Source organism: Lissotriton helveticus, chromosome 8, assembly GCF_964261635.1.
Source record: "Lissotriton helveticus chromosome 8, aLisHel1.1, whole genome shotgun sequence".
Lineage (NCBI taxonomy): Eukaryota > Metazoa > Chordata > Amphibia > Caudata > Salamandridae > Lissotriton > Lissotriton helveticus.
In genome coordinates this window covers 80,875,540-81,163,897 of record NC_136069.1, presented here as the reverse complement: position 1 = coordinate 81,163,897, position 288,358 = coordinate 80,875,540, and the positions used below count along the sequence as shown (strand labels likewise).

Here is a 288,358-nt window from a genome sequence, read left to right as displayed (position 1 = left end):
TTTGAGCTGCCGGCACATTGCAGGAAGTCATGGGCATCAGGCTCGGTTCAAGGAATTTGGATCTGGATGGGCCAAGAATGAAATTGGGTGTGCCGATGTGGGCCCTTCCGGAGGTAGCCCACAAACCCAAGATTTACATCATCTCTTCTTCCAAACAGGCATACAGTCCATCAAGAGAGTAATTTGAGAGTAGGGCCTGATGTCCATACTCAACAGCCCCAACCTTTCCAATTTCCAGCAGGCCAGGCTTCAGCACAAGCACTTGGATTCCAAGCAGACTGTAATAGTAGTTCAAGATTAAGAAGGTCCCTCTTACCACACCGAAGCATTGGCATTTCGCACCAGGAAGACTACTTACTCCTTGCTATTGTACCAACACCTATTTATTTGCATACGGTGAACTTTGTAGCTGTTTATTTTCATGCCATTCTTTTGCGGCATACTTTCATTGATAAAAAAGTTTTAAAAAACTACAACACATTTGGAAAAAGAGAAAGTTTTCATAACTGACAAGTATAAAACCAGTATTGCAGTCAAACAGGGAACCTTCTGGGGCCATAGTACATAGAGTGCCCAGGTTACAGAAGAAAATTAAATGAAATGATTTGTACTTGTAAAGTGCACTTATACTCATGAGTGTCTTGGCGCTATACGCATACCACTGTGGAACCCTTCCTGGCTTTTCCCTGTGAAATGCCCACTCCTGGGCACCCCCAAGGTGAGGCCAGGCATCCCAGCACTGTTGGGGCCGTTGTGGAGATTAAGCAAGCTGTTGCCCAGAGTCACAGCGTGGGACCCATGGTTAGAATAGACACCGAGGCGAGAATTATCAGGTCCGAGGAAATTGAGCCAGAGACCCGCCGAGGCGGAAATTGAACCCTGGTCCCGGGTCAGACCTCTGCATCAGGGTCTGCCGCTCTAACCATTGAGCCACACTTCTCCACCACAAAGGTCACAGATGCTAGTAACCTGGGCACTCTGTGTACTATGGCCTTGTACACTGATTGCGCTGGCACCCATGTATACCCAGAGCTATATTCAGTGAATGTTCCCTCATTTACATGGGGCGTGACCCCACGCAAACAAGGGAATCATTTAACCTCTTATCCTGTCCATATTATGGATGTGGGAGCAAAGGCAAACAGGCACAGAACATGGGAAACAAAGGCAGTCATCCAGACGAACAGAATACTCCAGCATGGTTGGGTTTTGTACCAGTCTGAACTGAATGCTCCATAAAGTGCCTTAGCTTCTCTCTGGTCATGTCGTGTTATGTTGGTTTGTAGAGCGTACTCTCACCCAGGAAGGTATCCTGGAGCTGAGCAGGTGAGAGATTAGCCAATCTTAGGGCTTAATGTGGTTACTCGAAAAGCCAGGTCTTCAGCTTATTCCTCAATTCAAGAAATGAGGAGGTGGCGCGATGTGTAATGGCACGTCATTTCGCGCTTTAGTATCGATGCACAAGAAGGCTCAACCGCCGGATCTGGTTTTCCACATGTGTGGGATTTGTGCAAATAGGAGTTTTGCCGAGTTGAAGTTTCTGGAAGGTTTGTGAATGCAGATAGTATTGTTGAGATATGCGCGGGCAGAGAAAGTTTGGGTGAGGAGTTGGAAATGTGCTCATTTGGGTATGGATAGCCAGTTTAGCTCCTTGAGGTTAGCTGAGATATGTGAGTGTCATGGGAGTTTGCGAGTGATTCTGGCTACCGAGTTCTGGATGTTCTGCAGCCTCCTGATGAGATGCTTGTTGATCCAGGCTTAGAGGGTGTTCTTGTAGTCTAGGTTGCTGGTACCAAGAGTGTAGGTGATGATTTTTCGCGTGTTGACTGAGAGCCATTTGAAACTCTTCCTCTGCGTCTCCAGTATGTGGAAGCATACGGCACTGAGGGCATTGACTTGGGTTGTGCTGTTGAGTTTGCAGTCGAGGATGATCCGAAGGTTCTTGGCTTGGGTTATTAATTTAATTCTGATGAATAGTTCTGAATAGTTTAATCTAAATCCTAAATTCATCTATGACAGGGTCATCAAGAATGGTCAGCTGGTAATTTAGAAGTACAGGCAGGTGTCAGCATACCAAGGATTTCAGTGGAAATTCTCGAAGGCAACAAGTGTTTAGCATATAGCTTTACACTTGCAAGAATGGGGCAAGCAGAGAGGTCTGTACCCCTCAAAGTCCAAAGGGATCTTCTCTAAGCTCTGGCAATGCATAGATTATTTAAAATACACAGAGACATCCTCATCACCAGACCTCAACCTCCAAGAACCAAAGGTGGTGAACTTCAAGCTGTGATGGCACCATCTCCAGATTTTCTCATCCCACGAAACCTGGACACTCACATCGATCCTGAGTATTACACCATTCCTGATACGTGATGAATAGGCTGCACATCTCGGCCAAAACTTTCTTTCCCAGGCCTCACTATCGCTAATACCTCATACTCCTTTCTCTAGCTCATTAAGCCTTGAAACTGCATCTGCAGAAGAGAGAACATGCAGGGCAAAAAACAAAATCCAAATACACTCCTTGTTGAATTAGCTTTATTTAACACTACAATGTGCACGTCAACTACATAATTATATATGCACTTATAACTTCAAAATAAATGCAGCAATATAAATGCAACTTAGGTAAATTAGTCATTGTTACATATATAATGCACTTTCAAATAAATGTAACAAACCTTGAGACATAAGTGTAAAAACGTCTGACAACTACATTTCTTCATGGTAGGCTTATCATTAATGTACACATTTTTATGAATCATTAGTGTTCTACAGTAAAAGCATTGCAGTAATACATTTGAATACTTCACTTCTCATCAATAAAGTTAGGCACACTGAATATATGGTGCTAAGTGCATTATATATATTGCTCTTCCGTGCGTGTAAAAGTGGAGCTTAAATTGCTCTGCTCCATTAACATTAATGCCCCATTTGTATATCATCCCACATCGCATAACCTGTGGTGGTCCATTATTGAACTAAATTATGATCAGTTTCATTTCCCGTAGATGTGGTTAGACCAAGAGTATCACCAGGGCAACTGAATTTATGCAGTGGAGGAGGCCCAAATTATGCAGCAGAGCTAACTAAATTATGCAGCAAGAAAAGGCAAATTATGTGGTGTAATGTGGCGATATTTTTCAATAGTTTTACATCATTATTGTGTTATGTTTTTTACACTAGTTAATACTGTCTGGGCCTAGGTTGCACCTCATCAGTACAAGTTTAATACGCAAGTATTGTAATATACAACTGAAAGTTGAAGAGTCAAGCTCTGCAAAGGGTGTTCAACTGCGCTGCAACATGTATTGCAGCATTTCTTAGTAACATGTGATCCCTTTGATCTAGAAATACTGTTTGTAATCTTCTGAGTATGCAGCAGATGATAGATTATGTGGCAAACATGGCAAATCCATAATTTTGCAGTAAACCCCACAGCTATAAAATTGCATAATTCCAGTGGCGCTGACTATGCATGTACTGTAACAAGATATCAGAATATGAAATTCTCAGATTTGCCATACTAGTGAGAACCAATTCAGCCCAGCACAATATCTTACTTGGGACAACTCAGTTATTTACTTCACCTCAGCATCAGGTACAAAATAGACAGACATGCTTAGCGACTGACTCAGAAGGTAAACATACACATTGTGTAAGTTTACAATTCTTTTGGTATTCACAAACTACAAGTTTAATTTTACTAATACTGATCTTATGACTGTGGAGACTGCACTCATGACAGAGACTCCGCAGATATCAAGTTAGGCCTGTCGTATCTCTTTATATGTGGAGCTTTCCACCCTGACTGTCGCATCTCCGGAGTTGTAAAATGACTGTTAGTAGAAATAGACTAGGATACGTTTACCTTTGTGAATCAGACCCTAACTCTATTAGGGATTCTAAATCACACTGGGGGATATTTATGATTTCCCCACCCTGGTGACTGCTCATCCAATGAGGTCTGCACTTCTACTTTTTTAATGGTATAACCATTACACAGACCATAATTGAGATGCAGGAGTTTGTTCACAGGCCTGGGCCCTAATGTCACTATATCTGCTGCATCATTGGCAGGTAAACCTCTGTCCTCCCTCTCCCTACAAGAGATGGGGGATCCCCTGAAGCTTTCTCCTGGCTTGAGCCTAAAGCCTGGCTCAGCTTGAGGTCCCGTTGGAACTTCCAGCCCATAATGAGCTGAGCTTTCATGTACCTACTACCTGCCACCCTCAATCTACCCAGGCAAGAGCTTTAAACTTTGGAACTGAACAAGCTAGGTTCAAGTCTTGGCATTAACTCAACATCCTGTGATTCTGGGTAAAACTCCAGTTCCATAAAATGTGACCTTGTGTAATGTAACTGGTGTTCATGTGAAGTTCTTCAATACTTCCAGGTCCAGTTCTCCCTTTATAAAATCTACAGAAAACTGCACGAAGAGGTAAAAACAACGCATAAACATGAAAAGGAGAGGCAACTAGCCATTTAGTGGCTGATTTGTACAAAGTGAAAACATAAAACCTGGATAAATTGCAGCTTCTCCACTGAAATTGTGTGATCTGGGGCAAATATTTTATTTGAACAAAAATCATTTTTCTTCATATTTGCACAAGAAAGCACATTCAAATACATGATTCAGAAAACCAACTTTACAAAAACCTATTGTGTTTAATTTAAGAGACTAATGTTGTTCCATAAGAATCTGGGCCTAATACAGGATGCAAGTGACAACTGTCTTGCCTGTTGGTTCACTAATAGCACTGTCACCAGTGTGAGGAGGGGGAGGGGCAGGAAAACTCTAAGCTGATGTTTAAACTTTAAACTTTTAATAAGTACTTTTTATTGCAGCATTATATTATAACATATTAATATCAAAGCTTCCATGTGTCAAAGAAATAAACTTTTTTGAAGTTTGAAGAGACTGTATCATATTTTATGTGGTGTTAACTATATGTGTTACATAGCAAACATTTTCAGGGCTCTGTTCGTCTCGGTTCGTGCAGGGGCTCTAAGAGCCAGAACCTTAGGTTGGCTCTCCCTGTTCATTTGTTGGCTTGCCAACTCTACCCCCAAAGCACACTGCCCAGTTTCAGTTTTAAAGACAGAAAAAAAGCATTATAATGTTAAATGGGGAAAGCACTTAACAGGTGGCTTCTCCATGGCCTCCATAGCCGGATTGGCCGTTGCGGGCACCGGGCATTTCCCCGGTGGGCCGCCAGGTTTAGTTGCCGGTTTTGGGCCCCGGGGGGCCGATTTTGTTACAGGGCCATTTTTTCAGCATAGCTGCAATATCAGCTGTTGTAACAAAATCGTCCGAAACCAGCCGTGGCAAACATCTCGGCCGCACCCCCAACCCCCCCGGGGTCCGGCCGAGCACTTTGCCAGGGCCGGGTTTGGTTCCCAGTCCGGCCCTGATGGCCTCTTCTGAAAATGACTGGGTGGGCCAAAGGTCATGTTGGGTGGGCCTGGCCCACCCGGCCCCCCTGCTAGAACCAGGCCTGATGGGCTTATAGATGGAGGTGCCATGTGGCCCAGGCATTACATCACAGGAGCTAAATCCGCCCTGGCAGCAGTGAATGTTTAAGCATGGCAGCACCACTGCCTGTGAGCTGATGAACACTCCAGATGGAGAGAGCCGCCTTGGAGATGTGCGGCACTACACCCCTCTGCCCCCAGGGACCCCCAGCTTGATTGACTGTGACTTTCTTCACTGATACGGACTTCTTTGTTGTACATGAAGCAAAGTGTCACACATAAGGCATTGAAATGTCCCACAAGAGCAAGAAAAAAAATTTGCTATCGCTACTGGCTTTCATGATTTCACTTCCACCTATTTATGTATCCTGTGTCCAACTGCCTTCTTTTAAACTTTACTCTAAGCAAGCGGGGAGAGTGAAGATGTGGGCACGACATTGCGCATGTTTGCCATGCACGTGCAGCAAAGGCTGTGTGGCATTGGCAGATGGTGCGCTTTAACAGATGGAACACCAACGCAGCAGTTGCTTCGCCTCCTCCTCCTCCTCTTTCTTTCTGACTCGTGTCACCGGGCTGCCATTATCAATCAGTCTCTTACAGAGCGTGGCAAATCACCCGTGAGGGTCTCAACTCGCTGGGGTTGCTAGCTGCTGCGAGGTGATCTGTTTATTCAAACAACCAGGCCTTGAGTTCTCTCCTGAATTGCTGGAGCAATGTGGAAGGCCTGAAGTGCAGGGGAAAGTTGTTCCAGGCTTTGATCACCAGATGTGAGAAGGAGCGTCCTCCGCTGTTGGCTCGACAGATCGCAGGGGCATCTGCGAGGAAGAGGGAGGCGGATCGTAGGTGTCTGCTCGGTTGGTGGAAGGTCTTACGTTTGTTGATGTATGCTGGTCCTTCGTTCTGCAGGGCTTTTGTATGTGTTGATCTGCATTTTGAACTGGCATCTCCGCTGGATCGGGAGCCAGTGTACTTTCTTAAGGTGGATTGTGATGTAGGTCTGTCTAGGGAGGTCGAGGATGAGTCTTGCTGCTGAGTTTTGTATTGTCTGTAATCTCTTCGGGAGTCGTGCTATGATTCCTACGTGGAGAGTGTTCCCGTAGTTCAGCCTGCTGATGATGATGGCCTGCGTTACGGTCCTTCTGGTGTTGACTGGGAGCCACCTGAAGATCTTGCAGAGCATGCATAGTGTATGGAAGCAGGTGGACGAGACTGTGTTTACCTGTTGCTTAATCGATAGCTTGCTGTTCAAGATGATATTGTGGTTGTGGGCGTGGTCTGTTGGGACGAGGGTGAGCTGAGTTCCGCAGACCACCATGTGTCGTTCCATGGTGAGGGGTTGTTCTCAAAGATGAGTGTGAGAAGTTATCCTGGCATATGATGCACCAGTCTAATCGACCCTAATTGATGGTGGTTGTAAAGTCAACCTTATAGAAAGCTATCCTAGTGGTAGCATGGACCAGCAGTCATCAGACTAACCTCTATTTGACCACTTCTTAAATACCGATTCAGTATGATTCGGTATTTAAGAAGTGGTAAAATAAAATTACCTACATCTGGCCCTAAGACTTAAGTGAGCATGTGAAGCCAGCTGTTTTACCAATTATAATCCCTTGAATACCAAATGAAAGGACACCACACAAGGTATATATTAAATATATATGTATGTAATCTAAACACAACCCCTCTGCACTCTTTATGAGGTCAGAGGTAAAAATACAATACAAGTCACACAGTTAATATACGATAAGTTGCACAGTATACGTTATGACCTAGGGGCCTCACAAACCAATAACTAAGAAAGTGGTATAAGTAACATGAGAGAATTAGAAAGCAGGCCTAGGGCCTGTGGAATCGCTGGGGCTACACTAATCGACCAAAGGTTAGGAAGTAGGAGGCCCATGGGAGTCGCGTGCAGTGTCGAAACACAGGCGCGGGTTACAATTGACTTTCTATGGAGTTTGTAAAAGTTACAATGATACAATTTAAGGACGCTTCCGGATGGACTAGGACGGAACCCTTTTAGACTTAGACACTAGAAGGGGCAATACCCTAGAGACTACCAGAGTACTCGTGTTACCTCACCCACGGAAGCCGGGTGCATAGGAGTCTTTTGATGTCGGGTTTCGTCGTCGGTTTCCATGGAGCGCTGCAAAGAAGTGCTGCAGGCGACCAAAGGAAAAGTGTCCGGGTGGTTCCAAGGGTGGATCGAAGATGTGAAGAACCTGAAAGCAGAGGGGACAGAGTCTGGGTCACTAACCAGTGACCAGGAAGGTACCAGGAAGGAACCAGGCGATGTTGGGTGCTTGAAGGTGAAGAAGTAAAGTTTGTCTCTTCAGCCACAAGGACCAGGAGGCGTCGACGACAACCAGGCGCTGGATTCGAGCTGTCCCATGAAGGATCTAGTTGACTGCGATGTCGGTATCCGGATTGGACCCAACAAGCCTTGGCAAACGCAACCCACGAAGGATGTTGAGATTGGCTTTGTTGCAGACCAGCAAAGTCTGGGTAGCTTCTCCTTTGCCGGAAAGCTGGAGCAAGCCTGGAGCAACCAGGAAAGCAAGGAAGATTCAAAATGGCATCCTCAGGGGGCTCACTAGCCAACAGGCAAGGAACTGGGAAAAGGCATCAAGCTCAAATGCAAAGGCGGGGCCCACGGGACACTCGCAGAGTGTGAGGGCCTGGGCTTCAGTGCAAATGACGCTTGGGGCTGGGGCTTCTCGTATCCCAATGCACAACTTACTGAGTCTTCAGGAAAGGAGTGCAGGTAGCAAAATGCAGGATGTCCAAGATGTCCGGTCCCACGTCTCTCCTGTCTGCCACAGGTCTCAGCTTTGCTGTGGATGTGGGTCGGGGTGAGAGAAGTCTGGAAGTCTAGTTTTTGTGTCGCAGAGTCTTCGGGTTCCGACGGTAACCCGAAACTGCAGACCAGCAAAGTTGCTTTTTGGTACCTGTTTGCACAGGGTGATCACTCCTTGACCAAAAGGGAGATATCTTCCGTCTTCCAGTCAGAATGGAATGTCGAAGGTCCAAGATATGTCTTTCAAAGATTCGTACAGGATAATCTAAAGTCCTAGGGACACAGCTCCTATACTTATACTAAGGATGGGGGCTGGACTAACTGGCTAGGTCCCTCCTATGGGTGGACCTGGGAAGGGGGTGGTTACACTCTTTTCCCTTTGTCCAGTTTCGTGCCAGAGCTGGAGCTGAGTGCCCCAGCAACTGGTTTGAACCGGGCTATGCATGGAGCACCTTGTGTGCCCTAGGCAGTGTCTGGAAAAGCATCTGCTGATGCAGCCCTCCCTGCCCCAATACACAAAACCCTGTCTGGGGAGGTGCTGGCACCTCCCTGGACAGGAAACCTATTGTCCAGGCCTCCTCTGCCAGAGTTTCGTCCAGCAGCAGGAGGTCAGACTCGTGTCTGTGACAGCAGCATCCATTTTGTGATGCTGAGGCTCTGTTTAACTTTAGCCGGGTAAAGAAGTAACATACATGTCTTTTCCATCTAGAAGGGTGGAATGCTACCCCCGCTGCCAGGACTGGCGGGGGGGGGGGGGGGTAGTATTCCAAAGTGTTTGACACCTTACACAACATGTTTTGATAAAGCCAAACCAAAGTTAGCATTAACCGCGAGGATTATAATGCACTTAAGAGTATATGATATGGCTATATCATAGAACAGCTATAAGGAGATGGTTACGAAAGCTGCAGAGGGGTGCAGCTCATGCTAGGGCACCCTCTCACATAAAACCAAGCACTCTGCCTCCAGGATTGTCGAGGCCTACCATAGGAGTGGCTTATAGGTGTATATGTGTCTATATATAAAGGTAGATATAGGGATACTATATCTAAGTAAGGGGTGATCACACCACCTTACCCAGGCTGTGTGAACAGACCTGTGGTGTCAGTTTGGAAGGCAAACCAGGGGTGGCACAATACATGCTGCAGCCCCTGGTAGGACTTGGGTGCACCTATGCCCTGGGTACCTAGGGTACACTATACATGGGCTCACAAGGGTGAGCCAGTAACCAATCTGGTATGTACCTAAAGTACATAGTATCAATTTAGAGAGAGAACAGCTGGGCCGTGGGTCTGATTGGCAGGCCCACAGCCACACTAAAGTCGAAAAACCAGAAAATCACAGCAAAAAGTGGAGGGACCATAGGAAGCAGACCCTACTCTCCTACAATGAGGACTTCTGCTTTGCCTGTGTTCAGCTTGAGGCAGCTGTCCTACATTAAGTCAGCTATGTTGATTATACATCTGTAGAAGTTGGCTCTGGTGGCAGTGGGGTTTTCTGACAATGAGAGGATGAGCTGGGTGTCGTTGGCGTAGGAAATTATGTTGAGTCTGTGCGATATGACTATTTTAACCAGGAGAGTCATGTATGCGCTGAAGAGGGTTGAACTGGTGGATGATCCTTGGGGGACGCCACAGACAATCTTCATGGGTTCCAAGGTGAACAGTGGGAGACAAATTATCTGGGCTCTTCCCTAACCACCCTCCTGCCATCCTTCCCTTGTGGATGAACTACTCTTTGGAAAATATTTGGGAGATTCGCTGTACTTCTATTATCATAACTCTACTTCATACGCAGTCACTCGTGGTACATCCATGCACCATTGTAGGTTATTCAAGGTCATAATCTAGATGTTTAACCCATTGCCTGCTGATGACGAGCCCAGCTCGTCATGAGGCACAGTGGAGCTGTGCCTCACTCTAGGTGTGTGCCCCTGCACATGCTGCCATGTGTATCTGGCCTGCAAATTATGCACCACTATGCAACAAATTCTGTGGCAGTATTTTCTGACTATTTTGTTATTTTAAGGCACATTACTACAAAAACTATTCCAACGCCATGCAAAATACACAGGTTTCTTAAAAAAGATAACTATTCACATATCCCTGTTCCTCTTGAAATTGATATAACAAAAAAAAGATTTGTCTTGAAAAGAAGCACCATTACAGGATTCATTAACATTTTGTCTCCAACCTCCCAGAGTATAATGATTTGTGTATAACATAGAAGATTGCACTCAGCAGAAAAAGGCTTCGATAAGCCCAGGGTTACCACTAACAGTGGATACAACTCACCCATCACAGCAACAACATGCAAATGAACATTCATGTGTAAAGCCCTCCCTCCTCGAGACAGGGTGGGGAGTCCCAAGAACTAGGACATCTTTGCCAACAATAACATCTTGTCCAAGCTCCATAAATCATCCAGAGATCTCCCCTTCACTGGATTTACGAATACATTTCTCCGGCTGAATGTATAAAAAATGAAACAAGATAAAAATATTATTTGCATTCAGATAATTCCAGAATTACGTATATATTGAATTACAACAGAAGACTAGACACAGGTTCTCCTAACCACCAGATTCCCTAGAGTCATGGTTGACCACCAGCTGGTCTTTCCAACACCAGCTGATTGGCTTTGAGTTTATACAGCTCCTCTCTGGGGTCTCAGGTGTATCTTCTCATGGGGGAAAGCTCACCCACTCCCGAATACTAAGGTACCCTTGGCCAACCTGTAAGCTGAGCCCCTAATACAACCATTACAGAGTCAACCCAAAAGAGGCCCCCCGGCATCCATTGGGAGATGACCCTAGGCAACTAGCCTAACTTGGGCCCTTGGCTCGAGCATTCTCGTCCCCACTTCCCCAGACAGTTCTGTAGTGCCAACCCCCAACCCACCCTATCACGGTCTGACCCGGAATTTTCAATCCAGGATGTAGTGGGACACTTTTATTTTGAACAATATATCGAGGGACAAAATATTGAAAGGTAAGTTATGTATACATTTTGTATAACTAACTCTAAATATATATGTATCTTCAAGGAACATAGATGTGGAGTTAAGAATGGTAAATCTATCCTCCCTCTCAGCATTTGCTGGTCAATATGTTATCAACGATATTAGTGTGGCACAATATTCTTCTACTTGCTATTCAAGAGTCCACCCCACTGACCACTGCAGCGCCACTGCCTTTGCTTGGCTTGAAATTCAAGCAGAGCCCTGAATTCCCTTGAGTTCTGGATGCCCGATGCCAAGGTGCCTACCTGCTTTGTGGGCTACCACAATTCTACCTCACCAAAGGCCCAGATGGGTAGCTGACCATCTGTAAGCACATCATCCCAGATGGTTCTACCTTTTATGCTGGGGACAAATGTAGCAAAGCCTAGCACCAATTCCCAAAACTGTTCATTACCCTATGGGGACATATGCACGCAGTCTTTGTGGAAATACTGGCCGCCCCACAGGAGCCTTGGGGGGACAGTCTTCTATGGTGGGTGTCAGGTGTCTCTCCCTCTTGATGGCAGTGTTCAGGATCCTCATATCTACACATATCCAGACTTCTCCTGGCTGCTTTGGTTTTTTTGTGACTACTATCGTAGACACCCATGGTGTCGGACCATGCACCTTCCCGATAATTCCAGCTTTTTCCAGCTTGTTCAGATCCTTTTTGATGAGCGGTATTAGATGAAAAGCGACCCTCCTGTGACTAAGAGCCACCAGTTGTACCAAAGGATCAATGTGCAGGTGTATTTGTTTATCACGCATGCATCCGATGCCGTCAAGCACTTTCAGAAATTCATCACGCCCTCTTGATGGATACCAAACGTGACTGTGACGATCCCTAACGCTTCCGCTGACTTGCAGCCCAGTAACATGCCATGCCCTTCTTCAGTCATGAACACCTGAGCATCCACTTTGTGTTGATCATATGTTATTCTGGTTTTAAACTTTCCTTTTATGAGTAGAGGCTTGGTTTGGCCATATGCAAACACTTTCACCTTGGTCGGCGTCAATGCCGGGGGAGGCAGCAATTCACTGTATGCTTCCCATGGCATAATGTTTATGGTGGCTCCCGTGTCAATTATTGCTGTTGCTGGGCGCCCAGCTACCAGGATTTGGCATTGCAGGAAGCACGTCTGTGTGTCAGTTGCAGACCCCACTGTGAGGACTGTGCACAATGTGTTCTTCTTCGGTATCGCCGTCCTTGTCACTGCCCTGTTACTGATCCTCAGGAATCATGTTGATTTGAGACCTTCCTGCCCATCCCTGAGTGGATCTGCACACCTTCATGAAGTGATTAAACTCCCCACAGGTCATGCATTTCTTCCCTCATGCCGGACAGTCCGACGGTCTGTGTGATGGCCCTCCACAGTACCCACACAACTTGAACCTGACGCTTTGCGTGTGGGCCATCGACTCAGGGGTGGTAGGGCTCCTTGTGCGAGCTACCACTCCAGTGGCCATACTGACAACTACAATGACTGGTTCTATCTTGATGAGCGTTTGAAGAGCGGCTTGCATGTGTGCCGCCCTGGCTTTTGATAGTTCTTTTGTTCTCCCCAAGGTGAGTATGTCCACCAATGGTTTTCCGGATTCCTCCAGTATTCTTTCCCTTAGCTTTGCCGATGCACACCCTTGAATGATCTGGCCCCTTATTTCTTCGGTCTCATCCTGAAAATCACAGGTTCCTACCAGTTCTTTTAGAAGTGCGTAGAATATATCTAGGGATTCATCAGGCTTCTGCCGTGCCTGTCTGAAAATTAAATGTTCGTAGTCCCGGTTTGCCATTGGCTCAAAATGGGCATTTAGGGCCGCAATGAGTGTGAGATGGGTCTTTGGCACTGCCTCAGTGACTGTCTTTGCTATCTTCTGAACATCTTTTCCTCTTAAAAGTAGCAGCATGGTGCACTTTTGGGCGCTGTCCACCTTGGTCGCCTAAAAAAACACGATTACTCGCTCCACCCACTCCTTTCACCTCGGGGCCTGAGCAGAGGGAGCCCACTCCACTACGAACAGCTCAACCAACGGCATGTGAGCCATGGTGCATGCTTTAACTGTATTAATGATGTTCAGCTGCCTCAGAGGAGGATTATGGCCACGCCAGCTGCCTACCAACAACTTCCACTCACTGTTTGTAGGGCCCACCAGGGGCACTGGTGCACTACCTGCTTCAGTGCACAACTGCAGGTGTTCTCAGCAATTGCCAGCCTTCTTGGATGCCTCTGGGGAAGCTGCCCAGCCCAAAAGGAGCCTCAGACCAAACCTCGTGGGGAGAGATAAAGGATAGCACAAGCACCACGTACGAAGAATCACTTGCATGGCTGCTACCACCGTCCATCGGGGGTCCAGACACACCCTCTTCGTCAATGTTGTATTTTACCACCGGACTCAGTGTCAGCAGAGTGCGCAGTAACATCAATCAGCCAGCAAGGCGGGCCGCTTGCATGTGCATGTTTAGGCCGCGTAAATCAAATGCAGGACACAGGGGGTTGCCTGCTGCTGTTTCAGCGCGCAGACGACTCTAATGCCATTCACACACGCGTACATCCATTTATTATGCGCGCTCGCGCAGCATGGGCAAAATCATGTAACTCACGTCACCAGGGTTAACAGAACACACCCGGGATGTATGCACAGCAAATAGGCTCGTCCGGTATCATCTCGCGATACAACAGTCCCGACAGGCTCTCCACCATTGGGCAATCTTCTTCATGACTCCGCCTTCCCGCCCTCGTGCTTTTTCCTTCATCACATTATCAAAATCTAATGGGTGAAGTGGAAGTTTCTGTTCAGGTATCTATGACACACTCTAACATACGCAAAAATGTTCTGTGTTCGTCCACATGCCACGTAGCACACGAAGCAGACCAGCCTATGGGAATTTGGCAGTGGAAAAGGGCCAGGCTGATAGGTCGGTGTGTGAGAGAATGTTCTGGCATGCCATCTTTTTACAATGACTAAAATGCATCAGCATTCAGCACGAGGTGCGCCAAAGCAGGCTTTGCCAGATGGCACTGGGAATACGGAGCACTGTCGGTGGGTGTCACCCTTGGTGTGGAAGGAGCTGCACCATGTTATACTAGCTGTGCCGGTATGCAATTCTATTATCAAAAGTAATTAAGTGGCACCTGAGCCACCATGGCTGCTGCCACACCGCCACTAAGTCCCCCACTCTCCAACTCTATTGTATACCTGCGTGTTCCGTTGAAAGACCATTGGCCAGTCTCACCTGGAGTGCCAGCCGCAACCAATCAGCTGTTGACCAGTCTTGCCTGGAGTGCCAGCGGCAACCAATCGGCTGCCAGAGGATGGGTGGGCAATGATTCCTTGCCAGTGCAGCACAAACTCTGCACAGGTATGAGGGGAGAGGCGCTGACTGCCCAACAGGTTCTCTCATGCAGTGCTGTATAGGGACGGCTGACACAGCTATGGAGTTGCTGAGCCAGGCAGACAAGATGTATTCCCTTCCATTCCTAGCCAAAGTGTTTAATTGTTCAACAAAATACTCTAGTGCTTACTGGAAGAGAACCATGTTGCAGCGCTTATTCAACTATTTTGTCTCCTTCACTATTGCAAGAGCCTCTACACTGGACTCCCAAACAAATCAAAACCCAAACCCGATAGAGTTCAGAACCATCATCCTCAAGTCCTGTGGAACCTGAAAATAATGTGACGACATCACAAATGCGTTGGAAGCCACCTACAGGCTCCCTGTAAAAGAAAGAGCACATTTCGGCCAACCTGTGAATTATGTCCAAATAATTTTTTCATTGGATGTCAGATGTCCAGTGCCTTCAAAATCTAACCTACTGATTTATTACAAGAAATTCAGAAGAAAGGCTTCTCAAGTGCAAGGCATATCCGTGTGGCATTCTCTTCCTCTGTCTCTACACATGGAATCTGGCTTTATCAAAATCAGGAGACAGATCAAACCCATTTCTTGAAGCAGACTCCTGGATAGCCCTCACAAGTTGGCCTTTATCGTCCTTCTTTCCTTGGCCCTGTTGCTTAGATGCCTCAAATAGGTTCCCTTTCCTTCTTTCTGCAGACTCTTCACCAAGGCTTAATCAACTTTCTATAAGCAAACATTGTTGATGGATCCCTTCATTTGATAATACCCCTCCAGAGAAGTTCAGTTATTATCCAGAACTTAATCCATTTTCAATCATCTATATATCTGATCCAAAGCTCTCTGCAGCTGCCACAAGGTTTTTTGCAGTGTTTTAAAAAGGCACTAAATAAACAGGACACACTAGAAGTGATGCCAATCAATTGAGACCGGCTGACGGAGAGCACCGTATGATTGATGGAGCCAAGAGTCCTAATAAAAGCAGGGAGCAGAGCATCCTTGGTATCTTAATATATATTCATACTCCATATGCAGGCCTTACGGCTAGGGCGGTCGACCTCAAAGCTGGGGAACTGGGTTCGAGTCTCGGCAACGACGCTCACCATCCTGTGATTCTGGACAAATCACTTAATCTCCCTGTGTCAAACGAAGATGAATATGTCTTTCTGTAACAAAACTGATGCTCATTTAAAGCGCTCTGATACCCGATGTCTCGGGCCTAGTTCGCGGTATATAAAACTCTAAAAAAAGTCCAAAAACACTATCAATAAACTCATGGAGCAGCTGTTGAGGGAGGTGAACCTGGGATGGTACTTCAATCTGGAGTGGAACTCCAACTTAGATAGAAGCAACCCAGGTGGCCACAGGACGGGGATGGCCTCTAAAGCCCTAAAAAGGCTGATGATGGAGTGGGACTGGGAGATGCATGACAGACCTTACATTAGTTATTAAGGACTTCATGTTTTTCTCCTGTCCACAGAACCTACTCTTGTATCAATTCTTTCTTCCTGTCCCGGACCATGAAACGTAGATTAATGTCTGCAGATATATCAGACATTTCCATATCTCATCATAGACACATAGAAGTAATTTGGAATCACATGCCACATATTCAACCAGGGAGCCAGTTTCGAATCCCCCGAGACTTTAAGACTTAGTCACAGAGAAGAAATTAATCCAGAAGATATTAGAGTGCATTGAGACTAATAGGGAGCGCAACACCGCTTTAGTGAGCATATCTGACCCCTGTAAGCATAGATTGAGAGGACAGACTATGACAATGGCACGCATCCAGGGAAGAGAAACGAGGAGAGAAAATAGATTGTGAGCACATAACCTAAAGGCTGTAAATCTTGACAAGCAAAAGTCCTTCCTTAAAAATGGCAGAGAATTGGAAAGACTATGGGGCCCATTACGATGTCGGGCGGATCGCCACCGACATGGTGGCGATCCGCCCGACATTAATGCCCGCCCGCCACCATATTTCCCCCCGCCATATTACTATGGTGGGGGGGACTGTGGTGGACTTAAACACCGTCCGACGATTTTCCGCCCCGGTCGCCTTGCGGCCGGGGCAGAAAATGTTTAATATGGTGGCGGTGTCAATGAGACACCGCCAGTCATATTATGTTTATGTTTATGTTTATGTTTATTGGTTTGTATAGCGCTGAATCACCCATGAGGGTATCTCGGCGCTTGGGACTAAACATTATAGCAGTACCAGTGAATGATTAAAAGAGATATGTTTTTAAAATTTTTCTGAATAGGATCAGATTGGGACAGGCACGTAGACGTAAAGGCAGGTGGTTCCAAAACATAGGGGCCTGGTAGGAAAATGCCTTGGCTCCACTATGTGCTTTTTTGATCCTAGGAACGGTGATCCGTAGCTCTGAGCTAGATCTAAGTGAGCGCGTGGGAGAATAAGGGGTCAATATACAGGTCAAATACATGGGTCCTTGCCCTCTGAGGGCCTTGTGGATAATACATCCTATTTTGAACGTCATACTTTTTATAATGGGGAGCCAGTGTGGCTGATTCAGGAGAGGTGCTGAAGGTGTTCTAGCTGGTGCATCAACCGTAAGGCGAGCAGCGGTGTTTTGTACGGCCTGTAATCTCTTAATAGCAGCAGTGTTGGCTGAAAACAGAAGGGCATTACAGTAATCTATCCTGCTAAGTACCAAGGCCTGCATCAGAGTTTTCTTGGTAGAAAGGGGCAAAAGGGGGAATATCCTGCGTAGGAGGCCCAGAATGTAGTAGCAGGACCCCGCCGTGGTGTTGGCATGTGTCTCTAGAGTCAGTTTACGATCAATTTTGACCCCCAGATTTGTAACCGCGTCCTTGGGGGAGGGGGCGGTACCTAGTTCATCTGGCCACCAGGTGGGTGTCCAGCATATTTCAGCTCCTCCGAACAGCATTATCTCTGACTTCCCTGCATTGAGTTGCAGGAAGTTGGTCTGCATCCAAGCAGCAATGGCTTTCATGCCATCCGAAAATGGGCTATGATGGGCTTCCTGACATGCTTTTCCGGCATTGCCGCCACGGAAAGGCATGCAGAGACTCCCTGCGGGGGCCGTTGTGGGCCCCCTGGGAGTCCGGGGGGTGGGGATGCACATGGGGGGTACCTATGGTACCCCCCCGCATTTCAAAGTGCAACATGGCAGGCACCGCGCGGTGCCTGTCATGTTGTGCTGTGAAATGCACAACGTGCATTTTTACCATTGCGGCAGGCGGCGCTTCCTGCACCGCCCGTCGCAATGGTAAAAATACAGGATGTGCCCGCCAGTGTGGCGGGCGTATCCTAATGCCCAATGCGGGACTGCTGCTCCTATGGCGGGCAGTCCCGTTTTGCACGAGGATGGCGGGCGGGCAAAGTCCGCCCGCCATCCTAATGGAGGCCTATGTCATCAATTACATTTTATACGAACAAACAGAGCAGACCAGCTGCTATTAAAGTTAGGACTCAACTTGGATGATACAGATCATAAAGTAAGGACTCTTCTAGCAAAACAACTTTAAGCACAACAAGCAAACAGATTCATGAAAAGGATAACATGTTCAAGTGGGGTATTGCACAAAAAGAGGTGGAGGAAGCATATCAACAAATCTTTTAACGTTTGTATTTCCAAGAGCTACAAGATCAGAAGGAGATAAAAAATTAATTGCAAAATTGCAAAGTCCCTAAACTCCCTGCTGTCGAGAGAGGATTCATACCAGCCCACTCAGGCATCTGAAGTCAAAAAAGAACTGAAGGAGATGAGTGTGAGCAAGTCCCCCGAGCCAGATAGGGTTACCGTATTGTTGTGCGCAACTCTTATCTCTTGCTTGGTGAAGCCAATGACCACACTCTATTGGCCAGCTGTCAGAAGTTACCTTCTCTTTTTATAATCCTCATGCAAAAAGTGTAGAAAGACCTGGAATTACATTCAACATATAGCATAACTTTTTAATGGTGATGTTAAGGTTACCAGAATCTTATCAAACAGACTGAGACTGTCAATACTCATAGCGGACTTGGTGAAACCAGATCAAGTGGGTCCGGGAAGTGATAACGTATAGAGAGAGTTGGCCATCACGTCGAAAAAGCCACCCTTAAGAACATCCTAGTAGTCCTTCTTAGTTTAAATGCCGAGAAGGCTTTCAACAAGGTTAGTTGGACATATATGGAATTATGCCTGAACCAAATGGGGTTTTGGTCTATTTTAAAAAGGAATATGCAAGAGGTTGAATTAATGGTATCGATTCTCAACCATTCATGTTATAGAGAGACACAAGACAGGGTTGACCCCTGTCTTCTCTCATCGTTGACCGAGCAATTGAACCCCTAGAGATGATATTGAGGCAGAGGACGAAGGTCGAGAGGATAACATTTGCAGGATTGCAATATACAAATTCGGCTTTTTATTAGATGACTTTCTTCTGGGCCTCTCTGGCTCTAAGGAATTCTTGCTAGCAGTGGTCACTATACATAGTGAATTTGAGAGAATCTCTGGTTTCAAAGTTAAGATAAGTTAGTGCTACTGAATCTGACACTTTCAAATCAGAAAATTGACCAATTAGTGGTAACTTGTCCTTTTAGGTGGGCTGTTAAATCACTCAGATATCTCAGCCGTGAATTATTCATTGGGCTAGATTGGAAGTCCACCACAAGTAATAATGCGACTGTTCTTTTCATTCAACTCTTTATTTTGGCTACAAGCCATAAAAGTGCAAAAAGAAATAATATCAAATAAAACAGTAGAATCATGCAAGCATATACCATAAAACAATAAAAGCTATTTAAAATATTGTCATAAGAAATATGAATTAAAATTCGTACAGCCAAAATATTTCATAAGCTCAGTACAAAAACACTGAGTTATACAAGTATAAACTTAGTCCATATGTTTAAAAACATACGAGTGCAAGAGGGAAGTGAGGACTTTAGAGGGACCCAAAAATTTCCTGGTGTAAACAAATACATTTTAATCCATAGATTCTCAAAGTGCTAGTCCATAAAAGGGGAAGAAGCCTCTAAAAGACCCCAAGCTTTCTTAATGGCCAACTGTGGTCATGGGTCACAGCGTCTCAGGGTTCTAGTAAAGCGGGAGAACAGTGACACGAGGAACCCCATGTTTTACTGTGAAATAAAGCCCCACCATAGACTTTAGACTTACATTGTGCCTGTTCAACCCCTGAGGCGGAAGCCGGGGGCTCTATCTGCTTTCCCTGATTTTTAAAGTATTGAGTGCATTTGTTTATTATTTGCGTCGTTCGCTACAAGTAGACCTACTTACTTGCGGTGTATTTTTAAAATATTCGTGGAGCTCTCACACCTCGTACCCGGATCCCCTGCGCAGCCGATTAGGCGCTGACGTGGAGGGACCGGGACAGGGGCTCACAGCCGCCATCTTGAGAGGACAAGGGGTTGCAGTATAGCTGCAGGCCGCCTCCCGCCCTCCCGGGTTATTTAAACAGCTTGAAACCCGCAGCACGCTGACTTACATTGTGCCTGTTCAACCCCTGAGGCAGAAGCCGGGGGCTCTATCTGCTTTCCCTGATTTTTAAACTATTGAGTGCATTTGTTTATTATTTGCGCCGTTCGCTACAAGTAGACCTACTTACTTGCGGTGTATTTTTAAAACATTCGTGGAGCTCTCACACCTCGTACCCGGATCCCCTGCGCAGCCGATTAGGCGCTGACATGGAGGGACCGGGATAGGGGCTCACAGCTGTCATCTTGAGAGGACAAGAGGTTGCAGTCTAGCTCTAGGACGCCTCCCACCCTCCTCAACACCGTATAAAAGTCACATGTCTTTTCGTCCGCGCAGCGGGCGCGCTGGCGGCGCGCCAAAGGCAAGCCCGTCTGCGCCCGTCCGTGCCCGAATGGGACCAGGGGCCACCCCCCCTGCCCATTCATCGAGACAGAGGAAGATGTATAGCAAGGACTTTTTATACCAGCTCTGCCCCCCTATGTTAACAAGCTGTCGTCATATTTTACACCCCCTGGAGATTCCCCGGCTTTGCCCTTATTGCAAGACTGAGCTTACCAGCTCATCAGCCAAGCCAGACGTAAGGGATTACCACATGTTTCTTCTCAATTGCAGGTCCCTCCCAAAGCACAGCTTAGAAATATCCCTGCTGTTGGATGAACATATTCCGGATGCAGTCTTTTTGACTGAAACCTGGTTGGCCCAAGACTCTCAGCCTGACTTGGTGCAAGCCCTCCTACCAGGCTACCAGATAGCCCGCCTAGATCGACCTCAGGGTAAAGGTGGAGGGCTTGCTATTATTTAGAAGGACATTTATGTATGTCGCTGTTTGGCGGAGTCTATCGCTGATTGTGAAAGTATGCCCTTTGTTATTGAATTTTCCCCAAATACTAGTTTTACAGGTATTCTCATTTACCGCCCCCCTGGATCCATTAGACAATTTCAAACAGCCCTTCCTTCTGTTGCAGCTGAACTGGTTACATCTCCCTCAAATTTGACATTACTTGGAGATTTTAATGTCCACTTTGATAACATCTTAGACACCGTTGCCACAGAAATGATAGCTAGTTTAGCTGCAATCCAATTGGAGCAACTTGTCCCATCTTCAACACATGTCAAAGATCATCTTCTAGACCCAATTTTTAGCAACTGTGAACATCTCAAAGTGGGCACCATCAGCTGTCTCCCCTGGACAGATCACTTCTTGATTCCTTTTACCTGGACTACATATAAAACTCCATCTCCTACCCCCATCTCTCGTAAAACCCGAAATGGGTCCAAACTTCATGTAGATAATTGGACCAATATTCTCATTACTACTAGACCTTCGCCTTCCTGTGATCCTTTCGTCAACAATAACTTATACAATAATTGGATTACCACCTCCTTGGACTCCATACTCCCTCTTCGTACCTCTGGCTCAAAAAGACAGCAAAAAACTGCGCCCTGGTATACGGAAGAGCTCAGGGACAAAAAACGGCTCTGTAGAGATTGGAGAGAAAATGGCGTATGACTTATGATTCCACGGATAAAGCTACCTATAGGGAAGCCATTAGGACCTATAAATCCGAAATAAAAACCATACAATCAGCCTACTATAATGAAAAGATAACATTGGCCAAGTCTAAGCCTAAAGAGATATATCAGATAGTAAAAACTCTGATAAGGCTTCCATCTTCCTCGGCAGGCAATTGCAACTCACTCTCTCGATGCAATGAGCTGGCTGACTTTTTTTTTTCATAAAGTCAACACAATCTATCTCTCCTTTCCGGACCCAGCTGTGGAATCAGCCATTCAAAGTCTTGATTTGGCCTCAGAAACAGAAGTTCCCCCTCAAAACAATCTAGACCACTTCCCTTTGCTGAACCTAGAAATACTTGAGATTCTAGTACATCAAATAAAATCTGGCTCCCCGTGCGATCCTGCTTCTCCAGGCGCGTTGGTTCTGGCCAACAAAGCCATCCTTCCCACACTTATGGAGCTGTTGAACTCTTCCATCGTGAGTGGGACGGTACCACCCGCCTGGAAGCATGCCATGGTACGGGCATTGCTGATGAAACCTGCTCTTGACCCGGGCAATCCTAGCAACTATCGCCCGATCTCCTTGCTTCCCTGGGTAACCAAGCTCCTCTAGAAACACATTAACATCGTTCTAACTCAGTTTCTCGAGCATAACCACCTGCTTGATGTCTCCCAGACGGGTTTCCGCCCCAAACATGGGACGGAGACTGCCTTGCTGGCCGTGACAGAGGAGGCGAGGCGGATCTTGGACCGGGGAGGATCAGTGGCAGTGATCCTCCTCGATCTGAGTGCCGCCTTTGATACGGTAAACCATAAAATCCTCCTAAACCGTCTCCTCGACCTGGGTATATCAGGAGAAGCCCTGGTTTGGTTCAAGTCCTTTTTAACTGATCGAACCTTCCAGGTCTTTGATGGTATATCTGTCTCGTCAAGCAAGCCTCTGGGCTGTGGAGTGCCACAGGGCTCTTCACTGAGCCCTACGCTCTTTAATGCATATATGAGACCGCTGGCTGGGATTGTTCATCCGCATGGTATTAACATCATTTCCTATGCGGACGACACCCAGCTAGTGGTCTCTCTTGTGCAGAAGAGTGGCCTCCAACCACAGTCCAATCTAACAACATGCTTGGAACAGGTCAAGAGCTGGATGACGAAGTCCTGTTTGAAGCTCAATGACGATAAAACGGAGCTTATGCTCCTGGGCCCGGCAGCTCCCTCCACCCTGGAGCTGTTGTGGCCTTTGAGCATGGGCGCAGCTCCCACTCCCAGAGATAACATCAAAAGTCTGGGGGTATGGTTAGACAAATCATTGACCTTCAATACACAGGCTACCAAGCTGGCGGCAACCTGCTTTGGCCTCCTTAGGATGATAAAAAGAATCCTTCCACTTCTTCCTTTTGAGACCAGGCAGATAGTTATACAGGGCCTTATTCAATCTCGTCTTGATTTCAATAATGCCTTGTACCTTGGGGTGCCAGAGTATAGTCTGCAAAAACTCCAACGGACCAAAACTGTGCAGCTCGCACATTGCTTGGAATTTCACGTAGAACCCCAATAAAGCCTGGGTTAAGTGCTTTGCACTGGCTCCCCATTAGGGAGAGAGTTAAGTTTAAATCTATGTGTATTGCTCACCAAGCTTTTTGGAAATCGGGTCCAGAAATCAGTCATTCCCTGATCTCACCCTATCAACCCAATAAAGCACTCCGTTCATCATGTGCCTCCCTGGCTAAGGTCCCCAGGATTCAGAGAGCTAGAGCAGGGGGTCGATCTTTTTCCTATAACGACTCTAAGTTGTGGAATACTCTCCCCTTGCATCTGAGAACTAATTCCAATCTGTTGAGCTTTCACAAACAGCGCAAGACTTTTCTCTTTGATTAATTAGATCCTTGTTTTCTCTTTCTTTGAAGGCACTTTTTTAGTCTTAGCACCTGGACGCCTCAGGGCAGCTGTAGCGCTTAATAAAATCCCTTTTCATTTCATTTCATTTCATTTCAGAAACATGCGTCTAGTCCTCTCCATCACCAGGAGATGTCACTATTCATGCTATTCAACCCCTGGTAGCTATGGAAAAGAATAGACAGACTTAACATTTGAAAATGTGCAAAGCATTCAAAAGTGCAAAAACAGTTAAAAAGTTGAAAACTCTGCGCTATAAAAAACTCACTCCAATTTATAAAAATACTGAATTTTGAAGAAAAAATTAGGGAAACTGGAGAGATGAATTTTTAAGGTTTTAAATAAAAATAGCTCCACAAAGCGACTACTGCGGACAACTGATCGTGCTAGGCTTGGACAAATGTAAGTTTTAAGGCTGACCTCGATGGAGCGAGGGTCAGATACAAGGACCAAACTGAACCCAGTCAAAAGGATACTTTCTGACTTAAAAAAATTCTGAGAAGATATAGTCCTCAGGGGCAAGACAGCCGGCTGGATCTGAAGATGGAGTAGTCGATGGTAGGTTGCCGAAGGATGAGTTCTAGGTGGAGCCGTCGACGAAGGCAGGAAAAGTGCACGGTTCACTCCCAGGAAGCTGTCGATTGATGCTGCTGGGCTTGGGTCTGGTGAAGATTTCTACCTAGAAATCAAATTCCTTTAGCGAGGCAAGGATACAGGCTGGAGCCGAATAGGCTTCAACGTCAGACTCACTGAATCAGAGTAAATGCTGCAGAGAAGAACATAGCGGGAACTTCAGCAAAGTTAGACCCACTGCGAATCAGCTTGTCAGGTTCATTCCGGTCTTTTGTCAGTTCTCCAGGCAAAAAATACATGAAATAGTTCACTCTGACACCAGCCAAGAAATCTAGGAGCTCAGGAAAAACAATTGTAGGTCAGGGCTCGCTCCACAGAAGCTACCAGCAGAATCCAGGCCAGGTCCATTTGAAACTAGTCAGATAGGCTCCTTCAGGAAAGTTGGCATCTTGCAGCTTTTGTGCCCATGTAGCTTAACAGGAGGTCAGCCAACTTACCCTTAAAGTCCACCTCTTAGTTCTGAGTACAAGTGGGAGCAGTTCCAGCCATTTTGGTTTTCCTTATAGGTCAAAACAGAGGCAGTCCTTCTTCTGTCTTCCACTGGTCCAGTAGTGTTCTGAAGAGGGTGGCAAGGGAAACCCACGTTAATGCCTGGCACTAGCATGTGTGTGGGATAACTCCCGGCCCCTCCCTAGCCAATAGGAAAAACGTTCCCAACGGTAACAGTTACCCCTTTTGCCACAGTTCCTGTGTGTTTGACTGTAAACAATCCCCTCTCTACCTAAAACCAAGATGGCAGAACCTTTCCTTCATCGTGCAGAGCTCCTGTGCCTATCCTAGAGGTATGGTCAGGTATATTAGCTAACCCTCCCCTATGGTCACTCAAAACTGGTTCTACTGGCAGCTCCTCTCCCACTGGGGTTGGTTCCAGACTGGCTTGTAAGGCAAAAGGTAAAAAGGTCAAGATGTGAGCTACATCTGCCAGTGAAAGGGTAGGCACCCTTTGAAGACGTGCAAGGGGATGGGCACAGCCCAGGCAAGGTCAACACTTCCCCACACCCAATGCATTTGTCTCAGCTCTGGTACCTAATTCACACCCAGTCAAAGAGCTAGTCAGTTCCTGGATGGAAGCTCAGACAAAGGAGTTTCTAGAGGCTTTAGGCAGGTCAAAGGTAACATTTCTTAAAAGTACCTTTTGTAAACTATTTATTACAAATCTGACTTTTCCAGTGGGTAAATATTTTTAAAAGTCCAAGAATAAACTATGTAGCTGATTCCCAAATGGAGATAACTTTATTAATGTTGCTACAGTTACAATAGCTTTTTGAGCATTGTCATTGTAAGGACATGTTTAGCGTTAACATTGTGCATTTCCTACTTTGGAATATAATGTGCCCTGCCTTATTTATTTTATTTATTTATTGGGACATTTGTAAAGCGCTGCGTTACGCACACCGGCGTGTCCACGCGCTGAAAGTGAGAGAGGCAGAAAAACAGGGAGCAGAGTAACTTACTAGTCATTTACTTCGTATAGAGGTGGGTTTTTAGTTTCGCTCGAAACCTCGCTTCTTCAGGTTCCAGACGCAAATCCACTGGGAGTTTATTCCAGTAGTTTGCCGCTAGACACCTGAAAGATCTGCCTCCCATGCGCGCTTTCTTCACCCTGGGGACCCTAAGCAGACCCCCGTCGGCAGATCTGAGCGCTCGAGCGGGTATATAAGCTTCAACCAGTTTCCTAAGTGGTCGAGGAGCCCTATCATACAGGATACGGTGACACGTGCAGAGGGCTTTATATTCAACTCTGCGCCTCACCGGAAGCCAATGCAGCTTCTGCAGTGCCACCTTCGAAGGCGCCCTTTTGGGCAGCCTGAGGATGAGACGAGCTGCCGCATTTTGCAGCACTTGGAGGCGAGCCATGCTCTTATCTGGAGGCGAGCACTAAAGGCAAATTTAGGGGTGACTTATCAATATTTAAAAGGAGGGCTTAGGCCTCTCAAAATAGGTTATTTAGACAGCATGAACTTGCAGTTTAAACCTGCAACCAGGTTACTGGTAGTAGGCCTCTAGTCATGTTTTGCATTGTCACTTTAGTGGTGCCACAGTATGTGCTGCAGTCCACTAGTGTCATTTAACTTGCAGGTCTTGGGCACACTTTGTACTATATACTAGAAACTTATAGAAAAGTTAAATATGCTATTTGGCATGTTTTAAGGGACTGCAGCACATATATTGGGCACTGGACAACAGTGTGCAGAGTAAAAAAACTAGCAATAAAATCTAGCAAAAAGTGGCAGTGACCTCACATAAAAGATGCTAAAATAGGCACTTTCCTACAGTGTAGAAACTAAATGTAAAACACATTGCCCATCAATGAGAAGACAAATTAAGGAATACCTAAATAAATGGAACACTCTTTACATAACTTGGAAGGTAGGATTCATGTCTTCAAAATGATTGTCTTGCCCTGGCTTTTTTACTTGTTTCAGACCAGCAGGTGCCTAAGTCAGCGAAGGAGCGAAGGTCACTGCTGAGAGACATAACATTTTGGTGGATAAAAGAATTGGAATTGGTGCAGAGATTATAGGGTTTCACAAGACAGAGAAAAGCTGTCTTATTCTGATATCATTTCATATTACAGAGCAACTCACTTAAGAGTGATCACAGAATGGACGCCCATTGAGACGTGAAAGAAATGGGAATTTGTGAATAGGGTGATGGTGGGTAGATTTCTTTGGGTTCTCCCCTGTACAGCCAAATCCTGAAGTCCCCAAAATGCTCATCTATCCCTACCAGTCAAAATCGGTACTGGAGATTTTGGATTGAGGGCCATATTTATTTTTTATTTATTTTTTGGCATCTGCTGGACCGCTGTTCCAGCGTGGGAATGGAGTAATATTTCCATCTCCACGGCGGATTGACGTCTTGTCAAATTATGACTGATCACTAAGCAGGTGCTCATTTATAAAACATCAAGTATAAAAACAGTTACTTCACCCCCTCATACTGTAGCATCTGCAATTAACATTTTATCTGACAGAGACCTATCCACTTTTTTCAGTTTATTTATTTTATTTTTATTTTACGGAATTTTATATAGCGCAAACTTGACCCGAAGGTATTGGGTATCAGAGCGCTTTACATAGCACCAGTTGCGTTACATGAGGACACATTCATTTTTTTGTTGGGCACGGGGAGATTAGGTGATTTGCCCAGAATCACAGGATGTTCAGCTTCGTTGCCGATACTCAAACCCAGTTCCCCAGATTCGAGGTCGACCGCCCTAGCCGTTAGGCCAACTCCTCTCCAGTTGATGCAAAATTTGCAATAAAGTGTGAAAGATGATAATAAGAAGCTATTTTCTCAGCTGTGTCCCCTCACAGTTGAGGTAGTAGAAAACCTTTGATGTCGATATCTTCTCGCTCAAAATCCCTTAGAGTAGCAGGGATGTGCTTCGATGTAATAGAATCATTCAAAAACATCTTTGATTACCTCCTTCTTGCAGCAAGAAAGACAGTGGCCTTTCCATTAAAAATTTCCATATTGGACTATTGTAATAGCTTATATGCAGGTGCCACTGAGAAAACCATTCAGAAACTGCAAGTGGTGCAACACACGGCTGCCAGGCTGGTGTTAAAACTGTCACTTCGTTCATCAGACTCAGCAGCACATAAAGTCCTACACTGGTTGCCAGAGCATAAGAGGGTCCTCTCTATCATCCTGCTCACCTTCAAAGCGTACAGAGCATTAGGGCCAAAATGCCTAATTTCTACATTCAATCACTATACCACTTCTTGGACCCTGAGATCCTCAGCTGCAAATCTTCTCAGGCCCCCTACCTTTAGACGCAAAACCAAAGGAGGTAAATCCTTTGGTGTCTTGGAGACCAAGGCTTGGAACCAACTCCCTAGTCACCTGAGATTCACCGAATCTAAATTCATCTTTAAAAAACATTTAAAGACCATGGGGCGGATCTACAAGAAAGTGCTGCAGCACTTTCAGAGCACAGGAATGCAACATATCTACAATGATATGTCGCAGTCCTGTGCTCTCCCCTACGCTGGCGCAGAAACAGCTGCCATGTGCTGGCGCAGGCACCCTTGCACCATGGTGCAAGGATGCCTGTGCCATGGGGAGATTGCTTTTGTGAAGGAAGGGGCCCCTTCCTGAACAAAAGCAATCACTGCAGGCATTTCCCTCGTCCAATGCATGCTGTAGAATGCAGCACGAACTGAAAGAGGAAAAAACCAAGGAGAAATGAAAACATTTCTCCTCGTTGCGCCTCGCTTCGCCACCCCTATGGTGGCGCAGCAAACTGACGTATCACTGACGCATTTCCAGGTTTACGATTTCTCGTAAATCTGGAAATGCATCAGTGGACATGGGTGTTGCGTGGGAACACCCACAGCAACACCCATGTCCCGCCTCTAACACGCAAAGTGCTGCGTGAACAGGGGCGATATTTACAAGCACAGGTTAAGTCACGCAGGGTGACTTTACCTGTGCTTGTAAATATCCCTTAGCAAGCTGCGCCACCGGTGCGTCACGCAACGTGATGCACTGGCGACGCATGGGGCTTGTAAATCTGCCCTCTGGATCTTTGCGGCCCCTGACTCGTTGTGGCACATACTTATTCAGTGATTGCTTCTTCAGATCAGTTTGCTTTTATGATATCAGTTTTCTCCGCATAGCGACAGGATGCTCCCCTGGGAGCGACCGTCGCACTTTATACATGCAACATTCCTTCATTCATTCAATCATTCATATTCTCTTGTACCTTGTTGTTCCTAAACATGTCCTGTACTGCCGCTTCCATTTTATCTAGAATAAAGTGTCAAAGTAACTGTGTAAAAGCCGCTGAAAGAATGCCACGTGAACAGTGAAAATATTGAGCTTTTGGGGCATATCAGCAGCACTTTGCGATAACTATAGCAAAGCGTGCTTAGCGCTCATTTTCCGAACGCAGTCTATCGCAGGTTTTTATCGCGGAGATATCGCGTTATTAGCAACGCGTATCTCCAAGGTGATAAAAATTCCTGCGATAGCAAGGCTATCGCCCTTTTGCAGGGAACATCGCTGGTTTTCAAGCGATGTTCCCTGCAAAAGGGCGATAACCTTGCTGATACGACCCTGTGGTCGTATCAGCAGAATCCACCCCCTATGTTAGGGGTGGCTAAGTCAAGAATTTAGCAGATGTTAGTTTTTGGAGAAAACAGCAGTTTTCTCCAAAAACTAACATGTGCTAAAATGCTGGGGCATCCTTGCTGATAGCACGAAGCCACGCTATTGATGTCCTGACATGTAGTGTATGTCAGGAACGTCCACTTTGCATCTCATTAGAGATGCAAAGGTAGGCGTATTGCAAAAGGGTGCTAACATGTGAATATGCATGTTAGCACCCTCTTGCTGATAGGGTGATGGTTTTATCTCTGCTTTTCTGGCTTTTAAAGCCCAAAATTCGGAGATAAAGCCCTTGCTGATATGCCCCTAAGTTCTTTCTTCCTTCACACTGCGGGGTGGAAGCCTTTATCGTACAACAGCCAATCAGCGTTTATGATCAATTTAGTGAAAGCCGCCCCCAATCGGTGACATTTCCCTTTCAGACAGAAGAGTAGGGCGTGACGGCAGGTTCTAATCCTGATCTGATTAAAAAGATGGCACAACAAAGCTCTACCCTCAGTCAATAGCTTGGGACAAGTTGATACCATGTGAGTCAGACTTTCCGTGTGTAGGAGACAGGACCTGCATTTAGAACACAAAGGTTTCCTTGACTGTTTGCCAGGCAATAGTTAGTTTAGTAGAAGCCGATACGCAAATGAGGCATCTTGATTTAAAAAAATAATCTCATTAAAGCAGTCCAGTATGAGTGCGGGCTGGGTTGTTTATAAGAGTCAATGACAGTTCACACTAGACATTGTTGAAAAACCAGGCATCATGCATAGATATAAGGCAGCGATCCCCTCCAAAACACTGCCACCAGTAAAGAGTCTACTGATCCTCTGCAGACAAGATATCTTGAGCACCATAAGTGGGTCGGTAAGCCCATAAGCAAGACCCCCTTGTGGTGTGGGACATGACTGATGCAAGTTGCAAAGCTACAGGAATTCGGTGTTTGGGATTTAATTGATATCTCAAAACTGGCAATAAAAGCATGTTAAATCCTTCAGACAATCAGCAAAAGGATTTGAAGTGCCCAAAGCACGGGCCATATTATCAAGAAAGGGCGATACATTATCGCCGCTTTTATCTGCAGGAAACTGCCGCTAAAGCGGCGATATTGGGTTGATAATATGCCCTTGTGAATTCGCATAGAAGCCCAGGTTAACACCAGAACCTGGGCTTCTATGGGAATTCACAAGGGCAAATTATCAAGCCCATTATCGCCGCTTTAGCGGCAGTTTCCTGCCGATAAAAGCGGCAATAATGTATCGCCCTTTCTTGATAATATGGCCCACAGTTTTTTCAGTAGTTACAGCTGCATCATGCCCCTGACACAGGGATGCAAAAGGGGGTGGTGATGGACGGAGCATCTAAACCAACCAAACACTCGCACCCAGTCAAAAGATCTGGGTTTAATCCATCCCCGTTCTTAAGCCCACTCTGCCACCCAAGTTCAGACATGGCCATATGCAAATCAGTCTGACCCTGTGCCTCATGGGAACAGTCCAGCCCGAACTGCCAAGCCATGCCTTCCCTGGACCGGAAACAAGCTTCCGAGGACCGGTTTCTGGCATTTCAGCCGTCTTCAGCCAGGATAGCTTGACTCCAGTGTACCACCCTAACACATGGATGGACAACTTTAATCCACTTGAATCCAAACTAATAATTGAATTACTCAGCCATTGGGGGTATATCCAAGATTTACAGGTCATCAACCCTTTACATTCCTGGCCCATTAAGTAAGGTGAGAGTCAAGTGGAGAACTAGTAGAAACTGACGCAAAGAGAACAGCTCACTAGCCATCGTATCTGCTGCTTCTTCAAGAATACTAGGAAAAATCTTCAATATTCAACTCTCAGAGTTTTTGGAGACATAAAAACGTTGACATTCGTCTCAGTGTGCTTTTCAATCACGTCATACCACGGAAACAGCCCTGCTAGAAGAATCCATTAAGATGACCTTAGATCTTGGTCATAATGCCACTTTCATATTATTAGATCTCTCGGCAGCCTTTTACACTGTATCCCATGATATTCTGCTCCAACACCTAGCAGCCATCAGCTGGTAGGGTCGGCCTTGATGTGGTTTAGCTCTTTTCTGAACTGTAGAGAGCAGGAAGTTGGAATGAAGCCCTATTTTTCGGAAGTTAAGACTCTTAAGTGTGGAGGGCTGCAGGGGTCGGCACTGAGTCCCACTTTGTTTAACATTTATGTACCTCCATTGTCTTTATAGTGGAATCCTTTGGCATTAAAGTCATCACTTATGCAGATGATACTCAGTTTCTGCTCTCTTATGAGGGAGATGCTGCGTCAGCTAAGGGGGCTTTTTCAGCCTGTATGAGGGCAGTCATGAATTTGCTGAGATGATATAATCTGCAATGCAACCCAGGCAAGGAGGAAATTATGCTTTTTCGACCCACTCCATTATCTGGATGGACTGGATGTTGGCCCAGGGAATGCCTGGCTCTCCCTTCTCCTACAGAGGGAGCTAGAAATGTAGGGCTAAATGTACCATAATTTGGAATAGCGATTTCCTAATTGCAATACCATGTGAATCCTAATTAGGGAATCGCGATTCCTAACGTTTGAAACTCTTTAGAATTTCATTAGTGATTCGTAGTGGGTTGCAAATAGACCTACCTCATGAATATTATTGAGGTAGGTTGCAATTTGCGACCCGTTAGGAATGGCAGCCATTTCAGGGATGGTATCCTGCTGTGGTCAGCAGACAACCATTTCTTGTGATTGCTTTTAAATAAAGCAATCTTTTTTTTTTTTAAAAAGCCTCTCATTTTCCTTAATGGAGAACAGGATGCTCTTAAAAAGAAAAGAAATTAACTAGAGCTTCATTTTTTAAGAGTAGGCAGTGGTCCAATGAACCACTGCCTGCTCTTAAAAAGTATTTTACCAACCATTCTCAAAAGGGAAGTGGTCCTTTACCACAAACTTTCAATTTGCAGTAAATTGCAAATATTTTGTGACCGCATTTCAGTCGCAAAACATTCGTACATATCGTTTGGAAGGAATGCCCTCAACACGCCCTTTTCAAATACCGAATCGAAAAACCCAAATTGTGATTTGATCACAAGTTACCAAATCGCAGTTTGGGCTTTGTACATCTCTAAAAGCATTATTGCAGTCGCAAATGGCCCAATTTATTGAATCGAGACATTTGCTATCTTAAAAATTCTTCCTTCGTCTAGCCCTCCGGGGTGTTGTTTGATACATAACTCTCATTTAAGGCACACGTTTATTAGCTAGTGAAGATGTGTTTTTGGAAAATGCAAGTGCTGAAAAAGTTTTTGCCCTTTTTTCCTTGGAAAGCACAAAAAATAGTTTTTGAGGCTCGAATTTTATTTAGATTGGACTTTGCAAATGTTCTCTACTTGGTGTTTACCCGACTACTTAATTCAGGGCCAGATGCAGGTAAAATCAAATTTGCGAGTCCTTAATAGTGAATTTTACCGATTCGCTATTAAGGACTCGCAAAATTGAATGTAGGTAGAAATTGCTAAAATATTAGCGATTCCTTAATATTCCTAAATAACGGATCGCAAATTGAGATTTGCTAAAAAGGAATACCTACCCATTCATTCCTATGGGCTAGGAGACCCATAGGAATGAATGGGTAGGTATTCACTATTTGTGATTCGCTATTAAAGAATAGCAAATAGCAGGAGCTATTTCATGGGTGCCAGGGTGTCAAAAGGACACCCTGTTGCACCCCTGAAATGTGCATGTGTGCACATGTGGCGCACATACATGCCCCAAGGGCATGAAAGTGTGCCACATGGCACTTTAAAAAAAGCAAAAAAGTGCTTTTCTAAAGGAAATCACTAATTACCACAACCTTGAAGTTGGTGGTAATTAGCGATTCCTTAAGGCTAAAGTGCACTTTTTTTTGTGCTACTTACATTGCATTTAAGGAATCGCAATTACCGATTCCTTAAATGCAAGAGCAAAACAAGGAATCGCAATTTTGCGATTCCTTATTTTGCTAGTAAGTTTAAACTCACCTACATTGCTCGCAGCCAAATAGCAATCGCAAACCCTGAAATCCTGCTAATTTCAGCGTTATCGATCGGTATTTGGCCAATAAAGCCTATGGAGAATGGGTTTTTTTGGGGTACAGGGAAATACTAGGCGCACAGCGCACGTTAGTGTACAGTATAGGTAGGTCCGGGTGCAAGTCGGTGAGGGGACAAAGGCCCTAAACCCCTCCAAGTGTGTGCGGAGCACACGCAAAACAAAGCAAGAACAAAAACCAATTGCACACCAAAATACAGTAAAGAGAAAGATGCCTCAATGGCCATTCATGCAATAAAAGAGGATTCATCCAACAATCATTTTCCTCTGCTTCGATCACTGTTAATTGTACTTTTATGTCCATTGAGGCATCTTTCTCTTTACTGTATTTTGGTGTGCAATTGGTTTTTGTTCTTGATCGGTATTTGGCCACCTACATCTGGCCCTCAGGTCCTGCAAGGTCTGCAGAATGTGGCGACCCGACCTTTATTTAAGCTTACAAGGCAGACCCCTACGTCCTTGTATCTAAGACAGCTTCACTGGCCTCTGGTTGGTAAGAGAATTGTATTCAAAGCTTTAATGCTCGCTTACCGTGCCTTTCATGGAAAGGTGCCATGGTATCTCAACACTACCATACGGCAGTATTATCCTCCTGGGGTTATTCTCTTGCTTTGAAAGGCTGAGACGAGGCAGATCCTCCTTTTCTTTGTGTTGCCTCGATGAAGAATCATCTACCATTCCAACATGGAAATATGTCTAATCAGACTTCCTTTTGCAAACTGCTAAAAACCCATCTGTTTAGCCTATTACTTTAGTGCCACTGGCCTGTATTTTGCATAAGCGCCGCGATACTCTTTGAGTAGCCGGGCACTTTACAAGTATGGTCATTTATTTATTCATTCATTCATCTAAACTTAGACTGATCCAGTTCCTCTACTTACATAGGACATATGCTAAATCTAAGAGCCCGATCGATGCAAAAGACCCTTATGCACACACTGTCATATAATATGTGATTCTCCCTAAATCCACATTTACTGGAGGCAAATATTTCGGGGCAGATCTACAAGAAAGTGCCGCAGCGCGGCACCGCAAGCCCTTTGGCTGCCCCACGCTGAGGCACTTTCAGAGCACAGGAATGCAACATATCTACAATGATAGTGCTCTCCCATGCGCTGGCACAGAAACAGCTGCCATGCGCCAGCGCAGGCACCCTTGCACCCTGGTGCAAGCATGCCTGGGCCATGGGGAGATTGCGTTTGTGAAGGAAGGGGAACCTTCCTGCACAAAAGCAATCACTGCAGGGATTTTCCTCTTTCAATGCGTGCTGTAGAAAGAAGCGCGCATTAAAAGAGGAAAAAACGAGGAGAAATGGTTTCGCTCGGCTACGCCACCCCTAGGGTGGTGTAGCAAACTGACGCATTTCCAGGTTTACGATTTCTCGTGAACCTGGAAAATGCATCAGTGGACATGGGTGTTGCGTGGGAACACCCACAGCAACACCCATGTCCCGCCCCTAACACGCAAAGTGTGAACAGGGGCGATATTTACAAGCACAGGATAAGTCACGCAGGGTGACTTTACCTGTGCTTGTAAATATCCCTTAGCAGGCTGCGCCATCGGTGCATCACGCAACGTGATGCACCGGCGGCGCATGGGGCTGGTAAATCTGCCCCTAGTGGTGGAACATCCAAAGAGCATCTATTCTGGACCTTGGGTTGGCCCTACGGGGCATAACGGGCGGCGGACAGGGTTCTGGGGCAGCGTTTGGGTGAGCTTGGCTAGGGTTCCTGATAGCCAAGAGGGAATGAGCATGCCAAGGAAGGAGGGAGGAGTTAATCACTATTTTGAATAAGGGGAAGAAATGGTCTAGTAGTAGGAGGGCTGTGTTAAAATCATGGAAAGTTTTGAGCCCCAGATGGAATTATACTGAAGTTTCCATATTCATCGAATTGTTGTACAGACTAACTTACACTTAGGAACTAGTTATAGTGCACTTTTTGCTGCATGTAATAACCAGTACATGGATGTATTCATGCCTGCCTTATGTTTGTCATAGCAACTCATGCCATGTCTTCTGTAAAGGGCAATAGAATAATAAAAAGATTAATAATATAAGAGAATGTGAAATATACTATGGAAGTGTGTGTGTGTCAAGGTGGAGTGTCTGCCCCTGAAAGGAGTACAGTGTAATTTATTTGAGGATCGAGTAGATTTTCTTGGACAGTGTTGGACCTGCGATGGGCAAGCCCAGCACAAAGGGGGTAGCTTGGCTCAAGTGACAAGGCAAGTGAAGGCTGTAGTGTTAAGCCGGCTCTGACCCAATAATAACTCCTTGTACATCCACACCAAAAAGAAGGACACCACACCACTGCTGTAGAAAAATACGATTCCTTTATATAAAAGTTCTTTGTTGTAAATAGGGTTGACTGGGAAAGCGCATATACATTTCTTTTGGTCATACAGTTCTGGGTTTCAATTCGGTAATAAATAGTATTAATAAATAAGTCAGGAATAAATAGCATCAATCAATAGAATAAACTTTAGGAATGAATACCACAAATAAATATCAGAATAAATATCAGAATAAATACTGGTTCATTTAAATAAGCAACCACATGTTTCTTCTGGTATCGCTGCCACCAATTAAATACTTTAGGTTCATCACATTTGCAATACGTTTCAAATGGGAAAAATAACTCTTACAGTTTATGCTGTTTTCAATGACCAGGTATACGGCTTCTCTGAGCACAAAATAAGGTTTGGGACTCTTTAATAATCACTCAAGGCGTATGCGCGTATATCTAGAAGGCAAGGAAACACAGTAAATACATCATTTGCACTCGGCGGTCACCGGGATAGGATCTCTGCTTTGCCGGTGAAGTCTATCCGCGCCTACGGGCTTTAGCACCACTTGAGCACAGGCGGCACCAGTTCAAAGTCATTAGACTGACGAACGGGCTGCCGGAGAGGTCACACAACCTTCGCGCAAGTCAGGTAAATGCCGGTTCACAGTTCCTTCACAACGCTGCATTCACTTGAGGAAACGGGTCCACCTCACATCGGCTGCAATCCAAATACGATTCAGTCGGGCACAGCACTTCTCTCGTTAGCGACGGGGCTCTCAGGGGCTCCACAGACCTCCCTCCGACTTCCGCATACAGGGGGGGTTCCCGCCCACAGCTACAGCTCCCGGGTCACTGGGGAGTGGCAGAGACGCTAGTCCCGCCCAACGAAGGCCGGCCTTTCCCCGCCCCGGCGCACCACCTCACCTTCAATCTGCGCAGGAAGCGCTCTACGCTGGTGGGGCTCGGAGACGTCCGAGCTCCCCTCTAGAGGCACCTGTCGCGAAGGGGGCACAGCTGACGATCGTGGTCGCGGAAAACTTGCTCTCGCCTCGCGACTCGATAAATCGATCACAGTTCACCACCGGGGGGGGGCGGGGAGACACACGAATCTGGCCACAGTCTTTAGGGGGCAATGAGGTACTCGCTGGGCAGGCGCTGTAGGCGCTAGATCACTTCTCACGTAGCTGACTGGAACGCCAGTCAGACACAACGCCAGCAACCCTTTGCTGCTCTACTGCCTGCGCTACCAGCCACCTCAGGGGTCAACAGGGCAGGTGTCAATCTGGTGTCAAGTCTGGAATCTCTTCTCTAATCTGAACTTCATCATCTCCATCTCCTAAAATGGCCGCCAGGGACTGGGCCTTATATAGCCAGTGCCCTGGGGTACGGGCACGAGCCAGAAGGTTCTAGAACCTTCTCTGGCTGTGACAATGACAAGGCACTCTTGAGGGGTATTTAGGACACTCACAGCCACCGTACTGGGGTTCTAGAGCAGCCATTTTGTGTACCTGAGGAAAATAAAGGAATTCCTGTCAGAAATGCGCGCCAACCAAAGGGCGCCAAAACCTCAAAAGGCCAGGGTTCATGAAGGCTCCAATGGGAGTCACTTCACATGAGGAAAAAGGGTGTCCACCATTTTAAGTTCATTTACACAGGTTGACAACCCCAGCTTGTAATGCCACAGGTTTGGGCCAGGCGCCTTGTAAATAGGTGCCACAAACCTTGTGAGCAACTGGGCGTCAAGGAACATCTAACCCCATGAAACAACACATAAAAAGTCCTGGTAGACAAATAAAAAGCGACAAATTTTGGGAGGTACAGGGGAACAAAAGAAATCATAGTGGTGAGGGGACTCTCAGAAGCAGACGGGTCTAACACGCGTCCCCCCCAGCTGAAAGTGGGGAGAGCTACCCAACCCCTTGGGAGTCCTCAACACTAAGGCGGAAATACCTGGAGAGACCGTCTGCATTGGCGTGGTCAACTCCGGGCCGGTGTTCCACCCGAAAGTCCATTCCCTGTAGGGAGATAGACCACCTCAACAGTTTGGGATTTTCCCCCTTCATTTGCATGATCCAACGAAGGGGTCGGTGGTCTGTCTGAACAAGGAAGTGTGAACCAAACAAATATGGTCGCAGCTTCTTCAGTGCCCAGACCACCGCAAAGGCTTCCCGCTCGATGGTACTCCACCTCTGTTCCCGGGGAAGCAGTCTCCGTGACAGAAAGACCACGGGTTGATCCAGACCCTCTTCATTGAGTTGCGATAGCACCGCCCCAATGCCAATGTCGGATGCATCTGTCTGGACAATGAACTCTTTTGAAAAATCTGGAGCCTTCAGGACTGGAGCTTTACACAATGCTTGTTTCAGAGTGTTGAAGGCTCGCTGGCAAACTCTGTCCAAATGACTCTCCTCTGTTGCTTTTTGGCCGTGAGTTCTGTAAGGGGTGCCACGATAGTGCCATACCCCTTCACGAATCGTCTGTAGTAACCTGTGAGGCCCAGGAAGGCTCGGACCTCAGTCTGGGTCTTGGGGGGTTTCCAGGCCATGATTGCCTCAATCTTCGCCTGAAGGGGCTGCACCCGGCCCACCAAGTGTCCTAAGTACACTACCGACCCCTGTCCAATCTGACATTTGCTGGCCTTGATCGTCAAGCCAGCCCGTTCCAGGGCCTGGAGAACGGCTTGCAAGTGCTGCAAGTGATCCTCCCAGCTGCTACTGAAGACAGCTATGTCATCCAAGTAAGCAGCAGAGAATGACTCCATCCCGGTGAGGATCGTGTTCACCAGCCGCTGAAAAGTGGCAGGAGCGTTCTTGAGCCCAAAGGGCATCACACAAAACTGGTAGTGTCCATCAGGTGTGGAGAAGGCTGACCTTTCCTTGGCTCCATTAGACATGGGAATCTGCCAGTACCCTGCAGTGAGGTCAATGGTACTGAGATATTGGGCAGCTCCCAACCGGTCAATCAATTCATCCGCCCGAGGGATCGGATGAGCATCCATTTTGGTTACCGAATTTAGTCCTTGGTAGTCCACACAGAATCTCAATTCTGGTGTGGTGCCAGGTGGGGCAGCTTTAGGAACTAACACCACCGGGCTAGACCAAGGGCTTCTTGAAGGTTCGATGACTCCTAGCTCCAGCATCTTAGCTACTTCGCTTTGGATACTGGCCTTCACCTTGTCAGACAGCCGGTAAGACTTTGACTTTACAGGTGGGCTGTCCCCTGTGTCCACGTCATGGGTACACAGGTGGGTCTTACCCGGGACAAGGGAGAACAGAGGAGCGAATGACCCCAAGACCTGGCGACATTCCTCCTGCTGCTCAGGAGTCAGGGTTGGCGAGAGTTTCACTCCCTCCACTGACCCATCCTTTTCTTGAGACGCAAAAAGGTCGGGAGAGGCTCCGTGTCCTCTTCCTCCGATCCGTCAGTCACCATAACCAACATGACTTCGGGCCTCTCATAGTGGGGCTTGAGGCGATTGCCATGTAACACCCGATGCGGATGCCGAGGGGTCTTTACGTCCACCAGATAGGTAGACTTGCCCTTCTTCTCCAATACCTCGTAGGGGCCTGTCCAACGGTCCTGGAGGGCACTCAGCTCTCCAGGCTCCATCACCCCCACCTTCTGGCCAGGCTCCAACTCCACTGGGTGAGCGTTGTGGTCATACCACGCTTTCATAACTGCCTGACTGGCTTCCAAGTTGTCAGAAGCTTGCTTCCACAACTTAGCCATTTGGCTTCGGAAGGCCAGCATGTAGCTCACCACATCCTGGGGAACTTTCTGGGGAGATTTTTCCCAGGAGTCCCTCACCAGGCTCAGAGGTCCACGTACAGGGTGCCCGTACAAAAGCTCGAAGGGGCTGAAGCCCACTCCCTTTTGCGGCACTTCCCTGTAGGAAAAGAGCAAACAGGGTAGGAGGACGTCCCATTTCCTCCGCAGGCCTTCGGGTAGACTTCTGATCATACCCTTCAAGGTTTGGTTGAACCTTTCCACAAGACCATTGGTCTGTGGGTGATAAGGAGTGGTGAACCTGTAAGTCACTCCACACTCCTTCCACATGGCCCGCATATATGCTGACAGGAAGTTGGTCCCCCTGTCGGACACAACTTCCTTGGGGAATCCCACTCGGGTAAAGATCCCCATCAGGGCCTTGGCCACTACTGGTGCAGTAATGGTTCTCAAAGGAATTGCCTCTGGATACCTTGTGGCGTGATCCACCAGGACCAGGATAAACCTGTGACCGGATGATGTAGGTGGATCTAGGGGCCCAGCAATGTCGATGCCCACCCTTTCAAAGGGGGTGCCAACGACGGGAAGTGGTTCCAGGGGAGCCTTCAGCTTCGTCCCTGTTTTCCCACTGGCTTGGCATGACACGCACGACCGACAGTATGTGTCGGATGCCACCCTCATTCGAGGCCAATAAAAGTGGGGGACAAGCCGGGCAAAGGTCTTGTCCTGACCCAAGTGTCCTGCCAAGGGAATCTCATGAGCCAACTCTAATAGGAAGGCTCGGTAACACTGTGGGACTACCAGGGCCCGTGACAATCCGTGCACTGGCGCCCTGGGTTCACTGTAGAGGAGACCATCCTCCCAGTAAACACGATAGTTCCCAGCCTCGTTACCTGCTGCCTGGGCTTCAGCCTGTTGCCTCAGACCCTCGAGGGTGGGACATTCCCTTTGTCCTTGCTCAGTTCCTCCCTGGATGGTCCTCCTTCCACTCGCCACTCAGCGGGGATAGGCAAGTCCTCCAACGGAACCATGTCCTCCTCCGCGGACTCCGGGTCCACCTCCACAGGTGGCCTATCCGTCTCACGGGGCATGGACATCGAGGCAGGCTCCTCCTGTCCTCGAAATGTTCCCTCATCAGCAGCTGGGTGGGCCATTGTTCCAGGCTCCAACCCACGCGACTTCTCCTCCCGAGCAGCCGCAGACCTGGTACTCACACAGGCCCAATCAGGTGTACCCAGCATCTCAGTATGAGTCCGGTATTCCACCTCCTTCCAAGCATTGTGCTCTATATCATTGCCCAGCAGACAATCGACTGGCACGGCGGGGCTTACGGCAACTCGAAGTGAACCTGCAACCCCTCCCCACTCAAAGGGAACCTCGGCCACAGGATAGTGGCCCATTCTGCCGTCAGCCATCGCAGCTGGATGAAGTACGCCTGGAATCACCTGCTCTGAGGACACCAGATGACTCCTTACCATAGTCATACTGGCTCCTGTATCTCTCAGAGCTTCCCCTCCATGGCCATTGATGGTCACCCATTGCCCATACTTGGTAGTATTTGAGGGCACCTGGATCTTTGGAACCACCTCCCGATCACCCAGGGACACTAAGGTGACACCCGCCCACTCCCCCCCTTAACTAAGGGCATCTCCTCCCCGAGCGCTACACTAGCGACTCCCGGGGCCTTTCCTCCAGTGGGAGGGGGTGGTCTCTTTGGGCATTTCACGTCTCCCTTATAATGTCCAATACCACCGCACTCATAGCAATGGATAACCCTTGGCTGCTGACTCTGGCCAGGATTAGGGTTCTTCTGCGGGTTAGCCTTAGAAGTGGAGAAGAAACTTTTCCCCTTAAAGGTATTTTGGGGGCCTTTGGAGAACTCCTGCTTCTTGTTATCTCCCCCCTCTTTCTTCTGGGGAGCGCCCTGTCCGGACTTCTGAGAATCTCCTCCCGTCCCCTTCGTGGACACTCGGGTACTTGCCCAAATGTCCGCCTCCTCAGCAAGCTTACGGGGACAAGTAAGTTTGCTGTCTACCAGGTGTTGCCTCAGCTCGGGAAGACATTTCTCGAGTAGATGTTCCTTGAGTATCAGGTCGTACAACCCTCGATAGTCCTCCACCTCATTACCTTGGACCCACCCATCCAGGGCTTTCTTAGCAAAATCCAGGAAGTCAACCCAATTCTGTGAGCTCAGCTTGTGGCTGCCCCTAAACCTTTGCCGGTATTTCTCGGGGGTCAACCCAAACTTCCTGATGAGCGCCACCTTCATGGCGGGGTAATTAACCTGTTCCTCCCGGTCTAGGGCCAATAGGGCATCCCTACCTGTCGGAGGCATGTACCGGTATAATCCACCACCCCAATGCTTCTCATGGATCCCATGGGCTCTTAAGGAGACCTCATAGGCTGCCAGCCACTTGGCTATGTCGTCTCCAGCGGTATAACTGGCGACTACGTCCTTGGGTAAATGGGGCCTGGGCTCCCTGGCAAATTCCTTTGACTCGACACCCTTCGGAGTGATGTTAGGGGCCTGGAATTCGAGTTCTCGTAGCTTGAACTCGTGTTCCATCCTTTTCCTTTCCATCTCCAGCTTGGACTCATGTTCCAACCTCCTCCCCTCCCTCCTTTCTTCCAACTCCATTTTTGCTATTTCCCACCTTAACAGTCTTTCCTCTCTCCTGTCAGCTAACTCGGTTTCTGACAACCCTCTCGATGACAGACTGCTGCCCTCCCGTGAGGTTGCCTTAGGGCTGATTGACATCTCACCCACCCCCGGGGGACATTCCGCAGTCCTATCAATGACAGTACCTCTGTCCGATTCCTCCTCCTCCACCGTTCCTTCCGTGTGTGCTTCCACCCATGCTCACAGACTAGTACGGAGCTCCTCTCTTTTGGCCCCTCGCCTGACAAACACTCCCCTCTCCTGACAGAAATCCTTGAGCTGTGCCACAGTATAGGTCTCCAGCTCTGACATTTCGAATTCCATCTTGTCAGTGAAAAATGTGGACCACCACCCCGAAGTAGGTGACCAGGATAAGAACTTTGAGGGTCACGTCCACCCACCTCCAGGAAAGAATTTGGAAAAAGCAAAACGTTGAATTTGAGGGCCGCTAGGAGAAAACTCCGGGTGTGTACCTGTGGTGCACACTGAATTATTATGGGGTACAAAACAAGCACGGCTCGCAATCCCACCCGCTGCGCACCAATTTTATGTTGGACCTGCGATGGGCAAGCCCAGCACAAAGGGGGTAGCTTGGCTCAAGTGACAAGGCAAATGAAGGCTGTAGTGTTAAGCCGGCTCTGACCCAATAATAACTCCTTGTACATCCACACCAAAAAGAAGGACACCACACCACTGCTGTAGAAAAATACGATTCCTTTATATAAAAGTTCTTTGTTGTAAATAGGGTTGACTGGGAAAGCGCATATACATTTCTTTTGGTCATACAGTTCTGGGTTTCAATTCGGTAATAAATAGTATTAATAAATAAGTCAGGAATAAATAGCATCAATCAATAGAATAAACTTTAGGAATGAATACCACAAATAAATATCAGAATAAATATCAGAATAAATACTGGTTCATTTAAATAAGCAACCACATGTTTCTTCTGGTATCGCTGCCACCAATTAAATACTTTAGGTTCATCACATTTGCAATACGTTTCAAATGGGAAAGATAACTCTTACAGTTTATGCTGTTTTCAATGACCAGGTATACGGCTTCTCTGAGCACAAAATAAGGTTTGGGACTCTTTAATAATCACTCAAGGCGTATGCGCGTATATCTAGAAGGCAAGGAAACACAGTAAATACATCATTTGCACTCGGCGGTCACCGGGATAGGATCTCTGCTTTGCCGGTGAAGTCTATGCGCGCCTACGGGCTTTAGCACCACTTGAGCACAGGCGGCACCAGTTCAAAGTCATTAGACTGACGAACGGGCTGCCGGAGAGGTCACACAACCTTCGCGCACAGTCAGGTAAATGCGGGTTCACAGTTCCTTCACAACGCTGCATTCACTTGAAGAAACGGGCCCACCTCACATCGGCTGCAATCCAAATACGATTCAGTCGGGCACAGCACTTCTCTCGTTAGCGACGGGGCTCTCAGGGGCTCCACAGACCTCCCTCCGACTTCCGCATACAGGGGGGGTTCCCGCCCACAGCTACAGCTCCCGGGTCACTGGGGAGTGGCAGAGACGCTAGTCCCGCCCAACGAAGGCCGGCCTTTCCCCGCCCCGGCGCACCACCCCACCTTCAATCTGCGCAGGAAGCGCTCTACGCTGGTGGGGCTCGGAGACGTCCGAGCTCCCCTCTAGAGGCACCTGTCGCGAAGGGGGCACAGCTGACGATCGTGGTCGCGGCAAACTTGCTCGCGACTCGATAAATCGATCACAGTTCACCACCGGGGGGCGGGGAGGCACACGAATCTGGCCACAGTCTTTAGGGGGCAATGAGGTACTCGCTGGGCAGGCGCTGTAGGCGCTAGATCACTTCTCACGTAGCTGACTGGAACGCCAGTCAGACACAACGCCAGCAACCCTTTGCTGCTCTACTGCCTGCGCTACCAGCCACCTCAGGGGTCAACAGGGCAGGTGTGAATCTGGTGTCAAGTCTGGAATCTCTTCTCTAATCTGAACTTCATCATCTCCATCTCCTAAAATGGCCGCCAGGGACTGGGCCTTATATAGCCAGTGCCCTGGGGTACTGGCACGAGCCAGAAGGTTCTAGAACCTTCTCTGGCTGTGACAATGACAAGGCACTCTTGAGGGGTATTTAGGACACTCACAGCCACCGTACTTGGGTTCTAGAGCAGCCATTTTGTGTACCTGAGGAAAATAAAGGAATTCCTGTCAGAAATGCGCGCCAACCAAAGGGCGCCAAAACCTCAAAAGGCCAGGGTTCATGAAGGTTCCAATGGGAGTCACTTCACATGAGGAAAAAGGGTGTCCACCATTTTAAGTTCATTTACACAGGTTGACAACCCCAGCTTGTAATGCCACAGGTTTGGGCCAGGCGCCTTGTAAATAGGTGCCACAAACCTTGTGAGCAACTGGGCGTCAAGGAACATCTAACCCCATGAAACAACACATAAAAAGTCCTGGTAGACAAATAAAAAGCGACAAATTTTGGGAGGTACAGGGGAACAAAAGAAATCATAGTGGTGAGGGGACTCTCAGAAGCAGACGGGTCTAACAGACAGACATTGTCCAGTGATGTGGTAGTACCTAGCATATCAGTACTAGAAACTGTTGTGAATCCCTCAGCAGCAGACAACAAAAAGAAAGCTGCTTTCATCTGCCAGCGGTTCTGCAAATGTGCAGCATATTTGCTGTAAATGGCGCCTCTGAGCAAGGGAGGGGTAGGATAATTAAATATCCCCCTCTCTGAACAACATGGCACCGAGCGAGCACAGGGAGCCTTCCAACCTTTTCTATAAATGCCTGTGGGAATTGTTGGGCCCGATTCACAGAATGAACTCAAGACTCAATCCTAAACTTACTAATATTTTGGGATTCACAGAATGCACTTATTACTTTTGGTATTCACAGAAGTTAGGATTTTGTCTTAAGTTTGTCTTAAGACAAACTTAAGACAAACTTAAGACAGACTTAAGACAAACTTAAGACAAAATCCTAACTTCTGTGAATACCAAAAGTAGTGAGTTCATTCTGTGAATACCAAAAGTAGTGAGTTCATTCTGTGAATACCAAAATAGTAGTAAGTTTAGGACTGAGTCTTAAGCTCATTCTGTGAATCGGGCCCGTTGCCCTAAGGATAAAAAGGATGCATTACATATTTCCTCACTGTTTACTATCATTTATCTTTTATTCGTCATCCAAATTTCATTTTTCTGTCATCTATGCTTTCCTTTCTTTTGTTCTTTCTTTATATAAATATTGACTTATTTCTGCTCTCCTTTCAATACTTGTTTCTTTCCTTTTCTCTATTCTTCTTTCGTTCTGCATCATCTTCTTGCTATCCTTTTGCTCTTTATATTCTTATTTAATTTTCTTTTGTTCTTTCTACTTTGCATTTCTTCTTCCCATTTCTCATTCATTATTTTGTCTTCCTTGCTTATTATCTATCTGTCCATCATTCTCCCTTTATTTATTATTCTGTCTCTTCTGTATTTCTTTCTGCCTTTCTTTTTTGGTTGTTTCATTGCTCTTCCTTAATGTCATTTTCCATCCTTCCTTCATCTCTCATTGATTCTTTCCATATTTTTATTCTTTGGTATTTTATTTCATTCTGTTTTCAATCTTTGCCTCTGTGCCCTTTCAAACTATTGAAAGATGGCGATCCTGCATCACCTATGCCAGTGGTGGTTAAAATTGTGATTTATGGAGTTCCTAAAGAAGCGCAAAGTAGTGATGGTCTTAAGGTGATTAGGGAAGAAAAGAAAGTTAAACTAAAATATTCTAAGGATAAGAAAGTGTGTGGGCCTGATTTCACCCTGGGTGACTGGGTCAGAATGCGTAAACCTGGTTTGTTGTCCAAAACTGATGCAAGATTTATCAGAAATTGTTAAGTCACATAGTGGTTTAACGTAGGACTGTAAGGTTTAACATGCCAAGGGTGAATGTGTCGGTGGTATGAATGGAAGGACAAGTGTATGGTGAAGCCACTGGTGATTTCCTTGTGAGGATTGAGAGCTCACAAGTGTTACCCATAGCTTTGAAGTTTCATGCAGAGAAAATGGCCAAAGTAGTCAAGTTTATGCCAGCAGTGGTCCCTTGCTCGGTGTCCCATTGGATCCAAGTTACATGTCACTGACGAGGCCTAAAGAGACCAAAACCTGGGTGTGTCTGCTTGTGTTCACCTCTAGAGGAGTGTCAAAGTGGACCAAAAACAAGTCAGTGGCATAGCTCAAAATCCAATCCCTGAAGATTGTGTTGAGGGGCCCCTGAGACAACTCAATCTCACAGATGTCCAAAGACTTTAGGCTGACAGGGAGGACCCTAAAAGGAACCCCACGTCACAGGGGCTGCAGAGGTTTGTGCTACGCCCCTGCTACAGGTGATTGTGCATTACACTATTATGAAATCATGAAACTTGCCTTTATCCAGGATGCTGGATGACATTACTGTCTCAAACAGGTGCATGGCATCAGTATGACATCAGCAGCCAAGATGGCTGCAAGCCGCATATGTTTCGTCATTATGACCTGAAAGCCAAAATGGCTGCACATTTCATTAACTAGAGCGGCAAATTTCTTTCCACGTTAAACATCTTTGGGGCTTAAAAACGAACCCAGGGGAGTGATTCTGTATAAAATGAAAACGCTTCAAGTTCTCTTCGGCCCCCATATTTGTAACCAACATTCGTGGCTTGCAAGCGCCTCTGAGGGAGATCACGTATACTACTTTCTCATTCAGGGAATCAACAAAGTCTCTCCAGTTTGTACCAATCCCCACACCTGTATGCTATTTTCAGTGAACTTTTAATGATAGCAGTGTTGTTGATGTTCTTTGTTGTCTCGCACAGTTACCAGAGGACCTACCTCTACCAGGAAGTGAGCCGTACTCTCTGCCCAATGGCTCCAGTGGAGGAACCGGGGACCGAGGATCAGTATATATTTGTCGATGTCGCCTCCATGGCACCCTACAATGTCCCCTACGAGCTGCTGGTTTCCAGGGTGGCCAACTTTGAGCTAGAGTAAGTTGAAGAATTATGAATGAATTGTCTTATATCTGCTTTGGTAAAGGAAGCGTCCAATCCCTCCCAACTCTTGGCCTGTCTTGTACCTTCTCAAGAAACATTTAAGGATATACTTACCTTCTGTGCAAATGTTCCACTCAATGGTCATGAATGCAACACGTTTGGATATGTTTTATTTTAAGTATTTGAACTTTTTTTGCCCTTGTAATGTGTTTAAACTATGGTCTCAAGGCACTTTCATGCTTCATTTGGTTGAGTGCAGACTTTATGCATGTCCTTGTAGGCATTCCCCCCTAATGTTCTCTTCCTCTATCTTCACAGCACCGGAATCCCCTTCAAATTTGTTGCCAGTCCCTCGCAGCCTCAGGTAAGTCGTAGTATGCGGCCCCATCCGTGCTGCTGGTTTGTTGCATACACCGCACCTACCAAGGAGATACTCTTGGGTTGACTTAACAAACTTATTAGAAACCCATTGTAGGTGAAGCAGTACCCAATGTGAGAAGGGGTTGGTGGTCATTTAGGCCTTGAGATCTGTGCTCCCCTTTATTCTTTTATTACATTGTCCTTTGACCTGCTGTAACTCTGCAATTAACCTTTTTGTTTTTACCCTCTAGTATTTCCTTTACAAAATGCCAGAGAACGTGGATTCTGTCATCATCAAGGTGGTGTCCCAAAATGCATACCCCTGCTCCGTGGTGTCCGTTCAAGATATTATGGTAGGTCCACAATGGAGAACGTTGACGAGTTTGGGGGTTGGGTCAAGCAGAGCCATTGAGACGATCACCCTCATACGACACCCCCCACATCCTCCCCTACCTACCTCTGATAGTTTATAAACGGTTTGCCCTTCCTAATATTTATAACGATGGGAGTTAGTTGTGCAGACTCAACCTACTTGCGTCCAACAATCATTCTGTTTGCTCCTTCAGAGGTTCTTCTAGTACTCCACTGTGACTTGTCGCTGGCCCTTTGTGCTCCACAAGTCATCCTTCTACAAAGGAAACTGCACACATTACACTCAATTCAATCCAATATAACTTTAATCGGTCTAAAAACAATAGGCCATAAAAGTACATAGAAATATTGCACATAACTGTAATCATACATACAAGTTGAAAAATGATCATACATAAAAACTGTTAAAAATAAGTGCATAAAATAATTGAGGGTTTAAGACCACATCAAGTAATACATCAGATATCCGTGCTTTGGATGACAAGAAAATACAAATCGAAGTCAGATTTCAATGTGCAATATAATTGTACTCCACTGTGACTTGTCGCCAGCTCTTTGTGCTCCATAAGTCTTCTTTCTACAAAGGATGCTGCACACATCACACTCACCTGTTCAAATGTATTGACATCAGGGTGGTCCATTATAGGTCCAGGTGGGCTGGATCCATGCTGTAGCTTCATGATGGCCATCATGTGAGACGCGTTTACATGCAATGAATCTACATAGAAATCCATTACAGCGCTTAGCGTTTCCTTTTTTGACTAGTAGCTTGATTAGTCTAGTTTGAGGCCTTTTCTGCGGTGTTTTGCCATCAGTAAGTGCTGGACGTTACCAAGTAATTGGTGATATTAGATGTTCCAAAAGCGTTGAAGTCAGGGTTGGGAAATTTATTATCTCTTCCAGCTTTTGGCTGGATGCTGGTCTTGCTCTTTTTTCACTCTTTACACCCTATTTATTGTTCGAAGGCTCTCTTTCAGGGTCTCACAAGAGAGCTCTCTGTGTGAGAAAACATTCTCAGGTTATGCCAAGTGGCCCTAAGCAGAGACCACGAATCCCCTTCATGGGCAATCAAAAAAGGCTTCTAAAATAGAAGCATTCTCTGTAGTACTCTTCTTGAAATGCAATAAACAGATTTTAACCATAAAAATAGAAGCAATAAAGCCTGCCTAAAGTAACTTATATGTTGTACTTTTTCTGTAGGCTCTTCAGTTTAACTTTTATCACAGATACATGTAATTGCTTCAGCTTGCAAAGGCTTGTCGTGTAGTTCCTATAAACCTATATAGAATCTGCGCATTTAGACAACATAGACTGTGGGATTGGTGTCCAGACTGATTCCGGACATCCCCCCTCCTAACCCCACCCCCCCCCAGGATATGATCGCCTGCACACCAGCTAGCTCACAGTGCCACAGCAAACTCCTTTTACCAAGGAGAGAATAGTTCTTGGCAACTATTTAGATGACAACTCTGTCCCATCAGGGATCATGGAAACAGTACAGTACCTTTCGCTCAGTCACTCATACTCACTTTGTCTCAAAGAGATACACAGAATAAATAGTGGGAACATTTTCAATAAGCATTTATTGAACCAGCATCATTCTAGTAAAAAATAGGTTTGCTAAAACAACAATAAGACAGAAACAGATATAAATGATTATAAGCACCAACAGCGTAAAAGGATAATAGATTCCTAACATAGTGCTAAAACAATGAATACAGGCAGATGTAAAAATACATGACAGTATTAATGCGTACTCCTACGATGCGACCCTAACTAAATGTAACTAAGTGTACATAGCATGTATGTAGGTGTAGAGCCAAGACTCTTCTTAGGATAAAGACAACCCCATTACATGAAGTGAGAGACTGTGAGACCCTGTCTTGGTCTCGAGATGGACACCCCCCTCCTGCTGGTGTTTATATACCAAAATGGTACCCTCGGGGTATCTAACTTGCTGTGTCATGTCGGACTAGGATGACGTAAGGAATGACCCTTATATATAGTTATTATGCAGGAGATGGTAGTCCTGCTGAGATTCATGCATAATGAATGAGGCTAGTTTTCGGAGAAAACCCCATCTCATTTAAGCAGTACCCTAACCAGGTAAAAGGTCAGTACCAAGAACCGCTATGTAGTGTAATGGCAGGGGAAATAAAGGTGAAGGTAAACAACATTAATGAGGAATTTTTCTTCCCGCATGAAATCACAACCACGATTTCATGCGGGACCGCGTTGTGATTCCGCATACCATTACTCCGCAAGTCGGAAAAACGACTTGCGAATGGGGGGGGTGGGGTGTTGGATTTAAAATCCAACACCTTCCCTAGTGGAGTTGGAATAGTAAATTATACTATTCCAACATCCAGCGCCCCACCTCCGCAAGTCGTTGTTCCGACTTGTGGAGTAATGGTTTGCGGAATCACAACGTGGTCGTGATAATGACCGCATTGTGATTCCATGCGGGAAGAAAGACTGCGGGACAAAGAGGTATATTCATAGGTGAAAGGTTTGGTTACTATCTGAGCCTATATCAGAGTACCTGTATGAAACATAAAAAGCTGTTGACAATACAGAGAGACACTGAGATAGACCTGTAGACTGTGCTTTCCAGTACACCTAGTACTGTCCAGTACAGCTTGACGATGCATTGTGGCACCGACAAAGACATGTAGACTCTGCACTGTCCATACATCTAGTGCCATCAAATACAACTTGAAGATGCAGCATGGCACCGACAAAGACATGTAGACTCTCTGCTGCCGAGTACACACAGTACTGTCCAACGCAACTTAAAGATGCAACGTGCCACCGACAAAGACCTGTAGCCTGTGCTGCCCAGTACACACAGTACCGTCCTGTACAGCTTGATGATGCGGAGTGGCACTGACACACACACACATCCACTGCAGATTGTATCCTCAGAGAGAGCCCCTGCCTAGTACCCACCAAACACAGAAACGCCCACTATGATTTTCAAGTACCCGCTAGGCTAAAGACATTAAATATAAGAAGAGTTTTCTCTGTAGTTTATCCTGCCCAGAAACAGATGCAAATAGAACCAAAGTGGAAAATATGAAGCCCTGCACAACACAGGACCTGCATACCTGAACAACCGCATACACTTTCACCGGCCCACCAGATGCGTACAATTTGCCTCACTCTCACTCACACACAGTCCCCGCATCCGCAAAAGCAAAGCAGGAGGCCGCTCATTCTCCTATATCGCACCAAAACATGTAGCAACCTCCCTCAGCACATCAGAGCCTCCTCCTCACTTCTTGAGTTCCGCAAGAAGCTGAAGACCCGGCTCTTAGAATAATCTCTGTGGGGACCACACATGTACTCTCCTGCCAAGTGCCTGGATACCCTGACTGGTGATTAGTGCACTATACAAATCTACATAACATAACAAAAATAAACCTTATTGTATATTTCTATCTGTCTGATATGTGTAAGTAATGCTAATTTATTTCCAGTGTATTGGTATGGCTGGCCATTGGTAGTTGAAAGTAGATGGGGATGTATGGGCTATTTTTACTCATTTAGATGAGGCCGTGTGCAGATGCCTTGAGCCCAGACACTGCAGGCTCAGGTAGAATGCGAAATTCTCTAGCTTTTGCAGGTGAATTTTTTAGGATACCTGGCAATTATTATGCTTTTCTCTCTCTCTCTCTCTCTTTACTAATACAGCAGCCACGGTGTAATAAAATACCTGCATAGCCCATGGGTCTACAGTCAAACAATGCTAACATGGCTTCCATCATGTGACTCTACACCAGTGGGATCAGTGGTGGCATATTAGTCCATGACACGCCATCTTCTCCTCTTTCTTTGTCTCCAGTCAGCCTCTTTAATTGTAATTACTGGTCCTGCTTTTTATTTGAACCTTACTGTCAGGTTTTAAGTGGCGGCCATGGACAGCAAAAACTTGCCATTTGTCCACCCGTTCTAAATAGACGGACAAATAGCAACATCTCTGACTGCCTTTTCTCTTTCGGGCCGTCGGAGGTGTTTGTCAGCAGCGGAGACAGATTAGTCTCTACCATTGACATACTAAAGGCCCACCCGACTCTAAATGAGGCGGGTGGATCTTCAGTTTGGCAGAGAGGGCACTCTGTCGCTGTTGCAACGGAGTAACCTCTCTGCCACACTCTAAATCAGCCCTCTCTTTCCTCCTACAGAGGGAGCTCTAGCTCTCTCCATGTTGATGCCAGCCTCTGGCATTATTCATTTCACCCATCCTGCTACAGTGGCAGCTGATAGTGGGGCAGAAGGTTTCAAGTATGAAGTCAGTATTTGCCTGGCATCTGTGGGTCTTACCTGTGAAGCCCTGTCTTTATATTTTTTCAGGCAGCTGGCCTCACAAAGATGTGGTTGACCCAGAAAACAATGGATAACACATTGTCTTGGACATAGTTTTGGTTGTCCTTCTAATGACAAAGGTAATTCCTTCTGCAGTGAACAATATTCCCTCCAAATGTATCATATCCAAGACCCTCTACAAGGAATGATGCAGAACACCATGGTCAGCTTAGCTGACAGCTGCTTCTGGGATAACTCTTCATTTGATGGCCAGTCCTGGAGGAACTCAACACTGAGCTGACATCCCAAAAGGAGGATTAGGTAGGCTGAGGAGGAAGCAACCATTAACTTCCCCTCCTGACATTCTTGACTAAAGAGTGTGCTCCCACAGGGAGCTTAGACAGGATCTGACAGCCGGCTGAAACAGCAGACCGAACGGAATCAATACTTCTGTACACTAACCCTGTAGTGTAGTTCCTATTTTCCCAATAGGCTCTGCGCATTGGAATAATATCTTCAATAGTATAGACGTAGGACTGTGGTAAACTAGGTCTTCTACTGACGATATTAGACTTAAAGTTATGTGTGTGCCAGCTAGCTCAGAGTTCACTAGAAACTTTCTCGAATAGGCAAGGAGGAGTTTAACCTCCCTGGATAGACAAGAAGGGATTTAGTTTCTGACAACCATAGAACATGACAACTTTGCTCTCCCCTAATCAAGAGTATATCTCTAGAGTCGTGTGAAAACAAAAGACAACTTATTTTACTCAGTCAGTACGTGCATTCTTAGTTTCACCAGATTGTAGAGAAAAGGAAGAGACGGGCGTGTTCAATAAAAAGATGTTATTTATTGATCAGTCTCCTTTCTCATACAAGAGAAATGAATAGCTATTATTGCAATACTTATAGTTAAGTAAAGTGCATACAGTAAAGACAGAATTATAAAATAATACTGTAAAAGCATTGATATGGTTTCTTAGCCATATGATACTTTAAAATGGATAAAATAGATATATACATGTATACATTGACTAATCGTACTCAACTGGTGCTTCTAGCTACGCCTACCCCAGTGTACGACCTAAGCCTAATACGTGGGCGGGAGTAGATAAGTAGCAGTTTAAGTTAAGTTTGTTTTGCCAAGGATCTGATTCAAGAATTCTCTGTAAGGGGTTATTCAGTTCAGTACCTGGGATTTAGAAGGCTGGAGGGCTGGTATCTCAATCTCAGGACTCGATATCCCAGCTGCCTGCGAGGGCGGCTGGAAACGCTGGGGGCTGGATTTCTCGGCAAGAGAAAAGGCAGCGTCTCTCTCTCAGCGCGTCAAAAGGGAGGGGCAGCTTCCGTGGGCTTCTTCTGCATCAGCTGGGCTCCTCTGCAAGTATCGCTGCTCCAATCTCGTCACCACCGTGTGTTTGCTTAGGGCAATGTCGGTATTATTTATACCTGAAAGGTGCCGAGATTGACGTAAGGATGGACATAAATACGTCAATAAGGATGTCATAAGAATTGGTCGTTCTTACATTCTTTACTGGAGTTCTTGGCTTAAATCAAAACAATAGCTGCGGGGGATTTCCCAGGTTGCCGGAGGTTTGATTTGTTTTGAGAACTCGGTATGCTTTCTATGGGGAATGGGGGAATAGTGCTTGCCTAACGTGGTAGCATGCGCTATGACCTAATCAGAAAGCGGGTTTCTGTGCCGTTGTATGGCCATTAGTGAATTATTAACCGGACAAGGGTCAGAAATAGGAATATCGATACAGTTCCCATAGGAAACATATCACACCCACTCCACGGAATCTATGTCCATATTTACTAACCCAAGCATAGTAAACATAACTAACATTTGTATGTGTATTTAAACCGCCCCAAAATACATTAATTTGCATATTAGCGTAATACATAAAAAATGAATATAGTTACTGTATGCAAGTAAGCAGTGTAATCATTCAAAAGGGATGCACATTTCTTATAACAGCATGAATGATTTGCGAAAATAACACATGAAATGGCTCTTAATACAGAAGAAAAAGTGCGAGACCATTTCATCACATAGAAATACAATCTTATGTGTGAATAACCCAGAGGTCGAGGTAATGTCTTCTAGAGGTATCTAAGAATAGAAGTGTCTGTTCTCTAAGAATAGTTTACTTTAAGCAGAAGATAAGTGCCTGAACGGTAAATATTTTGGATGTTTGGAGAAAAAGTTCCTGTTTGCAGGAGCAGACTCGAGAAATTCTTAGTGGATTTGTTTTCAAAATTGAAGGCCAAATTCAGAGTTCAGGGAACGCTGTGTGCACGTTTGCTCAAAGTCATTCTTTCTGTTCTGGTGAAAACATCATATCATTTAGATGTTCGAAAAAACAGTCAACAGCTTCTGGGAGAGTTCGACAAGGTTGGAAAATGTCGCTACCATGCAGTCATGAGCATGATTGCTTTCAGTGATGGTTTGATCAGCATAGCTGACAGATGGTCGTACCTGATCGATGCTGCTTTCATCTTGTACTTCACTACCCTTCAATCGCAGTGGTGAAGTCTCCACGAATGCCGTCATCAGGATTGGTAGCCGCTGGGGACAGCACAATGCATGAGCCTTAACTGGACTCAACAAAGTCTCTGCATCCAATGGCACTTCTGATTGTAGTGTGAGACAGGTGTCCAACACGCATTCTTCGCCGCACAGCAAGCACCTTAATACAGGCATAACACAAGTCTGCCACACGGGTCTGAATGAAAGAAACCAGGTCATATTTAAATCTCGTAGCCGTGCTAATCCAAGGACTTTAGTTATGCGGTCCCGGTAGCGGATAGCTAGGATCGTTTCTTCCATTGTTGCTGGAGTCATGTCTGTGACATGGTTTGCCATAGCGAAGCAAAAGTAGCAAAAATAGGACGCCTGCTACTAGTCCCACCAGGAGAGGTAGTCCGCCAAAGATGGAATGGACGAAGTTTGGGAAAATACTCAGGATCGCTTTGAATGGGGTTAAAGCGCCTGAAAAAACTGTCTTAAATACACTCGCGATACCACTTGTATCAGAAATATTTAGAATTTTGTTTAGTATTTCTGCGAAGTGTAGGGGGCTATTTGTTGATAACAGTGAATTAATCTCTGCCGTTGTCCTTGCAACTTGGAGATCATACGTTTCTTTTGAGGACGTCAACTGGGTTGGCGTCTGTAGGAGCACAGTCTTCATTCTGCTTAAAGTATCAATTCGAATAGAAGAGAAATTTAAACTGGGCCATAACCTTGCCTCCCTGTCTGGAGCATCATTCGGGAACAATACTCTTTCACAGCACATGACCCTGGTAGTCACGCTTATGAGATAAGGTTTTCCGGGCAGCAGGCTGCAACATCTGCGATCTACAATTAGAATGTAACTCCCGTTCGAGAGTCTCCTAAAGAATGGTTCTATTCGTGTTGCAGGTGTGCCTAGCTGGTGACATGAAAGGTTATTTGAAGTCCCTTCACAGGCCCCATGCAAACTAATACCCTGGCACAGAAGTATACCGCTTAGTGATTTTGCACAATTATTGCCACTAAGAAATACACTCTGTCCTTTATTACTGACACATGTGTGTGTATATGGCAAGTTCCATGTTGACTTAATGTATCCTTTACCCAACCTTTCATACTGGCCTGCCTGTATATATTTTTGGCAGTATCGAAACTGGAAAGTCGTTATCGGAATATTTATTATTCCATGTATTATACATTCAATGACAGCTCGTTCTGACATTGTCAATGGTAATCTCTCAAGTTTTTCAATGCTCAGAATTGTATAGTCAGCACCCTTCTGTGCCAAACTGATTTGTTTATCAGTAAGGTTAAAGATATTAAATAATGACGTTGTGTTGATTAAACGCCAAGGCACATAGCCTGAACGCAGATTTTGTACCGTCCAGCCAAGCTGTACAATAGAACGTAATTGAGACTGACCGTGTTGTAACATCAGTAAGTCTTGCTCTATTATATCGATTGCTGAAGACACAATACTGTCCAGTGAATACATTCTGGAAGACAGAGTCATTAACCCATTGTCTACAACAGAAAGTAATTTTTCCAAATTAACACGGTCAATTTCCCGTATTTTTTCTGCTGTCTCAATTTGAGTTTCTTTCCAAGCTTCGTTATAAGCTGCATATATAGAGGCCGCTATGAAACGTTTTTGACGCTGTTTGCGCGGTCCCATAATGAAATCACGCAAGTCAGCACCTTCTTTAAGTAAAGTTAAGTGTTGCTTAATTTCTGCCAGTGTGGATGTATGTAGCTATTGAAGGCAGAGCTTTCCCACACTGTAAGTAGTTACAATCCCTGGATGTTGTCTCTGGGAGTATCTAGGGTCTGGCCTGGTCAATGTGAACCCCTGTATTTTGTTCAGGAATCTGTCTTGACAGTTATTCGTGTCTGTGGGCCAGATCAACCATTGTTTCCATTCAGGATGTGTTCTGTTTTCGTTTAAAATAGTGGTTACGTCTATCTCAACATCAGAGGTGCTATTACTATCCATTGTTGGCTTTGGAATAGACGGTTTGTTTAAGTCTTTGATTTTGGCTAGACCAAGACAGGTGGTCTGTTGAATAGTGTCATTCAAAAATATAATTTGTTCTGGGATCATGCAGGCTCTAAATAATGATTCTATACCTTGCACTTGCCAATCTTTTGTGCCCCAGATCGTTTTCGTTTCAATGTTACCATTCCAGAAATCAAAACCAAATGTATTTATTTTTTCAAAAAATGAGTCTGAATATATCAATTTTGTGTTTGTAAGCATGGTTTTCACTCCTGTCTTATTTAACAATTGGAAATAGAATGTTTCTGCATTACTTGTGTTAAACCCTGAAAAGTATGAATATTTATCATAAAATGTTTTTGAACTGCCTTTTGGTGGAGTTGCACAATGTTCCCATTGGTTAAAATTTAAAACATTTCTAGGCTGAGTAGATTTATGCAGATAATGGTTACCATAATGGTTATAGCAAAACATTTGATCGTAATTAGATGAACCTTGTAAATAATCATGTTCTGTAAATTTAGCTGACATCACTAGATCAGACATCATATCATTAATACTTTCAAAGTCCCAATCATCAGCAAATGTGCTTGGTTTTACAAAGTCACTCAATGAAATCTTAAATTGGTGTAGATACTTCAGGAGTTCAACCGGACCATATATTTCATATTCAGTTTTGTCCCATGCTACCCCGCCGGGTATAGGATTGGCTGTGAAGTTGACAGAAGAAAGTTCTCTTTTCTCGACGTGTGAAGATGTGTGTGGTTTAAGGACCAAGTTGATATTCTGGCTTGCTGTGTCCATTGTAGCATATTTTCCCTCAATGAAATGTCCCAAGCATAGTACCATGATGAGCCAAAGTATGAGGACAAATACACCTAGTGCCACCCAAGTTTCAATCCATGGAGAAATCAGATAGGTTTCTTTTAGTTGACGAAAAAGTTCCTTTGCTTTGTCTTTAAAAGTTTTTGTTGACGGCTGTTCCTCAGGTTCACTCAGATCTTCAGAAAAATCATCGAAGTTGATGAAGTAGCCTGATGCTGTTCTGTCAATTGTTTCAATTGCTTCTGGATTACTTTTTGCTTTTGGAATTTGCTTTGTTTCATTAGCATAGTCTGTGGATACATCATTGTAGGTTGGTGTTTCTTGATGTAAAGTTTTGATTTGGGTTTCAAGAGGTTTAAGTTCCATTGCTTTGTTGCATAGTCCTTGTTGTTTCACTGTAGGTCTATCGAATGTTATTAGTCTTTCAGTTTGAACCTCTATTGTTGTAGCAAACTTTGGTGTTCTGCTACTTCTTGGGAGTCCACTTGGCCTACTACTTGTTATCGGCCACATGATTGTGGTTTAACCAGGTCGATAGATACAACTCGGTTCTCCTTTTTACCAGCAAGGGGCGGTAGTACTACTGATCTTGTCCCGTTGACAGACAAGACAGGAACTGCTTTTCTGTAAGAAGGCCCAAATTCCTTCTTTACCGCGATCTTCTCTCTGACCAGATCCCCGATCTTTGGAATCCAGACAGGCCTTGCTGGGACAGGTGGTTTCTCTTCAGTGGTTGTTGGCTGTTGTTTCAGCTTTATGTTGCTCAGGTCTTTTCTTTTTTCATTTAAGTCCTGTAAAATAGTCAAGCGATCTTTGATATCAAAGCATTTTTCTTTAACCACTGAAGTCTGACTATCTAAGTCCTGGACTAACATTCTAGTCCCAAACAATAATTCGTACGGACTGAGACCTCTCAGAGAATTTCTTGGCAGATTATTAAGACTACGTTGGACACTTCTTAAATGTTTGACCCAACCAGCTCCCCAACCTAATACCTTTGCTGTTACTGATTGCTCTATGCCTTGGTTTTTTCTTTACACCATTCCGTTTCCCTCAAGGAAGGAAGTGAGAAGAGTCCCGCAATGCAATGTTCATTCTGGCCAGGCACCCCCCATAAGCTTTTTAGAGCTGAAGGAAAGATTTTGGTCAGAACGTAACATGCTTCTAGCGTATATGCCATTATAGACTCGCAAATCTTTTATAACAGTTCAGACGTCAGCCGAAAGTTGGGGTCTATATTATAAGTGAAAATAGTCTCTACATGTTAATACGACGCATTTTATTCATACTGGGTGTGTTTATGTTGTTAGCCTAATCCTTATTGGGGAAAACGCCATGGCAGTACACCGTCTCGGTCACCACTGCGATCTCTGTTGCAGTCTGGACAGTTTCTTGCAAATAGGTGATGATCCAGGCTCATTCCTGGCCACCAATATGTTGATTTAATTCTTCTAGAGAATCTTTAAGTTTAAGGTGTCTTAGACCTTCACCCATATGTGCTTCTGCTATTAACAAGACTCTCTTGTCCGTGTTTGGAATTACTCTATCCCCCACTCCAGGGATTCGAGCAAAAGGGACGGAGTTTGCATCGATTATGTATCTATAATTGAGTGGATAGTTGATCAGTAGTGCTGAGCAGTCGCCTTTTGATGATGTTTTCACCGCCAGCACTGTTTCACCGTCAATGTATTTTACTGAACGCTTTTTTGTAGCTACGGAAGCCGATTTAGTTGCTACCGCTGTGGCTGTCTCAGCCAATGAATTCCCTGCAACGTGAACGCCATCACGCTGATGAGTTTTTGGTAGTTCTTTCTGTAAAAGAACTACTTGTTCCCAAAGCGCTTTTTGCTTTATTGTGGCACCTGTGTCATCTTTGTAACCGTTTTGAATCCATTTCTGTAAATCGTTATTGTATGATTTGACACAGTAATACGAATCGCACACTATAAGTGTCGGGAATTCGCGATCGGCATTATCTAGCGCCATTTTTAACGCTATTATTTCAGTTTGTTGTTCTGAGTTATTTTCTACTGAGTGTGTTTTTGTAAATAGAGGTCTCAGTTTACCTCCGCGCCACACGTTTTTTACAATCTCGCATGTGGCGTTGTATGCTTGCTCTCCCCATACTGAGGGTTGAGCATGTCCGTCTGTATAGATTACACAGGCGTACTGTCGTAAGGGCAGAATGTCAATTGGCAGAGGGTACTCTCTCTCATATTCTAGATATTTTAATTTTTTCATTTCTGGATCAAAATAGTATTTTACTTTGTCTGTAGCAATAGATTTTACCCATGGTATCCATTCCGTATTTAATGCCGTTGTTGGTAAATTACATGGGGTTGTTAATGCCTCAAAAGCTGATTCTGCGGTTCTGACCGTAATACGTCTACCGTCAGCTTGGTATTTTTCTTTTGCTACAGCTGTTTGAACAGCATGAACAATGTTTTCCTTAATGCTGAACCTTTTTTCAGCTTCAGTGTACAAGTGTGATTTGTATGCTATTGGTACCGTTTCTCCCTCATTTGAGGTCAGGTACGTGAATCCGCATTTTCCTGGGATGACTCGAATCACAAGATTGCGTGTGTTGTTGCGTGTTTGTAGTTTTGTTTTAACTAACATGTCTGTTTGTAAAGATCTCAAAATTTCTGTGTGTTTTTGAGTCCAGTTGATTCTTTTAAAATCTGGTTTTATTAGATCATAGAGGGGTTTGACCCTCTCTGCATAATTTATAATGTAAGTTCTTCCGAAATTTAGGAAACCTAGAATTGATTGTAAGTTTTTTAGTGTTCTAGGTGCTTGGATTACAGCACATTTCTCTAGGAAATTGTCAGCCAGGCTTTTGCCTTCACTTGATAATTCATATCCTAAAAACAGGACAGTTAGATGGGCAATTCTTGACTTTTTAAAGTTGAATTTGTAACCCTCTGCTGCGAACCCAAGTATTATGGTGTTCACTCTTTTCAAGTGAGTATCCAAGTCATCATCTGTTAGATAGATGTCATCGACATAAGATAATGCCTCATCATCATATATTTGTAGTAACTCTGTTACTCTCGCTGAGAATAATCCTGGGCTGTTCTTGAACCCCTGTGGTAAACGACAGAATTTTTTTTGCGAGCCGTTTATTGAGAACGCGGTCAAATATCTGCTTTCTGGTGCTATATTTTGACAAAATAATCCATTAGAGATGTCTAATGTTGTTTTGTATTTTTTGCACACTATGCTATTTATTAGTGCTGCACTGTGTGAGTTTTGCACTGCAAACGTTTTGCAACATGAGTTCAAGTGTCTGTAGTCCAAAACAAGACGATATGAATCATCTGGTTTGGAGACAGGAAACAAAGGATTGTTCATTTGTGAGGTGCAAGTTTCAATCACCCCCTGGTATTCAAGTTGATCTAGGATCTCTTTTACCTGTTTTTTAGCTTCTTGCTTAATTGGGTACAGCCTCTGTGCAGTAGGTTGTGATTTTAACTGGATTTTGTGAGGAGGAGAGTCCTCATCCCATCCCACATGGTTTTTATATAATGCAGGAGCTTGGGCTACTGCCCACTTTCTTGCAAGTGTATATTTTTTATGTATTGGAATATGATTTGAGAAGGCAGGCATAATTGTTTCTTCGCCATGAGGGCACTCCCTGACGAACTCTGGTGGCCAGTCTTTTTCAGCTAGAAGGATGTCATAGCCCCTGGAGAGATTATCCCAAAATAGACCCCTTATTTTCCTAGTCTTATCCCCCTCTATACGCAATGTTATTTCATATATTTTATGAGGTTTGCTAACTCTGGTATCTGCAGTTTCCACCTGAATGTATTCATTCGTGTCCACTGTCTCCAGATGATACATCAGGATCTTGCGAGCTATGCTCACTTCTGCTGCGCTGTCTAGCATTGTCTGCGCCCACTCTCCGATTTTCAGCTGTGTCCTCAGTATCCTCGGCATGTTTGATTACTTTGATACTGGCTACCTTCTTCTTTGGAAATTGTAATTTTTTATTTTGATGAGCAGGTTCCTTGTCTTTGGACTTGATGTGCTCTTCCCTGTGTTCTGATCGTCCTCTTCTTTCCGATTTCTGCGAGGAAGTCTGAAAAGATTGAGAGGAACGTGTATCAATATCTTGATATCTATCAGGTTTCTTTATATTATCCCTATTTCTAAGGTTGTATTTTTTCACAGAGGGCTCCCTTTGGGGAGACTTGCGTCCTTGGTCCGGAGATCTTTCTCTCCGCCGAGGAGACCTCCCTCTGGTTTGGAATCTTTTTTCTTTAGGAGTGGATTGTTTATTTCCACCCCAGCTCTTTTTTTTGAGTGTTTAGATTATTTTTAATAAATACCTTTTCAGGATTTTCAATTAGTTGGGGTTTCACCGGTATTCCACCCAAACTATCTCTTCCTAGTTCTTCATAGGATTTTTCTATGATTCTGGCAATTTCAAATGGTTGGTCTGCTATATCTGTCTCTTTCAACCTCTGGCGGATCGCCACATTTGCTGCTTCTCCGTTTATATTGGCTAGTAATATTGCCGAGACCTGCTTGAAGTCTTTTAGTAATTTCATACCCAGAGTTAGGGCCGGTTCTGGACCGTATTCATCTTGAATTTGTTTCAGCACATCTGGTATTACTGACATGGATGGAACACCATGTGTTTTTGTGTAAACGGAAGCAAAGACTGTACCCCAAGTGTCACAGTCCTCCACATGTGGTGCGATTCCCATTGGGAGACAGATAGTCAGAATCCTGTGTTTCTCAACCGGGGTGGTATCTGGAAATACCGCCTCTATTTGAGTGATTTTTTGTGCTAACCAGAATGGAATTTGTTCCCGTTTTGCGGGTACTTTACCTAGACAGGACTGTATGTTCTGTGGTGTAATTTTATTTGTGTTCCCCTGATGAGGGGTCAGCTGTGGAATTTTAATAGCTGGTTGGATTGTTGAAGTCCGCATTACATATTGGACTAATTGTCTGTGTATTTTAATTAGTTGTTTTAGCTGTGCTAAAAGATCTGGTGCAGACATTTCTTCAATGTCTGGATGTGGTGTGTATCCGGCTAGGACCGGCCACGTTGCTCCTGGTCTACCTAGTGGACCGAGCCTGGTGATGTGATTATTATGTTTTAGGGCGCCATTAAACCATAGCAGGTGCTCTTGGTATTTGAGTGGTATCTCCACCTCCTCGAAAGGAGTGTAGATATCCGGTGGTTCCTCTATTTTATAATAGTGGAACGCGTTTGCTGCTGGAAAGTTTATCCATGAGTAGAATACCTCTGTCTGCCGATATTCGTGTCCCTCAATTACGAATATGACTGTACCACCTCTCGGTGTCAGTCAATTTTTTATAAGTTTTAAGGTTATAGTTTTTCTTATGTTGACCGGGATGAGTATTGCCTCCGAATCTTGCTGTAGGAGACTATTGTCATTCGCTAGGAGTTGAGCTGCTATTCTAGCTGTCTCCCTTTCTTGTTCTATTTCTGACATTTTTACTGTCAGGAAGGTTGTTTTGTTTATTTGCAGATCAGGTTTCTACGGAAACAAAGATTAGATGCACAATATTTTGGAACAGTGTATCCTTCAACGTTGAATAAACCAAGATCCATACATAGGAGTCTCCTCCTACGAAGTTTGGCGGATTTAACCTTTCACCCACTCCAGACGTCTTTGGAGTATTATGGGAAAAAGGGTCTGTGTGAAAAAGCACGACTGAGTTACTCTAAAGTCTTACGTTAGATTTATCGCCTATCCAAACAGTTGGGCGCCATGTAGTGTAGTTCCTATTTTCCCAATAGGCTCTGCGCATTGGAATAATATCTTCAATAGTATAGACGTAGGTCTGTGGTTAACTAGGACTTCTACTGACGATATTAGACTTAAAGTTATGTGTGTGCCAGCTAGCTCAGAGTTCACTAGAAACTTTCTCGAATAGGCAAGGAGGAGTTTAACCTCCCTGGATAGACAAGAAGGGATTTAGTTTCTGACAACCATAGAACATGACAACTTTGCTCTCCCCTAATCAAGAGTATATCTCTAGAGTCGTGTGAAAACAAAAGACAACTTATTTTACTCAGTCAGTACGTGCATTCTTAGTTTCACCAGATTGTAGAGAAAAGGAAGAGACGGGCGTGTTCAATAAAAAGATGTTATTTATTGATCAGTCTCCTTTCTCATACAAGAGAAATGAATAGCTATTATTGCAATACTTATAGTTAAGTAAAGTGCATACAGTAAAGACAGAATTATAAAATAATACTGTAAAAGCATTGATATGGTTTCTTAGCCATATGATACTTTAAAATGGATAAAATAGATATATACATATATACATTGACTAATCGTACTCAACTGGTGCTTCTATCTACGCCTACCCCAGTGCACCTGACCTAAGCCTAATACGTGGGCGGGAGTAGATAAGTAGCAGTTTAAGTTAAGTTTGTTTTGCCAAGGATCTGATTCAAGAATTCTCTGTAAGGGGTTATTCAGTTCAGTACCTGGGATTTAGAAGGCTGGAGGGCTGGTATCCCAAGTTGGGGTCTATATTATAAGTGAAAATAGTCTCTACATGTTAATACGACGCATTTTATTCATACTGGGTGTGTTTATGTTGTTAGCCTAATCCTTATTGGGGAAAACGCCATGGCAGTACACCGTCTCGGTCACCACTGCGATCTCTGTTGCAGTCTGGACAGTTTCTTGCAAATAGGTGATGATCCAGGCTCATTCCTGGCCACCAGTATGTTGATTTAATTCTTCTAGAGAATCTTTAAGTTTAAGGTGTCTTAGACCTTCACCCATATGTGCGTCTGCTATTAACAAGACTCTCTTGTCCGTGTTTGGAATTACTCTATCCCCCACTCCAGGGATTCGAGCAAAAGGGACGGAGTTTGCATCGATTATGTATCTATAATTGAGTGGATAGTTGATCAGTAGTGCTGAGCAGTCGCCTTTTGATGATGTTTTCACCGCCAGCACTGTTTCACCGTCAATGTATTTTACTGAACGCTTTTTTGTAGCTACGGAAGCCGATTTAGTTGCTACCGCTGTGGCTGTCTCAGCCAATGAATTCCCTGCAACGTGAACGCCATCACGCTGATGAGTTTTTGGTAGTTCTTTCTGTAAAAGAACTACTTGTTCCCAAAGCGCTTTTTGCTTTATTGTGGCACCTGTGTCATCTTTGTAACCGTTTTGAATCCATTTCTGTAAATCGTTATTGTATGATTTGACCATAGCAGGTGCTCTTGGTATTTGAGTGGTATCTCCACCTCCTCGAAAGGAGTGTAGATATCCGGTGGTTCCTCTATTTTATAATAGTGGAACGCGTTTGCTGCTGGAAAGTTTATCCATGAGTAGAATACCTCTGTCTGCCGATATTCGTGTCCCTCAATTACGAATATGACTGTACCACCTCTCGGTGTCAGTCAATTTTTTATAAGTTTTAAGGTTATAGTTTTTCTTATGTTGACCGGGATGAGTATTGCCTCCGAATCTTGCTGTAGGAGACTATTGTCATTCGCTAGGAGTTGAGCTGCTATTCTAGCTGTCTCCCTTTCTTGTTCAGTTTCTGACATTTTTACTGTCAGGAAGGTTGTTTTGTTTATTTGCAGATCAGGTTTCTACGGAAACAAAGATTAGATGCACAATATTTTGGAACAGTGTATCCTTCAACGTTGAATAAACCAAGATCCATACATAGGAGTCTCCTCCTACGAAGTTTGGCGGATTTAACCTTTCACCCACTCCAGACGTCTTTGGAGTATTATGGGAAAAAGGGTCTGTGTGAAAAAGCACGACTGAGTTACTCTAAAGTCTTACGTTAGATTTATCGCCTATCCAAACAGTTGGGCGCCATGTAGTGTAGTTCCTATTTTCCCAATAGGCTCTGCGCATTGGAATAATATCTTCAATAGTATAGACGTAGGTCTGTGGTTAACTAGGACTTCTACTGACGATATTAGACTTAAAGTTATGTGTGTGCCAGCTAGCTCAGAGTTCACTAGAAACTTTCTCGAATAGGCAAGGAGGAGTTTAACCTCCCTGGATAGACAAGAAGGGATTTAGTTTCTGACAACCATAGAACATGACAACTTTGCTCTCCCCTAATCAAGAGTATATCTCTAGAGTCGTGTGAAAACAAAAGACAACTTATTTTACTCAGTCAGTACGTGCATTCTTAGTTTCACCAGATTGTAGAGAAAAGGAAGAGACGGGCGTGTTCAATAAAAAGATGTTATTTATTGATCAGTCTCCTTTCTCATACAAGAGAAATGAATAGCTATTATTGCAATACTTATAGTTAAGTAAAGTGCATACAGTAAAGACAGAATTATAAAATAATACTGTAAAAGCATTGATATGGTTTCTTAGCCATATGATACTTTAAAATGGATAAAATAGATATATACATATATACATTGACTAATCGTACTCAACTGGTGCTTCTATCTACGCCTACCCCAGTGTACCTGACCTAAGCCTAATACGTGGGCGGGAGTAGATAAGTAGCAGTTTAAGTTAAGTTTGTTTTGCCAAGGATCTGATTCAAGAATTCTCTGTAAGGGGTTATTCAGTTCAGTACCTGGGATTTAGAAGGCTGGAGGGCTGGTATCTCAATCTCAGGACTCGATATCCCAGCTGCCTGCGAGGGCGGCTGGAAACGCTGGGGGCTGGATTTCTCGGCAAGAGAAAAGGCAGCGTCTCTCTCTCTCAGCGTGTCAAAAGGGAGGGGCAGCTTCCGTGGGCTTCTTCTGCATCAGCTGGGCTCCTCGGCAAGTATCGCTGCTCCAATCTCGTCACCACCGTGTGTTTGCTTAGGGCAATGTTGGTATTATTTATACCTGAAAGGTGCCGAGATTGACGTAAGGATGGACATAAATACGTCAATAAGGATGCCATAAGAACTGGTCGTTCTTACATTCTTTACTGGAGTTCTTGGCTTAAATCAAAACAATACCTGCGGGGGATTTCCCAGGTTGCTGGAGGTTTGATTTGTTTTGAGAACTCGGTATGCTTTCTATGGGGGCTGGGGGAATAGTGCTTGCCTAACGTGGTAGCATGCGCTATGACCTAATCAGAAAGCGGGTTTCTGTGCCGTTGTATGGCCATTAGTGAATTATTAACCGGACAAGGGTCAGAAATAGGAATATCGATACAGTTCCCATAGGAAACATATCACAACCCCTTCCAGAGCTAGATCAGATGGAAAAATTTAAATATCTGTTACATCTCCCCCCAATGTCTCTCCCCACTGAATCCAGATAGTTTTCCAAAAAGAAACTGGTCCACCTGCTCAAGGCTTACTCTTCTGAGACTCTGAGGCCCCTGATTGGTGTAAATCGAACTGAGCTGATTGTGGTAGGCCTGGCATTTCCTAAAGTCTCCAGACAGTTTCCAAGCCATCAAATGTACTTGGCCTGAGATGATCAGTGGGTGCAGTTGGCCCAGTATATTCCTTTTTAATTTACCATCAAGCCAAGTCAAGTCAAGAAATACTTTATTCGGTTAAATTTCAAAAACCACAAAAGTACAAAAACACACAAAGTGGTCCACGAGACAACAGGCAGCATAATAACATGAAAATGCAATATGAAAAGGGAGGGAGTACCCATTTTAAAAAATGCTAACACATGATGTCAGAATTTAAAAAAAGCAATATGTACATCATTCTATGGATAAGAAAGGAACCTAAAAAAGTTTGATTTAAAACTTGATTCAAGTTGCAGGAATTAATGTTTACAATAATTCATCTAGGGCCAGGTGATCTTTTTACTGAGTCTCACCGCTATGGTTAAAAATCTAGCTACATTGTACATTTCTCATATATCTGATAGTAATTGAAGATATAATAAAGCTGGCTTGACTTGCCTAAACCCTTTCCCTTTTAACAGGGGTATAATAAACTTTTTCCTAATATCCTTAAAATGATCACAGAAAAACAGAAAGTGAACAGTATCCATAATCGAACAGCCATCACATGTACACAAATCTAGATCAAATGGCTTGGTCCAACCAGGACGGCCGGAAATTAGCAGGTGAATTTTGTCTAATCGGAACTTGGTTAAAAGATATCTATGATTTGAATTATTAACAACCTTTAGGTAAAGTTCCAGATCATGTCCAGAGGATGCAATCAGTTGATGAGTCCTAACAGATGGCTTTAACAGCTCCAGTCCTTCTCTGTCCATCCCTCGGTTCAACAAAAAGGTGTTTTTAACCCACTTCAAGTCACCTTTCACCAAGTTAGATGGATTATTGAACAGTTCAGGCGGCCTAACATTACCCAAAGTTGTTGTACATATTTCAGCCAGGGGATCTTGTCCCAATGATCTAGCGTTAGGCAGTTCTTAAAAATGTCATGGTTCACTTCCAGTTCCAGGTTAAGCCAGACTGAGATCCATTTTAGTAGGGGGGCCATGGCGATTCGATCTTCCAGATAATCCACGCCGCATTCCTGATGTACTATGAAGCCGGCAGTGGATCTTGGCAGGGAGAGAATCGTTTTAAGGAAGTTATCTTCCGTTACCTGAAGCATTTTAACTGGCCTAAAACCCCAGAGGTCTACACCATACATGGCGATAGCAATACACTTAGCAGCATATACCTTTAAAACTGCCTCCAGAGGTTTCACCCCTAATTTACGTGAAAAGCCCAGCACTGCAGCAATAGAACGTGCCAGGGCATTTTTTTCTCCAACAATTGGGGGTGCCACGTCGATCAATCATCAAATACAACCCCCAAATAGGGAAATCTGGAGACTCTTGTCAACTTATGCCCATTGCATTGCAGTGTCATTACATTTTTCTTGGCCTTCCCTTTCTGGGCCACCACCATGACATGGGATTTACCATAATTAACACTTAAATCAAGATTTATCATAAAATCATAAAATGAATTTAACAGGCATTGAAGACCCACTGCAGTTCTAGCTGCATTAACCCCTTGGCTGCGGGGCTGTTTCCCCCACTGTGTTGGGGGGCGGGGGGCGTGCACAGCGCCCCGTGCTCATGACGAGGTCAGCTCGTCAGGAGCCACGGTGCTTGTGTGCTCATGACGAGCTGAGCTCGTCATGAGCACACCCTTTTGTGTGGAACACTCACACAGCAGGGGAATTAGACTAGCGTTCGAACGTTCCAACGGTCATGACGAGCTAAGCTCGTCATGAGCACACAAGCATTGTGGCTCATGGCAAGCTGACCTCGTCATGAGCATAGGAGGGGTTAATTAGAGCAAGTGTTTGGGAACCGCAAGTAGAAGCAATTCTCCCTGGTCCAAAAAATGCACACTGCATTGCAGACATGCAGCGGATGCATGCAGAAGGTGCGCCACAAGCTTGCCTGCACCCGGATCGCATCCGGCACCAGCCTTGCTGCCCAACCCCCTCACATGGTAAGGAAAGGATTGTCTTAAGTAGGGAAGCAATACTCACAGACAGAGTTGTGAATGACATGACGGTTGTAGGAAAGCCGCTCATACATTAAGGTGAGTTGTATGTTTATTAGAGGGCAAGCCCGTAACGTCCTCACGCCACCAGTTTACCTTCCAACGGACACTCCCCGCTCCCTTCCATTACCCCATTCCAGACCCGCTCCCTTCTATCACCACATTCCAGAACCTGTGGCGTCCTGTTACCTAGGCACAGGTAACCTGGATAGCACAACGGGAACTTGGTTTTCCAGTTCCAAATGTGCAAACTCGCAATGAAACCATTCCACAGTAGGGTAGAGGAAATTGCACAGGTTAATGGGACAAGTGGTGCCACATTGCAGCTTTAGGGAGACGGTCTATACAGATTGTAGCCTGTCTGATTAATGCCAGATCCCTTCCGTATTTGCAAATTTGGAGCAGGGGCAAAGAAAAAAAATGGTGGCTGAGACATTGCCCTCCTGAAAACAGGAATGGAGCCCACCTCATGTCTCATATCCCGCCGGCCCAGTGAGTCGGCAGAGCCCTGGCTCTATCCTGCAAAAAGAGAGGAGTAGTCCTGCAGCTGCGGGGAAGGAGTGTAAAGCTCCCTATATAAGCATGCTGTTCCCCTGAAGCTCTGCCTGTGATCCTGTGAGGTAAGAAAAGAACACATGATATTATGTGCATGTATCAGCAGCAGAAACATGACTCTTGTAACATATGTGTATTCCTACATAAATCAGTTAAAAAACAAGACCTGATAAGTAATCAATAACACAAGGTATGTGAAACTGAATGAATAGAGACTTATCTGGGTTACTGAACAGCAACGATAGAGGTAAAGATGGCTGTGTCATGGATTACTATGGACTGCTACCTGTGTTCCCATTGGAGTGGGAGGACTTTCTGGGGTTAACATTGTTTAACTTTAGGCTGTGGTGGGTGTGGTCTGTTTTGTTACATTTAGGTTTATTTTACCTTGGTTGCTGTGTTAGTAAAGAGAGAATACAGCACACTACTTGCCCTGGTTATGATATTGGAAGTATGTTGCATAGACATGGCTGCAAGACCGCAGCATATCGCATTCACTTAGGTTTCACTGCATGTATTAGGGACGCAACGTGTGCTCTTTTTTAAAATCTCACTTATTTTGCTGTTAATGAGAAGGTTTTGAGACTGATGAACTCTGTTATCATTGAACTTGTAAAATTTCTGGTATACAACGTTTACCACGCAATTTTTACAACGCACTACCATTACAAAGAAGCTTTTACAACGCAAAAACGTTTACAACGCATACCTTTACAACGCATGTTTTTACAATGCAGATACCTTTACAACGCATACCATTACAACGTAAGTATTGGTAAGTATATAATTATTTTTAAAATGTTATATGTTTGGGTTTTTGGGTAAAGGGGTATTTTTTAGGGTTCAGGGTCAGTTTTTAGTTTTTGGGTAAAGGGGTATTTTTAGGGTTCAGGGTCAGTTTTCAGTTTTTGGGTAAAGGCGTATTTTTAGGGTTCAGGGTCAGTTTTTAGTTTTTGGGTAAAGGGGTGTTTTTAGGGTTCAGGGTCAGTTTTTAGTTTTTGGGTAAAGGGGTATTTTTAGGGTTCAGGGTCAGTTTTCAGTTTTTGGGTAAAGGGGTATTTTTAGGGTTCAGGGTCAGTTTTTAGTTTTTGGGTAAAGGGGTGTTTTTAGGGTTCAGGGTCAGTTTTTAGTTTTTGGGTAAAGGGGTATTTTTAGGGTTCAGGGTCAGTTTTCAGTTTTTGGGTAAAGGGGTATTTTTAGGGTTCAGGGTCAGTTTTGGGTTTTTGGGGTACAGGGGTATTTTTTATAAATAAAATAAAATTACATTTAAATTAAATGAATTAAATAAAATTAAATCAAATTAAATTATATTACAATATTTTTAATGAATGTAAATTAAAAAAATTATTATATACTTACCAATACTTACGTTGTAATGGTATGCGTTGTCAAGGTATATGCGTTGTAAAATCTTGCGTGGTAAAGGTAGGCGTTGTAAAAGTTTTTGCGTTGTAAAAGTTTCGTTGTAATGGTAGGCGTTGTAAAAGTATGCGTTGTAACGTCATACATCCAAAATTTCTTAATGATTTATATAATATTATGCATATATAATTGTATACACCTCATCTGTATACTTTAAATAAGTCACATTTACATTGCAATGAGTGCACAGTGCAGATGGTCTGCTCTGTGTGAAGTGCACAACTGCCACTAAATGAGTAGATCTGGGCAGGGGCATCTGATGATGAGCCGTTCAATTTGTTGGATCCAAGCTGTAGATATTCAGGTAGTTTCTAACTGAGGTACTGAATGATGTGTGCATGAAGTGATCTAGTTTGTAGGTGGCCTGGATAGTTAGGTGGATGAAAGAATGAATGTGCCATGGGGTGTAGAAAGTCCTGTTCTGGATCAGAGCTAGTTGCGAGTGGAGCAGATGGTATGCGGGTATCATTGTGCAAGGATTTGCCTCAACCAGGTTTGGGGATGCCTCGGCAAAGACCAGTCGGTCCCCAGAGATGGATCTAAAGAGATATAATGTGTTGAGTGTGGCAGCCTACTCATAGGCTGTACATGATGCTGTGTCTCAACATTGCCAAATATGTATGTGGTCTCACTGGACATGCTCAAGTTGTTAGGAAAGTAGACCCTATATATGCCAATAAGAGCTCAGAGAGCACACATGTTTTACCTTGTGTGGCATGCATAATTCTTGTGATAACTACTGGTTTTACATGTGCTATAAATAGGGGGCTTACACGTGAAGATGAGGACTTTCCTAATGCTTTTTATCAAGAGATTCCAATTTTTACCCTTTGTTTGCAAGAATGCATTAGTTCATTATCTCTCCCGGACAGTTGTCGAAAAGTCGCAAGACATTTCTGCTCGAGCCAAGTCTCCCACAAGCGAAAGAGAGTCCGCATCAGCACAAGGAAAACAGGAAGCTTTGGTCGCCCGGCAATGGAAATCCACGCGAGATTACACCCGTCTATGGAATGTTCTGGACAGTGCTTAATTTGTAAAGAAATAGGTGCCAGGACCCTCGTCATGGGGGTCACTGCAGTTTGCAGCACCCATTACCCCTGCCAGGGCTGCCATTGACACTACCAACACAACTACAGACCATCACACAACTACACATATCACAAGCCAGACTATTCCATGCCCCCAAATCTTAACCCCTTGGCCGCGGGGGTAATTCCCCCGCTGTGCTAGGGGGCAGGGAGCGCGCACAGCGCCCCGGTGCTCTGAGCCACGGTGCCGTGTCTTTAGAACTCTCAGCACAGCCGGGGAATTAGCCCCGCTTACGTGCGTTGTGGCCGTTATGATGAGCTGAGCTCGTCATGAGCACACGGTCACCGTGGCTCATGATGAGCTGAGTTCGTCATGAGCATGGGATGGGTTAAAGAATGGTTTGGACGGCAGGTATTAGTAATTTTTTATGTAAATTGAATTAATAAACAACATATGCACTTAGGCCCAAAACTGCACAACCACTGTGTCCACCAGTATGGGCAGACAATGAAGCTGTGAGGTGCCCTGCTTGTAGGTTCTCGTTTTCCAGACCTGAAGAAGTAAGAGACAAAAGGTCTGTTTATAAAAAACAGAACCTTGCACTTATTGACTGTAGGTCCTTTGCTTGTCACCAGCACAAACTATTCTAACTGATTGTGGAGGAACCGGTTCATGTCTTATTTATACCTGAAACATGGTTACATGATCGTTCCCTGCCAGATGTCATTCAAGTGCTTCCCCCAGGATATTGTATATGTAGGAAGGACAGAGAGCACAGGAGGGGAGGGGGCATTGCTATTATCTTAAAAGGCACATTTAGGGGCATATACAATGCTCTGCCAATCCTGGACTGCGAGAACCTCTTCTTCACCATATATTTGTCCCCTAAGTCCTCCTTCTTAGGTCTATTAATCTATAGTCCTCCAGGCCCTTCACAACTCTTACTGCAGCCCTACCAGAGTCAGTAGCCAGTCTGGCTATGAACAAAAACAATTTCAAACTTCTGGGTGATTTAAATGTTCACTTTGAAGAGTCAAATATCCTCACAGTCTTTAACATCCTACACGATATAGCGTGCCTACACCTCACGCAGAGAGTAAAAAGTAGTACTCAAGTTAAAGGGCACCTTCTGGACCCAGTGTTCAGTAACAACCCTAATATAAACATTGAAACACCACTGGACAGGACAGACCATGCCTTAATTCCATTCACAGTGGAGGGTATTCCTCCTCCTGTGGCCTAGACTACCACTATTAGTTTAGGCTGTAGATAGACAAAACTGAACAAGGAAAACTGGAAGAATCTTCTAGCCTCAACCAAACCCTTCCTTGGAAGTCACCTGGATGCCGCTAACTACCTAGTAGATGAATGGCTAAAAAACTTATTAGATGAAGTGGCCCCCATTACAACATTAAAGAAGGGAATGAAGGAAAGGTAAGCACCATGGTTTATGAAGCATCTAGTTTCCTTAATCCGTTTCGTGCTCCCATCGCCCACTCCCTTCCTGGTGCTGCGAACGACCGTTGGCCGACGCAGCCCCGCCCACCCATTAGAACGCCCGCACCGCGGCGGAATGTCCGCCGCAGTAAACAGGTTAAAAAAAGACTGCAAAGTTCTTGAAAGGAATTGGAGAAAAACTATGATGACAACCTAAATCCTTCCTACAGGATAGCTATCAGACACTACCACCAGGGAATGAAATTAAAAGAGCACAGGCAGCATATTTTGAAACCACAATTATGAAAGCAGCCAAGGGAATTTTTTCGCATTGTCAATTCGCTCACTACTCTAAAAGCTGAAAACTCGCTGCCCAGCCCCACTATAGTATGCTGCAGTGATCTTGCAGACTATTTTCAAGATATAGTGCCAGTTATTTATAGCAACCTGCAAGAGACAAGTAGCTCTCTGACTATCCCACCCTATATACAGGCTCCACAGAAAAGGAGCACTTTCCTCTTAAACTTCCACCCAGTTGCGATGGAGTCGCTTTTTGACTTAGTTGACAAAGTCATATCTGGCCCCCACCTGGATCCTGCCTCACCTCAAAATCTTGTTCAAGAAGCACAAGCAATCCAGCCCACAATGTTGGAGCTCCTCATCCTAACTCTTTCTATGGGACTAGTTTCCCACGCGTGAAAGGATGCAGTGGTCAAGCCTCTGTTGAAAAAGACTAATCTTGACCCATGATGCCCGGGGAACTATAGACCAATCTCCCTGCTCCCAGTTATGGGGAAGATACTTGAACGACATAATCAAAATGTTTCCCAGTTTGTGAAGGACAGTTTACTCCTCAACGCAACTCAAACTGGTTTCAGGCCTCAGGACAGCACAGAGAAGGTGCTGTTATCGATCATGGAGGAGCTGAAACTGCTGCTCGACTCGACAAAGGAGGCTCAGCAGCAATCATAATCCTCAACCTGAGTGCCGCTTTTGATACTGTCGATCATGTAACATTGGTAGACAGGATGAGCGACTCAGCAATCAAAAATACTGCCCTGAACTGGCTCTCATCATTTCTGAGAGATAGGTTCTTTAAAATATGGGAGCCCCCTGGTTACTCTGATGTCTCTGCATTAAAATGTGGAGACACACAGGTCTCCTAGTTGAGCCCAACACTGTTCAACATTTATCTAAGCCCTTTGGCACACATTATAAAGGAATTTGGAGTGTCGATCATGTCTTACGCGGATGACACCCAACTTGTCGTCTTGCTCTCTCCAGAGATAAGCCTAGTCCAACACTATCTAACCCCTTGCCAAGAGAAAGTTGCATGGTGCATGGCGAACCATTCACTTAAACTAAATGGCGATAAAACGGAGGTGATGGTTTTAGGAAACAAACCAAACCCTCAAATGAACATAGAATGGCCAGGGAATTTAGTACTACACCCAACCCCCATCTCCCCCATAAAGAGCCTAGGAATGTGAGTTGACAGTGCCTTAACTATGGAAGCCCAGGTAACAAAAACGTACAGTTTTCTGTTTTGGGATGATCAGAACCCTACGAAAAATTCTTGACCTCTTATCCACTCTCTCCAGGAGAATAGTAGTACAAGCTCTGACCTTGTATCGTCTTGATTATGGGAACTCCTTGTATCTGGGCACCCCTCAATACATCATCAAGAGACTGCAGCTGATCCAGAGTGCGGCTGCTAAGCTGATTCTTAATTTGCCCAAACACGCTTCGGCAAAAGTGCATTAGCCACATTGCACTTGCTCCCAGTAAAAGAAAGAATCAACTTCAAGACACTCTGCTTGGCTCGTAGAGCAATAAATCGGAGAGGCACTTCTAAGATCATGGAGCTTCTGGTACCTTATAACCCATCTAGGGGAGAGGATGTGGCCCAACAGCTAGATCGGTCGACCTCGAAGAAGGGGTACCGGGTTCTAGTCTCAGCAGGGATGCTCAGCATCCCGTGATTCTGGGCAAATCACTTAATCCCACTCTGCCTACCAAAAATTAAGGTAACAGAACTGGTGCTCATGTAAGAGCTCTAAAAACATCAGGTCAAGTTTGCGCTATATAAAACTTAAAAAAAAAAAATCTTCTAAGGCACAATTGTTAAAGGTTCCACGAACTCAAAGGACTAGACGGGGCGGCAGGTTTTTTTATACTTGACCCCAAAACTCTGTCATTCTATGCTGGCCGACCTTGGAAACAAAACGAATGAGAGCCGCTTCAGGGAAATGCTTCAGACTTGCCTATATCTCCACTAGCCATTCTGCCCAGTATTGATTTACCAAGCATGGGTTATGCCTCACTCAGCGCTGGTAAACCTTGGGTAGCCATGCGATCTACAAATTGGCATAACATAATATGTTGTTGTTCTGATCTGTAAATTAGACAAACAGCACCACCATGTGGTAGTCTGTCATAAATGCTAGTGTTGACAATTAAGTGCCGGTGCTGAGCACCGGAAACCACCGGGTCAAATTAAACAGTAGTTCTGGCATATGTTAGAACACGCTTGAGGCTGGAACAACTGTGGAGGTGTGCTTCGCTGTGTGAAGTAAGAAGTCCTTCAAGAAATGTATTTCCATTATGCCTTCCACATGATTATCAGCAGTGTCCTGAAGCCTCCCACTGGACTCCATTTGTAATGTGGATGGATCTCTTACATTTGGAACACCTCTGGTATGTCATATATATGGTAATTGCAATTTATGTCCCCACGTAGCGTGCCTTAAGACAAGGAGGTTCATTCTGCTGTACTCCGCCAGGTGTAAAACTCAAATAGCGTTATTTAACAGAGGAGCCCTTCCCCGTACTGTCTGCTCGTGGATGTATAGGTGACTTACTGATAGGTTTTGGAAATGGACTGGATCACATCACCGCCAACTAATCAACTGTTTACTATTTTAGGTGTTATTTGTTTCTGTTAGATAACATTCAGGGTGTGTGACTGACTTTTGATTTTTGTGTTTTGTTTGGTTTCTTTAATTCCCACATCCAGACATTAGGTTTGAAGCAACATGGCTGATGAAAATGCTTAAAAGTCAATTTCCACCCACAGAGTCACCATTTCTCTAGGGAAACTCCACATCTCTTTAACATCCCTTGGATATCTTCACCCTGAAATAGGACATAGAGTGGGATCCTGGAACTAAGAGTTTAGAGCTGCAAATATTTGCCATGGTTCCACCCTTTGCTGATAGATCGATAGCCAGCCAGGTCAAGGTGCCTGCTGCTGAAGATTCCACTGGTACCGTGTTAAGCTCTCTGACGCATGTATCTTTGAAGCATGCTTGATTTGTCATATGTGGTATTTTGTCTGTCTCACCCCTTTCTTGTCTCTTGTCCATTCACAGTGCCCCGTGTATGACTTGGACCACAGTGTGGAATTCAACGGGGTGTATCAGTCAATGACAAAGAAGGCCGCCATCACGATCCGGGTGAGCGCAATCCAGGGACCATTCGTGGACGAGACTGAAGTTTCTATTATAGAGGGACTATGGGAAAGTGGGGTTCATGCACAAGTGACAGGGTTAAAAAGAATTTCCAGTTTGGTGGACTAGGGATTTATTTATTTATTTTATGCAATTTTTAAAGCGCGCAAATACCCAATGGGTGTCTCGGCGCTAACGTAAACAGAACCCTCACTGTGGCAGAAAAAAATTTATGGTGAGAACAACCATGTTTTGAGCTTTTCTCTGAAGTTAATGAGCGTGGGAGCGGTTTTGATATGGAGGGGTAGCGTGTTCCAGAGTTTCGCTGTCGAGATGGTAAAACATCTATCTCCCCAGTTGGCCCTTCTTGTGCGTGTGACCTTCAGCAAGTGGGCTGATGATGAACGTAAAGTCCTTGGGTGTTCAAGCGGGCAAAAGGCTTTTTTTAGAAATAGTGGGCCTAAGTTGTTGATGGCTTTATATGCGCTGCATAAAGCCTTAAATTTAGTCCGGCTCCTCACTGGGAGCCAGTGAAGCTGTCGGATATACGGGGAGATGGATGTGAATTTAGGGATATTTAGTAGGGTCCTAGCCGAGGCATTTTGGACCAACTGCAGTTTGTTGAGGACCTTTTCCTGGGCATTCAGTAAAAGGGTATTACAGTAATCTGTTCTGGAAAAGACCAGGGTACTGATTAAAGTTTTGCTCGCGGAAGGAGGTAAGTAAGGGATTCGTTTTTTGATCCTCTTTAAGATGTAGAACGATGAGGAGACCACAGAGTTGGCATGTTGGTGGAATGTCATTTTGTTGTCAAATATGACTCCTAGATTACGTACCTTGGCCACCGGTTGAGGGGGCGTTCCCATCTCAGGTGGCCACCATTGGGGGGACCAGGTCGGTTCAAGTTTCCCGAATGTCATCACCTCTGTCTTGTCAGAGTTTAATTTAAGACAGTTTGATGACATCCAGGAACCTATTGCCCTCATTCCCTCTTGGAAGTTGGCCGCGACCGATATGCCATCGTTGTATGCGGATAACACCAGTTGAGTGTCGTCCGCATAGGTTGTAAGAGCAATTCCATAAGATTTTTTAACCCTCGCTAAGTCCGACACATAGATGTTGAAGAGAGTCGGACTTAGCGAGGAGCCCTGTGGTACTCCGCAGGGGAGAGAGAAGGTGTGGGAGATGTAATTACCCATCTTCACTGTCTGCGGACGGTTAGCCAGAAACGAGGCAATAAGTTCCTTAGCTTTGTTTTTTATTCCTAAGGCTGAGACACGGTCGATCAAGGTGACGTGATCGACCGTGTCAAAGGCTGCGGAGAGGTCCAAAAGTATTAGTACCGCGGTTCCTCCCTTATCCATTGTGATCCTTATCTCATCTGCTGCTTTTAGTAGTGCTGTCTCCGTTCCATGACCCTGCCTGAACCCAAATTGGGTGTCATCAAGTAAGTTGTTATCATTGATGAATTTCGATAGTTGTGTGTTCATGATTTTTTCGAAAACTTTAGCAGGGAAAGGAAGACAAGCAATAGGTCTGTAACTGGCGGGAAGGAGAGGGTCTAAAGTAGGTTTTTTTAAGAGTGGCTTGATGATGGCCTCCTTCCAGACCGATGGATATATGCCAGTTAAAAACATTGCATTGCAGATGGTGGTTAGGGCTGGGGAGATGGCTTCAGGGATGAGATTGAGGATGGCGGGAGGGCAAGGGTCAAGTGGTGATCCCGATTTAGTGCGAGCAACAAGCTGTTGGATATGTTCCTGCGTAGTAGCTTCGAAGTCAAAAAAGTTTGGTGCCTTATTGGGAGGGGATATCATGGGGGTAGGAGGGGAGGGAGAGTGGGTAAAGGTTGAGAAAATGGCACTAACTTTGTCTTCGAAGATTTAGCTAAAGAATCCGAAAGTGCCTGTGATCCTTCTAAACGCGGAGCAGGCGGGTTGGACAGATGAGTGACCACCTGGAATAGTTCTCTTACAGAGTTTTTTGCCTGGTTAATTTGAGAAGTATAGTAGCGTGTTTTTTCCGATGTAATAAGTATTTTGTATTTGGCGAGAGCGTTTTTATAGGCGGTTTTGTCGATAAGCCTGTAATGGCGACGACAGTGCCTTTCCAGGTTCCTGTAGTGTTGTCTTTGCAGTCGTAGGGATTCCGTAAACCAAGGGGCCGGGGGTAGCCTTCTACTGCGGTAGGAAGTTTTAATCGGGGCTAACTTATTGCAAGCTGAATTTAAGTTGCTCAAGTAGTTGGTGGACGCTACTGTTGGGTCCTGTTCATTAGGGATAGTGCTGTGTAGCATCATCTCCGCAAGATGTTCTGGGTTAATATTGCTTTTAACTCATCATTTTATCTTGTAGAAAAAATCTATACTGAATTGCGAGTACTTCGATTAAAGCACCATGAGAAGAGAGAAACGAAGGGGAGATTCACTTATAGGAAGTATGGAAAGTAGTGAGCATAGTAGGGAAAGTAAAAGTGAATAGGATGAGGGGAGATTGTTTTGGTAAGAAAAGTGACATAGTGTACAGTCTGGGTAGTATTATGGCAACAAACAGGAGTGTTTGCCTTGTCCCCATCGCATAACGATGGTCAGTCTGTTTCTTGGGTTATATCCAAGCTCTGGGAGTGACTGCTGAGGATCAGAGTGTGTGCTGTCTTCAGGGTTTTCTAAATGTGGGTGATGGGACTGGTGTTAAGTTTTAGTTTGATATTCAATTTGGGATCCTACTATAGGTGCTAGTGGTGTCTTCCCCGACTTCAAATCCACTGGTCCCCATATGTTACATAAGTATTGATGTCCTATATCTGAGATGTTCCATCAGCATGAGACTGGTTGAGTATTAAGACAGTGGGTGCTTTTACGTGGGCTGTACCTGGGCCTTGGCAGGTTCCTTCAATGTGAAGACGGCTGCATCATGTGAAAGCAGAATGTGCATAGTACGTGTGTCTTCACTTGGGCAGATTCCCATCAGTGCGATGACAACTGGGCAATGCCTTTTTATCTTTGTGTGCACTTTACCAGGAGCCTGAGAAGATTGTTGGCCGCCTAGATGGAGTGACAATTTGCTGATTTTCAGTGAGCCACATTATCAGCTTGTCCGACTGGCATATCTTCCCACTGCTGATGCTGCCGCTTGTCCCAAAGTTGGCCAATGCTCCATCACTGTGAGAGCATAATAAAAGTCATTAAGCTGCTTTTTGACAACACTAATTGCTGCCATGTTGTTCTATAAATCTGTCTTGTAGTCATGTTTGTGGGAGGAAGAGAAGCTCAGTTCCAGTACTCCTGACTTGACACAGACATCATAAAGTGCTTGAAGCATCCTTTATCTTCCTGCGTCTTCTGCCTTTCATTCCTTCAATGATGTATTCTTTATTTTCTGCTATTGCCACTGTGGAGCATTTACATCCCATCTGTCTCCCTTACCTCTTGCTTTCTCACTTTTATTTTATTATTTTTATTTCAGAGGTCGGATTTCCCTAGCGGGCAGTTCTATGTGGTGTTTGTGATCAAGCCGGAAGACTATGCATGCGGAGGGTCGGAGCCTGTCACCCACCAAGGTAAGAGCTACATCTATGCCCTCAACCTTTTATCGAATGAACAAAAACAGGTTGCCAGTACTGTGCAATGATTCAATACATTACCGAAATGAGCTAACAATTGCTCATTCAAAAAGACCACTCGTTCAGTCAAATATCAAATAGAAAAATAGATTTTAATTTTATTTTTATTTTTCAGTATAAAGAGCAGAATATTTTCTATTATTTTTATTTATTTTTCCAACATTCAAGATAAACCAATATCTATTTAAATGAGAATTCTAATGTCAAGGAGGGGTGGGGGTACTCGGGTATGAGGAATTAGCTACGGGGGTTGTGCTTCAAAAGACAACGAACTTAGAAACTGGTTTATCTTGAATGTTGGAAAAAGAAAAATAAATAAAAATAATAGAAAATATTCTGTTCTTTATACTGAAAAATAAAAATTAAAATCTATTTTTCTATTTGATATTTGACTGAAAGAGTGGTCTTTTTGAATGAGCAATTGTTAGCTCATTTCGGTAATGTATTGAATCATTGCACAGTACTGGCAACCTGTTTTTGTTCATTGTATATTTGGCACAGCCTTACTGTGCTTAAGCCAAAACCCTCTTTGTTATCTTCTCAACCTTTTATCATCCTTACCCAGGCATCACATGAAGGGTAAATGATTCCCAGTTCTTACTCATGAATTAAATCAACACCCAAACATTGCTCACTTCACAAGGCTTTTCTCCTTGCCATTGACTTCTACCCCAGATACCTGGATGGAGTTCATAGGCGCTCCCAACGTCCTGTCACACTTGAGGATTGACTCCTTGGAAATCCTTTACCCTCATGATATCACTTCTCTGAATACAAGAACCAGATTGAAGCAATATCTGATGGGCAATCTCCCTGAATCTGAAGTTTTATTTGCCTCTCACTCGTATGTATATCAAAAGATCATGAAAACAAATAACTGACCTACTCTTTCATATTCACGACATCCAACTCGATCTCAAGGCATTCACTTCCCTTCTCTGTTTCACTAAGACATAAAATTCCCCAAATTATTAGACTGATTTCACAGGAAGGTCAGAAACATTTACAGTGAGCTTTTATGAGGTGGGTAAAATCATGAACCAATCTAGCCACAAACACCTGAGATTATTCGATTGCAGCTTCACGCTTCTGGAAAATCACAAAGCTATGCTGAAGGAGAAACCTTCCTACCCTCATATCAACAGCAGTCTGTGCTCTCTGTGTGCGTGTGGTCCTCCCTGTACTTGGAACAGCCTAGAACACACCAATCACACTTGAAAGTTTAAAACCAAGCCTGGAGGTTATTACAAACAACTGTTAAAGGCAGATTATCACCATTAAACTAAGAAAAAAACGTGACCTCTTTAGGCAAAGAACCCAATATTTGCACTGACCAGAACATCGGTGAGGCAATATCTAATTCATTTGCAGGTCCTCTTTCACGCAGCCCCACCCCTCCTTATAATCCTCTTTCTAGGCTAACATATCCACGTCAGTCATTTAAAACTGGTCTAATCAGAACCAATTTTGCAGCCATACATTCACTAGAACTCCATAATATGCCTGAAGAAGAGGAATGCTTTTATTAGCAATAAGTGAAACCTGGTTTACTGATGATTCCCCAACATTCTAAGTGGGATAAGCGTCAATGTAGCCTAGATCTGTCTCAAGTCCCTAATAAGATCAGAGGTATCAATCTTCAAGTATCCCTCTTCCAAATTCCTAATTGCTTGATCGTCTACTTGTGCCGCCTTCTCTTTCAGCATTGTGTTGCTGTACCACACATCTTGTGTCATAGCCATGGCCTACCTACTCAGCTTCTGTCAAACAAAATTCTACAGATGATCAATTTAATCTTTGATGTAGAAATCCCGGGGAACAAACAGGCACCAGAGGTCATTGACAACCCAGTAGCACCACGATTCTCCTAATTGATCACAACTCTAACTCATATAACACGCCATGTGGCGCACTTGGTATTCACTTGCTCTCTTGAATTCTATGAGACAATCGTCGCATCAATCTCTGGGTCTGATCACTTGTCGATAACTCTTCCAATTGGTATGTTGTAAGGAAGGTCTCTCTGAGCAGGATCTAGAAAGCTTTTACCAAACTTTGTATGTTCCACCGGTCACATCTGACCCAGAGAGCCTCCATGAAACACTGCATGCCAATATCACCAAAACCCTTCACTCAGTATCACCACCATGATCTAAAAAAATGTAAAACTACAAGACAAGGTTCCCCAAAATAGTTTGACAACAATCTGGCCACACTAAAAAGAAATCAAATCTAGCCATGGATGGTTAACTTTGTAAATACTACATGAGGGTTTTCCACTAGGCAGTCAGAAAGGCAAAAGAAGTTATAAATGCATTTCTACTCAAGCACCAAAACCAAACTAAAAATCTACTGATAAACCTGGACAAACAGATGCAGAAGTCCTGTAAAAAGTCATGATGACCATTGACCAATTATGCAAAAAAACACTTACCTTCTTTAAAGACAAGATCTACAAGTTTCAGGCTAATAAACTCCACAAACGGGAACCATCTCCATTCTGCCTCGCTGGCCCATCATCCATCAGTCTCGTCTTCTTGATAATGGGTCAATATCAAAAGGTCAAGGAAGCTGTAAAAACCCAATCTTCTAATGTACCAATTAACCCATGACCAAGGACTACAGATAAAGATCATCTTTGACATTAAGCGAAGACATTTCAAATATTGTAAACTTTTCTGCTCAAGAGAATATAGTCTCTGGGTCACTGGAACAAGCTATTATCACTAAAGAAACCAAGAGCTTGCTAACTGAAGTCACATTTGAAGCCTACTCTTGATTAGCAAATTCACTGAGAGAGAGCTGTCAGTGATCAATCACAGAACTTTGTAAAGAAGAATAACGTTCTCTGTGATAGCAACTAAGTTTCAGATTCGGGGAGAAGAATGGAAACCATTATTACTGAAATAAGGGAACACCTACTTATCACTCTTGACTTCTGTACTCCTGAAATCTTTCTCCTACTTGATTTATCGACAGCCTATGACCGCGTGGATCACAAATTTCCTCTGGAACACCAACAGAAGTGTGCTGGTGTCACTGGAATAGCTTTTGATTATTTTCACTATTTTCACTGAAAGCTCACCGAACAGTATATACATCTGAAGATGTGGTTTGATAGTGCTCTCTCCTCTGCACACCAAATCTCAAGGATTGTTAAAAATAGGATAGCGCTTAGTCACCTTTTTGGGTTTTGGGGCTAACTAAATAAGTTGATTAGTTGGTTGAGCTTCCATGTTGTTACGACTGGGTGACTGTAATATAGTTTGCGCTGAAGAAGTCACCAAGGAAACCCCAAAGCTGCTACAACCTATCCTGAAGCAGAGCAGCCTTGATCATACTAGCCAGGTTTACACGGAAGACTCAAGGAAGCGGAATGGCCATGGTCATTGATGCCCAAATCTGTACCTAACCTGAGGAGTGAACAAAATCTAGCCAGGAAGCACCCCCCTTGGTAGAAGCTGTCTTGATATGTAGTGTCTCTTCTACGTATCTCATGGCACAGCTTGAATATTCTTCTGGACTGGAGTTCAGTCAAAGCTTCACTTGATTGGAGGTGCAGTCGTGAGCTGTGGGCTGTGGCTGCCTCAGGGATGGTGCATTTAAGTTACTTACATCCTCCCTCTTCTTCGCCATCTCTCCGCCACAGATACCACTCTGGGACACATGGTAAGTGACTGGCACCGCCCACCCCGAATTGTTCCTCGGCTACCAACTCGACGGGATGGGCTGATCCTACGTAGTCTGAGTGCCAACTAACACTGCGGATAAAACTCACCAGCCCCTGCTATATATTGAACATAGACAAATAATTAAATAGGGGTCTGAGTTGTATTTCTGTCTAGATAATTATTTGCTCATGTAAGAGGGAGAAGTTGTCCCTTTGGGGTCTATAATGTATTCAGATCTAGAAATGCTCAGTATAGCATTCTTCAGACCAGACTTGAACAAAAGATGCCAACCCTATAGAGGCTTAAGTCAGCTAGATAGCTCGAAGGGTCAGTGTGATGCAGCGGTTCTCCAGAAATAATTTCTAAAACCATGTCACCTTTCCCTGGAGTACAAATTCATACATATACTCGTCAGTGGGGCCCATAACACCGCGAGTAACTCACAAAACACTTACACCCTACTCCCTAGATCAGCGACATTTAAAGGAGAGCCACTGTATCATAGAGGAGTATCTAAAACTAAACTAGATACTTATACTATTTACACCTGCAGTTCAGACAAGTTTACCATGGTTTTCATTAACAAAACATTTATTTAGACACGCCACCTTTAAGGTTGATGGATCTGCTAGTAAAAAATTAGGCGTAGGAAAAACTCAAGACCAGCTTAATTCTCCATTTATCAAATTTTTATTAAAAGCAAATTTGACATGTCTAAGTTTATTTACTTTATTTATTACTTTATTCAAAATTTGACATATTTATAAAGGAAAGTAAAAATGTTAATTCAACCCATTTATTCTATTTATTTAGGAAAGTTTCAGAAATAGACATTACATTTTGAGTTCAGAATACAAATATTAGCAAAAGACAGATAGTTCCCAAATTTCATTCTCCTAACTCCCTAACTCAAAACCCTCACCTATAGTACATTTCCTGTTAAAGAGAAGATTATAAGTCAGTTAGAATCTTACATCACAGGAAAAATCAGCATTCCAGCAGCATCTCTGGTAGAAATCGAGAAGTTTTTTTCCTCACTAAAATCAGCACTTCTTATACCTTTTTCACAAACTCTATCTATCTAAAGGAGTGCCTTTTACCATAAATTCCAGTTCTGATTGGACAATTTGGGGGTGGATGAGCATCACCTCATCATCACATTATGCATTTCTTTCCCTCAGTCAATTATCAAAAAGGTCCTTTGTTTTTGCGAGTCCGGCCTAGTCAAGTTCCTCAACTGGCAACTTTGCAGGATTTTCACACATTCAGAACCATTGCGACCATCACTTGGTAGCCATCTATACTTCCAGGGCAACCTGTCCTTGAATTAACTTCATTCCGGCACAGTCAGCTCGCATTCAGACTCGGGCTGGGGCTGCACATGCTCAGTTCATTTTTCTTTCGCAGTTTACTAAGGCAGCCATTTTCTAGTAGGCCTCACGGGCCAGAATGGGAACTATCATAGAAACAAACACAAAATAGACATTAATTAAAGAAATTTAGCCTTCCTGTTTACCTCCCCCCCTTGCTAAGGTTTTCCCTATTACTAGTTACCTAGCAAATAAGCAACATTTAAGCGTCATATAGTCACTTATCCTCCGGTTTCTGCCACAAATACGTAAATAAAAGCACGTTTATGCTGCGTTTTATTATTTTAAAGCTGCTTATTAGTTTACAACATTGCAGAATCACACGATTAGTTAATTATGATTGCAACACATAAGCAAAATTAATTCCCATGTGTATCTGTGTGTATGCAATTTCTATTCTAAATTGATTAGTTATCCACACCATTCCATTAGTTCACATTATGGTTATGAAAGTGTGACTTCACAAGGGGTACACAAAATTTTGGCCATGCGGATGGGCCGTGTGGTGACACACCTGGTCCATGAAGACCAATGTGTGTTTATACCGGTTAGGGGGGGACACACATGAATGCATGTGCTGCACTCTGTGGCTGGTAGCGAGATGCAAGCGGCAATGATTGCCTTGGACATCGAGAAAGCTTTTGATACCCTGTGCTGGGACTAACTCCGGGAGGTTTTGAGGAGAGGAGTTCATCACCTGGGTCCGGCTGCTTTACTTTCAACCAGTGGCCTGAGCTCGTAGTGTGGGCATGACTGTTCTAATATGTTTAACTATCATGAAACAATGTTGTAAAGCGCTCTGATACCCCCCCGGGTCAGGCCAGCGCTATATAAAACTCCATAACTAAATAAAATAAATAAATAAATCCCCATTGAGAGGGGCACAAGGCAGGGGTGCCCCTTATTTTTTTTTCCGTGGCAAGAGAGCTGCTGGCCCTCCGGCTGCAGCGTGATATGGCCCGGTGCAGCATCTTGGTGGGGGGCCACACTCATATTGTCTCCTTGAATGCGGTCGATGCATTGATATACATCACAGACCTCTTTTGGAGCAATTGCAGGGCTCAACATCAATCGCCAGAAATCGTCATCTTACCACTGGCTGGGCTGGTTGGGCGGCTGCTGTGGAGCTCCCAGCAACGGAGTTTCAGTGGGAATGCAACCACTTTTGGTATCTGAGCATGCAGGTGGCACACACCGCTTGATCTAATTACAACCTGAATATGGGGGTGCTCATTACTGGACTAGAGAGCGCCATCTGCTTCTGTAATCGCCTCCCCGCTGTCTATTACAGGGCGGATGGCCCTGAATAAGATGGTCTTGCTCCTGCGTTGCCTGTATGCTGTCCTTCTGTTGTTTCCCTCGTGCCACTTTCACCCCCCTGAATAGTTTGCTGATATACCTGATGTGGGCTGGTAAGCGGAGCAGGGTGAAACTACAGGTGTTGAGACTGGATACGGAGCCTGTTGGTCTGGGGCTTCCAGACCTCCATCTTTATTATTTTGCAAGCTTGCTCTGGTATACAACGCAATGGTGTGCTGAAGGCCCGAAGAACGAGAAGGCCCTGTTAGCGGACTGGAGTGAGGAGGCTGATCTTCCAAAATGTTTGAAGTTGGGTTTATGGGCAACGGCCAATTGCCCAGTCATAGTTCGTCAGGTTGTGGGAGTTTTGGAGCATGGGGTTACCTTGGTCCTCTGCCGGGCGCCATATGCACGGCTACTCCCTCTCCAATGGCTACATGGTTTACGGAGCATGAGGCTAAAATGGATCGTACAAGATGTTATGTGGGGGATGTCTGGTGGCTGGGATCTCTATTTCAATGAGACATTCATTACATTTGCAGATGCGAGGGAGTGTTATCAGTTGCCCTTGGGTAGTTTCTGCAAAATGCGAAGATCTCTCATACTGCCCGCGAGTTATGGGTGTCCTTTTCAGGTGAGTCAGAGGAGTCACACCTTTTCAAACTCCTATTTGATGCTGTCTTCTTTAAAGGGCTGATATTATGTATCTATAAAGCCCTGAAAGCGGATTGTAGACTTTACGTGGCTGAGATTTTGGATTGGTGGCTAGCGGACTTACCATCCCCCTTATCAGCAGCTAATGGAGATGGGCCTTTGCCCTGGTCCAGGAGATGTCTAGCAACGCCCACTTTAAGGTCACGCAATTGTATTACCTGCACCGTACTTACCTGACCCCTCAGCTGATTTCTTGTTTTATTCCTGCGTGTCCCTGCTGTGAAAGGGAGCCAGCAACGTTCCTGAATATAACTTGGAAATGATTGTGCCTGCAAGATTTCTGGGCAGCTGTGTTGCTGGCACTGTGGGAGGTCACAGAGCTCCAGGTTGAGGCGTCGGTTAAACATTGTCTATCAGGGTTTCTTCTGACCCCGAACGCCGGGATGAAGATGAGATATGGGCTTGTCTTGCCTAAATGGCTTATTGCAATCCACTGGACGCATCCTGTGCTTCCTCGACTGGAGTTTTGGAGGTTGGACTTACGTGAGTTGGGTGTAACCGAGGAGCACTGATTGCACTTTGTTGGCACTGATGAGAATGCAGAACGTGACCTGGAGATCTGGGGAGATATATTGCAGCGCATGATGACTGGGTGGGTGTTGGGGGGGATGCCCACGCCCTCCACCTCATACGTGCTGACATCAGGGATGGCCCCCTTGACTGCCTGATTGTCTGTCTTAGATATAGCTTAAGATATACAGTAGGGGCTGTTGCCTGGAGGCTTCGGGCGGCTGGGGGATGGCTGTGCCCTGTGCAGGCTGGGGGGCTTGCTTCTATGGAGAAGACTCTCTTTGCTCCTTCCCACTGTCGAGACCTGGCCGTCTTGGGATGTAGTGGATGAGCCGGGCTCTGTCTCTCGCCAGACTCTTCATGTTGCCTCTTCTAGGTACCCCCGTCCAGTGTTCTGTCTTCCTCTGGCTTCCCTGGGTGCTTGGACTCTGCTCCTTCTTTGATTCCTATTCATTGTGTGGGACATTTGCGAATGTTTGTACCACTCATTGCTCTGTTGCTGCCACAGTTGTTGTTTTTGTTTTAATTTTTTGCATATATATATATAAAACCTCTCATCTCTACGGCGGACCTCAAACTAGCAGTCCTTAGTTATCTCTTGGATTGAATATGGATGTACAACTCTAGCAGGTCTCCCAAAAATCTCAACAGCCCCACTAAAAGCATGTCTAAATGCGGCAGCAAGACTCATTACTTGATCCAGAAAATACGACCATATCTCCCCTCACCTGAAAGCATTAAACTGGTTATCGTACAAAGCCAGAATTCAATTTAAAATGGCATGCACTACACACAAAGCGCTCCACTACAAAACTCCAAGGTACCTGTCCCAGAAAGTAGAGCTTTCAGGGGGGAGCAGACCAGCCAGGAGCGCCAGAGATATGCTGCTGAAACCACCCATCTTTCTGAAGAAGAAAACATATGACAGAGATTTCTCCGGAGCTGCCCCAGAATCTGGAACTCACTCCCTCCAAACATTAAAAAAATTCCAAACATAGCAACATTCAAGAGGAAGCAAAGAGCTTCCTAATGAGCAAGTTCCTTGCATAAGGCCAGACAATTCTTTAACATTAAGACAAATACCTAAACGTCAATCACGAGCCGTTCCTGTTGTAGATTCCACAGAAAGCACATCAGAACCATGTGTAAAGAAATCAATGTTACGTTTACTAAAACGAATAGGAATGGCATACACAGGAATATTATATATAGTAATGCTGCTGTTTTTGTTGAAAATGATAAGAAAATCATGTCTTGTACAGGAATTTGTATATAGTAAAGCTACTGCTTTTATTGAAACTGATAAGAAAATCATGTACAGGAATTATATATAGTTATTCGCATTGTATCACAAATGTTCCAGATGTAACTGTTAAGCGCTCTGATACCCAAGGGTCAAGTCCGCGCTATATAAAGCTCTATAAATAAAATATATATGTGTATAATAGTCGTGTCCCTCAGGCTGGGGTTGTGCTGTAGGCTAACATGGTGATTGTGCCGTTTTTACTGCCACAACAACATTGTGCCAGCAGTAAATCTTGGCGCCTCTGTACAAATTGTTTTACATGCATTGTGGACTGGGTTCTGCTCTCTGCTCTGCGCCAGTGTACAGATGTCAAATGCACCTTGCTGTGTATACTTTGTGAAATAAAAACAAGTTAATAAAAAAAAAGCTATTATTAATTGACTGAGAAGTCAATACCCTTGCTTTGAGAAAGGAACACCTGGGCTAACAGGCCCTTGTTAGGACCAGCCATTATACCCTTGGCTGTTTGTTTAGCTGCATCCATTAGGCCCTGTGTGTGTTTACTCATGGTGTTTAAACAGACCGGTTGTTTGCACTGGGCCATTAACGCGCCTGCACGGCGATCCCTGCTGTACTTCCGGGTCCAGTGTAAACAGCTTCCGTCGACTCTGCCTGACTTTGAACCTGCCTGTCCACGTCTTCCTGGACTTGATGGGGCCGATTCACAGAATTAACTTAAGACAAAATCCTGAACTTACTACTTTTGGTATTCACAGAAGTTAGGATTTTGTATTAAATTGAGAAAATTAAACTGAAGAGTTAACTTTATGTTTATGTGCATTCCATAAGATTTATCATTTACATTTTCTCCCATTTCCAAGTGTTATATTTACAAACACAGGCATTGTTCTCCCAGTGGCCTGTAGACATGGGGCCATATCTAGAATAGAAAAATACAGCCATTTGTTTAAATGGGATAAATATATAAATGAAGAAACATGCTTCATAAAACATTAAAACATAATTGGCTTGATTAAAAATATTAAAACTTAATGTTTCATAGAAATATTTGTCATCACTTTAAATGTCTCCCATTTAACAAAATGACTATGGGGCATATTATCAACAAACGGCGTTAAAATTATCGCTGCTTTAGTGGCAGAAAACTGCGGCTAAAGGGGTAATAATGGGCTTGATAATATGGCCTTGTGAATTCCCATAGAAGCCCATGTTCTGGTATGAACATGGGCTTCTATGGGAATTCTCTATGGCATATTATCAAGCCCATTATCCCCGCTTTAGCTGCAGTTTTCTGCCGCTAAAGCAGCGATAATTTTGATGCTGTGCTTGATAATATGCCCCTACATTTTCAGATATAAATCTGGCAAGTGTCTACTGGCCACTGGGAGCAAGAGCCTTTCTGTTTGTAAATGCAACACTTTAAAATGGGAAAAAATTTAAAGGAAGAGTTACATTAATCATTAAGGTAACTTCTCGTTTTAATTTCCTATCACTTAATGGCATTCAGAAACATGATTTTGTTCTCACCTTCAATAATGAGTTGATATAAGAGTTAAATACCTCAGTGCTTCAGTTCTTCACCTCGGTGCCCTGGGCTGGGTCATAAATCTAACTGATAACTGCCCATTATCAGGCCCAGCTTGCTTCAGCCTGATGCTCATAATAACATAAACACAGCCTTCCCTTAACTTTAAAAGGAAAATGTGACCCTGTGCTTATTTGCAAATTAACTCAAGGCTGTAAGCTACTGTGAAGGATTGTATGTCTTTACAACGAGTTCCCCAACCATGACTTCCCTAACAACGAGTTCGCAACCACGACCTTGTCTAAACCACGATTTTTTTACCACGCATTCCTTTACCATGATTTTTCGTGGTAAAGAAATGCGTGTTAAATAAAATTCTTTCCAACTAGTACCCCGATCCCCCCACCTCTTAAAAACGAATTCCCCTCACCCTAAAAGCAAACACGATCACCCACACACCCTATAAACTAACCCTAACCCCTACAAACGAATCCCAAAGCCTCCCAACCCCTGTATATTAACCCCAAACACCCCACCCTCTAAAAATTAATTCCCCCACTCTAAAAATAAACATGATTACCCTGAAACCCTAATAACTAAACCCCAACCCCTAAAATCTAACCCAAAGCACCCCAACCCCTGAAAATTAACCTCTCTAACCTGTTCCTCTACGACGCTTCTCCAAAATGACTGCTTTTAGACGGTAACATCAGCAGGGGACTAAGATGCGACGATAGTCCTCGCTCGAGGGTGACACTTGGACGGAAATGAGTACGGCACTGTGAGGCTCAAAGGCGGGCAAAGCAGGACACTTTACCGCACGTACATCATGCACGTGAGAGGTACACACGGAAATAGTGCAGGCTGGTAAACTTCCTTAACAATGACGTAAGCCGAACTCCTCCCTGCCTGAACACTAGACCGAACCAGCCATAACCACGCTCATGCGTGGTTATGGCTGAGTCGTTGTTCGGGCAAGTCGTTCTTCCGCTTTTGTGACTCTGGAACTCGTTGTTCCGGAGACATTGTTCAGGATGTTTCCCACTCTGAAGGTGTCTTCAAGCTACTGGTAGATGCTTTACTATGTGAGGAGGCTGGTGGAGTTATTCTGGTCTGGTTAATGGGCACCATGATGGTTGATGGGGTTTTATGTATTGCTGTTCTTTAAGACTTGGGAGGATGTGTAACGATGATTGGTCGGGACATTACTGTTATTTGGTGTAGAAACTTTAAATAACTAAACAAAAATTGTTATTAAAAAAATAACATGATTCTGCCAAAGTAAGTTGTTGTGATCTTGTAATTTTCTGTACACTTATTACAACATAAGTCTTAGTTTTCTGCACAACACCACTATGCAGAGAAAAAGTCTACATACACTTACCAGTGGGTGTATGTTCTGTGAAGACTATTTGTATAGCGTGCATATCACCCAGGGGCGGGGTATCCTGGCACCTTAGAAAATGGGGAGCTGGCCTTTCTGGAGCCCATTGGAAGAGACAGATTTTCAGTATCTTACGGAACTCAAGGCCCACTGTGGTGGGGGAGATCGTTCCAGGCTTTGAGGGTGAGGCAGGAGAAAGCACAGCCCCAGATCTGGCTTGGTGGATACGGGAGACATGGGGGAGGGGAATGTTGGCCGGCGCAGGTGTCTGGTCAGTGTGTGAAGCTGGATATGGCTGTTGAGGTATGCAGGGCCTTGATTGTGTTATACTTTATAGGTATGTTTGAGGAGTTTGATGAGGGCACATTTGTGTATTGGGAGCTAATGGAGGTCCTTGAGGTGTTTGGATATGAGAGTATTGTGTGGTAGTTTGAGCGTGGGTCTTGCAGCTCTAAGATTTGGAGCTTCTTGGTGAGGCGTGCAGAGATGCGGACTCAAAGGGCATTGTAGTAGTCCAATCTGCCAGTGATGAGAGCTTGCGTGACGGACCTTCAGATGTCCGGGGGAACCATTCTAAGACATTCTTGAGCATTGTGAGGGTGTGTAAACAGGTAGATGTGGCCATGTTGACTTAATTGGTCATAGAGATTTGGCTGTCAATCATGATTCCTAGGTTCCTGGCTGAGTTGGATGGGAGTGGAATAGGTCCAAGCTCTGTGGGCCACCTAACCAATGACATGGGCAAGGTGTTGTTTCAGAAGACAACTTCTAATTATCTTTGTTGAGTTTCAAGCAGTTGATCTTCAACCAGTCCGCGACCATAGGTATGCAGCTGATGAAGTTTGCTTGGGTGTTCGATGCAACTTCAGATAGTGTGAGGATGAGCTGGCTTATGGATGATGATGCTGAGCTTGTGTGCGCTGTTGATGTTGGTGAGTGCCACCGTGTGGATGTTAACGAGTGTGGAGCTCAGTGAGTAGCTTTGAGGGATGTCACGTATTAGGTTCGAGGCAGTGGAGGAGTAAGGATCTAGGCTGATTGTTTGGGTGAGACCCAAAATAAAGAAACTGACCCATGGAAGTCCTGAGCTGCAAACTTCAGTCTTTTGGAGGCAGTGAATGGGGTGGAAAATGATGTTGAATGCTGCTGGGAGGTCAAGTAGGAAGATTGCTGCTGTGCTCCCCGGCATGATGAGGCTGATGTCATCTGTGCTGTGTTTAGGTCTAAATCCGGGTTGTAAAGGATCCAGGGGGTAGTTGGTGTTGAGGTATCAACCATTCGGGTTTTAATGAGCTTTTCTAGGTTTTGGCCAGGTTGGGGAGGAAGAAGATGGGTCTGTAGCAGCCTGAGTTCTGTGGTTCACCAGGTGTTTTCTCAGCAGAGGAAAGACGGTCGTGTGATTCCAAGTGTCTGGGATGGTGGCGGTGGAGAGAGAGGCGTTGAGAATGTGTGAGGGCTGCGCAGTGTTAGACACCTGCTCTCTAGATCCCTGGAGTGTTAGACACCTGTGCTCTAGATCCCCGCAGTGTCAGATGCCTGCTCTCTAGATCCCCGCAGTGTTAGACGCCTGCTCTCTAGATCCCCAGAGTGTTAGATGCCTGCGCTCTAGATCCCCGCAGTGTCAGATGCCTGCTCTCTAGATCCCCGCAGTGTTAGACGCTTGCTCTCTAGATCCCCGCAGTGTTAGATGCCTGCTCTCTAGATCCCCGCAGTGTTAGACGCCTGCTATCTAGATCCCCGCAGTGTTAGACGCCTGCTCTCTAGATCCCCGCATTGTTAGACGCCTGCACTCTAAATCCCTGCAGTGTTAGACGCCTGCACTCTAGATCCCTGCAGTGTTAGACGCCTGCACTCTACATCACTGCAGTGTTAGACGCCTGCTCTCTAAATCCCTACAGTGTTAGATGCCTGCTCTCTAGATCCCTGCAGTGTTAGACGCCTGCTCTCTAGATACCCAGAGTGTTAGACGTCTGCTCTCTAGATACCCACAGTGTTAGATGCCTGCTCTCTAGCTCCCTGCAGTGTTAGACGCCTGGTCTCTAGATCCCCACAGTGTTAGATGCCTGCTCTCTAGATCCCCAGAGTGTTAGACGCCTACGCTCTAGATCCCCGCAGTGTCAGACGCCTGCTCTCTAGATCCCCACAGTGTTAAGACGCCTGCTCTCTAGATCCCCGCAGTGTTAGACGTCTGCACTCTAAATCCCCGCAGTTTCAGACGCCTGCTCTCTAGATCCTCGCGGTGTTAGACGCCTGCACTCTAAATCCCTGCAGTGTTAGACGCCTGCACTCTAGATCCCTGCAGTGTTAGATGCCTGCTCTCTAGATCCCTGCAGTGTCAGATGCCTGCTCTCTAGATCCCTGCAGTGTTAGACGCCTGCACTCTAGATCCCTGCAGTGTCAGATGCCTGCTCTCTAGATACCCACTTGGATTATCCCAATCAGCAGGCATGGTTTCACCCCACCAGCTTGTCTCTGACGCTGGACCCTGGTGAAAGGCCTAGAGTTCACTCTATTTGGGTACTCTTTTTGGGCTTGAAGAACTTTATCGAAAGAGATAATTATGATGTATTGAAAAAAATTAATTTGTATTTCTATTAGCTATGGGTTCTTCTGCTTTGTAAAATATTTGAAACAAGTGGAGAAGAAATTGCCTAGACAGAACATCAATATAGCTGAAAAGCAAAAGTCGGACGCTGTTAAATAACTGCTTATTTTACTAATGTATTCCAAAGATCAATTAGTTTGTATTGATTTTAACAGATTTTTTGCAAACTGGTTTTATTACTTTAAAAAATTGAGGATATGTAATGAGATATTTTGTAGCAATGGTTTTAAATAACTGCTAAATAAAATAAACTTGAAACTTGAAACTACGGGTTCTTCTTTATAGGACAAGGAAACCACACGTGGAACCTTCAGCGGGAGAAGGACCTGCAGGTCATCATAGTTCCCTCCATCAAAGGTGAGTTCAGACTTTTCACCTTGATATTTTGTCATAGTAACACATCCAGAAAAGCCACCACAGAGAACTCCCCACAACCAAAGGTCAATAAGAAGAAAAACCCAGATAAATCATTGCAACATATTTACCATTGTGATGAAGGGTTGTTTTTGCTGTAGATAAGATAAGGTATAGAATTAGATTATGGTTAGTGTTGAGGTAGTGGTTCTAGTGTAGTTTAACACCTTCGCCGCGGGGCTAATTCCCCCGCAGCGCTGGAGGGAAAGGGGGCGTGCGCAGCGCCACGGTGCTCGTGACGAGCTCGGCTCGTCACGCTGCACGGTGGCGCTGTGCTCATGACGAACTGAGCTCGTCATGACCACGCCCGTTTTTAAGAACGTTCAGCACAGCGGGGGAATTAGCCCCACGTGTAAACGCCGTGCGTGTCACGAGGAGCTCAGCTTGTCATGAGCACACGGCCACCGTGCCTCATGACGAGCTGAGCTCCTCATGACCACCAATGGGGTTAAAGTAGGGTTGAGGTAGAGCTACAGCTAGGACAACGTTTAGGGTTAAGAGGACGGTGGGGTTTAGGGTTTTGGTGGAGTACAAGTAAAACCCATTTTTGTTGGGAAATTGTTTTAGCAGGTTTCTTGCGGCAAAGAGACTAATAATAATTGTAAAATGTTTGGAGAGTCCCTTCGGGGGTCTTCTCAGAAATTACACTGATCCGTTCAGCTTTCGTACTCATGGCCAGGTGGGACCTCATGGATTCCAGCTGAGCAGAGTGGTGGAGGAGTGATGGGGGATGGGTGTTCTTGCAAGACCCCATACCCAGGACCCAGTCTCTTCCATTAAATGGATTATCTGGAAATTGTTATCAAGAAATGGCTGTGAAAACCTCAAGTTCCTGTGTAGTGCATCTTTGCAGAAGGTCTGTGCAGGTTCTTGCTTCATCTTTGGGGGAGGATGTTATCAGAAGTTAGTGTGCAGATGGGTCTAGGGCTGTGGCTGCTTAGGGACGTCTCTCAAAGTCTAGTGTCTGTAGATGTAGCCGTAGATGTATGCCTCTCATGCACACACCAAACCCATCATCTCATTGTAACGGTAGCGAAAGCTCCATTTCTACATCTATGCAACATAGGCAGTTGCCTTTATCATCTGATGCTGGGAGTGTCGATGAGCGCCATCCATAAAACCATCGAACACGGATGTCACTGCGAGGTAGCCAAAATGCAAGTTTAATGTTGTGAAAATCGTGTTGCACCTAATGTGCTAAAATACCTTGAATTGGCCCTTGGTGGCCATAAAAACATATTGGTGCTCAAACAAGGCATAGGGATTCCTTGGAGTAATGGCTGTGAGAATTCTTCTCTTATGGATTCACCATCCTTGGGGTCTCTGCTTAGAGGTAGTTGGGAGAATGCACCCCCAATCACAGTATCCTAGGATCACTCACCCACCACACTGCACTGAAACTTAGGCAAAGGGACCCACTGCACTATTGTGGCATTAGCACACAACTGAATGCTACAACACATTCTCTCCACCCTGTGCTGCATCTTAGGGGCACTACCAACATACCACACTTTACACAACATCCTAAAGACACAACACAGTGCACAATATCTACGCAACATTGAACCTCCACGTTGCACTGCATTCTTAGGCTACTATTCCATCGCCTGGTACCCTCGGGAAGCTATCACGACATACTCCACTGCTCTCTCAGTGCACTGTCCACTCAGGAGCAGCACATTCTCAGGATACAAACCCAACACACTGCACTGCATCCCAGTGACACTAAAGCACTAGACCACAGTGCATGGAAGAAACAGACAGGAATTCCACCCCAGAGGCAGTCTGGGTGAATACTACCAAATGTATCATAAAGCACTGATACATGACTGCATCTTAAGGACTGGCTGGCAAATAGTAACCCACTGAACAACGTAACCTGCCACATTCTTCCTTAACCATGCAACATTCATAGGCTGCTTCCCCCTTATGCCTGTCTCAGGCCTTTTTAAAAGTCATTTTTCAAGGCTACAGCTCAGTGTAGTGGACCCAGAACATGCTGTGGACTAAAACCACAATGGGGAAAGGCCTTGTACACTTGTCATCAGATAATGTGAATAGAATTAAGGATGAGTATTAAAAAAAGGGAGAACCTCTCCACAAATCTGTTTATAATTCTGCTATAGAAGACATGCTCCTGTGTCTAAGGGCCTGATTGAAGGATGGGATACTCTGCCACAAACCTGCCGGATAGCATGTCCGGCATATTACCAAAGTATTATATCCAATGGTGCTTGTAATAAGGCGGATGGGATATCCGTCACGTTTGTGATGTATCATCTCATCCTCCAAACTCTAAATCGGGTCCTGTGTTTACAAATGCATGCCTGAGTCTATGAATGAATGGATTAATAAAACAATGAGAACATCTATTTCTATGGATCTGCATTTGTGCCAAGCTCTTTCGCCTTGATGTATGTGTGTATATGGTATTTCTATAGCACAAACCTAGCCAAAAAGCAGCTGGGCACATTGTATATGGTCAAAGACAAGTATAAAGTCAATGAGTAAGAGGTGATGGAGATCAGTCAAGGATGGTTATTGCACTGGAATGTAGTAGTCCTTAACCCCATCCACGCGGGGCTAATTCCCCCGCGGTGCGGGGGGGCGTGTGCGGCGCCGCGGTGCTCGTGACGAGCCCAGTTCGTCATGCTGCACAGTGGAGCTGTGCTCATGATGGACTGAGCTCGTCACGACTCCGCCCACTCCCGTAGAACACCCGCTCAGCTCGTCATGAGCACAGCTCCACTGTGCCTCATGATGAGCTGAGCTCGTCATAAGCACTCAAGGGGTTAAAGAAGTGCATCTTCGACTCTTTCCTATATTGGAACACCATTGGGGCGGTCCTGATCATGTAAATGTAAATCATGTAAATTGATACTTGTGTAGCCCACTACTCACCCGCAAGGGTCTCAAGGGGCTTGTACGAATACCGCTGTGGAACCCATCCTGGCCTTCCCTGTGAGGTGTCCACTCCTGGGCACCCCCAAGGTGGAGGCCAGGCATCCTTAGCGTTGTGGTGGGGGCCGTTGTGGAGATTAAGCAAGCTATTGCCCAGAGTTGCAGAGTGGGACTCCATGATTGGAATAGGCACCGAGGCGAGAATTATCAGGTCCGTGGAATTTTTGAGCCCAAGACCCGCCGAGGCAGAGAATTGAACCCTGGTCCCGGGCTAGACCTCTGCATCAGGGTCTGCCACTCTAATCATTGAGGGATGTTGTTCCAGACTCTGGATGATAGATGGAATAGGCTTGATGTCTTGTTATTTCCTGATTTACACTCCTCAATCTGATGGTGTCCTGGAGGCAGGCGTGCCGAGATCCATCCGGGACAGTGAGCTTGTCTGCTGATAAACGGGGGGAGGGAGGCTGGTTGTGATAGCTCTGTAGATGATGCAGCTGGCTTTGAAAATGGAAAGCCAATGGAGTTCAATCCAGATGGGTGTTGTCAATTCACGGAAAGCCTCAGAAAAAAAAACCACAGAGAAGCTTTACAACAAATCACTCGTGCAGAATACTTAGATCTGAATACCATATCACTGCTAGCCACAACAACACACTGGAGGCAAGAACTAGGACAAAACAAATGCGCGCAAATTGTATTCCTGTCCTTTCACCATTTTAAAATTTTGTATTCTCTAATTCAAATGTTGCTGGGTGAGTTCATAAATGAAAGCATGTAGAAATCATAGGGGCTTCACTCTACAATTTTGAAACCATCAGACTTTGCCAATTTTCTACTGGCCTTATCAATGATTGGTTTTACTTTCCCTGTTATAAATCCTTTGATATCTCACCTGATCTTCCTGTTTGATCTGCCTCCATTACTAGATTTCATCACTATCAGCAGTACAGTCTGCTGTGATCTCTGTTGCTCAGTACTTTGTCTTGCAGTCTAATAACTTTGGTTCGCAAATGATTCTCCTTTAAGAGTTACTCCTTGCTAAGCGATGACTTACTCCTGCATTCTGGGATTGTCACAATTACACAAGTACAAAAAACAATGTGGATCGCATTGTATGTGCTTTCTATTTCATTTTATTTTGAGGATTTGAACTGAACGTTGTCCATCAAAGTTGCCTACATCATGAACTTGCTTGGCGAGTAAAGATGTACCTCTCCCGGCTCAGACGTCTACGGTTACCTCTCTCCTCCTTGTAGATGGATGGAGTTTGAGTTTATAGGATAATAGTTAATCTGTTCGGTGGAACGAACAATGTCACCGCTTGCTTCTGGAGACAAGTGGCTAACACCTAAAACCCCTGCCCAGTCAGTGGTCCATGGGGAATCACTGCCAGTTACAGTGGTTAGTGTTGGGATCTGGTGGATACTTCTGAGGAGGAGCCACTGAATCTGCTTATTTGGTGCCATCGCAGCTCTAAACAGTCTCCAGATAAAGATGAAAAAACACCCAAAAAAATACTAAATGTCCTCACTCCCTGTTCTTTCAGTAATTTTATTGCATTTTTCTCTTTATCATTTGAGATGTTCCTTCCTAGGTCAGGTGATGGAAGTTGATGCCATCATCTCCATTTGCTTAGTTGAAGTAATTTTGTTTTCTTTGCATTTCTTTAATCTCCAAGAGCCCCTTCTCTTGGGCCCACATGTATCCAATGCATTGACTTCGACAAGTCTGCTCCTTGCTTCCTTATAGTGAATCAAAGTTTCGCCCGAAAATTCTGGGTCTGTTGACTCTTCCTTGGATGCGGCCTCTTGGGTTAGGGATAATAACTTTGATTTGCTTCCCCTAAATTCTTTGACAATGCTTGTTTACCCAAATACATGGCTGTCAGGCGCAGTATACTTGGTTTCCTTCTCCCAATATAATAAGTTCTCGTTCTTTATTGTGATGAGATGTTCCTGGGAGGAAAGTGCCGATAATTCCTGCTCAGCTTCTGGTTTCCCTTATCTATTAATGGGACATCATTAAAATCCATTCTGAGCATCGCTGAGTCATCTGTCCGTATAGAGTTCGCAATACTGAGCTCAAGATAACGCACATCATCGTCCATAAGTGGCCCATACCAGACATACCGCGAGTTCGATCGGGGCCTGCTTGATTTGATGGGTTTCCAAAGCTGGTCCAAACACAGCTGAGGGGCAACTCTGGAAAGAGTCCCTTTTAGCAAGGCCTTCCGTTAACCCCAATCTGCTGCGTTAATGGGGAAGATGCAGGTCTCTGTGTTCTTCTCAGATTTGGGCTAATATCCCAGTGCCATTAACAGTTCGTTTCTTAAAGGTTTAGGTATTATAACTGCATAATCAGAACACACCCTGTTTCCTGGGCCATGCATTATCATGGCAACATGGTTTCACATCCTCAATGCCCAGCAGTCATGGAGCGCCTTCCTTGACTGTTTTTTATACATCAATTCCCTTTCAGCGCCTGGATACCCTTATCGGTGATTAGGCACGCTCTACAAATTCATACAAGTTAAAGGTTTTACCTGCCGCTTTGCTCGTGGAGATGAGGATTTCTTATCCATCTTTAACTAATTGCCTTTAAACATGACAAATATGGTGACTGACAATGAATGTTATTCTCTTGTACAAGGTGGACACAGCAGCTGCTCTTCATCATTTAGACTGTAATCATTGTTACCTTGAAACTGCAATCATTTTCTGTGCTTGCTCTGTAGCTACTTCCCTATACTTGCTTTTTGTTTGTAGGGATTGGCTTAGTTCTGGTATTCTTTTAAAATGTACTAGCTGTTGCTGCGATCTCAGAAGAAAGGAAATTCAAGGAAACTCGTTATGATAACATTGAATTTACATTGTGTAATTTTTATTGAAACTTAGTCGTTTTAATATGAAAAACATTTCAAAGTGTGGCTTGAGCAGTGCGTACTCGATCGGCTTCCAATCTTGATTCTGGTTGCTCTTCCGTTTCATTTGAGCAGGCTTGAGCAGTGCGTAATTGATCAGTTTCCAATCTTGATTCTCGTTGCTCTCCTGTTTTATTCGAGCGGGCTTGAGCAGTGCGTTATCGATCAGTTTCCAATCTTGATTCTCGTTGCTTGTTCGTTTGAGAAGAACGGGCGTGAGCAGTGCGTACTCGATCGGCTTCCAATCTTTATTCTCATTGCTCGTTCGTTTGAGAAGAACGGGCTTGAGCAGTTTGTATTCGAACAGCTTCTAATCTCGCTTCCCGTTGCTTGTCTGTTTCTGAAGCTCGTAATGCCTTTTTCTTTCGTGCTTCAGATGTAGATCGACCAATCGATTTCCGTTTGCGGGGCATAACTGTCGACGATGCTCGCAAATTTGCTGACAATTTCAGTATTCGAAAGATTATGAGGACCCTGGGGGCCGATATTTAAAAAAATGTATGCCAGAAACCTTCGCGGAAGTTTACTCAAACAACTTCCCAAAGTTTCATGGCGATCGGATGAATGGTGTGGTAATGCATAAAGGACAAACAGACAGACAGACAGACAGACATACATTCGTTTTTATATAATAATAATAATATTAATAATATATAAAATAGAAGATTACAGTAAAACCACAACATTTAAGAAGAGTGGTGATTAATAATGGATGTAGAGGTGAAGGCTGAGATTTCTGTGCTGGGGAACTTCCTTATTTGAGTCCAACTGTTTTTCATCAAATTTTTTGACTTACCCGTGTCCTCGTCAATGGATTGAGTGTATTCGGAGATTGCTTTTATTGAGATTGACCAGCACGAAGAGCCGGCTGTGGTGACAAGATATTCAATCTACCTTTTTCAAAATGGATATAGATTGGCATGCTCCCTTTGTCTCCACGAGGCCGGCCGGCCTGTTTTAAGAGCGGTGATCATGAGGCGGTCTTCAGTAATTGTTGGGTGGCCTGGGATTCATATGACCATCCTTTCATCTCTCTTCTCCAGCTTGATAAATGTTGGGCTATAATTATACTAGGTGAGGTGTGGGAGCCACCCAAGAGAGAAGCAAGTAATAAGTACGTGATCACCTACCTGCAGTCTTGCTGAGGAGAGGTAGATGGACCACCCAAGCTAGCGGATGCCAAACACTCATGTGATTTGAATGATAGGAGTTTAATGCGCTTGGGAAAAACATTATAGAAAGCATGGCTGGCACAGTTTACTATTCCACTGTGTAAATATTCCTCCTAACTTTGCAGCTGTAATATACAAGTGACACCCAAAGACACAGAGACCTGGATAAATGTGCCCAAAATCAGGAAGCTTCGAATGTGCCACATTTAAGATGTATGCACCTGTCAGAGTAGCTCACCAGTAATGTGGGGAAAGTTCAAGGATTTCAAATCCGATTAATTTCCTGAGTTGGAGCATACCTGGTGTGCCCACTTCTGATCCAAACAATCAACGCAGTACTGTTTAATATTCCAAATGTACAAAAATAGTGAAACATTTTATCCAGAAGCATTCCGCTTATTATATATTCACCATCCAGTCACACTCCAACTTCCGTGGAGAGGACAGTCCTTTTTTACGCAACATTTCTGCATGGACCTCACATCTTATTCAGCACTGAAAATGAGGTATACATCATAAGTAATCTAATATATTTGTTAAATAGTATAAAAATTACTTTTTTTTAGGATTACTATTTATTTGTAGTAACCAGTGGATAGATGGATTAATAATCATGCTTTCAGTAAGAAATGTAACTCTTTTACTCCTTAATTACTAATATTGTTGTTTCTTTGCAGCTTCTGTGTACATCCAGGCCATCCTCCTTTGTGTCATCATCTTCCTGGCCTTCTACGTTGGGGCGCTTGTCGTTGCCTTCGTGCACTATTTTAGGTAAGCCCTCTGAACACTGTCATTTATATTAGAAGCCCCTGCTGTCTCTAGAAGGACAAGGGATTGCCAAGTTAAAAGGAATGTATTCAAAGAAGAAAAGCAGATCTCAAGTAGTCACCCTCCATGGGCTCCTATCAACTAAAGGCAAATTATTGCCCTCCACACTGATTGGTCAGTCTGTCTATCAGTTCTCTGGTTATTATTGGGTACACTCTGGAATGGATCCGTCACCCCATAAATCCCCAATGGATTCTAGCTCCATACGATCATGAGCCTGAATCTGCCCGCGCTTCACAGGGGCTTTCGACACCGATGAACCGCTCAAAATAGCCCTAGAGCTAACATATCAATTGAGACCCTTTGAAGGTATCTCTTATCTCTATTATAAGTTGTCTCAGTCTTTCTTGAAGCATAGGAAGACATGTAGGGCCTTATTTATGAGGCCTTGCGACAGTTTTGTGCTTCCGTTGGGTCACTTTTTGTGACGCATCAGCGGCGTAAAACATGCCCCTATTTACAAAGTGACGCATCTAAGCAGATGTGTCACTTTGTAAACCCCTGCGCTACATTATACATGCGTCAGGTATAATGTATGCAGGGTGGGCGTTCCCACGTAAGTAAGCCTTGTAGAAGTGATGCAGTGAAAGCTACCAGATTTCACAGCGCCACTTCTAGGGTGCAAATGCGTCAATAACTCACGCCTGCCTCACAGCAGGCATAAGACTGACGCAAGCCCTTACACATGGGGCATGGCCCATGTGAAAATACACATTGCAATATACGTCAGAAATACTGACGTATCTGTAACTCCTTACGACATGATGCGTCATACAGTAAATATGTCGCAAGGAGGGCACACTGAGAAGTGATGCGTTACTTCTCATAAATGAGGCTCGTAGAGTGTCTGCAAGCACGCCTTCCTCCACAGGGCACCTTGGACATAAGTGCAGGGCCGCCGGGCCAAAAGTACAGGTTATAGATGTTGAACCTCAGTTGGGGAGGGATCTCCTTGGAAGAGCACTGCCACACAGAGCCCTGACTTTGGTCAGCCTCCCAGTACTTCTCATGTCTCTGGATAACCCTTTGTGCCTCTGCCAGTGTAGGACCAGAAGTGCCAAATCCATGTCATTTCTTTGGATATCCACATACGATGCATTACACAGGATACATCTAAATGAACTCTTTGACATAGTCAGTGGATAGCCTCATCTACTACATGGCTTTGTCCCTCCTGGGTCTTCTACTGACACTCCTGCACTAGCTCATTGTAAATCTCACTCCAGACTTAGAAGGCATGTGCCCTCTGTTAGGGAGTTTATGGTGTTTGTTAAATGTACAAAAGAAGGATAGCTGTCAGCATGACTATACTCTGACAAAACCCACAGAAGCATTGTGTGTGTCTCTTTTTACCTACCCACACCTTTATATGTGCCTGATTTAAGCCACTGACAACATTGTGGGTGCCTCTTTTTAACTTACTGCATTGCAAGTGCCTCGTTTAACCCACTGCCAACAATGTGTGTGCCTTCTTCACTCCACTGACAGCATTGCGTGTGCCTCCTTTTACCCACGGACTTCATTATGGATATTACAGTCAAAATCAAATCAAAATAAGCTTTATTCGATTTTAGTAATTTAAAATCACAAAAGCAAGCAAATTCAAAAGATATTGCAGTCACGCCACTAACAGCGTTGTTTGTGCTGACATCATTATGTGTACTTCCTTTAACTCACTAACATCATTGTGTGATACTCCTATAACCCACTGACTGTATTGTGTGTGTGTCCTTGTGTGAGCCTCCTTTAACCCGTTAGGTGCTTATGACGAGCTGAGCTCATCATGACCGTTGCGGAACGCCCACGTGGGGATAATTCCCCTGCTGTGCTGGGCGTTCCATCAAACGGGCGTGGTGCCACCGTACTGCGTGACGAGCTGAGCTCGTCACGAGCACCGCGGCGCCGCGTGCGGCCCCCCTCATGCCCCGCATCGTGGGGGAATTAGCCCCGCGGTGAAGGGGTTAATCCACTGACATCATTGTGGGTCCTGCCTTTACTCCACTGACTGCATTGTATATGCTTCCATCACACCCCCGACAGCTTTGCATGAGCCTCATTTAACCCACCCACATCATTGTTTGGATTGTACCACTGAATATCGACAGCAACAATATTGTGTCATACTAATATTGAGGACAGAATACTGAGGAACAAAACACTGGAAGAGAAGTGCATATAGGGAAGAATAGATTTACTGTTCCTAACTCCACATCTGCGTACCTTGAACATATATGTACTGTGTAGGTACTATATTTGGAATTAGGTATAGAATATTTAGACTTACCTACCTGTCAATATTTTGGTTTGATATTCTGTCCCATTGATATTGTTGGTTTGATATTCAGAGGGCAAACCCATTGTTTGTGCCTCAGGTAACCCAGTGACTTCATTGTTTGTGCCGTCTTTAACCATCTGACATCATTTATTGTATTTTCTTTCACATCGAGTATGCTTTCTTTAACTCTGACATATTTGTGTGTACCTCCTTTAAACCAGTGACATTGTGTGTGTGCCTCCTATAACCCACTGAGTGCAATGTGTGTGCTTTCTGTTTTTTCCCAATGAGATTTTGCTCATTTTCAGGCAAATAAGATTGAACATTCAACCATGGGCCTATCCATAAGGGTTACAATGTGTCATATTTCTATCTTAGATTTAACAACTCTGTATATGCCCCAACCTCCGTCTCTCAAGCGGAAGTACAAAAGCAGTCCTTAGGCTTTAGTATAACTTCTCAATGTCGCCATTTTGGTAGTACTTTGCGCTTGGTTCATTTACTGGAGTTGCTTTTTTCCATCTCGTGAAATAATTTTCAAGACGGAGAGATTGCTAAGTTTTGGGGCAGCTATAGACAAAGTTTATGTCCTTCAAGTACTCCACCAAATGGTGCCACTGACTATTGTTTAGTCCAGGGTTTTCCAAAGTTGCTCCTGGAGGGCCAGATCCATGCCAGATTTTAAAGATAACTACATTTATCTAAATGGAGATATCCTAAAAATATGGCATGGATCCGGCCCTCCAGGACTGACTTTGGAGAACGCTGGTCTAGCCCATTCATGCATTGTGGGAAAAAGCGATCAGCTCTTTAGTCACCGAGATCATATCGGCAATCAATCTCCAGTCCACCTTGTGCATGTGCTTGATCTCTGGCAGATGAAGATTGAGTATGATGGTCGCTGGATCTGATCGCAAGCGGGTATTCCAGCGCTCCTTTCATGTGGTTCGGGATTTCCTTCCAAAAGAGAGTCAGACGTGGGTACACCCACCAAACATGCAGTGAGACTGCTATCTGGCCGCATCTCCTCCTGTGTAGGACATCTACATTGCACACATCTGTGTTAGCTTCTAGGATGTAACACGCCAATCCATCATGATTTTGTACATCAGTTCCCTATTCTGTATCCCTCTACAAAGAGATGGGATGTCAACCCAAAGCTTCTGCCATTGGTCTACAAGGATAGTTCACCCCAGACAACCCTGCCACTTTCTCATAAATGGCAACTACCAGGCAGTGCTCATGTCTAGTAGAGCAGCATGTATTGGAAATAGGGCCCCGGGCCCCTAAGACTGGGTGTGTCCTTTCTTTAACCCATGGACAGCAGTGTGTTCCTACTTCAACCCACTAACAGCACTAAGCGAACCTCCTTTGACTTGCTGATGCCATGTCTGACTAGTCGTACAGACTATAGTATTGTAGATAATACCAGTAAGTGGGGGTTATTGATGAGTTTCTAGGACCAGCTGTACTTCTATAAAAAAAGAATGCAAGTGCTTTCGTGCTGCAAACACAGTTGACTCGTATGTCTTCTCATTTTCAGGATCAGGAGGAAGACCTTGGAAAGGAGTTACAGTCCTGATGAAGGTAGCCAACACAATTTTCCCAACAGCACTGTTTTCCATTTATTCCTGTGCCACAATTTTTCTTTTCAGGATCGGTGAAGGGCACAGACCTATTAGACGTAATGTGTGATACCCTCTCGAAGAGCTTTTATTGCCATTTTGGATTGGTAGTGTGACCCTCCTGATACATTCCTGTACTCATTCGGTCTGGTTTTGCAAGGAGCTTCCATGTAATGAAAGGTCGACCATCTTCGTAGTACCATAGAACATTGCAGGCGGTGTCCTGTGAGCTAGAGAGCCCTGGTTGAAATTTGAGTTGACCAGTTCAAAATGGTGCCTTCTAGATGCTTGGGTGCTGTATGTTTTTTTTGCATACATACTGAACTTTATAGATAGAATTTCAGCGATTTCAGCTGCAACCTTGACCTGTTTATTGGTGTCTATTAGTTTAATGGGTATCTATTGCCACAACTTAATCCAGTAGGAACCATTTGTAATTGGAATTACCACTAGAGGGGAAATCATCTTGGGAGTTTGAAATAAATTCAGTGAGAGGACCTTTGAATGCTAATATCCATTGTGGCGATGCTTTGGAGGTACTCGTGACAGCGCCCTGAACCACATACAGAAAATGTATTACATTTTTTGGGCTTCGGGCGCATGAATACGTAAAAATAAAAGACTTAGGGCCTGCTTTAGATCTTGTCGGACGGGTTACTCCATCACAACAGTGATGGATATTCTGTCCGCTGAAATATAAATCCCATTATATCCTATGGTATTTATATTTCGGTGGAAAGGATAGCCGTTACCGTTGTGACGGAGTAATCCATCCGCCAAGGTCTAAATCAGGCCCTTACTTGGAAACAGTCATGGGAGGTTATTGGATTTTACTTAAGAAGTCAGTAGACCCCACAAATTACAGCCATACTAAGACATAGGTACTTGTGGTGTTTTGTGACGATGAGGAATGGTATTTGATGGTATGGACTTTGTGGGACAGTTGATTATGTGGAGAAGAGTTGTGGTTACATTTTCCAGTCTGATTCATCCAGCTGGTCTAAATCGGTGTCTCCCTTTTCCTCCTGATGAAGACCCCAGACTGAGGAACAATTAACCTTCATCTCTCAAAGGGGTCGAATTGGCGATGGTCTTTTATAACCTTTCGAGCACAAACGACAGAAATAATTATCTGTGTCAGAATAATGCTATGTTTGTTTTGTATTGATTTGCCTTCATATGACTGGATAGGTTTCAGCAATCTTTGATGTATATATTGTACATTGCCTTTCCTCTTCTACAACCCTCATAAGTGCACCTCCTTTCCTGAGCACTCTCTCGCCCCTTTTCTAGAGCACCGGTTTTCGAAATGTACAGGCAATCATGCTGTCCTCTATAATCATGTGATGATCAGAGAATAAATTGCATTCATTTGATCTGTCATGGTGATACTTTGATTCCTCTTCGTGTTAAATTATTCACCACTGTGACCACCCTTTTGTTGTCCTGTACTTTTCCCGGGTCTAGTGGTATTTCCAGTCACCCCTTTGTTGTATAACTCTACAGTGCACAATGTGGCAACCCTGATGGTTAGCGGGCCATTCAGTATGATGAGAGGTAACTGTGTTTTACATTCGCGGTTTGACACAACAGACGAAACCAACCTTTGGAGCAATGCTTAATTTGAGCTGGTGGTTTCCGGTGCTGAGGACCAGCACTTTATTGTCAACACCGGCGCTTGTGACAGTTTGCCACAAGTGGGTGCTGTCTGGCTAATTTAGAGGTTATCACACAACAGTTGATTATTAATTCAATATACATTAAACATTACTGTTACTGGCTCAGTATAAAGTGTCAACCTATGGTGAGGCACTGTGCACTGAGTCCAGGCAACCCTTAGTGATAGTGTTTAGGTCCCTGAAAACCATAGCTCTCAAGGGATAGCTCAGGAGAGCAGCTAAGGCTTATTCAGAAGAGTGTAAAGTGGGTGCATTTGCCACTGAGTCAGTCAGTAAACTTTCACACAGAAAAGAACCAGCCAGGTGAGTATAAAAAATACTTTGTATTTATTAGCACACTAGAAACGAGCTTGGTATATCTCCTAGCCAGAGATATCAACTACACATAAGAAATACTTCAGAAATAGATAAGGAGCACACGAAAACACATAGGGCCCAACTGGGGGCCAGACCATATACTAAAATAGTGGGATGTGAAACAAGTACCAACACAGGACTGGTACCCAAGAATGGAGGACCCCAGGAGAATCACAAAGCCACTCAAGGTGAGTAGCCAGGGACCCCAAGGCGCATGGGTGCAGAGTGGTTACACCAGGTCAAATGTTGAGTGGATAACACAGAGGAAGTCATGGTTGGATTTTTACAGTTCTAGTACACTTCCCAAAGGACCCAAGAGGAACCACTTGGATCAAGGAAGTTTGGAGAGGCACCCCACTTGTGGGTACCCCAGAAACCAGGATACCTACACCAGGGAGCCCAGGTGTATAGGGATGAAGTGGTGTCAGAACCGCCTGTAGATGCCAATGTAGGTTCTTGGAACTGAGCATCTACAGAGTCTCATGGACCAGGCCGGTGGAACCAGGACATAGAATCCAGAAAAGAAGAACCTGAAAGCAAAGGGGACAGAGTCCAAACCTCCCGGAGGTGACCAGGAGGCACTGGAACACAATACCAGCCCTTGCTGGAGGTTTTGCTGTACAACTGTGAGGTCGAAGCAGCAACTGTGGAGAAACCAGGTGGCGATGCAGGCGCACAGGCGCTGTCCATGAGCTGTCCCATGCCGGTCGACGTGTGTCGGAAGGTCAGTGGCCAGCAGGACCACCACGAAGCCTTGGCAAACGCAAACGGATTGCGGGTGATGATGCTGTGTTGCGGACCAGCAAGGTCTGTGGAACTACCCCAGCAACTGTAAGTCAAAGCCAGCCGTCAGCACTCAGGAGAGCCAATAGGAATCAGCGGAGCCCCCCTCAAGGACCCTCTGGCAGCAGGCACATGAAGTCACAGGGAAGCCTCAGCAGCACACAAGAGATGAAGGCCCACGATGCAGAGGATGCAGGCAGTAATTAAAGAAAACAAGGGTACCCCATTAGTAGAACCTGGGGTGAACGTATTTGTAGGAATTACAATGGTTTTTTGTGGCCCCAAAGGGGTCCTGGGGAGGATACTTTAGATTATGAAATTAATTCATAAAATTAATTCAGGGAGAAGGTCTTGGCAAGGTACCATATAGGTAAATTGTATTACAATATTATGCAAAAAATAACGATAATTACTTCCTTTTACAGGTGCTCACATATGTGACAAAAAAGTGCTCAAAGTGACTTTAGTGAAATATATTAAAAAACAATTATATACACTTATATACAAAGATGTCACCACAAGGTTATTCCCACAAAAATATATACAATGAAAATAGGGAAGGTTTCCTTGAGTTTGTCGACGGCGTTTCGATCTAGAATATTTTAGATCATCATCAGGACGTGAGCTTCCCTGAAATTATTAATAAAATTAATTTTAGTCCTATGGTATTGCACAAGAGTGAACAACAGATTAATTAATACTCCCAAAGCTCTGCGGCTTAAACAATTTTAGGCATTATTTAACTAGGATGAGCAGCACTGAGCTACACAAAATCGTTTTCCAAAGAGTTATTAATACAATGGAAAACAAGGTTATTTACACGTTTTTTTTAAAGAAAGAGAAAAGAGTTTATAAGCTGTACAAAATCAATTTGCATTAATACAACTTGAAAAATAAAGTATAAACTAGTTTACGCGCTTTTGCATGCTAGTGAACTCACTTCAGGAAGTGTCTCAACAGTAATTCAAAAGCGGTGGAGAAATTAATTCTGCCGGTATGATGAATCACACTTTCTAAAATTTAAAGAAAGATGGTTTTTATTAAAGAAATTCAAATTTGGAGTTCATAATGTGGTGTTACCCAAGAGTTATCAGAATGGGGACTTACACGGTGTCTGTACAATAGACGTCGGGGATTGGAGAGACTAGTACTGTTTACATGTGAAGTCTCCGTCTCCAGAAGGTCATCTATTAACAAGTAGAAACTATTTAAATAACCTATATGCCTAATTGTTTTTTGGAAAAAACAGAATATTCCATCAGTTTAATCTTTTTTACCGTGGCCGTGTTATTTCCTTAAGCCAGACGTTGTTTATCAAGGAGGGAACTATTGCACGATCTGTAGTCTGGTTTGGTCGTGTGGCGGCGTCAGGGCGGGAGCTAGTCGAAAAAGTGACAATACACGGAAGGGTAGATTAGATTAAACCCCCCTGCATCAAGGTGCGTATTTAAAGGAAGGGAAAAGGGGACGTATCTGTGGCGGTGCCTGTACTTACTTAATCACCGCAGTGTTCTGTGCCGAGGGGTGTCGGCCGCTGTCTCAGTATTCCGGCGTTCTTCCGAGCACTACCATACTGAGCGCGGGGTATATTTAAGCGCATGCGTCGGCTACATGATACTCCGCGCATGCGCATACCGTACTTGTAATGCGCATGTCTAGAGGGGTAGTGTCACTAAGGGGAGTACCTGCCAGTTTTGTTTTTAACGTTTTTTTACGCAAGGCAGGACATTGTTCTTGGAGCTGTGCGATGCTGGAGGCAGGGGCTTCTTGGAACTTGAAAATCTTTTCTGAAGAGAGCCAGCATGCCTTGGTAACAACAAACAGACGCTGTGCATAGGGAGGCAGTTTATGTCAGCCAGAAAGGGATTACAGTCACCCCGGTTGCAGTGAGGAATGGTCAGGCCTCTGGAGAACCACAAAACTACCACCTATGTTGCCGAGCTGGGTGATGTTCAGGGGACCTCAGTCAAAAAAGTGGTCCCCTTTGGGTAACTTAAAACACCATAGCACAAACGCTCAGACACATACTCATATATCCAGAACATAACACCACCACCATCAAAGGGCCAAGTGCTAAAGAATTTTAGAATACAAATATTTTAATAAAAGTAGACCAGACAAATGGTCACACACAGAACATATTTTGCACAAAATATTAAAAAGACTTTTTTACATCAAATTAAAAACATTATACATCACATAAATTGCAAAAATACATTTTTTAAAACAGATAAATCAGTGCAACATTGGAGAACCTGCAAGATAAAGAATTCTAGTCATTTAAAAGGCAGATACATAAGACCAAGATCATTTGTCCAACAATTAATTTTTTGTATAGATACTTCCGTAATTAGAACAAATGTCTCAACAGTCTAAAATGTGCCTTTTATTAAAAAAGCATTGACGCGTTTCGGTGGGTGTAATTATTTAAGCACCACCTTCTTCAGGACAAGAGATGATATCTCTCAAACCCCAACACAAATCTTCTCTGTATCCCAGGTGTCTTTCAAATTAACAAAGCAGATATACCCTTTCAGCAACACTCTCGGGGGTGGATTAACCTCCCTTTCAGTTAGACACCTCTGAGGTTCTCCAACCCCTTTGTTACCTGCATCCAATGGTTGGAGGGAGATTACGCCAATCTATGCCTCTGTACTTCAAATAGAATATCCAGACGCACACGTGACAATATATATCTGGGTCTCAGACTTTTTCTCTTCTTCCTCTGGGGTTCTCGTGTTATTTCAGCAGCTCATAGTATATCTCATATTAGTCGTCTGCATGCGGGGTATCAAAGCCTCTGTGGACAAAAGAAAGATGTATGATGCTTTTACTTTGATGTAAAAAAGTATTTTTAATATTCGTGCAAAATATGTTCTGTGTGTGACCATTTGTCTGGACTACTTTTAATAAAATATTTGTATTCTAAAATTGTTTAGCACTTGGCCCTTTGATGGTGGTGGTGTTATGTTCTGGTGGTATGGGTATGTGTCTGAGCGTTTGTGCCATGGTGTTTTAAGTTACCCAAAGGGGACCACTTTTTTGAGTGAGGTCTATTTGGTGCCCTACTCCTTTGGTGTGAATGGGGCCCCTCTCATTTATTTGAGATGTTCATGGGACAACAAGATCAGCAAATCTGTCATTGTCGTAGAGGTGCCTGCGGATGCAGTGAAGTTACTCTTTTACTTCAAGGGAGATTCCTTCTGGCTTGGATGCAGGCTAAGTCCTTGGTGACTCAGAGGATGTGCAGCCACTGAGTTGCAGAACTTGAAGAAGCACAGGGACGAAGATGGAGCAAGAATCTTCTAACTGAAAGCAGTCTTGCCTTTGGTCCTGGCCCAAAGAACAGCAGAGTTCCAGTGTCCACCAGCAGAAGAGTCTTTGGACAGTCTTCAGATGACAGACAGTCAGATCTTGAAGTTGTTGTTGGGGCGATTCTAAGGACCCTCTCTTAAGGGAGCCCTTAAGTAACCCAAAAAAGGGGAAGAACCTCTTCTGTGGTGACCTGCCTATCAGAGGGGGTCAGGGACGCTACTCAGCTGGCCTAGCCAGCCAGATGCTCCCAAGGGCCAAGATTCAACATGGCAGAATCAAGTAGCCACCTGGAGGAGCTCTAGGCACCGCCCTAAGGAGGAGCTGGAGGGGGTGGGGGTGTGGACAATCCTCTGTCCTTTGTGTGGTTTTGCACCAGAGCAGGAGCCAAGGACTCCTGAACTGGGCTAAACCGTTTATGCAAGGAGGGCACCAAATGTGCCCTTCAATGCAGTCTGGTGGAGCTCGGAAAAGCCCCCCACCCTACCTAATTGTAAAGGAGAGGTGGTCACACCTCTCCTTAGCAGGAAATCCTTTGTTCAGCTTCCTTGGCCGATGTTTAAAGCTCATCAGCAGGGGGCCAGAACACTGTCTAGTGTCAGCAGCAGCACGGGCTGGCAGACAGACCCCGTAACGCTACACAGGTAGGTATTAGGGGGTCCTCTAAGGAGCCCCCAAGTACATGGTATCATTCAACCAACAATGGATTCGGTGTAGTTGAATGATTCCAACATGTTTGACACCAAACATGATCAGGTTTGGGGAAGCCATTATGTAGATGGACATCTCAAATTGCCAGTGTCCACTACATACCTTAAAATGTCTACCTTCTCTTACAAAGCCCAGATAATGGAGTCCAGGGTTTGTAGGGCTACCTCTGCTCATGCAGGAATACCCACCCACTTAGAAGCATGTACCCTGCCTTTTGGACTGAAGGGCCTACCTTAGGGGTGACTTATAGGTTAAAAGTGCAGTGACCATATCTAAAGTTAACAGTGCATGGACCATTTCATGCAGGTTAAGACAGCAGCTCTGTAGACACAGTTTGCATGGGCTCCCATGGGTGGCGGCCCTGGTGTACCAACGCCCTGTGTACCTCAGTACCATATACTAGGGGCTTACAATGGTACCCCAGTGTGCCAACTGTGGGGGGACCAAAGTACTTATCATAGAATTTAGAGGAGAGAGAGCACATTCATTGGGGGTCCTGGTTAGCAGGATCCCAGTGAACTACAGTCAAAACACACTGACATCAGGCAAAAAGCGGGGGTATCTATGCCAGAAGGATCCTACTTTCCTGCACCACCCAAGCCATTCTTATAGCTTTGAGGGCCTGGAATAGTCCGAATTATCACACTTGTAGGAGTGTGATGGTTAGTAGTTGTGTTGTTACTATCATTGACAACATGGCAGGGGCGATGTGTGGTGCAAGCTGCAGGGGGCTCCTGACAAGAGCCCTGGCACTTATTTGTTTTGGAAATTAAGAACTGCCTTGTAGTGCAATGCTCTAACTATGGTGACCACCTCCCTACAGGTCATTACAACACTCTTTCCAGTCATGGATTTTTGTGATAGTCTAATGCATTGTGGGTCTTGTAGACTTGTTTTAATTAGAATCCTGAAATTAAAGATTTGTAGGTGAAATGTTCAGCACCGAAGGCAATGTCCACAATGGTGGGCACCCTAGGTTTAACAGGGTACGCCAGGATGGCTGGTTGACATTATAAGTGATCTGTACTGAGGCACGTGCAACACTTTTAGATTTGTAGGAACTGCGGGCGATATTATCAAGAACGGCGATAACATTATTGTCTTTTTAGCGGCAGGAAACTGCTGCTAAAGCGGTGATAATGGGCTTGATAATATGCCCTGGAGAATTCCAATAGAAGCCCAGGTTCTGGTGTGAAGAACATCAAACCTGGGCTTCTATTGGAATTCTCAAGGGCATATTATCAAGTCCCTTATCGCCGCTTTAGCGGCAAGCAGCGAGAACGTAATCCCCGTTCTTGATAATATGACTCCAAGTTTCCTGTTTTTTTGTTCATGACGAAGGCAGTCTGCTGAAAATCCCTTTCTTCCTCTATCTCCGCCTGAAAATAGGGAATGTTTGGGCTCCTATTCACACTCTCTGCTCGTACAAGTAGAACTGAAAAATTCGAGAAATGTTAAAATTATCTTTTTTTGCTCCATTTTAATGGAAAATTGAAGAAGGGTGTCAGAGGCAGCAGGTGAGTGGAAGAAGAGTTTATTTGTAGAAAGAGGTGCGTAGAGGCGGTGTCAACCGGGCGCGGGTGAGTTACCAGCTGACTCCAGAGCACACAAGTAAACAGAACTGAAGCACCTCGTGGCGCGCGCTCACGAGGAGGGAAGAGCGCGAGGCACTTCCGCATCCGGACAGCCAGGTTCATGACGTCATCACTTCTCACTCTGCCAACAGGATCAACAAGGTAGAAACGCTACTTGAACTGGGTGGCAGTACCTTGCAAAGTGTAACTTAAAACTGGTTTAGCAGCATATAAAGCAAGCACTACAAAAATGCATGTTCATGAGTCATTGCTCCTTCCCACAATTTCTGCTTGAGAATTGCAGATGCTGGAACACGTTGACTCACTTGGTGCACCTAATGCATAGGGGAAATTATAATTACTTATAAAGATTATTTTGTACCTTTCTTCTTTTCAGGGAACATATTACCTTCCCTGACACACGACTTGTGAAAATAGTGAACATTTGTTTCACCTTCTACACTAAAACACTTGCAAGTAGGCGAGTCATGTGTTTAATTCCAGAAACCTCCAATCTCATCGGGTGATCCTGCAGCTGTGTACTGTTAGAAAGTGGGTTGTAGGTTGAGCAGGGAATGAGCCCAAGTCAGGCAGCAACCACAATCCTAGTCAGGGTAAGAAGCAGGCAAACTCTAAATCATCCTTTGCTCTGTGCCCAGGTACCACAGGGTGAGCCGTCAGGCGTAACTGAGAGTCAATGTGTACAGTATTTGTGTAACACTTCAAAAAGCAAAACAGTGAAATCACCGCACAAAAAGATGCAACGCCAAGTTAGAAAAAAAGAGCTTAATTTAATAAATAAAACAAAACCAAAATGACAACTATCCAATAAGTAGAACTTGCGATAGACATTTGTAAAGAATAAACTGTAAAATAGCACTTAGAAGCAATAAACACTTATCTGGAATATGTGGTCACTCCGGAATTGACAAGGTCAAGAATTCAGGCCGACCACGATGGAGCTTAGGCTGGATACAGGGATCCAGTGAGGCTCACTGAACAAAAGTACCTTAATCCTGGTTGTTTTTACAGAGTTGTGGGGTGCAGCCATGCGATGCGTCAGTGTTCCCCACGCATCAGTTTTCTCCACACAGCAGCGTTGATGCATTGGTTCCGAAGGCAATGCGCTGGTTCTGAGATGTGACGGTCCCAAAGGTGACGCGCTGGGATTCTCCATGCAGTAGAGGTGATGCATCGATCTTTAATCTTCTCCACGCTGTGGCAGTGATGCATTGGTTCTGAAGTGGCAGTTCCAAAGGTGGTGCGCTGGATCCGAGGAGGATGACCCGTATTCGTCGTAGTCGCGCTGACGGCAGAGCCTTCTCATATATAGGCCCCAAGTATTGGAACTCTCTCCCTGAGGCTTTACGTAAATCCACCTCCTACTTGGCTTTCAGAAAGCAACTTAAAACTTTTTTATTTTAACGTTATGTTTCCTGTAATTGTAGCTTTCCTAGACTTCCGCTTTTGGGGATACCTTTTTTGGGGTAAGCGCTGAGATACCCCAGGGTGTGTCATGCGCTATACAAGAGCCCAATAACTTAACATAACATAACATGCCCCGGTCCTATTCCTGCAACAGTGGCGATCCGTCAATTCTAGTCTCGCAGCAGAAGATACGTCAGTTCACTTAAGGAAGGGACTCAAGACCTGACTTTTCAACAGATACCTGCAGTCGTGGGTGGGGGCGGGGGGTCGCACGGGGATAGGGTCATGCGGGGAGGGGGGTTAATTTAAACAAATTTAATTAAAACTTACCTTATCCTCTGGTCCCGCATCGCGTCGCCTTCTCTCTCTGCTCCGAGTCCCAGGAAGCAGGCAGACTCCCTCTCCTCCCCTAAGCCAATCATGGAGAAAACGGGAGAGTTTGTATGACTGGCTTGGTCGGCCAGGGCCGACCAAACAGTCAGCACCCACAACAGTTGGCAAGCCACTCCTCCCCTTCCCTGCAGCAGGACCACCTGCCCGCCCGCCACCAACTAAATCCTTCTTTCTCCTTTCACGCAGTGCGAGACGCAGAAACATAAAATTGTATTCATAATACAAGTTTTATGTTTCTGCTTCTCACACTGCGAGAAAGCAGTGGGGCGACACTCCTCCGCTCACATGGAAGAGCCGCCCGCTCCAGTGATATCTATACCCTGGCTATACCCTGATACATATAACCCTACATTGATATCTATATCCTAGTACGTATACCCCCAGTGGTATATATTTCTTGACTATACCATAGTGCGTGTACGCCTACATTGATATCTATACCCTAGTATGTATACCCCTAAAGTAATATCTATAACCTGCCTATATCTTAGTACATGTAGCCCTACACTTATATCTATATCCTGCCTATACCCTAGTATGTATACCCCTACACTACAAAACCAACGATCCTGTTGGTTTTGAGTCTTCCTAGGCCAGTAAACAACAACAGGTACTGACTCGTGATTTGAGACTGAGCTCTGAGGTTGTAGGTGAGAGATATCAGTCCCATGTTAGCAGCAGTGGCAAAGCTAAGCAGACATGCAGTTGAATTTCTCTGAAGAACATGAATTGGCGCGTACACTGACATTGTTTTGTGTCTCATGGTTCCTGTAAATGACACTTGGCTCTGTAGTGATTTAGAAGTAGCCCACGTGTACACCTTGGTGTTTGATGGGGTAATGCATGGCTCAGGAGTTAAGCTGGTAAACTTCTCTACTGGCATGATATTAATTGATGAACCACTGTCTATAATGAAGGTTATGGGGCAACAGCTCACCTTTAATGTCATTTTGGGACAGTGTCCAAATGAAATTTGTCACTTTGTTTGATGCTTTTCTTTTGATTTTTGACCTTCATTGTAAGCAGCTAATCCTATATGGGCATGTTGATCTTTTGTGCATATCATCAACACACATACATCTTCTTAACTAGTGTTTGATAATAACGTTGAAGAGCCTTTATTTGATGAACATGATGACAATCGACTTGGTTTCTACTTGTCCTAACTGGTGTCACTTATTGGCCTTGTGGGCATGATTAGAATACTTCTGGAACTTTCTGGCGCTCATTTTGTCTTCTTGTTTTCAATTTCTCTTTCGCTTTGCAGACCATTATGAAGTGGTTTCCTTCCCGCAGCCTTTGCATATCTGTCCTATGGCTGGACATTTACCTTCATGGGGAAATGAAAACTCACATCGGGAGCATAACTTTTTCTTCTTCTCAGACATCTACTTCTGTGTATCTATTTTGTGCGTTTACTTGCTTTTAATAATCAATGCTGGTTCATTGTGCGATGTTCCTGCTTCCATATCAGCAGCTTGTTGATTTGCTTGTTCTTCTGCCCTTGCAGCCATTAACATTTTCTCTACACTGAGTGTCTCTCTCAACATGTGTCTCCTGAAGGAATCTGAAAGACAGCCATCACTGACTTTGAGGCGTATGGCTTTTTCTTCATTATTATGATCACAATTAAATTCTTCATTAAAGTCACAGAACTTACAGTGTTTGATACGTGCCACAATTCATACAACAAACTCATCAGCCTATTGTCGTGCTTGGTTGAATATGTACCTTTCATATTCAAGATTGGATTGAACTTGGCTACCAGTGTTTCTTTTGTCTTTTGGTACAATATTGCATCAGTTTGGAAGACATTCTTTAGCACTTCTTTCACTCCACCGCCTGCAAGAGTTTTCAAATATTTAATAATTTTCTTGTAGTCTTTTTCTTTCAACGCTTCTATGAAATCATTGAATGTCTTGATCTATGCAGCCCACCTGGCACGGATGTCTTTTTCTCTTTGCTGTGTCAAACAAAGGTGGTGGCTTCAGGAATGTAGCCGCATCATATCTTGCATTTCCTTTTGTTGCTATTAAGATCATGTGATGTTCAGGCAGCGTTTTTCGCGCCAAGCGGGACCGACAAACCTTCCATGCAATACCCCCAATGTTTGGGCCTGGTTGCCTCGTCCGATTTTAAGATCATACAGCACTTGTGCCGGTACATAGGTTTCTCCTTTCGTACCTGTTTTTTACTGCCTTTACCATTTGCTACCTATGGATAAGGGCTTCGTGTTATGACGCAACGCAGTATTTCTTCTTTCAGCCTTACCAGCAGGTTCTGGCAGGCTTTTCAAAGGTGCTCCTCTGCAGGGCCTTCAACTTCTTCGATGGCCGTGTATGGACTGGAGCAGGGCATTGACTCCACATTTGCCAATCACAGACTGCTTTGCATTGATTTGGGGAGCATGTGGCATGCACAAGCAGTTTGCTGTATTGGTGAAAATTCTCAGTGAAAACTGTCTTTTTTTATTCGGTGCCAGTTGTAGCGTCTTCCCCAGCCTGGGAGCATACAAATGAATATGCCACACATGGAGTTCTGTAACAGATGTCTTTATTCCTCAACATGCAACCACACACTGCACGCATTGCGTCATAACGTTTATGACCAACACTTAACACCTCCCAGCAGATTACGTAATTCCTGATTGTAGTCCGCACAGAACTGCAAGGGTCGTGGCACACATAATTTCAAGACACTACAGGGGTGTCCCCACTAGACTATACTTGCACTGTCCTGAATGACGTCAGTACTATTCCCTTTATGTTCCATTCTGAATTATTCAGTACACAAGTGCCTATAGCTCCTATAGCTCCTACTTTATACATGAGGCCCTTTGTTTCTGGACTCTTCTCACACTGCCCACATAGTTCGACACACATGACCCTATTGTTACAGTACTCAAGGTCGTACTGTTTATTCTTGTTTGATTAACGAACATGTTTTCCTTTCAAGCTCTAAATAGAGTATGCTGGTGGGGTTTTTCTATCTTTATTTTTTACCTTATCTGTTCTTAGCTCCCATGTGAACTCATGTCACTTGTGACCCCCTTCTGGCATTTTAGCCAAAAGTACTTCACACAGATTCTTAAGCACATGCTCATAATGGCAACATGTAATTACAAGTGCTGGCATGCAAGGCCTGCCGTAAGGTCTCGCATGTACCAAGGATGCACTGAGTCACAATGTAAAGAAAAATTGACACTGAAAACAGATCCATTCCAGTCAGCTCGCCGCCTGCAGCGCATGGCTTCCAACCTGTCCGCTTCACCTGACATTGAAATACTTGTGCAACTTGAGTGCTTAATTTATTTTAAAAAATAGTTGTCAGGGCTCTTGTCATGAGGCCACTGCAGCCTACACCACACATTGCCCCTGCCGTGTTGACAATGATACTAACAACACAACTACTAACCATCACACTCCTACAAGTGTGACGATGTGGACTATTCCAGGCCCTCAAAGCTATAAAATTGGTTTGAGTGGCAGGTAATAGTCATTTTCAATGTATATTGAAGTCAAAATAGACTGTTGATGTGGTCATCTCTAAATTGGACAGACATCGCCACCTTGTGGCAGACTGTCACAAGAGCCGGTGTTGACAATTAGTGCTGGTGCCCAGCACTGGAAACCACCTGCTCAAATTAAGCACTGCCAACTTGAAATATTCATTGAACGTTGTTAATGGAATAAAAATGTCTGGAGTAGTTCCTCTATCAGTAACATTACTCAGTGGGTTAAGTGGCCACCTGCAGGGGCCTCAGTGTGGTTTGGAATTCCCACGTTTAATCCCTGTGAGGATTATCAGTTGTTACAATGCACGCATTTACCACATATGTTTTTCCAATGCGTGTACTACAACACGCTGACCTTTACAACATATTGTACTCATTCTTTTACTTTACCACGCATTGTTCATTAAACAAGTGACCATGCATCCCCTTTAGCAGGACTACTACTATGTCACATTTGTGGGGTCTCTAACCTGTACAGTGCCTAATTTGTAATAAAATATATGCCACGGTCCGCGTCAGGAGGCTACTGGAGATTGAACCATCCATTACCCCTACCAGCGACAGTACCTACACAACTACTAACCCTAATACTCCTGCAAGGATGACAATTCAGACTAATCCAAGCCCCCAAAGCTATAAGAATGGCTTGGGTGGCAGCTATTAGTTGTTATTAATATATATTGGATTAAGAAGCAACTGTTGTTCTGCTTATGTCTAAATTACATCGACAGCGCCACCATGTGGCAGACTGTCATAAGTGCTGGTGCCCAGCACCGGCATCCACCTGCTCAAATAATGTACTAATGGGACATTTCCCATGCAGTTCATGCAGTGTGCATCACATTAAAAACCCAACCAAGACCATATATTTGGGTTTGGAAAAACAGTGGTTTTCGAGGCCTACCTTCGACTACTGATTGCGCTGCACTCTAAACACAGGTGTATCTCTGCGGCCTACCTTCGTCTACTGGTTGTGCTGCACTCTAAACACAGGTGTATCTCTGCGGCCTACCTTCGTCTACTGGTTGTGCTGCACTCTAAACACAGGTGTCTCTCTGCGGCCTACCTTCCACTCTGGGTTGTGCTGCACTCTGTAAACACAGGTGTCTCTCTGCGGCCTACCTTCCACTCTTGGTTGTGCTGCACTCTGTAAACACAGGTGTCTCTCTGTGGCCTACCTTCCACTCTTGGTTGTGCTGCACTCTGTAAAAACAGGTGTCTCTCTGTGGCCTACCTTCCACTCTTGGTTGTGCTGCACTCTGTAAACATGGGTGTCTGCCTGTGGCCCACCTTCCACCCTTGGTTGTGCTGTCCTCTTTAAACACAGGTGTTTGCCTGTGGCCTACCTTCAACTACTTGTTGTGCTGCACTCTGTAAACACAGGTGTCTCTCTGCGGCCTACCTTCAACTACTGGTTGTGCTGCACTCTGTAAACACAGGTGTCTGCCTGTGGCCTACCTTCCACTATTAGTTGTGCTGCACTCTGTAAACACTGGTGTGTCTCTGCGGCCTATCTTCCACTCTTAGTTGTGCTGCACTCTATAAACACAGGGGACTCTCTGTGGCCTACCTTTGACTACTGGTTATGCTGCACTCTGTAAACACAGGTGTCTGCCTGCCGCCTACCTTCCACTCTTAGTTGTGCTGCACTCTGTAAACCAAGGTGTCTCTCTTCTGCCTACCTTCCACTCTTATTTGTGCTGCACTCTATAAACACAGGTGTCTCTCTGTGGCCTACCTTCGACTACTGGTTGTGCTGCACTCTGTAAACACAGGTGTCTGCCTGTGGCCCACCTTCCACTGGTAGTTGTGCTGCACTCTGTAAACACAGGTGTCTGCCTGTGGCCTACGTTCCACTTCTAGTTGTGCTTCACTCTGTAAACACTGGTGTCTCTCTGCGGCCTACCTTCCACTCTTAGTTGTGCTGCCCTCTGTAAACACAGGTGTCTCTCTGCGGCCTACCTTCGACTACTGGTTGTGCTGCACTCTGTAAACACAGGTGTCTGCCTGTGGCCCACCTTCCACTGGTAGTTATGCTGCACTCTGTAAACACAGGTGTCTGTCTGTGGCCTACCTTCCACTCTTAGTTGTGCTGCACTCTATAAACACAGGTGTCTCTCTGTGGCCTACCTTCCACTACTAGTTGTGCTGCACTCTGTAAACACAGGTGTCTCTCTGCGGCCCACCTTCTACTCTTAGATGTGCTGCACTCTGTAAACACAGGTGTGTCTCTATGGCCCACCTTCCACTGCTAGTTGTGCTGCACTCTTTAAACACAGGTGTCTCTCTGCGGCCCACCTTCCACTACTAGTTGTGCTGCACTCTGTAAACACAGGTGTCTCTCTGCGGCCCACCTTCTACTCTTAGATGTGCTGCACTGTGTAAACACAGGTGTGTCTCTACGGCCCACCTTCCACTGCTAGTTGTGCTGCACTCTGTAAACGCAGGTGTCTGCCTGTGGCCTACCTTCGACTACTGATTGTGCTGCACTCTAAACACAGGTGTATCTCTGCGGCCTACCTTCGTCTACTGGTTGTGCTGCACTCTAAACACAGGTGTATCTCTGCGGCCTACCTTCGTCTAGTGGTTGTGCTGCACTCTAAACACAGATGTCTCTCTGCGGCCTACCTTCCACTCTTGGTTGTGCTGCACTCTGTAAACACAGGTGTCTCTCTGCGGCCTACCTACAACTACTGGTTGTGCTGCACTCTGTAAACACAGGTGTGTCTCTGCGGCCTACCTTCAACTACTGGTTGTGCTGCACTCTGTAAACACAGGTGTCTGCCTGTGGCCTACCTTCCACTATTAGTTGTGCTGCACTCTGTAAACACTGGTGTGTCTCTGCGGCCTATCTTCCACTCGTAGTTGTGCTGCACTCTATAAACACAGGGGACTCTCTGCGGCCTACCTTTGACTACTGGTTATGCTGCACTCTGTAAACACAGGTGTCTGCCTGCCACCTACCATCCACTCTTAGTTGTGCTGCACTCTGTAAACACAGGTGTCTCTCTTCTGCCTACCTTCCACTCTTATTTGTGCTGCACTCTATAAACACAGGTGTCTCTCTGTGGCCTACCTTCGACTACTGGTTGTGCTGCACCCTGTAAACACAGGTGTCTGCATGTGGCCCACCTTCCACTGGTAGTTGTGCTGCACTCTGTAAACACAGGTGTCTGCCTGTGGCCTACGTTCCACTTCTAGTTGTGCTTCACTCTGTAAACACTGGTGTCTCTCTGCGGCCTACCTTCCACTCTTAGTTGTGCTGCACTCTGTAAACACAGGTGTCTCTCTGCGGCCTACCTTCGACTACTGGTTGTGCTGCACTCTGTAAACACAGGTGTCTGCCTGTGGCCCACCTTCCACTGGTAGTTGTGCTGCACTCTGTAAACACAGGTGTCTGCCTGTGGCCTACCTTCCAATCTTAGTTGTGCTGCACTCTGTAAACAGAGGTGTCTCTCTGCGGCCCACCTTCCACTACTAGTTGTGCTGCACTCTGTTAACACAGGTGTCTGCCTGTGGCCCACCTTCCACTGGTAGTTATGCTGCACTCTGTAAACACAGGTGTCTGTCTGTGGCCTACCTTCCACTCTTAGTTGTGCTGCACTCTATAAACACAGGTGTCTCTCTGTGGCCTACCTTCCACTACTAGTTGTGCTGCACTCTGTAAACACAGGTGTCTCTCTGCGGCCCACCTTCTACTCTTAGATGTGCTGCACTCTGTAAACACAGGTGTGTCTCTATGGCCCACCTTCCATTGCTAGTTGTGCTGCACTCTTTAAACACAGGTGTCTCTCTGCGGCCCACCTTCCACTACTAGTTGTGCTGCACTCTGTAAACACAGGTGTCTCTCTGCAGCCCACCTTCTACTCTTAGATGTGCTGCACTCTGTAAACACAGGTGTGTCTCTACGGCCCACCTTCCACTGCTAGTTGTGCTGCACTCTGTAAACGCAGGTGTCTGCCTGTGGCCTACCTTCGACTACTGATTGTGCTGCACTCTAAACACAGGTGTATCTCTGCGGCCTACCTTCGTCTACTGGTTGTGCTGCACTCTAAACACAGATGTCTCTCTGCGGCCTACCTTCCACTCTTGGTTGTGCTGCACTCTGTAAACACAGGTGTCTCTCTGCGGCCTACCTTCAACTACTGGTTGTGCTGCACTCTGTAAACACAGGTGTCTGCCTGTGGCCTACCTTCCACTATTAGTTGTGCTGCACTCTGTAAACACTGGTGTGTCTCTGCGGCCTATCTTCCACTCTTAGTTGTGCTGCACTCTGTAAACACAGGTGTCTCTCTTCTGCCTACCTTCCACTCTTATTTGTGCTGCACTCTATAAACACAGGTGTCTCTCTGTGGCCTACCTTCGACTACTGGTTGTGCTGCACCCTGTAAACACAGGTGTCTGCATGTGGCCCACCTTCCACTCTTAGTTGTGCTGCACTCTGTAAACACAGGTGTCTCTCTGCGGCCTACCTTCGACTACTGGTTGTGCTGCACTCTGTAAACACAGGTGTCTGCCTGTGGCCCACCTTCCACTGGTAGTTGTGCTGCACTCTGTAAACACAGGTGTCTGCCTGTGGCCTACCTTCCACTCTTAGTTGTGCTGCACTCTGTAAACAGAGGTGGCTCTCTGCGGCCCACCTTCCACTACTAGTTGTGCTGCAGTCTGTAAACACAGGTGTCTGCCTGTGGCCCACCTTCCACTGGTAGTTATGCTGCACTCTGTAAACACAGGTGTCTGTCTGTGGCCTACCTTCCACTCTTAGTTGTGCTGCACTCTATAAACACAGGTGTCTCTCTGCGGCCTACCTTCCACTACTAGTTGTGCTGCACTCTGTAAACACAGGTGTCTCTCTGCGGCCCACCTTCTACTCGTAGATGTGCTGCACTCTGTAAACACAGGTGTGTCTCTATGGCCCACCTTCCACTGCTAGTTGTGCTGCACTCTGTAAACACAGGTGTCTCTCTGCGGCCCACCTTCCACTACTAGTTGTGCTGCACTCTGTAAACACAGGTGTCTCTCTGTGGCCAACCTTCTACTCTTAGATGTGCTGCACTCTGTAAACACAGGTGTGTCTCTACGGCCCACCTTCCACTGCTAGTTGTGCTGCACTCTGTAAACGCAGGTGTCTGCCTGTAGCCTACCTTCGACTACTGATTGTGCTGCACTCTAAACACAGGTGTATCTCTGCGGCCTACCTTCGTCTACTGGTTGTGCTGCACTCTAAACACAGGTGTATCTCTGCTGCCTACCTTCGTCTAGTGGTTGTGCTGCACTCTAAACACAGATGTCTCTCTGCGGCCTACCTTCCACTCTTGGTTGTGCTGCACTCTGTAAACACAGGTGTCTCTCTGCAGCCTACCTTCCACTCTTGGTTGTGCTGCACTCTGTAAACACAGGTGTCTCTCTGCGGCCTACCTTCCACTCTTGGTTGTGCTGCACTCTGTAAACACAGGTGTCTCTCTGTGGCCTACCTTCCACTCTTGGTTGTGCTGCACTCTGTAAACACAGGTGTCGCTCTGCGGCCTACCTTCCACTCTTGGTGGTGCTGCACCACTTAAACACGTGTCTCTCTGCGGCCTTCCTTCGGCTCTTGGTTGTGCTGCACTCTGTAAACATGGGTGTCTGCCTGTGGCCCACCTTCCACCCTTAGTTGTGCTGTACTCTGTATGCACAGGTGTTTGCCTGTGGCCTACCTTCAACTACTTGTTGTGCTGCACTCTTTAAACACAGGTGGCTCTCTGCGGCCTACCTTCAACTACTGGTTGTGCTGCACTCTGTAAACACAGGTGTCTGCCTGCGGCCTACCTTCCACTATTAGTTGTGCTGCACTCTGTAAACACTGGTGTCTCTCTGCGGCCTACCTTCCACTCTTAGTTGTGCTGCACTCTATAAACACAGGTGACTCTCTGCGGCCTACCTTCGACTACTGGTTGTGCTGCACTCTGTAAACACAGGTGTCTGTCTGCGGCCTACCTTCCACTCTTAGTTGTGCTGCACTCTGTAAACACAGGTGTCTGTCTGCGGCCTACCTTCCACTCTTAGTTGTGCTGCACTCTGTAAACACAGGCGTCTCTCTGCGGCCCACCTTCCACTGGTAGTTGTGCTGCACTCTGTAAACACAGGTGTCTGTCTGCGGCCTACCTTCCACTGGTAGTTGTGCTGCACTCTGTAAACACAGGTGTCTCTCTGCGGCCTACCTTCCACTCTTAGTTGTGCTGCACTCTGTAAACACAGGTGTCTCTCTGCGGCCTACCTTCCACTCTTAGTTGTGCTGCACTCTGTAAACACAGGTGTCTCTCTGCGGCCCACCTTCCACTACTAGTTGTGCTGCAGTCTGTAAACACAGGTGTCTGCCTGTGGCCCACCTTCCACTGGTAGTTATGCTGCACTCTGTAAACACAGGTGTCTCTCTGCGGCCTACCTTCCACTCTTAGTTGTGCTGCACTCTATAAACACAGGTGTCTCTCTGCGGCCCACCTTCCACTCTTAGTTGTGCTGCACTCTGTAAACACAGGTGTCTCTCTGCGGCCTACCTTCCACTCTTAGTTGTGCTGCACTCTGTAAACACAGGTGTCTCTCTGCGGCCCACCTTCCACTACTAGTTGTGCTGCAGTCTGTAAACACAGGTGTCTGCCTGTGGCCCACCTTCCACTGGTAGTTATGCTGCACTCTGTAAACACAGGTGTCTCTCTGCGGCCTACCTTCCACTCTTAGTTGTGCTGCACTCTATAAACACAGGTGTCTCTCTGCGGCCCACCTTCCACTCTTAGTTGTGCTGCAGTCTGTAAACACAGGTGTCTCTCTGCGGCCTACCTTCCACTCTTAGTTGTGCTGCACTCTGTAAACACAGGTGTCTCTCTGCGGCCCACCTTCCACTCTTAGTTGTGCTGCACTCTGTAAACACTGGTGTCTGCCTTGGCCCACCTTCCACTGGCTGATGGATGTGTGCCTGACCCTTGCTATTGTGAGCTCATCTCTACAAACAGGCTTCCTGGGACTGGCTGCCTGGCGCAGCCGAGGTTTCCATGGAAACGGAGATTGGGCCTGGTTTCAAAATGGCATTTATGATTACAGATGTTTACGGAGAGATGTAAAGTCGATAGAAAATGTTGAAATGCTCTTCTGTGCATCAAAACCAGAGAATTTGCCTTTTGTGCTGCCCAGCATATTTGACCATAAATCGCAGTGTGAACTACAGATCCTACCTTCAGACTCAAACATGTCTTATGTGCCTGTGCCCCCCACCCCCCAAACTACTTTTAATACCCCACCTCATACTGATCGCTGCTGAACAACCAGCTTGGGGACGTTTTTCAACTTTTTACGACAGGATAATTTATTATCCTTTCATTTCCTTTTTGGTTCTAGGAAAATAGACCATGGAGGGGGGAGGGGGGGAGATTGCGGTGAGAAATCCCTACCACGGGGACAGCCATATACCCCCTCACCAGGGGAGCCATGTTCCCTGTGGGTAATGGTTGAAGAGGTTTGTCCTGTTAGGAAAGAAGGGGCTGGGGCAGAAAGGTCGAACAAAGAGGGAATTGGTACCCTAACGTATTATACAAAATAAATACGAAAAAATGAGGCATAATAATGAGTGAGTAACTATTTATTATAGTGGGGACATTGATGGAAAACTATCATCCCAATGTATGAGGCTTCAATTCGCCATTGTGTGCAATTTTAAATAAAAGTATTGGTCTCTCAGATCAAAAAAGGGATTTATTGATTCTGAATTGTGCAACACAAGCTGATCAAACCCTCTGCTTCAACGGGGGAGCCTCCACTGGGACCTTCACAACCAAACAACACCTCAACAGCATCCCCTCATATGCAACATATTGTTCCTACTGTAAAGTGCTATAATACCCTTCCGAGTCTGGTTTGCGCTGTAAAAAACCGCAAACAAAATAAATATAAATAAATGAAGAGTTTTCCTGTAGTACTACTTCCCGCATTCATAATTCTTTTTGTGAATTGACCTCTATATCTTTAGCGCCATTGGCTCTGTGTGCACGTTAAACTGAATCACAGATAATGTTGAGCTTTAGAGTTCTCCAGAACAGGGTTTCAAATGTAGGGGCATATTAACAAGGAACTGGGAAAATGAACGCTGAGGGCGCTTAGCGTTGATTTTTTTAACGCCCGCTATCGCTGGATAATATCGCTTGGTTATCGGGTTATTATTAACAATGCTGACCGCCTAGGCGATAAAAAAATCCAGCGATAATGGCATTTTGGGAGGTTATCGCTGGTAATGCAGCGAGCAAACTACAAGGATAGGGATATCCTTGTTGATAGCCCATGGGGGGAACAGCCTTTACCACGCGGATTTTACTCCGCATACCGTTACAACGCGGTTTTTAGAACGCAAGTCGTAACCACGACTTGCGCTGGAGGGCGCAACAGGACAAGGAATAATTTAATTTACTATCCAACACCTTCCCTACTGTACGTAGGCTGGTGTTGGAATAGTAAATAAAAAAATTCCGAAGTCCGCACCCCTACAACGCAAGTCGTGGTAACGACTTGCGTTGTAAAAACCGCATTGTAACGGTACGCGTGGTAAAACCATGCGTCGTACCGTCATACATCCGCCCATGGTGGATTTAGCCATGTAATCCACCTCCCGTAGGATTACATGGCTAAGTCTGAAAATTAGCAGATGTAAAAAAGCAGCGCTAACCATGGTTAGCGCTGCTTTTTTTGTCCTTAACAGGGTTAGCATGAAGCTTGATAATAGGAGAAATGTCGCTAATGTCGCTTAGCGACATTTCTCCTATTATTTTGCTCTGGAACGCCCACTTTGCATCTCGTTAGAGATGCAAAGGGAAGCGTAGTGAAAAAGGGTGCTAACATGTGATTTTGCATGTTAGCACCCTGTTGATAGGGCGATATTTTTATCTCCGCTTTTTTGGCTTTTAAAGCCAAAAAAGCAGAGATAAAGCCCTTATTAATATGCCCCTTAGTTTTACAGAGATGGTGTTGTGGAAACTCAAGCTTCTACTGGAGAAAAGATGTCACTCATTTCAAGACCTCCCTCTCCAGCCCCTGCAACAAGAGTGTACTGGGACCCCTACACGTGCACCACACGCATCTATGAGCAAACTCTTCCACCTTCCACCTCACCCTGCCATCAGTGGCAGCCTCCTGTAAAGTGTTAAGAGTGCCCAGAAGTCCATATTTGACAATATGTTTAGACATATAGTAAAAAGCACAATACATAAAAACCTCTCAGTAGCCTTCCAAGGCATGTGGATGGATGATACATTATCTTCTATAAACCTTATTTAGGTCTCGCCTGTCAATGCGCATGCGCATTGAGCAGAGCGAGACTATGGGGGCTTAAACAAAGCTTACCTACACTGACGATTCACTGGCGATTTGATGAAGTGCATGTGCACTTTTAACTCAATGCGCAAGCGCAATTAGTTAAAATGCGCGTGCACAGCATCAAATCGTCAGCTTAGTGCCGCCAGCAGCTCTTCCCGCTCCGCCCCCTGCTGCATCAAAGGCTTGGCGCTCTGCCTCAGCCCAGCCATTCTCCTCCCCTAATTACCCCCTGCTGCATCAAAGGCTTTTTCACGGCCGACCGGCCGTGCTTTCAGTTTCACGGCTGGCCGGCCGTGTCTCCTTTTCTTTTTTTTTTTTTTAATCCGCTGCATGTTCACTTCTTATCATAGTTTTGCCGTTTCTAAGTTCTATCAATCACAGGCTTTATAACACTTCTTATCATAGTTTTGCCGTTTCTAAGTTCTATCAATCACAGGTTCTACTGTTATCATTTTATTTGTACTGAATTTCCCAACCTCAGAAGCATGAACGCCTAAATAAGTCTTACTGAGATTCAATCTCATAACCTGCAGATCATGGAAGATGTGAGATACATTTTTAATGTGATGCAATATCTTGCTGGCATCCTGAGCTTGACTCATCTAATCAGAATGCTTAGAATGCTTGCATTAAGTAACTACTATTTGCCTGCCTTGTAGTATTAATGTTGGGGACATGAAGCGTATGGAAACAGCATTGGAATGCGCTCACTAGTAATCTCCCCATCACTTACACCACCGCATCCACCACCGCCTCCACCACCACATCCACCGCCACATCCACCACCACCACATCCACCACCACCACATCCACCACCACCACATCCACCACCACATCCACCACCACATCCACCACCACATCCACCACCACATCCACCACCACATCCACCACCACATCCACCACCACATCCACCGGCACATCCACCACCACATCCACCACCGCATCCACCACCACCACATCCACCACCACTACATCCACCACCACTACATCCACCACCACTACATCCACCACCACCACATCCACCACCACATCCACCGCCACATCCACCACCACCACATCCACCGCCACATCCACCACCACCACATCCACCACCACTACATCCACCACCGCATCCACCACCACTACATCCACCACCGCATCCACCACCACTACATCCACCGCCACATCCACCGCATCCACCACCACCACATCCACCGCCACATCCACCACCACCACATCCACCACCACTACATCCACCACCACTACATCCACCACCACTACATCCACCACCGCATCCACCACCACTACATCCACCACCGCATCCACCACCACCACATCCACCGCATCCACCATCACATCCACCATGACATCCACCGCCACATCCACCGCCACATCCACCGCATCCACCATCACATCCACCATGACATCCACCGCATCCACCATCACATCCACCATCACATCCACCGCCACATCCACCACCATCGCATCCACCACCACATCCACCACCATCGCATCCACCACCATCGCATCCACCACCATCGCATTCACCACCACATCCACCACCACATCCACCTGACAAAGGTATTAATTTTGCTATTTTCAAAACCAACACATAAATAAAAAATAAAAAAACTTTCCTAATGCGAGACCTATTGCATTTTCAATGCTTGTTTATTCTTATATTCATGATCATGTTTTTTGTTGTAGGTGCTGGAACGGTGGCTGCTTCCCACCCCATCTCCGCAGGCACCCCCGAAGGAAGCAGTTATGGAGCCATAGGTGAGGACTTCCTTTGAAATATTCTTGGTAACATGGGATCTGGTGCTCCTTCCTGTTTTAGGGGTATGCATTCTGTTGCCTTCATGAATGATAAGCTGTAAGATTGGAAACTGAACTTCTGTAACGCACTCTGTGTTTCTCAACCAAGTTCTGTCCTGCTGCCTGTCATGGATGTAGGGTGCTGGGTTGAGAGGCTGTCCAGAAATAAAACAGAAACTGATGGAATCCGAGGAGCCTCCTGCCTGAGCCACATCAGGCCTTTGAGTCAACTTGTGTTCTTGTGTAGAGATTGATTGATTAATTGGCAGGCTGGTCGACACCAGTGAGCCAGCACACTAGAGGCTTGTAGATCTTCAGGTGGCACCGCTAAGGTGCCCTCTGGGTGCAGCAATTAATCAATCCACCACTGGAATCAGTGTGGGTTTATTAATACAAGGTGTTTGATACCAAAACCATAGATTTCAGGGAAGCTATAATGTAGCTAAATTGCTCATTTTTACCTGTGTCCAACATATGTTCTTAAAATGGCTTCTTTGTTGACTTGTGATATCTAAGAATTGACTTAGACATCACAGGGCTATATTTGCTCATGCAGAAATACCCACACATGTAAGATAGTGCACCCTGCCTTAGGGCTGTAGAGCCTGCTGTTGGGATGCCTTACCTATACTGCTTGCAGTGTCTTCAGGCATGGCTCACGGGGATGTGTGCCACGCAGTGTTTTCAGTTTTCTCTGCATCATGGCACGCAGCCTGCAATTGCAGTTTGCATGTTGGTGCGGAGGGGTCTCTAAAGGTGGCACAAATCATGCTGCAGCCCTTAGAGACCCTCTTTAGCTTACCTGCCCTAGGTACCAGGGGTACCATTTACTAGGAGCTTACAGGAGGTTCTAAAGGTATTGCCAATTGGGGGAACATTGTACAGTTTAGGGATAGATACCTGGTACTGGTAACCTGGATAGTAGGAAGCCAGTGCACTGTGGAGAAGTGTGGCTCAATGGTTAGAGCGGCAGACCCTGATGCAGAGGTCTAGCCTGGGACCAGGGTTCAATTCCCCGCCTCAGCGGGTCATGGGCTCAAAATTCCACTGACCTGATAATTCTCGACTCGGTGCCTATTCCAATCATGGAGTCCCACTCTGCAACTCTGGGCAATAGCTTGCTTAATCTCCACAACGGCCCCCACAACGCTAAGGATGCCTGGCCTCCACCTTGGGGGTGCCCAGGAGTGGGCACCTCACAGGGAAAGCCAGGATGGGTTCCACAGTGGTATTCGTACAAGCGCCTTGAGACCCTTGCGGGTGAGTAGTGCGCTATACAAGTATCAATTTACAATTTACTCCTGTCAACATTGCATCAGATAAAAGGCAAAAAGCGGGGGAGATCATGTCAAAAAGGGGCATTGTCCAACTGTTTCAAGAGCTGCAAAGCTGATCATCTCAGGAGGCTACCGGCTGCTGTAGATTGCACAGTGCGAAAGAAGAGCACAACATCCAGGTGTTAAAGAGCAAGGGTGTCTATTGCTTTGCAGTGAGCAATGTGTAACATTTTGCAGCTTTAGCTCCTTTATCTACTAACTAGCAGCCCGTCCCGACATTGTCCGGGTATGAATTGCTGCCGGCCAGTAGTATATTGTTTTGTAGGATTTCGCTTTGATAGCATTTCTTATCTGTGACAGGCCTGTGAAACGCTCCGGTTCACAGTGCACTGCTGATGCACTTAAGAGTGCGCTTTCAGTAGTGTGTGAACTCGAGTTTCCCTACTTTATTTTTCCTTGCAATATTATATAGCGCGAACTCGACAACATGGCATGAGCACAATTTACATTACAGAAGAACACATTCATTTGTGGTAGGCACGGGGAGACAAAGCGATTTGCCTGGAATCACAGGATGTTGAGCTGATGCCGAGAATCGAACGTAGCTCCCCAGCTCTAAAGTTCGCAATTCTAGAACTTGTGGCGGGAGGTGGGTCTAAAAGTGTATGTCGGTGCTGGCCATCAATGAGAGACCTGTGCATTTTTCAAATCGGTGGTGAAGAAATATGAGTATGTTGCCGGAGATGTAGGCCGCCGTGCCACCAATGTACTTACCGGAGAGGGTAAACACCCATTATTCCGCAACTTTCTTTCCGCCTACCATTTTCATTACGAAAGTACCATGACTCCGCAATGCCATTATAACGCATGGCATTACATTTTATATGCTTTTACCACGCATACATTTACAACGAAATTCGTTGTAAATGCATGAATGGTAAAAGCATGATTTTTTATGTTTGGATAAGGTAAGTATGGGTATAGGGGTATATGTTTTCGGGTACTGAGGTATATGTTTTGGGGTGTTTGGGTATTTTAAGGGTTCAGATATAGTTTTGGGTTATGGGGTACAGGAGTAGTTTTAGGGTTTAGGGATAGTTATGGGTTTTTGGGTACAGGGGTGTTTTTAGGGTTCAGGGCTAGGTTTTGCTTTTGGGGTATAGGGGTATTTTTAGGGTTCAGGGGTAGGCTTGGGTTTTGGGGTACAGGGGTATTTTAAGGGTTCAGGGCTAAGTTTGGGTTTTGGGGTACAGGGGTATTTTTATGGTTCAGGGCTAGGTTTGGGTTTTGGGGTACAGGGGTATTTTTAGGGTTCAGGGCTAGGTTTTGCTTTTGGGGTATAGGGGTATTTTTAGGGTTCAGGGGTAGGTTTGGGTTTTGGGGTACAGGGGTATTTTAAGGGTTATGGGGTAGGTTTGGGTTTGGGGTACATGGTTATTTTTATGGTTCAGGGCTAGGTTTTGGTTTTGGGGTACAGGGGTATTTTTAGGGTTCAGGGGTAGGTTTGGGTTTTGGGGTACAGGGATATTTTAAGGGTTCAGGGCTAGGTTTGGGTTTTGGGGTACAGGGGTATTTTAGGGTTCAGGGGTAGGTTTTGGTTTTGGGGTACAGGAGTATTTTTAGGGTTCAGGGCTAGGTTTGGGTTTTGGGGTACAGGGGTATTTTTAGGGTTCAGGGGTAGGTTTGGGTTTTGAGGTACAGGGGTATTTCTAGGTTTCAGGGCTAGATTTGGGTTTTCGGGTACAGGGGTATTTTTAGGGTTTAGGGATAGGTTTGGGTTTTGGGGTACAGGGTATATTTATAGGGTTAAGATGGGTTAGTGTTTAAGGGTGTTGGGGTATTTTAAGGAGTAAGGGTGGGTTATGATTATGGGGTGCAGGGGTATTTAAAGGGAGCAGGGTGGACGCCCGGAGCTGGAATGCACAGAACCTGGGAAGAAAAAACAATGAAATATTGGGCACAACGCTCGCTTTTTTTCCCCAGTAATCCCGCCCCCGCACACGCCCATGCCCCCAGCACACGCCCACAGCACACGATATGAGACATGGCATGAAGGGCGGAACGTACAACACGCCCCCAGCGTTTGTCACGCCCCCCAGCACACGCCCACAGCAGAACGCAGACACACCCACAAGGGACTACTTTGCTGGCACGGTTCTTTTACCTTCTAAATGTATATGGTGGGCGTCTGCATAGCCTATGTCCTTCTGCTGCAACTGCCCTTTCCAACGCTGTATTGGGTGTTGTGATTGGTGCTGTGGTTCCTGAGATTACCCGCCTCAAAGGTTTGTGCTCTCTCTTTATTATATTAGTATGGATACACGAATTGGCATCACACAATGACATCACATTTTTACAGGGTCAGAACAATATCTGTGCATTATTATGTAATAAACTGATGTTTACGACCACCTCAGTTTGCACCACAGGTAGCGTAGTGTTGGTGTCGATGTCACAAAATATGGATACGACTTTGAATTTCCTACCTTTACCATTGTAAAAGAAACTTCAACGGAGTTCCTTTTTTGAGGAGACCCTGCCTATTCACCCAAAGTTTGTTAAAATCAAGTATTTTCTACTAAAAGCCCAAACTAGTATCTGGGAGATGCCCCTGAAGCCTGTAGGTAAAGATTCCATCAAACATTCCCTGGTTCCAGCCTTGGTTGTTGACATGTTCTGCATTAAAACGCATCGCTTTCTTAAGATTCACCACAAGGAAGCCTCCATAAGACTCACGAGTTCCGGCGTCTTGTGGGAATTGCCCTCATTTTAATCCTGAAAAGTTGACTGGTTTGTGTTTGATGTACCCTGCCTCCTCAGGGACTATTTTACATCTGAAAAGTACATGCTGACATCACATATTTATTTCTTCATCTCAACCATGCATTTTTTTTAATTTGCACTATGCTCCAGGGTGTGTATCTGTGAGCTTTGCCAGTGCTTGCTTAATTAGCCAGTCATAATTCCAGGAATCAGGGAGGCTGTACCTTGTTCATACAAAATCTTTACTGATAAATAACATTAGTTCATTGTTAACACTTCTTATTTCATCACCTCGAAACTATAGTATGTTCCATGGAAATGAATAAAGTCCTTTTTTACAGTGAAAAGCACAACTTTCATTGTGTTTTTTATTTTCAACAGGTAGACTAAAAATAACTTTAACAGTGATGGATATACCATAAACACATTTCAAAGAGGGAGACTAAACCAATGTACTCATGGTGTCTAGCCCATAATACCAAGCCTTAAATTACTAAACCAAACCCTTAACCATATATCCTTACCCTCCCCCGTCACCGTTTAACCATAATCATAACCCTATACCTAAACCCAATATTCTGAATCCTGTACCCAAAATCTTTAATCCTGCACCCCCAACTATTAACCCTATCTCCATTTTCCATTAACCCTGACCCCCAACGCCTAGCTCGTAACTCCAGACACTACACCCTAACTCTAACCCATTACTAATAACACCTGTACCCCAAACAAAGCCCTCACACTTAACTCCTGCACACTAACCCCATTCCTTAACGGTATAACGTTATACAGCAAAACTTTAATCCTATGCCGCAAACCCTTAACCATATACCCTTAACCCCAGTCCCTATTCTGATATCCCTATACCCATAACCCATACCCTAAATTATAAAACCCTTAGCTCTCAACTCTTAACCTTATACTCCAAACCATTAACCCGATAACTTTAACGCTGTATCCCTAAACCCAACCCATAACCGCAAGCCCCAAACCTCTATACTCCTAATTCATAACATTTAAGCCTTAAGTTAACCACATTAACGTTGTCCTTCATAAAATATATTCTTTGGGGGTAAGAAACTCTCTGGCAAGAGGTCCTTTACCAACATATTTATTTTTAGAACAAATATTTGGGAAGAGGTATTTTTGTAAGTGTTATTTTCGAAGCTTTGCCGATACCTCTAGAGGGAGATGCTGGTGTCTAGATCTGTCTCACTCCTAAAGGGTCCTCCTTGTGCATCTTCAGATGAGTCCAGCCCCAGTCCGGGTAGACAGCACTGCTCACCGGATGGCATCCCGCGCTCCCGGACGTATTCCGACAGCTCGGTGGAGGAGGAGAGTGACTTTGATACAATGCCAGAGATTGAAAGTGATAAGAATGTTATTCGCACTAAGGTAAGTTTGACAACTCCTGGTCAAAGTACAGTGTAATCCTTGGGCACGGATATAGAGTTGTCCATTCCTTGGTAATGCTGTGCTGTGGTGTGGTGAGGTGGCATGCCAACGTTAAGTCATTGAGTGAGCAGACTCCATATTGTTGTGTCTTTTAGTTGCACAATTTGTAGTGCATTTGCTTCTTGGCATTGTTTGTATTATTCTATCTCTTGTTACGCTCCAGTGGCTCAAAAGTGGGCTAAGGCCCAGAGGGAAGGGGCTAGTTCCATATCACTGTAGGGTAGACCATAATTTGCACCACCTGCCTGTGTAAGCCATCTCTCTGAAGTGGAAAAACAGCATTACCAGTAACTCATTCATAATAGTGCAACATAGATGTGCACATTTGAGAAACCACTTCCCTTACCCAAAGAACACAAACTCCATCTCAAGATTTTGTTTAAGGATGTACAAATATGGGTACAACATAGCACTAGCATAAGAGACAAAGATAGGCAAGCTCGCTAGAAGAAGGCCCAGTCAGACCCTCCAGACTGCCCTTGACATGTGCCTTAGCTTTAGGGGATTTTTACTTTAAATAGTGATCTCTAACCAGGTACTTCTGCTTAGCAGGACCTTTGGCTGGTGTCTCTGTTCACTAGTATCATCACGTTAAGTCACAAGGCTTTCTACCTCTATTTCCAGTGACTTTCCTAGAGGGGTTCCTTCACTGTCCTAGAGGAATAGAATTGCATTCTAGAAGACCGCTGATGGGGAGTGTGTATCACGCATCAGGATACCCTATCCTTCCTCCTCCAATTGAGGGGACACAAGAAGCAGTGAGCTGCTACAACTTTGTGTCGAGGACAATCTAAGCCCTAAAGCCTGTTAGGACAGCACCAACCACTGGCAAATGTGGATGATTCCGCCACAAACTTCATAGAATTTCAACCAATAGATGGCCTCATTTAGGAAAACCTTTGCATCACTGCGTGAAAACAGCGATGTGACAGTTTTCACTGCGCCATCCTTGCGGCAGGATGGATGCGCCGTATTTAATGTACGGCGCTCCATGTCGCAAGGAGTTACAGATACGTCAGTATTTCTGATGTATCTACAGGCGCAAAAGTGGCACATTGCTGGGGTGTGTCTGAAAACAGACACAACTCCCGCAATGTGTTCTTTCACATGGGGCTAGCCCCATGTGAAGGGGTCTGTGTCAGTCTTACGCCCGCTGTGAGGCAGGTGTAAGATATTGATGCAGTAGTGTCCTAGCAGTGTCGCTGTAAAATCTCATTGATTTTACTGCGCCACTTCAACAACCCTTTATTGCGTGGGACCGCCCACCCTGCATACATTATACCTGGCGCAGGTATAATGTAGCGCCGGAGTTTACAGAGTGATGCAGCTGCTTAGATGCGTCTTCTTTGTAAATATGGTGCAATGTGGCGCATTATTTACGCCGCTGCAGTGTCACAAAAAGTGATGCAACGACGGCGTAAAAGTGTTACAGGCCTTCATAAATAAGGCCCACGGTGTTTTGTAGTCCTGCATTGTTCTTCACCTGCTAGAAGAGTCGCAGTCAGCCGTCCGCTGTGCAGAGTCCCAACACACACCCAGACCAACATAGTGGACCTGGAGCACAGCGGGGACGAGGCAACCTCTATTAGCTCAGTATAAGTCTAATTTCCAGCTTGTCGACTCTGAAGGTCCTACCAGTCCTTTATGGACTACAAGGAACACCTTCTTGGTGGGGACCCCCAAAGAGAACGCCGCTCGGGGTACAGGAAAAAACTCTACACCAACCAATCCTCAGAAGAACTGACTCTCTCACCAGGAACACTCCAGGCTTGTACTTTCTTCAACAATGCTCATGTTATAGTCCCAGACCCATTCCCGATGGTCTCTCAGGTCACCTTCCTGTTGCTATGGGAAACTGTTATCCCACACCTTCCAGTCTGGCAGAGCCACCTGATGGGCCAGGGAGACAGACACTGTATTGTTGTAAACCTTGTCAAACATAATACCAGTGAGCAGTACTTTGGTTGCACCCTAAATAGATTCAAATTATTCTGGTAAAAACAACATTTTGATCTTTATGTTTGAGTTGCCAGAATGTCTGTGCCTGTTGGTCTTAGTTCTCTCTATTTTACGCATAAGGAACCTCTACTGTCTGGTTAATGTAGCTTTAGTTGAGGCAGAATGACTCTTTATTTTCACTTTCTCTAATATAAAGCATTTCTTTTTTTCCATCTATAATCTCAACTTTAGACGTTTCTCTATGTGTCGGATTTGTCCAGAAAAGACCGGCGAATTGTCAGCAAAAAATACAAAATCTACTTCTGGTAAGTACAAGGTGGCTGTGGCTCAGCACATCGGTCCCTCCACCTAAAGGGTGGGTTCTTCCCGCATAGGGGCCGGGGTCATGGTGGGACCCCCCAGGGGGCTGTCAAGAGACACTGTAGGATTTTTCAAAGATGGGTGAATTCCTTCATTGCATTGTATTGTATTGTGTTGTATTACATTGTATTCTATTGCATTGCATTGCATTGTATTGCATTGTATTGCGTTGTATTGTATTGCATTGCACTGCGTTACATTGCATTGAATTGCATTGTATTGCATTGCATTGAACTGCATTGCATTGAATTGCATTGCATTGCATTGTATCGTATTGCATTGCATTGTATTGCATTGAATTGCTTTGTATTGTATTGCATCGCATTGAATTACATTGCATTGTATTGCATTGCATTGCGTTGAATTGCAAAGCATTGTGTTGTATTGCATTGCATTGCTCTGCGTTACATTGCATTGTATTGCATTGCAGTATATTGCATTGCATTGAATTGTATTGCACTGCATTGCATCGTATTGCATTGCATTGTATTGCATTGAATTGCTTTGTATTGTATTGCATTGCATTGAATTACATTACATTGTATTGCATTGCATTGCGTTGAATTGCAAAGCATTGTGTTGTATTGCATTGCATTGCTCTGCGTTACATTGCATTGTATTGCATTGTAGTATATTGCATTGCATTGAATTGTATTGCACTGCATTGCATCGTATTGCGTTACATTGCATTGCATTACATTGCATTGTATTGCAGTGCATTGAATTGCAAAGCATTGAATTGCAAAGCATTGCATTGCATTGCATTGATTTGTATTGCTTTGCATTATATTGTATTGCATTGAATTGCATTGTATTGTGTTGTATTGCATTGCTTTGTATTGTGTTGCTTTGTATTGTATTGCGTTGTATTGTATTGCGTTGCATTGCATTGCATTGTATTGTATTGCATTGCATTGTATTGTATTGCATTGCATTGTATTGCATTGCGTTGCATTGTATTGTATTGTAGTGTAGTGTATTGTGATAACTCTTCCATCCTGCAGCACATAGTAGAGAGGAGAAGTGTCAGCAGAGTATTCTATCCAAGTTGCAAGCACACAGGCTCGGGTAATAGAGTGCGAGGAAAGAGTAGGAGGGCGAACACGGAGGCAGTGACATAATCTTGGGAGGGACAGGGAGTAGTTTATTTCGATGAGGCTGAGCATCAGCTGGGCCAGTGTTGGTGGGTAAAGCGGCTTGAAATGAGCTGATGAAGGAGTTGAAAAAAGACTGAACCAAGAGTACCCTCTGACGTCAGTTAAGTAGAAAGGATGTTAATTATAATTAAGGATAGCCTGAAAAAAACCTGGAGATAAACCCAACTGTGTTAATGGTATACAATGGACTAGAGTGAAGATAAAAACATTCATGAAGAGGAAGATAAAAGTACTAAAAAGGCCAAGAGTGATTCACAGAATATTGGGACTTAGCCACTACGGATTCTGATTGGATTGACCTATTTGCTGAGCGCTAAGGAGTTTTGCCTTTTTTGGAATAAAATCCTCTCTCAGGTAATCCCTTCCCAGAATGTCTGCACTGTGCTGCATATCCTGTACCTCAGTAAAATGCCCACTGCCACACCTTAAAATCCATATTTAATTTGAATTGCACAATTTTTTATTGTATGAAATTAAGAAGAATCAGAGCTATGGTACAAGGGGCCAAAACATGGTATATTCCAACCATTGCCTGTGTTGTATCTGTTCATGAACTGCCCCTGAGTGACAGGCACATCAGCAATTTGCTCTCCGGAACAAACGGGGTGGTAGTAGTAATAGACAATATGGCGGACAAAGTGGAGACATTTTTCAAAGTGAGTTTTTGAAGTAAATTCCACTCCAGTCTCTGCCTCCCAGTTGTGGGACATGCAAGTTAAGGGGATGAAGGGTGCTGAACCCCTCCTGCCTATCCCCCCACACCCAATCACTTGTTAGAGTCCTCTCGTGGCAGGGATCCTCAGCGCGGCTTCGATCTGGCAGTGCCTGTTACTTACGCGTCTTGCTATATACGTTGTATGCCTGAGTGCCTCCACTTTCTCTCCTCTCCCAGGAATATCATCACCATTGCTGTGTTCTACGCGCTTCCTGTGATCCAACTGGTCATCACTTACCAGACGGTAAGTACCCCATGTCCAGGCCATCTGGTTTCTACAGGTCAACCTCTTCAGCAATATCATGTTTGGGTTTTATGTGGAAGGTGCACATACTGGAACTCTAGCTATACAACATACATGTTTCAAGCAGACAGGCTATGATATTGTTTGACATTGATGTCACTGTTCTTTTTGATTTCAGTAGTCAGCTGAGAGATATTTGCATCGAATGCAGCTTCTTGTGTTGTCAAAGAAAATCTTGCAAGGCGGTGGGAGTCTGAAATAGATTGTTGTCAATAGTAAACCTGAGTTCAAATACCATCTAGAGTATTTGACTGAAAATAGTGTGATAGTGGGCAAATCACGTAATCATAAATCAAAAAGTAATTAAGTTATAAGTGTTAGATGTCATTTCATTGTAACATTTGAATGCACTGTCTTTTTCACCAGCTAAGTGTGCACTTTATAAATAGCCATACATATATTTCAATCCACTTAAGTATTGACAAATGTGCTCTGAAAGCATGCCACTTTCCACTAAAGTTTCTGAATAATTATTTGCAGAGAACTTCAAACATTCCTTGTACCTCAGTATGAGAAAAGGCCCCTTTTTGTGTGGTCACTCCCCTTTTAGGCTGAATTTTATTGCTGGTTTTTACACTCTGCACACTGAGGCACTGCTGCCCAGTGCCCAGTATATGTACTCTGACCTCTAAACAATGTAAACATTGACTAATCCCTGATTAGCTTAGCTAGGTCTCATAGTGTATGGTGCAAAAATACACCAAGGGCATGGAAAGGTAAATAACACCTGTGGACGGCAGGAGGTGCTGTGCCATCCACTAGTGTGACATGGAAAGCATGACTTCAACACTGCCATTGAAGCCTGGCTGCTGCAGTTGAAACCTGCAGTCTGACCTGTCAAAATAACAACTTTTGACAGTCAAAAACCTCCCTTTTCAATTTTAATAGGTCACATGGTGGAGTACATGGCATTTAAAAGTGGGACGTGTAGAACTTTGATGTCCCTTCAGTAACAATGAACCAAACACTATTTTCACTGTGGAAGGCTCTGGCTCTCCTACAATGAATCCCCAAGTACAAATGAACATATTTTTGCTATCTCGTGTTTGGGACCAGCAGGAAAAATACGTGATGTTTCCGGGTGTGTGGACATGGATCGTCTGATGCGTTTGGGCGTTGAGGTGCAATGTCAAAGCTGGTTTGGAACACGAGTGTAGAGCGTGTAAGGACCTCTTGATTTCTGAAGATATTTGCATTAGTCAGTCTTGGCTGAGAGGCAGGTTATGTGGAGACCTATCCTAAAGATAATGTGTGAAGGTCACTGTGAAGGTGATAAACAAGGAAAGTCACATTTTGCTCTCAAACTATACCTCAGAATTGCTGACCGCAAGTCACTGTGGAATGTATTTTTGTGGATAATTATTAGAAATGATGGGATCATTTCAGTACAATGGACAATCTGGAGTCACTGTGGAGTCTCAGAGGAAACCTCAGCTTGTTCAGAACTCGGCCGCTCGTCTACTCTGCAAAGTTCCTTGGAGATCCCCCATCTCCCCTTATTTTAAAGATCTACACTGGCTCCGCATCGAGAGCAGAATCAAATTCAAGGCCCTTTGCTTTATGCACAAGATCAAGCAGGAGTTAGCCCCAGCTTACCTCCAGTCTCTCATCCAACCTTACTCTCCTTCCCGCCTTCTCAAATCCTCGTCCCAAGGGAATTTTCGGATTCCACGTTTCAAACTGACAAGAATGGGCGGACGCTCCTTCTCCTGTCTCGCCCCCAAACTGTGGGACTCTCTTCCAGCTCCATTGAAACTCGAGCCTTCCCTGACGAAATTTCGTAAAAAGCTTAAAACTTTGCTTTTCCCCCAGTGATGACTGCCTGACCCTTATCACTACTACTTCTAGCTGGCGCCGGGAGACCCCATGCGGGTAGCTGTGCGCATTATAAGTTTAATTACAATACAATACAATACAATGGCAATAAGCAATGGACTAGCCGTCTTGGTGTAAGCGATCGGAACCGACGATGAAGATGCAGACTGTGAAGAAAGAGGCGGTTAGGAAAGGTGACGATGTCACTGAGAGGGGACACCAGCCAAGGATGGAGCCTTTGGTTCTGGCCTTCTCTCAGAGAGGAATTTCAGAGCTTGTTAATCATCAGCTAATAGAGAGTAGGGCCAGTGCACTTCAATGATGATGGTTTGATGATGATGGCTGGTCCATTCCATTTTGGATGACTTTGTGTGGGATCACTGATAATTTTTGTTTTGAGACCAGAAAGCTGTGCCTCAGATCCATCATCATCCATGACCGTCCGTCCACCTGAAAATTTAATGTTGGTGGATTCCTGCACCAGTTTCATGGATCTAAATGTTATATGAGGGTCTTGAGGCTTATAAAAAGAGTTCTTCTGAGGTGGATGAGCGTGGTACCTGACATTTCCAGCACGGCTGATGGGGGGGAAACTGTATGTTGACAAGTGAGTGTATATTAAGGACTATAGAGAAAATGTCCCTCAACTCTGACAAATCTTATCACGACTTTGGGATTTTTGGGGAGTGTGACACCCCCCAAATAAATACATTCTTGGCCTGAGAGTTGGGTCTGGGGAGATGAGTCGGGTTTCCTATGCCTTTGTTGGTTTTTCTCTTCATCCTTATATTGCATGCGTGAATTAACTGATCCTTCATTAAATTTCGGCAGGTCAAACCTGCTGAAATTTAACAGGGAAAAATCATACAGTATTTACTGTTTCAAGCGGATTTTGCTGTGTTAAACACCAAAATGTGCCTGCTATTCCCCCATAAACTCGTACAAGGCACTATTTATCTCACCTGATAAATGCCATGCCCCACGGTATCGTTATTATACACGTGCTCTAAATAACACCTACACCTGTAATCAGGGTCTTAGAATCTTAACTCTACCCTCTTGTTCCCCTTCAGGTTGTGAATGTCACAGGGAACCAGGATATCTGTTATTTCAACTTCCTGTGCGCCCATCCCCTGGGGGTCCTGAGGTAAGTCATGTTGCACACTCTGGGGGGGCTTTCCCTTCTGATCAGTGTCTGCTCTACCTGTCTGTCTGTCATACATTATCAACTGCCAGCGGTGCTAGTTGATGGTGAGGTGGTCAAAGGGAGCAAAAGGGCATGCTTTGGAGTTGATGGTTGACTTACATGGTACACGGTTCTGGTCACTTTCTCATCCCTCAGCGATCCATGCCCTTATAAGGCTTTAGGGTTACAAAACTCTACACTGACTAGCAGTATGCTTATAAAGGGGGTACATTATCTTTCCCACATAGAGATAGTATTCTCCCTGTAGTTGTTTCTTTGCACTATTTCTTGTCTAACTATTTGTGTATTGCTGTGTGTGAACGCCTATTGGATGCTATCAGCATGCGTTCAGGATGACTTCTAACCTGGATTCGCTTCTTCTTGTGTACAGCGCCTTCAACAACATTCTTAGCAACCTGGGCCACATCATGCTGGGCTTCCTCTTCCTGCTGATCGTGCTGCGTAGAGACATCCTCCATCGACGCTCCTTGGAAGCCAAAGACAGTTACGAGATGGTACGCTGCAGATGTGGTTGGGTCGCGAGAGTGGTGTGGGGTTCGTAAGAGCTGGAGGTGGGGCAGGTGTACTACAGGTAGAGCTACTTCCAGATTAGGGGGGCTCATTAAGAAGCCACAGGTAATACTGAAGAGCAGTTTCCAGATACAAACCCACCACACATGCAGCAAACCTAACTTCGATGAGCAAGATGTGGATGTGGCGGCAGATGTGTGCGTCTAACGCCCCGGTGGTTTGCTGTCCCACCTGCCAAAGTGTAGATGAATCCCTAAGTCTCCAGTGCTGTCTTAACCCCTGAGTCTAGTTTCTCCACTAAGTTTGATTTGCCTCATCCCATCACCCTAGTTTATGCAACAAATATACCATACACTATTTGAGAGGAAAAAAAGGTTGCTTACACCTTTCCTCAGCCCTCCACCTACAACATATCTTGCTTTGAGACTGCATGATGCACACTTGAAACACTGGTTTATTCTGTGCAACACTAACATGTTCCTTTTGTGTTGCCTGAGCAGATCATCAAAAGGCATGGCTTCCTGTAGGTAATATGAAGCCTGATGTCTGATTCCCATTCTCAGACCAGGCATCTGAAAATTTCACACCGATTGGTTTGTGAACAGGGATACAATATGTGGTGTGTCCTATGTACTAATAGGCAGAATGGCAAATTTCCATTCTCAGATGGTCACAAAATGACCTGCCTAATGAACATGCAAACGTGGCGTTGAGGGACTGCCAGGGGCAGCAGACATCTATCACAGTATTTGCATCCCCAAACAGAAAACAGCATTTTATAAAGCAGCCTGTGTCCTTTAAAAGGACAGGTTCTGCTTTAAAAAATAGTTTCCTCTTTAGGAGGATCAGTCTATGGAATATCAGAATAGCTTTAAAGTGTGTTGGGTGCAAGACAGGCACAGAAGAGAAGTAAGATGAAAGATAGAGTACAGGACGACTACCAGGTTTTTAGACTGCCCTACAAGCCTAATGGAATATTCTCAGGTGGGCTGTCTCCCCACTTTCATTGAAACTGCTGTTTGCATCAGTTGTAGTGTAATTAAAGATATTCAGAGATTTTGAAGCACCAAAATGTCAGGAGTGGTGGAAGTTGACATCATTTGCCCTTTGAACCCAATGACCTCGCAAGAAGTAACAGCAAGACCTGTTACTCTGGTGATATCACTGGAATTCACCTAATGTAGCATTCAGAAGTGGAAGAAGTGCCCTTTCCAAGATGGCGGTCAGTCTATCCATAAGAGTCTATCTGAGGGTCCCAATCCAAGATGAAGTAGAGTCTTATGGAGGCATTTCATAACCAATCGATGGAGTGCCACACAATTGTTACCTTTCTTTTCAGCATGTTCTTCACCTCACTGCTACTATGTTTGTCCCTGAGTTTTACTTTGAGTAGTTGAAACATCTACTGAACTCTAATTCTGAATACTCTTACTAGGGTCTTTTCTTTTCCCTGATGTCAGGGCGAGTTTGGTGCTTTGTGACTCACTTCAATATTATTCTTCATATTCAATCAAGAGCTCCAAGATTGTCAAGGATTTTTTGTTGAACCCTTTTGTGTTTTTTGCCCCCTAACAGGGACCCTCTTAAGCAGACACTTCACACAGTTCATGTGTACAATACTGTGAGGTGTAGCACTTTTCTACACGTTTCTTTGGCAATCAAGAAAGGGACTGAACAGTTTTTGACCGTGTGACATCATGGAAGTCGATACTATTCCCATGACCTTCCTTTCTTTTTCCATTTCCGTGGTGGTCTCTCGTGGATATTTGTTGAGGTATTATCTTGTCTGTTCATTTTTTCTGTCTTTCTCGTTCTCCCTTGTTTTAATTATTTGCTCTTTCTCCCTCCCCCTCATTTTGTTAGCTCTTTCTTTATTTCTGTCTTTATTTCAATTACTTTCTACTCCATACTTCTAGTATGTTCATTCATTTTTTTTATTTACTATTACATTCTTTTTCATTTTATTTCTCATTTTCTTTCTCTTTCTAGTTCTCCTTTCCACTTCCTTCTTCCTTCCCTTCTTTTTCATTCCCTTTCTGACATATATCCCTAACTTTCTTTTCCCTCCCTTTTATTCTTTCCCTTCCATCTCCTTCTACCCAGCTCTCTGTTTTCGTACCAAAAGCTTCCTTGTGTTTCCTCTATCCTTTTCATTATCTTACTGCATCATCATGTTGTGTCCTTGAATTCTGTATTCATCCAGCCCTTGTGATCCAGCCTCTTCCCCTGGTTGTTTGTGATCCTCTGCATAGGTGCTGCTGAGATTAATGTTGTGTAGGGGGTCATAGAGGTACCTTCAATTATTGCTCCAGCTTGCTAAGGCAGCAACATATCCAGTTTTTCTGCCAGGTAACTGGTGGATGTCTGGAGGCAGCAGAGCAAGCTTCAGTCTCTTGCTTATTTACACACAACCGCACACATATACATGCAAGGAGCATTGCAAACTTCATGCACATACAAAACAAGTTCAGCAGGAGTACAACATTCCCTCACATAGTACAGCACACTCAGCAGCAGTGATTGCCCCCTCAAACTCAACCGGTTATACGTCAGCATTGCAAGCTTCCTTCTTATAGATCATGCAAAGCGTATTGTAAATCAATACAACTTTCCCTGAGTCAAAAAAGGCATAGCACACGCTTCAGGATAAAGTTCTCCCAGATAGAAAAGAGACAGATTGCACAGCAGCTCAGAAAACAACCTCTACAAAGAGGTACAACGCGGAAAGCAAAACACATACACCTCCTTTATCCAAAACAGTTACAGCAGACAAAGTAGCAGTGCAAGCCATCCACACAAAACAGCTAGGGGAGGAGCTGTGTAGGACCCCCTCACACATCACAGGTAGAGTGGTGTGCATCTAGTTCTTGCAAGATATAGTTGTTACCCCTGACCACTGCAAAATGGCGTCCACGAGGACGTCTCTGATAGGTTATTCTAGGCTGAATAAAAAACTATGTTCAATCTCCACTTTCTTATATAAAAGGTGCTAGATTTTAAGGAAAATCTACTAAATGTTAGCTCAGAAGGGACATTTTTTCTGTGAAGTGGGTACATGTGCCAGACTAGTAGCCAACGCCGAGCAAATGGTAAGTGGCTGCTTCCTCGAAACAAGCACCGGCAAAGCCAATAGATCTGTGCTTAGTATACTATAGTAAGCACACTAAGGCCAGACAGAGAAATGAAAGGCGGTCTCTATTGAAGGCCCCCTCGTTTTTGTCTATATGGCAAATGAAAGCCAGGTGGCAAGGGAGCCTTCATTATAGCCTTTCTTTAGTTTTGTAACAAAGTAGGAAGGAAATGACTGTTGAAGAATCAATTGCCCAACCTTCTTTTCATATAGAAACAAAAAAAGGACCATTTTGAATGCAAGCTTTCAGTTTAGACCACTTTTCTTTTCTAGGAAGTGAATAAATTATCTGATCCCTGTGGCACTAATAAGAAGGTTTAATTTACCCTCGGGTACTGGGACCCTCGCCAGGCCGTTTTAACTCACTCTTCATTTTACACCTCACACTGCACTCTCAGTAAAATACCAGCTCCGCTGTAATCAGGCGTCACAGCACACCCGGGACACATTAGGTGTCACTGGGGGGGCCCGATGATGAAGCATGCCACCAACCAGGTTGGTGGGTGTGGGCTTCATGAACTCACCAACGAGGTGCCCATGACAAATCTAATCAGAGTCCTAACAATATTGGTCACATTTAAGCTAGTCTATTTTGATAACACATATAAACTACGGGGGCTCTGACTAGCTTTCTAGTCCTCCCTCTCTCTCTTGATACGCGCATACTAATAAGAAGGTGCCAGGAGGGGCACGTGGTACAGGGCTGGTGAAAGAAACCTGAGGAGCTTCAGAAGGCCTGTGAGTTAGTGAGGAGTAGAGCGACTGCAGCCGGTAAGGGCTCTGCTATCCGGAGCTGTGGACTGTGTTGGACAAGAAGGGCGCGGGCAGTGGTTGGAGTGGAGTGGTCACTGCTCTGTGTCTTCTCTAACATTTGACCCCACCTTCTTCTGCTTCTCCTCAGGAGTATGGAATCCCCAAGCACTTTGGACTGTTCTACACGATGGGCATCGCCCTGACCATGGAGGGGGTGCTGAGCGCCTGCTACCACGTCTGCCCCAACTACTCCAACTTCCAGTTTGGTAAGGAGGAAGGGTGTGTCCATGCAGAACTGTGTGCAAGAGGTGTTTCAGGGGAGGTTGTACAAAACTTGGGGGCTAAATGTCACATAGTACCCCTGGGTTACTCATGAATTTCATGAGGAAGCCAGGATACTTCTGACTTACACCTGGAATTCGTGTGTACTACATGAGCAAGTCACAACAAAACCCTTGTGAACCAGACCCCTTGTGTCTGAACATAGACATCTGACTGCTACTCAGGCCATTCACATGAGTCTGTGCAGGCAAGACTTCAGGCCCTAACGTGCTCGATTTACACCCAACCGAGTTTCAAAGCACTTTACAAAGCTTATATAAAAGTATATATTGACCGAGGTAGCATAAGTACAAAATGTCCAATAATTCCAGAGGGATAGAGGTTACATCACAAACTGCTGTGCATTCTTAACAACAATATAACATGTATACAGAGTATTGGCCTTCCAGCACAAACTGCTATGGACATAATATTCAGGTGTTTGAACCATATTAGTAAAAACAAAACCCAAGGACACAGCTATGCTGGGTTCACCATGAACAACACAAGGTGACCCTAAAAGGAAGAGGCGGGACATGACAAAGGAAGTGAAAGGTGAAATAGACCATGGAACCAGCTTCTACTTACCAGTGAGCATCTATTAACGCTGTACATTACCTGCCCTATGAATCCTAAAAGAAGCAGAAAGCACCCCCTCTGCCTCACCCCCTTTAATGTTACACCTGAAACTCATCCCTTCTTCTTCTTCTCCCTCTCACTGTAGATACCTCCTTCATGTACATGATTGCTGGGCTCTGCATGCTCAAACTCTACCAGACCCGGCACCCCGACATCAACGCCAGTGCCTACGCCGCCTATGCTTCCTTCGCGGCAGTCATCTTCTTCGCGGTCATCGGAGTGGTACGTCCTTTATGTCTGTAAGACATGGAATGTGAAAGTGAATAGATGCTTCTTTGCCTGATTTATAGACTCAGGATCTGGTGGGGCTCAAGTGGGCAACCCAAGGTTTGGGTCTCAGTGTTCTGTTGACTCTTACTTTCTATCTGATTATCTCAATCCTTTGTCTTTTTAGGACAAAAATATAGTAGGGATGCTTCATTTTTTAAAACACTCGTCTTGCTTTATACACAAGGCGCAAGAAGATATTACTGGCCCCAATGGTACTCAATAATAAATAGTGCAGGCATTTAAAATGTGTGAAGTGTGGACCATCTCACAAAGGAATAATATACCGATGTTAAAGAGTTTTTGAGCCAAAAAATTTACATTCCTTTGAGCCTGTCTGGGAACAGTCCAAATGCTGATGAACAAAATCTCAATAAAAGGTCCAGAAAACTCCTTTCAAGTTTTGGGAAGTAGCAGAGAGAGTTTTACAACACTTGGGGCAATAGGACTCAACATATGTCTCTTGCCCCTAGAATAAGTTGATATGTACTCTGGGTTCAGCAGACCTGGAGTGTCCTTAAGGACTGGCCATGGTCTTTCACTCCATGCAGAATAATGCTCCTACCTCTGTATCACAGTTACAGATAAGTGCGCATTACAGTGATGCCAGTCAACGTGAGGTGTACGATGGGTCTAGGTAACAAACCCTTTCCTATATCAACCCTAGAAGTAATAACACACTTAAGGCTTGGAGCTATTAAGACTATAGCAACCGGTTGCGTCCATAAGGCCATTATATTCAATGTAGTGTCAAGACAGATGCAGTTCTAAAAGATCTTACAGAATTATGCTTTTCCCGTGAGGTCAGTTGTTCTGTCAGTGAATAATAATTTCTCACAGCTTCTTCCCATATACTGATAAACTGCACATAGTTCCAAGAATAAAACTGTAGGGACAAAAAGAACGACAGGAGAGAGTTCCACAGGTTTAAGTGCATGTTCAAGTTCAAGTTCAGGAATTTATATAGCGCACTACTCACCCAGAGGGTCTCAAGGCGCTTGGGGAGGGGTTCATTATTTATCGAATAGCCAGGTTTTAAGTTCTTTTCTGAAGGAGATGTGGTTCTGTGTAAGGCGGAGGTGAGTGGGGAGTGAGTTCCAGGTCTTAGCCGCCAAGTAGGAGAAGGATCTACCTCCCATGGTGGATCTTTGGATACGCGGAACTGCGGCGAGGCCTTGATTGGAGGATCTTAGTTGGCGGGTGGGTGTGTAGAAGGATAGTCGAGTGTTGAGGCATTCGGGCCCTAGTTTGTAGAGGGCCTTATGTGCGTGGGTGAGGAGACGGAATGTTATTCTCTTGTTGACGGGAAGCCAGTGGAGGTCTTTCAGGTGGCCGGTGATGTGATCTTGGCGGGGGATGTCCAAAATGAGTCTCGCTGATGCGTTTTGGATGCGTTGGAGTTTTTCTGTAATTTGGCTGTAATTCCGGTGTAGAGGGTGTTTCCGTAGTCTAGTCGACTAGTAACCAGTGCGTGGGTGACAGTCTTTCTTGTTTCGGCGGGGATCCAATGGAAGATTTTTTTGAGCATACGAAGTACGTTGAAGCAGGAGGATGAGACGGCGTTGACTTGTTTGGACATTGAGAGTGAGGAGTCTAGGATGAAGCCAAGGTTCCGTGCGTGGTCAGTGGGTATGGGTGCTGAGCCCAGATCCGAAGGCCACCAAGAGTTGTCCCAGGCAGAGGGGGATGATCCTAGGATGAGCACTTCCGTTTTGTCTGAGTTAAGTTTAAGGCGGCTGTTTTTCATCCATACGGCTACTTCTTTCATGCCATCGTGAAGATTGGTTTTGGCGGTGTTGGGGTCTTTGGTGAGGGAGAGGATCAGCTGGGTGTCGTCAGCGTAAGAGATGATGTTAAGGCTGTGTTGACGCGCGATGGAAGCGAGGGGACTCATGTAAATGTTGAAGAGGGTGGGACTGAGTGAAGATCCTTGTGGTACACCGCATATGACTTCGGTGGCCTCTGATTTGAATGGGGGAAGTCGGACTCTCTGAGTTCTACCAGCTAGGAATGAGATGATCCAGTCTTAGGCTTTACCTTTTATGCCGATGTTGCTGAGGCATTGTATGAGGGTGCTGTGACAGACCGTGTCGAAGGCGGCGGAGAGGTCGAGTAAAATGAGGGCCACTGTTTCTCCGTTGTCCAGTAGTATTCGGATGTCGTCTGTTGCTGCGATGAGGGCGGTTTCGGTGCTGTGTTTGGCTCGGAAGCCGGACTGTGAGGGATCGAGGGAGTTGTTGGATTCGAGGAAGGCGGCGAGTTGGCTATTGACGGCTTTCTCAATGACTTTGGCCGGGAATGGGAGGAGGGATTTGAAGCGGTCGTTTTTAAGTTCAGAGGGGTCTGCTGTGGGTTTATTCAGGAGGGCGCTGACTTCGGCATGTTTCCAGCTTTCTGGGAAGGTAGCAGAGATGAAGGAGCAGTTGATGACATCACGGAGATGGGGTGCGATGATGGAGTCTGCTTTGTTGAAGATGTGGTGGGGACATGGGTCGGTTGGCGAGCCAGAGTGGATGGAATTCATTAGGCGGATGGTGTCTTCAGTGGTGATTGGGTTCCAGGCGCTGAGGTTGTTAGAGGGCGGTTTAGGTTCTGAGGGAGGTGGAGAGGATTGTTCGTTGGAACTGTTTTCGAAGCTGTTATGTATGTCGGCAATTTTGTTGTAGAAGAAGGAGGATAACGAATCGCAGAGGTCTTGGGAGGGGGTGATGACGTTTGAGGCTGCCGTTGGGTTGGTGAATTCTTTGACGATGTTGAATAGTTCCTTGCTGTTATGGGCGTTGTTGTCGAGTCGATCCTTGAATGCTGACTTCTTGGTGGATCGAATCAGCTGGTGGTGTTTGCGGGTGGCTGCCTTGAAAGTGGTCATGGTGTCGGTGGTTGGGTTTTTTCTCCATGATTGCTCGAGAGTACGGCATAGCTTTTTGGATTTCTTAAGGTCATCGTTGAACCAGGGGGCCTTTTTTCTGTCTTGTTTGGTGTGATGGTTTTTCAAGGGCGCTAGTTCGTCAGCGCTGTGAGTGATCCATTGTTTGAATTTGATGGCAGCTTGGTTTGGGTCCGATGAGAGGGCGGGTGTGTTTTGGTTGAGCGATGTGAGGAGTTGGTCGGTGGTGATTTTGTTCCATTTTCTTCGGGGGATAGGTTGTGGGGGGTTGTGGGTCGAGGTGGTTTTGTAGCTGAAGTGAACACAACTGTGGTCCGTCCAATGGAGTGCTGTGGTGCGATCGAAGGAGATGTGTTTGCTGGAGGTGAAGATTGGGTCGAGCGTATGTCCGGCTACATGGGTGGGGGTGTCAACGAGTTGTTTGAGACCGAGATTGGCCAGGTTGTCAAGAAGGGTGGTGGTGTTGCAGTCGTTTTTCTTATCCAGGTGGAAGTTGAGGTCTCCTAGTAGAATGTAGTTCTCAGAGGCGAGGGCATGTGGACTGATGAAGTCAGTGATGTCTTCGCTGAATTGTTTACGGGTTCCTGGAGGCCTATAGATGAGGGTGCCTCTGAGTGTGGTCCTAGGGTCGGTGTGGATCTGGAAGTGGAGGTGTTCGGCGGTAGTAAGGTTATCGTCGGAGCTGGTCGTGATTTTGATGGAGTTCTTATGGACGATGGCGATGCCTCCTCCTGTTTGGATGGTGCGGTCTTTTCGGATGATCTTGTAATTGTCCGGGATGGCTATGGCGATGTCGGGTGTTGATGATGCGTTCATCCATGTTTCAGTAAGGAAGGCGACGTCCGGTGATGTAGTGTCAAGTAGATCCCAGAGTTCGGTGGCGTGTCTGTGGACCGAGCGGGTGTTCAGCAGGAAGCACTTCAGGTCGTTGGAGTCGGAGCTGTGTTTGGGGTTAGTGGAAGTGGTATGGGTCTTGATGCTGGTAAATTTGCAGGAGTGGCAGGCGAAAGGTCCGTGGGTACGTCCCGGGGCAGCTTCGTAGCATAGAGGTGTGCGTCCGGGGTTAAGGGCTAGGAGGGTGGCGGCGTCATTCGTTATGTGGGTGGAGGGGGATTTGCGAGCACCAGGGGGTCTGGCGCTGGGCGCGGTCCAGGCGTGGACGGGTGTAGACGGGCTTACCTTTGGCGCACCTTCGGCGCGGCCGCAGCGCGTGGATTCATCTGTCTTATATGGAGAGTGGAGGGGGGCGGAGCGTGGTAGGGGCAGCTGGGAGGCGGGAGCGGGGAGGAGACACGGGGTCCAGGTAAACAAACTAACAAAATGGAGTAGGGTATCTCACAACAAGGCTGGGGCACAGTCGCCGATTATTAAAACACTTTTTGGAGCCAAGCGCTATTTAATAAAGCACAATGCAGGGCCAATGAGCAGCACAAATAAATAAATATGTAAAAACGAGACCAGGCGCTGCGATATCGCCGAAGCGCTCAAGTAGGTATATTTTGCAGCAGAGCGTCAGCAAAAGCGCCTCGGGACAGGCATGGAGCGAGGGGGAGCGACCTCTGAGGAGCTGCTTCAGACGGTCACAGAGGCAGTGCATGATTATCAAATAATTGGGAGGGACATATATGTGAGGTAAACCAGATATGATTTAAAGATCGACTTACTACATCTTGTTGAGGTATGTCAGTGAAATTGGCACCTCAGGATTAGCACTTAAGTGGCTGAGATACTTGTTTAACCCCTTCCATGCTCATGACGGCCCCCGGCCGTCATGAGTCACGGTGGGCGTGTGCGCACGACGGCCGAGGGCCGTCCGAGCTACGCCCGTGATTGGAATGTCCAGCACCGCGGCTGTATTCACGCCGCAGCCAAGGAGTTAAGGAAAGTGAAAAGCCCAGTTCTTTACCCTTTTTTATATCCAAGCCCAAGGAAGTCAGCTTTGGTGTCCTCAGGACCGATTCTGTCTCCCTCCTCCTTATTGTCTGTATGTTTCCAGTAGAAGAATGTACAGTCTACCGGCACTCATATTCTATGAACGTGGACAATTCCCAGCTGATCTTTGGATTGCGCAAAGAGATGCCCACAACATCAGAGCTGACTTCCTTCTCTAACTTTACCTTGTAACTGGACATTAAACAATGTCTGCCAACTTAGACTGAGTTACATATCCCAAGGTTTGTTTTTTGAGAATTGGAAGCCTTCCCTGTTGACTGAAGTTATGGGGTTGCCTACAACTTCATCAATCTTACAGTTGATGTGATGCCAAGATTACATACTAACTTGTGAGTACAACACCAGGTGGCCAAGGTCTCCAACTCTTGCTTCCGTCAACACAAGATCGTTAAAAGATCCTTCAGTATATTAACCAAAAACATCATAGTCAACACCCTGATTTTATCTGAGATGGACTATGAAAAATCAGTTTATCTCAGGTTCCTCAACAAACTAACAAAAAGACTGCAGTTGTTACAGAGAGCGGCTGTCCGAAAGAGATCATATTAACACTATAAAAAAGATCTTGCATTGGATGCCGGTTCTTAATTGCACCATCTTTAAATTTGTTGTGGTAGTTCATCGTACAACCTACAAAGGCCAGCCTAATTTATTGCTGCCAAATTCTCCTTCTGTCCTCATTGGGATCTGCAGATGAAAAGCTGTTGGTCATTTCCAAGAAGCTTACTTCCGCTTTTGGAGACTAAGGTTTTTAATATTTCCAGGAGTAAAGGATTGGTATAACATGCTGACGATACTGCAAAAAATAGTCTTCCCCGTTAGCCTTCGTAAAAATTGGCAAAATACACCTTTTTTGTACCACTGATATATTTGGGATTCACCTGGCCATTTGGTGTTAGTTTTAATTAATTTTACTCTTACCCTATGTCTTCTATAGCTTGTTTGGTTGTAATGGAGACCCCTCCAGTTTCTAGACAAAATACTAAATCTGGAGGAGATTCGTGATCCACCGTACTATACCTATGAGAGAGGACATTTCACTAAAGGTCTTGCCCCTTCTCCAAATTTAGCATTTCCTCTGTAAATTGAAGGGTTTCACACAATGACCTTTGGTGGTGACTACATGACTGGCTGAATTAGCAGCCACTGCTGCCATTTTTCCAGGACAGATATGTCCATAGTTCGCTTGAGGTAAGTGAAGGGTGGAGGAGAGTTGCAGGGGTCTGTCCTGGAGTCACCGTGGGTCGCTCCTGGACTCACTGTGGAAGGCCTTTGTCCATTCCCAGAGTCGAACCTGCAGAGGTTTTACTCCTCATAGAGATACCGGCTAGATCTGTTAAAACGATAAAAGCCAAAGACACGCTTTCTTTTATCAGATCAGTGGTTGGGTTGGTGAAATCACAATAGTTGCAAAGGAGTCTACGTATGTTTACAAGGAAGTGATACAAACTGACATAGGATAACTGGAGCCCTGCCAACTGCTTTAGGGTGCATGCCTCATTGTAAACTGTTGGACTGATAGCAGGTGTCACCAGCAGAAGTCAAATTGCCATCAGATGAAGGTGAGGTTAACAATGCTACTACGTGCAGGAGTGTCGATGGCGACACTCAGAAAACATTGAAATATTTACACCAACGCTCGCTAATGGTGACCCAGGACGCGTTGTCTGGGACTACTAAACTCTCTGGTGTTGATATGTAATAAAGCTACACTGAAGTATTTGAGTGACATTAAAATGCAAATTCTCCTATTAACTTTTTGCTCAGATGTAGCAGTCATTAATTGTAACCAGACATGGCTATGCAGGGCCTGGGACAAAATCATCATCTCTGGCCCAATTGTCATTAAGTGCACCATCAAATGGTTAAAGTCCTAATGGCTGCCATCAACAGAGCAGGCTTCCTGAAAATTCTGCATATGGGCTGGGCAGCGGGACAGTGCATGGGCAAGGCCTGGGGAATAACGCTGCTTATGCCCCCCTTCTGACAGTCATGAGAGTAACTTGTTTTTTTAAATAGTGCTCCATTCTGCGATTTCCTGCTCCTCAGGCACTGTATACCCCAGGTCTTACAACTATCAGATGAGAGCTCTGCATTGCAGCAATCACACTGGCTTCAGTCTGCACCAAGTTGAGTTCAGCCGCGTAAGTAAAGTTAGCACTGCTGCGAGCTCTGCATTGCAGTGAGTCGCTGTCTGCAGTATGATCAGCTGCTTTGCAGCAGTTATAAGATCTTCTTAGCGTTTCTCGTTGCTTTAATGGGTGTGATTTCTGATATTTATGTTTCCCTTGTCTTTATTGCTTGATTTTGCTGGTGAGAAAGTGTCACTCATAGTCGTTGAATGTCACTCATAATTGTACAGAAATTATGAAAATGTCACACATAAGTAGTCTGAAACCTTGGCAGCTATGATGTAATGGTGCTCAATATAGAAGCCTTAGAATTGATTGTGGAGAGGTGTGGTGCAGCGGCCAGGGCAGCTGACTTTGGCGCACAGGGTTCACAGTTCGATCTCCGGCAGCAGCTCAGCTCATCACCATGTGACTCTGGGCAATAGCTCACTTAATTGCCACAACGTCCTCCAGCGTCTTGAGACCCGTAAGGGTGAGTAGTTTGCGCTTTACAAATATGGATTGTGAGTGAGTAGGAGAATATGAGCTTGTGTACGTGTGGTTCACCCACTAAGAGCACATGTCAGTCCCTCTGTAGATGATCGAACTCGATAATAAGGGTGTGCTAAATTTGCATAATTTCATTTTGCGTAAGTACACAAAGTTTCAAAACAATTAGGCTAAATGCTAATCTGGCATTTAAAGTTATATTTTACCGCAAAATGTGAAGATACATTTGTGATTAAAAAACCTACAGAGAAAACACATGTTCCGCGAACAGGCGCTTGTTTTCTATTTGTTTGAGTTGTTCCTGTGATAGGATCTTTACCCAAATGGACTTCAAATACAAGACATGGCATGATAGCATCATTTTGTAAATTTCGTAAAATAAGTGTATCGCAAAATGCCAGAAATTCAGTGACATTGCGTGGGCATAGCATAAATTTTGCATTGGCCTCCGATGATGCAGTGAACATGCCTATGACAAGACACTGCGTAAAGCATTGTCACTCGTGTGCTTACCATGGACCAAAGCCTCTCATTAACCGCAACACTCAGCCTAGTTGTTCTGTAAATGGAGTCAACACACAGTGTGCACGCACAAGCCTTGTACATTATCTGTGCATGCGTGTGTGTGTGTCACTGACTTTAACTACAACTATCCCTGTGCTATTACTCTGAGTTTTTCCAGGAGGCACAGCTCCACTGCTTGTACCAGTCATACTATAGGAGTAACCCCGTATATCCATAAGTTACCGTCACCCAGAATATTCGTCAAAAGAAAAAATAAGCACAACTACTAGTCTGAGAGAAAAGCCAAGGAAACGTCACACATGGGGAAGCTGGAAGATGTGGCAGTGGAAACTGCCCTCATGCGAGACAGGCACTTCCAAGGCTTTGCTAAGTGCATGCTGCATCCAGTCACTATAGGGCTGTTAGGCCATGCTGATACTTCCGGGTCACAACAGGTAGAGCCATGTAAAGTCTCATAGGACTACAGAGGAGGTGTGTGGCAGCAGCAGTTGTTTACTCTCTCTCTCTCGCTTTTGTATCAGTTCACATCCAGACCTTGTTCCCCCATCTTGTTTTCCTCCTCATCCATTCCTCTTGGTCCCTCCTTTGTGAGAAGGACTTGACCTGCAACTCTGAACCCAGGACCCCAGAGTGACTCCAAGGCTAGTTGACTGATCTCCTGATCAGAAGCCTCAGAGACACACAGGCTTCCAACAACCTTGAACTCAACACCTGGACTCTGCCACTGTGAGTCCTGCCTTCCCAAGGGGTGCCACCCCAGTCCTGGACCCTTGGAAGTGGGCCGGAAGGTGCTCTGCCGAGCCCAGCTGTGGTCCCTGAGAACTGACGCAAAGCCCCACAAAGCCCTGCCTCCCAGCCTTATCCAAATCGATGAAGAGTGATGCGAAGCGCGGCAAAGCGTACCGCACAGCTGCCAGCTCCATCGGAACCGACACAAAGCGACACAAAACCTCACCAGGCTATGGTGTACCGATCAGAAGTACCTTTGCAAAGCGATGCAAACTCCCGCAAAGCGTTGCCGCACTGCTTCATCTAAACTTACACCGGACGACACAAGTCTCTCAAAGTCACATCACGCAGACGGAGTACCAGGATTTAATTTACTGTATTCGCAGACCTGACTTGATCCTTGTAACTGGGTAGCCAGCCCGCACTCCATCGCAGTCAGCCTGAGCTTGTGACTTTGTCCCAATCCGACGCGAACAGATTACACAGTTGGCGCTTTCTGCTTTTTGGATTTATTTTCAGTAAAATCTTTAAAATTGCATATCTCCGGTTCTGCTGAATGGATTTTTGTCATTTTGACATGATATATTTTCTTAAGTTGCTCTATTTTTCTAAATTGATGTGGGACGTTCCCTTTGCAGTGTTTTCACTTTATTACTGTTTGAAGTGCTGCATAAAAATACTTTACACATTACCACTTAAGCCTGACGGCTCTGTGCCAAGCTACCAGAGGGTTGAGCACAGGTTAATCTGGGGTATCCTTGTGTCTCACCCTGACAAGGATTGTGGTTGCTGCTTGAGTAGGGTTTTGCTCCCCCTCAACCAGTAACCCAATTTCTTTCAATATCAAAGGTGGGGACTTATCTGTAGGTTGGGGAACTATGACTCACAGCAGAAGCTAAGTCAGCCTTCCTAAAAACTTCATCAAAAGCATGTGGAAGACCATTGTCACTTGCAGTGCGAGTACCATTGAGAGCGATCATATGAAGACATCCACACAGGCCTCCGAGAGTTGCCACCCTACAGCAGAATAATAATTTATATTCATGTATGTTATTGATTCTTGTGTGAAAAGTAAAGTTTTTTTTCTTTTAAAAGAAAATATCAACTGGGCAAAAAGTTATTAATTTGTCTAGCTTCTGAGTCTCAAATCCCACACTACCTCCATCAGTAAGCCCTGAACTGCTGAACTTCGCAACCCTAAAGGCAAGTGCCAAAGCATTGTAATTTCTGATTAGTTTTTAACTCACTGTAAGGTAAAGCCCTGGATACCAATAGTAAAAGGCTCTGATGGTCACATTCGGAGTCCAGGAACCCCTGATTACACTGAAACTCGTAATTTAGGGCCAGATGTAGGTAGGCATTTACCGGTCGGTAACGGCCGAATTCGGCCGTTACCGACCGGTAAATGCAATTTGAGATGTAGGGCCCTGTATTTTACAGAATCTGTAAATTTACAGATCGGTAAATTTACCGATTCTGTAAAATACCGAGTCGGTATTTTTACCGATTCGGTAAAATTGATATGTAGGTGGGACTCTTCTGAGTCCCACAAGCATTAAAAAATCGGTATTTTACCATCAAATCCTATTTGATGGTAAAATACCGATTCCGGTGTGCATGCACATGTGTGCATGCACACCTATGCCATATGACAGGCAGACCTGCCCTTAGGGCAGGTATGCCTGCCACATGGCACCCGAACCCGTTTTGGGGGTGCTAGAGGGTGTCAAAGTGACACCCCCTGCACCCTTGTCAAAATCTGTATTTACCGATTCGGTAAATACCGACCGGTAATGCCCCATTCATTCCTATGGGCTTCAAAGCCCATAGGAATGAATGGGGCATTACCGGTCGGTATTTACCGAATCGGTAAATACAGATATTTACCGATTCGGTAAAAGGAACATCTGGATGTTCCTACATATCCACCCCTTAGATTTACCGATTTTTAATTACCGAATCGGTAAAATTCGGTAATTAAAAATCGGTAAATCTATTTTACCTACATCAGGGCCATAGCTCCCTCAATACCCCCTACTGAAGCTTTTTAATGAATTCAGGAGTGGACCGGTTTAACTTATTTAGCCCACTTTATTAGGGATTTCTATATATCGTCCAAATAAACCAAGGACATTGTAATTTATTACATATTATTGATGCACTGACATCTCTGCTATTTCATAGTGAGGTTTAATACATTTTTTATATATATATATGTACTAATTCTTCATAAAGTCACAGCAATCCTTATTTTTTTAATTTGCACACTGACATGCTCCACAGTCGTGATGCTTTTTCAACCAGCAGCATTAGCTATGAATATTACACTTTTTATTAATCATGTAAGTTTTGTTTGCATTCACTAAAATCATGCATTTGTAATATTGCATGGCATGGTCATTGAAAATACAATCTTGAAATGTGTACAGCGCCTTAGGCTTTTAGTATGACATTATAGCGCTTTCTTAACCTGAATGCCCTTTTCATATGTAGTTGAGATTTCAATCTATAGGCAGTTTAAGTAAGACATTGGGGTCACTGGTTGAGGGGGTGAAACCCTTCTCAAGCAGCAACCACAATCCTTGTCAGGCTGAAGTTACAAGCAAACCCTAAATGAACCTGTGCTCAGCCCTCGGGTAGCTTGGCACAGAGCAGTCAGGCTTAACTCAGAGGTAATGTGTAAAGTATTTGTGCAACACTTCAAATAGTAACACAGTGAAAACACACCACCAATGGATCTCACTCCAGATTAATTCATAGAGTAATTTTTAATAAAGAAAACAAGACCCAAATGACAAAAATCCAATCAGTAGAATTGGAGAGATGTAGTTTTAAAGATTTAAGGAAAAATAGTGTCATAAAGCACAAAGTGCAACAGTGGATATCTAGTCTTACTGGAATGGGGCAAAGTGACAAGTTCAGGCTGACCACAATGGAGCGTGGGCCAGGAACAGGGACCTAGCTATGTCCACTAAAGAAGAGTACCTTAGATCTTGGTTGCAGAGCATTGTGAGGTTACAGCATGTAGGATAGGTCATGCAGCCGAGGTGATGCAGCAGGTCCATGAAAGGTCTATTGTCATCATCAATGATCCTGTCGATGAGGGCTTGCGATGCGAAGTCCGGCGTCGAGTATGCATTGTAGATACGAAGCTATGTGTTGGTTCCGAGGATCTGCAAGGGTGCGATTCGAGAACCTGCATCTTTGTTGAGGCTCCCATTGACGAGAGAGAGACAGAAACTCTGTTTATTTAGACCGTGGTCTTTAAACAATGAGGTCGAAAGTAGAGATGCATCACATCAATAACAAAACCGTACACAATTTTAAAAATCATAAAATCGTTAAAAAAGAATTTAAAACACATGCTATACATAATAAAATTGGAAATTATTACTTTTAAAATAGGCGATTTCGATAAGTTGCTCATTACAGTACTATCTGATGTCTTATGGGCTTGCAATCCCTCGTACTTTAGCTTTTGCTTCCTGCGCTAAGCGATTCACCTCTTTCAGGTAGTTACCAAGAGCAATTGCTATTTCCAGATTTTCCATTCCTATCAACAAGTTTGTTGCTTGTACAATTTGTCTTATGCCATGTTTTATAAATAAAGGACGTAGGAACCGTTGTCTCACTTTTAAACATGTCAAGCAGTCAAGAAGTATGTGTAACATTTCGCACTTGGCTCCCAGGCCACATTTACAAATGCCATCTGGGTATAACATTTCTGCCTTAACTCTCCCCTCCATTAGCCAAGGGATGGTGCCAATTCGGATTTTCAGTATCTCCCACCTAAGGGCATAATTTGGCCAGGTTTCTAAGTATGGGTACCCCGTCTCATTTTCCCATGATTCTATCATATTTACCACTGATTTTTTGTTTCTTAGATATCCTATATCCTGTGTTCTGGAGGACTCCCTTCCTTGTGCTTTAAGTGCACTCTTCGTGAACTCCACGTCTAGAGAATTTTGGTTTACTCATACTTTTAGGTTCCCAATTGTTTCCCTTATTTTTCTTTTAGCATCTAATGCCCATCTTAAGTTACTGTGGCGGATTTCCTCACTACACCAATGTGAGACCTTTTCCCCTACCCCCTGTGATTGGCGTTTCCAGAATCTTATCATCGCCATTTTGGCCAAGGTATTCCATCCAGTCATATCTGTTTCCAGTCTAATAGCCTGTATCATTGATGACTTTGGTAGTGACAATAATGTTTTCAGGGCCTTGCCTTCCTCCCGATCCCAGCCTCCCTTTCCGCTTAGAAGGAGCACTTCTGCACCATACAATACTTGGGGTGGTATCATGGCCTCATATGCTTTTAATAACGGTTTGTGTGACATGTCCCCATAGTTTTTATTGAATTTTTTCAGGCCACAGATGGAGGAAAATGCTTTTGCATTTTGGTATTCCAGATGTACGTCCCATTTTAAGGAGGATTCAAACCAGAGACCTAGATATTTATATTCTTTTACCGTTTCTAGTTTTGTTCTATCTAGGTACCAGCTAAAGTTCTTGGTCCCTTTGCCGAAGCACATGATCTTTGTTTTTTCCATGTTCACTGTAAGCAGTTTATCCTTACAGTAATCCTGGAATGCATTTAGTTTTCTTTGTAGCCCGAGTTCTGTCAAGTCAGTAATCACTAGGTCGTCTGCGTATAGCAAGCATGAGACCTTTCTACTATTTATTCTCGGGCTCGCGCTTCTTTCCACCTCTAGTGCTGCTGGCAGATCCGCTAGAAATATTGAAAAAAGGAGCGGAGCTAGGACACAGCCCTGTCTCAGCCCGTTCCCTATTTCAATTCTCTTTGTCAGCACCCCTTGTGTGTCTTTAATGACTTGGGCCCAGTTCCCTTTATGTAATTCTTTCAAGATTTCTAGTAAGCACACCGGGATTTCATATTTGATCAGGCATTCCCATAGTTTCACCCTGTCCACTAAATCAAAGGCTGCCCGGAAGTCGACGAAACAACAAAACAGGTTTCCCTTTTGTTCTATCGACTTCCGGGCAAGGGCCCACAGGGCATAGCAGTGATCCACGGTGGAGTGCCCTTCTTTAAAGCCCCCCTGTTCCACTGGGATAATTAATTTCTCTTCCATCCATTCCTTTAGTTTGCCAAGCACTATCTTTGCAAATATTTTCTCCCCGATGTCCAGTAGATTAATTAATCTATAGTTTTTCGGGTTGCTCATCTCCCCTTTCTTATGAATTGGCCTTATTATAGCCCCATTCCAGTTATCGGGGAGTTTCCCAGTATCTAAAATGACTTCAAACATATTTGCAAAGAATTCCGCCCACCAATCTACATGGGTTTTAATTATTTGAGCCGGGATGTTATCTGGGCCTGCCGCTCTTGTGAGGTTCAAACCCTTTATCGTCTTTTTAACCTCTTGAGCGGAAAAAGCGGGTTTTTATATCTGCTACCAGACCGCTCCAGTCTGTGTACAGATTTTCTTCCCGTTCTCTCCGCGGACAATACAGATCTTGTAGATACTCCTCCCATGCTGACTCTTCTACTATGCAGTTCATTTTCCCTGGTTGGCGGTCTGCTGCTGCGTGGACTAACTTCCAAAAATTGCGTGTATTCTTAGTTTCGATTGCCTCGAGTAATTTTTGCCAGCATCCCTCTTTAAATTCCATTTTTGCCCTTCTGATAAGCGTGCTATATTCTCTTTGTGTGCCCTCTAGGGTGTTTAAACTATCTTGGTCTCTCTTTTGCTGAATGCGGCGGGTCATTCTCCTAACTTCCCTTTTTTTCTCCTGGCATTCCCTTGTGAACCAGCCGGTGGATTTCTCTATCTTCTGGTTTTTTACATTATTTTTATTTTTGCCTCTATTTATATTTTTTAGACCTATACTAAGGGTTTGGACCACCTCTTCTATTTTTCGTACATACCAGTCGAGGTTTCGACCCCTTCCAGGTCTAAGTTCTGTTGTAGTTTTATTAATCTGGCAACATATTCTTCCGTGAGCCTAGTTGTCCGGCGTCTAGGGTAATCCACCTCTTGTTCCATAACCTTTTGGCCAGATTCAAAGTGCACATCCGGGATCTCCATGGTTACCATGTTATGGTCACTTCCCTCTCTATTCACAATTCTGAATTCCGAGATTAATCTAAAGTTCCAAGTTGTGGTAAAGGCATAGTCTATGGGACAGCGTTGAGAGCCTGGTTTAAATGTTTTTTGGGCGGGGCAGTCTAACTCGCATCTTCCATTTATACAGAACAGGTTTTTAGTTCCCAGGAAATTTCCCAACTGTATGTCTTTAGCACCAAATAAACATTCGGGGAATGTCGCTTGAGGTATTTCATAGGCCTCCAGTATATCTAGAAACCAATAATCTACCTTCTCGGGGTGAAGTTTGTGATTAAAGTCGCCCATGAGAATAAGCATATCCCTACCGTATTTTTCACCGAGGTAGTCTATGTCCTCCTTGAAGAGGGCCATTTCCTCTTCATATTGCTCTGTGGTATCCCAATGCATGTACACATTTATCATTAGAATTGTATCCCTTTTTATACACCCTGAAAGTATTATTCTACATGCCAACAACCACTTGCATTTCACATTTATTTCAGTTACTTTCTTCATGATCTTAGTCGATACCAGAGTCATAGTTCCACCAGCAGCACGCCCGAATCTACATTTCTTTGCAGGTCGGTTTAGCTGGTAGAAGCCATCAAAAATCGGGGTTTTGCCACATAGCCAAGTCTCCTGGATACACATAATTTCTGTATTTTCCCCCAGTTCCCTTATATTATTTTGTTTCAGGTTATTTCCTAGGCCATTTATATTCCAGGAGATTATCCTTATGCTATGTGGCCTACCTTTTCCCTATTCGGTATCATCTAACCAGCCTTCCTCCCTGCGGTCATTAGTATATTTCGATGAGGGTCCTGCCTGGTCGGCCTCCTTACTCCAGTTTCCCCATCCATGTGCCACCTCTGAGTTGTTTGCGACTATTTTTATGTTTCCTAGCGGCATTTCCTCTTCATCCTCCTGGTCGCAAATCCTAACCTGTCTCTTTCCTAAACCTGCGTGGCATTTTAGAAAATTGTTTCCCAGCCATCCCTTTCCTTCTACTTCTACTAAGACTTCATTTTCATTTAGTAGGCGGATACCTTCTTTTTGTAGCTCGTTTAGTGCCTTTTCAATTGTGTCTTTTACCAGGTTTGAGTATAGTGTGATTCTAGTAATCTCTTTTCCTTCTCTATTTTGTATAAAGCCCACTACCCTAATGTCACTCGTTCCTATCGCTTTCAGCTTCTGGCATTTGGCAAAGCCTTGCAGGAGTTGAGACCTAATCAGGGGCCGCCTTTTTCCTAACTTTTTTCCCCCTAGCCTTAGCGGGATCTGTTCAAGGTAAAGATTCATATTCTCTTTTTCAACTTTCCTTGCCCTGCTGGGAACAGGGGGTTCATTCGTACCTGTCTTTTCGGGCTGTATATCGGGTCTGTTTACTGTCACCTCCAGTGTCACCCAAGCCTCTAGATTTCCTCCCAGTTTCTCCCCCCCCCCCTTAGGCTGGCCTATGTGTTTGTTGTCGACTGTGTTCTTCTGGGGTTTGGGCGTGTTGTGTGGGCCTACACTTTTCCCCTGGAACTTTGTATTGTTCAATTTTGGGATGCTCATCTGCCGGTAGGGACCCTTTATTTCCTTTCCTGTGATCCTTTCTTCCTTTTCCGTCATCACTACTTCCTCCGAGGAGGGGCACACCTTCCTTACTGGTTTAATTACTGCGCCTCTTACTCTATTTATTGGCCCACGTCTTGACTGCTCAGCCCTTCTTATTATCCTCATTGGCCACTTTGAGATATATATCTGGTGGCCCTCATTAGGTTGTATGTCAGTTTGGGGCGGGACCTCCCTCCACGGCGCAGGATCAGGGTTAGGGATTTTACCTACCATACAAGGTGTGTGCTCAATTCCCTTGGGGTTTTTTATGGTTTCACCCTGTGCCTGATCTAGGGGCTCCGGGTCGGGGATTTGACTTATCATGTTTGGCATATGTGATTTAATCCCCCGCAGCTCCCCTTCTATACTAGCAAGATATGTTTTCTGAGTTTTAAGAATAGAGTTATTTGACAAAGTGGCCTCTAAGAGGCCTTGCAAGGTTCTTTGTAGTATTAACATTAAGTCCAGCATAGAAGTAGCTGTCAATGATGAAAGATCGCGGTTAGGTTCGTGGTTTAGTTCAGATGTTTTATCCAATTTGGCACAGTGTCTTGAACTGATGTTTCCAGTTTCCAATGGGCATTCATTTTGACTCCTATTCTGACTTGATTTTTTACTCGGGGGGGGGGGTTCTGTTCCTTTCTCCGTTCCAGCCCCAGGGATTGGGCTGTTCAATGGGACCGGGCTGTTCAAGGATCCTCCCTCTACTTCATAGGAGAAGGATAAACGTGGTGATGATGACAGCCGAGGCGAGATTAGGCCCCCTGATCTATTAGAAGCTGTAGCGAATGATTAGCCAAATTTAGAGAGTTGGACACATGTATCTCCAAGGGAAGGGAAGCACCTGCGCTCTTCTTCCCCACTTGGCTTCCATTCAGGGATGCCACTTTACTCGTTGTAATGTCTTTGTCTTTTACAGGTGTAAACACCTTTTTAAAGTGCTTCCCCATACACTTCTTTATTGAGTTTGACGCTGCACTACCCGGGGTTTTGGCCGTCGCCTTTGGTTTTTTGGATCCTTTCTTTTTAGCTTTCGGAGTTATTTCAAAGCACTCACTGCTCTCTTCCAAGTAGCCTGGACTAGTCACATTTATAGTATTTGCAGCATTAAGTCTTGGTCTCAAATTGTGTTCCATCTGTTTTTTCATTTTTTTCGTGGCCATAATTGGCTTTCTCCCAGCGCTGTTATAGTTTGCAGAGGCAAGGTCTCTGGTTGGGGTGAAGTCTGAGGAATACTTACGAGTGCCTACTGGGCCAAAAGATCTTTTTAGGCTCTCTGCTACCTTAGGCGTGCCCTGTAGAATGTCTTTACTTGAGAGTTTGCACCAGTCCAGTCACCCTATGTTTATTCATTTATTCATGAGGCTCTCCAGGCCAGGGTAAGACAGAGACAGAGTAAACAGGGTACAATGCGGTATTAAGTTCAGCGCTGTTCACTGCCTCGCCGTTCCCCCACTTACCTCTGTGTGCCTGTAGTATTTACGCTTTAAGCCATGCCGTGCCCCGCGTCTGGTGGTTATGTTGGGAGCCGAGGGGCCCCCTCCAGGCTGTCCGGAGGCTTATTTTCTCTTTTAGGTGGGCTTAGAGCGTACTTCTGCTTCTCCTGCTCCTTCTTGATTGACTCGCGAGTCTACTCGCTGCACTTCACGGTGCTTCGCGGCACTCACGGCAGCCGCGGGATGCGGGTTCCTTGATTCCTTGTTCCCTCTCCCTCACCCTCCGCTCTGCTTCCTGCATCTGACGTCAGGCGGGGGGAGGGCGGTACTGCGGGACGATCGGCTCGGCGCGGGCGTTTCCAAAATCCTCAGCGCAGGCGGGCAGGCAGCGTAATCCGTCACAGGGCACAACAGAGTCCCTAACTAATTGACGAGATATTTGTGATGCGTGGGCTTTCGTCAGGAATGCATTACGCTGCATCGGTTCTGATGTGGACTGCAAGGTTGCACTGGGAGAATCCATGCAGCAGAGGCGATGCGTAAGTCCTGCAGGAGGTTGCACCGCGCAGCAGAGGAGAAGCGTTGGTTCTGCTGGGTCCTCAGATGGGCTGGCAGAACACCTTCAGGCCAATTTCCAAGGGCCCAGGACTAGGGTGGCACCATTTGGCAGGTCAGGACTCACAGATGGCAGATTCCAGGTGCTAGGTTCAAAGTTGTTGGAGCCTTCTGTCCCTGAGGCGCTAGTCAGGAGTCCATAAACTAGCCCTTGGAGTCACTCTTGGGTCCAGGGTCGACAGATGTCGGTCTGGTCTTCTCACCCAGGCAAGAGAGCAGCAGGTAGCAATGCACTGTAGTGGTGCACTAATTCCCCACAGTCGTGGTTATGGCTTCCAGAGTGCGGCCCTCTGAGAGCCATTATTTCCAGCACCTGTGCTACTTATACCTATCAATGCCTAGGCATACTCGGGAGACGCACTGAGGATACCCTCTGAATTAAAACAGGATTGAGCAGAAGTTTCTAATGTACACAATGTTTCCAAATATGGAACTGGCCTGCCCTTGAAGATAAAAGATACACAAGAACTCTACCAGCCCTAGTCATGATGAGTGCCCTCAGCCACCAGTGGTTTGAAACGCGTCGGCAAGAACCATCTGGGATTTCTTCTAATCTTCATCAGTCTGGACAGTAATTAAGACAGCGCAAAATTACGAACTCATCCATATTAGAGGATTTTGAAACCCCAATGTGAGCACCACGAGGGTCATGATATTTTAGGGCAAAAAACCCTCTGGAACGAATAATAATGGATTGGTCAAAATAATTGACTTTAAATGTGTGTCTCTAAATGCACCAGCTCTATTTTTAAACACTTGTTTGTTATAAGTTGAGCACTTTCATTCATGTCAGGAATTAATGTATACAATTATTGTAATGTGATAACTACATCATTCTTATTATTAAGTGTAAGGATGCCCTGTCATCATTTTCTTTGTCTTTGGTGTGGTACACTTGAATAATGTCAAAGATGAGTGTTTTTCCTTTTTATGACATGCTATAACACAATAACTATGCTAAATGAACTGTGAAATGAATACACAGGCCTAGCTTATTAACTAGTCCTTGTGTAAAGGGACGTGAATTAACGCAGCCACCTTTCTTTTTGTTTCTTGAACTTTCTAAACGTGGCATTTTCAAAATTGCAATTTAAAATTCGACTTCACCATAAAAGAGGATTTTTCATTTCAATTCCAAAGACACCAACCATGATCTGGTTACCTGTTCCCATTTGGAAGTTACAGCTTATTGAATGTAATAGGGTAATTCCAATGTTTTCCTATGGAGGAGGTAGGCCTTGCAGTAGTAAAAAACAAATCTAAGAAGTTTTCACTAACAGGACATGTAAAACCTAAAAGTACCTTCCAACCTTTTACATAAACTGCACCCTGCCCTCTGGGCTGTCCAGAGCCTACCCTAGGTGTGGCTTACATGTAGTAAAAGGGAAGATTTGAGCCTGGCAAAAACTTTACTTTGCTAGGTCGAAATGGCAGTTTTAAAACTGCGCATAGGCTGCAATGGCAGACCTGAGACATGTTTACAGGGCTTTTTAAGTGGGTTGCTCAATAGGTGCCGCAGGCCTACTAAGAGCATGTAATTTGCAGGCCCTCGGTACAGGTAGTAGTACCATTTTATCAAGGACTTATAAGTAAATTAAATATGCCAGTTGAGGACAAGCCAGTGTAATCATGTTTTAAGAAGTGAGCAAATGCTCTTTAGCACTGGTTAGCAGCGGTAAAGGGCCCAGAATCCTAAGGCCAACAAAAACAAGATCAGCAAAAAATGGAGGAGAAAGGCTAAAGGTTTGGGTGAAGACCACCCTGAGGCTGCCAGGTCCAGCAGTTTGGTTGTGTTTACTTAGTAGAGATTTGTTAATAGTTTAGTAATGGTTATTGTTGGCTAATGTGAAACTTTTGACCCAGTAGCCTTTCATTAAAAAGATGTTGTTATTCATACATAAAGTAAGTAAATAGCTGTTAAAGTGTGCACAGACGCACCCAGAGACCCATGTTTTGTATACTCATGACTTTTGGTCAGTTTCAGGACTGGTCTTTGGCGGCAGCGTGGAGGGGTCTCCGGTGCGCCTGCGGTGTGTAGGGTATGAGGGTCCTCCTCTAACCAAATGTTGTTTTTGTTTGTTTCTCAGGTGTTTGGAAAAGACAACGTGTGGTTCTGGGTAATCTTCACAGTGATCCACGTCATGGCCTCGCTGGCGCTCAGCACGCACATATACTATATGGGCCGCTTCAAGATAGGTAAGGAGAGCGGTCATTGGTTGGTATTCACCTGCAGACAGAACAATGAAGAGCACAGATGGAGATGTAAGAAGGCTCGGGCACTTTTGCATGAAATTGGTTGGGCTTCTAGGTATTGGGTGCCTTAAAAGGCCACTAAACAGTGACATCTCAAGGATTTTTGCCCTTTCTATGCTATTTCAGTTCTGCATGATGGCATATAATAGTGAATTATACATTACACTTTCAGACCAGCGGCACAAAAAAACACAGCGGAAAGCTCAAGATGCCCGGTGTCCGCCAACCCAATAGATTTCAAAGAAAGCGTGAACAATCATTGATAAATCCATTTGGTTTGTATTTGGATATAGAATGTATTTTGTCTTACACCACTATTTCCTGTGTACTTCAGTGTCAAAACATCTATTGAAGGAAAGATGGTAACGATCACTTGATTGATATTTAGTGGAAAGTGCATAAAATCAAAATAAGATGCATCCACAAAATGCCTGAAATTGTAGCTTGAATTCCGGATATTCGCATTCACAAATTTATAGCTTGCTTCCTTTCTGCTGTATTGAGAGTCAAGGCAAAACCAAAGATGATGATGGACGGAGTATTGAACATTGCAAGCACTCACCCCTAGTCAACTGATCTGGGTTTAATCCATCATCATTCTTTAGCTCACTCCCCACCCCAGTACTTAGAGTCAAATCACTGCTGTGGGGATGGTCACCATTCACTGGGTGACATCTGACAATGTTCTCCATGATGCTCTGGGTCTGCCTTATCTGCTGATTAGAAGAAACAAGCTGGGGTTAGAGGCAGGAGAAGGGCAGAAAGGTGATGAGAAAGGCTTTGTGAGAGAGTTTGGAAAGAAAGGCACAGAGTGGTAGAAAGAGGAGAGGTAGGGAGAGAAGGAGGTGAAGATATAGGTGAGATTTTAATTGTAGTGGAGATGTAGAGACAAAGGAAGAACTGTAGAGAGATGGAGAGAGGTGGGGTACAAAAAGGAATGATGTTGAAAGAGAGGTTAGGTAAAAAGAGAAGGGAGTTAGGGATAGAGACAATGGCCCAGATTTCACAGAATGAATTTAAGACTCAATCCTAAACTTACTACTATTTTGGTATTCACAGAATGCACTTACTATTTGTGGCATCCACAGAATGAACTTACTACTTTTGGTATTCACAGAAGTTAGGATTTTGTCTTAAGTTTGTCTTAAGACAATCTTAAGACAGACTTAGGATTTTGTCTTAAGTTTGTCTTAAGTTTTTCTTAAGACAAACTTAAGACAAAATCCTAACTTCTGTGAATACCAAAAGTAGTAAGTGCATTCTGTGAATACCAATATAGTAGTAAGTTTAGGTTTGAGTCTTAAATTAATTCTGTGAATCGGGCCCAAAGAGAAGTGGGGGAGCCCAGGTTGGAGAGGTGAGATAGTGACAGGAGTATAGAGAGATGCAAAGTAAAGAACCAGTGGTGAGGTGGAGGGAAGGAGGGGCAAAATAAGAATTGGAAAGATAAGGGAAATGGAGATATGCAATAGTGAAGAAATGTGGAGGTAAATGAAGGGTTTAGGCAGTGAGAGGGAGGTGGGGTAAACAGAGATGAGGTAGTGAGATGTGAGTGGGAGGTCAGAGAGATGGGTGAAGAAGATAGATGAGGGGTTGAGAGAAAGGCAGATGGAGATGGGTATAGAGGGATGGTGAGATAGAGGGGTGAGGCAAAGAGCAAGATGAGGTTGAGAGAGGGAAGGGAGATGGAAAAAGATAAGGTGCAAAAAGAGGTGATTGAGGTAGGACAAGAGGTGAGTTAGGAGAGGGGGATGGGTAACGAGTTAAAGATACAGAGTTAGGCACAGAGAGTGGTAAAGAAAGAGGGCAGCTGTCGGTGAGATACGGTGTTAAGAGGTGCATTTGAAAGAGGTCGGGAGAGATGATAGAGGAAGGGGTTGGGTACACAGAGATATAGAGATCGGCAGATCTGATGAGAGAGGGGAGCAAGAAGAGGTGAGCTGAAGCAAGTAGAGTTGTGAGACAGAAACACTGGCGAGGCAGAGGCCAAGTTAGAAGGTAGGACAAAGAGGTAACAGAGGTAGTCCAAGATTGAGTTAGATAGAGAAGTGGGGTAGAGAGAAAGTCAGGGATTTAGTGATCAATGAGGTAGGGAGTGGAGGGGGTACAAGATAGGTGAGATAAAGAGGCAGAGAGAAAAGTAAAGTAGATAAATGTGAATTCAAATGCAAGAGGAAGAGATGGGGTGAGATGAAGAGTAAAGATATATAAGGAGAGGTGAGGTTGGGTAGCTAGAGAGACGAGAGAGCAAGAGATGGGTAGAAAGGGAAAGAGAGGCGGATGGAAATGTAGATGTGTCGCGGGAGACAGAGTCAGAGGCAGGCAGAGAGAAAGAGGTTAAACTAAAGAAAAGTGAAGAAGAAAGAGGCAGGTCCCTGCTTCAATGCTTGTCTTTGACTCTGTAAAATGCTCCCCTGCCTCTATGGCCAGGTTCATGCGCCACAAATACCACACACTTGCATCAACTTCCAAGTAACTCAGCAACACCCAGGGCCAGGGCTGGTCAGTGTTGCTGGTGTTCAGCGGCCTGCAGGGTCAGGCTGCAGACTTGGACACAGGACAGGCGCATTTACCCTTCTAGGGACACCGCAGCCGCCAGGACCAGCACTTGGCATCGAGCAGTGGGAACAAACCTCCCTCCAGGACATAGGCACCACCAGGGCCGGCTTTAGGGCCGTGCGACCGGTGCAGCCGCACTGGGCGCTGACTGGTGGAGAGGGCTAACCTGGGGGAATGGGGTGCAGCATGTTTAGCAATACCGTATGATTGGAGAGATGAGGGACACTTTTTCCCGGTGTTAGTAAAAGAACCAGAGGAGGCGGGCATGGGTGTGGGGCACCAAAAATGATTGTCGCACAGGGCGCCACCAGCGTTAAAGCCGGCCCTGGGCGCCAGTACTGGGTGGAGACTACAGCCGTGAGGTTCAGGGAGCGAACCTGGACTTCCGGGGCACGTGGACGACTCTCCCAGCTCTCAAATGTTTAGAGACACCCTGTTCCCTTTTATCCCTATAATAATATAATAATAATCCACATTTGTATAGCGCACAATCACCCGTTAGGGTCTCTAGGCGCTGGGGGGCCGTCGGGAAGATTAAGCAAGCTATTGCCCAGAGTCGCATGGTGCTGGGCTAACCTGCCGCCGGAGCCGGGGATCGAACCCTGATCCCCAGATTCCAGCGTCAGTCGCCCTGGCCGCGGCGCCACACCTCTCCCTCCTATGGGTCACCCCGGCTGTAAGCAAACACTGTGTTAAGTGACAGAGAGGAACAGAGATGCACCCTGGCTTCTAGTGTTGTGCGCTTGGCAGTGATTGTTTATTCGAGTGGTCGAGACTTCCGGCAGCCATGTTGTCTCACAATCTGCCTTTCTTCTCTCCTCTGCTGCGTCTCAGATGTGTCCAATGCAGGTAAAACACCTTCTGATCACTCATCACTTTCCAGGGGAGCGTTCGTTATTTACAAAGGGGGATTGTTACATAGAAGAATCGTTAATGTTATAATATGACCTTTACTCCATGTACATTTTCATCACAATTGACTTGTTTTCTGTTGCAGATTTTGGAATTTTCCGCAGAATTGCTGCGATACTCTACACGGACTGTATACAGCAGTGCAGTCGTCCCATGTATATGGTAGGTGACACCCCGGATATGGTAGGTGATGCCCTGGACATGGTAGGGGACACCCCGGATATTGTAGGGTACATCCTGGATATGGTAGGTGACACCCCAGATATGGTAGTGGACACCTTGGATATGGTAGGGAACACCCCTGGACATGGTACTGGGCACCCCAGATATGGTAGGGGACACCTTGGATATGTTAGATGACACCTTGGATATGGTAGATGACACCTTGGATATGGTAGTTGACACCCCAGACATGGTAATGGACACCCCGGATATGGTAGGGGACACCCCAGACATGGTAGGGGACACCCCGGACATGGTAAGGGACACCCTGGATATGGTAGGTGACACCCCGGATAACGAAGGGGACTCACTGGATATGGTAAGTGACACGCTGGATATGGTAGGGGACACCCCGGATATTGTAGGGTACACACTGGATATGGTAGTTGACACCCTGGACACGGTAGGCGATCCCCTAGACATGGTAGGTGACACCCCGGACATGGTAGGGGACACCCCGGATATTGTAGGGTACACCTTGGATATGGTAGGGGACACCCTGGAAATGGTAGGTGACAACCCGGATTACGAAGGGGACACACTGGATATGGTTAGTGACACACTGGATATGTTAGGGAACACCTTGGATGTGGTAGGTGACACCCCGCAAATGGTACGGAACAGCCCAGATATGGTAGGGGACAGATTGGATATGGTAGCTGACACCCCTGACTTGGTAGGTGACACCTTTGAACATGGTAGGGGACACATTGGATATGGTAGCTGACACCCCTGACTTGGTAGGTGACACCTTTGAACATGGTAGGGGACACATTGGATATGGTAGCTGACACCCCTGACTTGGTAGGTGACACCTTTGAACATGGTAGGGGACACATTGGATATGGTAGCTGACACCCCTGACTTGGTAGGTGACAACTTTGAACATGGTAGGGGACACCTTGGATATGGTAGGTGACACCCCAGACATGGCAGCTGACACGCCAGACATGGTAGAAAGTATCCTGCATATATGACAGGTGACAGATTGGAATGGAACGCATTGGTGAAAACAGCAGTAAGAAACTATTATTCGTTTTATGTAATAATAAGTTAACTAGACACTTCCATGCACCAAACGTTACTTTGTATGGCTCCTTTACTGTAGCAATGCATAGTTTATTTGTCACTAAATATCAAAACACTAAATCTTAACTTCCTCAACAGAATACTTATGCCTTCAAATGAATTTCTTTGTCTTATCTCAAATAACACAAAAACAAAAACTATAAATGTTTTCCAGTCTGCCCCACTACCATTTCGACGAATAGGGCTCAAACCTTTTCAGTTGCTGTTTCATACCCATGTTTCATCTGATGGAAGAGAGGTAATTGCTGCATGGCCATTTTTCAATACAATGTTGTCATGAACTTATGAAGGTAAGGAAACACCAAGCCCAACAGAGAACAAATGTGATACATCTTGAAAAACACCCTACCTGTAATCCAATAGGTAGAATGAGGGACTGATATTTATTTGATAAGATTAAAAATGACACGGAAGCAAAAAAAACGAGATCTTACTGCGAACACCGAAGCATCTCCAGCATGGAGAACCAAGTAGCTACCTGACAGTTGTCCACATTTAGGGGTATATTATCAAGGGGTTTTATCTCCGCTTTTTTGGTTTTAAAAGCCAAGAAAGCGGAGATAAAATTATCTCCCTATTACCAAGCTGTCGCTAACACCAGTTAGCGACAGCTAATAGGAGATAACGACCATCATGGGCCCCACTTTGCATGTCAGTGATATTTATCACTAATGATATGCAAAGTGGGCGTGCCAAGATGTTAGCGACTGGAAACAGTCGCTAACATCGCTATCTCCTATTACCAACTTTTGGAGATATTTGCGCTAAGGGCGAATATCTCCAAAAGCTAACACCTGCCCTGAGCAGTTCTTAGCCATGTTATCCAATGGGAGGTGGATAACATGGCTAAGAGCATTTGCTCGATAATGCATGAATATCGCTGACTTTTCAGCGATATTCATGCATTGCGGGCGTTTTTTATCGCATTTGCGATAAACCTTGCTAATAGCAAGGTTTATCTGCGATAAAAATCGCCGATGTGCGGCGATAATTTTTGTCTCTAAACAAGTTAGAGACAAAAATGATCGCTAGTTGTTGATAATATACCCCTTAGTTCTCCCAAAACCTCTGCACAGGATGGTAACATCCCCTCGTTGACTGTTGCAGAACAGTGGATGTTAAAAATACCTCACTCCAATGTTATGGAATCATAGCCACCACCAGAGCCAGATTAAAGCCTGAAGCTCAACAAGGACAAGACAGAGGTACAGACTTTTGGAAACAAAAGCTCCCCTTGGGATGCCCCCTGGTGGCCCTCAGAACTTGGACCTGCCCCTAGCCTCAAAGACCACGCTAGGAACCTAGGCATCATTCTGGACAATAACCTAACTGTGACTCAGGTCAACTCCGTCTCCTCCTCCTACGTCTTCATCCTCGTACAATATTCAAATGGCTACCTCAAAGCTCAAGACGCACCATCACCCAGGCACTCATCTCCAGCCATCTGGACCACGGCAACGCTCTCCACGCAGGGGTTGGAACTCACCTCCTCGGACAATGACAGACCGTACAGAACGCCACAACCAGACTCGTCCTGGATCTTTCTAGATGAACCCACATCAGCCCCTACCTCAGGGAACTCCACTGGCTCCATGTACAGAAAAGATGCCAGTTCCATCTCCTGACTCTTGCATAAAAGGCCTTACACATCTGCGGACCTGCCTACTAGAACCACTGCCTGAACTTCCATCAGCCCACCAGACTCTGGCACTCTGCATCCATTCCTTTCTCTAACCCTCACCCCCCTCCACAGGTGACGAAGCTGGTGCAGCGTTTGCTCCTTATCCTACCTAGCAGCAAAGACGTGGAATGAGCTACCCTTTCATGTAGAGACCTCCCTATCTCTTCCAGCGTTCCAAAAGTACTTGAAGACCTAGCTATTCGGCTAATCACCTCAACCCTGCCACATCTGGATACCCTCACAGGTGACAAGTAGTGCTCTACAAATCTATTGATTAATTGATTGAAACTATAGGTAGAGATGGATGGTTCAAGACCTTTCAGAGCCAGTCCAGAAGGAACAAAAAGATTCTCCACCTTTTTGAACTCTGAAGTTCCGGAGAAATAAACCTTGTCAGTCCAATGCACATCCAGATGTAAATGTAAATGTAATGTATATGTATGAAACTTATATAGCGCAGGACTTACCCTGGGGCATCTCCGCGCTTGCTTAGGGAACCCGTCCTGGTATTCCCCTGTGAGAAACCCCGGCAGGGTATCCACAAGGTGAAAGCCAGGCATCCCGCCACGAGGGGCCGATGTGGAGATTAAGCAAGCTATTGCCCAGAGTCGCAGAGTGTGACCCCGTGAGTCGAGTAGGCACCGGAGCGAGAATTGTCGAGACCGTGGAATTTATGAGCCCGAGACCCGCCGAGGCGGGGAATTGAACCCTGGTCCACGGTCGATCTCAGATTCCGGGTCTGCCGCCTCTAACCACTGAGCCACACTTCTCCACTATGGTGAAGGAGTGGTTCTTCCGAAGAGCTAGAATTTGAGAAGAGGCGAGCAAAAGCAGACCATGATTCAGGTTCACATTTTGGTGTTTTTATCATAAAAATATCACCTTTTGGTCACATCAATGCTATTAATATAATCTTAAAGAGGTCACTGCATTGTCCTACCTGCGAGCATTCATATAGTCCAGGTTTTCCTTCTAGTGCGATTAACTTTCATAAAAGAGTCTTGTAATCTTTTACCTCTAGACGAGAGTGAAGTACTATTTAGGATATTAGGGACTCGGTATTATGGTGACATTGAATTAGACCACATCTCTCATAGTTTCGGTGCCCAGCATTACTTTTACGATTATCGGGGACTTGGGTCTTAGTTTTATTACTAATTTATATTTCTGGTTCCAGTCTTTTCCTGATAGTCAGATAGTTTATTGTGTATTCTCAAGGATTATCCATAGTTTTAAGCCTTCTTGCCATGGTCTGTTAGCTGTTCCAGTATCTTCATGCGGGTGTTGTCATAGAAGCATCTGACAGCAAGGTGCCTCAACAGGCTGCAGTGTCTTCAACTCTGTTTGTCTGAATTCTTAGAATAGTGAAAATAAGTGTAATTTCCAGGCTTTGTGTGATCTTATAGACTACACATCCCATCCAGACTCTCTGAATGCCTCAAGCCGCTATAGCTGAGGAGCCTTCATGACCCAAGAGGAACTCAGGGGCATATTATCAAGGGGCTTTATCTCCGCATTTTTGGCTTTAAAAGCCAAGAAAGCGGAGATAAAATTATCTCCCTATTACCAAGCTGTCGCTAACACCAGTTAGCGACAGCAAGTAGGAGATAGTGACCATCTTGGGCCCCGCTTTGCATGTCAGTGATATTTATCACTAATGACATGCAAAGTGGGCGTGCCAAGATGTTAGCGACTGGAAACAGTCGCTAACATCGCTATCTCCTATTACCAACTTTTGGAGATATTCGCGCTAAGCGCGAATATCTCCAAAAGCTAACACCTGCCCAGGAGCAGTTCTTAGCCATGTTATCCAATGGGTGGTGGATAACATGGCTAAGAGCATTTGCTCGATAATGCATGAATATCGCTGACTTTTCAGCGATATTCATGCATTGCGGCCGTTTTTTATCGCATTTGCGATAAACCTTGCTAATAACAAGGTTTATCTGCGATAAAAATCGCCGATTTGCGGCGATAATTTTTGTCTCTAAACAAGTTAGAGACAAAAATTCTCTCTATTGGTTGGTAATATGCCCCTGAGGGCCATATTATCAAGAAAGTGCAATACATTATCACCGCTTTTATCGGCACGAAACTGGGCTTGATAATATGCCCTTGTAAATTCCCATAGCAGCCCAGGTTCACACCAGAACCTGGGCTTCTATGGGAATTCACTAGGGCATATTATCAAGCCCATTATCGCCGCTTTAGTGGCAGTTTCCTGATGATAAAAGTGGTGATAATGTATCGCCCTTTCTTGATATTATGGCCCGAGACATTTCACAAAGGTCAAATGAGGGGAAAAAACAAAAAGTTTCATTGAAACTATTCCATGACTGGCTGAAGGCTGCACCGCTCCCTGTTAGAGCTGAGGAATTGTTACCAGCAGCCCACAGAAAACACATCCAACAGACACTACAGTAGGTTCACACAGCAAGGTTGGAATGACACCCAGTGCTGGGAATAGGTTCCCGTTTGTAAGGCAGCCAGTACTGCTGCATCGCTAGGACTATCTCGCGGGCAGCCCTCAACCTTTACAATCCTGGCCCCTCGACCTCCAAACCAACAGGCTGAGGTCACTCAATGTAAATGTCCAGTATTTGTAAAGCACAAACAATTTCCCGAAGGTGTCAAGGCGCTGGGGGCCGTCGGGAAGATTAAGCGAGCAATTGCCCAGAGTCACATGGTGCTGGGCTGTTCTGCCACCGGTGCCGGGGATCGAACCGTGAGCCTCTGGGTTCTGGAGTCAGTCACCCTGGCCGGTGCACCACACCTCTTCTCTCTCAAAGTTTCAGGTGAGAGGTGAGAAGATCTGAGTGGACTGGAGAGCATCGAAGGATCATTCCTTACTCTGAGCAGGTGGACCAAGACATCCAAGACACAATGAGGCCATTAGGACTATCGCTGCTGTCGCAAGCCTCACTTTGATGAGGACGGTGAAGATCAGTGGAAGTGGGGCAAAAAGATCAAGTAGACCCCAGATCCCTACAAATATCAAATACTTACAGTCAACTATCCATACCAGGAGGCTGCAGACATCTAGCATTAGTGGCAGGACAAAGAGCCTGATTGAAAGAAAGTGTCCATCCAGGCATCACAAACCATCCTAGGCGTGTCCTGGAATCTGTCCCTGAAATGGCAGAACTCGCGATGATGGGAAAACACTGGTCAGTTTATCTGCCTCATGGTTGGCCAGTCCTAGGCTCTGATGTCCACGCTTCCAAGAACAACATGGCCTCTTCTGTACATATCAGCTTTCTCTCTACCAGGAATCTCAGGGTCCTGTAATCAGCACCCCTCTAGCAGTTAACATATGTGTATTTGTTTCTGGGATGTTAGTGAGCATGAGAAGCAAGCACCACACCCCACGGTTGGTCACTGAAACCTTTAATGTTCTTGGAGGGCATCCGCTGGGCTGCTGGACACTGACCCCGTAGTCGCTGGCCAGCTCAGGGCGCTGACATTTGTTGTTACCATCAAAGGAGCGGAAGGGCCCAGTGGGACACCTCTTCCAAGGTGCAGGTACCAGCCACAACTACAGAACACCTGTGCTACCTGGGTGAAGTCTTCAATCTAAATACCAAATACCAGTATTGGTAAAGCGCACAGCTACCTCCGAAGTGGTGTCCCGGCGCTGGGGGCCCTCGGGAAGATTAAGCAAGCTATTGCCCAGAGTCACATGGTGCTGGGCTAACCTGCCACCGGCACCGGGCATCAAACCGGGGGAACATCCTTTACAACGCGGATGTTACCCCGCAGTACTGTTACGACGCGTCTTTTACAACGCAAGTTGTAACCACGACTTGCGCTGGAGGGCGCTCAAGGACAAGGAATAATAGATTTACTATTCCAACACCTTCCCTACTGTACGTAGGCTGGTGTTGGAATCGAGTGCAGGAACGAGGCAGAAGCCAACAAACAGCTCTAAACCGAACATATCCAGTTCAGGAGTAGACCAACGACTATATATGCCCGTTCTGAGTACGTTTTAAAAATATTTGAGATACACGACAAGTGGGCAATTGCCTGACAAACAAAAAACCAAGGAACCCCATCAGAAGGAGCTCCTTTTACAGGAGAGAGTTTTCTTTTAATCAACAGAAGTACCAATAAGTGAAACTTCAAGTAGATCCCAGCCTGGAATGTTTCCTACACGGTCCCGAGGATACGGTACATCCATCCGTTCCCTGAAACCCCAGAAACAAGAAGTCCTGAGGAAGGTGCCACGATATCAAGTGTTAAGCACCGAAACGCGTCGACGCACTGTTTGGTCCAAAAGAATCCAATTAGGGCCAGATAAAGCTTTAGATGGGTATCAAATCTTTCCACTAAAGCTTTAGAGTAACCAAATTGTCTATGGCCATTGGATCTAGTGAAATATAGTGGCAGAGATATCAAGTGGGCCACTTACACGTGAGGGGTTTGTTGTGACTATGTTTAGTCTGTTGTTTATTGTGAATATATTTTGATTGCTTTTCCATTTATTGTGTACCGTAATATTATGTTTATGTAACACTGTTGAATAAGTATTTTTATCCTTCCAAGATACTTAATCTTGGATTTTAATTGTTTTGAAAGAATTGTATGATTTTATCTTGTCTTTATTGTTTTTTTATATGCAACTTGAATAAATCTAGATTGTAAACAAGACTATTTCTTTGTGGAAACCCATTCCTATGTTTGTCCGAATACCTATGGCATACTGTGACCTCTCTTTGTACAACAAGAAAGGCCTTTTGTGATAAGTAGACTATTCGACTCCAGGGATTTCCCCTTTGACTAACTGGTGTTGGAATAGTACATTTTAACTATTCTAAGTCCAGCACCCCTACAGCGCAAGTCGTGGTAACGACTTGCGTTGTAAAAAACACGTTGTAAAGGTACACGTGGTAATACCACGCGTTGTACCGTCGTACATCCATCGAACCGTGAACCATGTAGTCTGGAGTCAGGCACCCTGGCCATTGCGCCACACCTCTTCCACCTCTTCTATTTAGAAGCCAGGCTGCGTGGTGCACAAGAGATGTCCTTCAGAAATGCAGCGGTTGCCATGTTTGTATGGCTTCTGAGCCAAGACTTTACGGGTGCAGACGAAGGGCATCCAGCCTTCTCTGAATCTTAAGGTGAGGCGGTAAGCTGACCCTACATGTGTCTACAAGGACCCAGCTGTGGTCTCCAGCTTCTGGCCCAGAGATATGACATTCTTTAGAGAGTATCAATCTAGGTTTCTTGAGCTCTGATCAAAGCTGGTATGTGTAGCAGCATGTCAGCTGTGATCAATCAATAAATCAACCATGGTTGGTAAAGTGAAACTACTCACGCGTGAGGGTCACAAGGCGATGGGGGGGGGCTCAGTTGAGTGCTGGGGTCAGATGTGGTAAGGCATGAGTGCCAAGCAAAGCAGACAGTGATTTTTTCACACTGTCCCTACACTGTTTTTTAACCTGACGTCTAAGTGAATATTATTAAAATTTCTCTATTTGCCTTGACCGCCATTTTATAACACATCACTTCACTTTTTGCACTGCATTCATCAGCTTCACCAGTGGTGAGGACACTTACATTGACTGAACTACGGCCTAGTGATACAAAGCCAATACATCTGGGCTTCAGGACACAGACCTAGTTCAAGATGTCCTACATGATGAGGCTCCGCCATGTGGGTGGGCTGATAGGACTTAAACTATTATGTTGAGTGTCTCTCCATCACGTGATAGCGGATGTACTGCACATGTATTGTGCCGAGTCTGGTGATAACCCATTTAACTCAGCTAGTTCAGACCTTCAAGTTTCTTTGTTGTTTATAAAGTTCTACTGGGGGTACTAACTTGGATGGTCGTTAAACTTATTCCCTCTGACCCTCCTCTGAAAGTTGTTGTTTTTCTGTAAGGCATGAGTGGCCTTCAGAGGAACAGAGCCCAGGGACTCTTCCAGAAATGAGTCCACCAGACAGTCTAAAAACTAAGGGGCAGATTTACAAGCCCCTTGTGCCTCATTTACGCCGCCGTTGTGTCACTTTTGTGACACAACGGCGGTGCAAATCCTGCGCCATCTGGGAGATGCATCACGTTGTAAAACCCTGCGCCACATTAAGGCGTTCCTGCTCAGGGGGGGCGGGAGGGGGGGGCGTTCTGGCACAGGAACGCCTCCTAAAAGTGGCTGAGTGAAATCTACAAGATTTCACTCAGTCACTTTTAGGCCCATGTTGCATCGTAAGGATTGACGCAGCATTAACTAGATAGGGCCCTCACAGCATTACTGGAGCTGCGTCGCGCTTGCGACGCAACTCCAGAAATGCGCCACTTTTACGGCACAGATGCATCACGCATCTGTGCCTTTTTTGTCCCATGGTGCGCCGCATTGTAAGTCCGGCGCATCCATGGTGGCGCAGCCGTGACGCACAATAACTGGTGCATCCCTGCTACTGATAGGCAGGGATGCGCCAGTTATTGTAAATATGCCCCTCAACTCTTATCATGTTGGTCAGTTATTCCACACGTAAGGGTTTGCAGTCCTCACAGCTACCCCACCCGCCACAGATACCCTGCAACACCGCCCCCTAGTGGGCCAACAGGAGAGGCCACAGTTCAACTTTTATCCTCCCTCGGCCTAGCACAGGATAGACTCAACATTCATGCCCAGGACAGCCAGGTTTTAAATGCAGCAGACATCAATTAAAATAGTTAAATAGAATAAAGTGCAGTACTGTTCAGACTTTTTGTTTGTTTGTAACTCTATGACTGAATTTTAGAATCATTTCACCAAAATGCCTGGAGTAACGAAGATGATGCTACACATTCTTGGAGGCCTCTGTGCCACCTCAGAACCTGGCATTGCATGGCATTTGACAATGATGACGTCAACGGAAGTGGCCTATTACAGATCTGGCCCACACTCAGGAGCACACGTGTTCCACTCCCAGGGGTACTGGACACTCAGGCATTAGATCTTCTGAAAATTAGTTCTCGCGAGCATTGGGGACGCTGGGCAATCGGGCCAACTCTCTACATGACACCCATGCGCAGTGCTTAATTTGTAAAAAGAATAAGTATCAGGGCTGTCATCAGGAAGCCCCAGCAGCTTGCACCACACATTGCCCCTGCCATGCTGACAATGACAGTAACAACACAACTACTGACCATCACACTCCCACAAGTGTGACAATTCCAACTATTGCAAATCCCTAAAGCTATAAGAATGGCGTGGGCGACGGGTAAATCATTTTTAATGTATTGAATTAATAATTGACTGTTGCTGTAGTCATCTCTAAATTAGCCAGACTGTGCCACCTTGTTGGCATGCTGCCACAATCGCAGGTGTTGCCAATTAAGTGCCGGTGCTGAGCACCAGAAACCTCCTGCCCAAATTAAGCACTACCCATGCAGCTTGTTTTGGACTATCTGATTGGTGTTATGAGCTGGTACAGCTGCAGAAGATAGCTGTGTCTCGGACTGTCCTGGCAGTCTCACCTGAGTTCACTGATTCTGCTGTACCACGGCTGGCCTTTCACAGGCGCTGTTCTGGGAGCAGTTGAATTCCCTCAAGGCCAGTCCAACTTTGGCTGGTTATTGTGATCCGCTCACGAGTATGCAGTCCAGCAGGGGCTACATATTTTACGGGGCCTCTTGGCCAGCTGTATCAATCTAAGTGCAGGGAATATAACAACAAGCACTGGCAATGCCTATAGTCTAGCCTACATGTTAAATCTGGACTAAAATATTTTAAAAAACATCTGTAGTGAAATAAAATGTTTGCTTTCTCTTTATGATGCATCTGTGAGAAAAAGAAGTTAAAATGTGCTGGTTGAGAATCCTTTGGAGATGTAAAATAGTCCCCCGTGCACGGAAATGTAAACGCCAAAGAAGGTGGAATGATACACCAAACAGCCAGTAGAATGAAGTAGGGGAGTAATACTACTCTGGGCAGGGGTGAAGCCCAGAAAAGGGGTCTAAGACAATACTTTTGAATAAACACGGATCCCCTTCTGATCCCTGCACCCCTCTGTTCTGCACATAGGGATCACCTTTACAGACCTGCTCTGACTGTACCGTGCAACTTCTGATTACAGGAGCCGTCCCCTCCAGCTGGAAGCAATGTATGGTTCTTCCTCTTCGTAAAAATTAACAATCTTTGGCCCATTCGATGCCACCAACAACTGCCTGACATCACTCCTGCCTCTACCGTCCAAACTGGTGGAGGAAACAGTGCACAAACACCGTACCTACTTGGAGTCCAGCTCTCATTGGGCGTTCCCCACTGAGGGGAACCTCGTACAGTACAGAATCCACCCTCTATACCCCACAGAGGACCCTTGCGTCATCTTGGATCAGGGTGTATCGGTACCCAGGATCCTGCTGGATCTCTCTGCGGCCTTTGATACTGTCTCCCATCCAATACTGTTAAAGAGGTTCATTGACCCTAGTATTGGCCCCGGGCCGTGCATTGGTTTGCTTCCTTTCTTTCTGCAAGCTGTCTTCTTGTCTTCTTTTCATTCCCAGAATCAGACTCACTGGGCCCGATTCACAGAATGAACTTAAGACTCAATCCTAAACTTACTACTACTTTTGGCATTCACAGAATGAACTTGCTACTTTTGGTATTCACAGAAGTTAGGATTTTGTCTTAAGTTTGTCTTAAGATAAACTTAAGACAAAATCCTAACTTCTGTGAATACCAAAAGTAGTAAGTTCATTCTGTGAATATCAAAATAGTAGTAAGTTTAGGATTGAGTCTTAAGTTCATTCTGTGAACCGGGCCCAGAGTGTCTATTCCTGATGATCTAGAGGGGGTTCCATCCGGTTTCCAGTCCTGCATGCCCAGCATGCACCATGGGTACAGGCCAACTGTTTGAAACTAAAGAGGTCCAAAAAGGAAATTCTTATGTTTGGTAAACTTTCCTCCAGCAGGCACACAACACAGCCTCTCTGAGCTCTGCTTCTGCCACATCTGCAAAAGCCCAGGGCGTCATTTTTGATTAAACCTCACTGTAGCCAAGCAAAGAAACTTAGGGCGAGCTGTTGTACACTTTAAGAATATTTAGGAAAGTCCCCCCCCCCCCCTCTCCTCCCCCCGGCTCCTGTTTCCACCGTGAACCAGTCAGTCGTGGTGTAGTCATTTCCGTCTTGATTGCTGTAATCCCTTCTATCTCGACATCCCATGCTTCCTGGCTCTGGCTTCCGGTGACTCAAACATGGCCGCGGATCTGACACCTGTCGTCACCTTCAAGGGCCTCAGTGGCGTCCAATCGGGAAGCGCTCCCTGTGCAAACCCTTCTTTTATCGCACCGGACCGAAGACGCTTTATGAAACTGCTCCTACTTACTCAATAAACCGACATCTTACTCCCCTAGACGGGCTTCTTGTTCAGTTAACCCTGGGACACCTCCATGCCTCCGTCAAGACCAATAGGTTCAGTGGCCTTTCCTTTTCCTATAAAACTGGAATATGCTCCTCTCGCGGCGCCATCTGTACGGTCCCTGATTTTCATTTCTTCTAAGGTATTGAAAAGCTGTCTTTTCAGCATCCTTAAACCTTTTTGCTCTCCTAACTATTCCGCATGCCTTCAGTTCCAGGGCACCCTGAGGGCATTCGCCCACAATATAGAAATATGAAATAGTTAAAATGAAACCCGCTCTATGTGTGTTTAAAGAACTGGTCACATTACAGTTGCAGGCAGCTCCGCTGTCAAACAACCCATGAAAAGTTTAAGGCAGCGTCTGGTACAAGAATGACTTTCCTTTCTTTGTTACCTTTCCAAGTCCAGGTGACATGGAAATAAGCCCTTAGAGCGCCCCCGTGTGGCTGTAAGGTGCGTGACACGCACTGCAATGTCTTTTACCACAGGGTGAGGACTCAGAGTCAATGAGGGACAGGTTGGGCCTGCCACGTGATGTACTCCTGCCACGTGATGTACTCCTGCCATGTGATGTACTTTTACCACCCGATGTACTCCTGCCACCCGATGTACTCCTGCCACAGGATGCACTCCTGCCTTGATGCATTTCTGCCACAGGATATACTCCTGCCACGTGATGTACCCCGTCACGTGATGTCCTGATGAGATGCAAAGTGGGCATCACAGGGCGTACCCCAGATGGACTCCCTTGTAAATATCGCTGATGCTTACATCGCGATATTTACAAGGCAGCCCACAGGATTTTAGCACACATTAGATTTTGGCGAAAACTGCAGTTTTCGCCAAAATCTAACGTCTGCTAAAATCCTGACCTAGCCATCCCTGACATTGGGGTGGATTCTGCTGATACGACCACAGGGTCATATCCGCAAGGTTATCGCCGTTTTGCAGGGAACATCGCTATAAAACCAGTGATGTTCCCTGCAAAAGGGAGATACCGCGCTATCTCTGGTATTTTTATCTCCCTGGAGTAACGCATTGTTAATGACGTACTACCAGGGTGATAAATGCCAGAGATAACCTGCGATAATCTAATTATCGCTAAGCACGGCCAGCGATATGCCCCTATGTTTTTTAGCCTGTGTTTCATTGTGGACGCTGTGCTTCTTTGAGTGGACGCTCGACCTAGCTCTAGGCAATCAGACCAAGATGGAATGTGTTGTCCAGACTTGGCTTGTGTCGCTGTGAAGTTGTTGCCCTGGTGTGCTCTCATTGTACTCATTTTAACTTGGTTATGGCTATGCCCCCCCTTTCCAGACATGTTCCCACAGATGGGTCTGCGGTCCAGGGTCTCCTACTCCTTCTCCGTACATTAAACACAGACTAGTGTGGAGAAGTGTGGCTCAATGGTTAGAGCGGCAGACCCTGCTGCAGAGGTCTGGCCCGGGACCAGGGTTCAATTCCTGCCTCGGCGGGTCTCGGGCTCAATTTCCTCGGACCTGATAATTCTCGCCTCGGTGCCTATTCTAATCATGGGTCCCACTCTGCAACTCTGGGCAACAGCTTGCTTAACCTCCACACCGGCCCCAGCAGCGCTGGGATGCCTGGCTTCACCTTGGGGGTGCCCAGGAGTGGACATTTCACAGGGAAAAGCCAGGAAAGGTTCCACAGCTGTATGTGTACAACGCCTAGAGGCCTCAGGGTATAAGTGTGCTATACAAGTACAAAGTTTACAGTTTTATTACAGTTTACATTAGAGTGTGGCGGTGCTGACGCCATTTTGTTTTGTCTCCCCAGGACCGGATGGTGCTGCTCATCGTTGGGAACCTCGTGAACTGGTCCTTGTAAGTTTCACTTCAAGTCAGAGGGTTTTCTGCCCAGTGTTCTTCTGCCCACTGATCCCGGGGGCATTAATGGCTCAGGGGCTGTGACATTCTGCATATTTTGGTGAATAATCCATACATGTTTTGCTTAATTTGAGCCTGTGGTTTCCACTGCTCGGCACTAGAACTAAATGCAACACACAGAAAAAGAGGAAAAAAACGAAGACAAGTAAAGATATTTCTCCTTGTTACGCCTCCCCTGGGGAGGAGTATCTTTGTGGCGCATTCCCAGGTGTGCCAGGTTTGGTAAATCTGTGAATGCGTCAGAAATCATGGGATTTGCATGGAAACACCCCAGGCAACGCACATGGAACGCCTCCCTGGTGCAGAGTAACGCAACGCAGCGATTTGCACTGCATTAGTCCAGATTTATGAAGCCCTTCAAATGCTCGCAAAGTGGCTTCGTGTGGCTCCATAAATAAGTTGCGTGGTGCAAGCATCACACAAAGCATTTGTAAATATACCCCATAGTGTGGGGGAGGTGGAGAAAGATGTCTTTTGTCTTTTGTTCCTCTGCGCCCTGCCTGCTCTGCTGCTCTGTGATGCATCTGTACAGGGGAATGGAATATTTCTGGAGAGACCATTGGAGGGAGAATGTTCCTTAGGTGTCCTTTGGTGTCTCAGCTGGAGATGGACAGAGCAAATAACTTGGCATGGGCGGTGTGTGGGTGGGCGCTCGACAAAAGTGGCGAACTTCAGAGGTGGGAATTGCAGACTGATATTTAGTTCATCCGACCAAAAAAAACAAACCTGGGGCTTATTTATGAGCACTTGCGTCACTTTTGCGCTACCGGTGGGTCACTTTTTGTGACGCACCCGCAGGGTAAAAATGAGCCATGTTGCGCCATATTTACAAAGTGACACTTTGTAAACCCCTGTGCCACATTATACCTGCACCAGGTATAATGTATGCAGGCTGGGTGTTTTGACGCAAGTAAGTGACGCAGGGAAATCTATAAGATTTCACTGCGCCACTTCTAGGATGCAAATGCATCAATATCTTACGCCTGCCTCATGGCAGGCATAAGACTGACGCAGGCACATTTCACACGGGACTTGCCCATGTGTAATGACCCATTGCTGGAGTTACGTCATTTTTGTGACACACTCCAGCAATGCGTCATTTTTGCGCCTACAGTTACATCGGAAATACTGACGTATCTGTAACTCTTTCCGACATGATGCGCCATACTGTAAATATGACGCATCATTGGTGTCGCAAGGAGGGCGCAGTGAAAAGTGACGCATCGCTGTTTTCTCGCAGCGATGCGTCACTTTTCATAAATGAAGCCTCCTGTCTCTTTGTCATCATTGGATCTACTGCCATGGGTGAGCACAGGTCGCTTTCCCTGACTGTCTTTCTCCTCCATTTCAGCGCCATCTTCGGTCTGGTCTACCGTCCCAGAGACTTCGCCTCTTACATGCTGGGCATCTTCATCTGTAACCTGCTGCTCTATCTGGCCTTCTACATCATCATGAAGGTACTTGCTGCAGCTGGCATCATTCTCTTGTTCTTATATCTCAGCATACAACCGGCGCCACCACAGAAATATTACTAGGGAGTCATTTCATGCAGCAAAGTTGTGTTTTTTTACTTAACCTGTTATGTATCATTGGTCCTCAGATCTGATCTTCCCTCTACAGCTCAGTCAGTGCATCTGTATGGTTGCATGATGTATGCCTTCTAGGGGCTGCCTTGTCCTATCTCTACATCTTAATATACCTCTGTCCACAAGTCCAGCATGCCAGCAGTGCCTGTCCTGCCCAGCTTCCCATCTCATTGTACTCTGACCCCACCTGAAGCACTCTCCCCATTGCATCACAGCTGCATTATCTGCACAGCTGGCAGGATCAAGCATGTGAAGCTGATACGTTTCCGACTGGTTCCAGGTTACCGGCTCAGAGCACTTCCCGTGTGGACATTGTAGCCAGATCCTCTCAAACGAAGGGGCATATTATCAAGAAATGGCGTTAAAATTATCACCGGTTTAGCGGCAGGAAACTGCTGCTAAAGCGGCAATAATGGGCTTGATAATATGCCCTTGTGAATTCCCATAGAAGCCTATGTTCTGGTTTGAACATGGGCTTCTATTGGAATTCTCTATGGCATATTATCACGTGCATTATCGCCGCTTTAGCAGCAGTTTCCTGCCGCTAAACCGGTGATAATTTTAACTCCGGTCTTGATAATATGCCCCCAAGTTCCTTAAAAATAAAAGCATTCAGTGACTTATTCCCAAGTCAGTTGGATTTTTTACCACAATACGTCGCTTCAGCTCGTTCGAAAGAATCGAGTAGGCAGATACGACGTGTTGGGATCAAAAATCCGATTGACTTGGGAAGAAGCGGGAAGCTCATTCGATCCCCCTGGGAGAAAGGAAAAGTAATGTCTCTGAATGAGACCTCCATAAACGCAAGATACATACAGTTGCGAGGGGCCTAGTCAGAGGGTGTTCTGGTCCTGAGGAGACCCCCCATAATTAACCTGCGGGTTGAAACGTGGACACTAACGTGGGGTTCATTTGTAATAATTTGGTTTTCTGGAACAGCATTTATGCTGACAACCACTATCAAAAAGGGGGACCCCTGAAAAAGAATGTAGGTAGAGAAACAGGGGAAAAGACCGCAATGCACAAAAAATGAACTCTACCTATTTTAATTTAAAATATGCTATGCATCATATATTATATAGACCACTCTGGCTGGACCATTGACAATAATATTAAAAACATTTAAGATGGTGTACTCATTACTTGATTTTTTTTATCTTTTCAAAACAAAATTATTAGTGCATTAATAAATACGTTCCCAATACTACAGATATTTTTGAAAAATCAGATCCCATTGCACAACTTTCACTCAACAACACTCAGCCACCTTCATACTCTAACCATACTCACGCGAAACCACAAATACATACATCACATATATACAAAAAAGCTTAATGGGCACCTAGCCCCCTCACAATGTCTATTAATGTTCAAACAGCAGATTTTCCCTACTGAACAGTAGAATAACTCATCAATAAAATTTTAACAGTTAATATGATTTTATTACAACAAAGCATTCAGAATAAACTTTGATCAGTCAAGGCGCTTTGAATTAGTTCCCTCCATAAATATACCGGATCTATGTGTTTTGAAAAATGATGAATCATGCTGAAAAGTCCTCTTTTTGAAGTGAAAACATGTTCTGACTGATCAAAGTTCATTTATGCATGTTTACAAGTTAAGCGTAGCTCCAAACCACAACAGTCCCTGCAAGTATGCACTTGATTTGCTTCAACTACCTAAGTGAATTATCATCATCATCTCCATCAGAGGACTTTATTTCAATCACTTCAGATCATTAAAGTTGATTATTTTCTAATGGTAATCCAAATAATACTTACGGGTAAAAGACTTTTGAATCATCTGCTAGCTATAACTTCCATCCTTCTCTGTTAGGTATTTTCGAACAAGGAGCGGTCTAATGTTATCGTGCCTGGTGACATCCCTGGAACCACCCTTATCAGGAATCTTTGTTGCCCTTAAAGAAGCATCCAAGCCTTTCAGGATAACAAACTTAGTGATCAAGCGATAAACACAGACCCACTCTTCAGACTGCAAAGAGTGACCTTCTGGGCTATAACCTGTTCAGTTAAAGGAATATACCAGCTCACCATTCAAGTACCTAGGTCACATATTGGGGTTCCCCCTATGAACACCCTGGGTCTGAAGGTTACACTATGGGCCCGATTCTGATGCGGGTTGGAAAGCTTCCAGACCGAATCGGTTTGGAAATGGTTTCCGACCCACTCGGATCGGGAGAGTCCCACCAACGGAGTACGATGCATCCGGATACTTCCCGATACGATTTGGTTGGACTCCCATTGACTTCAATGGGAGTATATGTTTCTAACCGCATCATAATTGGGCCCTAGGTCGGGAAGACACGTTCCTGATCAAATTTGGAAGGAGCAAATGCTGTTAGGAGGCCTTCCTAACCCCATCAGAATCAGGCCCTATGTCTCAGACGGACGAATGTTTGATGCCTTCACCAATTTGTGAGAACTCGTAAATGTGTACCAGTGAGAGTAGTACTGTTCTTAACCGTAAAAGTTCCCATAAAAAAGAGGTGTAACTTTTTACCAATCGCTGGAAGACTGAATTTCTTACTACAGAGCCATCACGATGAACTGGAATAGTTGCCTTAAGCATCTATAAACTTATAGTTGTCCTTAGTTGCGTAAGAATGTTTCAATTGTTACTCCTCGGTCATAAATTAAACTTTTGGAGCTACTTGTGCATCAGTATCGCAGCTGTCCCTAGAAGACATTAGTGGACATCAAACCTGCCAGCTGGAAAATGTCGATCCTGCACTGAATGCACTTTTGTTTCGTTGAAATTACCATCAGACATGGGAAGGTGCCTGGACTGATCACCTCGATAAACATTATTATAGTATGTCAGAAGTGTCTTATGCGTTCTTTCGATTAGACAATCAGTCTGCTCCTGAAAGGCTTTCAGGTAAACGAGTTACTTGTTTTACAAGATTGTGACCGCAGTGCTTAATTTGAGCCAGTGCTTTCCGCTGCTCAGCACCAGCATTTAATTGGTTTCCGGTGCTCAGCACCGGCACCTAACTGATCTTAGTATGGTGTTGACAGTCTACTACATGGAGGCGCTGCTCATCTAATTTAGAGATGAGCAGAACAACGGTTGTTTAGGAATAAAATATACATTCAAATAGTGCTAATAACTGCCTCCCCAGCCATTCTTTTAGCTTTGGGGACCTGAAATAATATGAACTGTCGCATTTACAGGCGAGAGAGATGGTTAGTAGTTGTTTTGGCAGTGATGACCAGTGTAGTGCAAGCCTCAGTGGCCTCCTGGTCAGAGTCCTGGCACTTAATATTTTACAAATGAAGCACTGGACCTAGGTCATAGTCTCAATTTCATACTTCAGCAGAAGGTACTACATATAATTGCTACATTTTAAGAAGAAAGGCTATTGCCATTGCTGTTGAGACCACTATGAAGTCATTCGAAAAACCTTTCTTTGAAGATAGATTTATTGTCACCAAGTATGTTTTGTTTTCCTATTTGAAGGCTTGCAATATATTCCATATACTAAAAGGGATTCTCATAAGATATGTCCCTTTGGGCAACAATCTATACAGTTTTACTCATTGTGTGCTGTTCACAAACATGGGAGGGTTACTCACTGGGGAGACTGGGACTTTTGCTTTCTCTGATGTTTGCTCTCAGCCCAAAACCACAAAACTGCAGAGCCAAAACCCAAGGCACAGGGTTAGAATAATGTGCAACTGCCCATTTATTGTTTTAATCTTTTTTCTTCCCATCTAAAATACTTTCCCATGTAAGGTGTTTGGGGCACTTTCAGAAACTCTTTGCACCACATAAGGCATCTGTTTAGAAGTGCAATGAGTGTGGTAAGAGACGAAGCTACAGCATTTCTGGGTGTTCCCTCTTGCCAATGCAAATTCCCATTACATTTGCGTAGAAAGGAGTAGTTTCTGTCCTGTAACTCCAGTTCTGTAGTAGGGGTATCTCTGTTATAGTCATAATCTAGTGAATAGTCCCGCCCATGTGCGTGGACCCCGGAGCAATCAAAAATAATCTCTTACAGTGTCAAAAAATGCAGAAAATGCATAGACACTTAAGAGAGAATTTAAAGACAGATAATGCAGCCAAAAAGGCTACACTGTCCAGTACTTCAACTAGAAATTCCACCATAAAATCCACAAAACAGCAAAGCCTGTACAGATTTCCCTTGCTTAACAGCAAAATCCCTCAGGAATGATAGAGAGAAGAACCTGGACAGACAAGCCCCATAGGCTGCCATTATGTGGCTTAATTAGGATACTGTGCCTTTAAGGAACCTTCCAGAACCTTCTGTCAGTATCCCAGAATGCATAGCAGGTCCAACTTAGCCTCAGTTCTTTTTGAAGGCGCAGAAAACGCCAGACCTGTAGCATTATGATCATGAACAACACTCCACCGGGGAGGCGGGAGGGCGCTTATGACTATAACAGAGATACCCCTACTACAGAACTGGAGTTACAGGACAGAAACTACTCCTTCTGTAGTAGGGGATCTCTGTGTATAGTCATAATCTAGTGAATAGAATGGCAAGCCCATCCCCACACCAAGCGGCGGTGGAGAATAAAATAACGCCACTACTGTGCGAACAGATTCCGCAGCGAAGCCTGCCCAACCCGAGCGTCTGCCCTGGCATCAGTGTCCAGGCAGTAATGCTTAGCAAAGGTATGGACCGACTTCCAAGTGGCCGCCTTGCAGATCTCTGCAATGGGAACATTACGGAGCATAGCTGTCGTAGCAGCCTTGCCCCTGGTGGAATGAGCCTTAGGTTTGCCCCCTAAGGTCTTATTAGCTTTGCAGTAACACAACTGAATGCAGGACACAATCCACCTAGAGATGGACTGTTTAGAGGTAGCAAGACCCGTCCTGACTGAGCCATAATTGACGAACAATTGGTCTGACCTACGAATATCTTTAGTCTTATCAAGATAAAAACTTCAGCACCCTCCGCACATCCAGGGAATGTAAAGACCTTTCCGCCGGAGATGAAGGGTTCTGAAAGAACGTAGGCAAAGTGATAGTCTGATTGATATGAAAATCAGAAACAACCTTGGGAAGAAACTTAGGGTGAGTACGCATAACAACTTTAGCATTATGAAATACAGTATAAGGTTCTTGGCAACACAATGCCTGAATCTCACTCACCCTGCGGGCCGATGTAATGGCCACGAGGAACGCCGCCTTCCAGGACAGGTGCTGCAACGAAGCCTTATGAATGGGTTCAAAAGGCTCCTTCATCAATCTGGACAGCACCACATTCAGGTCCCATGAAGGCGAAGGAAGCCTGACAGGAGGGAACACTTTCTTCAAGCCTTCCAAAAAATCTTTGATCACAGGGATCTGGAAAAAGGAAGTCTGTGAAGGGCCTTTCCTGTAGGCAGTCAAAGCAGCCAGATGAACCTTAATGGAATGGACATTAAGGCCCGACTGCGCCAGATGAAGCAGATATGGAAGGATGACATCTTCCTTGCATGACGTAGGGTCATAGTTCTTAGACTTGCACCAGATGCAAAACCTCTTCCACTTGTAAGCATAGGAAGTCCTAGTGGAAGGTCGCTTAGCCTCCTTCAGTATGTCCATACAATCCTCTGGGAGATTCAGATGGCCATATTGCACTATTTCAGGAGCCATGCCGCCAAACTCAAAGACGAGAGGTTGGGGTGCACCATCCGCCCCCCGAACTTCGTGAGAAGGTCCGGCCTGCACGGCAGCTTCATGTGAGGAAGGAGAGATCGGTGAAGCAGGTCCGTGAACCACCACTGTCTGGGCCATTCCGGGGCAATCAGAATCATTCTCGCCCTGGATTGAGACAGCTTGATGAGAACCGCCGGAATCAGGGGAATTGGTGGAAAAGCGTACAGAAAGCTGTTCGACCAGTTGAGCCATAACGCGTTCCCCAGCGTCCCCGGCTGGTAGTACCTGGAGGCGAAGCCTCGGCATTTGCTGTTTTCGGCGGTGGCGAACAGATCCACGTCTGGAGTTCCCCACCTTGCGAAGACTTCTCCTAGTACTTCGTCGTTTATGACCCATTTGTAGTTTTCCTGCACGATTCTGCTCAGTTCGTCTGCCTGAACATTCTGCACACCTGGCAGATGGGTGGCCGTTATCGACAGTCCTCGAGCCAGAAGCCAGTGCCAGATCGCCTGCGCCTCCTGCGACAGAGTGCGCGATCTCGAGCCCCCCTGCTTGTTGAGGTAATACATCGTTGTCGTGTTATCCGTCTGAACAAGCAGAGAGTTGGTCTGAAAGGACGGATGAAAGGCCTTCAGTGCCAAGTGAACAGCTCTCAGTTCCAGGAAATTGATGTGGTACGTGGACTCCGTCGGGGACCACGTCCCTTGAATTTGCAGGTCTCCGGAGTGCGCCCCCCAACCTTGGAGAGACGCATCCGTCACGATGGTCTGTGTGGGAATGTCCTTGTGGAAGGGAACGCCTCTGAGGAGATTCTCCTTCGAGCACCACCACTTTAGAAACTGAAGAGCATGTAGAGACAGTCGTATCCTGTCGTCCCAAGAACCTCTCCTCTGGTCCCACTGATCCTCCAAGCACTCCTGCAGAGGTCTCATCTGTAGCCGTGCGTGAGGAGTGAGAAAGATGCAAGAGGCCATCGACCCCAGTAGAGAAGACAACGTCCTCACAGTCGTAGACGGAGTTTTCATGAGAGCCTGAGCCTTCCGAACGAGTGATAAACGTCGCTCTTCCGAAGGAGACACGCTTGCTGACAGCGTATTGATGGAGGCCCCCAAGTACTGGATGCACTGTACCGGGATCGGGACCGACTTGGACATGTTGATGTGCAACCCCAGCTTGTTCAAGAGAACGCACGTCTTCTGGAAGTGTGCTTGAGCTTCCGAGAAGGAGGAGGCTTTGATCAACCAATCGTCCAGGTTCGGGTAGACAAACACCTTGTTCTTCCTCAGGTGTGCTGCTACCACTGCCATACATTTTGAGAATGTCCTGGGTGCAGACTTCAGTCCGAAGGGTAGCACCGTGTATTGATAGTGATTGGTGCCGACTTGAAAGCGCAGAAATTTCCTGTGTTTGCATGCAATGGGCACGTGGAAGTATGCGTCCTGTAGATCTATGGCACACATCCAGTCTCCTCGTTGCAGCTGAGGGTAGATCTGATGCAACGACAGCATGCGAAACTTTTCTCTGCGAATCCACTTGTTTGCCTGCCGCAAATCCAGAATGGGCCTGAACTCGTTTCTGTCCTTCTTGCGGGCAAGAAAGAACCGAGAGTACAGACCTCTTCCTCTTTGAGACAGAGGTACGTCTTCGATCGCCCTTTTCCTTAGCAGAACGTCCGCCTCCGCCTGAAGCTCGCGCAGTTGATACTGCGAGCTGACGGGAGGAATCGATGGAGGAGGGCTGATGAAACGTAGACTGTATCCATTGCAAACAATATTCAGCACCCACTTGTCCTGAGTAATTTTTCTCCACTCTGCCAGAAAAAATGGAACGCTTCCCCCCACCGGAGCGGGTAACGGACGAGGGGGAAGTAACAGCTCAGGGACGGGACCCGGCCGGGCCCTTGGTCGCGGTAGAGGACTGTTGACGACCTCTACCACCTTGGCGCTTCTGGAAGGGCCGCCTGTACTGCTGCTGCTGCTGCTGCTGTTGATGTTGCCCAGCAGACTGACCCCTTCCACGACCCTGCGAACCAAACCGACGTTGATACTGTCGGAAGGGTTTCTTTTCCTTGGGCTTCTCCAAGCCCACTGCCGTCAGGGTCTCCGCCTCGGCCTTCATCCTGGCCATCTCGTCATCTGCGTGTTTCCCGAAGAGGGTATCTCCGGAAAACGGGAGATTCGCCACGCGTTGCTGTGCTTCCGGTTTCAATGACGTCAACCTGAGCCAAGCATGGCGTCTCTGGTGAATCCCGTGGCAATATCCGTGCGCGGACAGCAATGATATGTCCGCTGCGGCGCCGATGGCCTGGTTAGAGACCAGCATCCCCTCCTGGACGATCTCCATAAAGTCCTCCTTGCGGTCTCGAGGGACAAGGTCTGCGAACTGCTCCATCGAGTCCCACAGGGACCGGTCGTAACGTCCCAGCAAAGCCGAGTCACTGGCTGCCTTCATTGACGAGGCGGATGTCCCACACGCCTTACGACCAGCAGAATCGATCCAGCGGCTCTCCTTGTCCGGAGGCACCGTGGACGCAGGGGAGGTGGCATGAAGCTTTCGTGCAGCAGTCACGATGACCGAATCCGGTACCGGGTCCTTCCTCAAGAAGGCTGGGTCTGAGTCCGGAGCCCTGTACTTTTTTAGGATCCTGGAAGGTGCAGACTTCACCATTGCCGGCGTCAGGAATAGCTGTTCGGCGGGCTCAAGGAGCCCCGGCACCAGAGGTAACAGGGGGCGAGACAAGTGCCTTTTGTGTAATGTCTCAAATATCACCGAGGTAGAAGTCGTAGGCGCTTCCACCTTGATGCCCAACTTCGCCGCTCCACGCAGGAGAACCTCCTGAAATGTGCTTATATCGTCTATCGGAGACACCCTAGTCTCCGGCGAATCGGACAGCGTGGGCGAGTAGGAACGGGTCCCAGAGGGAGAACGTGACCTGGACCGACGTCTCTTGTGGTGACGCCTGGATCGCGAGGAAGATCCATGCCCACTCCTCGATCTGTCCCGTCTCCCCGAGCGAGACCTCGACCTTTTGGGCCTCGGACGCTCCTTCGGCCTCCCAGGGTCAGGAGTCCCAGGCTTCTTAGGTGTCTTCTTCGGAGGCGTCGGAAACTTAGGTATCGACACCGCCCTCGGCGGAACCGGGGGTGGAGGAGTAACCGCACGCGGGGTCTGCGGACCCGGCTTCGGAGGTGGGGTCGGGGCCTTCGGAGGCGGACCCCTCGGCACAGCCGGCCGCGAAGGAGGTGTAGCGGGCTTCATCGGAGTATCCACCCCGGAATGCGCCGGTCCCGGCGAGCCACCATCTCCTGCGGAGTGTGGGGAGCCCCCCACAGTCCTGGGCCTGTCCTTAGGACCTCCAGACGCTGAAGATCGGCCCCTCGACGTCGAACGGTCCTTCGGCGTCGACCGATTCACACTTCTCGACGTCGAACCGTGTCTCCGTCTCGACGTCGACCCCGACCAGATCGACGAACCACGAAACCTCGACGACGGGCGATGGTGCCTCGACGGCGACCTCGACCTCTTCGCCGGCCTCGACGTCGACTTCTTGGATCGCTTCGACGTCGACCCTTTGGACCTTCTCGACGCCGACCTCTCTGACCTTCTCGACGTCGATCTCCTTGACCGTCTCGACGTCGGTCTTTTAGAATGCTTCGACGTCGACCTCTTCGGCGCCGGAGACGCCTTCCGTCTCGACGGCGACCTCGACGACGAGGATCCCCTCGACGACAATGTCCTCGACGGCGAACGGCGGTGTCGCCTCGACGGCGAGCGCCGACGCCGGGCCCTCCGATGTCGACCACTCGACGCCGACAGCAACGACGAGGAGATCGACACCGGCTTCGACGGCGGCCGGAACACGTTCCTCGACGTCGACGGGCGACGTTTTCTCGACCCAGAGCCCCGGGGAGACCTGGAACTGGCCGTTGACCGCCCCCTCGACGTCGTGGTCAGCGCAACTGACCCAGACGGAGATCTTGGGCGAGGGGTGGTCTTCCTGCCCCTGGGGAGCCCCCCAGAGGCCTCAGCATGGGTAGAAGGAGCCCCTCCTGACCCACCTCGTGCCTTCAACCTTCTCTCTTCAAGTCCCTGAAGCCTGATCTTCTTCCTCTCCTTCAGGGTCCTTCCAGAGAAGCTTCTGCAGATCACACAATCCTCAGGAATGTGGGAAGAGGGAAGGCAGAGAATACAGACCTCATGGGAGTCTGACTTGGCCTTCTTCCTTGAGCACTCAGGGCATTTGTCGAATAATGCAGGCATTATGGACAAAAAAAAGAGTGCAGAAACACAGAAAGAAAGTCACCAAAGTACTTTAAAAGTACCAAAAAACGAAATTAGTGTAAAACACTAACAAAAACCCTTGAAAAGGGAGAGCTCAATGCTCCAGGGTCCTGCTTGCAGGAGCCGGAAAAAAGAACTGAGGCTAAGTTGGACCTGCTATGCATTCTGGGATACTGAGAGAAGGTTCTGGAAGGTTCCTTAAAGGCACAGTATCCTAATTAAGCCACATAATGGCAGCCTATGGGGCTTGTCTGTCCAGGTTCTTCTCTCTATCATTCCTGAGGGATTTTGCTGTTAAGCAAGGGAAATCTGTACAGGCTTTGCTGTTTTGTGGATTTTATGGTGGAATTTCTAGTTGAAGTACTGGACAGTGTAGCCTTTTTGGCTGCATTATCTGTCTTTAAATTCTCTCTTAAGTGTCTATGCATTTTCTGCATTTTTTGACACTGTAAGAGATTATTTTTGATTGCTCCGGGGTCCACGCACATGGGCGGGACTATTCACTAGATTATGACTATACACAGAGATCCCCTACTACAGAACACACATTTCCCCCACCCTACTGCGGAAAATGTTGACACTTGCCAGTTTGTTTTCAATGGCACCCTCAACCAGAACAATCTGCAGGTCCACCTTTTCAGTGTATACGTATGACTTACTTGGTAAAATGTTTCAAAAATCAGTTTCTTAGCATAGCAAGAATATTTTTAGGGAGCAGATAACAGCAATAACAAACCAGTAAGTTTAGCTGTTGAACTTTTGGCTTAAGCCCAAAATTAAATGTTCTATTTATTAAGGACACTAAAAGAAAGTGGAAGTTGTGCAGTGGTGTATACACCGGTTTGGTACCTCCAAGACAAGAAGGACTTTAAATCATATTTGCTTGGTACATTCTTTAGCAATTCCAAAACATCCAGAAGTATTGGGGCCCGATTCACAGAACTAACTTAAGACAAAATCCTAAACGTACTACCATTTTGGTATTCACAGAAGGCACTTACTCATTTTGGTATTCACAGAAGGTACTTACTCATTTCGGTATTCAAGGAAGTTAGGAGTCCTAACTTTAGGACTCCTAAATGCCTTCTGTGACGACCGAAAGTCTTAAAATTAGGATTTTCTCAGTTTAGTAGTAGTAAAGTTAGGAGTCCTAACTTTAGGACTCCTAAACGGAGAAAAATCCTAATTTTAAGACTTTCAGTATTCACAGAAGGCATTTAGGAGTCCTAAAGTTAGGAGTCCTAACTTTACTACTCCTAAACTGAGAAAAATCCTAACTTTAAGACTTTCGGTATTCACAGAAGGCATTTAGGAGTCCTAAAGTTAGGAGTCCTAACTTTACTACTCCTAAACTGAGAAAAATCCTAACTTTAAGACTTTCGGTATTCACAGAGGGCATTTAGGAGTCCTAAAGTTAGGAGTCCTAACTTTCCTACTACTAAACTTAGAAAAATCCCAACTTTAAGACTTTTGGTATTCACAGAAGGCATTTAGGAGTCCTAAAGTTAGGACTCCTAACTTCTGTGAATACCGAAATGAGTAAGTGTCTTCTGTGAATACCAAAATGAGTAAGTGCCTTCTGTGAATACGAAAATGGTAGTAAGTTTAGGATTTTGTCTTAAGTTAGTTCTGTGAATCGGACCCTTGGAGTTCCCTTGCTTTAGCACTTCCTCAGACAAGCCCTTTTTTGTGACAATGCACTAGTTTTATGATTGTTTTACTCTTCCGGAAAGCTAAAAAGAAAAGGACTTCCAGCCAAGTATACCATCCACCATCTTCACAGTTCAGCCAATGCACCTGTTGTAACCTGCCTTTTACGCCACGCCCTGCCTTTTCGTTGTATTTCAGTTGAGATAACTTTGACTTGAAGCCAACACTTGGAGCCAGTTTTGTGTTGTTGGTCCACGTCATTATAAAAAGAATGGATGCCCATTGTTGCTTATCATCTGTACTTCGGTTTTTTGGTGCATCTCCCCCTCCTCTCCCAGTACCAATGGGCAATTTGTGCTGTTTATACCCCACACAGGTTGATTCAACCGCTTTGCATTTGCCCCACGCCGTAGCCAGAATTTGATATTGCAGTATTTCTATCACCTCTTTCCTCATCCCAGTGTCATTGCAGGCTTTAGTTATTGCATTTGTTTAACTCATCCTTCCATGCAGTACTGCTCTCTGCAGGTTGCAGTTTTTGCTCCTATTATTGCAGGGTTTCTGTTCCCATCATGCCTTGCACCAATGCCTGTTGTCAGTCTTTCTTCTCAGCATGTCTTCTTGTTTTCTTGCAGCTCCGCAGCTCGGAGAGGATCCAACCTATCCCGCTCTTTTGTATCATCGCTACGGCTTTTGTTTGGGCCTCTGCGCTCTACTTCTTCTTCCAGAACCTCAGCAGCTGGGAGGTAAGCCGCCATTTTACCTCCTATTCCTTTGTACGCCTTGCCTTCTTCAGCCCAGGGATCACATCTGCTTTCTGATCCACAGGAGCTGGAGTCTGCCAATGTAATCAGGTCAGCACTTCCAGGCCTGATGCAGGATATGCGACAATGTAGCGTGCAGGTTTGACTAAATCCATACTGCGCCTTCCATGAATTCCGTTAAGGGAACACGCAGGCAGGGGTTTGAGTTTAGTTCCCTTTAATCCATCCACCAGGAAGAGAGCACAGCCATCAAAGTTCAGCTCTCCAGAAACTCTTCCGTTGTGAAATCCATCACAATCCTCATCACCAGCATTAAGGGAACACGCAGGCAGGGGTTGGAATTTAGGGGCATATTAGCAACAAATAGCGATATTTATCGCTAAATGAGCTTAGCGCATTTTTTTTTAATCGCCGGATATTATCGCTGAGATAAAGTGCTAATAGCCAAGTTTATCTCTAAAGCGATAAAATATCCGGCGATAGCGGCTCAATGCGTGAATATCGCTGGAAATCCAGCGATATTCAGGTATTAACGCTAATAGGGACTTAACCTGAATATCCACCTCCCATTGGATATACAGGTTAAGAAGTGGTCTGAGCAGGCGTTAGGTTTTGGCAATATTCGCACTTAGCGCGGATTTTTCTATCGCTTCGCCTGACTTGCTAATAGGCGATAGCTGTGTTAGCGACTGTTTTCAGTCGCTAACAGTTTGGGTAGGCCCACTTTGATTGTCATTAGCGATAAATATCGCTGACATCGCTGACATGCAAAGTGGGACCCAAACCTGTAGCTATCGCCTTTGAGCTGTCGCTAACTGCTGTTAGCGACAGCTTGCTAATAGGGCGATAAAAATATCGCCGCTTTAGCAAGAAAAAGTCCAGCTAAAGCGGCGATATTGCCCTTGCTAAAATGCCCCTCAGTTCTGCCCTCCAGTAACTCTCCTGTTGTGAAGCCCAGCCCATTCCAAAAATGATGCACATAGAATTCCATGGTATACATCACAAATAAAAAGTTATGAACACAAGAAATAAGTGAACAGGCCATAACAAATTTGCATAGCACACCTGATCACACGATTAACAGACTGAGTACATTTGGCAATGCCAGGTCATCTTTAGATGTTCCACCTCAGATCTGGAACTAGTAGCTGTACAAAAATGACCTCATCCAGATTTATGATCAGACCTTTCAGCCCCAGTGTGTACATTTGGGCTTAAAAGAAAGGATTAGAAGTGAAAAGTGGAGGGGACCTCCAGCTAAAATATTTCAGAATGGAATTCCTCTCCACAAATCTTTCTCTGCTGAATCCCACGTCCAACATACATTGGTGGGTTGTTGAGATTACAGAGCTTCAATTTAGGAGCTGTGACTTCAACATAAGACTTTTGCCTCTGTATCCCTGATCCTCAGCACGTTGTCTCACGTTACTCCACAATACAAATTACTTAAAGAATATCAATGGGAATTTACAATGTCATCTTTTGTGACCCTTCCCTACACAAAAAGTTACACTTTCGATATGAACTGCAGAGATTTATGAATCCAGTGGTTAAAAAAACTTTTTGATGGTATTCAGTGTAGTATAGGTCTGGACATAGGACACATGACACATGCTGCAGGTTATACCCTACGCATGTTCTGCAAGGTCTTCAGGTGGATCCCAGTCGACAGCGGAAGCCGGGGCGCAGGCCCTCATCACCAGCAGGCTGGATTTTTGGATTGCACTCTACATAGGAGTCGTCACACGCCTCCTGAAGAGACTACAGTCAATACAAAACACAGCAACTAGACTCATGCTCAACCTCTCCACACCACACCTCAAGAAGCTACACTGACTCCCAATCCAGAAAAGATGCTATTTCAAGATGTTGACCCACGCATACAAAGTTCTGTACAGCGAAGGGCCAGCATACATCAAAAAATGCTTGACCTTCCACCAACCGACCAAACACCTACGATACGCCTCCATCTTCCTCGCCGATGCCCCCTGTATCCATTGAACCAACACATCTGGTGGGCAAAGCTTGGAACAACCCTCCCCTGCACCTCAGGACCACCTCATCACTCCAGCAGTTCAGAAGAGAACTCAAGACCTGGTTGTTCGAATGAACAGATCACCTCATGGCAGCTAGCAACTCCAGCACCTTTAGACCCTCACAGGTGATTTGCAGAGCTATATAAAGGATGATTGATTGATTACAAAAACATCATCACAAATGTTAGTTTGTGCGTTAGACCACGCACCACTGTTTATCCCTGAAATTATGAGCCACAACCATAGTACAACTATGACAGATGGTTACCTGGAGCATTAGAGTTACAGTTAGTTCTTAAAGTGGCTCTCCGGAGTCATTGGTGCTTTTAGTACCAGTTTGGTGGCAGAGCATTTTGTCGCAAGGTACTATCAATGACAGACCAGGTCAATACTATCCAAGGTTGATTCCAGCTTGCACCATGTTTGTTGGCTTCTGTAAAATCAACAGCACGTCTACTCAGAAGAAGGAGGTGGGTGTGCTCCAGATAGACCAGGTTGTTTTATTGCCTATCTTAAATTTGCACAATTGTAGATCATGCAGGCCAGATCTTATTTTCTTACAGACTCTTAGACCAAAAAACATGCTTTGCTATTTTCAGCTGTTTTTAAAGTTCTGTTTGTTGCTGTAAGTCCATGTATGAATAAATGTCATGGAAGGATTTTTTTGTATATTTTATGCATTTGTTTTGATGAAATCTCATGTTTTTATGATTAAGTTACTTAATTGAAAAAGTATTTTGAAATTTAACTTGAAATGCTATATTAAAGTCTCATAAAAAGATGTCTCTTTGCATTATGGATACTCTCTGCTTGATTTGTTAAAGACAGCCTTAGCAGAAAAGTGAGCATGCACTGTGTCTACACCCTCTGAGTCTTTGACAGACAATAATCTGGTAGTTGAGAGCAGGCCTGTACAGAGTATAACTATTATAAAATAGGGCAACCCAATCTTCCCCAAGGAAATGGGTATATATAATTGTACACAAAAAGATCCTTGAGGATTTATTCACAACTATTTCTCAGTTGTAGTATCGTCAAATTAATGATTGAGTAATGAAAATGCACAAGGTAAACTGATATTTGAATACTTTAGTCAAAAAAGTTTTTCATTTCAAATCCACAGTGTATATCATTAATTTGTACATACACATTGATATCTATACAATTCAACCATGGCAACCAAAAAAATGCTGTTATGTTATTATCTCTCTGCAGCATTAACATATCACCTCTGTACATATGTATGGACCCCTCAACAGTTTTTCCAACCAATAATCACAGTTTAGACAATCTTAATTTAATTCATATGTCAAAACCAATTCATTTCTACAAACAGAGGGTGATAAGGCGTAGACGTTTCGGTCTCCTCCAGCTTAGTTCAACGAGACCATCCTCAGGACGAGAGGGTTGCACACAATTCAGAACCACTCGAGTGAGGCATCAGTCCTCTCAGTCGTGATTACAGTCATATGTGGAGTGTATAAACGCCGTATTTTCAACCTATGACGACGGATTCATCTGATGGATCCGGACTTTTCTGGCGGTAACTTTGCAATCTGTTATCCTGTCTCGCTCGTTCTCGATAACAACTGTACAGAGTATAAGCCCAGCTTCCTCCAAAGAGACAGTCACCATGTTAAAGCTCATTAGTAGGCAAAGCTCAGGGGAAATGATTAATTAATTGGTGTGGTCCACCACTTTGTGAAGATTGTCATTCAGCTGAATGAATATATGTGCAGTTCTGAGGGGAAGAAGCCACCTGTAACTCTTGTCTCCATAGAAAACCCCGGCGGAGTCCAGAGAGAAGAATCGCGAGTGTATCCTCATGAGCTTCTTCGATGACCACGACATCTGGCACTTCCTCTCTGCGGCGGCCATGTTCTTCTCCTTTTTGGTGAGTTGTTCATTCCTTCATCAGTATGACATTTTTTCCCCCACACATCCATTCTGTAGCAGTCAATGGTTCACGCTCAGTGATTGAATAATTCCTTCAGCCACTTTAAGTGCAGCATCTGCTACAATACACTCAACCTTGACAATTCTGCACAATATCTGTGGCATTCACCGCAGTGATACATTCAGCACCCATCATAAAGGGCCTCAAACAAGGAGCACGCGCTCTTTCAGTCTTAATCCGTTCAAAAGAATTAGGGTCAGATTTACAAGAAAGTGCCGCAGCGCGGCACCGAAAGCTCTTTATTTATTTATTTATTTATTTATTTATAGTCTTGTATCGCGCCTGAATCAGCCCCGAAGGGGTATCTCCGCGCGTAGCTTCTGAAGGGGTTAAGAAACATAATAGGGCATGACAAAGTAGGAAAACTAAAGGGCATTAGTTTTGGGTAAAAAGGAATGTTTTTAATATCTTTCTGAAAGAGAGGAGATTGGGGATTTGTCTCAACTGTGGAGGCAGAGAGTTCCATAGCATGGGGCCTTTGAGTGAGGGGGCCCGTCCTCCCTGTCTTGCTCTCGTCACTCTGGGCACCTGCATCAGCATGGTGTTGCTGGAGCGCAGGGAGCGTCCAGGAGAGTAAGGGACAAATATGTCTCTTAGGTATTTGGGGCCAGACCCATAAATACACTTATGCATTATACAGCATAATTTAAAGTTGACGCGTTGTCTCACCGGGAGCCAGTGAAGATGAGAGAGGAGTGGGCGTGAGGGGGTTCGGGGGAGGGCATTCAAGATGAGTCTTGCTTCAGTATTCTGCACCACCTGCAATCTGCACAGTTGTTCTTGATTGGCAGAGATGAGTAGTCCATTACACGCTGCGGCACTTTCAGAGCACAGGAATGCGACATATCTACAATGATATGCCGCATTCCTGTGCTCTCCCCTGCGCTGGCGCAGAAACCGCTGCCACGGCCTGTACAGGCACCCTTGCACCATGGTGCAAGGATGCCTGTGCCATGGGGAGATTGCTTTTGTGCAGGAAGGGGCCCCTTCCTGCACAAAAGCAATCACTGCAGGCATTTTCCTCTTTCAATGCGTGCTGTAGAATGAAGCACGCTTTGAAAGAGGAAGAAACGAGGAGAAGTGAAAATATTTCTCCTCCTCTCGCTTGGCTACGACACCCCTAGGGTGGCGCAGCAAACTGACGCATTTCCAGATTTACGAGAAATCATAAATCTGGAAATGCATCAGTGGACGTGGGTGTTGCGTGGGAACACCCACAGCAACACCCATGTCCCGCCCCTAAGACGCAAAGTGTTGCGTGAACGGAGGCGATATTTACAAGCCCAGGTTAAGTCACGCAGGGTGACTTTACCTGTGCTTGTAAATATCCCTTAGCAGGCTGCGCCACCGGTGCGTCACGCAATGTGATGCACCGGCGGCGCATGGGGCTGGTAAATCTGCCCCTTAGTTTGTTCATCACACCAAATGAACTTAACGGTTGAAGTTTGGTTTCATAATGTTCAATGAATTTTGAGTAAAACTTGGTTGGCTCCAAGAATGACATCAGTTGTTCTTCTGACACTGGCTTCGTACATTCATTATTGCCTCCACGTGGCTGGTTCCAGGTTGAATCCCTTCACTCTAAATCACATGTCCTAAATACTCAACTTCAGACTGCCCAGATGTACACCTGCCGGGCTTCCTTCTTGTACTTTGTGTGGGGTCACTTCCGCATACACCGGTCCTGTTCTTACTCACTCTTTCAACTTTGACTGCACCTTCAAGGTCAACGCCCAACCAACCCACCTACATAAGTACTGACTGGTCAGGCCAATGCCATCTGCCCCCTCTCTTCCACCATTTACTACCCAACCTCTCTATGATGATGTCACTTCTCTCTCACTCTCACTCTCACTCTCTCTCTCTCTTTCTCTCTCTCTCTTTTCTCCCTCTCTTTCTCTTTCTCTCTCTCTCTCTCTCTCTCTGTCACTCTCTGCCTACCTCTGTATTTTTACCTCTCTAACCACCTCCCTCTCTCTTGCCTGTGACTGTACGTCGACTTTCCTCTCCACAACTCATCTCTTTTTCTGCCCTTCATGCCTGTCGCTCCACTGTTCTCTCTTCTCATTACTGTTCTCTTTACATGGCTGGACTTTCTATCCTGCAGGTCTCATTTCTCCCCTTCCGCTACCTCACCAATCTTTTTCTATCTTGCATCTCTTTACCCTTTTGTCACTACCTCCCCTCTGTCTTCCTCTACATCTTGCTGACTCCAGTTTTAATTACTTTCTTCCTACCCTACCCCTCTGTTGACCTCTACCCTTTTTTAGCATCCACCCCTCTCCCCTCTACAGTTCATCCCCCCTCTCTCTCTTTCTCTCTGCCGCATTCTAAAATCTGATCTATATTTCTGCCTCTTTCTCCACCTACCTCTTTGTCTTTCTAGGTCTCTGGATCATTCTTTCCGGCTACCTCCCATTCCTCTCTTTGCCTGGCACCTCTCCCTTTTGTCACATATCTTTTTAACGCTTCTCTAGCACTAACTTACTTCTCCCTCTGCTTCATCTCTCTCGTTAATGCCTTTTTAATTCCTTCTATGTGCTTCAGTCCTAAGCTTCATCTCACTTCTTTTAATCAGCACAGTTTGAGGTCACTGTCTAGAGAGAGGTCTGCACAGAGTAAGAGGAGAGGAACGTCAGGCAAAGAGAATTCTAATGATCAGACTTCAGTCAATGAATGGTGGAAACCCTCGGAGCAGTGCTTTGACTCTCATTATTGCAACAAGAACCCCAGTTATTAACCCCTTCGATGCGGGGGAGGGGGGCCGCACGCGGCGCTGCGATGCTCGTGACGACCTCGGATCGTCACGCAGCACGGTCAGCTCATCATGACCACGCCCGTTTTCATGGAACGCTCAGCACAGCAGGGGAATTATCCCCGCGTGGGCGTTCCGCGGCGGTCACGATAAGCTCAGCTGGTCATGAGAACAGCGCCACTGTGCCTCATGACGAGCTGAGCTCGTCATGAGCACCGAAGGTGTTAAGGGGTTTGCAGTGTCTGCCATGTGCTGGTTTCCATATGTTCTTGAACAGACATCAAATATGTTTTCTACTTCAATGCAGCTGATTCACATGACCTCAAGCGTAGTGCTACTACCAGCTAACTCAACTCATCTGGCGACCACAACAGAAGACCTTGTAGAAGCAAAGTCTGATGTTCATTTTCTAAACACATTTTAATGAGTTTTCAGACAATCAATACACTAGTATAGCAGTGTGAGTGCAATTGCATTCATCCACCCCTCATTGCATTTTAGAAGAGGAAACCTCTCAAAGGTAATGCATCCGGTTATACATATGCAGAGTCTGATGTTCATGACATGATTTTCAATCATTAAATTATCTATCTAGCACTATGATGGCATGAGTAATCAAGTGAAACTACTGTTTGTGTTGAATTAGCAGGATAGAGGGGCCATACTCAGATGATCTGAAAGGACAATTATGGGTTGTATGTCAAAGTCACCTATATCGACCTACAGTAATATTACATCCACTATATTGGCCGACCGCTACTCTTTAAGTTAATGTAGTGGTTGGTTGATGTAGTGGATCCAGTATTATTCTCATGTGATATATCACTTTAAATGTATTGACTTCTCATCAGCAATATTTGTTTAACAATGTTTTAACTTTGTTGTCTCTCTCCCAGGTCCTTCTAACTTTGGATGATGACCTTGATTCTGTGCGCAGAGAAAAGATCCCTGTTTTCTGAGCAGAGAGCGGATGCTTAGGCTCTGTCCCATATTGAATCCTAATCTGTGGACAGTGGGAGTCCCTTAAAGCGCGTATATAGGAGGCCAAACCTTCTGTGAGAAGCAACAAGATGGAAACCACAGCAGAGCCCAGGCTGAAACAGAAGAAGTGCACAACACCAGCGTAAGGAAACTGGCAGCGCTGAGAAATGCGAACCAACATGATTCTGCGAGTAGAGCCTTCTACCTTGGCGCAGATATGATATTTGCACCACTGGTGTCTCCCGGCACAGGATCTCTGCCTCAACTCAGACTTTCTTGATGCAGGTTGCAGAAGGGCCCCCTCATTTGCTTGGAGGTAACGTGAGCGGACTAGGAGTGCCTTCCTTCTGATGCACATGTTCAATGCCTTCCTTTTCACTGTTCCAAAGGAACAACACAAGACGTAGTCTTGCAAATGAGTTGTGTTGTGTAGCACTTCACACACGGAGGCCAGTATCTAAGCACTAGTAAAATATTCGCACTGACCGCGAATCACCCGGATGTCTCAGTACATCTTGCATGCAGTTTAAAACTCACATATGGTGCTGTTGTAGCGGAATGTCCATGTTCGACATGAGCTATGTGGGCTCTCATATTGCCAAGTATTTTTTGCGTATGACCTGCTTCTCGTGCTGCCGAGTGGTGTTTTGCCTTTAGCCGATGGATCTCTTTTCATGACTTGGAAGCTCACATATGGAAAAAGTAGGAGCACTGTTTGGTTAGGAGGGAGATTGAATCCACTGGAAGTTGCATTTAAACATCTAGGTCCATCTGGAAGAGGCCTGACCTCTAACTTATTCAGAAGTCTTCAGTTCTGCTATTGAGGTATCATCAGCATTGCTCCAACAGAACTCAATTTCAAACGTCTTACACTAGTTGCATGATGATGGCTTTTCCTCCAACTAATTGGATCTCGGAAGAGTTAGGGATTCTGCATCCACACGGACAGTAGCGGATTTTCGCTTCCTCCTCCTTGCCACGTAGGCCTGAGGATGATAGGTTAGCCGTTTCAATGCTTTGAGGGTAGAACATGTCATCCAGTTTTGAGTAGAGGGTCACCATCAGACGTAACCACCTCACAGGTTGGTTTTGAGTAGACCAGTGTGTTTGGAACTGCTTCGCCGGCGCTAAATATTGGTCATGTCATCAACAAAAAGAAAATGTCTCCTCTAAGAAGGTGTTGAAATACAAAATAGGTTGCACAGTCAACGAGAGCTCTCTCTTTTTCCTGTTACTGGAGCAGTCTTCTTTTGGGGAATGTTAACTCTTTCGTTCTGGTACTTGTCGTGCTCCTTGTCGTACCTGGTACAGAAGAACGGTGAGACCACCTACCTATTCTGTCGAAAATCTCATTTAACTTAGAGATTGCCAATTCCTTTTGTTTCTGCCCTTGTCCAAGGTAGTCTAGCCATCCATTCCTAACACTCCCACGCTAAGTGTAGGTAAAGACTTCTGAACCCATCCAGTCTGTCCCTTGTCCTGGTTACTATGCATGGTACGCGAAGACCCAACTTTTCCGCCCACTGTGCCGCCACATGTAGGTAAAGACAGCCAGACCCATCCTTTCCGCCCAATTCTCTGTTCATCCTCTTACTTACTGCTGAAACACAGACTAAGCTCATTTCAGTTCCTCCTTCTAATACGTTGTTAGAGGTAACCTCTTGCTTGCTTGCTTACTACTGTTGGTTTTATGTTACCCTGCATGTAAATATTGTTTCAGTACCCTCCACCTATGCTTGAGGTTGTTACATTAATATACATCTTTGTAAAGTACAGCTTCTACCGAATTCTTCTTCATGCACCACTCTCAGGCTCACACCATTTCACAACCCCTGCCCCACACAAACTCTGTCGTTCTTGACTGTAATGAGAGGGATGAAATCTTCTATTATCACCCTTTGTCATGTGCTTCTTGGTGCAAGAAATCAAAATATATCTTTGAACACTGTTCAAATTAGGGGGCTGTTTAAGTGCCTGGCCAGACATGAGGTCATAGATGATGTATCCAGGTAATATCCCCCGCATGCATGTCACCGTACGTCTGTTCTCTGGATGATGTTGATTACTCGCTTTAGATGGGTAGGTTCTTTGAGTACTAAATCTACAAGCAGTTATTTAGATTTTGTTTGAGGGTTTGGAGGGGGACAGTTGGTCCTCCTAGTGTTCAGCAACCTATGATGTAATGCAGGTGTCTTTGGATAGGCCTCTAAATCTGAATATCAGGTGGTGTTGCTGCCTTTCTCTCAAAACAAGCCACAAAGTGGTTCACAAATGCAAACTAAACTCAAACTAAAAATTTAAATAATAACAAGATACCAGTGCCATAAGAAACAGAATGAAAGATGAGCCTAGGGTGATAGTTCTGGAACATGGACCGCAGAGCCTGCCTACCACAGACCTGGCTGCAGCTGCACCTTAAACCCACACTGACTGCCGCTTTGTTGCGTAAGACTTGGTTGAGGGTAAGCTGTTCAGACCGGTGGTTGCAGACTTTTATTTGAAAAAACACCTTTTGTTTGGCTTCCTCTGCCAGTAACATTTCACTTTAACTTTTGCTGTCCTATAACCATTCTTTGGTTCACCAATTCCTGCTGCCTTTGCACATATTCCCCCAATCCAAGTGACTAGCTCAACCTTATATTATTGAGTGGTAGACCACTGATGTGAGAGAAATTCAAATATATTAGCAAATCTCAGGGCCCGATTCACAGAACTAACTTAAGACAAAATCCTAAACTTACTACCATTTTGGTATTCACAAAAGGCACTTACTCATTTTGGTATTCACAGAAGGCACTTACTCATTTCGGTATTCACAGAAGTTAGGAGTCGTAACTTTAGGACTCCTAAATGCCTTCTGTGAATACCGAAAGTCTTAAAATTAGGATTTTTCTCAATTTAGTAGTATTAAAGTTAGGACTCCTAACTTTAGGACTCCTAAATGCCTTCTGTAAATACCGAAAGTCTTAAAATTTGGATTTTTCTCAACTTTACTACTACTAAACTGAGAAAAATCATAATTTTAAGACCTTCGCTATTCACAGAAGGCATTTAGGAGTCCTAAAGTTAGGAGTCCTAACTTTACTACTACTAAATTGAGAAAAATCCTAATTTTAAGACTTTCGGTATTCACAGAAGGCATTATGGAGTACTACAGTTAGGAGTCCTAACTTTCCTACTACTAAACTTAGAAAAATCCCAACTTTAAGACTTTCGGTATTCACAGAAGGCATTTAGGAGTCCTAAAGTTAGGACTCCTAACTTCTGTGAATACCAAAATGAGTGTCTTCTGTGAATACCAAAATGAGTAAGTGTCTTCTGTGAATACGAAAATGGTAGTAAGTTTAGGATTTTGTCTTAAGTTAGTTCTGTGAATCGGGCCCTTATATATATATTGAAATTATGTATTTGTGAAATAATAATCATATCTCTGTGTATATACATTTACACATATAGCATATAGCAGTAGATAATTGGTTAGAAAATATACAAATATCATATTCAAATTTCACAGGTAGGCATCTGCTCAGGGGCATGTAAAGTGGCATTAAGCATCCCATGGATTACAGAGATAGAAAACTTGCCGTCCGTAACTGCCTTGTCTGTGCCATGCTAGCTGAAGGCTAAAGCTCCCTTCCACTTTTTCCAAACTAAAACTTGAATTGATTTTCTCAGCTGGGCTATGAGATGGGTGCATTTTAGTGGGCTTTGGCACAGCTGTAGTTCCCAATTTCTTTTTGTTCAGAGGGCGTGTGTGTAGGTGCCACAACTTTTGCATCCATGTAGCAGAAGTTGTGGCATATCTCTGGGGCACTACGGCCAGACCCTGAGCGGGTGCGGACAGCAGCCGGAGTTCTTCTGCTGGCGTGTTCCCGTCCATCCAACATGGCCGCCTCTGATGCCGAGGATGCCCGGCGGCAGGAGCAAGAGCTCTTGGAGGGTTTACATGGACTGTAGTGATGAGACAAGCATAGAACTGAGCTCTCTAATAGAAAAAAACTATAGAAGAGCCTCTATGGGGAAGAGCGATTGTGGCATGGAGACGTGAAAGGGGTAGGCTGATAAGGACAGAGCGGCGAGGATGCCGGGTGAAGACCTGGATCCAGAAGCCCCAAGTGGTGAAGACTGACTAGTGGAAATGCCACCCAGAGAAGTAGTCTGTCTTGATTTGTCAAAATGCCTCCTAAAAAGAAGAAATACAACCCATAAGGTGCAGCGCACAGCGAGCCGAGGGATGCGGGGTGAGACATAAGTAGTGGAGCTGGGATCTTTGTAACCCAAAGGTAGTCACTTATAATAGCCGCTCTGAAGGTGCTCCGGCGGTCTACACAGAAAATAGTGGACAGGATTTCATCTATTGAGGGTGCTGTGGACTTGAGTGTCTACAATACGGTGCTTCCGTAGTCGAACCAGCTACCACAAACTGTGAAGAGAAAATCCAGAGGAGCCAAACATGTGTGGAATGTTCTCATGCACCTGTGGCACACCTTGAAACAAAGATGGAGTAACAAGAAAATGAGCTGGAATCAGCCAATATTCATATACTCAATATACTCAGGGGCAGATTTACAACTTCTGGCGCATCTCTGCTAATCAGCAGGAATGTGCCACCACAGACGTGACGCATTTACAATGCCGCGCACCGTGGCACACGGATGGACAGATGCGTGTCTCATCCCCCGGCGGAAAGGCGGCGCATTGCTGGAGTCGCATCGCAAGCGCGATGCAGCTCCAGCAAAGCTCGGAGTGCCCCTATGCCTAACATGCTGTGTCAATCCTTACGCCTGCTTCAAGCAGGCGCAGGGTTTTGACGCAGCATGGCCGTAAAAGTGACTGAGTAAAATCTTGTAGATTTCACTCAGCCACTTTTCCGAGGCGTTCCTGCGCTGGAACGGCCCTCCCCCTGTGCCACAACGCCCACATGTGGCGCAGGGCTTTACAACGTGACGCATCTTCCTAGATGCGTCATGTTGTAAATACCCTGCAGCATGGCACTGGCTTTGCGCCGCCGCTGCGTCACAAAAGTGAGGCAACGGCAGCGCAAATGTGGCGTTCGGGGCTTGTTAATCTGCCCCTTAGTCTTTCTACATGCCCCATGGGGGTTGATCTGAAAACGGCGGCTCAGCACTTCCTGTGTGCGAAGGTGCTTGGGGCTGGGAGAGTAAAGAAGTAGCTGTAATACAGCCTGAGCCCCTACCAACGGGGCGTCCCCTTGGGTAGAGAAGGGGGGGTGGTGGACATAGGAGATTCTGTTCAAAGAGAAAGAGTTTTTCCAGAAATTTACAGAAATATAGAGATTATGGTGACAGACTCTAGAGTCCATTCAAATTCAAAATTGAACCACATGATGCTCATAAGGAGACAATATTTTCTGGCACCAAAAAATTGCTTTTATTTGGGAACACAGGCCTAGTCTCTCTAGACAGAATCTGAGTTGGGGGAAGTCGCTTCAGTGTTCACATCCAGAGTTTGCAAGGGACTGTGTTGCCCCTAAACAGATGCTGGAGCTACCTCAGCCTTGACTGAAGCACAGGAATGAATCTGATGTCTCAGTTAAGTGATGTGTTTCACTAGTTTGCCAGTCTGATTTTCTGGCCCATAGGGAGCCGCGGGGAACATGCCATAAGGTTCATTGGAGAGGGCCTTGGAGCACTGGTGTGAAGGTTTGAGTTCACCGTCCATGTGGACTAAATTGTGCTTTTTCAGAGTTCCCTTCTTCTATCTTGCACTTGAGAATTGGCCTTGGAGGATGTGTTGTGAAATAGCAGGGTTACCTAGTGCCATGAAAGCCTTAAATTGACACTAGCGCTTGAACTGTGAAGTAGACATTTATTTTGCATATCCTGGATTATACACTGTTGTTATAGTTATGCTGTTTTTCCTTCATATTAAAAACAACTACAATATGTAACGTGGTATTCTTACAAGATGATATCTCAGAATACTACAGCAGGGGGTTGAGCTTGAGCCTTCCTAATTCTCCTCTGGTTGTGAAGGTTTGCAAGACAAGGCTTTCATGTCTGCTTTTGGGTTTCTGTACCTATATGAGGCCTCTATTTCATTTTGTATTTTTTTATTTTTGAAGGTTTTATAGAGCGCGAACAAGACCCTTATGGGTATCAGAGCGCTTTACATGTCATATGTTGGACAACAAGTATAAGCATAGAAAAAATACAAGTGTAGGTGATTCAGAAATAGGATGCTTCATAATACAAACTAGTGATTAAATAAGGTGCTCAATAATATCTACTGGTGATCACCGTCCAGTTGTAGGTAAATAATTCACGTGAATTTTGCCATGAGAATCGCTCTCACTTCTTTTTTGAAGGAAGCAGTAGAAGGGTTCAGTCTTGTTTCTGTAGGCAAAGCATTTCAGATCCTGGGAGCCGTTCCAGAGAAGGGCCGGTTGTGGGGTTTTTCTTAGCAAAATATTGTGGTTTCAGCAGAAGATTCTTTGTGCACCAGGTTTGTTTTGATCAGAGACAGTGGGCTCCAGTTATTTCTGCAGATTATTTTCTTGTGGCTTTACAAATAAACTATTTTTATTCCCAGACATAGCTGTGTCCTCTCTGTTTCTGCCACCGGCAGGAACAACATCTTCTACTTCCAAGTCTAGCGCAATCGTGCCGGGGAAAGTAGAACTACAGGATAAGGAAAATTTGTTCTAAAAATCAAGACTAGATATCAGTGTGCAGTTTGTGAACATATTGCACTGTTCTAGTTACATGTGAATGACCATAGCAAGATGTGGATTCTCCAGGCCTCATGTGCTGTAGGTAGGTTTTTTTGAACACCAAGGGCCCGATTCACAGAATGAACTTAAGACTCAATCCTAAACTTACTACTATTTTGGTATTCACAGAATGCACTTACTACTTTTGGCATTCACAGAATGAACTTACTACTTTTGGTATTCACAGAAGTTAGGATTTTGTCTTAAGACAAATTTAAGACAGACTTAAGACAGACTTAAGTTAGGATTTTGTCTTAAGTCTGTCTTAAGTCTGTCTTAAGTCTGTCTGAAGTTTGTCTTAAGTTTGTCTTAAGACAAACTTAAGACAAAATCCTAACTTCTGTGAATACCAAAAGTAGTAAGTTCATTCTGTGAATGCCAAAAGTAGTAAGTGCATTCTGTGAATACCAAAATAGTAGTAAGTTTAGGATTGAGTCTTAAGTTCATTCTGTGAATTGGCCCCAACTTTTGAGTCTCAGCCATATGTATCATCCATGTGGAAAGATCTTTGGTGATGCGCGTCTGCACATCGTCTGTGTTCCATTCAGACAAGTCTCTGTTCCCAGAACTCCACACTGTCCTCTCAGCCCTTGTTGCCAAGGATTTAAGTCTGGAAACTTCCTTATTCTCCTGCAATGCCTTAAATGTGGTTAATTATTTGAACCACACTGCTTCTATTCTATGGGGCCTATTTACAAGTCCATTGCGCTCCCAATGCGTCACTTTTTTGGCTGCAGATACGTCACCTTCTCCCATTATAAAAGTGACTCAAAGGGCTTGTAAATAAGCCGCTCTATTTCTGTTTCTCTTCCAGAACCTATTCATGTTTTTGGAGGCTTGTAAGATCCCTTTCCACTGCTCTCCTTGAATGCTTTGACACCCTCTTTGGTCCACCACTGAAGATCAGCTGATGTCCTATATGTTTCTGGAAACAAAGTGAGGACCCAGTCTGTGCTTATTCCTTTGTATGTTTGCAACAAGTTCCTAAAGAAAGATTAGTTTGATATATCTGCACCACCTTGTATGAATGGATCTTAACACACTTCCATCTCTCACCTCTCTTGGGTAAAAACTCTTCCCTTTACCAACTAACTCTCCTAGATAAATCTTAGGAAGTTTCTGGTGAGCTTCTCTTTAAGAAGTAAGATAAATGGGTATTAACTCCCTTTCCTCCCCATGGTTAATACATGGATCTTAACACAATTTCCTTACTGTGTCAGAGAGATGGGTCTTAATACACTTACCACGTCAGATAAATGGATCTTCACACACTTCCCTTTACCATGTTAGATAAATGGATAGTAAAAAGCTTCATTTTACAAATTCTGTTGAAATATCTTAATCTTGTGTTTACTAACTGACTTGGATAAATGTATCTGCTTGTGCTTCCCATCACCACCTCCTATGGATAACTTGTTTGTAAGAGGCTCTGGTTACAGACTCTCTTCTGCTGCTTGTTAAGTTGCAGAAGCAGCGACTAAGGTGGCCTTTCCATCCAAGTGTTAAATAAGCATCTTATTCCGGGACTGCCCCACAGATGAGAATATCTACACACAGTCAGCTTCTAGGAACTAGTTTGAAGAGATGCATTAGGATGGCTGAAAATAATCGTATTATGAATGTCTCTTAAAAATGTGTTCAACATGTGGAGGAAATAACAGTGGAATGACCCCTCATTAGCACTGATGGTAAACCTTTATGTACATTTCGTAACTTATCAAGGTGTGTTTATCAGCATTTCCTAACTCTAGAGCAGAGAGGTTTCAGTCGACATATTGAAGTGTTTACAAACTACATGGTTTCAACTGAAATGCCAAAAAACAATATTTTCAATTTAGTGCCACAAATCCCTTCTGCCTTTCTTGATGTTTGTCAACAGGCTTCTATGGCGGGGATTATCAACAACGTTGAATACTTAAAGTATGTCTTGCTCTTCAGAATTATAAATAAATCCTGCTTGCAGTTTTAATTCAGTTTGCCTCTTTTACTAATTTGGCTGCAGATTCTCCTCCTTCCCTCTAAACATGGCATCAGTTTGCCAAGAACCTGAGAAGCATCTTGTTTATTTGTGTTTTTGCATTGGTATAGCAATTTCAATGAGACATTGCTTGGGTTTTATTAGTAAATGCAACCTAGATATGGAGCAGATGTATACAACTCAGACAGATTCCTCACAAAGCTCTTGGAAGAAAACAGAAGGCTCTAAACTGCACGGTGTCAGCCATCTTGGATCAGTCATGGCAAGATAGCGCCCATCTTGGAAAGGACTATATTGCAACAGTTTCCAGTGCCCTTCGAGGGAAGAGAACTCAGTCAAACATTTCAAGAATAGTTCTGGGCTATTTTTGTACTAGAGCAACAATGCCTGTTTCTTAAGTCCTGATGCTGAACAGCTATTGTTATTACTACAAAATGTTTTGTATAATACATATTGCACTCGCTTCTATATTTAAAATGTATAAATATTTAAAATGTGTGCTGCGCCAATTTAATAGCATCAGTTGCATTCCAAAGGGAGTGACTATGTGTCTTTTCTTACAAAAAAGTGTTTGATGTATGGGTCTTGCTTGTTCTCTGACTGACAATGTCCTGGGTCTGAGGACTCAGGCTTTTCCGGGACAGGATTCCAAACCCGTCATTGCTAAAATCATACATTGACCAATCAGAGAACCTTTCATGGCTCTGACATTCGTGGTCCCAAGGGGTAGCTCACCATTGACCAACGAGAAACCTTTTATGGGTTTAGCATTTGTGCTCTCAAGTGAACAGCTCACCATTGACCAATGAGAGAACAAGGGGACAGCTCACCATTGGTTGAAGAATTCAGGGTAATTTGTATGCGTTTACTCCCAAAGTAATCCTGCGTTTGTAAAAACAGTGTGCTCCTTGTTATGTTTTGTAGAGTCCAACACTAATCACTTCCAGTGTGTGTCCAACACACAGGGAAGGGACATGGAATGTTCCATCTCTATGTTGTATTTTAGCTTTGTTAGTTGTGTGTGCCAATACCCGTTATGTCACAGCAGTGTAAGATGACCAATGTTGGCGTTTTAATTACATTTCCTCACCGTGCTTTGTCAGTGTGAGATTTTGAGTGATGTTCACCATTTCTTTTGTTGTTTTTGAAGAAAATAAAACAAATACACTGTCACATAGTGTTGGATGTATTTTTTAGATCCCTAAAATCAATTTTTACAGATTGTCTTTGCACCTGCCTGCTTTACCAGGTGGTTCTTCTTTCACCTGCAGCTCATCAACAGCTGTTCCTTTGTGTTGAACATTGTGCAGAGAACCAGCCATCGATGGCGCTTCTAGACTAGCAGCGAGTGTCCAAGCGCTACTTACCTTGGGATGGAAGTCTTCCCGTAAGCACTCCTTCCATCAGCTGGAAATCTTCGGTTATGGACGGTGGGACATCAGAGTAGTCAACAGAACACAGAGGCCTTTCAGTCATGATGATGTGAAGTTATTAGCAGCTGCTCTGGCCTCCCACTGCACTGGGTTCACCACACCCAGCTCAAACCCCTCCCCACACAGCCCAGCTTCAAGCTGGAATTTGCCACACAAGTTACTCATTCCAAGCCCTGGTGGCTGCAAACTTTGCCAAGCATCTCCTGCTGCCATTGAGGTGGTACTTCTACTTGCCCAGTGACTCCTCATCTTTCAATGACCTCCCAGTGCCAGACTGGCTCCTGGAACATTTCTCATAGCAGTAACTCCTCAGCAGTGCTGGGTGGCAGCAGACAAACTGCACTCCTGAACCGTGGGGATGGAATGACACAGAGCCGTATAAGGCGTCACCCCGTGCGCCAACGTTGGGTCCATCCTTCCGGTCTTCAGAACAAGACGATAAATGAGGGAACAATGAAAACAAGACCATGAGTAGTGCACCTGTTACCAGTCAAACAAATAAAACACACCACCACTGGCATCTTATATCCTTGCAAATAACTAACAACGCCCTCCTTCCGAAACATTTTAGAGCAGGTAGATGTGTGGGTGATGAAGTATCTGAAATGACACTGCGTATCCATCGGAAGAAGTATTCACAAGTGTAAGTTACTTTTTCTTCGAAGGTAAGAAGGTTTTTTGAGTTTGAAGTAAGGCCCTGTGCTGCTCCCTAATGTCTATGTTACCTCCCGGTATGTGACAAGACTTTGGCAGGGGGAACCATGACACGTGTGCCAAAATTTAGTTACAAAATCACAATAATACAGAGTAACAAATTACAAAATAATTAGAGATTCATGAAAATGCAGAACAAAGCCCATTATGGCAGAAGCATCTTTCATAAAACAGGACTTTGGTCGAATTCCTCGTTTGTATGGATCTGAAAAAGGCCCTTCTTCAGGCACACAAGTTTGGAAGTACCTGCAGTTAATTTCTGTCTTATGAATGCACCGTTTTGAATATTGTCTTTCTGTCTGCGCTCATTTCCTGGCTTGTAATCCAATACACTATTAGTAGATGTAGGTTTTCTGAATGATCTATTAATAAGTCTCTTGTCTTTGATGTATGGGTCTAGGGGGCAGATTTACCAGCCCCTTGCGACACTTTTGTGACGCAGCGGTGGCGTAAAAAATGTGGGCAATTTACAACCTGACTCATCGAGGGAGATGCGTCAGGTATAATGTATGCAGCGTGGGCGTTCCCACGCAGGAAAGCCTCGTAAAAGTGACGCAGTGAAATTTACAAGATTTCACTGTGTCACTTCTAGGACGCCACTGAATCAAAACATAAGGAGTGACGCAGTGTAGTGGGAATAGGCCTTAAAATGCATTGCTGGAGTTGCGTCATGCTTGCAACACGACTCCAGCAATGCATGACTTTTGCCCCAACAGATGTGTCAGAATTTCTGATGCATCTGTCAATCCTTGCGCCATGGTGCGCTGTATTGTAAATACGGCGCATCCATGGTGGCGCAAGGGTTTCTCAGGGTGGTGCAGGAACAGTGGCGCATCTCTACAGATGAGTCACTTTCTTGTAAATCTGCCCCAAAGTTTTAAAAAAATGACATAACTTCTTTTTTAGATTGTTCAACATTGCACTGACTGCAATTCATATACAGATGGGTCTAAAAAGGTTTTGCTTCTGATCCATTCGAAATGAGCAATGTATCCAATATAGAGCGACTCCCAAATCTTCCATGAATAAGGCTTTGTGTAGCGAGTCATTGGAGGCACCGTTCTCTCCAACCAGCCACAAAACTCCTTGGGGCAGATCTACAAGGCAGTGCCGCAGCGTGGCACCGGTGCCACGCTGCGGCACTTCCAAAGCACAGGGACGCGACATATTTACAAAAATATGTTGCTTATCTGTGCTTCCCCCTGTGCTGGTGCACAAATTGCAGCCATGCGCTAGCGCAGGCACCCTTGCACCATGGTGCAAGGGTGCCTGCGTCGTGGGGAGATTGTTTTTGTGAAGGAAGGGGCACCTTCCCGCACTAAAATAATCACTACAGGCATTTTTCTCTTTCAATCCATGCTGTAGAATGCAGCACTCTTTGAAAGAGGAAAAAGGAGGAGAAATGAAAACATTTCTCCTCGTTGCGCCTCGCTACGCCACCTCTAGGGTGCCGTATTATTCAGATGCAGCTCCAGAATTACGGTTTCTCGTAAATCTGGAGACGTGTCTTGTTCCATGGGTGTTGCGCAAAGTGCTGCGTGTGAAGGGGCCGTATTTACAAGGAGAGGAAAAGTCACGCAGGGTGGCTTTTCCTGTCCTTGTAACTATGGAGCAGCCCCCTGCACCACCAGTATGTCACGAAAAGTGACGTAGTGGTGGCGCAGGGGGCTTGTAAACCTGCCCCCTTGTCGGAGAGGACTAGTCGGGAGTATGCATGCCTTTAGAGTCTTTGAGGTAATATATGGTTCACAGATAGACCTGTAAACCTAAATTCTTTGGTAATAAAATGGCAGGGAACCCATGTAAACAATTCTGTGCTTCAGTTATATGTACCTACATACGACAAAGTGGTGGAAGGAAAGCTTGAATTAGTCGCGGCCACTGCCCATTGCTCGGGCTGAATTCCAATCCATCGTTTTTCACCCACAATGTCACTCTAGACAGAGGCCAGCCATGTGCTCTTTGTCTAGCCTGAGCCACCAGGCCCTGCCAGCCAGAAGAGATAGCAACCGCAGAGCAGTGTCCACGTACTATTTTACATCTTTTCCGGGTTTGTGTTGTAGCCACTGTTACATCCCTGTCCACACCCCCCATTTAACTTTCTTTTTTCGAGGGAATTTAATAGACTTTTGCTGAGGTAAAGCTCTTATAATGTTTAACGTGAGCCCCATTTACAGCATGCTACTGAAAGCAGTGTGTTGGGAGGTCGTCAGTAGTCCAGTTCCTCTTCAGCCCCATGTTTTAGGGTGAAGGTTGCGTGGAACAGGAACCAGCTGCTCTAATGCCTGTGTGCCCATAAGCACCCTCTACCTCTACTACGTCTGCTGCACAGCACAGCAGCACAATGTGTGGAATGTTTCAGAATTTGTCTAGGCATTGAATTTTGTACTGGAAGGGTATACATCCAGAACCAGTCCCATGCTAAACGGCATGCACATCCCTCTGATTCATGGTGCAAAGGTTGTGCATAACACTAGGCAGCCTTCATAATGCATAAGCGCAGAAAATAACGGCAGTAGTCGGCCATTTTTAATATTCCATAATAAGCAGGTGTTTGTACTTCTCTCCCCTGTTGCACAAAACAGCAAGTTTGGTTGCTGCACAATCTTGATGTTTTCAGCCATCAGAAGAGACCTTTACCTCAAGATGTGGGAAGGAAAATGGATGACCATCCTCAATCTCTATGGCATGAAGACATGAAAATAAGTCTTGAGTGGGAGAAATCCAAAGTAAGAGACATGAGAGATGTAATGAAAGTAGACGTGGATGTAAAACATTGACAAAGTTTTAGATCATTATCATCATCATTTCGAAGAATGACCAATAAAATTTGTAACACATATTCACATTGATCCAAGTATGTGCTGCCATAGGGGCTGACAGGTACTACTGACATGGACTTTAATTTGGTGATGAAGGGTGGATTGTCTGCCCAGGATGAAGAGTGATTGTCTGCAAGGGAAGCGGTGTGGTGCAGCGGCCTGGGCGGCTGACTTCGTAACCCGGGGGCTCACGGTTCCATCGGCGGCGGCAGATGAGCCCAGCACCATGTGACTATGGGCAATAGTTCGCTAAATCTTCCCGACGGCCCCCAGCGCCTTGACGTCCTCGGGTAATTGTTCGCGCTTTACAAATACTGGTCACAGTACGTTGAGAATTGTGTGTCACCACAGTAGGACTAATGTTGCTCCTCCGCTGGATCATAGCTGTGGTTTGATTAAGGGCACCTAACACAGCAGTTCAGTATCTACAGGTCCACATCACACAGTATTTGCACATTAATAATGTGCTTTGTTTTACGGTTGCAAACACAAGGAGATGATGGACGGAGCGCTGGAACTCTTCAGGCACTCACCCCCCGTCACAGATCTCAGTTGAATCCATCATCGTTCTTTAGCTCACTTCGCCACCCCAGTTCAGACCCAGCCATATGCAAATCAGTCTTGACCCTGTGCCTCATGGGAACAGTCCAGCCCGAACTGCCAAGCCAGGTCCTCACTGGACCGGTAACAAGCATCCTGGGACCGGTTTCAGGGTTACACCCCTCATCAGCCAGGCTAGCTTGAATCCAGTGACGAAGTCAGCAAGGGACCCACGTCTTGGATTTCCCTGCCAACTTAGGGCAAACAAAGCAAAACCAAATGGGATGATGGACGGAGCGCTGAAACTTTTCAGACACTCACCGATCTGGGTTGAATCCATCATCATTCTTTAGCTCAATACGCCACCCCAGTTCAGACCCAGCCATATGCAAATCAGTCTTGACCCTGTGCCTCATGGGAACAGTTCACCCAGAACTGCCAAGCCAGGTCCTCACTGGACTGGAAACAAGCATCCTGGGACCGGTTTCGGGGTAACCCCCGTCATCAGCCAGGCTAGCTTCAATCCCACACCTGTGACCACAGAAGGGGCAAAGACCCTCCAGTTGGCCAATGATCCCATGAGTCCTAAGGGGACTTATTCTAGTATGGATTTGGTCATTTGACTATTCTAGAAAAATTCAGCTTCTGAAATCGAGTTGTAATTCTGAATTCATAATATTGATTTCTTCACAGTAATCACTGAATTAATTTGTAGTGAGAGCACAGCATTGTCTAATGGAACGCCCAGTTTAACTAAGGACCTGATGAATTGCCTCTGGCATGTTGCTAGGATATCAGGAGCATTATTTCCAAGCTATTCCCCAGGGATGTTAACCTTTTGCAGAACCCCCTTGAATAAATTATTTGGAGTAGGGACCTCTAGTTAATTTTAACTTTTCAATAGACCAATCAACCCTTCTCAGTCGAAAATCCTCCTTACAAATATATAGGAGGACATTCATTTCTCTGAGAATTTGAGGGCATATCAGCAACAACCGGCGATAATTATCGCTAAGCGCACTTAGCGCTAGGATAATTATTGCCGGCTATCACTGTATTTTATCGCTGAGATACCGCGCTATCAGCGATGCTTAGCTCAAAAGCGATAAAAATACCAGCGATAGCTACAAAATGCGCGATTATCGCTGGAAATCCAGGCGATAAGCTGGTTAAGGGCTACTTTTCTTATCGCCATGCAAGTTAGCGGGAGGATTGTTAATAGGAGAAATGTCGGTTACCGACATTTCTCACGTTATAGTTGGGCGGAAGCCCATTTTGCATCTCATTAGAGATGCAAAGCTGGGCGTTAAGGGAAAGGGCGCGAAGGGAAGGATGCATGCGATAGCGTGACCTTGCTGATAATGCAATCAAATTATCGCCACTTTTCGCCCGAAAACGGACGTTAAAGCCGCAATACTTTTATCGCAGCACCTTGATGATATGCTCCTTGGTGGGGAAGTATCCAGAAGATCTGTGGCAAAAAGGCCCCTCAAGGGCCCGTTGGGCATTACAGCACCAGCCCAATGAGGAGATAAGCCCAATGATGCAGAATAACACCTTTGGTTGGGTGAGGGCTCTTGCGCTTAAAAGAGAAAAGGTGACTTGCTGCGCTGCACTATGCAAAAATCCTGTAAATGATGGTCTGGGTTTGCCTGAGCCTTATCCCCCCAGATATGAAACCTTTGAATGTGAGGCTGACCACCTAGTCCAGCCTGAGCCCGCCCACATGTGAATCCTCACTTGACATACAACATGGCAACAACATGAATACCTCTCAAGAAGGGAATTTCCCTGATCCAGAACGACCCTTGTAAGAAGAATACACTTCCTGCACCACCTTGAGAGAAACAAAGCTGCAGAAAAATCCAATGTATTCACTGAATTTAAGACTAATCTTTCCCTTCAAAAAGAATGTAAAAAAAACATGTGGCACATGAAAAGCTGAGTCCCACCCTAGTACGTGGCCGAAAAGCATAAGCTAGCATACTCCTATCTGTTTAAGAAATTCCTGAAAACCTTGTCATTCAGCAGAGGAAGGTTCTAATGCATTTCTCAAGCAACACCCCCACCCTAACTGAAAGCCTGGACACCTGGGTGGCTTAAGCACAATGATTATGCTTCAGTTCTAATGCCACCTGCATAACAACCCTTTAACCCCATGATTGTTGGGAGAAGACAGAGTTGAAGTTGCAAGCCTCCAGTAGACTCTGCCAGGATCCTCCTGAAAGATGGAAAGGCTGCAGCAAAGCAGACAATGACAACAGGTCTGGAGGAAGTGGACTCTATGGCTTACTCCATGGTAGCGTGGCACAGACCTACTGCAGAATTCTTAGAGACTTTTAAAGAGCTGAATGCAATTTCACAGAAAAGCAACTTCATAGAATACCAGTCCTGAGATACCATTTCACCTAAACTGTTAATCAGAATTTTCAAGATGAATGGCATTTACCACTTGGCTACCACCTGTTACTTTATCATCCTCTTGAGTCAATTTCCCGTGCTGTTCATCTGCCAATGACCACTCCATGACGATCTGCCTTCCATTGAACCAGCCTCGGGGCTATCCTAGTGAATCGCAATTTTTCTTTGAAGTTACAATTGTACCTAGTGATAGCAGATCCAAATCAATAACAGTCTCTTCCAGATATTATGGGTTCCATATCTTCTTTATTTATTCCAATCCAATTTCATAGTTTATAGACGCCGCTGTAAACATGTGCTGTATAGAAGACTACTGATTCGTGTTACCGGAATCTTATATGTATTTGGTCGTTTTGAATTTGGAATTTTACTTCAATTTGATATTGTTCCTGAAATTTAATCAACTTGCCCTGACGAAGTCATTGGCTGAGGAGCCAGACGAAACACGTGCTGGCAAAATCTGTTGGTTATTTGTAATGCTGAAGAACCCCTTATGACCTGTACCCGATGATTGGACTGAACTATGAAATTGGATTGGAATAAATAAAAAAGATATGGAACCCAAAATATCTGGAAGAGACTGTTATTGATTTGGACATTTCTACTTATTAGTGTTGCTCAGGTTGAGAGATTGCATTTGTAATTTAGGATAGATTATTATCTGTCTGTTGTTACAACCTATGGTAGGGGTTGTATCTCTACCTTAGAGCATATACTAGTTAAGATATATAAAGAGTAAATATATTCACACTATTTTGCGCATTATTCCCTACTGCCAATCTGTTGTGGAGTGTCCTAGTGATAGCAGCTTATTCCTTACTTTATAACCTTTTTTTTCGGGAATATTCCCAACACAAACTCCTTTTTTCGACTTTTCCAGCATTATCCCTGTTGCCACCCCTTCAAGTGGTCGATCAAGCTGTCCCAAAACCTTTCCATCTGCGGACAAGTCCACGTCATGTGCAAGAAGTCCACCCCAACCATTTCCACATCTGCTACAAGCAGAACATCAGTTTGGGTGAATTAAAGATAATTTCTTCAGATAGAATACATTTATAGGGGAAATTTAAATTGTATCAGTTTAAATTGTACATCAGGAGTGTATGGAAACTGGCATTTTTCAGGTTTACCCAACTTTCTGCCCCCATTTAGACTACTAGGTACTGGCTTAATGGCTATGAAATTCCCTGAGCCCTGCTAAACAGGACTCTGTGCATGTGCTCGGACCTTTAAAAGGTGTAGGTTTAATTGGCTTGTCCCCATTTGGCACAGCCCAACTTACTTGTAATTCCCTGATATATGGTACATGGGGTACCCAGGGCCTGTAAGTTAGTGTGTACCACCCAGTGCAGTGTCCTAAGTGGGATAAGGTCAAACATGGCTCCCAGTCTGCCACTGCAGACTGGAAGGGTGATTTAAAACTGCTAACTCGACTTTGCCATTTAAAGTAATGCCAAAGCCCAAACCTCCATTTTTAATGCATGTAAGTCACCCTTAAGGAAGGCCTAACGAGCCCTATGGCAAGGTGCTGTGTGTTGAAAAGTGGAACATATACTTTTACATGATCCAATAGTAAAATCTCTAAATGTAAATTTTTAAAATGGAAAAGCTAATCACCCCACTGACAATTACAGAGTTACAGGCTGGCGCCCCAGCCCTGCTAACATCTGAAAGGAACTACTAAGGTTGGTACTGTTTGGTATCAAAAGAATCAGAGCATTAAATCTGGTTCAATGGTTACATCGAATTTTATGTCATTGGTGGGCAAAGTTAGAAGTTAGAATTTGACACTTTAGTTGCCCAAGGTTTCCAGTGCCCGTTTACTGATGTACACGGGGTTTATCCTGCAGACAGCTTTCTGTCCTCCTGGGGAGACATGCTAACGACTCCCAGGAAAGGACACAAATGGGGCCTGCATGAATTAGAGGTGTTACCTCTCTCCTGCAGGAAGCCACACAGGTGTTAGCCCAAAATGCGAGCTTCAAAGGAGCAGCTGCCTTTTGAAGTGCAAATGAGTAACTCTTGGGAGAGGGGCTCTCTATTATTTAGGTAGACAGTCTGGCACTGGGGACAGGAGAGGAGAAGCCAGTTATCAAACCGGAAGTGGTAATCATGATGGAGGAAACTGGGTAGCCCATTGGATACCAAACGCATACTACCCTGAAGGCATTTTCTGAAGATAAATAGGGCATCCCTGGAATCTAAAGCTCTGATCTTGACCAAATTGTAAGAAGTACTAAAGAAGGACTGCCATGCTGCACCAAGGGACCAGCAAAGAGAGGCTGTGCCAACGAGGACTGCAGCTGGTGGTCAGCAAAGAGAGGGACTGGGCCTGCCGTGTCTTACTCGAAGAGAAGCGGTCTCTAGAACCCAGTCAAGCCAAGAGAACTCCAAGTGCCAGCTGACTGGCCTCCTGTAGAGAAGTGTGGCTCAATGGTTAGAGTGGCAGACCCTGATGCAGAGGTCTAGCCCGGGACCAGGGTTCAATTCCCCGCCTCGGCGGGTCTTGAGCTCAAAATTCCACGGACCTGATAATTCTCGCCTCGGTGCCTATTCCAATCATGGAGTCCCACTCTGCAACTCTGGGCAATAGCTTGCTTAATCTCCACAACGGCCCCCACAACGCTAAGGATGCCTGGCCTCCACCTTGGGGGTGCCCAGGAGTGGACACCTCACAGGGAAAGCCAGGATGGGTTCCACAGCGGTATTCGTACAAGCGCCTTGAGACCCTTGCGGGTGAGTAGTGCGCTATACAAGTATCAATTTACATTTACTGTTTGCAGCACATGGGAGAGTGTGGCTCAATGGTTAGAGCGGCAAACACTGATGCAGAGGTTTAGACCGGAACCAGGGTTCAATTCCCCGCCTCGGCGGGTCTTGAGCTCAAAAATTCCACGGACCTGATAATTCTCGCCTCGGAGCCTTTTCCAATCATGTAGTCCCACTCTGCAACTCTGGGCAATAGCTTGCTTAATCTCCACAACGGCCCCCACAACGCTAAGGATGCCTGGCCTACACCTTGGGGGTGCCCAGGAGTGGACACCTCACAGGGAAAGCCAGGATGGGTTCCACAGCGGTATTCGTACAAGCGCCTTGAGACCCTTGCGGGTGAGTAGTGCGCTATACAAGTATCAATTTACATTTACATTTACATTGAGACAACAGCTGAAGAACCCTGCTGGGGCACGTTGGTAGCTCAAAGTCTTCTAGTCACTATCACAGTCACCGTGCACCACCAAGGACTAAAACCCAGTGTGCAGAGTTGCCCCAGACTTTGCTGAACCTGGGACTGCTGTTGGAGAGTTGCTTGGACCCTCAGAAGGCGAGTTATCAACTCAGGAAGGATTGGCCCGGGATCACAACTTTGGCCAGACCGGAGAAGACTGGGTGGGACCCAAAGAAAATGGTGGCAGCAAGAGACTCTGAAGTATCCGACAGGGGTGCCCAAGTCAGATCAACCAATGGGATTGTCCCTCTCTATGTACAAGAGGATGGCATAGACTAGTAGCTGGCCTCATACGAAAGAGCTCTTAAAATGGGAAGGTAGGCACACAATGCTCTGGAACACTACTATGGGAGTTAGTACTAGTAGTTAGTAGGGATAGACTGCTTACACTGGAGGATAAGTTAGCAGAATCCTACACACAAAGGAAGGCAGAACTTGTTAATTTATTTGATATCACCCTTGAGGAGTACAGGCTCAAGCTTAGGACATCACACATGGGGGCAACACAAACCTGGGTTGTTAATACATACAAGAGGGTAGTAGTGTTCCCTAATAGGGATGAACCTGCACATCAAGATGAACAATTAATGTACACACAAAGTCAATGGCGTGAGACAAATCAATGGACTATTGCTGTGAGTAAGCGGGGTGCTTGACTAGCTAAAAGCACTCACTGCCCAAGAGTGCAAAAACAACCTGCCAATTTAAATACCAAAAGACACAAGCTAATATAGCACACCATTGGTCTGTGTTAATAGGTCCTAGACAGAAAACAGTATTGTGGACCGAAATACATCCAAGTTAAAAAAAGCAATCGCACAGATCCTGGAGTCATCTATGGCAGTCCAATCTCAAACAAGATATGATGAAAAGGTCCAGGAGGCTTCAGTAGAAAATGTTCATTTTGGTACAAACCTGGGTTGGCTTTGGTGATGCATCAGTGAGGGCACTGGGTGGTTGGGTAAGTTAAAAAAAGCAATCGCACAGATCCTGGAGTCATCTATGGCAGTCCAATCTCAAACAAGATATGATGAAAAGGTCCAGGAGGCTTCAGTAGAAAATGTTCATTTTGGTACAAACCTGGGTTGGCTTTGGTGATGCATCAGTGAGGGCACTGGGTGGTTGGGTAAAGGGTAACCAGGTAAGTAGCTATGAATGGCTCTATAATTTGGTGGTCAAGGAGCACTTTAGAAAAAGATAGGACAAGAGCACCCAAGAAAACCCAGGGGGAGGGGTGGTGATCCTAAGAAAGGGGGGAGGCCCACAGAGGGGAAAGGAGGGGTAGCAAACCTACCAAAGAGGTTGGGCCCGATTCACATAATGAATTTAAGACTCAATCCTAAACTTACTACTATTTTGGTATTCACAGAATGCACTTACTACTTTTGGCATTCACAGAACGAACTTACTACTTTTGGTATTCACAGAAGTTAGGATTTTGTCTTAAGACAAACTTAAGACAAACTTAAGACAGACTTAAGACAGACTTAAGACAGACTTAAGACAAAATCCTAACTTAAGTCTGTCTTAAGTCTGTCTTAAGTTTGGCTTAAGACAAACTTAAGACAAAATCCTAACTTCTGTGAATACCAAAAGTAGTAAGTTCATTCTGTGAATACCAAAAGTAGTAAATTCATTCTGTGAATGCCAAAAGTAGTAAGTGCATTCTGTGAATACCAAAATAGTAGTAAGTTTAGGATTGAGTCTTAGGTTCATTCTGTGAATCGGGCCCGTTGCCTCAGAACCCTAAGGAGGAGTCAAACCCCAGCCCACCTCTAGCCAGCCAAATGGCGGGGACCCATGGTTAAAGAAACTCCTGGAGAGGAGGTTGTGCTTTGCAGTCAGCGCACCACAGAGGGGATGCAGTGTGTCCCAAGAGAAAGGCTGTCACTGGGGTGGCTAGCGTAGCCTTTGAGGAAGACACCTCGGATGAGGAGGTCCTAATAGCTTTTTGTTGGGAACAACGGTCCAGATAGTGAGCTGCTGTTCCCTTTGGATGGGAGTAGACACTTCCACCACCTTAAGGTGAATGAGATCCCACCACTGAGAGACACATGTGCCACTCACACCATAGTGGTGTCCAGGTTAGTGTCCCCAGAACAATACTTACCAGGAGAGGCAGGGAGAGTTAGCCATGGAAGGTGAAAGACCACCCTGCACCCTTAGTGCCCCTAGAGATAGATGGTACCCTGAGCTGGTATAGGGTGGTAGTCAGTTCTGACCTCTCCCTAGATTGTCTCCTAGGCAGTGACCTCCCAGAGGTTGTTCGGAGCCCAGAAGAGGCAGCCACCCAGGTGCTGCCAGACCGCAGGATTCTTGAGGTCCAATCCCTAGAGTTACAAAATGTAAGCCCCATAAAAGATGCAAGGGTGGAAAGGAAGGCCATTCTTAGTCAGAGACTCAGGGAGCCAGGAGCAACCTACCCAAGTAAACGACGTCCCAAAGACTGGCCCTGGTTAGGCCTCTCCTGACCCCCAAGAAGTCCTGGAGATTCAGGCACCTACTCAGATTCAGAGTGCCCCCTCCCCGATATGGCAGAAGAAACGGTGAAAGGAGGATGTCTGCCACCTGAGGTGGTAGCCGTCCAATCTGAAAAGTTAGCGAGGCTCCAAGAATTCACAGTAGCCCCTCATGCAGCAAATCCATGTGCCAGTGGAGAGCTGAGGGTGTGGTTCTGGGCACTGTCAGCTGTCAGTAGCCTCTGTTGGACGCTTGCCTTTGTGGCAGCACTATCCTTGGCACAGGGGTCAGACACATGATAGAAAGTAAGGTATGCCCCCTGACCCAGCTGGTCATAGTGGGGTTACTCAAGTGTTGGGTGACCTCTTTGGGTCAGCTAGGTGTTGCTGACCCAAAAAAATCAACTCACAGTCCCACGTAGAGGGTGGGGAAAAGGTTGCTAGAGACACAGGGCCCGATTCACAGAACTAACTTAAGACAAAATCCTAAACTTACTACCATTTTCGTATTCACAGAAGGCACTTACTCATTTTTGGTATTCACAGAAGACACTTACTCATTTCGGTATTTGCAAAAGTTAGGAGTCCTAACTTTAGGACTCCTAAATGCCTTCTGTGAATACGAAACATCTTAAAATTAGGATTTTTCTCAGTTTAGGGGGCCTAAAGTTAGGAATCCTAACTTTACTACTCCTAAACTGTGAAAAATCCTAATTTTAAGACTTTGGGTATTCACAGAAGGCATTTAGGAGTCCTAAAGTTAGGAGTCCTAAATTTACTACTACTAAATTCAAAAAAATCCTAATTTTAAGACTTTCGGTATTCACAGAAGGCATTTAGGAGTCCTAAAGTTAAGACTCCTAACTTCTGTGAATACTAAAAAGAGTAAGTGCCTTCTGCGAATACCAAAATGGTAGTACGTTTAGGATTTTGTCTTAAGTTAGTTCTGTGAATCGGGCCCACAGTCCTAGCCAAGGCCCATTTTAGGTTGCGGTCTGTCATAGTTGAGGTAGGTCAGCTCACCTAAGGGAATGACCCTGGCAGAAGGACGTAAAGTAGAGTGCGAACTTCAATGGCCAACAAGTTTCCCTACATCCTTTCTCACTGAATAGTCCACGAGAATTACCAAAAGTTTGGTTGAGTTACCCTGGACGTATTAGCTCTGGGGTGTAGGCAGGGGGTTGCATAGGAAACAGGCTTTTTGTATATAATACAACCCATTTCCTCACAAGGAGAAACTCTGTTAAGGTGTGCACAGGTTTTCCTCCAGCCACTCTACGTTAAAGGTTTTGTGGATTCCTCACGCCACTTCTCATTGGCCCTTTCTCCATCTCTCCCTCAAGCCATCACCGAGACAGCATATGACTGTGATAATAACGTCCTATACCCGCTAAACCTAGATTATTTTCATTACCACATGCTCTTTTGAAGCCTCTGGAAAAGTCCTTCACATTTCTTTCACAGTATTGGCCATTTTTGTATATTGCAAGAAGTGTCCCAAACCCAACCCAAACCACTCATGTGTTCCTTCAAAGGAAACAAACCTTTTGTTTACAACATGTATCCCACTAAATGACATATCTACCCTGTCTCCACGTAAGGAAGTTCATAACCTTAGCCATACTAACAAAAGGCTTAGGGATCTCGTCTGAAACGGGGTCTCTCTTCAGAATATTCCATGTCACACCGATCTTTTGTATAAGTTATGATGCCCTCTGCGGTGTGTTCCTCTACCCATGCTGAAACCACCACCTAGGGGTAATTTGCATACATACCGTCTAGAAGGGCCTTCTCCTAGTTATTGCCCTCTTCATACAAGTGTACCACATGCTCCCAAATATAGGAACATGTCCAGAAATCTCAATCCCCTAAGGCAGTTTATGGGTAGACCATTCGACCCCGCTGCATCGCCCAACCCATAGTACTGCTATCAGTAATCGATCCAGCTCTCGGTATGTACTTGCTGGTATAGGGCAAGTATGTGTAGAAATTTGAAAGAACAAACAGACATCTTGGTAGAACCACAACCTTTGTCCCATGGTTGACAAAGGCAAGGAGTTGGTGAACATCACAGACCCCAGGTGGGGTGGTTCCCTTCGCCTCTACCTCACCCGCATCCCCCTCCCCGGGTTTTGCAAATATGTCAGCGCGTCGTCCGCGTACATAAATACAATGGGGCAGATTTACAAGCCCCTTGCGCCACTTTTGCGTCACTTTTCCCATGTTAAAAATGACGTGTATGAATGATGCAAATTTGATACTCCAAAGCTGCAAGAAACTGGCCCAGAGCAAACAGCACCAGAGACAACAAGCAAACCATGCCTCTCTCCAGAATCTAAGAATTCGATATTACCTCTCCAGTATTCAGCCTGGCCGTGGGCTCAGTGTATAATAACTTGACCTAGCTAATTAAGGTAGAACCAAAGCCAAGGGCCGAAGGACTTACACACACGTAGGACCATCAAACCGTATCAAGGGCCCACTCTATGTCCACAAACACACCCGTGTAATCTATGTCAGAGGATTCCTAGGAGAACACAATGGGGCAGATTTACAAGGAAAAGTGCCTGAGTGAAATCTACAAGATTTCAATCAGTCACTTTTCCGACCCCGCTGCGTCAAAAACCTTGCGCCTGCTTGAAGCAGGCGTACGGTGTGATGCACCATGTGTAAGATAGGCCGGGTTGTCGCAGTGCTGGAGTTGCGTCGCGCCCGCGACACAACTTCAGCACTGCGACAACCTTACGCCGGCAGATGCGACATGCGTCTGCCTATCCTTGCACCACGGCGCGCCACATTGTAAATGCGGCGCATCCATGGTGGCGCAACAATGGTATTGCGTGTTCTTGGCGCATCCCTGCTGATTTTCAGGGATGCGCCAGGTAACGTAAATCTGCCCTAATGTGCGTTAACCTTTGTATAATATACATTGGCCACCTACAAGGTATAAACCCGATCTGATCAGCCTGGCCCAATTTTTGCACCCCCCCCTAAAAGTCTGTTCGAAGTATTTTTCTCAGTAACGTCATGTCCATGTTTAACATGGGCAGCAGGTGACACGCAGACACCAGGACAGAATTTTTCGCCCCTTTCTGGATAAGAATAACCACCCGCTCCCTTCATTTTAAGGGAAGTTGCCCAATTCAATACGGCAAACTCACGCTTCCTTCTTTCCACTACTTTTTTCCCTCCTACATTTCTTCTCCCACCACCCATGTTCCTTTCTCCCATTTTCAAAATTAGTTTATTTGTTCCCCACCCCTTTTTTTTGGCCGTATTCCCTTTTGTATAGTTATTCCTCCTCTTGAACCATCCTCTACACTTCTTCCCACTATATGACCTCATTCGAACTTTAACATTAAATGTTGGTCCTTAACGGCGGTTCTCCATGGGGGACACAATCGCTTTTCTAGTTTTTTTAAAAAAAGGTTTCTTTTTTATTAGATTTATATTTTTAACTGTCCTCGGGGGATGTTCCTGTTACCTTTAAGCAAGCTGGATGTAATAGAAATGGCCTTCTGTTCAGTTTTCCATCCATACTAATATAATAAAGAGAGAGCCCAAACCTTTGAGGCGGGTAATCTCAGGAACCACAGCACCTATCACAACACCCACTACAGCGTTGGAAAGGGCAGTTGCAGCAGAAGGACATAGGCTATGCAGACGCCCACCATATACATTTAAAAGGTAAAAGAACCGTGCCAGCAAAGTAGTCCCTTGTGGACGTGTCTGCGTTGTGCTGTGGGCGTGTGCTGGGGGCGTGACAAATGCTGGGGGCGTGGGGTACGTTCCGCCCTTCATGCCATGTCTCATATCGTGTGCTGTGGGTGTGTGCTGGGGGGCGTGGGCAGGGGGCGGGATTACGGGGAAAAAAAAGCGAGCGCTGTGCCCAATATTTAATTGTTTTTTATTCCCAGGTTCTGTACATTCCAGCTCCGGGTGTCCACCCTGCTCCCTTTAAATACCCCTGCATCCCATAATCATAACCCACCCTTACTCCTTAAAATACCCCAACACCCTTAAATGTTATGTTATGTTATGTTATGGAATATTTATATAGCGCCTATCACCGCCGGTCTCTAAGCACTTAACAGAAAAAAACATAAGACATAACACACTGGTACCCATAGAGCCCTCGGCTGATACACCGCCTAAACTGTCATCAATGCCTTTCTGAATAGATGGGTTTTCAGTTTTTTTCTGAAGGGTAGTAGCTGTGGTTCACTAACACTAACCCATCTTAACCCTATAAATATACCCTGTACCCCAAAACCCAAACCTATCCCTAAACCCTAAAAATACCCCTGTACCCCAAAACCCAAACCTAGCCCTGAACCCTATAAATACCCCTGTACCTCAACACCCAAACCTACCCCTGAACCCTAAAATACCCCTGTACCTCAAAACCCAAACCTAGCCCTGAACCCTTAAAATACCCCTGTACCCCAAAACCCATACCTATCCCTAAACCCTAAAACTACCCCTGTACACCATAACCCAAAACTATATCTGAACCCTTCAAATACCCAAACACCCCAAAACATATACCTCAGTACCCCAAAGCATATACCCCTATACCCATACTTACCTTATCCAAACATTTTAAAAAAAACATGCTTTTACCATTCATGCATTTACAACGAATTTCGTTGTAAATGTATGCGTGGTAAAAGCATATAAAATGTAATGCCATGCGTTATAATGGCATTGCGGAGTCATGTTACTTTCGTAATGAAAGTATGCAGAGTGATGGTATGCGGAACGAAAGTTGCGGAATAATGGGTGTTTACCCTCCCCGGTAAGTACATTGGTGGCACAGCGGCCCACATCTCCAGCAACATACTCATATTTTTTCACCACCGATTTGAAAAATGCACAGGTCTCTCTCATTGATGGCCAGCACCGACATACACTTTTAGACACACCTCCCGCCACAAGTTCTAGAATTGCGAACTTTAGAGCTGGGGAGCTACGTTCGAATCTCGGCATCAGCTCAACATCCTGTGATTCCAGGCAAATCGCTTTGTCTCCCCGTGCCTACCACAAATGTGTTCTTCTGTAATGTAAATTGTGCTCATGTCATGTTGTCGAGTTCGCGCTATATAATATTGCAAGGAAAAATAAAGTAGGGAAACTCGAGTTCACACACTACTGAACGTGCACTCTTAAGTGCCTCAGCAGTGCACTGTGAATCGGAGCGTTTCACAGGCCTGTCACAGATAAGAAATGCTATCAAAACGAAATCCTACAAAACAATATACTACTGGCCGGCAGCAATTCATACCCGGACAACGTCGGGACGGGCTGCTAGTTCATTTATAAATCCCACTTTCCAGGGATGCTTTTGTACAAGCTAGTTCATGGCAGAATATTTGGGGGGGGGGGGATGCGAGGATAGCTCGCTGGAGAATATGAAAGAAAGCAAATAAAAAATTATAGTCCAGGAGTAAGGTCAGAATTTTACTATGGTAAGGAAACCAAGAGGGTTGTCTTCATCATTCCCTGATCCCGCTCTGCAAGCCCTTTTCATGGATATTATCCTTTACTTACCAAACAATTGTGGTGTCCATGCTATTCGAGTGGTGGCTGTTCATCCTTATAGTAACAGGAGTCATTTCACTCTCCAGGGGCGGCCTTAGGCATGTGCAAGCTGTGCACCTGCACAGGGCCACCAAACCCCAGGGGCCACCACGCCAATATATATCCTTAATAAAATAATCCTCTGAGGATGGATACATATTTGTGTGGCGGCCCCTGGCAGGGATTTGGCGGCCTCCGGCTCTGTTCCACTTCCAAACACCCTGACCCCCCGCCGCCCCGCCTGGACACCCTCTTCCGGGGCCCCTACCTACGCTCCCTGCCCAGGGCCGCCATGAGCCTAGAGCAACCCCTGCACTCTCCTCATAGACTTGCCCACAGCGAATGTCCTTGTGCAAGATTCTGGACATCCTTTTGTTGAGATTCGTCAGTGGATCATTTGCAAACCAATCGACAAATGGGAGAACCATGCTTTAGAGCAATTGCTGTTTTGTTGCTTACAGTACAGAGAAACAAGATGGCTGGCATTTTACGGCAAGCCCGGTTTTCTTACAGTAATGAAGTGCATCTTCCAGCTGGCTTTGCCCCCAATCTTGGTTTAAATCCTTGTTGTCTGACAAAATATAGCCAACACAACTGCGTGCTTAGTTCTTCCAAAAGAAGAAACCATTATAAAATACACATATGAAAAGAACAAGTTGCTTACCTCCTGTAACACGCTTTCTGATGGTTACTAACTGGAGATTACTCCTCTTAAAATCTTCCCAAGACACCAGACTACATCCTGAAACTTTTCGTCAGCAGTGCTCCTGCCCGGTTCTAGGTGGCAAATGCAAAAGAACGATTGATGGACAGAATGCAGAACAATATCATACATTCACCCCAGTACAGAGATCTGAGCCTAAATCCGTCGTTTTATTTGGCTCCCCATGCCATTCTAGTTTGAAACCAGCCATATGCAAATCAGTCATGACCCTGTGCCCAATGGGAACAGTCTAGCCCGAACTGCCAGGCCAGGTCCTCCCTGGACTGGAAACAAGCATCCTAGGACCGGTTTCGGGCTTTCAGCTCTCATCAGCCAGGATAGCTTGATTCCAGTGGCATGGAGAGCACGGGACCCACATCTGGGCATACCCGTCCCACTCGGGGGACAAATGCAAAAAGAACAATTGATGGACAGAATGCAGAATGCTTCTAGATGGCACCATGAGGCAACATACAGCCTGAGAAGTAAGAGCAAAGCAGCATTGAAGCAACACCACTGCATGCAGACATCGGTTCATTTCCCGTTTTTGTGCACGCAGATGCTGAGAGTGAACAATTGTTGGCAGCGGTGTGCCAATCTTTTTTATTTAAAAAAGCAGCACTCCATAGAACAGGGAGGTAGCAGGTCATAGAGGAATCTGAAGATAGGTTGAATATCTACCAGAAAGAGCGTTACGAGAGGCAAGTAACTTGTTCTTCTGATGGATACTTCTAACTGCAGAATCCTCACCTCAGACTAGATACCGAAGTAATACCTCCCCAGGTGGAGGGTCCGTGGAGTCAGACAAAAAATGTCCTGCAGCACAAAGAAGGCAGTAGTGCTTCATGGACGTATGCACTGACACCCATGTTGCAGCCTAGTAGATGTCAATGACAGGTGCTCCACTTACCAACAGAGCAGCAGCCTTAGCACTGGTGGAATGGGTTCGCAGACCATCTGGGGGCTGTTTCTTGGCAAGTGCGTAGCAGATCTTGATGCAGAGGACTATCCATCTCGAGAAGGTCCTCTTCTGCACAGCCTTACCATTCTTCACCTCTGAGGATCCCACCAAACAATCGTCCACACAGTGTTCCTTGATATGAATAATGTAAAAGCTTCAAACACTTTTTGGGGTCCAGCCCTTGGAGCAACTCCTCTTTCAAGCCATAAGGTTGCAGCAAAGTACACAGGCAGGGTAACTAATTGCCCTACAGGAAATGGAGTCATGAATTTTCGAAAGAATAATGCCAGAATCCTAAGCGCCAATGTTTCCAGGAAAAAAGTGATGTATGGCAGTTACACTCAAAGTGGCTGAAGTTCACTCATCCAATGAACTGATGTAATCACAATGAGGAAGGGAGTATCCCAAATCAGGCGATGCAGCAAGCAACTATGCATCGGCTTGAAGGATGTACACGTGATAAACATCAAGAACAGGTTAAGGCCCCACTAATGTATCACAAATGGCTTGGTAGGGAATGTGTGTCAAACCTTTAGTACTTCTCATCACAACAGATGGTCAACGCAGAAAGGTCGAAAGGGGAGATAAATCTTTAACAGTGCCTACTACAAAGCCTTGCTGGGCTAAAGATAAAACAAACAAAAGGACACCAGACAGCTTTGCTTGTAAGGAAACAATCTTACGAGTGCCATGCCAGGCCACAAATTTGTCCCAGAGCCCACTGTAAAAGTATTTCATAGAAGTGGCCCAGGAGGCAAGGATAACATCCACCATCTGAAGAAGCATGTCAAACAGACTCAGTTGTCGCTGCTGAATCTCCACGCATGCAGGTGTAGATTGGCGCGATTTAGGTGGAGGACACCCAGCGCTGCTGCTAGGACAGAAGATCCCACTAAAGTGGTAGGTTGATTGCAGGACAGATGATCCTACCTAGATGTTCCAAGTACCAGTCTGGAGCTTCTGGGATGACTTTGCGTCTTTCTTGATCTTTTTCAGATCTTTAGGCAGGGTCAGTAAAAATCCAGTGTTCCTATCCAACCGGTTTGCATCTCCTAACAAGTGTCTTGTAGAAACTTCAATGCGGAAAAATGTTGGCACTGCATGTTCTGGATAGAAGATACACTGCGCCCCCTCTGGATGTAGACGCCACCCCTGATCTGCTAGACACCGCCTGCTCAACTCATCCGCTGCAGCATTTAGAGACCCTACCAGGTGGTTCACGATCAGGGAAATGCCGTGATGCTCCAACCAACGTCCATTGAGTTGGTTGGAGTGCCACATCCCCTTGATGGAAGGTAACACGGATGTCAGAGTCAGATGAATGTCCCACAACTCCAACGGATTTATGTGGAGCAAAGCTTCTGTTTGAAACCAAAGTCCTCTGACTTCCTCTTCCAAAAAATAGCCACCCAAGGCCAACGGGCATGCATCAGTCACCATCATCTACTCTTGGTGTGGAAAGGAGAGGGTCCTACTACTGGACCAGTTCATTCAAGCAGCCACCACTGCAAATCATGAGACATCAATCAGATTTCCTTGATACTGTATCCAATAGAACTTCAGATTTCACTATAGAACTCTCATATGCCACCTGATATCGCGGACAAGGAAGACGAAGAAAGCTAAGAAACTGAGAAGTCTCAGAGTTGCTCTCACTGTGATCCAGGACCAAGGTTGAAACAGCAGGATCATGGCCCTTATATCCTGGACTCATTGCTGCAGAGGGAAGGCCTGCAACTGCACTGTATCCAAGATAGCTACTATGAATGGAAGCCTTTTGACTGAGTCTGTTGCGATTTCCGCTTATTGATAGCGAACTCTAACAATGTCAGTAGGTTCACCGTTGTCTGGAGGTTGTACACAATTGACTGGTGAGCTCATTTTCAACAGCCAGTCATCGAGATAGGAGGAGCCTGGTATCCCTGGCCTCTGAAGATGGGCCGTGACCATACCATCACTTTTGTACATATACAAGGGGCACTGATGAGGCTACAAGGGGAGCATAGCAAACTTAAAATGCTCCGGGTCAACCTAGAACTGCAGGTGTCTTCTGTGGAAATCCCCTGAATTAATATATTTTGTTCAGGAAGGTTCACCACGGTGCAAGGGTGCCTGTGTTGGCGCATGGCAGCCAATTGTGTGCCAGCACTGGGCAAAGTACAGAAGTGCACCGTATCACATAGATTCAGTGCATTCCTGCACTTTTGTTTTGGCATAGGGCAGCGCATCAAGATTCCTTGCGGTGCTGCCCTACGCCAAAACCTCATAAAGGAGCGCACATAAAAGTTGCAAAAACATCATTTTTAGGTCTCACCTACGCAGCGTACATGCGCTGATAGGAGGAGACCTTTAGTAATCGATTCACTTTTTGGCCCAAAAACGTGCACGCGTTGCATTGTTTTCAATGGCAACGCATGCACGTTTGGCGATTCCCTTGCGGGAGCGAGCTTTGAAACCATTGTGTACAACCTCCAGACAACGGTGAACCTACTGACAAGTCAACGCCGTCTCCTCGTCATGCTTCAACATCCTACGCATGCTACGGAAGATCTTCTGGTGGATCCCCACCGAGACCAGGAAGACTGTCACCCAGGCCCTCGTCACCAGCCGACTGGACTACGGCAACGCCCTCTACGCCGGAACCACCGCCAAGCTCCAGAAGAGACTCCAGCGGATCCAGAACGCCTCAGCCAGACTCATCCTCGACATCCCACGAAACAGCCACATCTCCGGACATCTGAGAGACCTGCACTGGCTCCCCGTCAACAAAAGAATCACCTTCCGCCTCCTCACCCACGCACACAAAGCCCTTCACGACCAAGGCCCGAGCTACCTCAACAGCCGAATCAACTTCTACGCTCCCAAACGCAACCTCCGATCAGCCAGCCACGCCCTCGCCGCCGTCCCCCGCATCCGAAGAGCGACAACAGGAGGAAGGTCCTTCTCCTACCTGGCCGCCAAGACCTGGAACTCCCTCCCGACCGACCTGCGCCTGACCCAAGACCACCTCTCCTTCAGGAAGAAGCTCAAGACCTGGCTGTTCGAGCAGTAACGGCACCCCCCCCCCCCTCCTAGCGCCTTGAGACCCTACGGGTGAGTAGTGCGCTCTATAAATGTCTTGATTGATTGATTGAACCATCTGTTTGTAATTAACAGATGGTTCCGGCTCGCTCCCGCAAGGGAAATAGGCACAGGCCCCCTCCTCTCTCCCCTCCCCCTGCTTCTGCCTCCTCTTTCAGCGTGAGGCGCGCGCGCTTGTTCTGCCTGGTTCCCCACTTCTTTTCCACCTGCCCCCACCTCTCTCCTTTCAGCTCCCTACAGTAGTGCCTACTCCTCTATATTTATGATTAACATATATCTACCTCTGCTGTTTCTTCCTTAGCTTCCTGCTCCCTTAGCTATATGCCTCCTACCCTACCCCCTCGTCCTGCCTTCTTCCCTGGATCTCCGTTGCCCGTTAACCTTCCCTATGCTGGCTGCTTCCCTATACAGCTGCTTGCATCTCTTCTCCTTGTATGCTGCTGTAGCCCTGGGTTGTCTGCCCCCCTAGCTCCGTGCTAGGTGTTACCTCACCTCCGTGTAGCCTGAGTTACCCCGGCTCTCAGCTGCCTGCTCCCTGTTCTTACAGCTTCTATTGTTGCTGGCCTGCCTTCCTCTCCTGCTCTACCCTTCTCCTGGCTCACAGAGGGGGATGGGTTGACACTGGACGGGGCTGGGCGAGTCAGGTAAAGCTCTGCCCGCTGCTTCTCCCCTCCCAGACACCCAGCTCCAGTGTCCCATCCCGGCGTGCATTGCGGAGAAAAGAGTGTGCGCCGCCTTTCCCTTATTCTCGCTGCTCCTCTTCCCTCTACCGTGGGGCGCTCTCGGCTACAGCTCCCCTCTCGCTGTCTCTTCCCTAAATTCCCGAGCTACGCATAGGGATGTCACCTCCTTGTTTTTCTTGGGCCGTGAATTTTCGTGTTCTGCCACCTCACACTGTGCCCTTTGTATCCAAGTCACTGCGAATAACAGGAGGAGGTGAGTTCCAGTCAGTGCCTCCCCCTGCCGAGCTCACCTCTATAATAACTGTAAGCGTTATGCCACCCCTACAGTCGTCCCAGATTTGTTTGCCATTACTCGCTCCATGCTGAGACATGTAGTCCAAACTGGTTGATGGGTAACACGTGACAAAGACAACTTGAGGTTGAGCTCAAGTTAAATTCTAAATAGTTACTTAAGTTTCACAGCAACAATCCATAGGAGGTAATGGGAAGACAACTAACTGTAAGTACTGACTTAGTCATTTTTGGGGTTATGGGCTTAAATGCATTAAGTAAACTATCTAAAGCTCAAGAAAACCTAATGTTTATGTTAATCCTCTTGGCAAGGAGGGAGGTCTGTGTAAAGTGGATAAGTCCAGCCCCGCCTGTACATAGCGAATGGCTAGCTTCAGTTTTAAAGGTCTACAATTTGGATAGAAAAAAGAAATCGTCTTCTAAGAAGTATAAATTTTGGGAAATCTGGGAAACGTTCCATACGGGTTAAGTTCTCGTATATAAGGGATCTGAAAATTATATTTAAAAACACCAGTTTATATTCAGATCTGTTTTAGTTAATAAGTCCAATAAGTCCAATGATTATGTGCGGGCAACATAACTTCAGACGAAGGCCTGAAAGAGTAGCCTTAATGGCTAGCTCAACCCCTCTGGTTAAGAAACCTTCTTCTTAAAGTATATGGAAGTAAGGGGCTCTTCCTCTTGTAAACAAGGAAAGGTCGTATAAAGAGAAGGATCCTGAGAATCTCCATACTTTAATTTGTTGCACAATGAGGACAAAAAAAAAAAATCCATAGGCACAAAAACCTCACCCGCAACCGTTTACCGCCCACAGGCTCAAGTTCGAGCGTTCTAACGTGTGTGGAACCTCCAGGGAAATGAGAAGGGAAAGACAGATACAACTCATCGCCCTCCATCCAACAAACAAGCATTGGCATAGCCAATAGGTCTCGCCTTTGGGACCTTATAAGTGTTTCGTTATACAGCACAATATCCTTGGTGCAACAACATCAACTGTTGCATAGCTAAACACTAAGGGGCAGATTTATGAAGGCCTTGCGCCGCCGGTGCGTCACTTTTTCCCATGTTAAAAATGACGCACCGGCGGCGCAAGGCCTTCATAAATCTGCCCCTTATAAGGTCCCAAAGGCCAGACCTATTGGCTATGCAAATGCTTGTTTTTATTGTTTATGTGCAGGAAGGTTCACCTTCCTGCACATAAACAATCAATGGCAATTTGAGGTTTCTATGTGTGCTGCACAACGCAGCACACATGGAAACAGCAAAAACGAGGAATAATAAAGCCTTTCTCGTAGTTTTGCCTGTTAAAGACCTGGTCTTAATTTTGGCGCTGCCTCCTATTTACACCACCCTTGTGAATAGAGGGCAGTGTCAAAATCAATGGGTGTTGAGTAGAACGCCCACCGCAACACCCATTGCCCTTCCCCTTTCACGCTAAGTACAGCGTGACAGGGTGCCTTATTTACAACGTCAAGTGTAAATATGCCCCTCTGTGTTTCCATCGAGTGAGCACTGCAGGGATATGAATCGAAAAAGGCCTGAATTTATGTAGGCAAAGTGGATCTATTAGGGTTGTACTTGTAAACCATCATGGTAATAGATGTACAGGTGCAGAAATGTCTTTGGTGCAAATACATATTATGCTTGTTCGGAACTCTGCCGGTTAACCCCTTTGCTGCGGGGTGTTTTCCCCCCGCTGTGTGGGGGGAGGGGAGGCGCGCGCGTCGCCGCTGTGCTTGTGACGAGCTCAGCTCGTCATGAGGCACAGTGCACTGCACTCATGACTAGCGGAGCTCGTCACAACCACACCCGTTTTTCAAACGTTCAGCACAGCGGGGTAATTATCCCCGCGTGCAACGTTCCAACGGCCGTGACGAGCTCAGCTCGTCATGAGTACAGCTGCACTGTGCCTCATGACGAGCTCAGCTCGTCATGAGCATGGAAGAGGTTAAATGAATTGACATCACACTTCACACATCTAGCGTGTTTTTTCTCACTTTGCTTCCCTAGAATGCCACACACTAGACAGAAGAAGATTTCAAGCTACTTCACAAACTTTAAGCCCAAAGATAATCAGGAGCCTGCAAGCAAACGTGCTAGAAAAGACCATGTTCTTACAAAGGATGAAGGGAACAAGTAAGATGATGAAGTGTGAGAGAAGGCACTAGATGAGTGACACCACTACCCGCAGAGGCATTCTCACTCCTACAGAAGGAAAGACACAAGATAGTCCTCTTAGAGATGAGCAGCAACATGTTGTGGAGATTGATACAGAGAGAACAGAAACACTAAGCACTAGCAAACATTTTGACACATTATCACTTAAACCATATGCAGCCACAGTTTTTCGGAAAGGCATTCTTCCTAAAAGTAGTAAACATGACCATAAAATGTATTTCCAACGCATGCATCCGTGGTTGATTGCAAAAGGCCCTAACCTTGGCTATTCTGTGTGTCGCTAGGTCCGTGATTTTGGTGCTGAAAATTCTAGGGGAATGGAATGAGTCTACTGTGAAGGCATATGACACCAATATAGACCAAAAGCAGAAATCATTGAGGAAAAAGATTGCAGAATATGCACAAACCAAGGTTCATATTGCAACTTTACAAATCTTAGAACACACTACAAAGATTCTCTATTGCCGTCAACTGCAAAAGCTCAATCTGTACAAATGTCAGATGCTGCCCGAATTTTCTGTGTAGCTTATAAGGAAGCAACAGGGGAACAGGCCGGCATATGGTTTTGAAACAGAGATAGACTGCTACAAGTTGAATAGATTGGATCTGAAGTGAATTTTGCACTCCAATGTGGCTTGCTCAAACATAAAATGCTGCATATCCTCTGAAATAAAGAAGAAGATATGTTCTAAAATAATTGAACTTTCCCCAAAATTAAGCCTTTTAGTAGATGAAGACACCGCTTTAAATAGAAGCTTTAATTGTGAATATGCGAATGCAGCTACCTGGAATGGACTCCCCAGTTAATTTTTGTGTTGACTTCATTGAATTGAGTGATTTGTCAGCTGCCGGCATAGTAAACAGTTTACTATGTGCACTAAAAAAAGAACCAGTTAACATAAGTGAGGACTATCTCTCCAAATGCCTGATTTCAGTTGCCTGTGATGATACTTCAATGATGTTTGGCCGCCACAGTGGTGTTGTCAAGAGGTCACAAATATTGTAGCCTGGCACTAAAAATTGGGTAAATTATGCTTGAAGTGACAGGCACAAATACCGTAAGATAATTATGGCAATGGGTGCAGGAGGGGAATGTGCAAGGGGAAATGAGGCGCATAGTGGGGGAAGAAAACCACTTGAACAATCGGTATGACAGCAATAGGATAGATGAGAACCTGGAAAATATGATTAAGGATGGGGTAGAAATAGAGCTGCACTTCTTTCCAGAAGATAAAAGAAACCATCCAATCCCTAAAACTAACTAAAGCAGCAGGGCCAGATAATCTACCACCAATTATATTAAAAAATAATGCGGATTGGAGAACAAGCTTCTTAAATGTCATTTTCCAAAAAGTCTTGACTTTTGGGATCTTACCCGATAGTTGGAAAGGGGCAATAGTCAGACCAAAGTATAAAAAGGAGCAAAGCCATGCTGTTAGCTAGAAGACACATCACAGATCCACCCTAGTATATGGGAAGAGTGAAATGAATGAATGAAATGAAATTAGATTTATAAAACGTATGGCTGCCCGGAAGCGTCCCAGCGCTATAGAACAAAAGACATCCGAGAAGGGCCCTAGTTTTTTTTAAATTTTTTTTAGGAGTCCTGGGGAAACAGACACGTTTTGAGGAACTTTCGAAACCTCAGGTAGCTTGGTTCAGTTCAAATCCTGACAGGGAGGGCATTCCATAAGGTTGCCGTGTTGACTGAGAATCGGCGCCCCCCTGTCCGGGCCTTCTTGACTCTCTGGACTATGGCCTGATTTCCGTAGTCCGAGCGCAGGGGCCTGGCAGCTTTGTAAGGGCGAACAAGACTCCCTAAAATAGGGGGCCCCTTACCCTGTAAAGTTTTATGGGCGATACACAAGGACTTGAATTTAATCCTCTCGGGTATTGGCAGCCAGTGAAGGGCCCTGAGTGCAGGTTTGGCAGAGGATCTAGCAGATGTACCAGTAAGCAGCCTAGCCGCAGAATTCTGGACGCGTTGAAGGGTATTAATGGTCGCTTCTGGGGCAGCCAAGAAAAGGGCATTGCCATAGTCTAGTCTGGACAAGATTAACCCCTGGATGAGCAGTTTCCTGGACTGCGCTGGTTGTAAAGGAAGGATCTTTCGGGCTGACCGAAGTAGGCCTACGCAAATACCAGCTGTCTTTTTTGCTTGAGTCCAAAAAGAAAGGTCCTGCTCAAGACATACTCCCAAACTTTTAAGTTTGTTCTTTGGGGTAGGAAAAGCCCTCAGGCACGAGGGCCAGATGGAATTAGGGAGCGATGTTATCTGCTGGCCTAAGAGCATGAGCTCTGTCTTTGCTCCATTCAATTTGAGTCGAGATCAGCTCATCCATGAGTAGATTTCCGAGAGGCAGGAATAGAGATTTTCTGTACAATGCTTCTCTTGGGAAAGCGAGACAACAAGTTGCGTGTCGTCTGCGTAGGTGATTCCTTTAATCCCAAAGGGAGTGACCACATCCTCAAGTGGGGCCATGTATGCGTTAAACAGAGTAGGGCTTAACGACGAGCCCTGCGGGACCCCACATTGGAGGGGGGTTAAATTGGAACGTGCGTTGCCTTCCCAGACCTGAAAAGTTCTATTCTTCAGGAAAGATGTAAGCCACAACAGAGCCATACCTGCTACTCCCATTTTTGGACAGGCGCTGAATTAAGATCTTGTGGTCTACAGTATCGAAGGCTGCACTTAGATCAAGGAGGACCACAACCGCTGATCCTCCTGAATCCAAGATGCACCTTACCTCCTCGACCACTGCTATCAGGGCAGATTCAGTGCCCTGACCTGGGCGAAAGCCCGTTTGAGAGTTGCGTAGTAGCCTGTTGGTTTCCAAGAAGGAGGAGAGCTGCTGATTGGCAATCTTCTCCGCAATCTTGCTGAGACCGGGTAGCAACGAGATAGGTCGAAAGTTAGCCATCTCCGAAGGATCGAGTACTGTTTTTTTTTATAGCTTTTACCATGGCCTGCTTCCAACTGGGGGGAACTAATCCCTGAGCAAAAGAGGCATTAAGAAGGTCCGTAGATAAGGGGGAGATGGTGGCTGCCACGCGTTTCAAGATATGCATGGGCGCAGGGTCATTAGGGGATCCGCTCTTCATAGCGGATAGAGCTGTTTGGAAGCTGTTTGGAAGTCTTCCCCATCTCAGCCAACAAAGTAATAATTACTATATGAAAGATCCTTCGAAAACCCCCGTATTTAAAAAGGCGACCAATCCAATAAGAAGGACCTCTGACAAAATAATTGAACAGCGACAAGTTTTTTGCAGCCTTGCAGACAATTTAAGACAATGTCTGTTTCTTTCAGGAGATACTTTTTCTACTGACAAAAGGCTGAGTATGAAATACTGATTAGTGAAGTGAACGTTTTATGCAAACAGTACTGGCCTGATAAACTACCTTTTCTTTACACTGAAAGTGATATGAGTCTCTGTGCAAAAGTTTCAACATTGGAAGTCAAGAAACCATACGTGCTTACAGAGAGTATAAGGAATCTGGAGGGAAAGAAATTAAAAGGCAGTTCAAGGAGGTTTTGATAGCTTTACACACTGTTGGTACCAGTACTGCAGAACGTGGACAGGGCTTTTCTCAAATGAATCTTATATGCACATCCACAAGAGCACCATTGCTGACTGAAACATCTTCTTTTAATGTTTTTAAATCTTGTTGGCCTACCATTTCAGAGATTCAACCCCATCCCCTATGTTCAGTCAAGGCTTGCAGAAGGACGATGAGCGGCTGATGACACTAGGAGTGAAGCAAGGAAAGAGGAAGTCTTGGAATTCACAAACAAATTCAGATAGTTTGTGGGCTTTTCTCAAAAAACAGATGCTAGCCCTGTCCAACTTACAAAACACGGGCCATTGCAATGTTTTGAATAAGTTACAAAGTGAGGCTTTACCGTGTTTAGATATTTGATTATTGTTCTAGTTTATATATGTTATTTTCATTTATAACACTTTATTGACAGTGTAAATTTGTTTAACATTTTGTAATATTTATGCCTAGGCAGCCCTTGTGCTGTCTCTTCGAGACATGCTGTATTCAGGTATGGGCTTGAAGCTCCGTCCGCTTTCTGCCCATTTTTTAATTCCCTCCTGTCATTGTCCTTCGTAAATGGCGGCTTTTCATTGGTCAACAGGCTTAGTAGTCCCTCCTTAGTACTGCTGTAGTATGGTGTTTATAACAGAATGCTTACTTTATGAGAATTCCCTCAGGAATTCTCATAGTTCATTCTGTGTAGAATGTTTTCTGTACAAGGTTCGGTGTTTGGTGTGTATATCTTTAAAATAGGTTTTTTTTTTTTTTTTTTTTTTTTTTTTTTCTTCTTTTTTTTTTTTTTATCCTCATTTGTGCGCAAAGCTCCAATTTATCAAAACCGAGAGAAAAAAAAAAAAATCCACCACAGAGCGAATAGTCAAGAGGTCATGTATTGTGCCAACTCAGCCAAAAAGCTGGTGAGGGATTTGTCTATCGGGGGGTACGGCCGGTTCCCTTTTGGCACAATATACAGCGACCATAGACCCGCTTGGGATATTACCTCAGTTGATAGTGCCCGAGTCATCGAGACCGCCTTGAAATGTAGACATCAGTCTTGACAGCCAAGGTGGGCAATGCTCACATTAATCATCGGACCTGGGGAAAAAAAAAAAAAAAAACCCCAGGTAAAGGACTTAACTAACCAAGCATTGCCCAGTATGCTCTAGTGTTTGGGTTTCCTACCCTAGCTAAATCAAGTTTAGAAATTTGGAGGAGGGATGTTCGCCATTCATGCACTGTAGGTGGTAGCGCATCTTTCCAGTGCCTGCATATCTCCCTACGTGCTGCAAGGATAGAGTAAAATATTAATCTTGTTGATGCATCATGAGTTTTGTTTCTTAAACCAAATATCACAAGCTCGAGGTCTATTGTGATGTTTTCGCCCACAGAATGTGACAACTTGTTTTTAATGGCTTCCCAATATTCTGATAAACTTGGACATTCCAAGAACATATGCGTATCGGTGGCAGCAGCTAGCCCACATCTAGGACATGAAACTGGGCCAGTTAATGAGAATTTCGTTAACCTATGGGGGGAATAATATGCCCTATGCAAAGTAAAAAGGTGGTTCCGACGAAGCCACGATGGTTTAACTAAGTCCCAGAGCAATGAGCAGGAAGCACTCCAGAGCTCTTCCACTTCGAGCCCCGGCATTAGTTCTGCCCATAAGTTTGTTGGTAATAGGGTTTGTTATGTTACATATTGAAAGATCAGTTGTAAGCAGTTGCATTGCGGATCTTCAAGAAGGTGGATGCTCCAATAAACACCTCTTCACTCAAACTTGGATTTGCTTGAATATCATTTCCTTTTGAACCCTTACTACATATTGGCGACGTTTGGGATTTCTTTTAATGTGTTTGGAGCATCTACTGATCGATTTTTGGAAGTTTTTATTTCATTTTTCTCCATTCTTCAAGTCATGGATAATGAAATTTAAACTTTGGATTCTGGACTTCCTTGCAGTGTACTCAGGTATTTTATTCATGAATGGCTGTTGAAGAATATGCGTATTTACAAGCAAGATTTGACTATTTGTCGAGTTTTCAAAAAAATATGAATTCTGTTATCTTCAGGAGAAGAATTGTGCATTTCATTTGAATACGCTTACTTAATACCTGATATTAAAGCATGCGGAATTGCTTTCTAACTTATTGAGGCGCATCTGATTGGAGTTATTGCTGCGTGCGGACTTTGTCTACAGCTACAATTTTTTTGTGAAACTGTCCTTGCTACCGGAGCGGCATGAGTGGAAATTGCCTCATTATAGTCAAATGTGATTGTAGCCTGTATTGAGAACTGGTGTTTTTGAGAGCCCCCGATCGCGGTTTTCCTACGCTCACAGTTGGAATCTGTGTATTTATTCAAAAAGGAACATACCGTGAAGCTCTTATCTTGTGGAATTTGGAACCTGTGCTTTCGTCGAACTTCCAGCTTCACTCACGATCTTCCTGCTACGTTCCTGACGCGTCGCGGTGACGCGCACACCTATTTTTTAACATTATCTTTTACGTGGTGTCGTCATCATGCTTGGGCGGCCATTTTGTTGATTCTTTTGGTTGCTTAGCAACCGCTCGAAAATATATTTTAGCGCTAGTACTGCCTATTACTGCTTGAAAATGTATATTAGCGCTGGTACTGCCTATTCTACTTGTATTTAACCAAAGAATATTCGCAAAGGGTAACTTTTCACATTCATATTTACTTTTAGTAACCATTTATCAGTACTGTTTCTGTTTTATTTCCTTGTTGTGCTTTAAATTATAGTACACAGTTTAACAAGGAGTACTGTTTGTGGCACACCACCTCCTCCTTTCTATTCAGGTCCTAATCAGCCTAGTATGAAATTGGAAAAATTGTATAGATTATTTGATCATTATTTATTAGCTATTGATGGTGCAGGTTTTACTGCTTCTAGAAAGTTAGCCATTTTATTAAACACTTTAGGGGGTCATGCTGAGGATGTGTTTATACATTTACCAGTATCTCCTACTCCTAGTGGAATGGACAGTGGAGATTATGATTGTTTTGCAGAGGCTATTGACATACTTAAAAAAAGATTTATTGAACAACCTCATATAGTTATGGAAAGATATACTTTTTAAACTAGACATCATTTGCTTAATGAACCTGTTGATACTTATGTTGAATGTCTTAGAGTGTTAGCAGCCGACTGTGATTTTGGAGATCAAGTTGATAAATATATTAGAGATCAACTGATTATTCGTTGTTCAAATAAAAAGATTCAGGAGCAGTTACTAAGACAACGTTTTCCAACTTTAGAGGAAACGATAAGAATTGCAACAAGCATTGAAAATGCAATAGGTCTCGCAATAGAAGAGTTTGACCTTTTTCGTTTTGCAAATGGATGAGTGGCGTTGCGTGGATGAGTGGCGTTGCGTGGATGAGTGGCGTTGCGTGGGTGAGTGGCGTTGCGTGGGTGAGTGGCGTTGCGTGTGTGAGTGGCGTTGCGTGTGTGAGTGGCGTTGCGTGTGTGAGTGGCGTTGCGTGTGTGAGTGGCGTTGCGTGTGTGAGTGGCGTTGCGTGTGTGAGTGAGTGGTGTTGCGTGTGTGAGTGGTGTTGCGTGGGGGGATGGATGGATGGATGGAGTGGGGGATGGATGGAGTGGGGGATGGATGGATGGAGTGGGGGGATGGATGGATGGAGTGGGATGGATGGATGGAGTGGGATGGATGGATGGAGTGGGGGGATGGATGGATGGAGTGGGGGATGGATGGATGGATGGATGGATGGAGTGGGGGGGGATGGATGGATGGAGTGGGGGATGGATGGATGGAGTGGGATGGATGGATGGATGGATGGATGGAGTGGGATGGATGGATGGATGGAGTGGGATGGATGGATGGATGAAGTGGGATGGATGGATGGATGGAGTAAATGTAAATGTAAATGTAGTATACTTGTAAAGCGCACAGCTGCCCCAGCAACGGGGCGTCCCGGCGCTGTATAACTCTGGGGAACCCGTCCTGGCTTTCCCTGTGGGATGGTCCCTTGCTGGGAGTCCCCAAGGTGGAGCCAGGCATCCCCGGAATTGGTGGGGCCGTTGTGGAGATTAGGCAAGCTAATGCCCAGAGTTGCCGAGTGGAACCCCTGATTAGAGTAAGCACCGAAGCGAGAATTATCGAGTCCGCTGATCAAGGTCCACGACCCTGCCGCGTCGGGAATTGAACCCTGGTCCCAGGCTGACTTCTGCTCTCAGGCCTGCCGCCTCTAACCAGTGAGCCACACTACTCCAGGAGTGGGGAATGGATGGATGGATGGAGTGGGGAATGGATGGATGGATGGAGTGGGGGATGGATGGAGTGGGGGATTGATGGATGGAGTGGGATGGATGGATGGATGGAGTGGGATGGAGTGGGATGGATGGATGGATGGAGTGGGATGGATGGATGGATGGATGGATGGATGGATGGATGGATGGATGGATGGAGTGGGATGGATGGATGGATGGAGTGGGGGGATGGATGGAGTGGGGGGATGGATGGATGGAGTGGGGGGGATGATGGAGTGGGGGGAGGGATGGATGGAGTGGAAACCGGGCGGCAAGGGCTGTGATTTATAATGTGTTATGTTTAGGAGTAAACGGGCGTACGACATAGCAGGTATGTCCATCTTTAATGAATATGTAGGGCACAAATGACGTGATAAACAGAAGAGGCGCAGATTGGTCGTTGAAGAGCCCAGAGAGTAGTAAAAACAATAACAAAAGATGCAGCAAAGGCTTCAAAGTTAAGAAAAGATGCAGGCACTGCTTTGGTATTGTGAGGAGGAGGACATGTAACCGGAAATACAATGTTTATAATGTAAAAGTTTAAATCAACAGGAAACATGAGAAATTACCTGGCTGCAGTGGAAATTAAAGAGAAACATGCAGACAAAGGTTTTATGCCGGAGGACACAAATGAACCAGGACGGGAAAGCAAATATTTATGATGTAAAACTATATTAACAGCAAACCTGCGAAACCATGTGGGGAAGGAGGATATTTAATAAACAGAGAGGTAGGTGAAAACATAAAAGAAACAGGCAGGCAAATCTTTCTGATTCTATAGAGGTTAAAACGCACGGGGAAGCTTTAATTTGTAATTTAAAACGTTAATGTAGCAGGAGTTTGGAAGTGTAGATAGTTTAAAAGATTAAATAAACAGGAGTAAGCAGGCAATGAAACATAACAAGTGAGACGGAAAGCCAGAGGCCAGCATCAAACGGACAATACAGAGGGTCTGTTGCTTGTGTGCTCAGCCGTGACCTGCGCCAAGGAGCTGAGAGCGTTGGGAGAAGGGGGTGTAGTGCACGCGCTGGGAAGAGCAGCAGCAGGGAGGGGGTGGCAAATGGTTCTTTGCTTTGGGCGCTCTGTAGTGGGGAAGGGGGATGGGGCACGTATAGGAGGTGGCAGGAAAAACAGGGACAGGGTAGAAGAAACAGTAAGGGGATGGGATAAGTTAAACAAGTGAAAAATGAGTGAGCCCCTTCATGGTTGTGTGTGACAGACACCTCCTTTATGCTGCAGTAATATCGGGGAATTCAGAAGTAACAAGGAGTGGGGGAAAGGAGCGGTGGGAGCGAGAGGAGACGAGATGCCAGCAGAGCCGAGGATGGGAACCCAGAGGCGGCCCTAAGGCTGGCAGCAGAGAGGGGAAGTCGGAGAGGCTGTGTGCGGGGAGAGAGGAACAGATGGCTGTGAAGCAGGGGGTGTGAAGGATGGGGGTGGGTGGGGAGCGCTAGGGACGGCTCAGATGCCTGAGGCAGAGCGCACGCTTTAATTTGTAATTTAAAACGTTAATGTAGCAGGAGTTTAGAAGTGTAGATAGTTTAAAAGATTAAATAAACAGGAGTAAGCAGGCAATGAAACATAACAAGTGAGACGGAAAGCCAGAGGCCAGCATCAAACGGACAATACAGAGGGTCTGTTGCTTGTGTGCTCAGCCGTGACCTGCGCCAAGGAGCTGAGAGCGTTGGGAGAAGGGGGTGTAGTGCACGCGCTGGGAAGAGCAGCAGCAGGGAGGGGGTGGCAAATGGTTCTTTGCTTTGGGCGCTCTGTAGTGGGGAAGGGGGATGGGGCACGTATAGGAGGTGGCAGGAAAAACAAGGACAGGGTAGAAGAAACAGTATGGGGATGGGATAAGTTAAACAAGAGGCTGGGAAACAAAGAACGTGTAGCTGGAGGGGGCGGGATGGATTACAGAGAAGGAAGACGGGTGGGAGAAATGTTCGAAAAACAAGTAAACGAGTAAAACAAGAGCACTTACAGGGGGCGGAGCAGGGAGAGCTGCCTTTGAAGTGCACTTTACACGGCCGGCCGTGAAACTGAAAGCATGGCCGGCCGCCATGAAAGCCTTTGATGACGCAGCAGGGGGAACAGACGGCGAGAGGGTGTGAAAGCAGCAGGGGCAGGCAGGCGGCTGGGGGCATGTGCACGCGCTTTTAAGCGCATGCGCATTAAGCTTCAATTTCACGGGCACTGCAAGGAATCGCCACGATTCCTTGCAAGTTGGTTAAAGACTGTTTAAGCCCCAATAGTCTTGCAAGCTCGATGCGCATCGACAGGCGAGACCTAAAAAGTGTAGAACGGTCTATTACTTCTTTCAACACTATTAATGTTGACACAATCACTACTGGTATTGCTGCTGTTAATGTGAAAGATTCAAAAACTCAATTTGTTCCTAAAAGCAAAAATGCGTTTAAGGAATCTTATGCTCAAGGTAATGTGAAATCAAATGTTAATTCTAGAAAGACTTTTTGCAATCGTTGTGGTTCAAGAACACATACTTTTCAATTTAAACAGTGTCCAGCTAGAGGTAAAGAATGTTTTAAATGTAAAAAATTGGTAATTTTGGGATATATTGTCTATCTAATAAGAGAATTGCTGTTCTTTCTGAATTTGAAGATCAGGAAGAAACACCTGCAGAAATTTTTTGTGAAAATGAGATTCTTGCGGTTACTGAAATTCATACATTGGGACAAGTTATTACCAATGATTCTGATGTTGACTCTGAACCTTACATTCCTCCTGTGTGTACTATTTCAGTAGAAGGAAGAGACATTGAGGTCATGGCAGACTCTGGGTCTCCTTACACAATTATTTCTGACTCTTTCTTTTATAAGTCTTGGGACAACAAATCTTTACTTCCAAATGACATTCGTGGTTTTGGATTGGGTGGTAAAGAAATTCAAATGTTGGGTTATTTTATTTCTGATATTATTTTTAGACACAAAACTATTTGTGGAAAAGTTTATGTTGCAGTAGATGGCTTACAAGTACTCGGCTGGAAACACCAAAGAAAGTTTGAAATTACTTTGTGTCCAAATGCTAAGGTACAGGTTTGTTTCTTCGAAGATTTGCATGTGAATAGTCTTGAAAATGGGGATAATGCAACTCCTGTTTCTGATATTATCTCTAAGCATACCAATATTTTAAAAAAAGAACTTGGTGAGGTTAAAGGATTTTCACACAAAATTGTGCTTAAAAAAATGCAGTACCTTCAAAACATAAACTAAGAAATGTTCCTTTATCGGTCAGAGGTGAACTATCTGAGATGATTAAAAAGCTATGTAAGGAAGGTGTAATTAAACCTGTTAATGCATCTGAATGGGTTTCTCCCATAGTTTTAGTTAAAAAAAAAATGGCGAGCTCAGAATGTGCATGGATTTGAGGTCTGTAAACAAACAAATTGTTACGGAGTGTCATCCGTTGCCTAAAATACAAGATTTATTGACAAAATTGGATGGGGCAAGAATTTTTAGTAGCATAGATTTAAAATCTGCTTACCATCAGGTAGAACTTACGGAAGATTCACAAGACATCACAACATTCATTACTCCTGATGGCACGTTTAGGTATATTAGGATGCCATTTGGGTTATCATCTGCAGCCTCAGTGTTTCAGAAATTGATGATTTCTCTATTTAAGGACATTGATAATGTCATGGCTTTTCAGGATGATATTTTAGTATTTTCAGATTCGGTTGAACAACACAAAGACATTCTTGACAGAGTATTGTCTATTCTAGATGAAAGAGGTATGATTATCCGCTTGGATACGTGCACATTTTTTGTGTCTGAAGTTGAATATCTGGAACATATGATCAATTCACAAGGTATTTTTCCTAAGAATGACCTGCTTGCTTCCATCAAACATGTGTGAACCTAAAGACAAGGATCAACTTAAATCGTTTTTAGGTTTGTGTAAATATTATTCGAGGTTTGTTCAGAATTTTTCAGATATTGTTTTACCATTGATATTACTTCTCAAAAAAGGATGTAAATATGTTTGGACTGATGAACATTCTACATCTTGTTCTGCTAGTAAATCTGCAATAATTGATTGCAAACCTCTTTCTCCTAATGCTTTAAGTGTGATTACTGTAGATGCGAGTGTTACAGGACTTGGTGCAGTTTTGAGTCAGATAAAGAATGATAAAGAAGTAACTATTGCTTTTGTGTCAAGACCATAGTTAGTTGCTGAGGTAAAATACTCTACGATTGAAAGAGAAGCTTTAGGTTGTTCATGGGCAGTTGAACATTTTAAGACCTATTTATGGGGAAAGTCTTTTAAGATCAAGACTGATCATAAACCATTTGATTGCTTTATTATCTAACAATTGTGTTGGTAAAGGCATCTGCTAGGTTGGATCGTATTTTGGCAAAATTATATCAATATAATTTTGATATTGTTTATATACCTGGTTCACAAAATACTAGAGCTGATTGTTTTTCAAGGGTGTTACCTAGTATTAATTTTGTTAATCATTCTGAGAGTTTTGATGAGTGTGTTGTGGCATCTGTGGATGATGTTGTTCTTTCTATGTCAGATTTGGTTACAAAAGATGAGTGGTCCAAAGCTATGGATTTGGATGAACAGCTTAAATTAGTCTGTAAATACATGATGGATTCTTGGCCAATTGAAAGGAATCTTTCAAAGGATCTTGCGGTATTCTGGAAAGTTAGAGATGATTTGACTTGTAATGAAAATTTGATTTTGAAAGGTGATTGTTTTGTACCTCCGTTTTCTATTAGACAAAAGATAATTTCCATTGCTCATCTTGGTCATTTAGGACAGTCCAGCACTATTAAGAAGATTAGAGATATTTTTTGGTGGCCTTATATGGATGATCAAATTGTTCATTTTATTAAGAAGTGTTCTTTATGTGCTGATTCAGATAAAGTTTTGAAACCATTGCATTCAAATACTGTGAAAGTTGAGATACCAGATACTCCATGGCATAAAATAGCGATTGATATTTTAGGTCCATATGAAGGTATTCAGGCACAAAAAGTGTATATTTTTGTTGTCATTGATTATTTCTCGAAATGGGTAGAATATAAATGGTCAACACAAATTGACACCATTTCTGTGATCAAATTTCTTAAGGAAGTATTTAAAAGAGAGGGTTTGCCATTAACTCTAGTGTCTGATAACGGGGCACAATTTACTTCACATTTGTTTGATCTTTTTATTAAAAAAAATATTAAACATTGCAAGACTGCTTTATATTCACCTAACATGAATGGTCTTGTGGAAAGATTTAATAGAGTTTTAGTCAAGGGTATTCAGTTAGCCATTAAATCTCACATTGATGTTAAGAATCACGCTGCAAATCTTGTTTGGTCTTATCTTTGTACTCCACATTCTTCTACAAAATTTTTGACTTTTCTTTTGTTTAAAGGCAGGAGTCCTCAACAAGAGATTTCTCTTTCTTGGATTGAAAAGGCCAAACCAAAAAATGACATGAGTGTTATTTATAAAAAGGCTAAACAAAATGTTGTTGCCTCAAATAATATAGTTCATTCAACAATTAAACCTAAATTACATGTAGGTGACAAAGTCAAAATTAAACTACCTATTTTTGTTAAAAAAGGTCAGTCTCAATTCTCAGACATTTTTGAGATTTGTAAAATAGGGAAGACTTCTGTTCTTTTGGATAATGGATCTTGGTGGAATGTCTCAAAAATTGCAAAGGTTGATCCATCTATTTTTAGGCATTGCATGTCTATGGATCCTGATTTTTCAAGTGATACTATTGTTGCAGAGCAAAGTACAGCTTCTGAGTTTGTTGATCATAGTCTTGATGATGCCAATATTTCTTCTTCTTTAACACAAACATCTTTTTAAAAAAAAAATGTTCATCGGTTGTCTAAAAGACAGAAATTTGTTCCCAGGAAGTTTGATGATTTTGTATTGTACAAATAAGTTTTATTTTTGTATATTTCTTTATTTCATTTTATAAAGGGAGGGGATGTGTAGTATGGTGTTTATAACAGAATGTGTACTTTATGAGAATTCCCTCAGGAATTCTCATAGTTCATTCTGTGTAGAATGTTTTCTGTACAAGGTTCTGTTTTTGGTTTGTATATCTTTAAAATAGGGTTTGTTATGTTACATATTGAAAGATCAGTTGTAAGCAGTTGCATTGCTGATCTTCAAGAAGGTGGATGCTCCAATAAACACCTCTTCACTCAAACTTGGATTTGCTTGAATATCATTTCCTTTTGAACCCTTACTACAACTGCCTTGTCTCATCTTGTAACCTCCCATAAGAACTGGCTCTCTTGTGTTATTATTCGGTAGGCTTTAATTACAGCCTCCCAGCACCATTTTTTTAAACTGCTTTATCCTGCCTGCTTGTGCAGGTCAACCATGCTCTCTCACAATGCTTTTTACTAATTTAGCATTGCGCCTGCTTTATGGGCATCGCCCTATAACTTTTAAATATGCTCCGTATCCCCCTACCCCTCCAGCTTCACAGACGCCATGCTTCATGGCGCGCGAAATGGGTGCCGTTGTGGGCACTTCCTCCATGTGCCACTGACCCCCCCCTCCCTCTCCTATCCATGGCTTACAACACACACAACTTATCTCAACCGTGCCGTCACCTAAACAATGACGGCCATCGTATTAACTTTAAAAAACATCATCTGTTTTTAAAGCATCCCATCCCACGCTTTCAATTGAACAATGGCGGGTGCCAGGTCACGTCGGTCTTCTGTTGAACCCACGTCTTAGATGTGAGCTTCTTGAAACTTCGGTAGGACCTGCTTTTCAAAGACGTGCTGTCGAAGGAAATGCTATGACTTTCAAGACCGCTTTCATTTTAAAACAAATGTTGATTTCTACACTCACATATTAAGCACCTCACTCCACTCTTGCCCCAGCCACTCTGACACTGGGGTCCAACTACAAAACGAAACTCTAAGTCCTGGGAGAGCTTATTCTGGCATGCCGACCTCACGTCAGGCACAGTCAGTTACATGAATGCAGCGGATGTGCCGTATAAGTGCCTCTTATTGACTGTTCCTCTCCCTGCGTCCTTCCTTCAAAGGGAGGACCGTGGGTGGGGCCATCACACCGAGGAGGCTCTAGCCTGGACGCTGGAGCCACTGTCTTTTAACAGAGTTGTTGTAATAGGTTTATTTTTATTTTTATTGTGCTTGTGCATATAAAATATGTATAGTTACTTTCGGTGCACTTGTGCATTTAATATGTTTAATTACTTTTTCTTCATGTTTAAATGGAATGTGTGTTGCAGTGCAGTGCAGTGCAGCACTGCACACGAGCCCCACTTCTCCCACGCCCACAGCTGCGGACATCACAGCCGCTCGCTGCTCACAGAGAATTGTCAGAGGTGCAAAATTTTAGAATGCGGCCCCCGGAGGAAGTAGGGTCGGCAGACCAGTCTCCACACCGGATGTTCGCGCGAGACCAAGGGTGGGGTGGGATTGAGTAGGGGGTGGGGTTAGGTGTAGGGTATAAGGAGGGCAGGGGAGGAGTTTTCAGCCTCTTCCTGTCCTCAGCACCATTTGGGTAGGGTCACAGTGAAAATTGATCCACCCTACATATTACAGGAGTGGGAAACGGGTTAGGGACCCGGAATACCGTGCCAGTTTTAGGAAGGCTTGAAGTTGGTAGCAGGACTGTGGAGGGGTGGGTAGTCTATGACGGGCATACTCACCCACCCTCACGGAGGTGATACAGGTGCATGATGGGGGATGCAAGAGTGCGATGGCTGGAGATGCTGGAGGAGGTTAAAAGATAAGTGTGGAAGAGAATGGAGAAAGGGAGATCATCGCTGAGTGAAGCGGCAGAGAGTAACTGGAGTATGGGAATGGATGATGGATGAAAAACATGACGTTGGCGATTGTTGAGAAGTTATTGATGTTTTGGTTAATTGTTGTTGTCAACCCTGTCCTAATAAATGGCCTTTTACGCTAAAATTCAGCATTGGAGTGGTTATTGCGGCGAAGATCCAAGAGCCCATTAAAGCTGGCCCTTTTGACGACTTGAATAATCGATCCCCAGACACCATTGGTTCCTGCGCATCTGCGGCACTCGGTAAACGGACCGCCTGAATGGCAACCTGTCAGTGTCCATCGTAACTACCTGCTGTGCTGCCTCCCACCCTGCAGAAGCAAAAACAACAGTTGATGGACAGAATGCAGAACAATATCATACATTCACCCCAGTACAGTAGTACATAAGTGGTCGGAGATGCCTAGCGTGGACTGCTTGTGTAAATGCTAACCCCCACACGGGTTCCTTTTGTTTTCTTCCGCTGTCACTCCAATCACCACTCATACCAAAATCACAACTTTTCAAACAAAAGGCATCCTGCCCATAAATGTTGTTGAAAAAGCACAAGAGGCTACTTAAAACTAGCACTGTCCATACGTACAGAGCCTCTAATGCCTGTAAATGTAGAAGCGTGCCCATGCTTGTTGAAGAAATGAAGGCACTTGCATGGAAATAATTATTCATATATGCTACTAATAGAAACATTTCTCAAAGCAGACTGGCATTAATTTCCGTAACCTATTTTTTATTTTTTTTATTTTAAAAAAAATCTTTTTATTGCAATTAAGACCAAACAGCGGCCAACAAGGTCACATTCAATGGATATACAGTTATACAGCAGATCTAGTAACCTATTTTTTTTATTAACTTTCTTAATGTTCTTGTTTTTTTGTTTCAATTCTATACATTATGTACAAAAATGCATATTTTGGCGAACGTGCTCAGGTGCCTACATACAAAGCATACACCATGGCACACAGTGTAACAGTGCAAACAACGAGCACAAATCCATTCCAAATGAAGAGCTGAACGTGTAGAAGTGAAAGCAGCCAGCACCGTGATGAAGCCAACAGTGCGAAGCTCGATGTAATATTTGGAAACCTTACTAGCTCCTGTGATGTTTTGTTTGCAGACTCAATTAGTGCTCCACAGTTCAGTTCAGCACTTCAAGCCACTAAATGCCACAGGCCCTACGCATGCGCACCAGTGTCAGAACATTCCTACAAACAGCTCTTGAATCTCCCTCCGAGCTCTCACTGAGCCCCACTTCATTCCTCACTGTCAATATCTGCAAGTTTTAAATAAGAAATAGTGGCGCTGAATAACATGGAGGGACTTTGCTTGTTTTCAGAAATGCTGCATGTGGAAATGGTGTTTTCATTAGGCCTGGCCGGTAAATTCAGTTCCGTTCACGGAATTTGGGTAATTTCGCGTTCCGCAGCGAACGCAAAGTTGGCCAAAAATCTGCTTTGCGCGACTTCACGAAATTTGTTGCTTGTTCGTGTTCTCAAAATGCGTGTTCGTGAGATATTTCCCCCCGAGCACGCAAACAGCGATTGAGAACAGTAAGAAAACATAGCGAAGAAGCGATTCTGCGTGCTCGCGAAATTTCTGTGTGTTCGCAGAGATTTTTTACCATTTCACGGAGATTTGCGTAATGCGATTACGCAAATTCCGGCCACCGCTAGTTTTCATGTATGCCAATGCACAAGTTACTACTTGTGTAACGATATATCGGTAAGAGACATTAGTTAGTGATAGATTCCTTACCTTAGAATATCCCCAGGCATCAGACTTGATACGGAATTTTTTTGCGTAGCTGTACCCATGCGCGTTGGTAGGCGTCGTCCGCGGCACCGCGTCCGTCGTGGGCGCCGTGATGACGTCGTCGGAGTACTTAGACGCCGCCTCCGCGTGCTGACGTCAGTTCTTATACACAGCTTTTCCGCGCCAGAAACGCAGAGCCATGATAAAAACCAACACTGGTGCCATGAAACTAGGGCCCTGAAAGGGGATGACCTTAACCCTAGATATCGGTTCGCAGAACGGGGAGGATGGGTGGGTCGGTAAGGAATCTATCACTAACTAATGTTTTTTACAGATATATCGTTACACAAGTAGTAACTTGTGCATCTGAAAGAGACACGTTAGTGATAGATTCCTTACCTTAGAATAGATTTTTTTTTTTAAATATATTTTTATTGCAGAATCAGGAAGAAACACAACCAACAAACGAACACATGCACCAGCGGGTCCCATCATGCAGCACTATAGCAACGTAATACACAGCCGATTAGCCCACATCCCGGAGGCTGGGCGGCGCGTCAATGAAGCAGTTCGCTGGAGGTACCTCGGTGCATGCCCTATGCGGGACACGGGTCAAGTGTAGTACTTCGTTTCTGCTTTTATCCCAAAAACAACCAACCATCTCCTCCCCACCCAATCCCAGGTCACTTCAATGTCATATCACAAAATCAACACGACTACGTTCCTGGGCCATCCGGTTCCGGGAAGTCGCTGGCAACCCACCCCATCCCACAACTCCTACTCTAAGCCCCCCCCCCCCCCAACTGCTGCTAACGCGGGTATCTCCAAGCCCCTCCTGCTCTAGGGTGACAGCTATCAGGAAGTTGTAACAAACAAGCGGTCACATGGAGTCCCTGTTCATAATTGATCAGTTTCGTCGCCTTCAGTTAAGTGGTCCCTCAATGCCTGCACCACCATCTCCCATGACCGTGCCAGATCCAAGCTCTTCTCATTACCCGTTCTAGTCGCCTGGCGCATTCGTGACACACTCTCACAGCCCGACCACTTCACCAACTCGTTCCTCCACCTCCGTGCAGACGGCCCCTGTTTAGACTTCCAATGCCAAGTGAGTTCTCGCTGCGCCAGTATCAGACCCAACCCAATGAATTTACTCGTCACCTTGGTCTTTTTGGTATGCGGGAACCAAAGAAGCAGGCACGCGGCCATGTCAAAGTCCACCTCCCGATCTGTGACAGCATTCAAGAGGTCTCCCACCTCGGCCCAGTAGTCCCCTAACCTCGGGCAACCCCACAGCATGTGGTCAAAATCTGCCTCGGGCTCCAAACATCTCGGGCACATGGCGTCAAGCACTTGGAAGTGTCGACGTAACCTCTCCGGGGTCAAATACGCCCTATGGAGCACAAAATAATGCACCTGTTGGAATCTCGCATTCCTTGTCTCTTTCCAGGCCATGTGTAGCACCTGACCCCAAACAGAGTCCGGAATTGGCCTACCGATGCTGGCCTCCCAACGCGACTTCAACTCGACCAACGGAGCCAGACCCTCGTTCAGCATCCTATTGTGGAGGCAGGTCACCGCCTTGACGGTGCCCGCAGCCACCACCACATATTGGCACACCGCCGACACCTCCGGTTCAGCCAATCCGCCCCCCCAGTGCTTCCGCAGAGCCGCGACCACCGCCGCATGCAGCAAGAAGGAACCATTCGGCAGGCCGAACTGCTCCTGCAATGTCTGGAACGGGGCCAGCGTCCCATCCACATACATGTCACCTACCATCTGCAAGCCCAGGTCCTCCCACTCCAACAATTGGGACCAATCACCCCCGTGCGGTAAGGCAGTGAGCATTCCCAACGGAATCTCCGGGGCGTACGGCCGGCGCTTCCCAGCCCTTTTCATATATCTGTTCCAACACAATCTGAGTGTCCACTCCTCCATCGTGACTTCCCTACTGGCCAGTCTCTGTTGCATCACGATAGACGACAAGACACGCCTCTGAACGCCGACCCCCCGGCCAACCTCGGGCCCCCTGAATTCTCTGGCCACGTTCTGCGTCAGGACCTGGAGCTGTGCTGCCAAATAGTATAACTCGTAGTCGGGGACGGCCATCCCTCCCTCACACTTGGGTCTCAGCAGGGTGGTCAGTGCTACCCGTCTGCGACCGTGGCCCCAGAGAAAACCAGTCACCATCGTCCTCAGCTCCCGAAAGATGCCCTGCGGGATCCACACCGGCAACGTTCTAAAATAGTAGAGCAGTCTCGGGAGTGCTACCATTTTCAACAGCGCCACTCGGCCCAGTACAGATAGCGGGAGGAAGGCCCAGAAGTCCATACTGCCTCTCAACGCCCTAATGCAGCGCCCCACATTCCCCTCAAGGAGGTCCGCCGTGGCATGGTAGATGCGCACCCCTAAGTACAGAAAACAAGATGGTTCCCACACCACCGGCCTCGTGAGCTGTGGGCAGAGCGTGGCCTTCCGCAGCGGAAACACACAAGTTTTAGTCCAGTTCACCCTGAGGCCTGAAAGCCTCCCAAACCTGCCCAGCATATCCACCGCGCCTTCCAGAGCCCTTCCAGCGTCCGCCAGGTACAGTAATAAGTCGTCAGCGTACAACGATATATAATGCGAGTCAAGTCCCTGCGCAATCCCGTCGTAAACAACTCCCAGCCTTGCCTGTGCCGCTAAGGGTTCCATCGCCAGAGCAAAGAGCAAAGGGGATAGCGAGCAGCCCTGCCTCGTGCCCCTACATACCGGATAAACCGAGGAGACCAGTGTCCCTAGCCGCACCCGTGCCTTAGCCGATGAATAGAGCACTCTTGTCCAGCCTCGGAACCCCTCCCCAACCCCGAACTTCAACAGCACACCATCTAAAAAATCCCATTCCAAACTATCAAACGCCTTTTCAATATCAACCGCCAGCACCACCGGGCCCGGATCTGACAAGGCAGCACTATCAATGACCCCGATCAGCCGACGGATATTCATCGAGGTACTCCTGGAGGGGATGAATCCCGCCTGATCCCTATGTACCAAAGAGGTCATCAATGGCAGGAGCCGGGTGGCCAGGATACGGCTCAGAATCTTATAATCCACAGTCAACATAGACAACGGACGAAAAGAAGCGACATCTAAAGCATCCCTGCCCGGTTTCAGCAGAGGCACAACCAGCGCCTCCGTCATAGAATCAGGCAGTCGCCCCAGTTCCTTCGCCTCCGCATATACAGCCTGCAGCCTGGGCGCCAGCACTTCGATAAATTTGGCGTAGAACTCGATCGGCAGCCCATCTACCCCAGGGGTCTTATTCCGCGCCATATGGCTAATCGCCCCTCTAATTTCGGACAGGGCCCCCTATACCCTGGGCCCCCTCCTCATCCAATACCGGCAGAGGAATCTGATCTAAATAATCGCTAATGTCCGTGGCTTCCACTTCGAGGTGGCTGGTGTAGAGGCCCGTGTAATAGGATTGAAAGCGCTCCAGGACCGCGGACTGCGAGCAAACCACCACCCCATCCCCCTTTCGTATACTCCGCACCGGACAACCCCTAGGGTTCGGATCAGCCAGCTTCGCAAGGAGCGTGCCCACCTTATCACGTTCCTCATGCACTTTCACCGCATACAACTTATAGTCATAGCACCGCAGTCTCTCAGTCTCAGTCGCCACCGCTTCCTTAGCACGCAACAGGCTGTCCTGCAGCTCTGGCTTCTCCGGACGCTGCAGTTCCACCCCTCTCAGCACTGTCTCCACTTTCGCGAGGTCAGACAGCACGGTTCCTCTCACAGTCAGAAACCGGCCCATACATATCCCCCTCACCACCACTTTCATCGCATCCCATTCATTCGCTCTGGTCGCCGTCGACCCAGCATTGATCGCGAAATAGTCGTCAACGCTTTGACGGACCGTATCGCAGAACGCTGGGTCCTCCAACGTCTCCGGGCGAAGTCGCCATGTGGGGACCGCCGATCTCGCCAACTGCCATTGCACCGAAATCAGCAGCGGGTTATGGTCCGAGATGGTTCTAGACAAGTACTCAGTGTGCCGCACCACCTTCGCCAGAGACTCACAACACAGCACCGAATCCAAACGAACATGCAGATCATGCAGCGCCGAGAAATAGGAGTAATCCCGAGTGTCGGGGTGCTGCGCCCGCCATACATCCACCAAGCCCCATCTTTCCTGCCAGTCCCGCCTATGGGTCGCAAGTCTGCGCACTGGGGAGTCCACCAAAGGCGGGTGTGACCTGTCCAACTGCACATCCGTAATGGAGTTAAAATCCCCTGCCAGGAGGATAGGGCCTGCTAAGTAGCACGCCAGTGAGCGCGACAAGCTCTCAAAGAAGTGGGCCTGCTCAGCGTTGGGGGCATAGATGTTACACAGCACTACTTCCCTTCCATACAGCCGTCCCTCCACCACTACATAACGACCCTCTGGATCTATTTTCTGACTCGTGACCTGGAATGGCGTGCCTGCTCTGACCCATATCAACACTCCCCTGGCAAATGCCGAGTAAGTCGTGCCAAACACCTGACCCCGCCACCTCCTCTGCAATGCCCCGCATTCCTGCTGTGTCAAGTGAGTCTCCTGAAGCATTGCTATCTGAACGCCCCGCCTCACCAAGTAGGCATGCACCTTGTGGCGCTTGACCATAGTACGAAGACCCCGGACATTCCATGTGACACATTTCAAATTAGGTAACGTCCCCATAGAGCATCAAACCCAACAGTGGCGCACGCCAATAAATGTGACCCGTATCGCAGCAATTGTACAACCCCCTCAAAACATCCCCTGCAACTCCCACCCTCCCCCTCCCCAGGACAGGGCCTAGTAACCCAGCTTCAGCCCCGTTCCAAACCTCAAACACCCCACACATCACACTAATCTGTGGTCGACACCACAGAAGACCTTAAGGGTCTGATGAGGACTATGGAGCCCCGAACCAGGACGACAGAGCAACCACCCCGCGCCCACAGCCCCGTGTTGCCAATGCAGCCCCATACCTGGCAGTCCAATAGAAATCAGGAGCGTCCAGGCCATGCCAAAGTCCAGCCGCCACAAGCCTCATCCATTAAAGATACCATCGGATGTCTGTGGAGTAACCTCCAGCCCCTGCGCTCCCCCCACCTCTGAGTCCTCATCACCAGTCTTCAAACCTTCACTCTCCGAAGCCGAACCCCTGGAGGCGTCCTCTTGCTGCGATCCCGTTATGCTCGCTGTGGCCTCCAACGCACTCCGTCTATCGGCCAGCATTTGCGCCTCTCGCTCGGCCCGTTGACGTCGATTCCGGGAGCGGATGGGCTGCGACTTCCTGACCCTGACCGGTTGTTCCCGATCTCTGGCTGGCCTGTGCGCCCGATCCGTCCCCGCTCGATACAGTTCCAGCCAGGACCAAGCTGCATCGGGCGTTTGGAAAAATTGAGTCTTGCCGTCAACGATGATCCGCAGCTTGGCTGGAAAAAGCAAGGAGTATTGAATCCCCTCCTCTCTCAGCTCCTTTTTCACCGACGGGAAAGAAGCCCTGTTCCGCTGCACCTCTTGCGTATAGTCCGGAAAGATTGTCACCTTGCTGTTGTCCACTTGGAAGGGCCCACGATCTCTCGCCTTTTGGATCAGCAGATCCCGATCCTTATAGTGCAGCAGTCTGGCCACCACCGGCCGGGGCGGTCGGCCCTCCAGGGGAGGCTTCGCGGGCACCCTATGCGCTCTTTCCAGGGAGAAGAAGGGGGACAGGCCCTCAGGCGCCACCACAGTGCGGAACCAGTCTTCCAAATAGGCCACTGCATCATCCTTCTCAATCTTCTCCGGAAGCCCCACCACCCTCACGTTGTTCCGGCGGTTGCGACCTTCCGCGTCCTCCACCCTACGCTCCAAAGTCGCCAGTCGATGGACAACGTCATCAAGTTTATGCTCCGCCGTGACCACCGCTGGTTTCAGTTCCTGGAGCAGTTGTTCATTGCACTTCACCCGGTCCGAGAGCTTGGCGTGGTCCGCCCTCAACAGGCCGAGCCCGGACGCCACTTGCGCAATATCCTGGCGCAGCTCCTCCTTCGTAGCGGTTATCGCGGCTAAGATTGCGTCAAGGCGGAGGTTGAGCCTCTGTTCTTGCGGCGAGGACTCCGTCGGGAAGCCGCCAGCCACTTCCTCCGGCCTCCGGCTCCCCTGTCCAGATGGCTCGGCGTCGCCATTTCCCTGCGCGGCCATCTTGGATGCAGTTATTCAGCCACTCGAGCAGCCCCTCCGGACAAAGGCGAGGCCCACCAGAAACGCCCAGCGGAGCACCCCCACGAGCGCAGCTCACCAATCCTCAGGACAAGCGGGGGCTCGCGGCGTCAACTGCACCCCACGCACAATCCTCCGATCAGAGCCAGTCTGGAAGCGCGCTCCACGGTGCCCCGCAGTTACTCAGGAAACACCCGCAGCCCACCAGGGCTAGGGGGAGCAGAGTCCATGAAAGGGGCGGCCAGCGAAGCAGGCGAGGCCCCGGGCAACACCGGCCCCCGCGAGACACTACGCGCCGTGGGGCTCAGCACCACGCCACCAGCCCGGCGCGTCCTCACCGCCCAGCGGGCGGGACCCCCGCCTCCGATCGGGCCGACAGCCACCTCCAATTCACCGGGCCCCTGGATGTCGAGGCGCCGTGGGCGGCCGCCCCCCCCAGCGCCCCACCAGCTAGCTGTCCACTCCTGTGTCCCGTTGGCCCTTATGACGGGTCAGCCAGTGTGTGGGCGGCCTCCCAGGCCAGCAGTGCCTCCGCCGGCCCAGCGCAAGTGCAGGCTCCGCTCCTCTGCCGTCCCAGGATCAGGTGGGGGAGGGGCGCCACACACGCCGCACACACCGGCAATGCTCCGCTGGTCTCCCCTGCGGCGCGGGGTCCGCTCCGACGGGCCCCCGCTCTGCTCACAGCCGCTCAAGTGCTCCGCAGGAGCCTATAGCCGCACCGGTGCCCCACACCGCTCCGCTCCCGGAGCTCTCAGGGAGTCGGCGCCGCCATCTTGGCTTTGTCCGCTCGCCAAGCGCGCCGAGCACCAGGTCCGTCCACGGCCACCGGCCAGGGTCCCGACGGAGCCAAACGCTCCTCCACAGGTCGCCAGCCCCCTGGACCACGAATCCAGCCGCCAGGCAACTCGGGGCGACGGTCAACAGGAGAAGAGACGGGGCATGGCGCGGAGCAACTCGCTCACGCAGCCATCCCGGTCGGCGCTGTAGCCACGCCCTCTTACCTTAGAATAGATACCCCAGCAATACCAACCCCGGTGGTTGGTCTGCAAACCAATAATCACACCAGAAAGTCCTGGAGGACGGAACGGCCAAAGAAGCCATCCCCCCGGACTTGGCTGTCCAGGCAGTAGTGTCTTGCAAACGTGTGCAGCGAGGCCCACGTAGCTGCCTGACAAATGTCCTGTAAGGGGACTCCCCGGCCCAGGGCAGTAGTAGTTGCCTTAGCCTGAGTGGAATGGGCCCAACCCAACAGGAGGTTCCTTTTTAGCCAAGGAGTAGCAAGCCTGGATACACAACACGATCCACCGAGAGATGGTCCATTTGTGCACCACCCGTCCCTTCTTAGCGCCGGCGTAACCAACAAAGAGTTGGTCAGCCACCCGGAACTGGGGTGTCCGATCCAGATAGAATGAGAGCGTACGTTTTGGGTCCAGGCGGTGGAGCCTCTCTTCCTCTTTCGAGGGATGCGGAGGCGGAAAGAAGGTGAGCAAGGTGATGGACTGCCTGATGTGGAAGGCTGTGACTACCTTGGGCAGGAAAGAGGGTCTTGTCCGCAACACAACCTTGTCCGGATGGACAGAAAGGAATGGAGGTTTGGAAGTGTTGGACTCGGCCTTTTCCCCCCAAATTTTTCGCTTTTGCCCCTCCAATTTGAAATGTCTCCCCCATGGGATTAAACCTGTATAGGCCATGAGTGGTGAGAGACACCTTGTTAAAAATGTAATGTCATGTAATAGTGTGAGCACTTGTAAATTTCCCCATTTTAAAAATGCACCTGACTAAAATGTACTGTGTTTAAAATGGATGCCATGGCCATGGGTTTTGCCACTGTACTGCCATCGGTCAGCAGTCTAGCTATTATTACCCATCTACCCCTAGCAATTGGAGGGAAAGCCTGGCACCCAGGGTGCTCAACCCCTCCCCTTGAGCCAGAGTGAACCAGTTTTCCCCAACATTCCGGAAGGTGCTGGCTCTGTGAGGGAGGAGGGTATAAGTAGGGTGAAGTGCCACCAAAAAGTCAGTCAGCGCTGAGACAAGAAAGAGAGGGGACCTGCTGTGAGGTGCTACCGCCACATGGGCCTGTGAGCTGGGCCCTGCACCCCTATAAACCCCCCCTCTGCTGTCCCCATGGGCCCCTGACAAGGGAGGGCCCCAATCCAGGTCACTGACGCTATTTGACCGGGTACCACGCCAGCGCTGTGTGAAGAAGCGCCCAGGAGGTGAGGAGTGTACCCCTGAGGAATTGCTGTGAGATTGTCTGCCCCTTTGAGGCACCATGGGGAAGATCGTGCCCCCAAAAGAAATGCTGCTGGCTGAGGTGCTGTGAGGCCCTGTGAAAGCGCTGGGCCCTGGGACTGTTGTGGCCCCCTAGTGCTGAAAAGCCGCCTGTCAAGCGCTGTGTGGTGAAGCGCTAAATTCCTGCCCCCCTCTGCGTTTTCTGAGGAGCAGTGCGCTGGGAATAGCGCCGTTTTCGGAGGAGCAGTGCGCTGTGAGTAATGCTGTTTCCTGAGGAGACTGTGGCAGCTTGTAAATAGCGCCGTTTGTTGAAGCGCGCTTTTGCCGCTATCTAAAGAAGTACTTAAAAGGGAGCCTACCCCTTATTGCCGCCGGAAATCACCGCCGCGGCCCGGCGCTGACGTGGGGATTCCCCCCCACTGCTGTGGGTATCGTTGCGGCGGCCCCCGGTACCAGGAGAGGGCCGCCGAAGTGAGGAAGGGGCCGCGCTAGGCCCTGAGGCCGCGGCACTCGCGTCACGTGACGGGGGCGCCCGGCTGCGTCATCGGTCCGCCCCCGCCAACGCCGCGCAGGGATTGGTTGCCGGCCCGGGCGGCCGGGAAGGCAGGAAGAAGCCGAGTCAGAGCCCCGGGTCCCCGTGAGGTAGGAGGGGGACCCGGGTGAAGCTTTGTTGCAGGGCCCCCGTGCCAAGGAGGGAGCCCCGAGAGAAGCAACCGGAGCGGGAGGCCACCCCGCCGGTCTGTGCCCCCACGCGAGGGGCCGGTGAGGTAGGCGGGGCCGGGGCACACTGTCGGTGCCAGCCCCACCTCCTGACCTGAGGCACCCGGAGTAGAGCAGCTGCGAGGCTCCCGTGAGGTCGAGGGAGCCCCGATTGAGCCGCCCAGGCCCCCGTGAGGAGGAGGGGCCGGGTGACTCCCCCGGAGGGGAGAAAAGTTCCATTTGCGTGTGCTGCGCCAGAGGGCCTCGAGGCACATTGCCGGTGCCTGCCCCCTCCGCCTTGCAGCCCGGGTCCCCACAAGATAAGAGAGGCCTGGGAGAGACGGAAGTCGCGAGAAGGTGCTGCAGGTCCCGCAGGGCTCCCGGTTGGTCAGGGAAGCCCTGCGAGTGAGAACGCTGCACAGCAAGGGCCTCGAGGCACATTGCCGGTGCCTGCCCCACCGCCAAGGAGGCCCTGGACAGCCCGGTGAGTGTGGGCAAAAGCAAACGGTGTGGGGGATGGAGAGGGCAACGGGACAGGGTCGGTGTCCGCCCCTCCCCTGCCTCTGTTGACTAGGTGGAGCCTAAGTGCCCAGAAACCAAGTCAAGGCTGCTGGTGACTGCTGCTTCAGAGCCCCGGGATACCTGAACTGCCTACCGAAGCCCCGGCTCACTCTAAAAGTCTCAGGGAGGGAGGTAGAATGTTGTTGTGCCCCCCGGGAAAAGGTTTGACATGCCTAGCCCAGCGAGGGGTTCATTGAAATGCACCTTTTTGCCTGTTGCCTAATTTTCCCTGAAGTGTCCCACCTATATATGTAGGCCCCGAGGAGGGTTTGCCCTAGGTTGAGGTTCTTAGGCCCAGAGGCTGGCCCCCATTAGGTTTAAGGCAATACGGGCCTAGTGGTTAGGTGACTGCTATCTGCCTGTTCTCCCTAGTTAGGGCTGAGCCATATGCTAAAGCAGAGTGCCTAGCGTGCTGCGTCCCCTACCTGGGATTGGGACGTCAGGGGCCTAATAAGGGTGGGCTGTTGTGTACACCCTGATGTTCGATACCCCTAGTTTGATGGTAGAGGGAGTCTAGTTGATTCCTGACAGGTGTTCCTGATTTATGAGAAGGGCCCCTACCTGATATCTATGCTGGGCGATGTATGTTCCGCCTAGGTTGGTCAATGGGTTGGCCTGATGTGTTATTCCAGGCCCTTGTTTATGTACCAGATTAATGGGCCAGACAGGCTAATTTATTACAGGTGTTCCTGTCCATGTTATGCCGTGATGCCCTAATGTTTTTTCCCTAACAGGGGTTGGGTTGGTGTTAATGTGCATGATGTATTTCTATGTTAATGTAGAATTTTGCAATTACAGCCTTCCCTTTAGGATGAGAGTCTGAGTTGGCCCTGCCAGATTGGCCCCAGATCTAATGACATTTTGATCCCATCCTTTTTCTTCCTTTCAGCATGGACTACTTCCTATGTAAATAATTCCCCCCATTATTCGCTTGGCTCTGGCGCCATTCGGCGTCCTGTTGTGACACTACTGTTTTGCATTCTTTTGCCTTGCAGGTTGGAAACCCTACTAAACTACGTATCTTTTTCCAACTCAAACTGGTGTCCTGCCTCTTTTGTGGTGTGCCTGGTGTGTTGACTGAGGGTACTGCGTGAGTGCTTCACATGTCCTCGAAGTTTGGCCTGCCCGCTTGATGCCATGCTACCCCTTTGGAGATCTGGGTAACCCCCATTTCTTACAGGAAGCAAGAGCCTGTAGCTCACTCACTCTCCTGGCAGAGGTGATGGCAACCAGGAAAGCAGTCTTCGAGTAAGAAGGCGGAGAGGACAGTTATGAAGTGGCTCAAAGGGAGCGCACATCAGGTAAGTAAGTGCAAGGTTCAAGTCCCACTGGGGCATCACGAATGGAACAGGAGGGAACATGTGTGTGATGCCCTTCAAAAACATATTTACAATGGGGGACTTGAACAAAGATGGTTGATCAGGTAGCCTTAAGAAGGCGGAAAGGGCAGAAAGGTAGCCCTTGAGAGTGCCCAGAGCAGAGCCCTGCTGGGCAAGAGAAAGAAGGAAGAGGAGAACCTCAGAAAGGGGGGCAGAGAGTGGATCCACAGCCTTTGCTGTGCACCATGCCACAAATCTGTTCCACCTGCAGGCATATACCGACTTCGTGGAGGGACGCCTGGCTGCCAGAATGACATTACAGACTTCAGGAGGCAAGTCAAATGGCCTCAACTGTGGCCGCTCAATCTCCAAGCTTGTAGGTGGTGACTGGACAGGTTCGGGTGGAGGACCGTCCCCTGTCGCTGCGACAGAAGGTCCTCCTGAAGAGGCAGACGAAACGGGGGATCGACAGACATGCTGAGTAGCTCTGGATACCAGTATCTTCGTGCCCAGTCCGGAGCCACAAGGATAACCTGGGCCCGGTCGCGCCTGATCTTCTTCAGCACTCTGTGCAGAAGTGGTATAGGCGGAACGGCGTACAAAAGACTCCACTCGCGACGAAAAGCGTCGCCGAGCAAGTGCCGCCTTGGAAATTCCAACGCGCAGAACTGATGACATTGCGCGTTCTCTTGTGTGGCGAATAGATCTAACCAAGGCTCTCCCCACTGCTGAAAGAGGCCTTGCGCCACGTCCGAGTTCAGACGCCATTCGTGATCCATCATGCACAGACGGCTGAGTTCGTCCGCCCTGGCGTTCAGAGAACCTGCCAGGTGTTGAACCACCAGGGTCACGCCCTGATGTTCCAGGCCATTGCCAGAGGCGCAGAGCCTCCTGGCAGAGGGTTCACGACCCCACCCCGCCCTGTTTGTTGCAGTACCACATGGCAGTGGTGTTGTCCGTGAACACCTGCACTACACTCCCCCGGACAGAGGGGAGGAATGCCTTCAGTGCAAGCCGGATCGCCCGCAGCTCCAGACGGTTGAAGTGGAGCCGGAACTCCGCTGGTGACCAGAGGGCTCTGATCTGCGCCTCTCCCATGTGTCCCCCCCAGCCCTGGAGGGACGCGTCCGTCACAACTACGTGCTGCGGTTGGGGTAGGGGTAGGGACAGGGAGAGGGATCTGCCGCTGACCCAATCGCGGTCCGTGACCCACCACTGCAATTGTCTTGCAGTGCCCTCCGAGATCAAGACATGGTCGGACAAGTTGCCTTGATGCTGGGTCCACTGAAACTTCAGGTCCCACTGCAGAGCCCGCATCCGCCACCTGGCGTGATGCACCAGAAGGATGCAGGAGGCCATCAGCCCCAGAAGCCGCAGCGTCAACCTGACCGAGACTCGGGATAAAGGCTGAAAGATCGGAATCAGAGCCTGAATATCCTGAATATCCCGAACCCGCTGTTCGGGAGGATAAACCCAAAACTGCGCCAAGTCTAGAACCGCTCCGATGAAGAGGAGCTTCTGAGAGGGACACAGGTGTGACTTCGGCACATTGATGGAGAACCCCAGCAGGGCGGCCGTAGTCTGGAGGTGGCTGACCACTGTCTGGAGGGGGGCCCGCCTTCAACAACCAGTCGTCGAGGTAGGGGAAGACTAAAATCCCTAACCTGCGCAGATGAGCTGCGACCACCGCCATCACTTTCGTGAACACCAGTGGGGCGCTGGTAAGGCCGAAGGGGAGCACGGTAAACTGAAAGTGCTCGTGGCCTACCATGAACCGCAGGCAACGCCGGTGGGCCGGCAGGACGGGGATGTGAAAATAAGCGTCCTGCAAGTCCAACGCTACCATCCAGTCTCCAGGGTCTAGGGCAGCTAAGACCTGAGCCAATGTCAGCATCTTGAAGTTCTCCTTCCGGAGGAAGCCGTTGACGTTCCGTAGGTCCAAGATAGGGCGTAGGCCCCCTTTGCCCTTCTTGGGTACCAGAAAGTAGTGGGAGTAACAACCACACCCTACTTCTGGGCCAGGAACGCGCTCGATGGCCCCCTTGGCCAAGAGGGCCGTAACTTCCTCTTGTAGAAGTGTCAAGTGATCCCCTGACACGCAGTGGTACTGCGGTGGCATGGCTGGAGGGGACGCCTCGAAGGGGAGGGAGTAGCCTCTTCGGACGATTTGCAGCACCCACCTGTCTGATGTGACAGTGCGCCAGTGGTGGTGGTGATGGCGGACCCTGCCCCCCACTGGCGTCATATGGGCCTGAAAGCATGGACTAGGAGGGTTTTGAGGTGGATGCTGCAGGGGTAGGTATGAACTGGCCTCGCCGTTGTCCCCGACCACCGCCACAGCAGTTTCCACATCTGCCACCGCGCTGGATGGTAGTCTGCGGCAGGTGGCTGGCAGGACGTGTGGGGGCGCCCCTTCCTTGGCCACGAAAGGGGCGAAAGGCAGCCGTTTGCTGGCGCAGGGCTGAGAGGCCCAAGGACTTGGCCGTAGCCCTTGAGTCCTTAAAGCGCTCAAGCTCATGGTCTGCCTTGTCGCCAAAGAGCTGACGGCCATCGAACGGCATGTCCATAAGTGTGTTTTGGACATCGGCTGAGAAGTTGGCGGACCTCAACCAGGCGTGACGACGAATCGCCACCGTCGTTGCCATCGCTCTGCCTAGAGAGTCGGTTGTGTCCAGCCCACACCGGATGGAATACCGTGCCGCATCTCGGCCCTCCACAAGGGCTTGGTCGAGTTTAGCCCGTACCTCCAACGGGCATTCTGGCAGCACGGCCGCGACCGTGTCCCACAGAGAGTGGGTGTAGCGGCCCAAGAGGTATTAACTGACCGCAATCCCAAACTCAGGGAGGAGAATACCTTCTTCCCGTAATTCTCGTACCTCTTGGATTCCCGGTCGGGGGGAGCCGACGGGAATGCGGTCTGGGAATTGGAGGCCTGGATAACCAGGCTCTCAGGGGTGGGGTGGGTAGACAGAAAGCAAGGGTCACCCGGAGCCGGGCGGTGGCGTCTGGCCACGTTCCTATCCACAGTCTGCCCTGTGGCGGGCCTGGACCAAGGGCCCAAAAGAACGTCTGACAAAGCCTCATTAAAGGGCAGCAGAGGCTCAGCCGAGCTTGACTGCGGTTTAAGGAACTCAGTGAGGAGGTTAGTCCTCATGGCCGCGATGGGGAGCTCAAGGCCCAGGGCCTTGGCCGCCCTCATCAGCACCACGCTATAAGCAGCCCCCTCCTCCGTAGCCACGCTAGGAGGGGAGACAAAACCAGTGTTGGCGAAGTGTCCAGCCCACTGGCCTCCCCAAGCTCTCCTGTCCAGTCCGCAGAAGACTGACACTCACGTGCCAGAGGGTCCTCAGACCCCCTCCCAATCCTCCTCATCACCCACTGCCTGGTACTCAGGCTCAAAAGATGGGGCCGGGTCATAGAAGTAAAAATCTCCCATACGCGTCGAGAGCAGCGCCGAGCGGTGCCGCTCCGGCGCTGGACCAGAATCGAGGGCAGGACCAGGGACGACGACACCCGTGGGGCCGACGCTGGCGAGGTCGCGAGGTCGACCGGCAGCGACCCGGATCCGGAACCGTATCCAGTGGGGCCCTGCGGCATCAGGACCGAAGTCGCCGACGGCGCCGGGGCCGAAGCACCCGAAGGCGCCGGGGCCGAAGAACCCGGCCCGCGTGGGGACCCAGTCGGAGCCGCAAAACCAGACGGAGGAGCAAGCGACCTCATGGCAATGAGGAAGTCTGCAATCTCCCCCGGCGTCGCGTCCTGCGCAGGGACAGGCGGGTGTGGAGCAGGCCGCGACACCTGCGGCTCCAGCGGAGCCGCATGGGTGGTGTCACCCGAACCCCCGGCCGCGTCGCGCGGGGGGGAGTAAGAAGAGCGATGGTGCCTCTTCGACTTCTTGTGCCTCTTACCTAAGGACTTCGAGCCCGAAGACCGATGACGACTTCCGGAACTGTGGTGGCTCCGGCCCCGCGACCGGTCCCTCGACCTCTTTAGGACCGGGACCTCGAGCGGTGCGGGGAAGACTGCCGAAGCTCGAGTCGCTTACGGGACCACTCCCGCCTAGCCTTAGACGTCAGGGCCCGGCAGTCGGAGCAGGTCTTGTCGTCGTGGTCCAGGCCCAAACAGTGCAGGCACCGCCGATGGGGGTCGGTAACCGACACCAGTCGGTTGCAGTCGGCGCAGGGCTTGAACCCGGGCATCCCTACCAGCATCGTCGAGTCGATAGATTTCGAAAAATGGATCAAAAAGGATCTCAAAAGTAAATGTAAATGTAAATTGTGTAATGTAAATGTATTGGACTTGTAAAGCGCGCGGCTGCCCGTAAGCGTCCCGGCGCTTGCTTAGGGAACCCGTCCTGGTATTCCCCTGTGAGAAACCCCGGCAGGGTGTCCACAAGGTGAAAGCCAGGCATCCCGCCGCGAGGGGCCGTAGTGGAGATTAAGCAAGCTATTGCCCAGAGTCGCAGAGTGTGACCCCGTGAGTTGAGTAGGCACCAGAGCGAGAATTGTCGAGTCCGTGGAATTTTTTAGCCCGAGACCCGCCGAGGCGGGGAATCGAACCCTGGTCCACGGTCGATCTCAGCTTCCGGCTCTGCCGGCTCTAACCACTGAGCCACGCTTCTCCACAAAAGGTTAGTCAAAAAGTGACTTGGGTACAACTTTTTCCAGATCTGCGCTAGCTGGCGTGGAAAAAAGAAGAACTGACGTCAGCACGTGGAGGCGGCGTCTAAGTACTCCGACGACATCATCACGGCGCCCACGACACCGACGACGGACGCGGAGCCGCGGACGACGCCTACCGACGCGCATGGGTACTGCTACGCAAAAAAATTCCGGATCCAGTCTGATGCCTGGGGATATTCTAAGGTAAAGAATCTACCACTAACGCGTCTCTTTCAGATATCCATTTTAACGAAGTTGCGTGAACTGAAAAATTCAATTCTAGCTTTTCCTTCTGCAAACCCTCCCTTAGGCTGAAGCTTGGTACACAATAACTTTTTACAGTTTGTACTCAACACATCACTTTAGAACCCAGAAATTCGGGGCAGGATCTGATTTTACGTATGCCCCCCTAACATTACAAAAATAATAAGCTGTTGTAGCAATTCATGTTCATTTTGAGTTAATACCATCTTCTAATGTTATGCTACATTTGGGTATTGTTCTGCTAATGCTGTGCAGAAAAACGAAAATTGGAATCTTATTTCTTTCAGGAGATCACTTTGCCTCTCACTTCTCAGTATTATCAAATTCCAACAAAGGACATTTGCTGTTTGAATGACTGCGGACAGAGAGCACAGTCAGGGCAAACGTGACTTTTCAAAGGAGACTGTAAAAGTGCCCCAAAAATTCAATTGACACCAGAAAACCTCTAAAAGGGGATAGAATGTCTGGAGTCCATGCAGTCACACATTTCCAACTTAAAGCAATTCAAAACCAAAGACCCAATTTCATTGAAGCACTTGCATTGATCAGAGACTCTGAATGACTGCTGTTCCATCTTGCATACATTTAACAAGCAAGGTGAGCCGGCGGTCCTCAGACCAAAGCCAGAAAATTAAACTACTCCCCATTGTCAACCAAAGGTCTTATGGCACCAAGCAGGCAGAGCAAGTCATTGTGACCCTCCCCAGAAGAACTTGTTTGTCTCTTCCACCCAAGGATCTATCCATTCTTATTTTCATCCTTCTGATATCCACCATTTCATCCTTAAATTTTGTCCCCATTCCGGCTTTCATCCAAATGCATTCTGACACCATTAAGTCTATCCATCTGCCCATCCATAGCCCAACCTCTACATCTATCATAAACCTATCCATAACACAAACCCAACCTTTCACTCAGTCATCCATCCTTCCACTTATCCATCCACTCATCAATCCATCCATCCTTTCCCTTCCACCCTTTCACGTATCCAACCATCCTCTTTATACATCCAACCTCTCATTTATCCATCCATCCTGTAACTCAGCCAGCCATCCTTCGACCCATCCATCCATTCACATTTTTACACAAACATCCTTTCACTAACTCAGCCATCTACTCTTTAACTTATTCATCCATTCATTCACCCTTCCACTCATCCATCTATCCACCCTTTCATCCAGTTATCCATCTACCCTTCCTGTCATTCATCCATCCATCCATTCCTTCACTCACCCATCCACTCATCCATTCACACTCCACCCAGTCCATCCATCCGCTCATTGATCCATCCATTTACCCTTTCACTCATTGATCTATCCTTTCCCTCATTCATCCTTTCTCTCATCCATCCATTTGTCGACCCATCCCTTCCTTCACTCACTAATCCATCCTTCATCCATCCATCCATCCATCCATACAGCAATCATTTTACTAATTCATTTACCCTTTTGCTCATCCATCCGTCCATCCTTTCATCTACCATCCAGTTGTCCACTCACACATCTGTCAATTCATTTATGCTTTCACTCATCCATCCACCCCTTCACTCATCCTTCCATCCACTCACCCTTTCACTCACTCACTCACCCATCCATCCTCCATTCATTCATCTACCAATTTAACACTTCAATCCATCCAGCCTTTCACTCACTCACCCATCCAGTTACTCTTTCACTCATTAATCCATCCATTCACTCATCTATCCACGGTTTGTTTTTTTTTTTTTTGGGGGGGATCAAAAACTTTTATTGCATCTTTCAGGTACACTGCGGAACGCCTACAACCCGTTGGGCCGGCCGCTATCATTCAGTCAAGTCGTCAGTGCTACGTTACATCCACTTCAAAGAAATAGCCAACAATTTTTTTTTTTTTTTAGCATGATAGCCTTTTCAAGCACAGGTCGTGGCATTTCAAGCAGTTAGCCAGTAAGTAATGGTTGTTGAATTCCCAGTTTTATAACCAAACAAACAAACAGAGTAACCTTTAGGAACAAGATTGTGGTCAAGTGTAGTGTACTATTGATCAATTACAAGTAACCCCCGTAGGCGTCCCATGACAGAGCCTTCTAAAGTGTCGTCCCATCCCTTAAGAGTTAGGTCTATTACTAAGCCTGTGGGCCTGTAATGTATAATACCATGCATTCCTGGCCCTATATCCCCGCGAGGTATTGGAGCGCGTGTCTCCCCTCCAGTGTTCATCCCCCTCGATCTCACACATTGCTTATGCAACTATCCCTCCTCCCCTTCTCCATCTGAATCGTCCAGGTCATCCTCCGGCAACGGGTCACATATCTCACCTCTGTACGTATTCCATTTTGACCAGATTTTATTCCATTTCCCCGGGCAGGCGCGGCTAGAGTATACCGCCCTTTCCGTCACCATTGTCTTGTCCATGTTCAAACACCATTGTGACCTGGTCGGTGTTTCTGGAACCCCCCAGCGCTGCGCGACATCTCTCTTTGCTACCATTAATCCCACCGCGACCCAGATTCGTCCATGCCGTGAGAGATCTGTAGGTTCCCATATATTGAGGAGGCACCTCCTCGGGTCAGGTAACAGTGTCAATTCTAGTGTTTGCGAGATTGTTCATAATATCTGTTTCCAATATTCTTGAATTCGGGGGCAGTCCCATATGGTGTGGAAGAATGTACCCTCCTCCCCGCACCCACGAAGGCAGTAAGGGTGTTCTATTCTGTGAATACTATGTAGCATTGTTCTAGTGTAGTATACCCTATGTACTATCTTCAATTGCACTAGCCGTAGTCTCGAGGAGATGCCGACCTCCCTAGGTGACGCCAGTGCCTCACTCCACTCATGTTCGTCCATCTCACCAGTGTCCCCCTCCCACTTCACCTTCAATGTCAGTGTCGGGTCTGGTGAATTGTTAAGTAGTTTGCGATAGACAAGGGATGTTGCACGTTCTATAATAAATTCAGTAAGAAGACGATCCTCTAGCGGGGAGGACTCCGGCAGGTCGGTGTCCACAGGCAGCACCGCCAGTATTGCGTGTCTTATCTGGATGTACCGGTAGAGTTCCCTTTCACTGAGGTCATACAGTTCCTGCAACCTACTGAAGGGTATCACCCCGCCTCTGTCCCAAAGATCTCCCACTGTGGAGATCCCTATCGTGTCCCAATCCGAAAACCCTTTGCTGTTTCTCATGTGACCGAGGATTCGGGAGTCCCACAGTGGAGTCAGCTTGGTGATTATCCCTTTCCATCCTAGTGCAGCTGTCGCTGCGTGCCATACTGCGACTGTTAATTTGGTGGGTCCCACTAAGGAGCGAAGTTTGCGGTGATCGTATAGCGGAGCCAACATGCTATCAGAGCCCAGTTGTCCCCTGTCGGTTCGGAAAGCCGGCTCACCCTGTGGAGCATGTAGCCATTGGTTGATGGGTTTAAGGTCCGCTGCCCAGTAGTATAATTTTAAGTTGGGTAGGGCGATACCCCCATCAAACCAACCTCTATGCAATTTTGATTGGGCGATACGAGCAGGGTGGGTTCACCACAGGAGGCTGGAGACCAATGCCGCCACTGTTTGAAAGAATTTGGGGGCTATCGGGTATGGCGTGTTTTCGAGAACATATAGGAACCTGGGCAGAGCCATCATTTTGTAAAGTGCGGCCCGTCCCAAGAGCGTCAGCGGAAGGGCTGACCAGAACTTGACGTCTCGTCTGAGTCTATCTACGTGGGGTTTCAAATTTTTTTCAATGCATTCCGTAGGGTCCCTGGTGACATGGATGCCTAAGTATTTGAACGATGAGCTCGCCACCCGTAGGGGGCAGCTCGGGTCAAGGGCTGGAGGTTGCCCCCTCAGAACATATAGTTCCGATTTATTCCAGTTCAACGTATATCCCGAGATCCTGCCATGGGCATCACAAAGCTGTACAGGGCCGGAATTCCGTCGGTAGGATTAGTTAAGTAGACCAGCATGTCGTCTGCGTAGAGGGACAGCCGGTCTTCCCAACCCTCCCTCCAGCAGATGCCCTTAAGTAGGGGCGAGGTTCTGATGAGCGTGGCGAGGGGTTCCAGCGAGATCGCAAATAGCAAGGGAGAGAGGGGACAACCTTGTCTTGTACCTCTTCCCAGTGAAAACTTCCGTGAGATATGGCCATTAGCTATCACTCTAGCTTCCGGGTCCGTATAGAGCAGCCTGACCCACGCAATGAAGCGGGGTCCAAATCCCAGGCGTGACAGCGCCTCAAACATATACGCCCATTCCACCAGGTCAAACGCCATCCTGGCATCAAGTGCTAATATTACTGCCTGGGACGTCACCGAGTCTGCCCTGGCCAGCACGCCATGTAGGCGTCGTAGGTTCAATGCCGTATTCCTGTGTGGCATAAACCCGGACTGGTCCGGGTGTATCAGAGAAGCTAAGTGGGGCAAGAGTCGCGTCGCCAGGAGTTTGGCTAGTATCTTTGCTTCCACGTTGAGCAGTGAGATAGGGCGGTAAGAGGAACATTCTTCAGGTGGTTTGCCCGGTTTGGGGATGGTCACTATAGTCGCTATTCTTTGGTCAGGCGGGAGTGTGCCCTTCTCCTGACATTCTTTAAACATGTCTAGCAGATGTAAACCAAGGGCCTCAGGCATTGCCTGATACCACTCTACCGGTATCCCGTTAGGGCCCATGGCCTTACCCGGGTTCAAGGCATGAATAGCTAAGTGTATTTCCTCAGCGGTGATATCCATCTCCAGTTCCCCTGATGCTTCCGGGGATAATGTTTGGACCTCGATCGGTGCTAGCACGTCTCTGGCCATTTCCGAGGTGACCACCCGGACAGGGGTGTACACCTGTTCAAAGTGGTCTGCAAGGAGATCCACAATACGCCCCGGGTTAGTATGCAGCGTGCCACCTCTGTCCCTCAGACGCGGGATTCCTCTAGAATTCCCTTCCCGTTTATCGAGCCATGCCAGCAGTTTCCCGGCCTTATCACCCACCTCGTAGACCCTATTCTGGGTGTCTGTCAGATGACCCTTGACATGCATGCGTAGATGGTCGCTATAGATCTGTTGTTGCAGTGTCAGTGCGTGCAGGGCGGAGGGAGTGGGGCACTGTTCGTGCGTCTTCGCTAAGTCCTGCAAGGTCAGGTCTATACTGTCCAACTCTCGGGAGCGTTCACGCCTGTATCCTGTGATGGTGTTTATGGCTTCCCCCCTCAGGACTGTCTTATAAGCCTCCCACAGTATCTCGGAGGAGTGCACTGAGTGTATATTTTCAGTGAAATACTGCGACGTTACCTTTTTGAGTGCTTTACGGACCTGGGGAATCTTGAGATAAGCGGCCTGTATGGGGAACAGTCGCCTACGTGTTCTTGTCTGTGAGGAGAGTGTGAGTGTAAGTGGAGAGTGATCGAAGATCCCTCGAGGGTGAATCGTCATTACTTCCGCGAGTTGGAGACCGTCCCCCAGGGTTAAAAAGAGGTCAATTCTCGACAAACTTCCATGTACGGAGGAGTGAAAGGTGTATCGGTTAGTGCTAGGGTAGAGGTGTCTCCAAATATAAGTTAGGCCCATGGCAGTTAAGAATCGTTGGAGGCGGGGGATCCCCCCCGCGGGGGTCTGCGTAGGGAACCTATCGAGTTGTGTGTCAAGAATTGCGTTGAAATCCCCTCCAAGGATAATCTCACCCTCAGGGAGAGTCAGGATAAACTAACCCAATTTGGGGAGGTGTACTGAGTGTAATGCCGGGGGAATGTATACCGAAACCAGGTTGAGAAGCTTCCCCTCCCACTGTCCCTGCAGGGCTGCGAAGCATCCTTGATCGTCAGTTTTCGTGAGTAGGGGGATAAACCGTGTGTTTTTCTGTATCAGGATTCCGGTGCCTCTGGATCCGGACGTAAAGTCCGAGTGGACTACCATCTTGTATGCCCGTCTATCTAAGGCTTTGACCGCCCCCCCCTGTTAAATGCGTTTCCTGCAGTAGTGTTATCATGGGTTTCTGTCTCCTGATCGCGGTAAGGACCAAACCTCGTTTAACCTTGTCCCCCAGCCCTCTCACGTTCCAGGACATGATACGCAAGGCCGGGCATTGTGTCTCAACATCCACCCCTTCCCTCACGGGACCTGAAATATCTGCCATTGGGTATTCTGGGGTCGGTAGTGTAGTGATGGGGAAGTGTTACCCGGGTACCGGGTGCGCTTCTGCCCACTGAGGATCAGGAGGACCCCACGGGGGCACCCCCCCCGTCCTTCCCCCCTACCTGGGGTTGAACCACTGTCAAAGGCTCTGCTGGGAGCTGCGTCTCCCTGTACGTCTCTCTCGTCTTGCTTAAATACATATGGAAACCTAGTTACTTTCCTTGACCATGCATGTACGTTCCTAACTTTAACAAAACCCTCCCCTCCCAAATGCCCCCTCCCTGCATCCCTGCCTAACGGACCTTCAACTGCCCGCCTCCCCAACTGAGCAGAGCGCTTTACCCATCCCACAACCAGAGTACTTGCATGTAAGGGGGGAAGAGTGTCTCCCTGAGCAGGCGGCATCCCTGCGTGCTTCTGGGGTAGTGTCGCCAGAGTCCAAAAACAGCTGCTAAATGATTTGACGACGATCAGTAGTTGTCATCGTAGCCATCGTCCGTTTAGGAGTCATTCTTCACCGCCATTTCCTGCAATTCCATGTGAGTGCGATCCCTCTGCTCCACTTCGGCCGGATGATTGTGAGCCTGTCCCGTTATGCCCTCCGCGGTCGTGATGTTGTCTAGGTGGTTTTCGCTGTCGGTCCACAGTATGCCATCCCTCCAACCAGTCCCGTGCGGCGTCCGGGGTGTCAAAGAACCACACCTTCTTGTCTGCTACCACACGCAGTCGGGCTGGAAACTGCATCGAGTATTGTAGTTCTTTTTCCCGCAATGTTTTTTTGACTTCCAAGAATGTCCTCCTTCTCCTGGCGACCTCCGCCGTGTAGTCCGGGAAGAACGCTATTCTCGAGTTTTGGATCTGGATGGCCGGTGCCACTCTTGCGGCCTGCAGGATGGCGTCACGGTCTCTGAAATTGAATAGTCTTGCCAATATTGGCCGAGGTGGCCCTCCAGTCTTAGGCTTCCCCCCCGGCACCCTGTGCGCCCGTTCCACCGAGAAGAAGTTTGATAGTCCCTTAGGCTGGAGCCTGGTCCTTATCAACTCCTCCATGTAGAGGTCCATGGCTCCCGTGTTTTCAGATTCCGGCACTCCCAAAATTCGGACGTTGTTGCGCCTAGAGCGCCCTTCCTGGTCATCCAACTTGTCACGAAGCAGTTTGTTATCCGTCTGTAGTTGTTCCATTGCCGTCTGCAATTCCGATACATCTTCGACCAGGGATTTGGTGACAACCTCCATTTGTTTGACCTTTTCAGACATTTTGTGGAGGTCTGCCCGGATTAGCGTGACCTCAGTAGCTGTAGCACCCACTGTTGCTTGCACCTGCGCCAACGCCGCCAGGACGTCCTCGATAGTGGCCTTCTTGGCGCCTTCCGTCTCCATCGTTTTCCCCCCCGTCTTGCGTTGGTCTTGGGGTGGGGAGTGTTTGTCATATGCAAATTTGTCCAGCCTGGCCTGGGTGGCATTTTGTCTGGGGCCTCTTTGTGACATGTCAGACACCCTCTGAAGCGTAAGTTCAGTCGTGAGGGCGGATGGTCACTCTGCTCGTGCACGCGATGGTAGGTCTTGAGCACAGTCGTTACAGCAGGGGACGTAGGGTGCCGTGGCCCCAAATGGCAAACGATGTAGTGTCTCCCCCACCGCTGGTCAGGCCGCGTTGTACACCGTTCTCCCGGTCAGCTTGGTGTTGTGGGTCCAAATAGGTTTGCAGGCGCAGCCCCGTTGCCGTCAATATGGGGCTCCCTTCCAGGCGTGGGTAACCTGATGTCCTCTCTCCCCCGTTAAATGCCGCATCCGCAAGGCGAGGAGGGGGGGGGAAAGAGAATCGCGCCCCCGGTGTCCACCCCGCCCAGGGCGAAATCAAGGAGGTCGCGGAGCCCCTTCTAGGTATCCGGGGCCCCGGTCCAACCACCGCCAAGCAGGGGCCGCTACTGTAGGGACGCGACACGCGTCCGGCGCCAAAGATGGTGGCACCTCTTTCCCGATGTGCGGCGTATGTTGAGGCCTCGGGTTATGTCCACGGCCCCCTTTTGTTGCTGCCGGGGGTCGCGGAGCTCCGCCCGTGTCACCAGGCTCCCGGGGAGAGGAGGGATCACCGCCGCTCGAGCAACTTCAATGACTAGCCGGCACTTCCGGCAAAGCGGGACCGCCGGGAGTCGGCTTCCGGTCGGGCTCAGGGGCTACTGTGGCTCCGTTGCTTTCCGGCTGTTGACAGGCCTCACCGGTTCTCGGGCCTCGTCGATCGCTCAGGGGTCGCAGATTTGCCGAATCAGCCCCAAACTTGCAACGCTGGACGCTGCATGGACTCCGGTTCTCTACCACCCCGTCTGGCACTGGTAGGTACCGGATGAATACGTCGGATGATTGCGGGGAGCCTTCACCGCTCCGGAGCCATCGATGGCCGCTAGCCACGCCCCCATCTATCCACGCTTTTACAGATCCATTCATTCATCCTTCCTTCCTCCATTTCACTCATCCTTCCTTACATCCATTCTTTCCCTCATTCATGCATGTATCCATCCACCCCTTCACTCAACACCCATCCAGCATTTCACTTAATAATCCTTTCACTCACTCACCTTCCCATCCTTTCACTCCGCTATGCAAAAATAAAAAGAACACAATTTTTATTAAAAGCAACAGTACTGTTTTCATTAGGTCACAGTGGACACTTGGAAAATTCAGAAGATGGCTAGAGTGAGAAGTACTAAAAGATCTATTATACCGAGGCAACCCTATCATGTCATTAGTGGGGGGAAAAGTTAAATGTTCGCT

The 288,358-nt window shown here is 46.0% G+C and overlaps 1 protein-coding gene across 1 annotated transcript; it reads left to right on the top strand.

The window, feature by feature from the left end:
* The first annotated feature begins 46,833 nt into the window (after window positions 1-46,833).
* On the top strand, window positions 46,834-213,025 carry SIDT1 (SID1 transmembrane family member 1). The gene is made up of 23 exons (XM_078655905.1): window positions 46,834-46,996; window positions 47,321-47,366; window positions 47,614-47,715; window positions 76,616-76,699; window positions 80,158-80,251; window positions 94,945-95,016; window positions 102,747-102,840; window positions 106,716-106,759; window positions 131,571-131,642; window positions 136,968-137,116; window positions 139,367-139,440; window positions 141,545-141,611; window positions 144,560-144,633; window positions 145,064-145,187; window positions 149,235-149,352; window positions 150,132-150,268; window positions 170,834-170,942; window positions 174,556-174,632; window positions 188,614-188,660; window positions 190,075-190,180; window positions 202,504-202,614; window positions 206,449-206,562; window positions 210,277-213,025. The coding sequence occupies exons 1-23, from the start codon at window positions 46,875-46,877 to the stop codon at window positions 210,337-210,339; spliced, it is 2,100 nt and encodes a 699-aa protein (XP_078512031.1). The 5' UTR covers window positions 46,834-46,874; the 3' UTR covers window positions 210,340-213,025.
* The last annotated feature ends 75,333 nt before the right edge of the window (window positions 213,026-288,358 follow it).

Excerpts from the sequence above, each read along its gene's own strand:
- SIDT1 (XM_078655905.1), top strand. The coding sequence starts at position 46,875 with ATGGCTCCAGTGGAGGAACCGGGGACCGAGGATCAGTATATATTTGTC. Across the intron at positions 188,661-190,074 it reads AACCTCGTGAACTGGTCCTT|CGCCATCTTCGGTCTGGTCT; the intron begins GTAAGTTTCACT and ends CCTCCATTTCAG. Across the intron at positions 206,563-210,276 it reads CCATGTTCTTCTCCTTTTTG|GTCCTTCTAACTTTGGATGA; the intron begins GTGAGTTGTTCA and ends TCTCTCTCCCAG.